Source organism: Coregonus clupeaformis, chromosome 3 (assembly GCF_020615455.1).
Source record: "Coregonus clupeaformis isolate EN_2021a chromosome 3, ASM2061545v1, whole genome shotgun sequence".
NCBI lineage: Eukaryota > Metazoa > Chordata > Actinopteri > Salmoniformes > Salmonidae > Coregonus > Coregonus clupeaformis.
The window spans coordinates 42,101,119-42,322,705 of NC_059194.1; the positions used below are offsets into that span (position 1 = coordinate 42,101,119).

The 221,587-nt window shown below is 43.2% G+C and overlaps 5 protein-coding genes across 16 annotated transcripts; 3 read left to right on the top strand and 2 right to left on the bottom strand.

The window, feature by feature from the left end:
• Nucleotides 1-915: 915 nt before the first annotated feature.
• On the top strand, nt 916-11,712 carry LOC121579084 (oxidoreductase HTATIP2). Its single transcript, XM_041893366.1, has 6 exons — nt 916-1,051; nt 5,344-5,533; nt 7,985-8,092; nt 9,714-9,851; nt 9,992-10,053; nt 10,355-11,712. The coding sequence occupies exons 1-6, from the start codon at nt 936-938 to the stop codon at nt 10,569-10,571; spliced, it is 831 nt and encodes a 276-aa protein (XP_041749300.1). The 5' UTR covers nt 916-935; the 3' UTR covers nt 10,572-11,712.
• A 3,897-nt stretch (nt 11,713-15,609) lies between these two features.
• LOC121580114 (transmembrane protein 208) lies at nt 15,610-17,965 on the top strand. The gene is made up of 6 exons (XM_041895167.2): nt 15,610-15,771; nt 16,097-16,192; nt 16,277-16,336; nt 16,534-16,670; nt 16,873-16,957; nt 17,061-17,965. Exons 1-6 carry the CDS (start codon nt 15,766-15,768, stop codon nt 17,199-17,201), a joined length of 525 nt encoding a protein of 174 aa, XP_041751101.1. The 5' UTR covers nt 15,610-15,765; the 3' UTR covers nt 17,202-17,965.
• A 7,426-nt stretch (nt 17,966-25,391) lies between these two features.
• LOC121579082 (katanin p80 WD40 repeat-containing subunit B1-like) lies at nt 25,392-39,272 on the top strand. The gene is made up of 20 exons (XM_041893365.2): nt 25,392-25,820; nt 26,325-26,455; nt 26,574-26,704; nt 26,881-26,998; nt 27,144-27,244; nt 27,345-27,386; nt 29,730-29,813; nt 30,470-30,585; nt 30,760-30,831; nt 30,962-31,112; nt 31,352-31,536; nt 31,909-32,051; nt 32,200-32,247; nt 32,563-32,630; nt 32,770-33,018; nt 34,846-34,995; nt 36,884-36,960; nt 37,108-37,182; nt 37,266-37,382; nt 37,680-39,272. The coding sequence occupies exons 2-20, from the start codon at nt 26,416-26,418 to the stop codon at nt 37,813-37,815; spliced, it is 2,103 nt and encodes a 700-aa protein (XP_041749299.2). The 5' UTR covers nt 25,392-25,820; nt 26,325-26,415; the 3' UTR covers nt 37,816-39,272.
• A 1,186-nt stretch (nt 39,273-40,458) lies between these two features.
• LOC121579081 (kinesin-like protein KIFC3) lies at nt 40,459-105,135 on the bottom strand. Of its 12 annotated transcripts, none has more exons than XM_045208660.1 (22): nt 104,755-105,135; nt 59,806-59,926; nt 57,964-58,115; nt 56,661-56,696; nt 54,018-54,183; nt 53,485-53,654; nt 50,679-50,822; nt 49,414-49,695; nt 48,947-49,120; nt 48,531-48,617; nt 47,784-47,931; nt 47,270-47,512; nt 46,903-47,078; nt 46,539-46,643; nt 46,233-46,363; nt 45,351-45,474; nt 44,695-44,824; nt 44,359-44,588; nt 44,044-44,190; nt 43,174-43,306; nt 42,828-42,874; nt 40,459-42,248 (listed from the first exon to the last, which is right to left on the bottom strand). In XM_045208660.1, exons 2-22 carry the CDS (start codon nt 59,885-59,887, stop codon nt 42,240-42,242), a joined length of 2,916 nt encoding a protein of 971 aa, XP_045064595.1. In that variant the 5' UTR covers nt 59,888-59,926; nt 104,755-105,135; the 3' UTR covers nt 40,459-42,239. The 12 variants fall into 12 exon arrangements, with proteins under 12 accessions (XP_045064595.1, XP_045064601.1, XP_045064591.1 ...); XM_045208666.1 differs by lacking the exon at nt 104,755-105,135 and adding an exon at nt 83,101-83,265; XM_045208656.1 differs by lacking the exon at nt 104,755-105,135 and adding an exon at nt 76,465-76,647.
• Nucleotides 105,136-107,834: 2,699 nt separating this feature from the next.
• LOC121579080 (cyclic nucleotide-gated cation channel beta-1) lies at nt 107,835-189,685 on the bottom strand. Its single transcript, XM_041893362.2, has 38 exons — nt 189,608-189,685; nt 185,250-185,334; nt 185,112-185,151; nt 184,936-184,984; nt 160,716-160,821; nt 160,290-160,334; nt 160,103-160,147; nt 159,919-159,963; nt 155,210-155,234; nt 154,979-155,060; nt 154,710-154,807; nt 154,429-154,471; nt 153,524-153,593; nt 153,181-153,205; nt 144,204-144,328; nt 143,858-143,976; nt 143,061-143,204; nt 140,672-140,713; nt 119,345-119,576; nt 119,214-119,247; nt 116,690-116,858; nt 116,508-116,525; nt 116,334-116,435; nt 115,887-116,035; nt 115,510-115,725; nt 112,884-113,092; nt 112,612-112,662; nt 112,409-112,495; nt 112,132-112,196; nt 111,783-111,905; nt 111,456-111,597; nt 111,120-111,279; nt 110,862-110,959; nt 110,587-110,670; nt 110,129-110,247; nt 109,749-109,895; nt 108,734-108,917; nt 107,835-108,525 (listed from the first exon to the last, which is right to left on the bottom strand). Exons 2-38 carry the CDS (start codon nt 185,331-185,333, stop codon nt 108,301-108,303), a joined length of 3,801 nt encoding a protein of 1,266 aa, XP_041749296.1. The 5' UTR covers nt 185,334; nt 189,608-189,685; the 3' UTR covers nt 107,835-108,300.
• Between the last annotated feature and the right edge of the window lie 31,902 nt (nt 189,686-221,587).

The following is a 221,587-nucleotide window of genomic DNA, read 5'->3' on the forward strand; positions in this document are numbered from 1 at the left end:
TGCATCAGTGTGAAAGCTATGTTACCAAAACTATTATACAAATGACAAGGGACAAATTCAACCAAAACTGCAATTGACAAAATTGCAAATTAAACCAAAATAGTCACCAACACATTGATCTTCATGACAAAACTATGAGTGGTTCGCCTGTGTGTCTGTGGCTCCATAGAAGGGTGAAATTAAAATGACTTGGTTGGTCTGCCATCAAACTCGCTAACAGTGGCTTGAAGTCATCAATGACACATGTTCTCTTGTGACAAGGAGGAGTCTGAACAGTTGGTCTGAACCACTAGCTGTGAATTAACTATGAAAGGATGGTAACAGATGAACGGATATAAGACAATGCATGTACACAGACACAGAAGCTACAGCTTACTTTGTTTTTATTTCATTTCTGAATGTGAACAGGTGATTGGGAATACATGGTTTATATAGTGACAAAACCGTGTTTGATGTCATTTTATATCCCATGTACATTTATTTTGACAACTAAAGACACTGACCACATTATGACAAAGACTGACAGAAATATAGTGTTACCAAATGCTCTTTGGTACCTCCTGACAAGAAGCCACTGTGACCGTGTGTATCAATTCCTGTAACTTTACTGTCCTCTGCCTAGCCTATTGATAAGTGCAAAGTAATCATGGTGATGACAATGATGATGATTTTTTATTTAGCAGCCAGCAAATAAAACTGTAAAAGCTAGGCTTCATATTGAATACAGGGATTAGATGTATTTGTGTTTCAATAAAACAATAACTATTCAAAACATTTTCAGAATGTATTATCTCCACAGAATATTTTTGACAGTGTATTTGGCAGTGTTTAACGATTGAAAATGCTTGATAGGTATTGTTAATCTGTTCTACTGCGCATGCCTATCACCAATGACAGCATAAACCCGGATGTATCAGCTATCTCGCTGATCTGTTATGAAACTACTGGAAAGCAGCTGGGGAAAAACTCTTGGCTTTTTCGCCGTTCTGGTCGCTGTCATTGCAGCCGTTTTACACCATATAGAAAACAGCGAACGGACGATATACACCAGGTGAGAGGCAGAAGCTAACCAGCTAGCTAGCTAACTTTAATTAGCTACTCGAACTACACTGACAGATTGACAGTTTACCATGTCAGTCTGCAATCGGGCTTGGGAATGCTAGCATGTACAGTAACTAGCTACTGGTACTAGCTAGTAGCCTACTGGTCTGTTTTACAGCTAGTTGTAATGCTGAGTGATTGCCTTTGAGGGAGGCTTGCAAGAAAGGTTAATTGCTTTATTTAGCTTGCTAGTTAGCTAGCTAGCGTGGAACCCCATATTCAACAGCGTTTAAGACATATATTACCTTCAACAGTGTTATCTTGTGATCAAGCCATCAATATTTTGTGATTATTGGTGTCGTAAAAATGTTAGGTAACGGGTTAGTAATTAGCATGTTTGACATTTCAGTGGAAATACTATGATCAGCTTTTTGATAAGCGGTTTAGCAAACAAATACGTCCCGTATTATCGGCATATGGTCCTAAGTTATTGGCGACCTTACTATTTTGTTCAATTACAAGACATATCCGTTTAATTTTGTTCAAAAAAGCTACACCAACCTCGTATCCGAAGTGTTTACTAAATAGTTGGCTAGTCTTCTGGTAAAAAATAATGACTTGCCTGTCAACTTTTCCTTGCGTAGCCCGGTGCGCCCTCCTGTGGTTCTTCACCAACATATTCAGTGTTGTAACCAAATAATGTCTCATTCTTTGTTTTACAGATTAATCTTATGTTTTGAGAAAGTAGATAACAGTTGAATACTAAAATATAAATGAGTATGAATAATTTACATCAAATAAAACTTTAATTTCAGTAATGTTGGAGTTTGTTGCAGAGATGCACTTGGAAAGTAAAGGAAGAAATACACAAGATGGGTTGAATAAATATATATATTATATTTTAGACATGTATTTTTTTGTACAAATAAATGATTTCATATGAACACAAACAAAACAAACAATTAAATCTCGTCCTCCATCCCTATATTATCACAAAGATCACAATAAAAATCCAGCTCCACTGCACACACCTGCAGTGGAACCAGTGCTGGCAGAAGTCACAGCACACCCATGGCACCTTGGATCTACACTCCTGAGGGGAGCTTGCAGGCGGATCATGCTCCCCGCAGCGAGCACAGCAGGTGGCGTCTTTTTTTTATATAAAATAATAATACAAATGATGAACATGGTTTTGCAAAATGTAGAAGTTCTTCAACAACAATAGTAATTGATACAACTGAGAGAGAGAAAAACAGATTATGAAGTACCTGAGAGTGGTGCCATGGGTGGCGTGACAGACGTGACCGGTGGAGCTTTTCTCGTATTTTTCTGTGCTGCAGTTTGAGAAAAAGTAGTGTTAGACAGAGCATGTTTCATGAAAACCCTTTTCAACTTTTTTACATCAATACCTCTGGAGGAAGCTGCAGAAGTTTTGGAGGAGGTGGAGATTACTTGAGGGCTGGTGCTATGGACTGTAGATATGTAAAGATGGTGACAGACAGGGGGGTGTATCGTGGTGGTGGTGGACAAAACCGCCGACGATGGCTTGGAGGAGCTGGTGTTTGTAATGGTGGGGTTGAGGGGCCGACGATGGTGTGGCCGGGAGAGCAGGCACGTGGCCTTCTCCTGCAGCTGGGGACTCTGGCGGCTCCTACAGGTGTTGCACACTGAGAGGCACTGGCAGTGGTGATGCAGCTGTCAGGAGTGGTTCCAGCAGGGGGTCCAGCAGAGGCGATGGTGTCAATGGTCTCATCCATGGCAGCCCTCTCCTGTGCCCTCTGTGTTCTGAGGGCTGCCTGACGCTCTTTCTCCTCTGCCTCACCCCTCTCTTTCTCACCCCTCTCCTGCCACTGGCGCGTGTATTCCTCCCCTGTGAGGCATGTGGCGACCACAGGGACTCTTCTGTATCAGTCTAGACAATACTTCAGGTTCCAGGAGAGGCGGTGGTGGGACCCGGTAGGGACCGAGACGGCATTAAACGGGAGGGTAAAAAGGGAAGAGGCCACACTTCTTAAACCCTTCCACCACATAGCGCATGTCCTTGCAGCGCTGGTACGGGTAGCGGAATACTCTGGCAAATTCTGATTTGTTTACCATGTAGGAGTGGTCAAAATGGCTAAGGTTTCCAGCTACCTTGGAGAACTCAGCCTTTAAAGGGCCAAAGTATGCCACATCCAGCGGCTGCAGAACATGGGTGCAGTGTGGTGGAAGACAAAGAAGTATAACCCCTTCCCTTAGTGCCGCCGTGAGCACCTCCGGGGTCCATGTGGCTCTTGTGCCCATCGAAGAGGAGAAGGAGAGGGCGCTCTTTCACGTCATGCTTAATGAAGTGCTGAAACCACTTCCTGAACAGGTCCCCGTCAATGTAGCCACTGTTTGACCGTCCATACAAGGCTTGGGGGGGGGGGGGGCTCCCAGTGTGTAGTGGCCACCGGGAAAACACTTGGGGTAGATGATAAATGGGGGGACGTCCTCCCCATCTGCGTTGAAGCAGGCCAGCACTGTGATGTGCTCCTTGGTCCCCTGAGCCTGCTGGTACACGTGTTTTGCACCCCGGGGAGCCAGCACTTTGTGCCTGCTCTGGTTACTACGAAACCCAGACTCATCGCAGTTATAGATTTGTCTGGGTTTCTCCCTCAACCCACTCTCCTCCTAGTGCTTCTCATAAGAAGTGAAGAAGGTGTCCGTCGGACATGTGTGGCACACTCAGCTCTCCCCCTGTCCAGGGTGTCCGGCCTCCTCATGCTCAGATTCTTGTGCCTCCTCCTGAACATTTCCCACCACCTCTTCCCCAGTGGTGGGATTGTTTCCCATGGGTGCCGAAACCTACAATAGAATAGAATAGAATAGAATATATATATAATTGTCCATCCATGATGAAAATGTTTGTTTTGGCATCACCATACACATACACATTTACATCACACGCATTGAGAACAGTCAGTCCAGCAATCTACATACATAAACACAAAGAACACCAAATACCTGCGTATTTTGTCGGCGTATTTCATCAGCCTCTGTCTGGTGAAGGGGAACCCATGGCTGGCGCAGTAGATACAGTACTGCACCAGATAATTGTAATCCTCTGGTGCAAGCAATGTGGGTGGTCCACTGCGACAACCATGGGTCACCCGGCTGCTCAGCATGTCCGCCAGGGTCTGCCGAGGTACACCATGCACCTTGGTAGATAAGAAAATAAAACTGTTACTAGCAGATAAAATTCACGTACACGTGGTAATCTCCTAAAAACAAAAGATGCCTAACCTTGGCAGCCTGGCGGATAGCCATCCCTGACCCGCAGTCCTCCATGGCATGGAACATGTCCTCCTCACTCCACTGCTTCCTGTTGACTTTCTCCATGCTGTGGTGGTAAATACATGTAGCTAAATAACGTGGAATACTATACACATTTTAGAAAATAACTCAATCTGAATATGTATAAACATTTACATTTCAAAACTAAGGCATTGAAAGGTGATGAACGTTTTCACAATAACTGAAAGTGTACCCACGTTTTTTGTTTGATGTTATCTGTAATGAAAATTAGTGTCCCAATTAGTTTAATATTGATGCATACATTGTAACATTTGACTAAATACTGCGTCTATGTAGCTGTTGTAAGATGAAACATAACCAACAGTGATAGGTGTCAAAAAGTTCATGGTTCAAAGTTCCAAGTACAATTTTGCAGATTGTGCAAAACGCCCCCGTCAGAGGACTCCAATTTTGATACGGTAAAGCTTGACAACATTCAGCTGTTTTCGTGATATTTATTATCTAACGCTTACAACTTATTTCCTTTTTGCTGTCTTAGCAGTTCTATCAACATTTAGCAACTAAGCTAGCAACATTAGAAAATCCGTTAGCTATATTTCAGAGGTAAAAAGTTGGATATTAAATTATGTGTGGTCTGTCGCACAGTCGAATTTTACAATATGCAGCGTGTCCCACAAAATGTGTACATATATAACTTTTTTGGAAACTCTCAAAACCTAACTTAACTTACATAAATTGCACTGAAACTCGGTGGTCAGCTAGCTAGAAGGGTTTCTTTAGTCGCAAAACTTACTGTTATTTTCCAGTCCATTTAAATGTTGAGCTCGAGGTGATTTAGTCCTCCAACCGCTAGAGAGTGTCAGAGGTTAGTGGAAAATTAGCTAGTAGTCAAGAGACCGCTGTAGGGCGTGACACACACCTGTGTTGCAATAAAACTGCTGTATCATGCTCCTTCTGTGTAAAATAGCGATCAAACCATTAGGTCTCTCCTCAGTGGTGAAGCACTGTCTTGTTTTTTTCCTTCAGGATGGCACACGACCTGAAAACACTGTCAGAGGACTTCAGACAGAAGAATAAAAGTTGTTTTATCCTGGGTGCCTCTGGCGAGACAGGCAAGGAGTTACTGAAAGAAATTGTGGCGAGGAAGCTCTTCTCGAAGATCACTCTCATCGGAAGGAGGCAGCTCACATTTGAAGACGAAGCATATGAGAACCTGGTAGGTGTGCGACTTGTCTTATTGTCAATGTATTGTTGTATTTTCAAGCAGGGCCGGTTTCCCAAAGGCATCTTAAGGGTAAGTTAATTGTGAATTTAGCCTTAAGATGCTTTTGGGAAACCGGTCCCAGCTCTATTTGGCAAAGTAACACACACCCATGAGTAGGGTGTTAGGGGAAAAATGTAACTTTGGTTCTGGTGTTATAGATAAGCTTGTCAGGAACACAGAACGCTTTATTTCATGAGGACAGGATTTACCATTGCTGAGATCTTATTTTCAAGTTATCGTAAAGGTAAATGTTCATCCCTAGTCAATAATGACACCAAATAACCTGTTTTATAGATAGGGTGGTAGTATTGGGGCGGCAGGTAGCTTAGTGGTTAAGAGCGTAGTGCCAGTAACCGAAAGGTCGCTGGTTCATATCCCTGAGCCGACTAGGTGAAAAATCTGCCGATGTGCCCTTGAGCAAGGCACTTAACCCTAATTGCTCCTGTAAGTCGCTCTGGATAAGAGCGTCTGCTAAATGACTAAAAATGTAAATGTATAAATTGTTATGACATTTTCAGGGCTGATGTAGCCCAATATTGGACTAAAGGAGCCTAACGTTACTCCTTAGTCCAAGGACCTTACATGTTCTGTTTAAAGGGCGAATTGGCTCTGGAAGCCAAAATAGCCCAATACTCCATCTAAACGTGAATCGATTCTCAATTGCGGTACAGTTCTAGAAATATAAATCCCTCTACTTTCATATCACATCAAAATAATTTCACAAATGCAAAATACACACTTACTGTACATGGTTTGAACACAGTTGCAGCCGACAGTATTTGTCAGTGACAACACGTTTGTGTCATCTGTCTTCCGTTTACACACAGGGGTTCAGAGACACAGATAGCTAATTAGCACAGGTAGTCCACTCTGTCTTCCATCTGTTTTCCGTAAACAAGTGCTGTAAGGTGGAAATATGGCCGTGTGGGAACCCTAACCCTATAAAGGTGTGTCAATTTAACCTTTTTATACATTTTTGTATAATTTCTCGCCGATATGAAAGATAATCAATCTCCTTATTCTTCCAAAACCGTACCAATGATCAAGGGCTAGGGCTGATGTAGAACAGAGATTATTTAAATAAAAGTACAAATTCTTCAATTAAAATGCTATTCATAATTACAGTAATTTAAGCCAAATAATTTAAGGTAGAGTGGTCATATCATTAACAAATATTCATGCTTTATGCAAAACTAGGAGATTGTAACAATTTATGAAATTAGAATACAACTTTTTATACTACTTTATGCAAATTAGATACTTCAGAGACACACACACAGCCTAATGCACTTCTCAGCATCCCCATACACTCACACAGCACCCCCACCAACACATACACACACACACACACACACACCACATCACACAAAGCCTAACACAGACACACACAGCCTAACATAGATGCACACTTCTCACAAAGTCTGAACTGTAACACTGAGGGCTACTAGTCTAATAAGATAGCTTACTTCTAAGGTAGGCCTACCCTTGAGTTGGGTTACATTGTAATGTTCGTTTTGGTGTTAATGAGTTACTCTGGTGATGGGAGGATAAACTGCAGCAAATAATTAGGCTAGGCACAGAAGAGACAGAGTGAGCTGCCAGCTGCTAGGACCAATCCCTGACAACCCATACATCAAAACGTAGCTACGAAGCTCTACTTTGTGACCTGCAGCCTGCTATATTTTTTTAGTGAAGGAAAAATGTTTTACCTTATATTTCAGTCAAAATACGTCCGATGACCGTGAGACACCCTCAGGACTTTCCCATACTTCTTGGCAATGTGGTCTTACTCTGATAGGTTGAGGAATACCTATCGCAAAGAGCAAATAAGAACACACCGATTTCGCGTTTTTCACAAAAAGGGCTGTCCCACAGATTTGAACATTCTTTGCACGGCACTTGCTTTACATTTGGGCTCATATTGCGTAAATATCTTAACGTACAGTATTGGGATTTTTAGAAATGGGTAACAACTGCCACATGTATGTTTTCAAATGATTTATTATGTATTTTGATGACCACATTATTGACATTTAGTGAAAACAGTTTTGTTTACTGTGTTTTTTGTAGATTCTCATATAGCGTCCATTGTTTGTCGCGTCACCTAACACCATACCATGTATGGGTGGTCCCGGGGGTCCTCTGTAGCTTGTAACGCCAAGGTAGTGGGTTCGATCCCCGGGACCACCCATACACAAAAATGTATGCACGCATGACTGTAAGTCGCTTTGGATAAAAGCGTCTGCTAAATGGCATATATTATTATTATTATTATACCATGAGCTTTGAATAAACTTAAACATTCAATACCATTTTAAATGTGTGTGCAGACTACAACGAAGCCTACATCCATTATTCCATTCTAAAGATTGGCCTTGTGTATTGTTCTCTGTCCTCTTTCAGGTGCAGGAAGTGGTGAACTTTGAGAAACTGGATGACTACGCTGCAGCATTCCAAGGGCATGATGTTGGCTACTGCTGCCTGGGAACGACCAAAGCCAAAGCAGGGGCTGTGAGTTCATGGTCACTGATATAGAGACCCCTGTGTATACTGTAACTGGATGAGTACTCATATGAATATGATAGGGTTTTCCTAACAACTATACATAGCTGAACATGTACCACCAGGGTCACCTAATAGCAGGAACAGCACCATCTAGTGGTCAGAACCTGGTAATATCAGGATGTAGGATGGGACATGGGACAATTTCAATGACTAATTTCTCTGAACAGGGAAGAAAAGAAACGCCACCAAATTCACTGAGAATACATTACATAGAATGAAGAAACAATACTCCGACCACAGCTCAATACTACTTCTCAGACGTAGAGAACTGATACTGTATAGTCGTTGTTGGGGTGGGGTGTGGGGGGTCCGTGGGTGGCTTTTGACTATTTCTTTAGATTCCTCATGTCTTACTCATTGTTAGAAAGAAGTTTGTTCCAAATCAGATGTTAGATGCTGTATTAATTGAATGTTACATGAATCCTATAAATTAAAATGGCCAATTTGGGTGCAATCAATCAGCTTAATTTCTCAGAAGAATTTCAACAAAATAATGATGCAGGAATTCTACATTTTTACATTTTAGTAATTTAGCAGACGCTCTTATCCAGAGCGACTTCTAACTACAGAAACTATTTCAGAACAATCTGAGATGGTGGGTGTCATGGCTTGCTGAAATGACATTGAACGACCCACCATACACAACCTGCTTGGATCAGTCAAAGGTGATGATTGAAGAGGACCGAGCACGCCCCCATTCTCATCGACGGGGCTGTAGTGGAGCAGGTTGAGAGCTTCAAGTTCCTTGGTGTCCACATCACCAACAAACTATCATGGTCCAAACACACCAAGACAGTCATGAAGAGGGCACGACAGAGCCTATTCCCCCTCAGGAGACTGAAAAGATTTGGCATGGGACCTCAGATCCTCAAAAAGTTCTACAGCTGCACTATCGAGAGCATCCTGACTGGTTGCACCACTGTCTGGTATGGCAACTGCTCGGCCTCCGACCGCAGGGCACTACAGAGGGTAGTGCGTACGGCCCAGTACATCACTGGGGCCATGCTTCCTGCCATTCAGGACCTCTATACCAGGCGTTGTCAGAGGAAGGCCCTAAAAATTGTCAAAGACTCCAGCCACCCTAGTCATAGACTGTTCTCTCTGCTACTGCACGGCAAGCGGTACTGGAGCGCCAAGTCTAGGTCCAAGAGGCTTCTAAACCGCTTCTACCCCCAAGCCATAAGACTCCTGAACATCTAATCAAATGGCTTCCCGGACTATTTGCATTGTTTTCCCACCCCACCCCCTCTTTTTACGCTGCTACTCTCTGTTTATTATCTATGCATAGTCACTTAAACTCTACCTACATGTACATATTACCTCGACTAACCTGTGCCCCCCGCTGCTGCTCTTTAATTAGTAATTAAAACATTTTACTTATCTATTTTTTTACTTAACACTTATTTTTCTTAACTGCATTGTTGGTTAAGGGCTTGTAAGTAAGCATTTCACTGTAAGGTCTACACCTGTTGTATTCGGCGCATGTGACAAATAAAATTTGATTTGATGTTGTGGTCAAAGGCAGATTAATGTACACATATTTTCTCTGATCTTTCTGTCATTGTAGGATGGATTCATCCGCGTTGACCATGACTATGTCCTGAAGTCAGCGGAGCTCGCCAAGGCAGGAGGCTGCTCACACTTCAACCTAGAGTCTTCTAAAGGGGCTGACAAAAAAAGTGGTTTTCTCTATCTCAAAGTGAAGGTAATACACAAAATGTTCACCTGAGTAAAGACACCACATTTATAGCCTTTCATAATGAAGGCCTCGTTCAGCCTCTCTCATAAAGCTGTTTGATGAAGTGCTGTATATTGTTTGGTTAATGCAAATGTTTGCCTCTCCAGGGACAAGTGGAGGCAGATATTGAGCCGTTGGACTTCGAGAGATACTCCATCTATCGCCCTGCGTAAGTCTCATTTGCATTAGTCATGTGTAAAAATTGTCCTTTGCAGAAATGACTCAACACTGGTTCATTACCTTATCAGTCATGGCAAAACAAATAGTGACCATAGGCAAATATCTCACACCCATGTCATGATTAGCAATATACAAATTTCTCCAGTGATCACGATGTAAACACATAGTGTTCACTTTCATTGCATAAATACACTCCGAGATATTATGATACTGTGTTTATTGCTGTAACTTATTTCACTCGTAACAACTCACAACTGAATTCTTCCTCTCTTTCTTGTTTTTCCTCCCAGGGTGCTGATGGTCGACAGGCAGGAGAGCCGGCCTGCTGAGTGGTTTGCCAGGAAGGTCCTGGGCCCTATTTCCTCCATGTTTCCCACGGCGATGTCCATCCCCATCCAATCAGTGACCAGGGCCATGGTGGCCAACACACTGATCCCTGCAGGGGAGAAAGTGGAGATCCTGGAGAATAAAGCCATCTATGACTTGGGAAAGGCCCCAGGGAAATGAGGGACAGGGAAGACTGAAGGTGTATCTCAATAGCTTCATTTCCTCATCTCCTTTCCTCCATAAACCACTGATGTGGTTATATCACCACTGGTCTGTCTGGACACGACATGTGAGAGCAATGTAAAGGGAAACCCTATCCAGTCCTTTCACATATCAGTGGTAATGAAGGAAAGGTGTTGAGGAAATGTTTTAGTATTGGGAACTCAGCCAGAGACTATTGGTGAAGTGTGTTGTGCTACTGTCATTTCATGTGATGGTGCGTCTTCTTCATGACTATATATTTTCTACTAACCCCTGCCTTTGAAAGCATGGAGGAGGGTTGACAACACGTGTAAAGGTGCATTTCTAGAGCAATGCAGATGCTCTCAGTGCACATGGTCAAGCATTCAAAGCTTCATTGGCTTCAACTTTAGGTTCCTTTCAGCCATGATGGAGTCAACACGGTAGCTAGCTCTCAAGTCCTCTAAAAAACATAGACTTTGACTGCTGGAGCACGTGTTGTTGAGTGTCTCTGTGGGAATGAGTCCAAAGGGGAATTTTTCCTTATCATGAAAAGTGCCATTAAAGCTCTTCATGGGTAATGCAAATAAGATATGATTGGGAAATTATGACGTCATTATGAATTCTGAAATCTGCCTTCTCTGTAAAGTCTTTGTATCCCAAGTGCTTTTTCTGAGTGCAGACTATTTTTGTGGTCAACAAGAAGGAGTTGGCTGAAGAGGAAACAGACTGGTACCGAGGCTAGAATCAGTTTAATATATTAGGTGAAGAGGGAAACGTATTTGACTGGTTCTTCTGGGTCCATTACCTCCTCAAAACGGTTTAGTTAGTAGAAGCTCTGCCATTCAACCTACAACGTTAATGCGATTTGATATAAGACCACATCCTTAACCACTTTGAAAAATGATGCACTTACTTGAAGCAAGAGTTTATTTTCCACTATACTGAACCACTGGAGAGGGATTTTAAGGCAATATGTCTTGAGTTATTTTATTGTCTTTGATCACTTTTGTTTTCTGAGCAATGCTAAGCATGTAATTGAATCAAGGGTTATGTTGTTCATACTCCTATTGACTTGGATTTGTATACATTTTAATTGTGATGTTATGTAAATTCTATGTATTTTTCCATTTCAAGTCAACTATGCTTCTGTGTTACGTTAGAAGATGTACATCTGTAGTAGGCAGTAATACTTGATATGCGTATATACAGTACATTATACAGGCCTCCTGTAGCTCAGTTGGTAGAGCATGGCGCTTGCAACGCCAGGGTTGTGGGTTCAATTCCCATGGGGGGCCAGTATGAAAAATGAATGCACTCACTAACTGTAAGTCGCTCTGGATAAGAGCGTCTGCTAAATAACTAAAATGTAAATGTAATATATACCCCACATGTGACTCATAATAGGACTGTAATTAGCCTATTAACTGAATTATATGAGAGAGAGAGAGAGAGAGAACCCTTTTATAAGCATCTGAGTTGTTGACCAATAGTATTACTATAAATCAGATATCAGAGGTGAGACAGTGGGGGTTGGCAAGATCATCACAGAGAATGTTCAATTCCTAAGACAACACAGAGGAAATTCTTGTATACAGTCGATAAGAAGAGTCAGTTCGGGGGCTGCCCTACGTCATTTAGCAGACACTCTTATCCAGAGCCACTTACAGTTAGTGAGTGCATACATTAAAAAAATATATATCTATATCATACTGGCCCCCCGTGGGAATCGAACCAACAACCCTGGTGTTGCAAGCGCCATGCTCTACCAACTGAGCTACACGGGGGCCTCATCATCCTCTCTTGAACACATCTGATTCTGCATCAGACAGAAATGTTCAAAACTGGACGGTCAGCACTGTAGTCACTGGAAACAATCTTCAGATCAGCAGTTCATGATCCTAGCAGCGTCACTTTAGGAGTGTCCTTTTTGCTGCTGCCACCACCATGCTTCACCGTAGGGATGGTATTGGCCAGGTGATGAGCGGTGCCTGGTTTCCTCCAGGCGTGACGCTTGGCATTCAGGCCAAAGAGTTCAATCTTGATTTCATCATACCAGAGAATGTTGTTTCTCATGATCTGAGAGTCCTTTAGGTGCCTTTTGGCAAACTCCAAGTGGGCTGTCATGTGGCTTTTACTGAGGAGTGGCTTCCGTCTGGCCACTCTACCATAAAGGCCTGATTGGTGGAGTGCTGCACAGAGGAACTCTGGACCTCTATCAGAGTGACCATCAGGTTCTTGGTCACCTCCCTGACCAAGGCCCTTCTCCCCCATTTGCTCAGTTAGGCCGGGCGGCAGCTCTAGGAAGAGTCTTGGTGGTTCAGTGCATGTCAGATCAAAAACCAAGCCATGATGTCAAAGGAATTGTCCGTAGAGCTTCGAGACAGGATTGTGTCGAGGCACAGATTTGGAGAAGGGTACCAAAAAGATTCTGTAGCGTTGAAGGTCCCCAAGGACACAGTGGCCTCCATCATTCTTAAATGGAAGAAGTTTGGGACCACCAAGACTCTTCCTAGAGCTTATGTAAATGTTATATTACGGTTTTTATTTTTAACAAATTAGCAAAATAATCAAAAAACCTGTTTTTGCTTTGTCATTATAGGGTATTGTGTAGATTGATGAGGAAAAAACTATTTAATTAATTTTAGAATAAGGCGGTAACCTAACAAAATGTGGAAAAAGTCAAGGGGTCTGAATACCTTCCGAAGGCACTGTAGACAGGTGTGTACCTTTCCAAATCATGTCCAATCAATTTAATTTACCACAGGTGGACTCCAATGAAGTTGTAGAAACATCTAAAGGATGATCAATGGAAACAGGATGCACCTGAGCTCAATTTCGAGTCTCATAACAAAGGGTCTGAATACTTATGTAAATAAGGTATTTCTGTTTTTTATTTTTAATAAATTTGAAAAAATGTTTAAAAACCTGTTTTCGCTTCGTCATTTATGGGTATTCTGTATATAGATTGATGAGGACAATTAATTTAATCAATTTTAGAATAAGGCCGTAATGTTACAAAATGTTGAAGAAGTGAAGGTGTCTGAATACTTTCCGAATGCACTGTATGGCCAATGGCTAAGGGCTGTTCTTATGCATGACGCTTAGACGTGGTATATTGGCCATATACCACAACCCCCCGAGGTGCCTTATTGCTATTATAAACTGGTTACCAACGTAATTAGAGCAGGAAAAATAAATGTTTTGTCATAACCGTGGTATACGGACTGATATACCACAGCTGTCAGCCAATCAGCATTCAGGCCTCGAACCACCTAGTTTATAATTACAAATAATTAGGAGACTGCAATTGACTGCAAGAAGCCCAAACAGATATGATGTTTGACTAAAACATAATCATTTCAAACCTTGCTTGCATTTATATATGATCACGCGTATCTCTATTATTCATGGAAATACTTGGGAACAGATTTCTTAAATTAAAATCACTTGGAACTCATTTCCTGGTGCTTTTATGTCCAACAATAATAAAAAAATGTTTTTTTCTTTTGCTCAGAAAACTTGGGAGGCCAAATGAAACCACCCGCAGGCCGCCAGTTAGGGATCCCTGCCCTAGCGCTTTTGAGCATGTTTATATGGAGAGTTACAGTCTAAGAGGTATCAGACTAGGCCTCTGGCACCCTGAGCCTACTAATACCCCAAATAGCCTTGTTCAGGGCAGGTTTAAACCTTCCCAAAACAGCTGTCATATCAGTGACACTTCTTCTATAAGCTTATTGACTGTTCCCAAACACATCAGTGACACTGAACATGATGACTCAAGTAAACCTAGTCAGGGCGGAGCCTTGTCAAACGACAAGCCTGACCAATCTGAAGATGAGAAGTTAGGTCCACATGGTTTCAACCCTTCCACCGGAAGCACTAGTCCCCCAACAACCACATATCCACCCAGTGGTAACACTTCTCAGAGTGCAACTGCCCGCACCAGCATTACATTTGAGTAATTTATCCAATGTAAGTACACTTTCCCTCAATAAAGTAGCTATCAGCAAAGTCAGAGCTAGTAAGGGGGTGTAAGTCAAGTGCAAGTGTTGGTTCAGGATTATTTATTTATTTATTATTTAAATAACCAAACGGATCCTCTATCAGTTCAAGTGATGCAGGTAATGGTGGTGATAAAATATCAGTGAAATAAAATGAAAATGAAGGTGGTAAATTCCTAATGTTAGATGAGGTTATACTTTATTGCTCATTATGCATTGTTGACCCAGGTTACTTCTGCTCCTGAGATGCCTGGCTTCATCCCTGTGCCCTGCTATGGTCTGACTTTGAATACATGGTTAAATCCTGAGCCCTTGGGAAATCTTTGGTTTCAGGGATTAGAAATGCTAAAAATAAATGTTACATGGGCACTATTGTTTTTATTTCACTACAGTGGTCAGGGCTTCATCAAAATGTGATAATTCAAAGATTGTCTTTTGAGTTCGTGACCTCAAGTGGTGAACGTATGGAAATACTTTCGAACCAGTCAGACCTAACCCAACAGGACAGAGTGCAGTAGTACTGAACTCTGCAGGCCAGGAGCCCAGTGAAGCTGCTCTTTCACTGCTGGTATGGAGTGGAGCTGATCTCATGATAATAATAATCTGCCATTTGGCAGACGCTTTTATCCAAAGCGACTTACAGTCATGCGTGCATACATTTTTGTGTATGGGTGGTCCCGGGGATCGAACCCACTACCCTGGCGTTACAAGTGCCGTGCTCTACCAGCTGAGCTACAGAGGACCACATCACCATCTACCTGGCCCCATGTTTGAAGCAGGTTCATATGGTTGATTTGCTTATATTTTATTTTGAATCTATATAGTTATTGTCAGGCTTGGCTGTCAAAATGGTTCTGGTTGAGCGGGCCTATTGTTATATTGGTAAATGTTCAAAAATTGTACAACTACAAACGCTGTAGTTTAATGCATTCACGTTCATGACGCCAGGTGGCGACAAAGTCATTTTGCAAAGTCCAAACACTTTTAAATAGTGACGTCTAACCTGCGCCGGAAGTGTAATTCGTAAACGCTGATGTGTTACCTTCATTGAGATCTCGTTACAGTTGAACTTCAAGCCTGTGTTTGGTATAACAGTACATCTAAATTGCTCGAATACTGTACAAGTCGATGTCAAAAAAGGACCTACTACGCGTACGTGAAGGGAACAGCAGCACAGGGTTAAGGAACTAATGGCGGTAGGTGGATCTTTCACCTGCGTATGTTTCAGACAGGTTGGGCAGACAAGTTGACTACATAGGATAACGAGCCTACTAAGCTTTATAACACCACAGCAACTAACTCACCTTCAGTTATGTGTACCTATTGGCTAATTCATTTGATAGAATGATAAACTAATGTGTATCAAAGCCAATTAATTAGCTTGAGCCAACGTTAGTTAACAAACCCTACACAGCCTGTGTCCATATTGATGCTAGTACGTTAATTGCTGGTAAGCTTTCTTATTTCTGAAGTCCATGCGATGTTGACTGCACTAACAGCCCACCTTTCTACTGCACACAGCCCAAAGGTAAGGTCGGCACTAAAGGCAAGAAGCAAATCTATGAGGAGAATGAGGAGACACTCAAGTTCTACACCAGAGTAATCTTGGGCGCTAACGTAAGACATCATCTTCCTTGTCAATGTTACTTTTTGAATGGAAATTGTGACTAGTACAGCACCTGACACTTCTTTCTCTCCTAGGCGATATACACTGCGTTAAACCTCTTGGTCTTCTATAGCTCTTCAACGTTTTGGACATGGGTGAGTTCATTCTGTGTATGTTATTGACATTGATGGCTCCTCTACTGTTGAGCAGTGAAACTGGGATGATTGCGGATTACTAACACTCTCTACTTTTTTTACTCTCTCGTTCCTCCCTTCTTGGTCTCTCCCCCACGGTCTCATTCCCCCTGTCTCTCTCTTCTTCCTTCCTCCATCTCCTTCTCCCACCCCTGTAGTTTGCAATGGTGTTTGCCCTGGCAGTGTATGTGGGCAGTTACCGCTCCATGACTGCCATGGCCAAAGCAGTGTTTGGTGAGGATGGGAGTCTGCTGGACGGAGGAATAGATCTGAACATGGAGCAGGGGATGGCAGAGTGAGTGCTCACACTGCAGGAGTGTGTTTGTTTCCGTGAACATGAGTGTGCGAACATACAGTATGTGTGTGAGAGAATTGGTGAGTATTACAGCATGTTCAAAATGCATGTAACAATGGTGCCCTTATCTCCCTTCAAGGGTAGATTTCTCAAAGCTATAATGGTAGTGTGGTGCATTATGATGGATTCTTTGTCATTATAGGCATCTGAAGGATGTTATCCTGCTAACTGCCATAGTACAAGTGCTCAGCACCATCTCCTCCTACTTCTGGTACCTTTGGCTACTGGTAAGAGTTTATCCCATACTTGCTGTACTCGCTCTCTTTGGTTGTTTATTTTCCCTTTCTCATGGCCATTATTGATCTCTTAATCAATCTGTGTGTGTGTCAGGCCCCGGCCCGTGCAATGTTCCTGCTTTGGGTCAACTTCCTAAGCCCCTGGTTTTCGGCCGAGAACTCTGGTGCCGCCCCAGAGGAGGTGAATGAGAAGAAGCAGAGACGACAGGAGCGCAGACAGATGAAGAGATTCTAACTTGGCAGACTGCCGCAGTATTTCTATACACAGAATGAATCTAAATACAGACAGCCAGGAACTCTACAGTTAAGTTATTCAGGAGGAACTTTTGATGTGTGCTCAGACGTCCAGGTATGGATAAAGAACTGAACCGGACCCTGGGGGTTATCTGGTTTTCCTCTCGCTCCCTATCCCTTCATCCTTCTCTTTCTTCCTCGCCCCTCTATCCTTATCCCTCTTTCTTTACATCTGGAGAGGAAATCGTCCTTGTTGGGCTGATGACATCATCATCACCAATACATGTTGTCATATACCTTGGCCTGTAATTTGTGTTTACATCCAATTGTTCATAATCTAGGTCTATGTATCACATCAATTTCATATGAACTAGTGAAAAGGATGTGGTGATTTTACCCTATGGCAGGCCTTTTATTTTAGACACTGCTCATCAGATCTCACTCTCATTGCCCAATTCAAAATAGACCACTAGCAACTACCACCTAGATTTTAATCTAGACCAAGGGGGAACTATTACCTAACCTTTACAGCTATTTATTTCAGATCTACATGAAGTGCCTAGGGTTAGGGGCTAGGTGTTGATTTGGAATTGGGCCTATGTGACGAAGGTTGAAATTAAATCAGATTCTGCTTTGTCCGCAATGCACAGTTTAAAGTCAATGTTCTCGCGGAGACTACATTCGCTGTTAATGCTGCATATGTCGGCTCAATCGGAAATGACTTGCACTGAACAAAAATATCAACGCAACATATAAAGTGTTGGTCCCATGTTTCATGAGCTGAAATAAAAGATCCCAGAAATGTTCCATACGCACAAAAAGCTTATTTCTCTCAAATGTTGTGCTCAAATTTGTTTACATCCCTGTTAGTGAGCATTTCTCCTTTGCCAAGATAATCCATCGACCTTACAGGTATGGCATATCAAGAAGCTGATTAAACAGCAGGGTCATTACCCAGGTGCACCTTGTGCTGGGGACAATAAAAGGCCACTCTAAAATTTGTCACACAACACAATGCCACAGATGTTTCAGATTTTGAGGGAGCACGCAATTGGCATGCTGACTGTAGGAATGTCCACCAGAGCTGCTGCCAGAGAATGTAATGTTCATTTCTCTACCATAATACGCCGCCGTCATTTTAGAGAATTTGGCATTACGTCCAACCGGACACACAACCGCAGACCACGTGTATGGCTTCGTGTGTGCAAGCGGTTTGCTGATGTCAACGTTGTGAACAGAGTGCCCCATGGTGGCGGTGGGGTTATGGTATGGGCAGGCATAAGCTACAGACAATGAACACAATTGCATTTTATCGATGGCAATTTGAATGCATAGAGATACCGTGACGAGATCCTGAGGCCCATTGTCATGCCATTCATCCACTGCCATCACCTCATGTTTCAGTATGATAATGCACAGGCCTATTTCGCAAGGATCTGTACACAATTTCTGGAAGCTGAAAATGTCCCAGTTCTTCCATGGCCTGCATACTCACGACATGTCACCCATTTAGCATATTTGGGATGCTCTGGATCGACGTGTACAATGGCGTGTTCCAGTTTCCGCCAATATCCAGCAACTTTGCACAGCCATTGAAGAGGAGTGGGACAACATTCCACAGGCCACTATCAACAGCCTGATCAACTCTATGCGAAGTTGATGTGTCGCGATGCATGAGGCAAATGGTGGTCACACCAGATACTGACTAGTTTTCTGATCCACGCCCCTACTTTTTTTTTTTTTAAGGTATTTGTGAACAACAGATGCATATCTGTATTCCCAGTCATGTGGAATCCATAGATTGGGCCTAATGATTTCCTCATATGAACTGCAACTCAGTAAAATCTTTGAAATTGTTGCATGTTGCGTTTATATTTTTGTTCAGTATAAATGGCGCATTGTCTAAATCCGCGATCAGATTGTATCTCGGCCCTAATCATCGTTATAGCTCCCATCATTCATAATGCTGAAAAATGATTTGATTACAAAAAATAACAATCCTCAGATTCTCAAGTATCATATACATACATTTAACATTTCAAGTGCATTTCTTCACAACATAAATAAGCAATAGGAAATATACAGTGCCTTCAGAAAGTATTCAGACCTTTTGACTTTTTCCATGTTTTTGTTGTTACAGCCTGAATTTAAAGTTTATTAAATTGAGATGTTGTCACTGTCCTACACATGATACCCCACCCATAATGTCAAAGTGGAATTATGTTTTTTGAAATTTTTACAAATTAATAAAAAAAATATTGAGTTAAGTATTCAAGCCCTTTGTTATGGCAAGCATAAATCATTTTAAGTCATAAGTTGCATGGACTCATTCTGTGTACAATAATAGTGTTTAACATGATTTTAGAATGACTACCTTGCATCTCTACCTCACACATACAATTATATGTAAGGTCCCCCAGTCAAGCAGTGAATTTCACACACAGATTAAACCACAAAGACCAGGGAGGTTTTCCAATGCCTCGCAAAGAAGGGCGGCTATTGGTAGATGGGCAAATGTATTAGTGTTTTTTTTTAAGCAGACATTGAATATCCCTATGAGCATGGTGAAGATATTAATTACACTTTGGATGGTGTATGAATACACCCAAAGATACAGGCGTCCTTCCTAGCTCAGTTGCCGGAGAGGAAGGAAACCACTCAGGGATTTCATCATGGGGCCAAGAGTGACTTTAAAACAGTTACAGAGTTTAATGGCTGTTATAGGAGAAAATGGATGATGGATCAACAATATTGTAGTTACTCCACAATACTAACCTAATTGACTGAGTGAAAAGAAGGAAGCCTGTACAGAATAACAAATATTCCAAAACATGCATCCTGTTTGCAACAAGGCACTAAAGTAATAATGCAAAAAATGTGGCAGCGCAATTAAGTTTTTGTCCTAAATAAATTAAATGTGTTACGTTTGGGAATGGAATGTCGCTAAGCACAGGGAAAATCCTAGAGGAAAACCTGGTTCAGTGTGCTTTCTACCAGACACTGGGAGATGAATTCACCTTTCAGCAGGATAATAACCTAAAACACGAGGCCAATTCTACACTGGAGTAGTTTACCAAGAAGACCGTGAATGTTCCTGAGTGGCCGAGTTAGTTTTGACTTAAATCTACTTGAAAATCTATGGCAGTATCTGGAAATGGTTGTTGAATGTCCAGCAATTATCAACAACCAATTTGACAGAGCTTGATGAATTTTTAAAAGAACAATGGGCAAATGTTGCGTAATCCAGGTGTGGAAAGCTCTTAGAGACTTACCCAGAAATACTCACAGCTGTAATCGCTGCCAAAGGTGCTTCTACAAAGTATTGATCCAGGGGCATGAATACTTATGTAAATTAGATATTTCTGTATTTCATTTTCAAAAATGTCTAAAAATATGTTTTCAAATCAAATTTTATTGGCCACATGCGCTGAATACAACAGGTGCAGACATTACAGTGAAATGCTTACTTACAGCCCTTAACCAACAGTGCATTTAGTTTTTTATAAAAAAGTAAAATAAAACAACAAAAAAGTGTTGAGAAAAAAAGAGCAGAAGTAAAATAAAATAACAGTAGGGAGGCTATATACAGTGGGGAAAAAAAGTATTTAGTCAGCCACCAATTGTGTAAGTTCTCCCACTTAAAAAGATGAGAGAGGCCTGTAATTTTCATCATAGGTACACGTCAACTATGACAGACAAAATGAGAAAAAAAAATCCAGAAAATCACATTGTAGGATTTTTAATGAATTTATTTGCAAATTATGGTGGAAAATAAGTATTTGGTCAATAACAAAAGTTTCTCAATACTTAGTTATATACCCTTTGTTGGCAATGACACAGGTCAAACGTTTTCTGTAAGTCTTCACAAGGTTTTCACACACTGTTGCTGGTATTTTGGCCCATTCCTCCATGCAGCTCTCCTCTAGAGCAGTGATGTTTTGGGGCTGTCGCTGGGCAACACGGACTTTCAACTCCCTCCAAAGATTTTCTATGGGGTTGAGATCTGGAGACTGGCTAGGCCACTCTAGGACCTTGAAATGCTTCTTACGAAGCCACTCCTTCGTTGCCCGGGCGGTGTGTTTGGGATCATTGTCATGCTGAAAGACCCAGCCACGTTTCATCTTCAATGCCCTTGCTGATGGAAGGAGGTTTTCACTCAAAATCTCACGATACATGGCCCCATTCATTCTTTCCTTTACACGGATCAGTCGTCCTGGTCCCTTTGTAGAAAAACAGCCCCAAAGCATGATGTTTCCACCTGCATGCTTCACAGTAGGTATGGTGTTCTTTGGATGCAACTCAGCATTCTTTGTCCTCCAAACACGACGAGTTGAGTTTTTACCAAAAAGTTATATTTTGGTTTCATCTGACCATATGACATTCTCCCAATCCTCTTCTGGATCATCCAAATGCACTCTAGCAAACTTCAGACGGGCCTGGACATGTACTGGCTTAAGCAGGGGGACATGTCTGGCACTGCAGGATTTGAGTCCCTGGCGGCGTAGTGTGTTACTGATGGTAGGCTTTGTTACTTTGGTCCCAGCTCTCTGCAGGTCATTCACTAGGTCCCCCCGTGTGGTTCTGGGATTTTTGCTCACCGTTCTTGTGATCATTTTGACCCCACGGGGTGAGATCTTGCGTGGAGCCCCAGATCGAGGGAGATTATCAGTGGTCTTGTATGTCTTCCATTTCCTAATAATTGCTCCCACAGTTTATCTTCAAACCAAGCTGCTTACCTATTCCAGATTCAGTCTTCCCAGCCTGGTGCAGGTCTACAATTTTGTTTCTGGTGTCCTTTGACAGCTCTTTGGTCTTGGCCATAGTGGAGTTTGGAGTGTGACTGTTTGAGGTTGTGGACAGGTGTCTTTTATACTGATAACAAGTTCAAACAGGTGCCATTAATACAGGTAACGAGCGGAGGACAGAGGAGCCTCTTAAAAAAGATTTTACAGGTCTGTGAGAGCCTGAAATCTTGCTTGTTTGTAGGTGACCAAATACTTATTTTCCACCATAATTTGCAAATAAATTCATAAAAAATCCTACAATGTGATTTTCTGGATTTTTTTTTCTCAATTTGTCTGTCATAGTTGACATGTACATATGATGAAAATTACAGGCCTCTCTCATCTTTTTAAGTGGGAGAACTTGCACAATTGGTGGCTGACTAAATACTTTTTTCCCCCACTGTATACAGGGGGGTACCGGTGCAGAGTCAATGTGCGGGGGCACTGGCTAGTTGAAGTAATATGTACATGTGGGTAGAGTTAAAGTGACTATGCATAAATAATTAACAGAGTAGCAGCAGCGTAAAAATATGTGGTGGGGGGGCAGTGCAAATAGTCTGGGTAGCCATGATTAGCTGTTCAGGAGTCTTATGGCCTGGGGGTAGAAGCTGTTGACAAGTCTTTTGGACCTAGGCTTTGTAATTATGGGGTATTGTGTGTAGATGGATGAGGGGGAACATATATATTTATTCCATTTTGAATTCAGGCTGTAACACAACAGATGTGGAATAAGTCAAGAGGTATGAATACTTTCTAAAGTCACTTTAGTAGTATACCATCTTGGTGTGAAATCAGTCGTTTGTTCTGTTTCTTTCTCCATATCTCCCAACCGAATGACCCAGGCTGTGTCATCACTCCCTTTTGCGGATGTGATCGAACTGTCGCCTCAGATCCGCAAAGGGGAGTGATGGAGGGTAGATTGTAGAAAACAGCTTCCTGTAGCTAATGCATCCCCAGTGAGTTATTGCCTGAATTCCCCACTGTGTCATTGACAAGCATAGACAAGGTGCTAGGAATGGGACTAAGACCTATGACTGCTGCTCTGGCTTTGCCAAAATCATCTTTGAATAATACACAAATGAAATGGAAGTATATATTGATGCACTGGTAGTTAGTTGGCAGCAATTTGTGTGATCAATATGCCTATACAATGTAAGCATGTCAAAGCAGGGGTAACATGGTCGTTGATCGCTTCAGAAATGTCTGCATTTTTACTATCAGTCAACAACTATGTAAGCCTATATACTGTTGCTACAAAGTCCTAATGTACATATGATTAAATTGATTTCAGTATGAAAACAATAACCTGTCTTAGGTCTCATTTTATGTCCGTTTTTTCTTAATGATTTAACAAGTACAACTAGATTTGATCTGTTATTTCATTGTAGAGAGCAAACATCTGTGTCCAAAAGTCGAAGTATTGTTTGTGTTTTCAATAAATGTATATTAAAGTATCCTTTTCATAATTTAGAATCAGAAAAAAGTATTGTAAAACTGATAACGTTCAAGTAAAAAACAAATCGGGGGACTTTTATTTGGAAAATGATCGGTATGGTCACGTGACCTTAAAGGCCGTTGCTACATCCATTTTTGGACTCTTAAATGAATAATATGTACCCATTAATTCTTGAAGAATATAACTTATAAATGCCCCATGAGCTTAATTCAACTGCCGTACCACAGAACCCAAAATATAAGCTTGTTTAACTCCAAAGCAATTGTAAAGGAACATTATATAGCCTCAACACATGGTTAAAACTAGAATGTTGATATCATGTATGGTAAGTCCTTGCATCCTTAGCACTGTCTATGAATTTGAGAGTGGTTACATTTCTCCAGCCCCATCCCTCAGCTTTTTACGATACCGAAGTTGCATTTTTGTAGCAGGTTAGGATAATTAACGTAGCAGGTTAGGAGGCTGATGTTAAGGTCAGGAATAGGGTTAGGGTTTGCGAAAATCACTTTGAAAACGATGTCGCGGGTGTTTGGGCTACTTCTAAATTGCACCGCGACCGTCATGGAATTTTTCTTTAAAATATTTCACTGTGACCTGCTTGCTGATGACTATCAGCTAGTGAGGAAGCCTGTTGCTGAGTGAGCGGTGGGCGGGCCTGAGGGGTGTGTGTATGTTGAGACTGAGCGCTACAGCTGAGTCACGTGAGTTAGAGGAGACAGTCATGACAACGTTTTACCAGTTGTTGGTAGGCTATTTAGATTGTAATTATGGAGACATATATTTCCAACCCTCTTTCCATAAAACATATTAACGCACTAGAACTGATGCGCATCAAGAAATAAGGCGATAATGCACAGAAAAACGACTTGGCGCTCTAAAGCGCATTATATGAATTCGCTTGGAGGTGGTTTAAACTGCATTCTAATGTCGACTTTGCTTATGGAAAACCAAATCAAGCGAAGGATTTTACGAATCCTCAGTTATTGGGTCTGCAGCGCTGCGCGGGTGGATATTTTAAATGGAAGTTATGGAACTCCCTGGCGTGCTTCCGATATGGGGAACAGGCCACAATGAAGCTGACATTGAATGTGGAGAGTGATACATCCTGGAGCGCAACTTTCACTGGGGACAGGGGACATGTCCCCCCCACATTCTGAAATTGCATTTTTGTACCCCCCCCACACACAGTTTTATCATTGGAATGTGACACAAAACGAGGCAACTGTGTGCTTTAGGGCCATGCGGACGCCTCCAAGCTGTCGGGTAGGCTGTTTGGAGTGTTTATCTGACTGGAGAAAAAATTATTAATAAAAAATAAAAAAATGATGCCCCCCCCACTTCTAAAACCAAAGTTGCGCCCCTGGATACATCTGTCGGCCGTTAAGTAGCCTATTAATTTCTGTGCAGGCGACTGTAGCCTACCATTTGAAACAATAAATATGTTGAAATGATGATATCACTGGAGTCATTGCAAATCAATTTTTGCCACTTGTGTAGCCTACCTGGAGCTGGCAAACGTATTTAATAAATAGCCTACAACTTCAGTTTATTGTTGTTGTAGACCTCAGTTTATTGTTGTTGTAGACCAATATAGCTAGATATATTCCATTATATCTAGCTACCCAAACCATGGTAAAGTTGAATTACAGTCATAAACCCAGATTTTAGTAGGCCTAGCCAATGCCTATTGAAATGACAAGTCAATCTTGCAAATTGGCCATTTATAATGGTTTGTAGTCAGGCATACAATAATGGCACAATTGCCAGAAAATAGCCTAACGTTCTTTTGAAGGTTGTCCAAGTGTTTCTTGCACAGAGATTTTGAGATCCTCTGTCCAACTTTCATCCCTCAAACATATTTACAATGAAACGAGTTAATTCGACATCCATGATCTGGCGAGTTTAAAATAAGGGCGATTATCATTTCTCGTGCAATGGAAAACCGATTTTTTCTTCTTTCAGCCTTACAAGTTACGTCGATATTCTTGCTTAATTTGCTCGATAACGTTATGAGGAAAGGGTTTATTGGCTAAATGTGGCAACTCTTCTCTTGCGGCTGAAAAATTGGGCTAGTTTCAGTCTTTGTGTGCGGGTTTTAGTAGTCGTTGCTGACATTCTTGCTAGACCTGGCAACCCTGAGTGTGTCCCCTGAACTTCAGCCATCCGGAAGTGAATAAATGATCTCATCGCAAGCCCAGTTGCTAAGCTGCAAGTGTAGACTGTGGTCGCAAGCAACATGAAATCAACAACAAGGATTGAAGGAGCAAGACAGAATCAGATTAGTACTTGTTATTAGCTAGCTATTGATTCCGGCCTTAACCATTCTCTTTTCACCAATCATAGCTAGAGATATTCTACTGGCAATTAGCTTAAAATGCAGGTATGTTCTGTATTATATTTTGCCCTGCCCAGGAGAAGCAATCTAATTAGCTAGCTAATTGAGCTGTTGTTAACGTTATAAAGTTATGCTAGTAACTAACTAATAAAGTTCAACCAAACTGTTTAACCATCGAAATGGCGTTTACTAGCTAGCTTGCTAACAGTTATTAGAATTTGCATGACTTTGCATTTGCCTAAATTGCAGCCCGAAATGAATTGGTACTTTGTTTTGTTTAAGCTAGCTAACAGTACATAGCCAGCTAGCTAACTAAGTTAACTAAGCCTGCTAACTAGCTAGCGAACCAGCTAGCTAACGCCAACAGCGTAGATTCGACTATCTAGCTCGTAATAATTAGCTGGTTTAAATAGTTTCTATTTTGTTTGCATCCTCCCTCAGGTCCAATAGCGGAGAAGTTGACATTTTATCTGTCTCTTCTGCCACCGTCAACAATTTCTCATACACATTATTTTCCCCTTTGCTTCTTGTTCATTCATTGGAGAGAAGCTAAAAGTCTCATCATACAGTCAACACACCTGAAGCAGCTAGCTCTGTGTGAATAATAACACTGTTGAGTGTTGGACGCCCAAGAATCACCATGGCTGTGGCCAACACCACCAAAACATCATGGAGATTACGTGAGTAGAGTCTCCATTTCACTCACCCTTTCAAGACCCAAATTCAAGCCCCTAATCTTATTGGTTTCATGGACCAAGAGATTAATCCTGGTGTGTTGTGCATCATTTTCTGTTCCAGAGGAGATTGTAGCCCACTCCAGTAATGTGGCGTGTCTGGCCCTGGGGAAGAACTCAGGCCGTCTGCTAGCCACTGGGGGAGAGGACTGCCGAGTCAACATCTGGGCAGTCAGCAAACCCAACTGCATCATGGTACAGACTAGTCAGACCTTTAGGGAAGAAGTGTGTGTGTACAGTTTGATCTCTGCTTATTTCTGGTGGATGCTGCCTGTCACTAAAACATGTATTTCCACCTCTCTCTCTCACCTTCTCATCCCCTCTCCCTTTCTCTTCTCCTCTCCCGTTTGCTTTCCCTGTCTCTCTCACAGAGTCTGACAGGCCATAATAACCCAGTGGAGTGTGTAAAGTTTAATAACTCTGAGGAGCAGGTGGTGGCTGGCTCACAGTCTGGATCACTGCGCGTATGGGACCTGGAGGCTGCAAAGAGTGAGACTGCATTTCTCCTATATTGTGTGTGTATGGGGAGGTTAGGCGTGTGGGATGTGGAGATGTATTTCTACTAGAGTCAACTAGACCTAGGCTACCAGTTGTTCTGAGAATGCCATAACAATGTTTTGCTATTTTATCCCAGTCCTAAGAACTTTAATGGGACACAAGGCCAATATCTGCAGCTTGGACTTCCACCCGTTTGGGGAATACCTGGCATCAGGCTCCATGGACACCAACATCAAGGTGTGTATGTGTGCTGCATGAGTGAGTGTTGTTAAGAACTCTACTATGTATGTGGATTGTTATGTGATATCTGTGTTTAAACAGACTTTTTCTCTTTCAGCTGTGGGATGTACGGAGAAAGGGCTGTGTGTTCAGGTACAAGGTAAGACTTGCACCCGTGTGTAATTCATACCCAACTGAAGACCACCAAGGTTAATTATTGGCTAAAGCCTTTTTGTGGTTAGAAAGCGCTGTATATTATTGACCCAGCCCCCTTAGTTTGGCAGGGATCCTGTTTAAAGGAGCAGCTTTTGTCTCTCTGGCCCGTCCCTCCCAGCCTCCCCTCTTACCGACCTTCTCACTCTCTGTTAGCGGCCTGCTGTCTGGTCAGTGGCTGATTATCTTGTTAGCCGTGGGAGTGGGTCTGCTAATCAGCACCAATGCTGTGTGTTTATGTCTGGCAGTAGGACTAAGCCAGGGATTACAGTGAGACGGCAAACACTGACTTGTCTGCCATGGCCTGGGGAGGAGGGGCTGGGGACAGACTACAAAGGGAAGCACAGCCGCGAGCTGCCCAGTGACACAAGCCTACCAGACGAGCTAAACCACTTCTATGCTCGCTTCGAGGCAAGCAACACTGAGGCATGCATGAGAGCACCAGCTGTTCCGGATGACTGTGTGATCACGCTCTCCGTGGCCGATGTGAGTAAGACTTTTAAGCAGGTCAACATTCACAAGGCCGCAGGGCCAGACGGATTACCAGGACGTGTACTCCGAGCATGTGCTGACCAACTGGCAAGTGTCTTCACTGACATTTTCAACATGTCCCTGACTGAGTCTGTAATACCAACATGTTTCAAGCAGACCACCATAGTCCCCGTGCCCAAGAACTCTAAGATAACCTGCCTAAATGACTACCGACCCGTAGCACTGACGTCTGTAGCCATGAAGTGCTTTGAAAGACTGGTCATGGCTCACATCAACAGCATACTCCCAGAAACCCTAGACCCACTCCAATTTGCATACCGCCCCAACAGATCCACAGATGATGCAATCTCTATCGCACTCCACACTGCCCTTTCCCACCTGGACAAGAGGAACACCTACGTGAGAATGCTATTCATTGACTACAGCTCAGCATTCAACACCATAGTGCCCTCTAAGCTCATCACTAAGCTAAGGATCCTGGGACTAAACACCTCCCTCTGCAACTGGATCCTGGACTTCCTGACGGGCCGCCCCCAGGTGGTAAGGGTAGGTAACAACACATCTGCCACACTGATCCTCAACACGGGGGCCCCTCAGGGGTGCGTGCTCAGTCCCCCTCCTGTACTCTCTGTTCACCCATGACTGCATGGCCAGGCACGACTCCAACACCATCATTAAGTTTGCCGACGACACAACAGTGGTAGGCCTGATCACCGACAACGATGAGACAGCCTATAGGGAGGAGGTCAGAGATCTGGCCGTGTGGTGCCAGGACAACAACCTCTCCCTCAACGTGACCAAGACAAAGGAGATGATTGTGGACTACAGGAAAAAAAAGAGGACTGAGCACGCCCCCCATTCTCATCGACGGGGCTGTAGTGGAACAGGTTGAGAGCTTCAAGTTCCTTGGTGTCCACATCACCAACGAACTATCATGGTCCAAACACACCAAGACAGTTGTGAAGAGGGCACGACAAAGCCTATTCCCCCTCAGGAGACTAAAAAGATTTGGCATGGGTCCTCAGATCCTCAAAAAATTCTACAGCTGCACCATCGAGAGCATCCTGACTGGTTGCATCACCGCCTGGTATGGCAACTGCTTGGCCTCTGACCGCAAGGCACTACAGAGGGTAGTGCGTACGGCCCAGTACATCACTGGGGCAAAGCTCCCTGCCATCCAGGACCTCTATACCAGGCGGTGTCAGAGGAAGGCCCTCAAAATTGTCAAAGACTCCAGCCACCCTAGTCATAGACTGTTCTCTCTGCTACCGCACGGCAAGCGGTACCGGAGTGCCAAGTCTAGGTCCAAAAGACTTCTCAACAGCTTCTACCCCCAAGCCATAAGACTCCTGAACAGCTAATCATGGCTACCCGGACTATTTGCACTGCCCCCCCACCCCATCTTTACGCTGCTGCTACTCTGTTAAGTATTTATGCATAGTCACTTTAACTCTACCCACATGTACATATTACCTCAACTACCTCAACTAGCCGGTGCCCCCGCACATTGACTCTGCAACGGTACCCCCCCTGTATATATAGCCTCCCTACTGTCACTTTATTTTACTTCTGCTCTTTTTTTCTCAACACTTTTTTTGTTGTTGTTTATTCTTACTTTTTTTGTTTAAAATAAATGCACTGTTGGTTAAGGGCTGTAAGTAAGCATTTCACTGCAATGTCTGCACCTGTTGTATTCGGCGCATGTGACCAATAAAATTTGATTTGATTTGTCTGGATAGGAGTAGGGGGGCTGTGTGTGTTTATCAATTTCATATGCAATCTGTGTGTGTTTGTGCAGGGTCACACTCAGGCAGTAAGGTGCCTGGCTTTCAGTCCAGATGGGAAATGGTTGGCCTCTGCTAGTGATGACAGCACCATCAAGGTATGAACCCACCTACACATTGTCAGAAGCTTGCTTTCACATGTTTCTCATCTCACATGACTGTGGTCAGTTTGTGAAGTAGGGCGCTCCAACTTTGTTCCTGGAAAGCTACTGTCCTGTAGGTTTTCACTCTAACCCTAATCTAGCGCATCTGATTCTAATAATTAGCTGGTTGATAAACTGAATCAGGTTAGTTACAACTGGGTCTGGAGCGAAAACCTACAGGAGGGTAGCTCTCCAAGAACAGGGTTGCAGAGCCCTATTGTAAACTCTCAACCTTATGTTCAGAGGGGTTCACTACAAAGCACGATTAATGTGTTAGCCAGCTAACTTGCTTAAATATTCTGAAATAACTTTTTTGAAAAATAAGCTTGAAATGGGCATGGCCTAATTGATTCAACAACCAAAAACACATATCTAAGTTTAACTTTCTTAATGAACCAGAAAATCAGTAGTTATTTCTGGTTGGTTATCAAAGTCAGCTGGCTAACTCATTGATCCTGCTTTGTAGTATATCCCTCTGCATAGAAGTTCTCCTTCTATAGGCACAGATCTGGGATCAGCTTACCTGATTCTTAAGGGCAACATCATAATATTCCTAGCTGTGCCAGTCAGGAACTCATATTGCCCTCTGACCTTTGACCTGTGTGTCCTAGCTGTGGGACCTGACTGCAGGGAAGATGATCACAGAGTTTACAGCACACACCGCAGCCATCAACATCATCCAGTTCCACCCCAACGAGTATCTGCTAGCGTCAGGCAGCTCTGACAGGTATGGTATCCACACACACACTCGGGGGTGAAATATGGTAAATAAATACATATGAGGTAACTGTACTTACGAAGGCTTCAACTCTATTACTAAAGCGGAATGCCTTCAGGATGGCTGTGTTTTCCACTGGCTTCATCACAGCTCTATCTGTGTGTGTACGTCTGTTCCCTACAGGACCATCAAACTGTGGGATCTGGAAAAGTTCAAGATGATTGGCTCTTCAGAGGGAGAGATGGGACCAGTCAGGTAAGGGCTACCTTCACTAAGTGTAGTTGGTGGGACGCCACGATATTAGAAGTTCAGATGCAACTAACACTCTATACTGTACATAAACTATCCCTACATCCTTTTTCCTCTCCCCCATTTCTCTCTCCAGGTGTCTGGCCTTTAACCTGGATGGCTGCTGTCTGTACAGTGGAGCTGTGGACTCTCTGCGTATCTATGGCTGGGAGCCCGACCGCTGCTTTGACGTGGTGCCAGTGGGCTGGGGCAAGGTGGCAGACCTGGCTATCTGCAACCACCAGCTGGTGTGTGAGCATGACATTTACTTTTTAAATGTTTTACATTTGAGTAATTTAGCAGACACTTATCCAGAACGACTTACAGTTAGTGTATTCATCTTAAGATGGCTAGGTGAGACAACCACATTTCAGTCATTGTAATTACAGTTAGTGTTTATTATAATTTTTTGTGGGGGTGGAGTTACTATTTTAATGTTACTATTACTGTGTTACATAGTAATACCAATGGATGCTCTCTCTCCAAGATTGGCGTGTCGTACAATCTGACGAATGTTTCATCCTACGTGGTGGATCTCACGCGGGTGAGGAAGTCTGGCTCTGTGATCCAAGGCGTAATCCAGGACGACCAGCCGCTCACAGAGCCCTCCCCGAAAGGATCCACGCTGCGACGCAACTACGACCGACCCCTGACCACCTGCAGCACACAGAGGTACTGCCCACTTCTAAATGCTATACCTACTTTCTATGGAGCGAATCCTAACCCTAACGTGAGATGGGCACACTTAACTCAGATTTAGCATTTAGCCCTATATGCTACAGAATCTGTTTCAACAAAATCACATATGAGCTGATTCAAATCATAGTGGTTCAAATCATGTGGTCCTCTGTAGCTGAGTTGGTAGAGAATGGCGCTTGCAATGCCAGGTGGCTTCCATTCCCGGGTCCACCCATATATAAAATGTATGCACGCTGCTAAATGGCATATGTTATAGCAAATACTGCATCAAAACAGCATCCATTGGTTTCCGTTGTATCAATAAGCAGACTATTTGATGTGTGGTTTTGGGGTGTGCTCTTCCAGGGTAAAGCAGAGTTCTGAGTCAGACCGGCGCAGTCCAGAGGGGGAGAGGAGGAGCCCCAGCAGTGAGGACGAGAAGGAGTCCTCCGCCGAGATCCGTAACCCTGAGGACTACAAGGAGATCTTCCAGCCAAAGAGCGCCATCTGTAGTCTCATATTACGTCTTACGTTTTATTGCTATCTATTCAGTGTTCACACTAACAGCAGAATGCATGTATTACTACATGAACATCTAGCAGTGTCTTAATCATGCTTGAATTTCATACTAAAAGTCTCCTTGTTTCCCCCTTCCAGCTCGCACCCCCCCAAAGAGTGAGCCATTCCCTGCGCCTTTAGAAGATGGTGAGTACCTTCTACCAAGCTGTTAGTATGAGCAGTATTACATGTGTTTGTGATAAAACTATCACATTGATCTGTTGTGTATGAGATGTTGCTGTCCGAAGTTTCATATTCAAGTTCTTTTTTTAGGTGTATTTTGTTATTCATGTATTATATAGAAGTACAGAATGGGAGACATGTAATGGAGATGGGTACAGAAAGGAAGGGCACAGACAGTCAGTCGAGCCGGGGCTCGAACCACCGTCGTCAAGGGGCATGTGGGGTCCGCTTTACCAGACTGCGCCACTCATATTCAAGTTCTCTCCCTCTTTTTCTCAGAGAGTTTTGTGGTGAGGGCTAACCAAGGGCTGGTGGAGCTCATGACTCCTATGACTGACAGACAGCAGGTTTGTGCTGTACTGTTGTATGTGTGACTCATTTGTGATTTTGTAATGCTTGAGTGTGTATGTGGGATTGTCTCTGTCAGTGTGTGAGTTTCTCTATGTAAATAAGTTAGATTTGTTTCTTGTGTGTGTGTCACTGCAGCCCGGCCTGTTGAAGAACCTTCCAGTGGCCTCGTCCACTCCGGTCCTGAGGGTGGAGCCTACCGTGGTCGCCACGGCGCCCCGTCCCATCCCCGTGGTAACCGCACGATCTCCGACCTCTAACCACCCCCCTGCACCCCACCCAGCCCCCCCACCGGTCGTTGCTATGGCGAAGGCCAAACCCCAGCCTAGCGTCATCCTCTCCACCAGGAATGAACCAATAGGACTCAACGTGGGTGATTTCCTGCCTGTGAGTGTGTATATACATGCATAACACACACACACAATCTTGTTTGTTTCATTTCCCATGGAGAAATTTCACTCAAAAGACACAATTTGTATGGTTAAAATCAAATGTATTTATAAATAATTAAAACATATTTTCTTATCTTAGTTCTAATACTACTAAAAAAATAAATAATATTCAACAGTCCATTCACAGTAGAGGCCCTCATTCTTCACTCACCCAAGTCTTTCTCTGCTCCTGCTGGCTCTCTGTGATGTCACTGATCAGTCTGCCTAGGGTTTCCCTCACACCCACACTGTATAAGTGAACCCTGCGCTCCACCTCCATGTGCCAGTTGGCCAGGCAGAGTTGCTCCAGCTCAGGCAGGTGCTGGCTGTGCTAGCGGATAATCGCTATGTTTCAGAGCTCGTACCTCCAGTACTGCTCGCACTCCCAGAAACTCAGGCTGGCCGCCTGCACAGGCTGAGGAGGGGTAAAATTTAAATAAAGTCATAAGTACATACAAAAATCTGATTTTTGATTTAATAAGATCCAGTATAGATGGTAAGGTACCTCTACCTACCATACTGTGTGAGGAGTGTACCCAGGAAGATGGTGATGCTCCTGTGTCATCCATGGTATAGACTGGTCAAATTGCTGTTGCCAGAAGCTGATTTCTGAGAAATCTATCAATCTTAGATAGCAGATGCTAGTCGCATGTGTTGTCTTTTGAATGTATAATTTATTTATTTATTTAAATAGGCAAGTCAATTAAGAACAAATTATTGGTTGCCACCAAAACTGAGTTGGCACCTAACAACCAAAGATTGCTATACATTCAATTGTGATATAAGATTCAAATGTATTTTTATGGTTTAGAATAGTCATGGAACTGTTTCAAATCAACACATTTGTTTGTGAGGTCATCAAATTAAAATGAAAGTGTTTTTGCCATCTAGAATCGTCATGGCAATGGAATTTAGTATATAAGTTAATGTTTTTATTACACTCATATAGCAGTCAATACAAACTGAAAACCATGAGCACACAATTTATTAATACAATACACATAGAAGTAGCTAAAGAACATACAAGTAAACAGAATCAGGAAGCCAGAATAATTACTGAAGCGAAGTCAGGAAGTCGGCATGGGAGCTGAAGCAGCTTCTTTTGGTAGCATCGAGCGGTGGGAGGCAGAATCACGGTCACGGGGATGGAGCAGCATGACGGTCACAGCCAGGGAGGAATAGTGGGTCAGGAGACGGGTCCGGAATGATTCAGGAGAGCACCTTGCCGTCCTCACAGCTATCCCGTAGCCTAGCCACTTGACTTTGTAGGTAGAAAGACCGCTAGCTAGCTACTTCTTCACTGCAAACATGTAGCACCCACCTGGATGATGCCCCGGCAGCTGCTGGCGGCGCCAGTAGATCAGAGTGGAATAATAGTCCTCCTATTATTAGCCTCTGACATCACCGAACACCTCTGCCATCTCCACTGTCTTTAACTTCGGACTTCTTCTCCACTACAAGCCCCATAAGATAAACTGGGTATAGAATGAAATGGAACACAAATAGTATTTTAATGCATATCTGATACTGATCAACATGTAAAATCAGCTCAACATTGAACCCCACCATAGTGGTACAGTTTAAATTCCCTCAGAAATGCTCCAATCACCCAGTTATGTTGTGGTACGCATCAAAAATTACAAAAACAAGATGGTCAGCTTTTTAAATATTTAACACGTGCACAGAAATGGAATTGACCCCTACCTTTATGTAGGTTTAGGTATGATTGAACAGGTGTGTGTATTTACCAGGTTATGTAAGTTTGTATCTCTCTCTGTCCTAGCCTGCTCGTAACAACCGGCCCAGTGTGCTGGGTGATGACGAGGCTCTGGCCCAGATCAGAAAGGGCCATGACACCATGTGTGTGATGCTCACCAGCCGACACAAGAACCTGGACACCATCAGAGCTGTGTGGGGCAGCGGGGACGTCAAGGTATGACGCTTAACAGACAACGCTAACACAACATTCACACACCGCTAACATTGCGCAACACCCCATGCTCAAGGTTCAGACAATGTTCATGCAATATTAACATCACTTGAAATAAATAATTACAGTGAGGGGAAAAAAGTATTTGATCCCCTGCTGATTTTGTACGTTTGCCCACTGACAAAGAAATGATCAGTCTATCATTTTAATGGTAGGTTTATTTGAACAGTAAGAGACAGAATAACAACAACAAAATCCAGAAAAACGCATGTCAAAAATGTTATAAATTGATTAGCATTTTAATGAGGGATATAAGTATTTGACCCCCTCTCAATCAGAAAGATTTCTGGCTCCCAGGTGTCTTTTATACAGGTAACGAGCTGAGATTAGGAGCACACTCTTAAAGGGAGTGCTCCTAATCTCAGTTTGTTACCTGTATAAAAGACACCTGTCCACAGAAGCAATCAATCAATCAGATTCCAAACTCTCCACCGTGGCCAAGACCAAAGAGCTCTCTAAGGATGTCAGGGACAAGATTGTAGACCTACACAAGGCTGGAATGGGCTACAAGACCATCGCCAAGCAGCTTGGTGAGAAGGTGACAACAGTTGGTGCGATTATTCGCAAATGGAAGAAACACAAAAGAACTGTCAATCTCCCTCGGCCTGGGGCTCCATGCAAGATCTCACCTCGTGGAGTTGCAATGATCATGAGAACGGTGAGGAATCAGCCCAGAACTACACGGCAGGATCTTGTCAATGATCTCAAGGCAGCTGGGACCATAGTCACCAAGAAAACAATTGGTACACACTACGCCGTGAAGTACTGAAATCCTGCAGCGCCCGCAAGGTCCCCCTGCTCAAGAAAGCACATATACAGGCCCGTCAGAAGTTTGCCAATGAACATCTGAATGATTCAGAGGAGAACTGGGTGAAAGTGTTGTGGTCAGATGAGACCAAAATCGAGTCTTTGGCATCAACTCAACTCGCCGTGTTTGGAGGAGGAGGAATGCTGCCTATGACCCCAAGAACACCATCCCCACCGTCAAACATGGAGGTGGAAACATTATGCTTTGGGGGTGTTTTTCTGCTAAGGGGACAGGATAACTTCACCGCATCAAAGGGACGATGGACGGGGCCATGTACCGTCAAATCTTGGGTGAGAACCTCCTTCCCTCAGCCAGGGCATTGAAAATGGGTCTTGGATGGGTATTCCAGCATGACAATGACCCAAAACACACGGCCAAGGCAACAAAGGAGTGGCTCAAGAAGAAGCACATTAAGGTCCTGGAGTGGCCTAGCCAGTCTCCAGACCTTAATCCCATAGAAAATCTGTGGAGGGAGCTGAAGGTTCGAGTTGCCAAACGTCAGGCTCGAAACCTTAATGACTTGGAGAAGATCTGCAAAGAGGAGTGGGACAAAATCCCTCCTGAGATGTGTGCAAACCTGGTGGCCAACTACAAGAAACGTCTGACCTCTGTGATTGCCAACAAGGGTTTTGCCACCAAGTACTAAGTCATGTTTTGCAGAGGGGTCAAATACTTATTTCCCTCATTGAAATGCAAATCAATGTATAACATTTTTGACATGCGTTCTTTCTGGATTTTGTTGTTATTCTGTCTCTCACTGTTCAAATAAACCTACCATTAAAATTACAGACTGATCATGTCTTTGTCAGTGGGCAAATGTACAAAATCAGCAGGGGATCAAATGCTTTTTTCCCTTACTGTACTTGACTTTCAATGTTAAACTCAGACATCCTTCAACTGACAGACAATCCGTTTTTGATTGATCAGCTGTTTGTGGCGTCAAGTATGGAGAGATGTTACTGGTTGCCTTTAGGTGTTTTTTGAGTGATTGAGTATTGTGTTTGGTTGCTGCTCTCTCTTCAGACCTCCTTGGACTCGGCTGTCTCGATGAAGGATCTCTCTATCGTCGTGGACATCCTCAACATCGTTAACCTCAAACCGTGAGTGGATGTTGAAACGCACGTCCACACACAAACGATTACAGATCTTATTTGGCTAAGGAGGCCACACGCATACTCTCACTGTCTCTCTTGGTGTTGGTATGAGTACCATGACTGTCCTCTTAAGTCATTTGACCTGTCCCCCAGGTCGCTATGGAAACTGGACCTGTGTACCGCTATCCTGCCCCAGATTGAAGAGCTGCTGCAAAGCAAGTATGAGAGGTGAGACAGCAGAGATGAGTGATAACAAATCTGTGTGTGTATTTTTATAAATGTGTATTAACCTTCTCTCTCCGTGTGGTCAGTTATATGCAGACGGGTTGCATGTCTCTGAAGCTGATCCTGAAGCGTTTCTGGCCTCTCATCTCAGACACCCTGACAGCGCCCCCCTCTGTCGGAGTGGATATAACACGGGAGGAACGGTGAGTTTCGGCCCCATTTAAATCCTACACTGGCTTGTACTTTTAACCATCTAACTGTAGTGTGTTAATGCAATGGTCACTAATCCTGGTCCTGGAGAGTTAAACTATGCAGCCCATCACTAAAGAATCATTGTTATTAAGGGTTCTAGCTCCGTATTCATCCAGTATTGCTTTGGATGGCCTTATTGCTTTAAGAAAGACTCAGATACATTTGGATAGAGTTCATACTCTGCCACAGTGAGACAGGCCATTTCCATTGCAGACTGTGATTAATGGTTTATTTGTGATTGAGCCCAGCCACCAGAAGTGCAAGGCATGCTACAAGCAGCTGAAGAACCTCAGCAACGTGGTGAAGAACAAGGCCGACCAGGTGGGTCGCCACGGCAGCGCCTTCAAAGAGCTGCAACTGCTCATGGCCCCACTGGACTACTGACAGTCGACTATGCAATTGGAGACATGCACAGATCCACAGACCCAAAATGGCTGAGCACTGTGCTGTGAGGACTCAAGTCCGACTGACTGATGGCTGCATTCTCTCATCTACCGGAGTGGTAAATCAGGGGACAATCACAGATTCACACTGCGTGTGGATGGACTGAAGCAGTGGACTCAGAGACTGAGCGGGATATGAGTCCTGTGTCCAGAAGGAGTCCATGTTAGAACTCATGGAGTAGCTGTGTGCTCAGGACGTAGCTCTCCTATTTAAACACTGGGCACTTATGATTCCTTAATCTGTGTGAGAGTATGTGTTTGTGTGAGAAATGATGTCCTCTGTGACCTTGACTTTCCCACCACAGATGAGGACACACACTTTTCATAATTCCTCCACGCACACAAACACCTATGGCACACAGACCTGACTAGGGCCGGGTTTCAATCCATTTGTGGGTTATAGGCATTGCCTTTAAAAGCTGCAATGTTCACACGGAGATCCTATTCACAGGAAAGGCTGCATATGTCGGCTCAATCGGAAATTGCCTATAACCTGCCATCGGATTGAAACCCAGCACGTGTTCAGGTGATTGAAGCGCTGATGGGTGTACGGTGTGATTTCTATTTAAATATTCTCTCAATCTTTTTCTACATTCTGTACCTGAGATGTCGACCCTAGATGCACTCTTTGAAAGTATTGTTAACACTAAAAGAACATGTTTTTCTAAAAAAAGTATTGTTTAAAAAGGAAGGAATCTAGCTTTAGGCATGTTTCTGGAGTTGATCAGCAACAAGACTTCCGGAATTGAAAGGAACAACGCTTGTTATGTGTGTAATTCCACTCCAACAGAGAGCAGCACTGTTCTAGCTGGTTGGGAAGGTACTGTTTGAAAGGTGCTAAATTAAACGAACAAGGCAGACTAGCCCATCCACCACTCCATAGTGTGAAATGTATAGGGCACAGGGTCATGTTTAAGGGGTCTTGTAGAATCAGTTGCAACCATAGTTATACGGTGATCACAACTTTGTATTGGTCCCATTGTGGCATCTGTGAGCACATGGGCAGCGCCATCTCCATTTTGAAGTAGTCCATTTTCTTCTGAGTTGGTAAAACTGAAAGGGTACATACAGTCACCTGGAATGTGTTTAAACAGGTGTCAAGGTTGTCGATTTACTGCCATCTGCAGTTATGGAACGTTTGCTCACGAGTATAATTCATTGGCTGATCCCTCCTGATGACCTGGATGGAATTGTGATCCTTACTTAACCCATAGGAAGTCCCACCCAGTTGATTACTTCAAAATGTTGAAAGGCCTCAATGGCACCAAAGATTATCTGGTCAATGTAATGGATACACTAGTGGCCGCTCTAACACATGAAACGTCTTAAACTGGAAGGCAGTCGGGAGGAGGCAAGATCAGGTGGGACCATTCTAGCCAATGAGAGGGCAGATACAGGCACAACGGCTTCCACAGTCAAAATTGGCTTTATCATAGTAATTCATGAAAACAAAAAATTGCTTTTTGTTTTTAATTTAAGGTTAGCTGTGTGGTTAAGGTTAGGTTTAAAATAAGAGAAATAGGCAGGGTTTATAACCAGGCACAACGCCGACTGTTGAAAAAATGTTTATTGCCGGGATGTCACGTGTCCCGAAACTACTATTTCGATCAAATAAGCCATTACATCTTTTTGTTAACCAAATTCGACTCCATACAAAAAAAATGCCACCTGCAAGAACTCAGTCCGGCTTTAAACTTCCTCTTCAAAGTTGTAATAGCAGAATACACAAGGTGCAATTTCGAAATTGGGTAGTGCATCATCAGTTCCTCTTTTCATGTTAGTCATTGCATACATTTACATTTTAGTAATTTAGCAGACACTCTTATCCAGAGTGATTTATAGGAGCGATTAAGGGCACCAACAGATTTCAGTCAGCTATGGGATTCGAACAAGCCACCTTTCAGTTACTGGCCCAACGCTCTTAACCGCTAGGCTACCTGCCACATACCTTAAAGAGCTATTGATAACTTATCAGATATGTCCAGATCAACTAGCCCATGTCAGCTAAAGTTTTTTTATTTAGGTTTTTTAGCCCATATAGTAAAATTTAATTGTCACTCAAACATCACATGAACACACCGACATGGCAAAATGTGTAGAATTGCAGGAAATAAGCTTTAAACCTGCAGAATTCTCAAAACCAACAAGAGGGGTGTGAACAGTTTGTCATGAACAGTGTTGGCTCAAATGCATTAAGGAGGAAAGAAATCCCACAAATTAACTTTTAAGAAGGCACACCTGTTAATTGAAATGCATTCCAGGTGACTACCTCATGAAGCTGGTTGAGAGAATGCCAAGAGTGTGCAAAGCTGTCATCGAGGCAAAGGGTGGCTATTTGAAGAATGTCAAATATAAAATATTTTGGTTTAACACTTTCTTGGTTACTACATGATTCCATATGTGTTATTTAATAGTTCTGATGTCTTCACTATTACTCTTCAATGTAAAAAATAAAGAAAAACACTTGAATGAGTAGGTGTGTCCAAACTTTTGACTGGTAGAGTATATAACCTCTAGAAAGCAGCATATTTCAAAAAACATCTGTTAGAGACCTGTGCTCTATAGAGACGGCATAAGAAGACGGTTGAGTTTCATTTGGTATTGAGTGTTTATTAAAAAGGGTGTACAAAAACAACACTAGAAACCTACGGCGGCAACAAGGACAAAAGCAAGCAACACGATGCAGCGTGTCCTCAATGATCCTCGGACATCCTGGTATTGGAGGGAACATTGGTTTAACATTGAAGAAACACTGTCGATTAGCTGATATGTACTGATCGATCAGCTGATCAAATGTACTAAGCATTCCTATTTACACTGGATGCATTTTCAAACGCAGTTCACAAGCTTATCACTCCCTCAGGGGCAGCAGTTTCTGCAGCTACATGTGTCTGTTCAGTGAGGTGATCCGTTGTCATTGGCAGCTTGTGGTCAGCCATAGGGAGTAGGATAAAGCGGTCCTGGATGCGGATCTAGGGTAAGTTTTGTGTCCCTATTGGATAACCTTAGGATTTGGGTAGAATAAACAGATCCTAGATCTGTGCCTCTGGGCAACTTCAACCGGCAGCATCCAATAACAGGAATGGCATTTCCTGTCTGGCAGGGAGTTTGAATCGTTCTAGCTTTATTCGCTTGGTACAAGAAACACGACAACATATCCAGGAACATTAACGTTTCCATGCAGTACTCTGTATTGCCCTGGAGAAATCTAATCTAAAACACAAACGGCTACACAGGAAGTTAAACGCTCTCCGCACTCACGTCTCTTATTGCTCGCATCCTATTGGGTAAAAGAAGCCCAGCTCTATATCTGTGGAGTACCCTGATTGGATGAGGGGGAGAAAGTGTGGAAGGAGACTGGGATGGAACCCTCATAAAAAACACAAAAAAAACAACGGAGACTAAAGGAATTAAAAACATCTCAAACACACAGATATATACTGTATATGCATATTATCATAATCCGTAGCTGGAGTATTGTTAGAAAACACATCAAGAAGGTAACGGCCTCGTTTAAAGTGCATTTTTACCCAGAAATACTGTGATTGGAAGGTCTATACTGTTAGTGGATGATGGGACGAAGGGATTGGTTAGCCCTAGGGGTGTGGGTGTGGCGTTATTGTGAGGGGTGGGGAGAGCAAGTCCATTGGCCAATGGGAGAATAGATCACAGGCCCTGTTGAAGGGTCAAAAGGTGAAGGAGTGAAAGGTGGGGTGGAGTTGTTCTGGGCTGTGAGGAGTAAAGGGTTTCTTTATGAGAGTTGTTTTTAGGACAGGGGCCTGTGCTACTCTCAGGTGCTCCTCCCCTTTGGCCCCTAGTCAGGTGTGGAAGACAGACAGGTGTGTCCTGTAGTCACTTGCAGTCTGGTGTGTTCCTTGAGGGGTATAGACGAGGACACGTAGTTAAGATATAGGAGGCTGTACAACAGTCCTGGCTAAAATTAACACCTGTCCATTCCTTTCAGCTATCAGTAGTAATGAAGAAAAGGAGACCTGGAGGCCATTTCTAGAGCATTGGGACAGTCTTGGTATGCAGCATGAGGCGGCCTTCCATGGGGGTCAAAGTTTCTATCCCTCTCTTCATCCCTCTGCTGTTCAAATAGCTCAATAAATGAAATGTCACCGTTCTCTCAATCTGATCGGTCAGATCTGATAATTTGCCTAGTCCAGTTGCTCTCACCCATTGGCTGAGTGAGATCAGCAGAAGGAGAGAGGGCTGATAGCGGATAGGTTGTTCCCAAAGCAGAGAGTTTCTATTGGTGGGTCAAGGTGCTGGTTAACACCCTCCTGTTCAGACGGCCCAATGGCTGACTGGGTCAGGGTCCGGGTTCATTCTGGATCCATTGGAGCCTTCAGACAGACAGTTTCAATCGTCCTGTAGGGGAAGAGTAATACTGTGAATCATGGGGAGTGGTGTCCCTTTGTTAATAACGGCTCACTACAACCAAGCCAGAGAGCAGCACAGATGGGGGAGAGGAAGAGGTGATGTATCCACAGATTCCACACACACACACCAAATCCATATAGACAAGACACACAAACACCATCACCATCATACAATATGCAGATCACACAAATAAGAATTGCATTCAGACCGTCAGTCACAGACAAAATCACAGACAGCCAGACAGCTACAGACAGAGTCAGAAGTCAGACAGCCACAGAGTCACAGACAGATAGCCAGACAATCACAGACCTGTACGGACACCTTCACCCACACACACATGGATCTGCAGATAGACAAACAAAGCTTGCAGTCTCTCACACACAGACAGAGGGGCAAGAGTCAAGACCCACACAAAAAGTTTACAATCGCACGACTTCCTGGGGTTAGAGGCGGGGTGTGTTAGATAGGTGGGCATTGACCAGGTGACACGGGTGGGCACTGGGCACCATGCCATGCTGAGCATTTACTTTCCATGCCAAGCGACCAATCAGCATAAACCCCACCTACCTGCCCACCGTCCCCCACCAATGGGCTGGCTCTGCCTAACAGCCTGTCTGCAAACCAACCAATCAGACCAGAGGATCAGGACACAGAGGAGTGTACGGATTCACACTGACCATTCACACCTCACTTGAGTTCACTTTGTTTGTGTATATATTTTTTATATCATCATAATGGTGGCATAAGGTGGCATAAGGTTGTGTGTGTGTGTGTGTGTGTATGGGGTGTTTGTACATGTTAGTGTTGTTGTATATTGATGGGTCCCAGGGTTCATGGTGACAGTGGACATTTCAAGAGAGGCATGTGTACCTGTTGAGACCTGGGACTAAGGGGTGTGTGTGTGTGTACATACATTTACCTGTTGAGAGCTGGGACTGAGACCTCCGTCGTGTGGTGGGGGTTTTGGAGGAGGCGGAGAGGGTGGAGCCGGCACTGCTGGCCCGGGAGATGGGGAGGGGCACGGGAGTCACCGGGGGAGAGTCCAGCTGCAGAAAGGTCAAAGGTCAATTATAGAAATATCAATACCAAAGTTCAAGTTCCTCATTCAACCCCATTCCGCTAAGGATCCTGTCTAACTGGATTACGATTGTTTCTCTGCTTCGCTCTCATCTACTGCAGTCAGGGGTTAAAGCAAAATCCCATGACTGAAACTTAAGTCGATCTCAGATCGATTGTCTGGGGCCAAGTTAACCTCCCATTTCATGTAAGAAAGTCATGATTATTTCAACAAAATAATGTTGCAGAAATGCTACTCTTATCTGTTTCTAACAGAAACAATTTCAGAACAATCTGAGATGGTGGGTGTCAAAATCCTCTTTCTTGTTCTTTTTGAGGTGGAATGACCAGGAATGCTAATCTTATCTGTTTCCATCTACAGAAACGATGTCGGAACAATCTGAGATGGTGGGTGTCATGGCTTGCTAAAATGAAATGACCCAGAGGCGTTTTGGAGATAAACTTTTCAAACATCCTGAGCCTACTAGATATTTTTAGCTAGAAAGTGGGTTTCCTAAAACAACTGCTTTGTGTTCAGCTCTGCCTAACCCATTCCCGACCTGGATCATTAAGGGCAGAGGGACAGAATGAAATCTGATGCCCCAGATTGGCCTCAGTGATCTGGGGAAGGTTTGACGTAAGCCCTGGGCTGACCTAGCAAACGTGTGTGAGATTTCATGTGTGAGTGCATCCCTCACTCTCTCTCGAGGGTGTGTGTGTAGGTTACCTCCACGCTGTCATGGGTGGGCGAGGAGGAGGTGGAGGAGTTCTCCCATTGTCTCCTGGTGGCGTTGCCCAGCTCGATGGTCCGTACCCGCTGGGCAAACTTCAGAGAGCACACCGACTCACTCATGTTACTGACCAGGGGAGACACCTAGAGAAAATACCTTCTGATATTAGCCTGAAGGCTAGCATTGATGGCATCAAGCATTGATGGTTTTATTATAGGCTAATAAACAATTTAATTTGAAACCCCTTACCCCCCACCCCTCTCTCCCTCCCCAATCCCTCTCACACCCTCCTGTACCCCTCCCTCTCTCACCTGCACCATCATCAGGGTCTTGCTGTCCCCGCTCAGTGAGTCAGACAGCAGGTAGGTGAGCCGGGAGTTCCTGAAGGGCACGTGGGAGTGTCGGCTCCGCAGCGCATTGATGACGTCACCCAGGGCCGACAGGGACTTATTGATGCACTGGGCCTCTCGCAGGCGGCTGCCCTCTGCCCCGGATTTAGCAATCCGCTCTGAGCCAGCCAGGTCAACCAGGTTCAGCTTACCTAGCAGAGGTTGTACAGAGATAAAATCCTGAATGTGTGTGTGTGTGTGTGTGTATCTGTGTGTACCTTGCGTGCGATGTCCAGTACAGGAATTGTGTGTGTGTACCTTGCGTGCGGTGCCCGGTGGAGGAGTTGAAGCCTGCTACGGTGATGATGAGGAGGGCGTGAGAGCGGGAGCTGTGTTCGTTCAGATTGGTGCAGGCCGTGGCCCTGTTCATGTGACCCAGCTCAAACACCTACACAGAGGGCACAGGCCAGGGGTTAGAGGTCAGGGGTCATAGGAAGTGAATAACTGCTCCGTCATATGCACATGGCAGAACACACAGGAGCAGATTTCAATCATTAACACACAAACTAATCTGTAGACTAGAGGCAAATCCCGTCTTGGGCACATTCCACTGGTTCAGGGAACACAAGAGCTCTGACAGACATTTCAGGATGAGAACTCAGCCTCAGGCCTAAGAACCGTGGGAGCCATCTTAATAACTGACGCATGATTGTAAACAATGCCCAATAACAGCTTTCTCTACACATCTGTATTTAATTGGAAAACACTACTGAAGGAAAAGTATTGCTTTGGGGTTTAGGCCAGGAATACCATTTGGCACTTTGTGACTGGTAAGTAACACCATATGAACAAAATGTGATTCATTGATTGATTGACACATTGATTGCAGATCAGAGCACACTTATGGACATCGGACACAAAGCTAACCTGTGGCAGGCATAGTATAAGTGGCAGTAGTTGAATGGTGGCCTCACCCTATTGATGTCCTCAGGGCTCTGGACAGTGAACTCCGTGAGGCCCGGTACATAGAGATGACCGCTACCGTCTGGGTTCATCTTGATGTCCAGCTTCTCACCCTGGTTGTCCCCCAAAAGGTTCCTACAGAAAACAACAGCAACGCACTGTCACAAAGATGGTTCCCACTCAAAGAAAAAGACTGTCTTAAAATGATACGCATACAGCACTACTTTGGGTGTATGGTGACGTTTGATATTTGTCCTATGATATCCCCCAACAACATTCGGCAGATAGAGCGATAGATGGATAACTAGATAGATACATAGATAGCTCAAATTAACAAAAACGATCAAGATAATCTGTAGTCGACTCTCCAACTAAGTGGGGCCAAAATGGCTTCTTTCATGCGCTATGATATTCCACCCCTCTTCTCGTGGTGCGTCCTGCCGTCATGCTTTGGCAGAAAGGACACACAGATGTTCAGAGATTATGCAACAGAGAGAGGGAGGGATAGAGGGAGGAGAGGAGCTCTTGTATTCAACAGATGAACCAAGGACATTATATATAATCCACTTTTATATAACTGCTGGCCCATGCACTCAAATTGCTTACACACATGCACACAGGAACTGTGTGAAAGACAGCTTAGGTCTAAATTACAATGAAATAACGCTTGAGCCGTGATCTAAAAAAGCCTTCTCATAAAGGTACGTATTGTAACTACATCACCCTTGCTTCACCTCTGTCATTGTGTAACCTCTGAGGCAAGGCTGCACATGCACCTGCACTCAAATCCAAATCCAAACCCACACACCCTGTCTGACCTTATACTGATGTGTGTGTGTGTGTGTGTGTGTGTGTGTGTGTGTGTGTGTGTGTGTGTGTGTGTGTGTCCTCACCGTAGGGTCTCGTTGTAGATCTCCACCATGCTAACAGTGATCTTGAAGTCCCAGTCGGGTGCTTTCTCAGTCACCTCAGAGAACAGCAGTCTGAGAGCCCTCTGGTTAATGCCCGGGTCCTTGGCCACACCCTAAAGAAAAGGACAGACAAGACATTTGCTATTAACAATCACATCTCTTGATTTCTATCTAACCTTAATTAATCTCTTGTAGCCATGAGAGAGGAGGAGAGAGAGTGAAAGTAAGTGTGTGTGTGTGTGTGTGTGTGTGTGTGTGTGTGTGTGTGCGCATATTAGCAGCGAGTACCTCCATGGTGTAGGTCTTTCCTGAGCCCGTCTGTCCGTAGGCGAAGATGCACACGTTAAAGCCATCAATACAGGACGTCACCAGGGACTGGACCTCCTGGAACACCTGGTTAGCCAATCAGAGAGGATGACAGCTGTTGTGATTGGTGACAGTAAACCCTTAGAATATATATAGACCGCAACATCCTTGTGGTATATCGCGATAATCTAAAGGGGCTTCCTCTCATGTCATTTCCTTCATCTGTGCTGATGAGAAACATCTTATGTTGCTTTTACCTGTGGTGCGTTTTCAGATCATTAAAGATGACGGCAAGGGAGCCACTTTAGACTATTGAGATGTACTCAAGTCATGATGTTCTACTGACCTGTTCCTGTGTGGCCTGAGGGTGGAACACCTTGTCCAGTTCAAAGGTCATCAGTTTGCCTTTGTTGGAGAGGTAGAGAAGGGCGTCGTCGTCTGGGTCAAAGCTGACCATGTTTTCGGCAGAATCACGCTCCCCTCGGCACACCGGCCGCACCCGACAGAACACCCTGATGTTACCTGGGAAGAGCAGGCAGAGGAGACACATTACAATGCTGTTTTGGGACAACAAATGCAAAGATACACTGCTTTTGAACAGAATCGATCTGTTATGTACACAGATGCACCTGTGGAATATACTGGATGTACTAGCTAGTATGAACGACTGATATCACACACACCTCTCAGTATGCACAGTCAAGGGGTCGTACCTTTGAGGCGCACCAGCTCGTTGTGGCACTTCTTCCTCAGGTTCATCTCTCTCTTGTACTTCCTCAGCAGCTCTTGGTTGGCACTGCTCACCTCGCCTATCACCTGGCAGATCTCCTGCTTGGCCTCGGTGATGGCCTTCTCCAGCATTAAGGGGAAGTCCTGCACCTGTCTCTTCAGACAGTTGTAGTCACAGGTGAGAGTACGCAGGGCTGGCTGCAGGGTCAAAAGGTTCATACGCACACCTGGGGACAGGGAGGGATACACATACGCACACATTTTGTTACAACAGTGAATAATGACAAAAATAAAACAGAGCATACAAACATTCCTGGGTCATATTCATTACGAAGGCCAACAAAATTGAATAAAACCTGAAGTTGTCTAGTAAGAAAATCACTTTTGTTTTTTGATGGAAAATGTTTCGCTTCGGTGTGCCCTAATGAATACCGCCCAGGACTGCGGTGTGCATACGCGCAAATGCAAAAAGCACATAGTCCTGAACGTTCGGCTTACCTGCCAGGTTCTCATGCACGGCCTTCATCTCGCTTTCGGCCCTGATGAAGGCCTCCTCTATCACCCTGTTCTTCTCCTCCTCCAGGTTCTGCATTTCAGCCTCCAACTGGCCCTGGGCTCGCTCCATCTCCCCCTCGTACACCAGGATCTACAGGGGACAGAGAGAGAGTTTAGAGAGGGTTGGAAATGGAGATTGGAGTAGATCTTGGGACCGTACCAACACACCACACTGGTCTGGATGGGGACTGGAGCGTGTTTTTTGGTCTACCTGGAGCTAAGGGATGAGAGCTAAAAGCTAGCATAAAAGCTAACGCTGGAACTCAGATCTAATAGCTACCAGGGAATTTGAGCTAAGGGCTTCAAATGTCCCATAACATCTAAAATCTGAAGCCTATAACTAACCGATGGAACTAATTAAAAGTTAGCTCCCAGCAAAACCATCGGGTTTGCTTCTTCTCAGCTACAGGATACATTAATGGGTTCACAATGTGTTGTGAACCATCATTACAGCTAAAAGCTAATCCAAAACAACCACACACTGCACCCCCAATACAAGACTGGAGGACCCTCGAACAGATTTAGGGTACAGTTTATCCGTGTCACTACAGCACACAGGGTTTTGGTGGGGGGTTGAAACCACACAGATGGGCAGAGTTTGGGGAGCTGGTGCCAGAGACACAGGAAGTGATGTAGTGGAAAACAGGACGCACTATGAGGGGTCTAATGTGGCTATCAAGGGGGGCCAACCTTCGACAACCTGCAAATGACCTCGCCATTGCCCCTTCCGACGGCCTTGGAGAGCAGGCCGCAGATACGGCCGCGGTCTGCACGCAGCTGGAACCAAACGTAAGCGAAGAGAGAGGGGTTAACACGGACCATGCCTCTACAGGGGAGGGGATGGGACGAGGGTCAAACCAATCACCTCTACTGGGAGGGAAGGGTGTTTTTGTGAAGGACCGTACCGCCACAATCTACTACAAGGGGGTGAGTTGGATTGTACCAATGCTGGTACCAGGGGGAGGAATGAGGAGAACTTGAGAAATAACATGGGATTAGGAAGGGGCACAGAGGGTTACGCGTATGCGTGTGTGAGAGTAGTATGTGCATGTTGTTAGATGGTTGTGTGTGTGTCTGTGTACATGTGCATCTCCTTATGTGTATACCTGAGCTCGGAGCTGGGTGCTGGTCCTCTGGGACTCGTGCAGCTGTGTCTCCAGCTCTCGGAGCAGCTGTCTCTGCAGTGATAGCTGCTCCTGCAGGGTGGCGCTCTTGGCCTGGGCCTCAGCTACGGCCTGCTGAGACTCTGACGACTCCACCTCCACTATCTCAGTCACATACTGGACGGATAGAGAATAGAGAGAGCGAGATAGGTGAGGTAGGAGGAGAGCGATAAAAGTAGGGAGCAGGAGAGAGAGATTGATATCGTAAGATCATCAGGGAACATAATTCAGCAGCAAATGCTCTCGTAACATCCCAGTCATTCATATAACTCAAAAACATTGAATAGGTGGTAAGCTACCAACATATAGCTTACCCATCCTACAATTTCAGATCTATGAGGGACCATTAAGTAGCATAGGAGCTAGCAAGGGGTTGTTTTTGAAATGGGACAGTTTTTGCGATTCCTCACCTTGACCTGATGGGGCTGGGTGGCCTGTCTGGCCAGCTCCTCCTCACAGTCTCTGAGCCGGACGCTCAGCTGCTGCTCCACCTCCCCCTGCTGACACTTGGACTCCTCCAATTGCCTCTGCATCTCCCCCGCGTGGCGCTTGGACTCCTCCAGCTGTCGGCTGAGCGTCTCCACCCGGCCGGCCTTCTCCAGGACCTGCTGCTCCAACTCAGCCAGCCTCCTCTCCCTCGGTCTGGCCTGGCTCTCCCAGCGAGACACCTCCCCACGCAGGGCCTCTGCATCCTATATAACACAACATAGTTATTTTTTACAATTATTTTTTTGACCCCCTTTTTTCTCCCCAATGTCGTGGTATCCTATTGGTAGTTACAGTCTTGTCCCATCGCTGCAACTCCCGTACGGACTTGGGAGAGGCGAAGGTCGAGAGCCGTGCGTCCTCCGAAACACAACCCAACCGAGCCGCACTGCTTCTTGACACAATGCCCGCTTAACCCGGAAGCCAGCCGCACCAATGTCGGAGGAAACACCGTACACCTGACGACCGTGTCAGCGTGCAGTGCGCCCGGCCCGCCACATGAGTCGGACTGAGCTTGTTGTCATTGCAGGCAATCTCAACGCTGTGCGTTACAGGGAAGACATCCTCCTCTCTTATTTGGTGCCCTTCCTGCAGGCTCATCCTGACATGACCCTCCAGCATGACAATGCCACCAGCCATACTGCTCGTTCTGTGCGTGATTTCCTGCAAGACAGGAATGTCAGTGTTCTGCCACGGCCAGCGAAGAGCCTGGATCTCAATCCCAATGAGCACGTCTGGGACCTGTTGGATCGGAGGATGAGGGCTAGGGCCATTCCCCCCAGAAATGTCAGGGAACTTGCAGGTGCCTTGGTGGAAGAGTTGGGTAACATCTCACAGCAAGAACTGGCAAATCTGGTTCATTCCATGAGGAGGAGATGCACTGCAGTACTTAATGCAGCTGGTGGCCACACCAGATACTGACTGTTACTTTTGATTTTGACCCCCGCTTTGTTCAGGGACACATTATTCCATTTATGTTAGTCACATGTCTGTGGAACTTGTTCAGTTTATGTCTCAGTTGTTGAATCTTGTTATGTTCATACAAATATTTACACGTTAAGTTTGCTGAAAATAAACACAGAGGACGTTTCTTTTTTTGCTGAGTTTCTAATAGACAGATAAAAAAAAAACAGGGTTTTCACAGCCTCTGCCGCACTTGATTCTGCCCATCCCACACCCACACCCGTACCTGGCTGTGGGGGCAGTCAGTGGCTGTGCAGGCCGGTGGAGGAGCCTCCTGGAGCAGTGAGGTCTTGCATGCCTTCAGCTCCTGCTTCAGCCGCTCGTTCTCGACCACCAACAGCTCCAGGTGCTTCTCCAGGTCGGTCGCCCCCTACAGGACAGGAGGAACAGGCACATGTCAGTATCACACTCACAAAGGCACCACACAGAGGGATATAAATACACACAGGAATACATTACAATGTATTCACACACACAGCAATGCACAAGCACTTTTTCTCTGCCCCCCGGACACAAACATCAGGAGACACATACAGATGTACATACCATTGCACTTTGACTTGCCCCCTCTCCCTCACCTCCCCATCTCACCCTCTTACACACTCTCTCACTCACATGCAACACCTTAGAATACCTGTGAAGCAGAAGTGTGTCACGGTGCGATCTTACACCTGGAAGAAAAGGTGTCAGTTATCTTGAGCTCGTCTTTCCCAGGCTTGCCCAAGAATGTAGGCCAGCTGGGCTCTGCACTCATTCTCTCTTTCCATCCCTCCTCTCCCCTCACCAGTCTCTCTCCTCCTGAGTTTCCTCCATCCCTCCTCTCCCCTCCCCTCCCCTCACCAGTCTCTCTCCTCCTGAGTTTCCTCCATCCCTCCTCTCCCCTCCCCTTCCCTCACCAGTCTCTCTCCTCCTGAGTTTCCTCCATCCCTCCTCTCCCCTCCCCTCACCAGTCTCTCTCCTCCTGAGTTTCCTCCATCCCTCCTCTCCCCTCCCCTCCCCTCACCAGTCTCTCTCCTCCTGAGTTTCCTCCATCCCTCCTCTCCCCTCCCCTCACCAGTCTCTCTCCTCCTGAGTTTCCTCCATCCCTCCTCTCCCCTCCCCTCCCCTCACCAGTCTCTTTCCTCCTGAGTTTCCTCCATCCCTCCTCCCCTCCCCTCACCAGTCTCTCTCCTCCTGAGTTTCCTCCATCCCTCCTCTCCCCTCCCCTCCCCTCACCAGTCTCTTTCCTCCTGAGTTTCCTCCATCCCTCCTCCCCCTCCCCTCACCAGTCTCTCTCCTCCTGAGTTTCCTCCATCCCTCCTCTCCCCCTCCCTCCCCTCACCAGTCTCTTTCCTCCTGAGTTTCCTCCATTCCTCCTCTCCCTCCCCTCCCCTCACCAGTCTCTCTCCTCCTGAGTTTCCTCCATCCCTCCTCCCCTCCCCTCACCAGTCTCTCTCCTCCTGAGTTTCCTCCATCCCTCCTCTCCCCTCCTCTCCCCTCACCAGTCTCTCTCCTCCTGAGTTTCCTCCATCCCTCCTCTCCCCTCACCAGTCTCTCTCCTCCTGAGTTTCCTCCATCCCTCCTCTCCCCTCCCCTCACCAGTCTCTCTCCTCCTGAGTTTCCTCCATCCCTCCTCTCCCCCTCCCCTCCCCTCACCAGTCTCTCTCCTCCTGAGTTTCCTCCATCCCTCCTCTCCTCTCCCCTCCCCTCACCAGTCTCTCTCCTCCTGAGTTTCCTCCATCCCTCCTCTCCCCTCCCCTCACCAGTCTCTCTCCTCCTGAGTTTCCTCCATCCCTCCTCTCCCCTCCCCTCACCAGTCTCTCTCCTGAGTTTCCTCCATCCCTCCTCTCCCCTCCCCTCACCAGTCTCTCTCTCCTGAGTTTCCTCCATCCCTCCTCTCCCCTCCCCTCCCCTCACCAGTCTCTCTCCTCCTGAGTTTCCTCCATCCCTCCTCTCCCCTCCCCTCACCAGTCTCTCTCCTGAGTTTCCTCCATCCCTCCTCTCCCCTCCCCTCACCAGTCTCTCTCCTGAGTTTCCTCCATCCCTCCTCTCCCCTCCCCTCACCAGTCTCTCTCCTCCTGAGTTTCCTCCATCCCTCCTCTCCCTCCCCCTCACCAGTCTCTCTCCTGAGTTTCCTCCATCCCTCCTCTCCCCTCCCCTCACCAGTCTCTCTCCTCCTGAGTTTCCTCCATTCCTCCTCTCCCCTCCCCTCCCCTCACCAGTCTCTCTCCTCCTGAGTTTCCTCCATCCCTCCTCCCCTCCCCTCACCAGTCTCTCTCCTCCTGAGTTTCCTCCATTCCTCCTCTCCCCTCCCCTCCCCTCACCAGTCTCTCTCCTCCTGAGTTTCCTCCATCCCTCCTCTCCCCTCCCTCCCCTCACCAGTCTCTCTCCTCCTGAGTTTCCTCCATCCCTCTTCTCCCCTCCTCTCCCCTCACCAGTCTCTCTCCTCCTGAGTTTCCTCCATCCCTCCTCTCCCCAGTCTCTCTCCTCCTGAGTTTCCTCTATCCCTCCTCTCCCCTCCCCTCACCAGTCTCTCTCCTCCTGAGTTTCCTCCATCCCGCCTCTCCCCTCCCCTCCCCTCACCAGTCTCTCTCCTCCTGAGTTTCCTCCATCCCTCCTCTCCCCTCCTCTCCCCTCACCAGTCTCTCTCCTCCTGAGTTTCCTCCATCCCTCCTCTCCCCTCCTCTCCCCTCACCAGTCTCTCTCCTCCTGAGTTTCCTCCATCCCTCCTCTCCCCTCCCCTCCCCTCACCAGTCTCTCTCCTCCTGAGTTTCCTCCATCCCTCCTCTCCCCTCCCCAGTCTCTCTCCTCCTGAGTTTCCTCCATCCCTCCTCTCCCCTCCCCTCCCCTCCCCTCACCAGTCTCTCTCCTCCTGAGTTTCCTCCATTCCTCCTCTCCCCTCCCCTCACCAGTCTCTCTCCTCCTGAGTTTCCTCCATCCCTCCCCTCCCCTCACCAGTCTCTCTCCTCCTGAGTTTCCTCCATCCCTCCTCTCCTCTCCCCTCACCAGTCTCTCTCCTCCTGAGTTTCCTCCATTCCTCTCCCTCTACTCACCAGCTCCGAGCGCAGTCTCTCCACCTCCTGGGTCTGGTCTAGCAGCTTCTCCTCCAGCTCCCCCACCTGCGTGCGCAGCGCTGTGATGAGCTGCTCTCCTTCCTGAATGAGACGGTTGCTGTGCTGCTGCTGCTCCTGTGGCTCAGCCAGCCTCTGCACTGCCCTCACACCTGCAACACACACAGTGATAACACATATACGCGCACCAACAGAATTTAAAAACAGCCCCACAGTAGTGGATAATGCATGTTGACAGTCGGTCACAGCCGTGACACACAGCCCTCTTCTTGCTGACAGGCTGGTTTGTGTCAGTACTGTGAACACCGTCCTGACAGACACACACCATGACGAGACCATTTGGAGTCATTGATTTCACAGTAGTTACTGATGTATCAGTCACGACTCAGTCCTTTCTTTACAGCTGCAGTTCTCCTTCCTACTCCTCTATTACAGCTCTCCCTCTCTCTTTCTTCCTCCCTCTATCCCCTCCCTCCCTACCTGTATCCATCCATCTCCCCCCGTTCCTCTCTCACCGTTGGGCAGTGCTGTGTGCGGCTCCTCCTTTAGAGTGCGTATGACGTTAGTCTTCTCCTGCAGACTCTGTTCGTGACTCTGCTGCAGTCTCTGCAGCTGCAGACGCCGGGAAGCTTCCTCGCGTCGCAGACGCGCCTGGAACTCACACACTTTCTCCTGCAGTGTCTAGACACGTGCACATGCACACATACACGGCAAAGGTCAAAGGTTAGAAGCCCGACAGGTCGTAAACGTCACAATTCCAAGGGAACGAGGATGTGTAAAGGAGGATTGGACCGTTTATAACATCATCCATGTTCACAGGTCCGATCAAAACTGACCCATCCAGTCAGTCTATAGGTTAATTGATTTGAATTCAATCACTTTTTGACAGCATCCCTTTTGATTTAAACATTTATTATACATGTTTGCCCATGGAAGAAGTGGTCAGAAAGTGTTTCTTTTTGGACATGAACGCCAAAACATTCAGGAGATAAAGGTACTCAAAGTTGACCCATTTTGCAGAACCCACCATAGCATGAGACAGACATCCATGTCTTCATCACTGGAAAAGATAAACGGTTGAGTTTGATATCATTTAAAACAAAACAAAAACGTTATAAAAAACGTTATAAAAACAACAACCTTAAACGTCATTTATCAACAAACGTGTAAACTCATGACACCCACCCTGTTTTCAAGAGTGTCTCAACCAATGGTGGGCACAACACAAAAACCTTATGTAAAATGGTCTCTAAGCTACAACAAAAAAATTGGAGTTAAGCGTTTTTAGACAATTGACTTGAAAGGTAAAAAACCTGACAACTTGTTTTCCAGACATTATAAAAAAGTTTGACAACCCTGTTCGCAAGCTTTTAAATTATATACATCTCAACCGATTATCTTTTCCAGTGATGAAGACATGGATGTCTCATGGTATGGTGGGGTACGCAAAATGGGTCAACTTTGAGCGCACCTTTATCTCTTGAATGTTTTGGCATTCAGGTCCAAAAAGTCACTTTGAGCACTTCTACAACGGCCAAATGTGTATGGAAGGTTTTGTTCAAATCAAGAGGTGCTGTCAAAAAGTGATTGAATTCAAATGGATATACCCCTATACCAGTGGTTTTCAAACATCTCTTATGGGACCCCCAGACATTTCACAATTTTGTTGAGGCCCCGAACTAGCTCATCTGCACTCACCTGCCAGTTTATTAAGTACACCACCCAGTTTACAAAAATGGATCGCTCCTACAGACAGTGAGTCACGTGGCTGTAACTTGCTATATAAAGCAGGCAGACAGGCATCCAGTTACTGTTCGATTGAACATTAGAATGGGCAAAACGAGTGACCTAAGCGACTTTGAGTGTGGTATGGTCGCCGGATCCAGTATCTCAGAAACAGCCGCTGAAAAACATCCAGTCAGCGGCAGTCCTGTGGGCGAAAATGGCTTGTTGATAAGAGAAGTCGAAGGAGAATGACAAGAATCGTGCAAGCTAACAGGCGAGCCACAAACAGACAAATAACTGTGCAGTACAACAGTGGTGTGCAGAACAGCATCTCGGAACGCACAACTCGTCGATCCTTGTCACGGACGGGTGTGCCCTTGAGCAAGGCACTTAACCCTAATTGCTCCTGTAAGTCGCTCTGGATAAAAGCGTCTGCTAAATGACTTAAAAATAAATACAAAATAATGGGCTAATGCAGCAGACGACCACACCGGGTTCCACTACTATCCGCTAAGGCCAGGCTCCAGTGGTCACGCGATCACCAACACTGGACAATTGAGGAATGGAAAAATAGAGCCTGGTCCAACGAATCCCAGTTCCTGTTGTGTCATGCTGATGGCAGAGTCAGGATTTGGCGTAAGGAGCATGAGTCCATGGACCCATCCTGCCTGGTGTACTGGTGTGGGGAAAGTTTTCCGGGCACATGTTAGGTCAATTGTGCAACAATTGAATGCCACAGCATATCTGAACATTGTTGCTGACCAAACCCAATACAGCATCTTTGGGATGAGATGGAATGGGCTGTTTGCAGCATGAATGTACCGCCGTCCAATCTGCAGCAGCTGTGTGATGCCATCCCTGTAGAACATTTCTGACACCTTGTAGAATCCATGCCCTGAAGAATTCAGGCTGTTCTGGAGGCAAAGGTGGGTCCGACCCGGTACTAGATGGGGTGCATCTAATAAACTGGCCGGTGAGTGTAATTCACCTAATCAAGGGTTTGATGATTAGTTGAAGATTAAAATCAGGTGTGCTAGTTTTGAAATAGATCAAATACATTGAACTGCATGGGGTCCCCGAGAAGAGGTTTGAAAACCACTACACATAGACTCGGATGCAGAGATGAAACTGCTACTCTACCAACTGAAAGCACCTACAGCCATACAAATCAGACTAAAGAAACTAAAAGACTAAATACACAGACAGACAGACAGACAGACAGACAGACAGACAGAGAGACAGAGAGACAGAGAGACAGAGAGACAGAGAGACAGAGAGACAGAGAGACAGAGAGACAGAGAGACAGAGAGACAGAGAGACAGAGAGAGAGAGAGAGAGAGAGAGAGAGAGAGAGAGAGAGAGAGAGAGAGAGAGAGAGAGAGAGAGAGAGAGAGACTGTAGAGAAAGTGAAAGAGAGCGAATGAGGACATTACATAGGCAGATGTCCAGGAACAGGACCAGGTGACCTTCTGTGGATGAAAGGGGGATGGGGGGAGGAGAGAGGGATGAGAGGATGTACAGCAATGAAAGGTGTAGAGGGGTGGAGGAAGACAAAGAGAAATGGCAGATGAGATCAAGGAGAACCAGCACAACGATGAACCAAAGAGGAATATGGAGGAAATGCAACGATTTGTTGAAGAGACAGCTTTTTGTGTACGCGGGTAAGTTTGCGCGTACGCGTCCAGTTAAAAGCCACGCGTCAAAAGGCACGGACAGCACTGTCATCTTTAATCTGCAAGACCTGTCGCTATGAGGCGCCAATGCCATCTTATGAAGTGCTGATGTGAGTTTTATGACTCAGCACTGGGGCTGTCAACGCAAGTCCAAATCCAAGTAACAGCAGCAGATTAGGAAACACTGGTCACGAGGCGCTGGGCAGAACAGTTTAGAATACCCACGCCAGAGGGGTATACTACAAAGCAAGATCAATGACTTAGCCAGCTCACTTTCCTAAATATTCTGAAATAACCTTTTATTTTATAGAAAGATAAGCTTGAAATAGGCATGTCTGATTGACCCAACAACCAAAAACACATCTTAGTTTATCTTTCCTAATGAACCAGAAAATCAGTACTTATTTCTGTTTGTTTATCCAAGTTAGCTGGCTAACTCATTGATCCTGGTTTGTAGTATACTCCTCTGTGCTGTGTTCAGTGGGGCACAACATTGTGGAACGTTCCAACGGAAATATACTATGTAGAACAGACATGCCTCTCAGTCATGTGATAAAATTAGGTCTGCTCTATTTGTGACATTTCTACATGCAACGTTCAGTCCGTTATACCCTCCTGAACAAAGATCTGTTTGTTTTATTACTATAAAGGTATGTGTTGTTGTAACAGTGTGAGCTCTACCCTATGTTACTCCAAATGCTGACAAAGCAACACAATCCTGAACACACATGAAATGAAACCACATGAGGGATACAATGCAGACACACAGGATTCTCTGTTCTGCAGAGTCCATACAGAGTGTACAGGATAATGACAGCTAGGCTGTGTGTGTGTGTGTGTGTGTATTTGCATTGGTGTGTGTTAAAAGCTCATTAAAACCTGATCGATAAATCGACTGAGTCCCACTCCCCAGGGCTATTACTGACCTGAAACCCCCCCCGACCAGTTTAGCCAGTGAAACCAGGACAAACCATGTTGGGAAAACACCCACCAATATGAACGATACGCTAACCACATTGACCTAGTTAGTTGAGTATTAGTTGTGCGTGTGCAGTCATCTCACCTGTATGAGTAGCTGTTGGTTGTGGTTGTGCTGGCTGGTTTCTAATTGGTCAGTAGTGGTCAGAGCGGTGCGTTGTGGGAAAGTGGCTGCGGGTAGAGACAGGAAGGAGCAGTCCTCCTCACCATCACTCATCAAGAAGTCCACCGAGCTCGCTACGGACAAACGGGAGGGATAAACAAAGTTAAGAAACACAAACATGGACTGTACAATCACAGTTAAACACAGTACACAAACAAGCCTCAGCCAAATGGGTTGATTAGGTTCTTATCCACTGTGGCAGAGACGATCCTGTATTCACTTGAGTCAGAAAACAGCCTCTATACCTCTTTATCCCTCTACCCTTTTCCATCTTCTCCCGCTCTCTCCTTCCCTCTCTCTACCTCCATTTCTACCTGTGTCAGAGGTCATTTGCTATTGCCCTCTCTTTTCCCCACTTACCTTTCTCCCCCCCTCTCCCTCTACTAACCATTATTCTCTCCTCTCCCCTATTCTCCCTGCCCAACCTTCAAGGTTCGCACAGACAATCCCATGGAAACCAGCACAGCTAGATTAGCAGTGTGATAACACAGGAACCAGCAGGTGATGCATTAACTCCATACAGGCCTGTTTACCTGTGTGTATGCATGTGTATGGTCACCTGTATGGGGGCCCAGAGTCTTATCAACCTGAGGACAATCAGTGCACTGTACTACTACACTGGGTCTATTAAACACACAATCAACCCTACAATATTAACCTGTATTAACACACATGCTCACACTCAAACACAGACGTTTATTTCCTAATACACACGTAAGAGCAATTTAACTGAACAAAGCGCCTTATACATACAATGGATCACAGACTAAGGCAAAACACACACCAAGAAAAATACACTTATTCAGGGAAGTAGTGCTTAAAGTATCCCCCACACAATCTACAAATACATTATGTGTACACACTGCGCAAATCAGTTTAACACACAGAGACACACAGGCTGACTCGTACCTCTAAGGATGGGAAAACAGCATGCATTCGGTAACTGATGAAACAGCAGATTAAGTCCCACAGCGGAGTCACACACGTACAAAATGTACACACAAACTCGCACACAATTAGGACACACATTGTTAAGTATTATACAACTGGACACGTAAACGCTACCATCCTCTCCTCCTCCTCTCATTCTCTAACTTCCGTTCTCCGCTTCGCTAGCAACACTGTCCCTTTCTCTCCCCTCTCTCTGCCTCTTTCTTTCTCAGACAGTCACTCTCTTGCTTTCTTTTCTGCACTAGCACAATCACAGTTCTGCTGCTCCATCGTCACCTTGAGCAGTCCTGCGAGAACATTAGCGCAGAGAAACACACACCCACAGACTGATGCACACACACACACACGAACACACACAATAGCTCCAGTGTTTGCACTCCTGGCCCCTGGGCTGTGGCTGTAAGGGGATCAGCTAGAAGCTCTGTACCTGCTAGAGACGCACTCCTTCAGCTGAGAGAGGTAGAGAAAGAGAGAGAAGCCTGGCATACACTCACTCCTCACCACTTTCTCAGACCGCTGTCATACACGCTTCCTTTCCCCTCTCCAGTCAGATATAGGAATTCCTTCCCTTCTCCAATATTTCCTGTCTCTCCCAGTTTCACTGAGAGGCACAGCTCATGGGAATGTGTCACACACTCCTCTACTCTTAGTCCTGTCAGACAGGCAGCACACACCTCTCCCATTCCCTCTCATGCTCCCTCCCTCCCTCCCTTTGTCATCCCAAAAATGCAGCCACACTGGTTTAGTCCCACCCCTGTGTCACAGTGGGACTCCCTTGCTGCCCAATGGTGTGGGCCTACAGAATCCACTCACCATCCAATGAGACGTCTTTCTTCCAGAGCTCCTGCAGACAGGGGGCGTGGCCAAGGTCCCAGGTCTTTCTTGTTCCGAACATGACCGCAGGGCTGAGCAAAGCACTGGGTCTCTGGACCGGCTAGAGAGAGACAGAAAAAGACAGAGATGTCATTTAGCAGACGCTCTTATCCACAGTGACTTACAGTAGTGAGTGCATACATTTTCATTTTAAAAAAATCATACTGATCCCCCGTGGGAATTGAACCCACAACCCTGGTGTTGCAAGCGCCATGCTCTACCAACTGAGCTACATGGGATTACATACACAGAGAGAGAGACAAGAGCTTGTGGTCAATATTCCCTGTGTTATAATTTCATTGCTATTATTGATTTAATAGGTTCTTGCTTTGGCAATATAAGATAACGACTTGTCATGCCAAAAAAAGCTCATTGAAAGTTCAGCAGAAATGTAACTGAAAGAGAAAAAGACCGACAGTACGGTGTATGAGAGTGATAGGAGAGAGGAGAAAGAGAGCATTTGTGTGTGTGTGCGCATCTGTTTACACAGTGGGCGGTGGGAACAGCCTTCAGAGTTCATGATAAACACAGGAGAAATGAGAAAGAGAAGGACAACATTCCTGCATGACTGACAACCACACTCACAGCCGACACTGGGGTGTATTCATTAGTCGGACACCATTTACTCCAAACTGAAAATGTTTTGCAACTATTGGACAATTTCAGGTAGGTCCCTCCCCGTTTCATTCCGTTTGCTTGCGATAGGTTCAGCTTGGTTCCTAATGAATACACCCCTGGTACCAGTTACCTGTTTACTACAGCCACACGAATACTGATCTGGGCCCGGTTTCCCGATAGAACTTAAGCTTACGAGTGTTTTAACGATGCATCGTTCCTATAACGGCCAAATAACTCACACGCGTTTCCCAAAACACCACGTAGGGAGAACTTTCATAATGTGGGTCGTCAGAGCATGGGTCGATATTGATACGATTGAAAAAAATGCAGCACTGCTCTCGGATCAGCTTTCTCCATTCAAATCTGACCTTAACATTGGGAATTATTCCACAATACTGACGACGGATCAGCTCCTAGAGAGATATTATCACCTACAGCGCCTTCAGAAAGTATTCACACCCCTTGACCTTTTCCACATTTTGTTGTGTTACAGCCTGAATTTAAAATGGATTAAATTGAGATTGAGGTATTGTGTGTAGGCCAGTGACAAAACAATGTCAAAGTGGAATTATGTTTTTAGAAGTTTTTACAAATGAGTAAAGGTTTCCTTAACAAGTCACATAACTCACTGTGTGCAATATTTTTTTATGAATACCTCATCTCTGTACCCCACACATACAATTATCTGTGAGGTCCCTCAGTCGAGCAGTGAATTTCAAACAGATTCAACCACAAAAGACCAGGGAGGTTTTCCAATGCCTCGCAAAGAAGGGAATCGATTGGTAGATGAGTAAAAATCTTAAAAGCAGACATTGAGTAAGTTTACATGCACACTAATAATTCGATATTAAACTGATTATAGTAGGCAGATTATGCAATATTCATGCAAACACCTTACTCTGTTTATATTAAATTGGCGTATGGTCAAAATCAAAGTAAGCATACAGTGGGGGAAAAAAGTATTTAGTCAGCCACCAATTGTGCAAGTTCTCCCACTTAAAAAGATGAGAGAGGCCTGTAATTTTCATCATAGGTACACGTCAACTATGACAGACAAAATGAGAAAAAGAAATCCAGAAAATCACATTTTAGGATTTTTAATGAATTTATTTGCAAATTATGGTGGAAAATAAGTATTTGGTCAATAACAAAAGTTTCTCAATACTTTGTTATATACCCTTTGTTGGCAATGACACAGGTCAAACGTTTTCTGTAAGTCTTCACAAGGTTTTCACACACTGTTGCTGGTATTTTGGCCCATTCCTCCATGCAGATCTCCTCTAGAGCAGTGATGTTTTGGGGCTGTCGCTGGGCAACACAGACTTTCAACTCCCCTCCAAAGATTTTCTATGGGGTTGAGATCTGGAGACTGGCTAGGCCACTCCAGGACCTTGAAATGCTTCTTACGAAGCCACTCCTTCGTTGCCCGGGCGGTGTGTTTGGGATCATTGTCATGCTGAAAGACCCTTGCAGATGGAAGGAGGTTTTCACTCAAAATCTCACGATACATGGCCCCATTCATTCTTTCCTTTAGACGGATCAGTCGTCCTGGTCCCTTTGCAGATAAACAGCCCCAAAGCATGATGTTTCCACCCCCATGCTTCACAGTAGGTATGGTGTTCTTTGGATGCAACTCAGCATTCTTTGTCCTCCAAACACGACGAGTTGAGTTTTTACCAAAAAGTTATATTTTGGTTTCATCTGACCATATGACATTCTCCCAATCCTCTTCTGGATCATCCAAATGCACTCTAGCAAACTTCAGACGGGCCTGGACATGTACTAGCTTAAGCAGGGGGACACATCTGGCACTGCAGGATTTGAGTCCCTGGCAGCGTAGTGTGTTACTGATGGTAGGCTTTGTTACTTTGGTTCCAGCTCTCTGCAGGTCATTCACTAGGTCCCCCCGTGTGGTTCTGAGATTTTTGCTCACCGTTCTTGTGATCATTTTGACCCCACGGGGTGAGATCTTGCGTGGAGCCCCAGATCGAGGGAGATTATCAGTGGTCTTGTATGTCTTCCATTTCCTAATAATTGCTCCCACAGTTGATTTCTTCAAACCAAGCTGCTTACCTATTGCAGATTCAGTCTTCACAGCCTGGTGCAGGTCTACAATTTTGTTTCTGGTGTCCTTTGACAGCTCTTTGGTCTTGGCCATAGTGGAGTTTGGAGTGTGACTGTGAGGTGGTGGACAGGTGTCTTTTATACTGATAACAAGTTCAAACAGGTGCCATTAATACAGGCAACGAGTGGAGGACAGAGGAGCCTCTTAAAGAAGAAGTTACAGGTCTGTGAGAGCCAGAAATCTTGCTTGTTTGTAGGTGACCAAATACTTATTTTCCACCATAATTTGCAAATAAATTCATTAAAAATCCTAAAATGTGATTTTCTGGATTTCTTTTTCTCATTTTGTCTGTCATAGTTGACGTGTACCTATGATGAAAATTACAGGCCTCTCATCTTTTTAAGTGGGAGAACTTGCACAATTGGTGGCTGACTAAATACTTTTTTTCCCCCACTGTATGCCAATTAAAACACCCGGTTTTCTGAGCAATCTTTCAAATTATTAGGACATGTAAACACCTTAATAGGCTTTCCAGCAGTGCATTTGATCTGTGCATGTGCTAGCACCAGCCGAGCGAGCCTCCCTCTTTAGCGTGACTGAAGTGTGTTCAGAACAACTGAATGTATATGTCTTAGAGGTAGTTTTCACATACAAACTTTATATGTCCGAACTCAGAACCAAACATGTTCGCTGTGGTATAACTTTTATTTTGATTGCCGATTTTCTGCCATCAGGTAGCCTGATTTCTGATGTGTCAATGTAAATAGGATTATTTGGGAAATCGTTCTTCTTGCAAAGCATGTAAACGTTTTAATCGAACTATTATATTATCTGACTATTCACAATAATCAAATGATTGTGTGCATGTAACCACACTCATTGAATATCTCTTTGAGCATAGTGACGTTATTACCCTTGAGATGGTATTTCAATTCACCCAGTCACTACAAAAATACGTCCTTCCCAATTCTGTTGCCGGAGAGGAAGGAAACCACTCAGGGATTTCACCATGAGGCCAATGGTGACTTTAAAACAGTTACAGAGTTTAGTGACTGTGATAGGAGAAAACTGAGGATGGATCAACAACATTGTAGTTACTCCACAATACTAAACTAATTGACAGAGTGAAAAGACAGAAGCCTGTACAGAATAAAACTATTCCAAAACATGCATCCTGTTTGCAACAGGGCACTAAAGTAAAACTGCAAAAAATGCGGCAAAGCAATTCACTTTTTTCCTGAATACAAAGTGTTGTATTGAATGAGCCCCAAGCATAACACATTACGGAGTATCACTCTTCATATTTTCAAGCATAGTGTTGGCTGCATCATGTTATGGGTATGCTTGTAATCGTTAAGGACTGTGGAGTTTTTCAGGATAAAAAAGAAACGGAATGGAGTTAAGCACAGGCTAAATCCTAGAGGAAAACCTGCTTCAGTCTGCTTTCCACTAGACACAGATTAATTCACCTTTCAGCAGGACAATAACCTACAACACAAGGCCAAATCTACACTGGAGTTGCAGTTTTGACTTAAATCTAATTGAAAATCTATGGCAAGACCTAAAAGTAGTTGTATAGCAATGATCAACAACCAATTTGACTAAAATGTAAAAATATACACCTGTTCTGAAAGGCCCCAGAGTCATGTGACAGATCATGTGACACTTAAATAAAGTCCACCTGTGTGCAATCTAACGAATTATGTGACTTCTGAAGGTAATTGGTTGCACCAGATCTTATTTAGGGGCTTCATAGCAAAGGGGGTGAATACATATGCACGCACCACTTTCCCATTACTTATTTTTTAGAATTTTTTGAAACAAGTTATTTTTTTCATTTCACTTCACCAATGTCCATTACATCCAAATAAAAATCAATTTAAATGACAGGTTGTAATGCAACAAAATAGGAAAAATGCCAAGGGGGATGAATAGTTTTGCAAGGCACTGTACGACACTATTCAACTACAGTATACATTGAGGGAAAAAAGTATTTGATCCCCTGCTGATTCTGTACGTTTGCCCACTGACAAAGAAATGATCAGTCTATAATTTTAATGGTAGGTGTATTTGAATAGTGAGAGACAGAATAACAACAACAAAATCCAGAAAAACGCATTTCAAAAATGTTATAAATTGATTTGCATTTTAATGAGGGAAATAAGTATTTGACCCCTCTGCAAAACATGACTTAGTACTTGGTGGCAAAGCCCTTGTTGGCAATCACAGAGGTCAGACATTTCTTGTAGTTGGCCACCAGGTTTGCACACATCTCAGGAGGGATTTTGTCCCACTCCTCTTTGCAGATCTTCTCCAAGTCATTAAGTTTTCAAGGCTGACGTTTGGCAACTCGAACCTTCAGCTCCCTCCACAGATTTTCTATGGGATTAAGGTCTGGAGACTGGCTAGGCCACTCCAGGACCTTAATGTGCTTCTTCTTGAGCCACTCCTTTGTTGCCTTGGCCGTGTGTTGGGTCCTCCAAACACGGCGGGTTAAGTTGATGCCAAAGAGCTTGATTTTGGTCTCATCTGACCACAACACTTTCACCCAGTTCTCCTCTGAATCATTCAGATGTTCATTGGCAAACTTCAGACGGGCCTGTATATGTGCTTTCTTGAGCAGGGGGACCTTGCGGGCGCTGCAGGATTTCAGTCCTTCACGACGTAGTGTGTTACCAATTGTTTTCTTGGTGACTATGGTCCCAGCTGCCTTGAGATCATTGACAAGATCCTCCCGTGTAGTTCTGGGCTGATTCCTCACCGTTCTCATGATCATTGCAACTCCACGAGGTGAGATCTTGCATGGAGCCCCAGGCAGAGGGAGATTGACAGTTATTTTGTGTTTCTTCCATTTGCGAATAATCGCACCAACTGTTGTCACCTTCTCACCAAGCTGCTTGGCGATGGTCTTGTAGCCCATTCCAGCCTTATGTAGGTCAACAATCTTGTCCCTGACATCCTTGGAGAGCTCTTTGGTCTTGATTGATTGCTTCTGTGGACAGGTGTCTTTTATACACTCCCTTTAAGAGTGTGCTCCTAATCTCAGCTCGTTACCTGTATAAAAGACACCTGGGAGCCAGAAATCTTTCTGATTGAGAGGGGGTCAAATACTTATTTCCGTCATTAAAATGCAAATCAATTCATAACATTTTTTGACATGCATTCTTCTGGATTTTGTTGTTGTTATTCTGTCTCTCACTGTTCAAATAAACCTACCATTAAAATTATAGACTGATCATTTCTTTGTCAGTGGGCAAACGTACAAAATCAGCAGGGGATCAAATACTTTTTTCCGTCACTGTATAAATAAATAAATAAATAAATAAATAAATAACTAAATAACACTCCCCCACCACTCACACAGGCCACATCAATTCATTACTCAACACTATTCAACTCTTTTCAATAGCGACACATTACAGAGTGGGATACAATACATGTGAATGCACCCAGTGTGCAAATATAGCAATGCCTGCACAAAGAACTGTGCAGAAACGTCAAACTCACACCTGATTGTGTGAGTGAATGTGACCACTGAAGAGTCATTGTCATGGATCGTGTTGTCAGTCTGGTGCAACCCTTGTGTGTATGTGGTTGTACTGACCGTGACCCAGAGTTGACCGTTCTGTCGTAGACATGGTGGATCAGCAGGTCCAGTCCCGAGCCACTGTATTAGCTAGTCTAATCTCTCACAGCGGGAAGTTCTCCAAAGTACTGTACACACAGTTCCTTGTGTTCTATTGTACACAAAGTCTTCAGCAAGTGTGTGTGTTCATCAATGTTCTGTATGTTGTACTGTTTCCCACAGCAGAATATCCAGAACAGAGGTTTACCGTACAAAGGTCTTCAGAGTTCTTCAACAATGTGCTACAATAGCTACAGTACTATACTAAGTTCTGTCCTTGGACCATACAGGGTCTATCCAGAATCCAGAGCCCATGGTTGGATTTCAAGTCTAATGTCTCTTCCTTTCCTTTCTCATCTTATTTCCTTCATGTACACTGATGTGATGAAACTGGACAGCTAAAAGCAAACGCCTCATTTACTGAGGTGCTGCCACCTGTCTTCAGGTCAGACTATGGAGATGCACCAAATTAACTGGACCATACTCTGGGCCTCCATCTACCCTCCCATAGAGTGTGTATATCAGACTTTACCCTCAGTCTATACATAATCTAAGAACCAACCCTGTGTCCCTGAATGAAACCATACCCTGTGTGCGACTCCGGAGGGAATGCGGTCCTGTGTGTAGTAGTAGTAGTAGTAGTCCTGGTCTTTGTCTCGATCTCGGTCCAGCCAGCGTTTGTTGATCAGAGATCCCATCCAGCCAATCATCCTGCCTGCACCTTAGCCGGCCTTGTGGCCGTCACCCTCCTTCTACAGCCAGAACAACAGACACACACTCTACCATGTGGCCACTCTTACACACGCCTATGTTTTCCAAATAACTACAAATGAAATAATACAACTTGAACACACCTGCAGCCCCTTCCCCAGGCCCGACGGCCATCATAACATCCTCACTCTACCACCTGAACACACACACACACACACACGCTTGGTATCCATAGAAAGACGTCAGTATCCGTAGAGACAGGCTGTAGCTGTTAACCAGCGGTATGGACAGGGTTAGACCTCGCCCACAAAGACACAGGAAACGCAGAATGGACGTTGCCATTAATTACGGATCTAAGATCAGGTTTATTAACTACCCAACCTAACCTTTACCATTAGGCTGATTAAATAATACCTGACCCTGGACCAGTGGTAAGAGGCAACCTCTACCTCATCCACCCATAATCCTTTAAACCCCACAACAGATGGCCTCCTTTATAAACACCTCATCTTCCTCTGAGGAGAAGGATCAAGTTGTCCCTAACCACAGACCTAGGATCAGATCTATCACCAGGGATCTATCTTCAAATCCTAGCTTTTAGCATTAGGTGGGAATCCAAAACTGACCTTGGAGCAAGAACGTCATCATACTCTTTGGGGAGACTGGGGTGGTCACTTTAGGGATTTTGTCCTCACTTGCCTCCCCTTGTCCATCCAACCAGCTGTTTCTCCCGCTATGACTGCAGGAGAAAGGTAGATGGCCTTTCGATCTCTGCTTCCTTCCCTCCCTCCCTCCATCACCTCATTTCCACTCTTTCTACTCTCTGTATTCACAGCACATAGGTTACAAAGCTCCAGTGAGATCAGACACCCCTGTGGCTTTTCCTAGGTAGTAGAAAAGGAGTCGGTAGAGGCAAGGTAATGTAATATCATCGTGTAGATCTGTGGTTAAAGGCAACTTTTACGCTGAGCTTGTGATACATGAGGCAATACAGTATAGAGTTGTGGGTGCCTTTGTGGTTCCTGCAGTTCTCTGACAACCCCATAGGGGGTGTTATGAGCACAAAGGGCTGGAAATAACGAGTAAAGTCATTCAGCTAATCTGGTTATTTATTGCTTCCAAGGTATTGTCCTCACTGAAACATACACACGCCTGACGCTTGTCAGGTTTCTAGGTTACCAGTGACCACGCTCTCCATGGTTCTTTGAGCACAAGGCATGGTGTGTAGGATAAGTTTACACACTCCTGTCAGAACTCTGCCTTCTATAGTATCACCTGTCCCCTCTATGGACCAGGAATATTGCAAAAAACGATATGGCCCTAGTACAGTGTGTGATATCAATGTGTTTGTGTGGGAGACTACTGTTGAGGAACAGGGGGAGGACAGGAGGGGCTGGCTAGCTGTGATCTACTGTGAGGAGCTACTGTTGCACTTTCTCTCTTCCCCCACCCCCCCGGTACTCACTCTCCTACTTTAGCTAGCGTTTAGCATTCTAATAGTTGATGACAGCACAGAGGAAGGGCTTTGCATAAAGCAGAGGATATGAAGAGACCGTATGTGAATCTCATTAGCCCAGTTCCAGTTAAGACTCTCAGCTCTACCAGCTAACCTGCATTCCACTAGTGACTATAACCCTAAAACAACCACAATGGAAATAAGTTAGATGTTTTTGTGTTATCCCTGTCAAGTCTTTAAAATGTTTGTGCCTTAAGTACAGGGAATTCGGAAAGTATTCAGACCTTGACTTTTTCAACATTTTGTTACGTTACAGCCTTATTCTAAAATGGATTAAAATATTGTTTACCCCTCAATCTACACACAACACCCCATAATGACAAAGTAAAAACAAGTTAATACATTTTTGCAAATGTATTAAAAAGAAACACAGAAATACCTTATTTACATAAGTATTCAGACCCTTTGCAATGCGACTCGAAATTGAGCTCAGGTGCATCCTGTTTCCATTGATCATCCTTTAGATGTTTCTATAACTAGATTGGAGTCCACCTGTGGTAAATTCAATTGATTGGACACGATTTGGAAAGAAACACACCTGTCTATATAAAAAAGGTACCACAGTTGACAGTTCATGTCAGAGCAAAAACCAAGCTATGAGGTCGAAGGAATTGTCCGTAGAGCTCCGAGACAAGATTGTGTCGAGGCACAGATCTGGAGAAGGGTACCCCAAAAAATCCTGCAGCATTGAAGGTCCCAAGAACACAGCGGCCTCCCCGCCAAACTGAGCAATCGGGGGAGAAGGGCCTTGGTCAGGGAGGTGACCAAGAACCCTATGGTCACTCTGACAGAGCTCTAGAGCTCCTCTGTGGAGATGAGAGAATCTTCCAGAAGGACAACCATCTCTGCAGCACTCCACCAATCAGGCCTTCGGGACAAGTCTCTGAATGTCCTTGAGTGGCCCAGCCAGAGCCCGGATTTGAACCCGATCGAACATCTCTGGAGAGACCGGAAAATATGTGCAGCGATGCTGCCGAACCAACCTGACAGAGCTTGAGAGGATCTGCAGAGAAGAATGGGAGAAAATCCCCAAATACAGGTGTGCCAAGCTTGTAGCTTCATACCCAAGAATAATCGAGGCTGTAATCACTGCCAAAGGTGCTTCAACAATGTATTGAGTAAAGGGTCTGAATACTTATGTAAATGTGATATTTGAGTTTTCTTTGTACAAAAAAGTCTAAAAACCTGTTTTTGCTTTGTCATTATGGGTTATTGTGTGTGGATTGATGAGGAAAACAACTATATAAATCAATTTTAAAATAAGGCTGTAACGTAATTTTTGAAAGTCAAGGGGTCTGAATACTTTCCGAATGCACTGTAAGTACGCAAGTGAGAGATATATACAGTACAAGTCAAAAGTTTGGAACCCTACTCATTAAAGTTTTTTTTTTTTTTTAATGTTTACTTTTTTCTACATTGTAGAATAATAGTGAAGACATCAAAACTATGAAATAATACATACTGAATCATGTAGTAACCAAAAGTGTTAAACAAATCAAAATATATTTTATATTTGGGATTCTTCAAATAGCCACCCTATGCTTAAATAATAATAATAATGCTTTGATGACAGCTTTGCACTCTCTCAACCAGCTTCACCTGGAATGCTTTTCCAACAGTCTTGAAGGAGTTCCCACATATGCTGAGCACTTGTTGGCTGCTTTTCCTTCACTCTGCTGTCGAACTCATCCCAAACCATCTCCATTGGGTTGAGGTCGGGGGATTGTGGAGGCCAGGTCATCTGATGCAGCACTCCATCACTCTCCTTCTTAGTAAAATAGCCCTTACACAGCCTGGAGGTGTGTTAGGTCATTGTCCTGTTGAAAAACAAAATGATAGTCCCACTAAGTCCAAACCACATGGAATGGTGTATCGCTGCAGAATGTTGTGGTAGCCATAATGGTTAAGTGTGTCTTGAATTCAAAATAAATCACAGACAGTGTCACCAGCACCGCGTCTCACAAAGACAAGGTGGTTGAAACCAAAAATCTCAAAATTGGACTCCAGGCCAAAGGACACATTTCCACCGGTCTAATGTCCATTGCTCGTGTCTCTTGGCCCAAGCAGGTCTCTTCTTCTTATTGGTGTCATTTAGTAGTGATTTCTTTGCAGCAATTCGACCATGAAGGCCTGATTCACACAGTCCCCTCTGAACAGTTGACGTTGAGATGTGTCTGTGACTTGAACTCTGAAGCTTTTATTTGGACTGCAATTTCTGAGGCGGGTAACTATAATTAACTTATCCTCTGCAGCAGAGGTAACTCTGGGTCTCCCATTCCTGTGGTGGTCCTCATCAGAGCCAGTTTCATCATGGCGCTTGATGGTTTTTGCAACTGCACTTGAAGAAACTTTCAAAGTTCTTAATTTTCCGTATTGACTGACCTTCATGTCTTAAAGTAATGATGGACTGTTGTTTCTCTTTGCTGATTTGAACTGTTCTTGCCATAATATGGATTTGGTCTTTACCAAATAGGGTTATATTCTGTATACCCCCCCTACCTTGTCACAACACAACTGGTTCGCTCAAACGCAGTTAGAAGGAAAGAAATTCCACAAATTAACTTTTAAGAAGGCACACCTGCCTCCACCATGCTTGACAGATGGCATCAAGCACTCCTCCAGCATCTTTTCATTTGGTCTGCGTCTCACAAATGTTGTTCTTTGTGATCCGAACACCTCAAACTTCGATTTGTCTGTCCATAAAACTTTTTTCCAATCTTCCTCTGTCCAGTGTCTGTGTTCTTTTGCCCATCTTAATCTTTCCTTTTTATTGGCCAGTCTGAGATATGGCTTTTTCTTTGCAACTCTGCCTAGAAGGTCAGGATCCCGGAGTCGCCTCTTCACTGTCGACGTTGAGACTGGTGTTTTGCGGGTACTATTTAATGACGCTGCCAGTTGAGGACCTGTAGGCGGCTGTTTCTCAAACTAAACACTAATGTATTTGTCCTCTTGCTCAGTTATGCCACTCCTCTTTCTATTCTGGTTAGAGGCAGTTTGCGCTGTTCTGTGAAGGGAGTAGTACACAGCGTTATACGAGATCTTCAGTTTCTTGGCAATTTCTCACACGGAATAGCCTTCATTTCTCAGAACAAGAATAGACTGACGAGTTTCAGAAGAAAGTTATTTGTTTCTGGCCATTTTGAGCCTCTAATCAAACCCACAATTGCTGATGCTCCTGACACTCAACTAGTCTCAAGAAGGCCAGTTGTATTGCTTCTTTAAATCAGCACAACAGTTTCAGCTGTGCTAACATAATTGCAAAGGGATTTTCTAATGATCAATTAGCCTTTTAAATGATAAACTTGGATTAGCAAACACAACGTGCCACTGGAACACAGGACTGATGGTTGCTGATAATGGGCCTCTGTACGCCTATGTAGATATTCCATAAAAAAAAACACCAGTTTCCAGCTACAATAGCCATTTACAACATTAACAGTGTCTACACTGTATTTCTGATCAATTTGATGTTATTTTAATGGACAAAAAAATTGCTTTTCTTTCAAAAACAAGGACATTTCTAAGTGACCCCAAACTTTTGAACGGTAGTGTATATAGTATCAGTTTTATGCGTCTGAAAAGTAGTATATTTCTAGTAGTATGTTTGGAGGGTGTGATGTTTGGATGTACCGATCCTGTGCAGGTGTTGTTACACGTGGTCTGCCACTGCGAGGACGATCAGCTGTCCGTCCTGTCTACCTGTAGTGCTATCTTAGGCGTCTCACAGTACGGACATTGCAATTTATTGCCCTGGCCACATCTGCAGTCCTCATGCCTCCTTGCAGCATGCCTAAGGCACGTTCACGCAGATGAGCAGGGACCCTGGGCATCTTTCTTTTGGTATTTTTCAGAGTCAGTAGAAAGGCCTCTTTAGTGTACTAAGTTTTCATAACTGTGACCTTAATTGCCTACCGTCTTGTAAGCTGTTAGTGTCTTTACGACCGTTCCACAGGTGCATGTTCATTAATTGTTTATGGTTCATTGAACAAGCATGGGAAACAGTGTTTAAACCCTTTACAATGAAGATCTGTGAAGTTATTTAGATTTTTACGAATTATCTTTGAAAGAAAAGGTCCTGAAAAAGGGACGTTTCTTTCTTTGCTGAGTTTATATATACATATACTGTGGGGAGAACAAGTATTTGATACACTGACGATTTTGCAGGTTTTCCTACTTACAAAGCATGTAGAGGTCTGTAATTTGTATCATAGGTACACTTCAACTGTGAGAGACGGAATCTAAAATCTAAAAATCCAGAAAATCACATTGTATGATTTTAAAGTAATTAATTTGCATTTTATTGCATGACATAAGTATTTGATACATCAGAAAAGCAGATCTTAATATTTGGTACAGAAACCTTTGTTTGCAATTACAGAGATCATACGTTTCCTGTAGGTCTTGACCAGGTTTGCACACACTGCAGCAGGGATTTTGGCCCACTCCTCCATACAGACCTTCTCCAGATCCTTCAGGTTTCGGGGCTGTCGCTGGGCAATACGGACTTTCAGCTCCCTCCAAAGATTTTCTATTGGGTTCAGGTCTGGAGACTGGCTAGGCCACTCCAGGACCTTGAGATGCTTCTTACGGAGCCAGTCCTTAGTTGCCCTGGCTGTGTGTTTCGGGTCGTTGTCATGCTGGAAGACCCAGCCACGACCCATCTTCAATCTTACTGAGGGAAGGAGGTTGTTGGCCAAGATCTTGCGATACATGGCCCCATCCATCCTCCCCTCAATACGGTGCAGTCGTCCTGTCCCCTTTGCAGAAAAGCATCCCCAAAGAGTGATGTTTCCACCTCCATGCTTCACGGTTGGGATGGTGTTCTTGGGGTTGTACTCATCCTACTTCTTCCTCCAAACACAGCGAGTGGAGTTTAGACCAAAAAGCTCTATTTTTGTCTCATCAGACCACATGACCTTCTCCCATTCCTCCTCTGGATCATCCAGATGGTCATTGGCAAACTTCAGACGGGCCTGGACATGCGCTGGCTTGAGCAGGGGGACCTTGCGTGCGCTGCAGGATTTTAATCCATGACGGCGTAGTGTGTTACTAATGGTTTTCTTTGAGACTGTGGTCCCAGCTCTCTTCAGGTCATTGACCAGGTCCTGCCATGTAGTTCTGGGCTGATCCCTTTCTCAAATAGATCCCAAATTCATACAACCAGTAGGCCTAAGCTACATTAAAAATAAACATAAAAATGCAAATGACCCTGATGCAACAGAACGTTTAGCTTAAAATGTTGACAAACTATTATTTTTTTCACATAAGCACAGCAATCCGCACATGGCAGTAGACTGCATGCGAATGTTCGTTCCACAATGCAATTAGCGGGAAAACACTTGCCAAAAGCGCACCGCACAAGTGGTTTCATGTGACAGAGATGAAAATATCCATTAGAAATGTAGAAAGAGGGGCAATCTAAAGATGCTAACTAGCATTGGCTTGCTAATATTACTAGGATTGAAGTTACTAGGATATAAGTCTTTATAAAATCATTTTGGCTAGGCTACTTTGAAGGTATGGCATGCCTCATAATATAAAGTAAATTGTTCAGATTTCAAACAATTAAGTATACGTTTTCAAAATGCATACTGCCTCCAGCTCATTGCAAAGTGGCATGTGACGCGCTGAAGCCTTCCTACCATTGCATATGCACTTGAACGGCGAATGGGAAGCACACTTTAATTACCAGTTAAGAAAAAGAAAGTCTATGTATCCTTTTCTCAGTCTCATTGTGTGGCGAGGACTTTCAGTGTAACACAGCTACAGATCCATGCACTGTCTGAGCAGGCTCTACCTGGGACCATAAAGCCCTGTTTATTGGAACATTCCTGACCAAGGGGGGTAAGTAATGAAGGTTGAGTTTTAATAATAACAAAACACATTTTATTGAACTTTCACTGTCCTCTAAGGGGGGCTTTTACAGACCCAGTTATGAGGACTGAGTTTTAGTGCTCCCAGAGAGAGAGATGAGGGCTTTGTATCACTAACAAAGACCTCTTTAATTTACTAGCCTATAACATACATTATTTAAACACACAGGGCTATAGGGACTGGGGAGTCTCTGACAGCACAAGCTTCCTGTGGTCAGGCAGTATGTCACTGTCTAGCTTCTACTGTACAGTCAGATGGCCTGAAGCCCCCCTTGAAGTAGGGCTTAGCGATACGGCCTAAAAATATAGATTTCTTAAAACGTATGGGCGATTCACGATATATATAAGGTTAATACACTGCATTTTAAACAGTCAGGAATAATCTAAATCAGGGCTTGTAAAATTATACCTAGGCTAAATATAAGCCTTCCACAACCATAAGTAATAATTTAATTATTTTATTAAAATAGTTGAACCTGCTTTTTTGCAATAATCACTGATCTGGCTTTCAAGTCTATGAAAATGACCTTTTTGTTACAAATTTAACCAGAACCATGCACAATGCACTAATAATGAGCAGGTTGACTTTTATTGTCTTGAGTCTTGTCCTGGAGGCAGAACCGAGTGATTTCCCCTTAGATAGGCCAGCTGCAAAGTCAAAATTGGCTATTTTGTAAAGATTCATTTAAACAAAAATTAGCTTTTTGGTCTTAAAGGGATACTTTGGGATTTTGGCAATGAAGCCTTTTATCTACTTCCTCAGTCAGATGAACTCATGGATACCATTTGTATGTCTCTGCATCCAGTATGAAGGAAGTTGGAGGTAATTTTGCAAGCCAATGCTAACTAGAGTTAGCGCATTGACTGGAAGTCTATGTATCGACTAGCATGCTAGCAGTTACCCATAGACTTCCAGACATTGCGCTAACGCTAGTTAACAATTGCGCTAACATTAGTTAGCAACTTCCTTCAATCTGCATGCAGAGGTACTGTATAAAAATGGTATCCAATGGTTCATCGGACTCTGGGGGAGTAGATAAAGTGCTTCATTGCAGGTCAGCAATCAAGTTTTCAAGAAACTGCATCGTACTGGCTGTATTTCGAAAGTTAGTCTTGAAAACTTGATTGGTGACATGCAAAACATTTTGGGACTACATCAACAATGGACTAATGAAACAAATACCAATAGTTTTTGGGTGGAATTTCCTTTAACATACTGTAGGTCTCAAACAATCGCTCAAGCACAAGCCCACATGCTAGTGAGTAGCCAACTAATCTATTTGCTTGCTAACAAAGTAGAAAGGTTGAACTGTTATGAATACAACCTCCTGTCCATCTCCAACTGTTTGAACAACATAGCCTGTTCACTTTGTTTAGAGGTTGAAATCAAGTGGCCTACATGGATAAGAAGATGCTGGTTTCTCAGAATGAGAACTAGCCGCCAATTCCTTATATAAATGAGTCTTTTTATGCTCATTGCATATTTATAAAACACAGACTAGACAGCTACCACATAAGTCTGTAGTTGAAATGATGCTAGCGGACAAGGAGATAGACATAGCCTGAGACAGAAAAGATAGACATAGCCTACCAGACAGAGCGAGCGAGTGCAGGACTCTGACGGAAGGAATCTGCTTTCTGTTATAATGAGCACATCACAGAACCCTTCCTTCCAGGGTTAAATTCCCCCCTCTCCCTCCTCCTCCCACTAAACTGGGTCAAATCATTCAGTGGCAACTCAGCCACCATGCGTCAAATGTCAGAACCTGTCTGCTCAACATCACACAGCTCTGGGAGGTTCAGGGCTGTGTTTTTTTACTACCAACACAAACCACAGACATGGATCTGAATAAAACCTAATGCATCAGAATAAGGTTGAGATCAATTCATCAGCACAACACCATATAGACTGGGATTACTAGATATGGGTAAACCCTTAACAAATATAGGGAAAAGGAGAGAATCCTTCCATACAGGGACCATCGGTCAACAAGAGGGAAACAACACTATAACAGCCATTTCTCTCCTTCTTTTATTTCTCTCCGAATAACCATAGTGGCTACCACTCATACCTCACTCAACATGCCCCCCCTCCTCTCTTCCCCCCTCTTTTTTCTCTCCCTCTCCATTTCTCACCCCCCCATCCATCCATCCATTCCTTTTTCTTTATCTTCATCGGTAGGGTACTCACCTCCCTCCCTGGAGTCTCTGTGTCCTGATCATCCCTGCATCGCTGTAGAGACCATCTTTACGCGGAGGAAACACACACACACACACACACACTCGCCGATCAACACACACCCCAACGACGAGAGCTCACTGTCACCAGCCAGCCCCCCTTTCTCTCCCCCGTCTCTAACACACACACTCTGCACCCTCTCGCCGCTCCTTAGTAACAGCAAAATCGGAGCCAGCATCATTTCCCTCCTGTAGCCACCCTCATTTCCCCCCCCCCCTCCCTTTCTCCTTCTCCCTCTCCATCTTCCAGTCCCCTCCCTCTCTTTTTTATCACTCCCCCTCCCTCTCCAGCGGAGGAATAAATTATTCAGCCACAAATGAAGCGTGGCTCTTCTCAGCTCTCCTCCCCCTGCCTGCAATATTTAACAGAGAACTGTGTGTGTGTATGTGCACGTATGCATTTACGAAATACACCATTGCCTGTCTCCTCACATTCTTTATTACTTAAAAGGCAAAATGTACACTGCGATATGTACACACAAAGAACATATGGTTTCCTATGGCTGCCACTGCTCAAAGGTATATTGATCCAAACAAGTAGTACTGTAAATTACACTGTGTGAGAGCTGCTTTACTGACAATTCACTAACACTCAAGCCAGAGCCCCTCCCTCACTAGAGGCTGTTGGGTAATGGAGTTTTCTGGACCAGGTCTGTGTGACTACTCATACTGAGGTAAAGGCTGGTGTGTGTGTGTGTGTGTGTGTGTGTGTGTGTGTATATATACAGAGAAACTAGCAGACACACACACAGGTGTTCTCAGGATAGTCGCTGTTCCTCAGGGAATTATAGATGAAACACACTACTACACCCTGGCTCAGGTACCCCGGCTTCATGAGCCACGAGAGCACAACGTTAAAACATGAACACAACATTTCCAGGGCATTATTCTAGCGTTATCAGAACCCTCAAGTTCCTGGTGTAGTTTGTCCTTTACTATTAATCATATGGCAGATGTTGAATGTAGAGGACATCAGATGCCTGCACAGTGCCCATGCTCCCTCTGTGATAATGTTACTTAATAGAAATACCTTACCGTTCCCTCAAAGTCTTAGTTGTGTAACCAAAGCGTTGTTTGGGGATTTACAGGGGCAAATGTCAAAATGAGGGTGATCCAGAGAGAGGGCCCTTCCCTGACCAGGAGGGTGGGGAACGGGGTTGAGAGAGACTGGGTGGGGTGAGGTGAAGGTAGGGCTGGGCGGTATACTGTATTTTACAATATACTGGTATTGATGCACAGCGCGGTTTGTGTTTTTACTTTATCCGCTATAACGTATTTGAATGTTAAATGTGATATGCCGTGTGTAACGTCCATTTTAATAGTTTACTTCGCTACTTGAGTCATCCCTCTCCGCTCTCTCGCCCTCTACATGCTGCTTTCCACACAGACCTATCCCCGCCCTCTGTCACTCAAGGAGCACATTTGTTGTTCCTCGACCACGAGACACTTGTGTTCAGTCTGCATGGTCAATGCAGCACATGCAACAATGTTGATGACAACGCTGCTGCTTTCACTTTGCTTCTTAATTTAAATCCACTAGCGTTCTATAATTACACTATTAGTTTGTGTTTCTTACATCTGCAAACAGCTAGTTTGTCTTTTCTTAGGAAGTTGGGCCTAAATCGTGTTAGCCGCTAATGCTAATCGCTTGTTACCTGGCTGGCAGGCTAGCTAGCTAGCTAATAAATGTACTGAGTCAGAGCAAACGTAATTAGCTATACAGCCTGATAATACCAGTGATGGTGTAGACCTAAATCAGCATGTTGTTTGTGCAACAGTATCTTCTAAATCAAAGAGGAATACGCATGGATGTTAGCTACATGAAGTAGCTAAGAGAAAACATTCAATGTAGCCAAAGATTACAGGGTCCCCTAGGAAACAATTATCAACACCTTGGTTCCTACCCTGTCACAATAACTACTCCCTGGCATTTTCATTCGTTGTCAAACACTGTATTCAAAGTGCCCACTATATTATATTCTAACTATAGAATTAGAATAATCATTCGATTTCCATGATTCCAACAGTTCAACCAAGTGTTTTGCTCTAAATCGGAAGTCAAATCAGATTGTTTGCCCATATTTTGCAGCCCTACGTGGCAGTGTGGAAAGGATCTTAAATGAGTGCAGGAAATGTAGATCTTTTTGGGGGTTGAAGTTGAATTTAACAGTATAAAACAATCAGAATGGAGAAAGACCCATTGAAATCACTTAGAATGTACAGTGAGGGAAAAAAGTATTTGATCCCCTGCTGATTTTGTACGTTTGCCCACTGACAAAGAAATGATCAGTCTATAGTCTATAATTTTAATGGTAGGTTTATTTGAACAGTGAGAGACAGAATAACAACAAAAAAATCCAGAAAAACGCATGTCAAAAATGTTATAAATTGATTTGCATTTTAATGTGGGAAATAAGTATTTGACCCCCTCTCAATCAGAAAGGTTTCTGGCTCCCAGGTGTCTTTTATACAGGTAACGAGCTGAGATTAGGAGCACACTCTTAAAGGGAGTGCTCCTAATCTCAGCTTGTTACCTGTATAAAAGACACCTGTCCACAGAAGCAATCAATGAATCAGATTCCAAACTCTCCACCATGGCCAAGACCAAAAGAGCTCTCCAAGGATGTCAGGGACAAGATTGTAGACCTACACAAGGCTGGAATGGGCTACAAGACCATCGCCAAGCAGCTTGGTGAGAAGTTGACAACAGTTGGTGCGATTATTCGCAAATGGAAGAAACACAAAATAACTGTCAATCTCCCTCTGCCTGGGGCTCCATGCAAGATCTCACCTCGTGGAGTTGCAATGATCATGAGAACGGTGAGGAATCAGCCCAGAACTACACGGGAGGATCTTGTCAATGATCTCAAGGCAGCTGGGACCATAGTCACCAAGAAAACTATTGGTAACACACTACGCCGTGAAGGACTGAAATCCTGCAGTGCCCGCAAGGTCCCCCTGCTCAAGAAAGCACATATACAGGGCCGTGAACATCTGTTTGCCAATGAACATCTGAATGATTCAGAGGAGAACTGGGTGAAAGTGTTGTGGTCAGATGAGACCAAAATCGAGCTCTTTGGCATCAACTCATCTCGCTGTGTTTGGAGGAGGAGGAATGCTGCCTATGACCCCAAGAAAACCATCCCCACCGTCAAAGGTGGAAACATTATGCTTTGGGGGTGTTTTTCTGCTAAGGGGACAGGACAACTTCACTGCATCAAAGGGACGATGGATGGGGCCATGTACCGTCAAATCTTGGGTGAGAACCTCCTTCCCTCAGCCAGGGCATTGAAAATGGGTCGTGGATGGGTATTCCAGCATGACAGTGACCCAAAACACACGGCCAAGGCAACAAAGGAGTGGCTCAAGAAGAAGCACATTAAGGTCCTGGAGTGGCCTAGCCAGTCTCCAGACCTTAATCCCATAGAAAATCTGTGGAGGGAGCTGAAGGTTCGAGTTGCCAAACGTCAGCCTCAAAACCTTAATGACTTGGAGAAGATCTGCAAAGAGGAGTGGAACAAAATCCCTCCTGAGATGTGTGGAAACCTGGTGGCCAACTACAAGAAACGTCTGACCTCTGTGATTGCCAACAAGGGTTTTGCCACCAAGTACTAAGTCATGTTTTGTAGAGGGGTCAAATACTTATTTCCCTCATTAAAATGCAAATCAATTAATAACATTTTTGACATGCGTTTTTCTGGATTTTTTTGTTATTATTCTGTCTCTCACTGTTCAAATAAACCTACCATTAAAATTATAGACTGATCATGTCTTTGTCAGTGGGCAACCGTACAAAATCAGCAGGGGATCAAATGCTTTTTTCCCCTCACTGTATGTGTTACCACCCTAGGGTCACGCACTACTCATAAAGCAAATGTATAACTTTTATTATTCAAACAGTCATACCGTTAATGTATTTTTATTTTTATACCGTGATATTATATTTTGGCCATATCGCACAACCCTAGGTGAAGGTTATGATGTGTCATTGGACCGACAGCCAGAATTACAGCATTGTGAGGGATTAAAGCCCACTTGACCCCAAACACACAGAGCAGAGAGAGTGATGCTGTCCTCTGATTAACAACATGGTTACATAAACGGTGATCTGAATCCTTTTCCCCGGAATGCAGGGACACTCTGGCCCACTTTAGCATCAGCACGCATACTGCCATTACTAATTTCTCATACCACCAATACGTACAGTTGAAGTCGGAGGTTTACATACACCTTAGGCAAATACATTTAAACTCCGTTTTTCACAATTCCTGACATTTAATCCTAGTAAAATATTCCTTGTCTTAGGTCAGTTAGGATCACCACTTTATTTTAAGAAGGTTAAATGTCAGAATAATAGTAGAGAGAAAGATTTATTTCAGCTTTTATTTCTTTCATCACATACCCAGTGGGTCAGAAGTTTACATACACTCAATTAGTATTTGGTAGCATTGCCTTTAAATTGTTTAACTTGGGTCAAACGTTTCGGGTAGCCTTCCACAAGCTTCCCACAATAAGTTGGGTGACTTTTGGCCCATTCCTCCTGACAGAGCTGGTGTAACTGAGTCAGGTTTGTAGGCCTCCTTGCTCGTACACGCCTTTTCAGTTCTGCCCACACATTTTCTATAGGATTGAGGTCAGGGCTTTGAGATGGCCACTCCAATACCTTGACTTTTTGTCCTTAAGCCATTTTGCCACAACTTTGGAAGTATGCTTGGGGTCATTGTCCATTTGGAAGACCCATTTGCGACCAAGATTTAACTTTCTGACTGATGTCTTCAGATATTGCTTCAATATATACACATAATTTTCCTTCCTCATGATGCCATCTATTTTGTGAAGTGCACCAGTCCCTCCTGCAGCAAAGCACCCCCACAGCATGATGCTGCCACCCCCCGTGCTTCACGGTTGGGATGGTGTTCTTCAGCTTGCAAGCGACCCCCTTCATCCTCCAAACATAACGATGGTCATTATGGCCAAACAGTTCTATTTTTGTTTCATCAGACAAGAGGACATTTCTCCAGAAAGTACGATCTTTGTCACCATGTGCAGTTGCAAACCGTAGTCTGGCATTTTTATGGCGTTTTTTGAGCAGTGGCTTCTTTCTTGCTGAGCGGCCTTTCAGGTTATGTCGATATAGGACTTGTTTTACTGTGGATATAGATACTTTTGTACCCGTTTCCTCCAGCATCTTCACAGGGTCCTTTGCTGTTGTTCTGGGATTGATTTGCACTTTTCGCACCAAAGTACGTTCATCTCTAGGAGACAGAACGCGTCTCCTTCCTGAGCGGTATGACGGCTGCGTGGTCCCATGGTGTTTATACTGGCATACTATTGTTTGTACAGATAAACGTGGTACCTTCAGGCCTTTAGCAATTGCTCCCAAGGATGAACCAGACTTGTGGAGGTCTACAATAGTTTTTCTGAGGTCTTGGCTGATTTCTTTGGATTTTCCCATGATGTCAAGCAAAGAGGCACTGTTTTTGAAGGTAGGCCTTGAAATACATCCACAGGTACACCTCCAATTGACTGAAATGTCAATTAGCTATGTCAATTAGCCTATCAGAAGCTTCTAAAGCCATGACATCATTTTCTGGAATTTTCCAAGCTGTTTAAAGGCAGTCAACTTAGTGCATGTAAACTTCTGACCCACTGGAATTGTGATACAGTGAATTATAAGTGAAATAATCTGTCTGTAAACAATTGTTGTAAAAATTACTTGTGTCATGCACGAAGTAGATGTCCTAACCGACTTGCCAAAAGTTAACAAGAAATGTGTGGAGTGGTTGAAAAACAAGTTTTAAAACCTTAGTGTATGTAAACTTCCGACTTCAACTGTATATAGTCAGCAGGTTAGGAGGGGATTTGACTGGGCTTTTACCTCCAATGCTAATGTGGGATAATGAAAGCTAGCTCCATCACAACTGTGCTATGGAACAGGTAGGTTAGAGAGGAAGGAGAAGGGAAAGAAGGATGCGGGGGGGGTGAAATTAAGAAAGACAGGAGGGGGATAAATTTTTTTCAGAATAAGGGAGAGAGGGAGAGAAAGAGGGAGGGAAAAGGAGAGAGATGGATGGCAGGAAAATCTATTTGGCTATACACACCCAAGTGAGAGGTAGGAATGGGCTACGGTCATCACATTCAACACTAACGTGAAACTCAAGGTAATCAATGGTGAACTGTCCTAATCACCCATAAACTACCACCCACATTCTTTCATTAGCCCAGAAAGGTTAAGACTGCTGGAGCAGCGCTTAGATTCTCTCTCCATCTCAGTCACACAAGCACATAATTACTTAAAAATACTAAAACCAACATGGTGCTGCTTCTCATTAAAAAGGATTTCAACATAATCTGCAATCAAATTTTAAACTTTGGACTTCTGTACCTCTGTACCACAATATTTATGATTGGTACTTGATTAATTAGATTGGTGCCCTTATCTGTGTCTGTGAGACTGGCATGGGATTACCAACATACCGGTTGGCACATCTGGGCACACCACTCTCCCCTCCCTCCCGTTCTCATTAGCGTGCCCTCACCCCATCCCTCTCTGCTCCTTTCTCAAAACACCCTCTATCCCTCCTCTTACCTGCAATCGTTTTGTGCTGTCCGGCACATTCTCCAGGCTGCCTCCTCCGCATCCCAGCCTGCCCTGGCTGCAGCGCAACTCCACGTCACCTCTCCGTTTGTCTGTGCAGTTGCAGCCTGCAGCCTTCCTGTCTACAGCAGGAGCCCTCTGCCTCTTCTCCTGAGAGAGGGCTACAGTCAACCCTCTCTCCCTCTCCCTGGGCCCCACACCCCCTCCAAGACCTCCAGGCCTGGGGTCCCTTGCCCTGCCTCCCTCCCCTAGCAGAGGGCCCTTGTCCCCAGGCAACGTGGCCCCATCTCCAGCCTCTTTGTCGCCGGGCTCCAAGGCCTTTTGTCGGCTCTTAAAGAGGCTGTGGATACTCAGTACCACCAGGGTGCACAGCACGTACATGATCCCCCCCTGTGGAGACTGGCAGGTTGGTTCGCTCCGTTCTCCCCAAACAAGGTCCCCCTTGTTTGAACGGGACAGGAACTGTTGAAGTTCCACAGGTTGTTATGATCGCTTATAAGCTGTTATTGTTGAGGTCTAGGTGTGAATGGCAGTCAAGAGCTCCAGGCATATCTTCTGTGGTCCGAGTCCTTGCATAGTTGTCATCAGTTGGAGAGCTGAAGACTGAGTGTGAGAGATGGCAACAACTGTATCCACAACGAGAACAGTTCCAAAATTCTATCCTGTAGTGTCTGTACTGTACAATCTGTACCAAGTTCAAAGACGAAAAGACTACAAATATCCAGTCTCCTCTCCTCTTTTAGGGCATTCACCACAATACACAACCCCGGTGCTCCTCAGAGGGCGCGAGAGGCTCCAGTAGGGAGTCTCACTTTCTCTCCTCTGTGTGTGTGTTGATCCCCTGGACAATGGCAGTGCCCTAACGCTCATCAACTGTCCGATAATCCCCAAGTCTGTTCTCTGGTCAGCAGACGCAGACGGACGAGAGGCGAGTGAGTGTGATCCTCAGATACACACGGTCACACACTTTTATATCTCACCTGTGTCACCTCTGTCCCTGTGCCTCTCCTAGACCCTCCCACTCCGAGACTACACACATCTTTGAAACACTCCCAAACACACCACCTTTACAGTTCCTCAGAACAACAATAAGATTTTGGACCCTGTCCTGTTGTAAAGGCGATTGCTGTCCCGCTGCCAAGCCGGTGGAGCTCAGGTAACCCAAACCTCCAGGAGAGAAGGCTGGCTCAGTCTCTCCAGGTAACTACAGACACTAGTAGATATTAAATCTACACCCAAAAGCAGGATCACAAGCAGATAACCCACTCAACCTTCACACATGCACCCAAACCTTTACAAAACACACACATGCACACATCCAAAACCTTTGCACAAACTTCGAACAGTGTAGGAATGTCTGTTGTTGATTCATCCTCTTCTGCCCTGATAATATAATGGTTTACAGTCCAGTCCAGGATGGTGTAAAGAAGATTCTCATTTAATGATCAACAGGTCCAAAGTAATGTCTCTCCCCTTTCCCTCTTCCTGCTGCGGACAGCCGGGGGACTGTCCCGTCCTCTCTGAAAAGTACCTGGACAGAGAGAGGGGCGATATCTACACCCCTTCCCTTGTTCAGTCGCTCTCCATCGCTCTCTCCACTCATGCACCGAGTTGACTGTCCTATCATGTGCTGTTCTGCAACTCTCCAGAAAGAGAGAGAGAAAGTATCTTCATCCACTCTCGCGCTCACCCTCCCTCCCGCTCTGTCCATCTGTTGCCGAGGGATAAGCGCTGGAATGGGACAGAGCCGGCCATGCACTGGTGATGTAACACATAATACACTATTGATATGGATGGATGTAAAAAGAAAAACCAACGCTGAGAGTGGAAAGAGTAAAAAAAAAGCTTCCCACCTACATCTGTTTGGAGTTCCACCATATCAATTCAAACTGATCTCTGGGCTCTGAGGGGCGACCTCGTTAGTTGGCGTCCTGTATGCCTGACCATCTTCCTGGTACGTGACAGCCCTGCACGGAAACGCCATGGCAACCGTGCAGCTACGGAACCAGGCCACAATGTGAACTGACAGTGTCGATCACGGCGGTTGAATCGTGATGTGCGGTCCACGGCAGTCAGCGAGGTCACTGCGGTCACTTTGTACCCAGCGGTCCTGGTCATTCACAGTTCTGGTTTCCTGTTCTGTGACATACTGTAAACATGGAGTGGTTCTCTAGGCTAACTTGGTCCTATGGGGACAAAGGAGAAGTCTTCCACTTGAGTGGTCACTTTCAGGATCCTAACGAAGGGGACGGGAGGGGATGGGAAGGGACAGGGCACACACACACACACACACACACACACACACTTTGGGAGGGGACCTCAGAAAGGAGGCGGGCCAGGATGAGCTATTACGCAATGAATAAGGCACTATGACTGAATGAATCCCAAACTGTTCAGCACAGTGACCCAATCCAGTTTTGTGAGCCACCAAGTCAACAGGGTAATCATTATTCTGTTTGTAAATCCGTGACACTCCATTTAGCATGATATATAATGTTAGGTCACATTATGAATGGAATAGCTGATATACATTATCATACGAATTATAGGACGTATTGTATCATAAATCTTACCCGGTCATACAATAGCATACGAATTGGATGATGTAACTTATGATACATCTTGGAGGATGTATTGTGTTATTCGTCTTTCTCTGAGACCAGGTTGCTTGTTGCGCCATAACAAAGGAGGATTATGGGGAGACTTTACGTTGGTGGTTAGGGGAACTAACGACTAAGGTTATGTTCATTTACGTAAAAAGGTAAGGGGAACTAAAATGACAAATGTCAGGGAAATTTACATAGCAGGTTAGCTGAATTGGGTTAAGTTTAGAATAAGGGTTAACTAAAATGCTACAGTTGTCCCCGACACGAACTCGCAACTTTTGGATCGCTAGACAGTCGCGGATTACGACGACCCATTCTCCTCGACCAAATAGGAATTAGACCAAATATTACAGCAAAATGTGTTCAACAAACCATTTGGGTAACACAATCCATGACAATACATGGCACGTGGCAGGCCAGCTGAGCAACCACATGAAATGACCTGACTAACAATAAAAGATTGCATAAGAATGTCACCACCATTTTAGACCTGTACCATCGGGCAGTATTGAATAGACCTGTCTACTCCACACACAGTAAACCCTTACAGAGTAAGGAAAGGCCACAGAAAGAGAGAGGCTAGTAAACAAGGTCTGAGGTTCAATAGCAGGTTAAGTGGCTGATAAGTTTGAATCGAACCATAAAGCTGATAAGGCCTAGGTGGAGTGATCAGATTTGTTTCCAGTGTATTAAAGAACCATAATCTCAGCCTACATTACAGAGACAAGTCAAAACAATTACAGTGGGACACCTGGTGTGGTGTTACACAGAGTCAACCAGGAAGTCAAACATTTACCCTTGGCCTAGAGGTGAGCGTGTGTGTGAAAGAGACAGTGAAAGAGAGAATGTGCTAAAGTGTGAGAATGTGCAAATGTGTGTGTGTGCGAGCGATCTCAGGTGTGTGAGTTGGTTCTGGAGCTGGATTTGTCATAATCATTGATTTAGGTGAAAACGTCGCCACAGATGGAAATCACTGGCCTATCTTTGACTTCGCCATCTCCAAAAGATTTGGCATCTTCCATCAATTGCGGCCACGAATCTGCCATAACAAAATAGTTAGAAAGAATAAGATGAAGTTCCGGTAATATAGATAACTATTGAAAGATGTTTGATATGAGTTTTTCTACATTGTAATGGACATGGTGCAACCTATGGTAGGTAAGCTGCTGGCAGGCTTCGGCTGCAGTACAGCAAAGCCAAGTCAGCCCGTGCTCAAGGTTCTCACAGGGGAAGTGAAATGATAGGCTACAATGACTTTGCTCATGACCATACACGTGGCAAATGACAATGACAAATTACTTGTTGGATGCATTAATTTTGCTGTTTGTTTTTCAGACTATTTTGTGCCGAATAGAAATTAATAGTAAATCATGTACTGTCATTTTGGAGTCACTATTCTTGTAAATAAGAATAGAATACGTTTCTAAACAGTTTCTAAATGTGGATGCTACCATGATTACGGATAGTCCTGAATAATGATGAGTGAGCAAGTTAGACGCACAAATACCATACCACCCAGACATGCAAATGCATCCAACAAGTTTGTAGCGTCACAAGTTTGATGTAATCATTGCGTGCTAGGAATATGGGACAAAATACTACATTTTGACTACTTTAATACACATAAGTGAATTTGCCCCAATACTTTTGGTTCCCTAAAATGGAGGGGACTATGCACAAATAATGCTGTAATTTCTAAACGGTTCACCCGATATGAATGTAAATACCCTCAAATTAAAGCTGACAGTCTGCACTTTAACCTCAAAGTCATTGTATAATTTCAAATCCAAAGTGCTGAAGTACAGAGCCAAAACAACAAAATTGTCACTGTCCCAATGCTTTTGGAGCGCAATGTATATATATATATATTTTTTTTTTTATACAGACTAGTTAAAAGCAAAAGGTGAACATTTTCAAATTATCAAATGGTTTATGATAATTTTCTGATAAAAATAGTGTAGGTGCGAAAACATAGTTAAAGTTATTTGCGCCATTAGCTCAGGCGACCAAGTGGACACAAGGCTGTTTGGCTCACCTCAGTCGTGAAGAGGAATAACTTTGTAGCTGTTTCTGATTAATAAACAATGCCATGCTGGTGGGTGGTAACGTTCAAATAAAACCCAGCCCTGAAATAAAACGTAGGCTGAAAATTATTTGTACGTCATATCATAGGAAAATCCACCGCATTCACACGGATTTGTCACTTCAAGCACAAATGTATCATACTTTGACTAAAACGATGACTTTTTGACTTAAATCATTGTGCAACATCATGGGTAAGCTCTGGCCGTCGTCATTCAGCTTGAAAAAGTGGATTTCTACTGGTGTGGGCGTTTAAGCAGCTTACAGGAGAAATGTGCCACACTTCACTTTAGGGCTTTAGTTAAAGCCTTTACCTCGGTCACAAATATGGTATTAGAGTCTGAATTAGGGATGGACATATTCGAATATCTGAACGGACGTTAGTATTAGATTACTTGTGAGTATTCATTTTTGGAGAATAAAAAAAATGATAGGTCTACTTTAACAATGAAAAATATCCATGTGACATTGTTACTTACAAGGATATACCATGACATTACAAATTCTTCATTTAATAAAAAAAAACTTTTGAATGTAGTTTTTATGACATGCACCCCATAAAATGACAGCCTTCACACCTGTCTGTAGCTTGTTGTTTTTGTCGGCCAATCAAAGCAGCACTATAGTCAAAGGCTCAATGTGTAGGAAGTGAGGTGAGTTCAACGCAATTCAAGATGGAATTATGGAATTAAAGTAAGCCGAGTTAAATGAGAAGGAGTATGCTACAACAAGCAACCAACAGGTAGGATGTTGTTTAACAATCTCTGAATGAGGTTGGGGAGACCCCGCAGCGTGTAGCCTGCAATTAGCCTAGGTAGCTAGCTAGCTTCTCTAGGCTACGCCAGTCAAGACAGGCACTGTTATATGGGATGATAAATAACATTGTGGCTGCTACAAGTTAGCTAGTCTTGGCTGTAGCGGAGTTGGCTACTGCATCTATCTCTTCCTCCCGTCCGCTCCGCTCCCAGCTCCCACACACCAACCCCACCCCCTGCTCCAGCAATAGGGTGGCAGGGTCTCTCCCTTGCACAGCAGTGCTCAGGTTAAAAACAGTGCCAAAAAAATATCCCGATATCCGAAAACATTTCATGATACTATTGGAATAGTGGAATTATTTAAAACGTCCATCCATCCCTAGTCTGAGTCAGAGAGAGGGGGGAGAGAGAGAGAGACAAACAGGCAGGCAGTGTTCAGTCAGTAGAAAGCCTCAATCTTATAAACTCTTCGACTATCCCACAATGCACTGCACACACCCTTTTCATCTTTCTCAACTGGGCTATTTCAGAGCTAAATTACAGTGTGACAGCAGGGAGGGACAGGCACACACACGCACTTAATAACAGGTTAGAGGGTGGACCATCCCTGCCACGGTGTGGCCAACACACCACTGACGTCCCTCCGCTAAGGATGAGGATGGGTGGAGAGGCAGCCAGACAGCCAGAGGGTGGAGAGAGAGAAATAGGACAGAGGGAGGCTGTTGAGAAACGGTGAAGGGGGAGAAAGGGGTAGGGAGAGTGACAGAAGGAGGAAAGAAGAGTGCCAAAATCCCACAAGACAGAACCCTGAGGTTCTACCTCCTCCCCCTCTTCCGGTCTCTGATCCCTCCCTGGTTTGCCCTTAAAATGTTTTACTCTCAGCACATTGATCGACTTAGACAAACACGCGTGTGGAAAACCGACTTGCCCTTGCAGCCTTTCTCAACATCTGTGACACACATGTTCCTTCCTCTCATGGCTGTTCACACACCAAGACGACTCCCACTCAAACAAACTGGCGATTAACACACAGGCCAGACTTAACTGCATATACACTACCGTTCAAAAGTTTGGAGTCACTTAGAAATTGAGCAAGAGGACAAATACATTAGAGTGTCTAGTTTGAGAAACAGGCACCTCACAGGTCCTCAACTGGCAGCTTCATTAAATAGTACCCACAAAACACCAGTCTCAACGTCAACAGTGAAGAGGCGGCTCCGGGATGCTGACCTAGGCAGAGTTGCAAAGTACGTGGAAGAACTGTATATCAACCTAGCTAGCTAACGACATTATGTTTTTCTGTGTTGGCTCACTTGTGTAACTCGCTATAGCGAAACATATCAACTAATAGGCTATCCAAGAAAGTGGTTGCTAGATTAGTCAGGAGAAATGTATCATTTACATTCATCTATCCACCTGATGATTCATGGCTAAATCGGTAATGTTACACTGTTTCCTGCATTAGGGAAGGGTGTGTGCCTATACTGTTACATGCAGAAGGAATTGTGGAAAGTTGGAGGAACGCAAGCTGCAGATTTTCAGCGGATTCTACACAGTCCCATACGAGAAGCAGCAAGCTTTGATTCGCTCAGGCTTGGAGCAGGTGAGACCCAAAATGACTGAATAGCCATATTATTGTACACTCATTGAAAGTTGAAGCAGATAATACACTAGTAGAAGTTGCAATCCTGCTGTGCTGGTCTAAAGCGTGTGTGACCATTACTCATGTAGTGTAAGCTAGACAAGGATATTCAAGCAGTTTGTCTATCATCACTGTTACTGTTAGTTATGGGTTAATGGACCTGTATAGATGTTATTGTTTTAGCTTATTTTTCTTTCTTCTTATTATATTATTTATGCTAGGCTAGTTAGGGACATGTAGAGCTACTTTATACATTCAGTAAGGTGGGTATAGAGAATTATACAGGCATCAGTTTATTTTTGTAGCTTAATGAGATACAGTATTAGTGCCTGACTAGAACATGAATCCGGGTCTTTGTGACTGTCAAAAGTGGGATGGTGCCCTGATGAGATCCTCAAAACTGTCAAGGCTCTTGGTGTAACGTGGTGTTTGACAGACACAGGGACTGAGGTCCTGGTCAGGCAGCAATGATACAATGTTGCAAACCTGGAGAATGTGTGTGTGTGTGTGTGTGTGTATCTGTGTGGTCTAAGCCCAGGAATGAGCAGGGGGATTATAATAACAATAATAATAACAACAATAGGAGACAGTGGGGAGAGTCAGAAGGATCAGACATTTCACTGACTGACTGATATGATACAACGTTGCAAACCTGGAGAACTGTTGCAAACCTGTGTGTGTTTACAATCCACCACAAAGTGAAGCGGAGAAGGCAGCTTTCAATACACCTTAAAACCGGGAGGCCAGAGACTGACTGTCTGCAAGAAGACATTCATGTCAGTATATCAATTGACAAACAGCCGTCTACAGGTATGATTAGGCTATGCATTGTCTAAATGTCTTACTTAAATCTGAATATGCTGATCAGAAAACTCTGATCCCAATAAGTGCATCCACACATGATACTTACATGTGAGCTGAATACGTCTCTTCTGTCTACATTGGCTCCTCTGTATCCCCTTGCTATTCAGTTTAACTTAAGTTAATGTATGTGCTTTCAATGGCCTGACTGCATCCACAATGGAGCCCTGGCCACCTCGACGAGCTGGACTACACATCACCTCACTGATGTGGTCAAACCCAGGTACTTTACAAAAATACATTTAAAAAATAGCTCTCCTCTTGCTCTGTCTTTTAGAAGGGTTCCTTAACCCCAGAACACTGCTTTATACCAAAAGTGATTGTAGGGCAATTGCTTGAAAAACAAATTAGAATTGTATCGTAAATATTGTGCCTTTATAATTTCAGTTGATAATCCTTGGAACATACACACCAGGCAGAGCCACAGCCAGTATGAGGGATGGAAGTCCTGGTCTGTCTGTAAACTGAAGCGTGGAGCAAGACCTCAAGCTCCCTGATTATTTTTTTATAATTGAACCGAACAGTACACAAACACACTAGTGATAAATACAGTTTCATATCGCAATATTATATAGATACTTTGACGCCAAGTATCGAGATATATATTTTTTTTGCTAGGTAGCGTTAGCTAGTTGGACCTGCGCCACAACTCCTGTATTTTTCATCCTATAGCTTGTTTTCAATCTTTTTAACCCTTTCGACCCCAATAAAAATGTTAGAATGCTGCTGTAGATTACTGAGAATTTTCAAGATAAAGCTAATTTTCTCACACATTTCAAACAGACACAGCTCATAAACAAAGAACAAATAACAATTACACGTTACCTTATTTTTAAAGAGCACAACCTCTTCTTTAATGACACCACATTCATGTCAATAAGAAAAACTCATTGTCATCAATTGCATAAAGACACTAACAAAAAACCCTAGAGTATTTAAATTCTAGTAAATTTGACTAAATTACTCACTCAATGTACCAAGTATAATATATTATACTTTTAAATATTATTTACATATAAATATTTTAAAAATCCTAAATGTGACCCACGGACAATATTCAAAAGTAGACTATTTACTTCTGTAATGTAAAAATGCAAACTATTCAGAGACTATTTCAAAATGTAGATAACCTCTCAATAAAACTTAGTACAGACTAGGTCTGACAAAATGTAGAAATAGTAGCCTACTTTGACAACAATTGAGTAAACTGGATGTTGTGGCGGACAGCTTGGTGTTAAACACCAGATCTGAAGAAATAAAAAACATACTCGTACCACTTTTAAAAACGACTCCAAATCCCCATGCCACTGTCAACTTTAGGCCCAGACTATGTGGTACAAGTGTGAATGGTGGGACTTGGGGCAGATGCACTCCATGGAAACGTAGGCTCCCCTCTCGGCTGTGCTCTCCTTCTGCTTCCTCCTCCTCTCCATGTTCTTCTTCCCTCCACATCTCTATCCCTCCTATCATCTCTAAACTCCTCTTCCTCCCCGCCTTCTGCTGCTGAGCCCTGACTCTCCACATCACTTCCCTCGCTTTCACTGACCTTGAGGAACCGACTAACAGAGGGAGAGAGAGGAGCAGAGCAACAAATAGGATACAATTGCGGTCAGGAACATCATCTCTCTCCCTCTCACACTCTCTTCCTTACTCTCTTTTTCTCAACCATACACATACACTCTTCCTAATAATCACTTCTTAGGGGTTTCCATAATAAATTGTGATAGTTACATGCCTCCAATTCCACCCACCCACCGATACACAGTAAACAGTATCATCATAATGCTATACAGCACTTTCAATCAATCAAAATGATTTTATGAAGCCCTTAGTGACCAGATTGTTTCTCAGTTCATGGTATACATATGTATGCCAGACTGATGGATAAGCAGACAGGATAGAGTACACAAAAATACATTCATGAATAGATGGGTCAGATTATAACCATAAAAGGCTATGTAGGGTACACACACTTCAAGACCCAAGGTCAGATTACTTTTCATAGATGGTAAGAAGTCAAAGTATGTGGCACAACGGTATACAGATTCAACACATCCATTATTGTTTATTTATTTTGGTTTTTGAAAGTAAAAGATTAAAGATGACACTGTGCAATATAGCCAAACAGGTTTAGAATAATTCTTCATCTAATTTGATGGGCATAGTTAGCTGGTTGTCTTTGTAGGGAGGGAGACGATCAAGTGACAGCATCACGAGCGAAGCACAATGTTGCCTCCAATTCTCATTTTCTTGCCTGACAGACTAACTACAGAGTTCGCCAATGTTAGTTGATTAGTTACGAAGCTGGGACAGTTTCCAAATTAATTGCATCGGTAGAAACAGGACAAAACAAGCAACTTGTTAGCTGGCTATGTAAATAAATAACACCGCAACTCAGTTTCATATGAGCTCCACTGCGCGTGCATCTACCCTAACACGACAGCTAAACTGTCAAATAATAGGAAAACGAGGCAATATGTAGCCTATGAATATCTGTACCTAGCAAAACATGCCAAACCATGACCTAAGCCCAACAGATACACGCAAATTACTCTAATTTCCATTTCGGTGGCTAGTTAGCCGTTTGACTGTGGCTAGCTAGTGAAAGTGACATCTGAGGTTGATGCTTCGCAAGCGGAGCCCAATTTTACCAACACACAACTTTTCTTGCCTGACAGACTAGCTAGCTAGCTAGCTAGCTAGCTATAGCAAGCAACTTGGGCCGTTTCCATATTGTGGGGTTCTATTTTCTTATAACTAGATGTGATGCCTAGCTTAGAAAGAATACATTAATGATTAAACATAATAGGTTTGTGCTGTACTGATATAGATTGTTTAACATAACAAGCTGTGATTAATGTGAGGAACCGTTAGGGGGTAGGCTGAGACAGACTTGTGATTCACACACACACTGCCTCTGTTAAACCGCTCAAGGACATGTGTTCTGCTACAAAGAAGAACAAACTATGTCTGAGGTTGCTGACTCGAGACAAGTTGTAAAGATAAAAACTAATGCCCGGCAACAGTGAAGCGCCAAGGGGCTGGGACCAGCCTGTGCGCCATCGATAGGTTGAGTAAGTTTAAACCACACCCAGCCTCTACTCTGACAGGCCCAGCAGGGAGTGGGAACTATCTCTGTCAGAGTATTTAAATAAGAACTTATAACAAAAGCTCAGTTCTCTGACTGCCCTGCGTGGTTTTTCAGTGGGCCCGTATATACGAACATCATATTTACCATTCAAGTGTTTGCATTAATTAAAATACTAGTCTATTTTAGAAGACGTGTATTGACCTCTTTTTGTTCCTATACCAGATTTGAATTGACGCAACTTGACAATATGAATTACATCGGTAGAAACAAAACAACCAATTAGTTAGCTGACGATATACCGCTATACACTGCAACTATTTCCATGAGAGCAATCATTCGAGCTCCTGCACCACCGCTGATGTGCTCGCCTGTACCAACCAAGTGATCATGACAGGATTTGCTAATCTGAGAGCTATTCCCCAAGTTTCACAGCATCAAACATCAACACCAAACATATCTGCTGTTTACTTAGCTATTTCACACACCTCATCATCTCTTTCAAAGTGCAAAGACGTGTCCAAATCCGTATCACCAACCAACATAGATACAGCCTGAGTTTTCCACAGTGAAAAGGGATGTTTTTAGTAATTGTGATTTTTTTTACATACCCCGTTTCTGATTTCTGGTTGATGACAACAGCCACGTAAATACAACAACAGGTTGTTAGCAAGTGAATTTTGCGATATTTGACAGATATTATTGTAAGAAAACCAAGGCCGTTCGCGGACGCTATATTAATTTAAAGAAATGCCGTTGACGGCCGCTATGGGTTATAAATGGTTAAATAGTGAGCCAACATGTTTTCAGTACTTATTTCAATGACTGATCATAAAAAAATGGTTCCTGCTCGCTCGTCGCTCTGTAGCAGACATATAGTGAGCAATATGTTTGAAACATCAAAATCACAATACATTTCGAATCGTGAGAATCGTAATACATATCGTATTGGCACCTAAGTATCGCATCATGAGGAGTGATGGGGGAATATATCGTTTCATATCGCAATATTATTTTGATACTTTGACTACAAGTACCGATTTGTTTTTTAAACAAATACTAGGTCAGCTGTACCTGCGGGTCATGGCTAGAAGGGATATAACTTTTGTCAAATTAACGTCAAAAGTTACATTTTTGGGCATTCTGCGCGTTGCCATACCTCCAAAATCATGTCGTTGTCACACCTCCCTTGGAGGTCTGGAGAATTTTGTATTAACATACATCAACATATTTAGATTGGGTTTTAAGCTGCGATTTCCTGGCCATCAGGTACTGTTGCACCTACGACACTAATCTAGTTAGTACTATTGGAGCTCCCCCCAAGCAAGGCATTTTTTTGACAGGTTGCGAGGCGTCACTGATTTAGCCATCTTTGTACCATGGACTTCCTCAGGCTTCCCATTTTAGGGAAGCCTGGTTCGTGACGAGGCTAACCCTAAGCCTTTTCCTAACCTCCTACGTTAATTCTCCTAACCTGTAGTGTAAATTCTGCATACCTGTTACCAAAAGTCAAATCTGACAAAAGCTGAATCCCATCTAGTCAAAACCGTACCTGCGCTAACACTACTGTATTTTTCATCCTATAGCTTGTTCTCCATCTTTTTAAATAGTGAGCCAACATGCTTTCAGCACTTTTATTTCCATGACTGATCCACACAAAAATGCTCATGCTCTCGTCTCTCTGCAGCAGACAGTGAGCAATATGTTTGGACCATCAAATTGCAATATCGATTCACAATACATATAGAATCCTGAGAATCGCAATACATATCGTATCATGATAATATCGTATCTTGAGTAGTAATGGGGGAGAAAAAAATAGATCGCTTCATATTGCAATATTATTTTGAAAGATACTTTGACTCCAAGTATCGCTAAAATAAATAAAATAAAAATGTTTACATTTTTTGTTGCTAGGTAGCGTTAGCGCCGCTAGTCGGCTGTACCTGCACCAAAAATCCAGTGCTTTTCATCCTATAGCTTGTTCGCCATCTTTTTAAAGTGAGCCAACGTGTTTTCTTCCACTTTTATTTCCATGACTGATCAAAACTAAAATTATCATGCTCTCTCGTCTAGTGAGCAATATGTTTGGAACATCAAATCACAATACATATTGAATTGTGAGAATCACAATACATATCGTATCGTGAGGTCCCTGGCAATTCCCAGCCCCAACACACCTCCCGTCTCCTCACCTCAGAAGAGAGCCCGTCTCTCCACACTTTCACGCTTGCTACCCTACTGTTAGCGATGCCTCGTGGCAAGGCCAGGCAAGTCTAATCACATCAAAGCTCTGAATACAACAGGTGTAGACTTTACAGTGAAGCCCTTCCCAATGATGCAGTTAAATTATATACTGAACAAAAATAGACGCAACAATCAACAATTACAGTTCATATAAGGAAATCAGTCCATTTAAATACATTCATTAGACCCTAATCTATGGATTTCACATGACTGGGCAGGGGAGCAGCCATGGGTGGGCCTGGGAGGGCATAGGCCCACCCACTGGGGAGCCAGGCCCAGCCAATCAGAATGAGTTTTTCCCCACAAAAAGGGCTTTATTACAGAGAGAAATGCTCCTCAGTTTCATCAGCTGTCCAGGTGGCTGGTCTCAGACAATCCCGCAGGTGAAGAAGCCGGATGTGGTGGTCCTGGGCTGGCGTGGTTACAAATGTTCTGCGGTTTTGAGGCAGGTTGGAAGTATTGCCAAATTCTCTAGAACGATGTTGGAGGCAGCTTATGATAGAGAAATTAATATTCAATTCTCTGGCAACAGCTTGAGACATCTGTGGCATTGTGTTGCGTGACAAAACTGTACATTTTAGAGTGGCTATTTATTGTCCCCAGCACAAGGTGCACCTGTGTAATGATCATGATGTTTAATCAGCTTCTTGATATGCCATACCGGTCAGGTGGATATATTATCTTGGCAAAGGAGAAATGCTCAATAACAGGGATGTAAACAAAATTGGAGAGAAATAACCTTTTTGTGCGTATGGAAAAATTCTGGGATCTTTTATTTCAGCTCATGAAACATGGGACCAACACTTTACATGTTGCGTTTATATTTTTGTTCAGTATGATAAAAAATTAAAATAGTAAAATAGTAACACAAGAGGATTAAAATGCACAAGAATGGAGCTATATACAAGGAGTACCAGTACCAGATCACTGTGCAGGGGTACGACGTATTTGAGGTAGCTATACTGAACAAAATTATAACGCGACTAGGCAACAGGATATATAATAAGAGTAAAAAAGTAAGAGTAGTAAAAATAAGAGAAGCAGCAGCATATGATGTGTAAAAGTGTGTGTGTGTGTATGTTGTGTCGGTATGCGTGTATGTAGTATATGTGAATGTGTGTGGGTTTTGTGTCAGTGTAGTGTGATTGAATGTGTATACAGTGCAGGGGAGTAGAACTCATTTTGCACGGGGGCCGCATTCGGTCTTCAACGAGGCTGCAATGAAAATGGGTCATATTTGCATGCTGTCAAAATGAGCAAAAAAATAGTCATCCATCTATCGTTTTAGGAATTTGAGACGCTCCTTGTCATCTTAAAGTATATTGAATTTGTACCCCCCCAACAAAAAAAAAGAGAGAGCATTTGGAGGGTATTCAGACCCCTTGACTTTTTCCACATTTTGTTACGTTACAGCCTTATTCTAAAATGAATTACATTTTTTTTTCTCCCCCTCATCAACTCAACACACAATACCCCATAATGACAAAGCAAAAACAAAAGGTATTAAAAATAAAAAAACTGAAATATTACATTTACATAAGTATTCAGACCCTTTAATCAGTACTTTGTTGAAGCATCTTTGGCAGCGATTACGGCCTCAAGTCCTCTTCGGTATGACGCTACAAGCTTGGCACACTTGTATTTGGGGAGTTTCTCCCATTCTTCTCTGCAGATCCTCTCAAGCTCTGTCAGGTTGGAAGGGGAGTGTCGCTGCACAGCTATTTTCAGGTCTCTCCAGAGATGTTCGATCGGTTTCAAGTCCGGGCTCTGGCTGGGCCACTCAACGATATTCAGAAACTTGTCCCGAAGCCACTACTGCATTGTCTTGGCTGTGTGCTTAGGGTTGTTGTACTGTTGGAAGGTGAACCTTCGCCCCAGTCTGAGGTCCTGAGCTCTCTGGAGCAGGTTTTCATCAAGGATCTCTCTGTACTTTGCTCCTTTCATCTTTCCCTTGATCCGGACAAGTCTCCCAGTTCCTGCCGCTGAAAAACATCACCACAGCATGATGCTGCCACCATCATGCTTCACCGTAGGGATGGTGCCAGGTTTCCTCCAGACGTGACGCTTGTCATGTGCCTTTTACCATAAAGGCCTGATTGGTGGCGTGCTGCAGAGATGGTTGTCCTTCTGGAAGGTTCTCCCATCTCCACAGAGGAACTCTGGAGCTCTGTCAGAGTGACCATAGGGTTCTTGGTCACCTCCCTGAACAAGGCCCTTCTCCCCAGATTGCTCAGTTTGGCCAGCTCTAGGAAGAGTCTTGGTGGTTCCAAACTTCTTCCATTTAAGAATGATGGAGGCCACTGTGTTCTTGGGGACCTTCAAGGCTGCAGACATTTTTTGGGACCCTTCCCCAGATCTGTGCCTCGACACAATCCTGTCTCGGAGCTCTACGGAACAATTCCTTCGACCTCAAGGCTTGGTTTTTGCTCTGACATGCATTGTCAACTGTGGGACCTTATATAGACAGGTGTGTGCCTTTACAAATCATGTCCAATCAATTGAATTTACCACAGCTGGATTCCAACTTGTAGAAACATCAAGGATGATCAATGGAAACAGGATGTACCGGAGCTCAATTTCGAGACTCATAACAAAGGGTCTGAATACTTATGTAAATAAGGTATGCTTTTTATTTTTAATACATTTGCAAAAATGTATTTATTTAATCAATTTTAGAATAAGGCTGTAACATAACAAAATGTGGTAAAAGTCAAGGGATCTGAATACTTTCCGAAGGCACTGTGTGTGTGTGTGTATATATATATATATATATATATATATATATATATATATATATATATATATACATACACACATACATACATACACACACACACACAGTGGGGAGAACAAGTATTTGATACATTGCCGATTTTGCAGGTTTTCCTACTTACAAAGCATGTAGAGGTCTGTAATTTTTATCATAGGTACACTTCAACTGTGAGAGACGGAATCTAAAACAAAAATCCAGAAAATCACATTGTATGATTTTTAAGTAATTAATTTGCATTTTATTGCATGACATAAGTATTTGATACATCAGAAAAGCAGATCTTAATATTTGGTACAGAAACCTTTGTTTGCAATTACAGAGATCATACGTTTCCTGTAGGTCTTGACCAGGTTTGCAAACACTGCAGCAGGGATTTTGGCCCACTCCTCCATACAGACCTTCTCCAGATCCTTCAGGTTTCGGGGCTGTCGCTGGGCAATACGGACTTTCAGCTCCCTCCAAAGATGTTCTATTGGGTTCAGGTCTAGAGACTGGCTAGGCCACTCCAGGACCTTGAGATGCTTCTTACGGAGCCACTCCTTAGTTGCCCTGGCTGTGTGTTTTGGGTCATTGTCATGCTGGAAGACCCAGCCACGACCCATCTTCAATGCTCTTACTGAGGGAAGGAGGTTGTTGGCCAAGATCTCGCGATACATGGCCCCATCCATCCTCCCCTCAATACGGTGCAGTCGTCCTGTCCCCTTTGCAGAAAAGCATCCCCAAAGAATGATGTTTCCATCTCCATGCTTCACGGTTGGGATGGTGTTCTTGGGGTTGTACTCATCCTTCTTCTTCCTCCAAACACGGGGAGTGGAGTTTAGACCAAAAAGCTCTATTTTTGTCTCATCAGACCACATGACCTTCTCCCATTCCTCCTCTGGATCATCCAGATGGTCATTGGCAAACTTCAGACGGGCCTGGACATGAGCTGGCTTGAGCAGGGGGACCTTGCGTGCGCTGCAGGATTTTAATCCATGACGGCGTAGTGTGTTACTAATGGTTGTCTTTGAGACTGCGGTCCCAGCTCTCTTCAGGTCATTGACCAGGTCCTGCCGTGTAGTTCTGGGCTGATCCCTTACCTTCCTCATGATCATTGATGCCCCACGAGGTGAGATCTTGCATGGAGCCCCAGACCGAGGGTGATTGACCGTCATCTTGAACTTCTTCTATTTTCTAATAATTGCGCCAACAGTTGTTGCCTTCTCACCAAGCTGCTTGCCTATTGTCCTGTAGCCCATCCCAGCCTTGTGCAGGTCTACAATTTTATCCCTGATGTCCTTACACAGCTCTCTGGTCTTGGCCATTGTGGGGAGGTTGGAGTCTGTTTGATTGAGTGTGTGGACAGGTGTCTTTTATACAGGTAACGAGTTCAAACAGGTGCAGTTAATACAGGTAATGAGTGGAGAACAGGAGGGCTTCTTAAAGAAAAACTAACAGGTCTGTGAGAGCCGGAATTCTTACTGGTTGGTAGGTGATCAAATACTTATGTCATGCAATAAAATGCAAATGAATTACTTAAAAATCATTCAATGTCATTTTCTGGATTTTTTGCCAATGAACACCTGAATGATTCAGAGGAGAACTGGGTGAAAGAGTTGTGGTCAGATGAGACCAAAATCGAGCTCTTTGACATCAACTCAACTCAACGTGTTTGGAGGAGGAGGAATGTTGCCTATGACCCCAAGAACACCATCTCCACCGTCAAACATGGAGGTGGAAACATTATGCTTTGGGGTGTTTTTCTGTTAAGGGGACAGGACAACTTCACGCATCAAAGGGACGATGGACGGGGCCATGTACCGTCAAATCTTGGGTGAGAACCTCCTTCCCTCAGCCAGGGCATTGAAAATGGGTCGTGGATGGGTATTCCAGCATGACAATGACCCAAAACACACGGCCAAGGCAACAAAGGAGTGGCTCAAGAAGAAGCACATTAAGGTCCTGGAGTGGCCTAGCCAGTCTCCAGACCTTAATCCCATAGAAAATCTGTGGAGGGAGCTGAAGGTTCGAGTTGCCAAACGTCAGCCTCGAAACCTTAATGACTTGGAGAAGATCTGCAAAGAGGAGTGGGACAAAATCCCTCCTGAGATGTGTGCAAACCTGGTGACCAACTACATGAAACGTCTGACCTCTGTGATTGCCAACAAGGGTTTTGTCACCAAGTACTGAGTCATGTTTTGCAGAGGGGTCAAATACTTATTTCCCTCAATTAAATGCAAATCAATTTATAACATTTTTGACATGCGTTTTTCTTGATTTTTTTGTTGTTATTCTGTCCCTCACTGTTCAAATAAACCTACCATTAAAATTATAGACTGATCATGTCTTTGTCAGTGGGCAAACGTACAAAATCAGCAGGGGATCAAATACTTTTTTTCCCCTCACTGTATCTTCTGTATACCACTCCTACCTTGTCACAACACAACTGATTGGCTCAAACGCATTAAATTAAGAAATTAACTTTTAACAAGGCACACCTGTTAATTTAAATGCATTCCAGGTGACTACCTCATGAAGCTGGTTGAGAGAATGCCAAGAGTGTGCAAGTCAAAGGGTGGCTACTTTGAAGAATCTCAAATATATTTTGATTTGTTTAACACTTTTTTGGTTACTACATGATTCTTTATGTGTAATTTCATAGTTCTGATGTGTTCACTATTATTGTACAATGTAGAAAATAGTAAAAATTAAGAAAAACCGTTGAATGAGTAGGTGTGTCCAAACTTTTCACTGGAGATAGATAGATAGATAGAGAGATAGAGAGATAGAGAGATAGAGAGATAGAGAGATAGAGAGATAGAGAGATAGAGAGATAGAGAGATAGAGAGATAGAGAGATAGAGAGATAGAGAGATAGAGAGATAGAGAGATAGAGAGATAGAGAGATAGAGAGATAGAGAGATAGAGAGATAGAGAGATAGAGAGATAGAGAGATAGAGAGATAGAGAGATAGAGAGATAGAGAGAGATTTTAACCCAACACCTCATATAGTGTAATGTTCTAACCCACGCTCACACTTAAAATAGCCTAGTCATTTCCTTAATGCATCTTTTAGCCATTAACATGCAAATGAAGGTAGGCAGTAATCCGCTGTGGGCAACATGGCATGATCATTTCCTAATATAACGTCTACCCCTCTTTCACACAGTTTAATTGGGCCAGATTAGCTACAGCTGAACTAAGGCTCTGCTGTCGTTTCCACATCTTCTCTTGTTCAGAATCTAATCAGATTTAAAAGTTGTGTTGAAATGACCATGAGACCATGTTACAGAGAGAGTGTGGTCTTTGTATGGGAGCAAGACGATAGGATGAAGTTGTCCGACTCCCTAGATCAGGAGTGTCAAATTAATTTTGACACAGGGGCCGCATTCGGTCTTCAATGAGGTCCAGAGGGCCATCTGTGTGACAGACATTGCAGCAAACACCACCTACTGGCTATTTGGTTTTGTACACGTTCTACAATAATCTGCTTCCAATCAGAGCTGTTACATAATGCCTGAATGCATTGAGAAGTCACAACATGCCATCCTTTATATGATGAAAGGGAAAAAGTGGTTCACATGGCCCACTCCCTAACCTCATCATCTCCACTACTGCAGCCAAACAAGTGAAATCATCCAGGACTTATTTGATCCAAACAAATAGTATCCCCATGCGTGAGCTCACGCACGTTTGTGCAAACAGACAAGGCACGTTTAGAGTCACTCACCACCTTCCGGAGACACTTGAAACCCCACCTCTTTTTTTCTTTTTTATAAATTATTGTAAAGTGGTTGTCCCACTGGCTATCATAAGGTGAATGCACCAATGTGTAAGTCGCTCTGGATAAGAGCGTCTGCTAAATGACGAAAATGTAAATGTTAATGTAATTGAAACAGATTTCCCCATACATTGTCTTTGGCAAATATTTACGGAATACATTGTCTGATGTGTAGCTAGTAGCTGCACACACACACACACACACACACACACACTTGGAGCTACATAATCACTCTGCATGACATGTCATTTTCCACCAGTAGTCTCTTATTCTCTTTACAGCCTGTGACTCAACCAGCCCATCCTTCGGAAACCACACAGACTGACTGTGTGCGAGTGCTCTCTGTCGCTACACCCTCCCAGCCCAGACTGGTGTCTTGTCCAACTATACCTTGCAGTGGAACATGATCTAGGGGGGGGCAGAATTGTGTCTCCATCGCCATGGAAGTCCAACATAGGAACTGTCTAAGCAGTTCCCACAATAACAGTCCGAACAGATACAGAGACCTAGCAGACATGCCCTGACCTTTATCTTCCCTCCCATCAACATTCCCAACAACATGAAATTGAGTTAAAGCGGTCTAATTTTTCTCAGCTATGCAGGTCTAACAGAGAGGGGTAGGGTCAGTGTGTTCTGCTCGTGACTCCTGCCTCTGGAATGCCATACCAGTAATGACGCGAGGAGAGGTTCTGTAGGGAACATGCAGAACAAACTGGAATGTCCCTGTACTCTGTGTACTCTGTGTGTGCTCTAGCAGTAGATCTTATACAAACACAGCCCCCTCTGGTGCAGTAACAACTGGGAGGGCTTTTTCCAAAAGTGGTCCTGTCAAAATATGTCACCCCCACATTGACTGGGCTATTCATTTTCAAACAGTAAGAGGGGAGGGATGTTACCCACATGTACAGCTATTCCTGAAGCAGGACTTGTAACAATGAACAACAGGCTCTCTATTACCCATGGTTAGAAAATGTGCTCCAATGTCAAAATCAAGACCACTGTCCCTGAAACAATTTCCTTGTCTTGTCAACAAAACAAAAAAAGTAGGATAACTCATAAATCAACTATTCTACTTTTAGATCATACATCCGTTCTTTGGCACGGTCTGTAAAGCCGACTAGACACACCCTGAGATTAACCACATAACTGCCTCCATGTGTTCCCCCTCTCTCCAAGGGCTCCTGTTCAGGATGCTTGTGTACAAAAATGGAAACCAAACCATGAAATTGAAACTGACACGCTGCTTTTAAAATGTACCCAAGCCAAGGTGAAATATCTTGTGTTGTCTACTCTAGCCAGCCTGCCTCTCTCTGGCACGGCTGCCTCTCTCTGGCAGGGGCACACACACACACCCCCTTTCACCATCCCAAAGGTCAGCACTTAAATAAAAACGCTGAGAATTTTTTGGGGGGGACAGAAGAGATAAAAAAAATTTACACGAATGGAAACAGTTGGAATGGTGTGAACACAGTTGTTTTCAGTGAATTGGATGTGCTCGGTTGCCATTTTCTGTAAGCATCGGAAACAAAACAAAGCAATTTGATAAATGTGGCTTTGGGCTGTAGCCTAGGACGCCTCGCCAAGTAGCCTAACATCGATAGTCAATTTCACTAATTGAGCCGCATCACCACGCTGCCAAATCAGTGTGCAACTCGCGGTTTGACAATATTGTTAATACAAACCAACATTATTTTGACAAGGCAACTACAACTTACTTTGTAAACGCAAAAGTGTGTGCAAATGTTACAAACAATTTACTATGAAATGGAAAGCAAACAATTTGCTAAAGAAAAATTGAAAAATTGTGCAAGTGCAACGTTAGCAACTCTTACCTCTCGGTCCAACACGCGAAACCTCTCCTTGTTATTTTATCCGTACATTTCCCGAATTAACAAAATAAATCAACCTCACATCAAGTGTCTGAATTAAAAAAACGTTTGCACAGTCCAACCGTTGAACTAGCCTATCCAGAATTCAGTGGAGCAAATATTTCCGTGGAGATACGTTTTTCTTTTTTTGCCGCGGTGGAAAGTCAAGTCTCCTCGAGATTTGGAGTGGAATTCACCAGCTGACTGTGACGTAGGCTAGACATATTGCTGCATTCAAAACAACTGGGAACTGGGACTCTCTGACTTCAGTGCGTTCAAGACAACAATGTACTCAGGAAAAAACGAGATCAGACTGGGAAAAATCGTTTTGATGTCGGAATTCCAAGTCGGAAACTTGGGCATCTTTCGAGAGCTTCGACTTTCCCAATGACCGAAGTAATGATTTGATCTAGGTTATTTTCGAGTTCCCAGTTGTCTTGAAAGCACCAAAAGAGCGATACTTTTGACATATGTTTCTCTCTTTGTATTGTTGCTTGACCACTGACCAATCTCTCGCTCAACTGTTTTGAGTAAATATCTTAAAACCGTTATACTCGTTTATCCAAGAAAATACTTGAAGAAGCGAAATGCAGTTACAGTATATGCGAACTAACCTAACATAGCAGGCGTAAAAGAAACGCCTAAAACTAGATCCCAAATACTGGTCTTGACAGAAAAAAAAGGGGGGAACAAACTGTTATCTTCTGCACTGTTCAACCAATCCAGTAAACGTGGAGGCGGAGTTAAGATGGAGTATCGCCTTGTTAATGTCCAAAAGCGGAAGTCGTATCAAACGCTCTCTTTCCATTTCCCCTGAAAACCAGAACATCCGGTTGTTGGGTACTCGGCAAGGGATATTTGTGCACAGAATATATTTTCCCCGCAGTGTAAACTACAGCGCAATTAATGCATACTTTTTTTTTTACTGATTTGTGCTGTGCTTTACTCATGCTAATGTCCCGTTTAGCAGACCAGTCAAAAGCTCAAAACTAAAGCAAAACAGTCGTCACTATGCCCTGAAACATCTTAATTACCAACCAGTGGTCTTAATGCAAGTCATGAGAGCATTAAAAATGTATATCAAAGCATCACTCTGTTGCCTTTAGTTTACCACAGCTCTGACCTAAAACGACTTGCAGACAGAATGAAAGGTAGGCAATCTCTCTCTCTCTCTCTCTCTCTCTCTCTCTCTCTCTCTCTCTCTCTCTCTCTCTCTCTCTCTCTCTCTCTCTCTCTCTCTCTCTCTCTCTCACTCAAACACACGTTACACAATCTTCACTATGCACAATATTTTTATTATTTACAAGCTGCTTACATATAATGCATTCACCCTCATACATATTACAATGCTTGGCAAATTATAATCTATGAAACATTCCTCTTCTTCATTGTCAAAAATCTAACTGAATCCAACAAGAGAGCTTACATATAGCCAGTTGTATTCAGCTGTTGGTTCCAAAGATACTCTTTTAAACACTAAACAAAAAAATATATATATAAATGCTTGACTTTTGGATTCACAAGCTTTCATTTCCTGGTTCAGTGTGTCTGATACTTTCTCAGTTGAAAATGACACCAAAAGCACGTCAAGTCGACTGATACATATCCATGTTAAAAACAGTCTGATAAAAACATGGAAGATGGGCATAATCCTTGAGCTAACTTAATTTAAGGGCTGGATTCAATCCGTATCGTGGCAGTATCTAGGAAGATCCGCGTTAAAATGTAAAGTTAATTTTCGATTGAGCCGACATGCAGCGTTTACCGTGAATGTAGTATCCGCGAATGCCGGAACATTGCCTTGAAATTTAAATCAAGCTATAACTCAGATCTTCCGCGATATCCTACTTCTGTGATACGGATCGAATCTAGCCCTAAATCTTCTAATAACACCTAGGCATCTTTTTATGTCTGAAGTATGCTACGCTATGATGTGTAAAAAGAACCCACTATGGTTGGAAAGTCAACCTTAACTTAAGTTAAAATGTGACTCCTACCACAAGTATGCACACACACACGCTTCATCACACCCTAAGATGTAGCACAGCGTTGGACAGAGGTTAGTTCTGAGGCTTGCTCAGCATTGTTTTATTCCCACCTTTCTATTCTACCTTTTCCCGTTTGGTTGAGACGGACACAATGAACACTTCCTCTGGCTTTCTGCACCTCTTCCTGCTCATACACACTCATTTCCACATCTCACACACACCCACACACACTCTCTGACCTCGCAACTCAGTAACTCAGTAAAATCATTGAAACCCATTTGTGCTCCTGTTGTGTCAGACAGGAGGACACATGGCAACGACCCTGAATCAGCCAATCAGATATCGACTAGTGTGACGCATCACGGCACCATGGAAACCAACACAGGACCGCTTAATCTCAGAGTTCAGATAAGGAAAAAAAAAGTTACGAGAAACACAGATGTTTTCCCAACGATTAAATGCTAAGCATACTTTTAGAGTCAAAGACTAGTGTTTACTCTTGTGGCACAGACTACAAAAGAAAATGGCCTCTCTTTTAAAAAGGAATGGCTAAAGAAATATAGAAACCAGCAACGTCTAGGTTTGGTTAAGGCCATAGTGCCTCTGTCACAGGTCCTTGGGGGCAGTACATAGAAGCAGGAAGCAGTAGCAGACCTGGAGCTAAGCCCCCTGTGTAATGGAGTTTTATAACCATAAGGGCTCTATAGGATTATGCAGCCTCAATAAGGATTAAAGGGGCAATCTGCAGTTGCTACATACATTTTTGGACTTATAAATGAATAATGTGTACCCATTGATTCTTGAAGAATATAACTTATAAATGTCTCAACAGTCGTACCATTTCAGATCCCAAAATATAAGCTTTACTTCAATGTTTGTAAACAAAGTAAATGTAAACAAACACTATATAGCCTCAAAACATGCATAACACTACATTTTGATATCATGGATGGTCAGTCCTTGCATCCATAGCTCTGTCTATGAATTTGACAGTGGTTACATCCCTCAGCTTTTTACCGAAACAGCGGCGGGAAGTAAGCTTTGTTATTGTTTCAACTGCTGATTGCTGCTTTAAGGTACTAAAACACACACAACATCAGTGAGACCACGAGGGAGTGAAGGAAAAGAAGGGGCACACAGAATATCCCAGAATATGAAAGGATAACTCTGTAAAGGGAACTTTCCCAAGGGGGACATATGCCATGTTCACGTCATGTCGGAAACTCAGAAATTTCCGACTTGCTTACTCGTTATAGAAAGACGATACCCGAGTTTCCCACTTGGGAAGTATCAGAATCAACCAATAGGAAGCTCTACGCAAATAACTGACGTTCATTTTGACTTGGAGGTCCAGAGTTTCTGACATGAAGTGAACGTGGCAATAGAGAGAGAATGTTTTTTTTAAACCATTTCGGTCCGTAATCTCAATGTCAATATACACACAGAAGAGCATAGAAGGGTAGTGGGAGATCACAACACTTCTTCCCCTTCTCTTTCTGTCTATTTCCTTCTCTGTCTCCTTCTACTTCTTCTCCATCTCCTCCTCTTCTTCCTCTTGATCTTCAGGCTTCTGCTCGACGGACAGGAGCTCCTCACCTTTGTGACGGCGTGTCATGCGGATGAGCATCATGCTGTCGGTCGTCTCGGAAACCACATCTTCGTCATCCTCGATGCGGGGATGTGTAGGGGGGATGGGGGACTGACGGTGCACCATCGAGGAGGGAGGAGGTATGGGGAGTCCAGAGGACTGGTGGAGGTGGTAGAGGGGGTTGGGGGTGAGAGAGAGTTTTTTTCAAAGAACAAAGATTGATTTCAGAACCATTTTAATCCACCCCCAAAAAGAGAGCGTAAGAAGGAGGGTGTGAGAAGGGAGAGTTGGGGACAGACACAGAGGTAGGTGTGTTGTGTGTATGGCACTAGATGTGTGCATGTAAATGCATGCGTGTACTGTTTACCTCAGTCTCGCCAGTTTTGTAGCCCTCTTTCAGCTTGGCGAAGGTGCCCTTAATGCCTGCCTGCTCTGTGACCACCAGGGCTGCTTTGAACAGCTTGGGGGTCTCTGGCCTGTCTGGGATCACCTCGGCAGTCTCCTTCGCCTCTGCCTTTTCCTCTGGCTTCTTATCCTTCGTCAGCATTTTCCTAGAAAGGGAGGGAGGTAGGGAAAAGTTGTGGTCAGGTCAGTCAGACTGAAGTAAACCTTTTAGATATGGTCTCACTGTGCATACACACTGTGTACATTGATGCATTTTGTGGGCTTGAAACATTTAGGCATGCACACATGTAGTATACACACGCAAACTAATACACTGTATATATATATACTGTATATACAGTATACGCGCACGTACACGTGCACGCACACACAGACACAGACACAGACACACACACACTCCACCGCCCTGTCCTCACTCATGAGGTAAATTGATGCCACGGATGAGTTAGAGCAGGTCATGAGACTGTCTGTTTATCCAGACCTGAGATTCCCTCCTAACTTCTGCCTGCCTCTCACTTGCCTGCCTCTCACTTAAACCAATAATACTTAATCAGGAGCTCAAACTCCTCTTAACCATTATCAAAGAGAGAGAGAATTACAGTAGAGAGGGAAAGAGATAGAGATACAGAACGGATGAACAGACAGAGGAAGAGAGTGACAGATGGATGAAGAGATGAAGAGGAGAGATAGAGGCTATGGGAAAGAGAGAGCACCTTTTGCCTCGCCATCATGTGAGCGATCACAAGATCAGTGGGTATGATAAAAAACACTATGTACAATATGTAGTGGGATGTGTGTTGGCTGTGTGTAGGTTATCCATCCCCTCCACCCTTCCCTTCTCCAAGACTCATATCCCACGTCCCAGCCCTTCCATTTGACCTTCCCCCTCTGGCCTTTTGGCTGTGTCCTGGGTAAGAAGAGAGGGATAGGGGAGTGGAAAGGGTAGGAAAGTTGGATTTGAGAGGTCACCCCCTCACTTGGCCTTCTTGCGGAGGAGTTTCTGGGACTCGGGGTAATGCACCAGGATGTCTGAGAGGTCCCTCTTATCCAGGATGAAGAGGTTAGCGAATCCGTGAGCCATCACGTTGGCTGTGCGTCTGTTCCCCCCGCCCCCTGCCAGCAAGCTGTCCAATCGGAGGACATAGATGGGTTACATGCCAAACAAACACCAAACACATGCTTCATGTTTAGAGACATGCTAGAGGCAAGCTAGAGACATAGCATGTGCATTGTTGCATGCATGAGTGCTGAAACAGGTTAATTGGGATTGTGTACAATGTACAGCCCTTAGATATTCCAATACATGACACTGTATATGAGGAAAACATTTGGACCAGGGATTAAGGGGGGCTCTCACCTGATTTCTCCAAACACAGAGCCGGCCCTGATTGTCACAAACACTGTCTTCAAATCAGGTCCTCCCACCACCTGAACCTCCCCCTGCTTGATGATATACATCTCCCTGCCGATCTCACCCTGCCCACACGGGACACACAGCACATTATAGCAGATCATAGCAAACACACACAGGTACAATTAGAGGTATGGTTTACAAAGAGAGAATGGACCATGTGCAAGTGATTTAGGCTAAGCTTGGGGTAAAGCTGTGATGGGAGTGTGAGGGCATCACTCCCATCACAGTGGTCCTCTGTAGCTCAGCTGGTAGAGCACGGCGCTTGTAATGCCAAGGTAGTGGGTTCGATCCCCGGGACCACCCATACACAAAAATGTATGCACGCATGACTGTAAGTCGCTTTGGCTAAATGGCATATTATTATTATTATTATTATTATTATTATTATTATATTGGCCTACCTTTTTACAGACAAAGTCCCCAGGCAGGTAGACCACAGACTTGAGCCTCATCAACATGTCAAAGATCATCTGTCTGTCACAGCCCTGGAACAGAGAGAGAGAGAGGGGGGGAGGGGGGGCAGTTATAGAGGCAGGGAATGGAGAGACATGAAAGAGGGAGTTTAGTACAATTGGAGAAATAAAGAGAACAAGAGAGAGAGAGAGTATAGTATGTATTATTGAAGATTTGACAAAGACGAGGGCTGCGATGTCTGAGTCTCTTTCCCTCCCCTTACCTGGAACAGGGCCACTTTACTGACAATGGAGTAGTTAACATCCACAGCCATGTCCATCCTCATCTTATCTGGCAGCTGGATTAACAGCTCCTGCTCATCTGTAGAGAGAGAGAGACAGAGGGAGGGATAAAGGTAAGGAGGGAGACAGATGGACAGAGAGAATGAGAGAGATGAGGGGATTGTGAGCGAGCAGATAGGGCCATAACAGAAACGTTTCCAGATGCAGCACTCTCACAACGTTCAGCCAACGTTCCTCACCCAGCATGCCCTGTATCTGCCAGGTGTAGTCGTACCAGGTCTTGACTCGGTTCTGGACCTCTTTGGGGATGTGGTAGGAGGTCATGTACTTGATGGTGTTATCCATGCAGGCCCGGTAGTAGTTCTGTCCAGCTGTGGCAGCCCCCACTACATCTCTCATCTGGAACAACAGCAGAACAACAAGCCTTATGTTCAGTAGGCATGGAACGGAAGATAACACTCAGAAACAAGAGCATACTATCTGAGCCATCAAGAAACGCTTGTTTTCATTTTCTGTCGGAAAATGTTTTGCTATGGCATGCCTTAATGAACATGAATTGTTTTTGCTACACCTACCTGACCAATCATGATGGAGAAAGCAAAGACACCAACAAAGTAGTTGACTAGCTGGAATGTGATCTCAAACACGGTGGTGGGGTCCGGTAGACCACCGATGGTGATCAGGGTCTTTACAGCAAAGTAGTAACACCGGATATAACTGGGCACACAGACAGACAGAGGTATACATACAGATGTCAGACAAATACACACACGTCTGGGATAATTACAAATTTTTAAAGGTGACAGCAGAAGAGGACTTGGAAAAAGCTGGATGTTTTGTGGTAATGTGGTTGGTATGAGGTTTTTGACTGTTTTGTGACTGTTTTGTGGTATTCTCCTCACCTGTTCCCTCTGCCATCGTAGACCCACTTAGTGGACCCCAGCCCCTCATAGTCAGAACCCCAATAGAACAGACAGGCGTTGATGTGGAGAGAATACAACAGGTATGAAGTGGTCAGGATCACTCTGAGAGGGAGGGAGGGAACGAGAGAGAGGAGGGGGAATGAGAAAAAGTTACTAGAGCTCAGTAAGGGCTACAGCACCCTCTGCTGGCTAAACATGTGTATTGTGTTTTGAGTGTGTTCGTGTAGCATTTTCCCTGCTGAGTGTTTTGTGCTGAGCGAATGTCCTGCGTAGAGTATGTATGTGTGGTTGGTGGTCAGAGTGTTTTCTATGTGTCCCTCTTTGGTACCTGTAGATGTAGGCTTTCTTCATTACTGCTTCCAAACGGTCATTGAACTCAAAGAAAGCCATGTACTGAAACAGAGAGAGAGAGACAACAGAGAGGCATCAATAATCAATCACTAATCACTAAGATCTAAGCACTACAAAGAATGTACATGTATGTGTGTGTGTGTTTGTGTGTGTGTGTGTGTGTGTGTGTGTGTGTGTGTGTGTGTGTGTGTGTGTGTGTGTGTGTGTGTGTGTGTGTGTGTGTGTGTGTGTGCCTATGTGAGTGGTGTGTGTACCTTCAGTAGGCGGGGGAATCTGAGGAGGGAGTTAACTCCAGTAAAGTAGTAAAATATCTCCATGGGGAGCATACTGATACAATCCATCTGAAAGACAAAGAATTCCTTTACAAACCAACACTCCTCACATCCATCATAGAAATATAGAGTTACTTATCTACTAGCCTAGTCAGCAAGGAGAAACAGTGTAGCTTCAGCCTCACCTTGAATCTTTCTGTTGTCATGTAGTTGTCTCTCATGTCCTTTTTGTCACACTGCAAGAAAAGATAAGAAATTAAAACATAAGTTTGTTCCTTGTATCTATAAATATGTACATGTATGTGTGTTTTAGAAGTGTCTAACTGTGTGTATGATTGTCTGTGTTGGCATACATTTTCTAGTACTACTTGCCATAGAGGGCCTGTTTGTGTCTCTCTGTATACGCATGTACGTATGTGATTGCCTACAGTATATGTGAGTATCCAGATCCCCTTACCACAATATCTCCTCCGCGTACAAACTCCAGGCGGGGCTGAAAGACCATGATGTCAGTGATGTAAATAAGGTCACAGGTGTAGTCCATTAACAGCCACCAGTAGATGTTGTCTGCAGTCTGGTAGGGGAAGGCCCAGCGCACCGGGATCAGCCACACGTTCCAGTTCCACGCCATCATCACAAAAAACAGCCACACCACGTAGACCAGGTCTATAGGGAGACAAGAGGCACAAACAGAGCAGAGTCAACTACAACGTGAATATAACAACTCAGTGGGGGCTGAAAGGTGTATTATGATTTCACTGCATTAGTATCAGGGCCCAAGGTCAGGTTGGTAAAGATAGTTCATATTTGACTGTCAAGATTCAGAAGTGAGATGGGCCTGTAAGAGGCGCACTCGTCCGCCTGTTGGTCATGTCAGTAAAGTATTATATTGTGTTGTATAGGAATGTATAATAGTACAGGGGTATATGGTAGTAAAATTGGTGAGGGATATTATCCACTATTATATGGTTTGTGTCCTGGATACTGATTCGCTGAAAGCCGTGGTACATCAGACCGGATACCACGGGTATGACACAAAATGACTTGTTTACTCTTCTAATTACGTTTATAATAGCAAAAAGGCACTTTGGGGTTTGTGGTATATGGCCAATATACCACGGCTAAGGGCTGTATGCAGGCACTCCACGTTGCGTGGTGCCTAAGATCAGCCCATAAGCGTGGTACATTGGCCATATACCACACCCCCTAGGGCCTTATCGCTTAAATATACCACGGGTATGACTCAAAATTACTTGTCTACTGTATAATTATGTTGATAACTAGTTTATAATAGCAATAAGGCACCTCAGGGGTTTGTGGAATATGGCCAATATATCACAGCTAAGGGGTGAGTCCAGGAAGCCGCGTTGCATCGTGCATAAGAACAGCCCTTAGCCATGGAATATTGGCCATATGCAGTGATGGAAAAAAGTATTTGATCCCCTGCTGATTTTGTACGTTTGCCCACTGACAAAGACATGATCAGTCTATTATTTTAATGGTAGGTTTATTTGAACAGTGAGAGACAGAATAACAACAAAAAAATCCAGAAAAACGCATGTCAAAAATGTTATTAATTGATTTGCATTTTAATGAGGGAAATAAGTATTTGACCCCTCTGCAAAACATGACTTAGTACTTGGTGGTAAAACCCTTGTTAGCAATCACAGAGGTCAGACGTTTCTTGTAGTTGGCTACCAGGTTTGCACATATCTCAGGAGGGATTTTGTCCCACTCCTCTTCAGATCTTCTCCAAGTCATTAAGGTTTCAAGGCTGACGTTTGGCAACTCGAACCTTCAGCTCCCTCCACAGATTTTCTATGGGATTAAGGTCTGGAGACTGGCTAGGCCACTTCAGGACCTTAATGTGCTTCTTCTTGAGCCACTCCTTTGTTGCCTTGGCCGTGTGTTTTGGGTCATTGTCATGCTGGAATACCCATCCATGACCCATTTTCAATGCCCTGGCTGAGGGAAGGAGGTTCTCACCCAAGATTTGACGGTACATGGCCCTGTCTATCGTCCCTTTGATGTGGTGAAGTTGTCCTGTCCCCTTAGCAGAAAAACACCCCCAAAGCATAATGTTTCCACCTCCATGTTTGACGGTGGGGATGGTTTTCTTGGGGTCATAGGCAGCATTCCTCCTCCTCCAAACACGGCGAGTTGAGTTGATGCCAAAGAGCTCCATTTTGGTCTCATCTGACCACAACACTTTCACCCAGTTTTCCTCTGAATCATTCAGATGTTCATTGGCAAACTTCAGACGGGCATGTATTTGTGCTTTCTTGAGCAGGGGGACCTTGCGGGCGCTGCAGGATTTCAGTCCTTCACGGCGTAGTGTATTACCAATTGTTTTCTTTGTGACTATGGTCCCAGCTGCCTTGAGATCATTGACAAGATCCTCTCTTGTAGTTCTGGGCTGATTCCTCACCGTTCTCATGATCATTGCAACTCCACGAGGTGAGATCTTGCATGGAGCCCCAGGCCGAGGGAGATTGACAGTTATTTTGTGTTTCTTCCATTTGCAAATAATCGCACCAACTGTTGTCACCTTCTCACCAAGCTGCTTGGCAATGGTCTTGTAGCCCATTCCAGCCTTGTGTAGGTCTACAATCTTGTCCCTGACATCCTTGGAGAGCTCTTTTGTCTTGGCCATGGTGGAGAGTTTGGAATCTGATTGATTGATTGCTTCTGTGGACAGGTGTCTTTTATACAGGTAACAAACTGAGATTAGGAGCACTCTTTTTAAGAGTGTGCTCCTAATCTCAGCTCGTTACCTGTATAAAAGACACCTGGGAGCCAGAAATCTTTCTGATTGAGAAGGGGTCAAATACTTATTTCCCTCATTAAAATGCAAATCAATTAATAACATTTTTGACATGCGTTTTTCTGGATTTTTTTGTTGTTATTCTGTCTCTCACTGTTCAAATAAACCTACCATTAAAATTATAAACTGATCATTTCTTTGTCAGTGGGCAAACGTACAAAATCAGCAGGGGATCAAATACTTTTTTCCCTCACTGTACAGTACCACACGTCCTCGGGCCTTAGTGCTTAAGTATAATATGTTTTGGTATCTAACTCACCGGTATAGGGGTCGATGCTGGAAGGGAAACGATAGTCCACTATGGTTTGAAGCCAACTAGGAAGTGGGGGCATTTTGGGAAGTTTGAGGATTTTGATTGGGTATCCATAGAAGTCCCAGTACTCCTCCGCCTCTTCCTCCTCCACCAGGGCTGGGATGTCCTTCTTGTCCTCTTCTGGGGGCGGGGGAGGAGGGGGAGGGGGTGCCTTGGCTGGGGCTGGGAGTGAGAGGTCAAAAGTTATAGGTTATGTGAAAATGGATGTGGGTCAGGGTTGCATTGATATATTTTAGAAAATCGTATGGCAATTGTGTATTTTGCTTGTTGTAAGGTCAAGGGTCAGGGTCACAGGTTAAAGGTCATGTTTAGTTGTGACCTACAGGCTTGAGGGCTGTCTTCCTCAGAGTCGTCAGGGTCCATCAGTTTTTCCTTCTTGCGGACCGTCCTCGCTTTAAACAGCTTGACCAGAGTAGTCACTCTTTCTTGGACAATCACACTGCCATAGCTGGCCACTGATGTTGGACGATCCCTGCAGGATATTACATCATCAGTGAGTGAGTGAGTGTGTGTGTGTGCATGTGTGCGAGTGTGCATGCGTGTTTGCATCACAGGAGGTTGGTGGCACCTTAATTGGGGAGGACAGGCTCATGGTAATGGCTGGAACAGAATACGTGGAATGGTATCAAATACATCAAACACATGGTTTCCATATGTTTGATGCCATTCCATTGACTCCGTTCCAGACATTATTAAGAGTTGTCCTCCGCTCAGCAGCCTCCACTGGTTTTGCATGCATGTTGTGCATTTGCCTGTGTGGCATCACTCACTCATCTTCCACAGTCAGGAGGCCGGTCTGCATCTCCAAGTCATCAACACCACCAACATCATCCTCTTCAGCACTTCTCTCTTCTACCGGGAGGAGCGAGCCACTGAGGGGAGACAATAGGAGACAATGAGACAAGGGTAGGATAAACTGCACAGACAAATCTGCCATAACTTACTCTGCAGCCACAGCTTTGCTGAATGTGTGAGAAAAAGAGAGAAAAATAGAGAGTAATATTAGGGCAATATAACTAGTAAATGAAATGTTTGTCTGTCATTCAAATCACTATAGAGCAAGTCTGTACAGCTACTATAATCATCAGATAGACTTTTGAAGCAGCAGAGTGTATAGTCAGTTTACCTGTGCTTGGTCATGGGGACGAGAGGCACGGTCAGAGAGATGGACAGGGGGTCCTGGGAGGTGATGATCTGGGGGATGTTGCGACCCCCTCCCATCCCCACGTCTCTGTCCACATCCTCCACTTGAACTGCTGGCAGCACATTCCCTCCTCTGTCCTTACCAAAGCTCTCTGAAGAACACAAAGTAGGATTCTAGAACTCTGATAGACATCAATGTTCCAGACCTCTCTGAGGAATCCCTGACAGATTATTCTAGAACTCTAGAAAACTCACTCAAGAGCGTTCTGTTGATACACACCAACAACCCAGAACTATCAGATTAAAATTCTAGAAACAACACTTGAGTGCGTTCTATAACTTTTGTAGGAAGACGAAAACACTAGAACCCAAGGGGTTTGCTTATCCCAGGGATAACTTGGGTACAACAGTAAAGAGGCTATTGTCATGTGAAAAAACAGAACGACACAACACAGCACGACATGGCACAAAACAACATAGCTTGGCACAACACAGAACAGCACGGCACAGGACATTTCACCCTTTAGAGGGTTCAGTTCACCTGAGCAGTGGGTGGATGACTGCTGCTCTTCGCGATGAAGCAGGGGGGACGGTAGTGAGCATGATGGCAGAGATGTGGAGGTCGGGGGTCAAGGGGTCAGGGGTGAGGATGGGGTCAGGATGGGGTCGGGAGGTCTCAGGATAAGTGAAACTTGACTTGGCGCTCTGAGGAGAAGGTTGATCTAATTTGACACTAATTTTATGAATCTAACTCCAGGTCTGCAGGGAAGGGCAGGCGTTGGGACAGGGGAAGGGAGTGCTACTCCTTGGAGGCATCTTCCTGGGGTTGGTGTTGGGACACTGCGTTTGGGTTAAGTCTGTTGAGGCGGTTGAAGATAATTTGGCAATACTGTCGTGCCTGCTTGGGTAGCTCGGACATGTCATGTTTTAGCTGGGTTAGCTCTTCTGGCAGGGCAAGCATGGACAGTTTAGGAGGGGTCAGGTTGTTGTCGCGTAGCAACTGGGTGAGACTGTCGAGGCACTGGCAGGCGTGGGGGATATGCATGAGCAGGCTCCTGATTGGAGCGCAACTGGAGGGCACTGGGCGGAGACACGGTCAGACAGCCAATCAGATCAATACAATCACGCAAAACAGGAAGTCATGATAAGATCAAAAATGTTAGAGTAGTAGTTAGTAGTAGTAGTTTTAATGTCTGATAATTGTGCTGTCATATACACTATATATACAAAAGTATGTGGACACCCCTTCAAATTAGTCGATTCGGATATTTCAGCCACACCCATTGCTGACAGGTGTATAAAATTGAGCACACATACATGCAATCTCCATAGACAAACATTGGCAGTCGAATGGCCTTACTGAATAGCTCAGTGACATTCAACGTGGCACCGTCATACAGTTGGATGCCATCTTTCCAACAAGTCAATTCGTCAAATTTCTGCCCTGCTAGAGCTGCCCCGGTCAACTGTAAGTGCTGTTATTGTGAAGTGGAAACGTCTAGGAGCAACAACGGCTCAGCCGTCGAAGTGGAGGTGAACATAAGCTCACAGAACGGGACCATTGAGTGCTGAAGCGCATAACGCGTAAAAATAGTCTGTCCTCGGTTGCAACACTCACTACCGAGTTCCAAACTGCCTCTGGAAGCAACGTCAGCACAAGAACTGTTCATCGGGAGCTTCATGAAATGGGTTTCCATGGCTGAGCAGCCGCACACAAGTCTAAGATCACCATGCGCAATGCCAAGTGTTGGCTGGAGTGGTGTAAAGCTCGCCGCCAATGGACTCTGTAGCAGTGGAAACGCGTTCTCTGGAGTGATGAGTCAGACTTCACCATCTGGCAGTCCGACGTACTAATCTGGGTTTAGCGGATGCCAGGAGAACGCTACCTACTCCAATGCATAGCGCCAACTGTAAAGTTTGGTGGAGGAGGAATGATGGTTTTGGGTGTTTTTTCATGGTTCGGGCTAGGCCACTTAGTTCCAGTGAAGGGAAATGCTACAGCATATAATGACATTCTAGACAATTCTGTGCTTCCAACTTTGTGGAAACAGTTTGGGGAAGGCTCTTTCTTGTTTCAGCATGACAATGCCCCTGTGCACAAAGCGAGGTCCATACAGAAAGGATTTGTCGAGATCGGTGTGGAAGAACTTGACTGCCCTGCACAGAGCCCTGACCTCAACCCCATCCAACACCTTCGGGATGAATTAGAACGCAGACTGCAAGCCAGGCCTAATCACCCAACATCAGTGCCCGACCTCACTAATGCTCTTGTGGCTGAATGGAAGCAAGTCCATGCAGCAATGTTCCAACATCTAGTGGAAAGCCTTCCCAGAAGAGTGGAGGCTGTTATAGCAGCAAAGGGGGGACCAACTCCATATTAATGCCCATGATTTTGGAATGAGATGTTCGACGAGCATGTGTCCACATACTTTTGGCAATATAGTGTATATACGCTACTGTTAAGCATTGATGAATATCCTCATATTACATGGAGCAGGAAGACTCACCTTCACACCCTCCTTTGTCGGCACCGTCCTCTTCCTGTAATGAGAGCAGTGAACATAAAAAAAACCCAATAACACCCATGTAACTACAGTGTAATAACAAGGATCCTGTTGGCTGTTAAAATGTTCCCTACCTGAGGGGCGGCAGCAGGCGGAGCTTTCTGGTCGGCTGGTTCTGGCTGTTCGGTCACTGCCGGGGCCTCTGTCACTGGGGGAGACTGTTTATTTGGCGGCTCTGGCTCTGGTTCTGGTTCTGGTTCAGGGGAGGCCTCTCTGGGGGGAGACACTGGGGGGCTTGGTTCAACTGGCTCCGCCTCTGCCTCAACCTCGGGCAACCCCTCGGCTGGACACACATCCACCAGGCACCTGGAGAGGGAGTGTGGTCCAATCAGTGCAGCTTTACTGTGTGAGATAGCCAATAGGAGTAGCGTTAAACACTGAGAGAACCTATCAACACAGTCTTAGTGCTGGAAGTGAAACAGAGAAAATAATGATGACAAACACAAATCCACCTAGCTCTGGTCCAGGGCGTTAGAGCTGCTTGCTAGAAGGCTCAGTGTAACATAGGCATATGTGGGCTTACAGAGTAAGAAAATGCCTCACAATTGCAGATAATTAATTATCCACTGGTAAGAAAATAATTGATATCCGTCACTGAAACAGATACAGCCATAACTCACCAACAATTTAGACAGATTGTTCCATATTAGACAACTCACTCAGAACCCATTGGAAAATCTCTCTGAAGATTGTTCTCTAAAGCCTATGTGGTCTCCTTCTTCCGTGACTGTTTGCCTCTTAATTGTGGCAAATACAATGTAAAATACAGTGCGTGGTCTCACCCTTTCCGATAACCGGATTGGTTGATTTGGAGGAAAAATGTCTGAGCTTGATGTGAACTAATTTATATGACTGCCCTGATAATATTTGTCATTCGGGAGTGTGAGGATGGATACTGGGGAGAGGGATATACTTAGGTTTTGTCTTTGAATTGGCTTCTGTCTGTTTGACATTGGGTTAGATCTCAACTATGTTTATATGAATGAAGCAATTGTTTTATGTAGACATAAAAAAAAAAAATACAAAGGTAAACATATCCCAGACTAGTCATCCTTAGCCTCGCCGCCGGCCCTCCAATGAGAGTACAGTATCTGGCTTGCGAGACTAAGTCATTCTTAATGGTCTAAATTTGGTTTTAGAACCTACCTTTTCAGGTCCGCTCTGATTCAATGAGGAATTGGCGGCACAAGGCAATACAAGAGACATGTCAAACTGAATAAGATCTTGTCTCACCATTTCTATCAGCTCTCAAGCTCGGCACAAAGCACTGTTGTTAGGCCTATGGACTGTTGCTTTAGTCTCCAAAGACTGATCAGCAGATAGCGCTAAAGCTGCTTAGTTAATTCATTGCTCAACCTCCAAGTGATAGCTGTAACAGTGTAAACAATGTTGTACAGTGCCTTCAGAAAGTATTCACACCCCTTGACTTTTTCCACATTTTGTTGTGTTACAGCCTGAAATTAAAATGAGATTTTGTGTCACTGGCCTGAACACAATACCCCATAATGTCAAAGTGGAATTATGTTTTTAGACATTTTTACAAATTAATAAAAAATGAAAAGCTGAAATGTCTTGCGACAATAAGTATTTAACCTCTTTGTTATGGCAAGCGTAAATAAGTTCAGGAGTAAAACATTTATACTAAGCTAACATATGGAATAGATTTGGAATCTTAGGACCCCTTTAGGTATATATATATATATATATATATATATAACACAGTGGGGAGAACAAGTATTTGATACACTGCCGATTTTGCAGGTTTTCCTACTTACAAAGCATGTAGAGGTCTGTAATTTTTATCATAGGTACACTTCAACTGTGAGAGACTGAATCTAAAACAAAAATCCAGAAAATCACATTGTATGATTTTTAAGTAATTCATTTGCATTTTATTGCATGACATAAGTATTTGATACATCAGAAAAGCAGAACTTAATATTTGGTACAGAAACCTTTGTTTGCAATTACAGAGATCATAAGTTTCCTGTAGGTCTTGACCAGGTTTGCACACACTGCAGCAGGGATTTTGGCCCACTCCTCCATACAGACCTTGTTACGAACCCCGTGGCTCTAAACATCTAGGGTGGATGGACATGAGACCCGTAACATAAATTCATGTAAATTATAAGTGTGGCAGGGAACAGTGAGAACCAAAAATGACACAACAACCATGAACTACCGTCAAACACAAAGTGTTTATTTCTGAACACACGGTAAGGGTTTGGGAAAAAGGGCTGAGCAGGACCCAAGAAATGAAACAATAGTGTAAAACCCCCTAAACTGATCTTGCCTGCCTCAAGAACCGCTAGGCTACTGCTACCATACAAAAAATACAGTGGGTGGTCCGCTCAGGTCTAACTGGTGTTTATAGACAGATTTCTTCCTACGGGTAATGTACGCCCAAGGGCATCTAGCTTAAACTCCCCTTTTCCCAGAAACACACAAAGCTACTAAACAGGGTAATCAGCAATTAAATAAGTACACAGGATACAACAGTATCCACACTCAGGTAAAGAAATATATTCTAATAAAGTTACCTATAGGGTAACCAACAACTTAGTGAGTACACACTACACAGGACACCACCGTGTCCACACTCACATAAAGAAATAGCTTCTAACAAAGTTACCAATAGGGTAACCAACAACTTAGTGAGTACACAACACACAGGACACCACCGTGTCCATACTCACATATGGAAAAAGTCTCTCTCTCTCTCTCAACAAACACAAGACTGGGTTTTATACAATGGGCTGTGTGATTGAACAAACGAGTAACAGGTGGTGCTATTCACAGGAATGTTCACTGATTGGTCCAATCAGCAGACACCTCAACGACCACCAATCAGGAACATACAGGACACCTGTGATTAGGGCAGAAGGAGAGAAACACACAAAAACACAGGATACCTGTATCCGTAACACTCCCACCCTTAAAAGAGCAAACCACAATGGTTTGCGACACACGTACTATCACAACACCCAAAATTCAATAATCATCCTGCCAGGATAACAAAAAAAAACCTAGATCATCAAACACGAGACAAAGCATCTGCCATCACATTATCTAACCCCCTTTTTTGTGGCGGATCTCCAAATTATAATTTTGCACGACAAGTGCCCAACGCATAAGGCGTTGGTTCTGGTTGCACATCCGGTGGAGAAAAACTAAGGGGTTATGGTCAGTATACACTACCACTGGTAATGCACTGGAACCAACATAAACTTCAAAGTACTGCAGAGCTAACAACAAAGCTAGAGCTTCTTGTTCAATGGTGGAATAGTTTGTCTGACATTTGCTAAATTTCCGTGAAAAATAACAGACAGGATGGTCCACTCCACTCTGGTCTTGCTGCAGTAGAACAGCACCAGCACCTCTGGCACTTGCATCTACCTCCAGTTTAAACGGCCGCTCAAAATCTGGCGCAGCAAGAACAGGAGTACTACACAAGAGTGCTTTAGCAGTGTTGAAAGCAGTACAACAATCTTCAGACCATACAAATTTTCTCGCCGGACTGAGCAAATCCGTTAATGGAGCAACTACCGCAGAGAAATTTTTACAGAAACTACGGTAGTAGCCAACCATCCCTAAAAAACGGCGTAGCTCTCTTCTGGTGGTAGGTGCGGGAAATGCGTTTATAGCTGAGACCTTGGCATCTAGAGGGCGCACCTGACCATGGCCGACCTGTTTACCAAGATAAGTAACAGTGGCCTTCCCAAACTCGCACTTTGCTAAGTTCAGGGTTAGAGAAGCGGTTGCTAGACGTTCACACACTACCCTTAGAGTGTTAACATGATCAGACCACTCAGTTGAATAAATTACCAGATCATCAAGGTAAGCACTACAATTAGGAACTCCAGCCAATACTGTGTTAACCAGGCGTTGGAAAGTGGCTGGTGCGTTCCGCATCCCAAATGCCATGACAGCATATTGTAGGAAGTGATCTGGGGTCACAAATGCAGAGATGTCGGAGGCACGTGGGGTTAACGGCACCTGCCAGTAACCTTTTAGAAGATCTAATTTGGTTACATAAGTAGCAGCACCAACAGTATCAATACAGTCATCCAGTCTGGGTAACGGGAACGAGTCGGGCACTGTGACCGCATTGACTTTCCGATAGTCCGTACATAATCTGGATGTCCCATCAGGTTTAGGAACCAGAATGCACGGAGAACTCCAAGGACTTGAACTTGGCATAGCCAGGTTATTCTCCAGCAAATAACCGACCTCACCCCTCATTATCTTTCTCTTAGCGACGTTGACACGATAAGGATGTTGCTTGATAGGTGCAGCGTTTCCAACATTAATGTCATGTTCTAACACATTTGTACATGTAGGAACATCATTAAAAAGACATGGAAAGCTGTGTAATAGTCTCACAATATCATCTGACTGTCTGTCCGTTAAATGAATCAGGCTTGACGGGAGAGACAGCAGCATCTCTGAATTGGGCAATCTAGCACACTGCTGCTGAGTATTGCGCAACTCCAAACCATCTCCGTCCACATCATTAACATGACCTCCCACTACAGCCGTAGCAGCAACAGAGACAGCCGACTCGGCCAGTTTCTCTGGACTGTCTACCTGAGTGACGGGTCTGTTGTGGTATGTCTTAAACATGTTAACGTGGCACACACGAGATTGGCGTTTTCTATCAGGAGTCTGTATCACATAGTCAGTTTCAGTTAGTTTCTTTTCAATGACATAAGGACCAGAGAAACGTGCTGACAATGACGCTCCTGGCACAGGCAACAACACAAGAACTCGGTCACCTGGCTGCAGTGAACGAGAAACAGCCTGTGTGTCATAGTGTCGTTTCATCCGTTTCTGTGAGGAAGACAGCGCTTCCTTTGCTAGAGCACAGGCAGCATGTAGGCGCTCACGAAAGCGACTAACGTAGTCCAACACATTTTCTTTCACACACAACTCTTGTGACAAAAACTGATCCTTAAGGACTTTCATAGGTCCTCTCATGGTGTGTCCAAACACCAGTTCAGCTGGGCTGAACCCTAGGGATTCCTGTACTGTCTCACGGACAGCAAACAACACTAGAGGAACTCCCTCATCCCAATCTTTCTCAGATTCCAAGCAATATTTACGGAGCATAGACTTCAGGGTCTGATGCCAACGTTCAAGCGCACCCTGAGACTCTGGGTGATATGCACTTGACACACGGTGTATAACTGACAAGGATTTTAACACTTGTTTGAAAAGTTTAGAAAGGAAATTCGTACCCTGATCAGTTTGTATCACCTTAGGTAATCCAAAAGTTGAGAAGAATTTGATCAACGCTTTACTCACCACCGGAGCAGTAATCCTTCGCAGAGGAATGGCCTCTGGGTACCTGGTGGCCACACACATAATTGTCAACATAAACTGGTTACCAGATTTTGTTTTTGGTAATGGTCCAACACAATCAACCATCACATGTTCGAATGGTTCACCTATGGCCGGTATGGGACAAAGAGGCGCGGGGAAATAACCTGGTTCGGTTTCCCAACTACTTGACAGGTGTGGCAAGTCCGACAGAACTGAGCCACATCTTGTTTTAAGCTAGGCCAAAAGAAATGTCGCAAAAACACGATCATAAGTCTTGGTGACTCCCAGATGTCCGGACCACTGGTGATCATGAGCGAGGGATAAAACATTTGGTCGAAAGGCTGTAGGAATCACTATTTGGTAAACAGCATTCCAATCTCCGCCAGCGTCAACATGGGATGTCCATTTACGCATGAGGAGATTACCATCAAGGAAGTATGCCATGTTTTTCTTCTTTAGCTCCTCCTCTGAGACAACACTAGAAAAACATTTAGCCAGGCTAATGTCAACCTGTTGGTTAGCGATCAGCTGCTCACGAGTAACTGGTAACTGTATTGCCTCAGCAACAAGTTCCACATCCTTCTTCCTTTCTCTGGACTGTTGGTCAGACTGCACCAGCTTACCAGAGGTAGCACCCGAACTATCCTCTGGGTCACACTCTCTGAATAGAATCGTGTCTGACAAATCTATCACTTCACCCACTTGTCGTGCTTGAGCACGTGTGACAGCACAAGCGGGGAACACATCTGGATAACCCTGTGCCAGCTCCTCGGAGAGAGACTGGTCACTTTTATCCAATACCTCCAATATGGGTATTACCTTTCCTCCGGCAATATCGTTGCCCATTATAAATGTCACACCTTTTACTGGCAACATAGGACGTACGCCAACTCTGAACAATCCACTGACTAACTCAGAGTGTACGTTCACAAAGTGCAATGGCACTGGGACGAAACCCATTTCAATTCCTTGTACTAACACACTGGAACCACAATATGTATTACTGGACAAGGGCAACACATCAGCGAGTATGAACGACTGCGCCGCACCAGTATCTCTGAGGATTCTAACTGGACGCTGAGACGCTTCGTCATCTGATATAGAAACAAACCCCTCAAAAATGAACGGTTCATAACTGTGATCTGGGACAGGGCCTTTCAAACCACATTCACTATGAGGCTTCTGTCTTGATTCCGGCCTTACAACCGTACGAATCAGCCCAACACCCGTTGGCGGCCTGGTGTGCCGAGGCATCCCCGGTTTGCGTTTAAGCAAAAAGCAATCACTAACCAAATGTCCCACCTTATGACAATAGAAACAGTGACGCACATCTTTTGGGCGCGCTGGATGTACTGCTGGTCGACTAGGACTAAAAGTTAGCAACTCCGCAGCCCTGCTCTCCGTACGAGCCGAAAACACGCTCTTATGCGTCAACACAAACTCGTCTGCCAATACAGACGCTTCCGACAGTGAGGATACTTTCTGTTCGTTCAGATAAACTACAATGCGTTCGGGTAAGCAATTTTTAAACTCTTCTAACAAGATTAACTCCCGTGAGAGAGTTAAAATCAGTTACCTTACTAGCACTGTGCCATTTGTCAAACAGATTTCCTTTGTCTCTAGCAAACTCCACATAAGTCTGAGTAGGAGACTTTTTATGAGACCTAAATCTTTGTCGATATGCCTCAGGAACAAGCTCATAGGCACGAAGAACAGTAGCTTTGACCACTTCATAATTCAAACTGTCTTCAAGAGGTAGCGCTGCCAGAACCTCTTGGGCTTTACCTGTTAGTTTACACTGAAGTAATAGGCACCATACCTCGTCGGGCCATTTCAATGCTACCGCTATACGTTCAAACACACTGAAATAGGAATCAACCTCTGACTCCCTGAACACAGGTACCAAGGTGATCTGCCTACTAATATCAAACGTAGCAGATGACACAGCTGGTGAGGATGGCTCACTAGCAGGCATAGTATTAGCAGAGACTAACCTCGCTGTTTCTGCCTCTAGTTCCATTTTACGCACCTCCAGTTCCATCTTACGCATCTCCATTTCCATCTTACGCGTCTCCAGTTCTGCCTCTAGCTTACGCGTCTCCTGTTCTGCCTCTAGCTTACGCGTCTCCTGTTCTGCCTCTAGCTTACGCATCTCCAGCTTGTCTTGCCTGATTTGTGCCCGCTCTTCCGCCTCCATTTGGAGCCGTGTCGAGCGGACATCGATCCTGGCATCACTGTCAGTCAGTGGGGAGAGTGGGTCATAACGGGGCAATGTGGCTGGAGCCTTAGCCTCGTCCTCAGACACTGATGGGCTTACAGGAACAGCAACCACATCCCCTACAGGAGCAGCAGACTCAGGCGGCGGTAACTCAAGCACTCGCTCGTTCAATAATATCGCTAACACTACTTCCCTAACTTCTGCTTTCACTAAACCCCTCGGTATGGGTACAGAAAAGTGGTCAGCCAAAGCCTGTAGATCCACTCTACGGCAATTATCAAAAACCTCCCACGTAGGGTTTTCCAAAAATGCCTCCAACTCAAAAGTAGCCATCCTACTAGCAACACGAGCCGTCGACTACTGAACACACAAAAAAAACAGGTAGTTACAGCTGCCAAGCTCAACACTGAACCAGACACTGACTAATTTACATGAGTAGCATGGGATAGATAGGATCCCGGACGAGCCCCCACTTTATGTTACGAACCCCGTGGCTCTAAACATCTAGGGTGGATGGACATGAGACCCGTAACATAAATTCATGTAAATTATAAGTGTGGCAGGGAACAGTGAGAACCAAAAATGACACAACAACCATGAACTACCGTCAAACACAAAGTGTTTATTTCTGAACACACGGTAAGGGTTTGGGAAAAAGGGCTGAGCAGGACCCAAGAAATGAAACAATAGTGTAAAACCCCCTAAACTGATCTTGCCTGCCTCAAGAACCGCTAGGCTACTGCTACCATACAAAAAATACAGTGGGTGGTCCGCTCAGGTCTAACTGGTGTTTATAGACAGATTTCTTCCTACGGGTAATGTACGCCCAAGGGCATCTAGCTTAAACTCCCCTTTTCCCAGAAACACACAAAGCTACTAAACAGGGTAATCAGCAATTAAATAAGTACACAGGATACAACAGTATCCACACTCAGGTAAAGAAATATATTCTAATAAAGTTACCTATAGGGTAACCAACAACTTAGTGAGTACACACTACACAGGACACCACCGTGTCCACACTCACATAAAGAAATAGCTTCTAACAAAGTTACCAATAGGGTAACCAACAACTTAGTGAGTACACAACACACAGGACACCACCGTGTCCATACTCACATATGGAAAAAGTCTCTCTCTCTCTCAACAAACACAAGACTGGGTTTTATACAATGGGCTGTGTGATTGAACAAACGAGTAACAGGTGGTGCTATTCACAGGAATGTTCACTGATTGGTCCAATCAGCAGACACCTCAACGACCACCAATCAGGAACATACAGGACACCTGTGATTAGGGCAGAAGGAGAGAAACACACAAAAACACAGGATACCTGTATCCGTAACAGACCTTCTCCAGATCCTTCAGGTTTCGGGGCTGTCGCTGGGCAATACGGACTTTCAGCTCCCTCCAAAGATTTTCTATTGGGTTCAGGTCTGGAGACTGGCTAGGCCACTCCAGGACCTTGAGATGCTTCTTACGGAGCCACTCCTTAGTTACCCTGGCTGTGTGTTTTGGGTCGTTGCCATGCTGGAAGACCCAGCCACGACCCATCTTCAATGCTCTTACTGAGGGAAGGAGGTTGTTGGCCAAGATCTCGCGATTATTGGCCCCATCCATCCTCCCCTCAATACGGTGCAGTCGTCCTGTCCCCTTTGCAGAAAAGCATCCCCAAAGAATGATGTTTCCACCTCCATGCTTCACGGTTGGGATGGTGTTCTTGGGGTTGTACTCATCCTTCTTCTTCCTCCAAACACGGCGAGTGGAGTTTAGACCAAAAAGCTATATTTTTGTCTCATCAGACCACATGACTTTCTCCCATTCCTCCTCTGGATCATCCAGATGGTCATTGGCAAACTTCAGACGGGCCTGGACATGCGCTGGCTTGAGCAGGGGGACCTTGCGTGCGCTGCAGGATTTTAATCCATGACGGCCTAGTGTGTTACTAATGGTTTTCTTTGAGACTGTGGTCCCAGCTCTCTTCAGGTCATTGACCAGGTCCTGCCGTGTAGTTCTGGGCTGATCCCTCACCTTCATCATGATCATTGATGCCTCATGAGGTGAGATCTTGCATGGAGCCCCAGACCGAGGGTGATTGACCGTCATCTTAAACTTCTTCCATTTTCTAATAATTGCACCAACAGTTGTTGCCTTCTCACCAAGCTGCTTGCCTATTGTCCTGTAGCCCATCCCAGCCTTGTGCAGGTCTACAATTTTATCCCTGATGTCCTTACACAGCTCTCTGGTCTTGGCCATTGTGAAGAGGTTGGAGTCTGTTTGATTGAGTGTGTGGACAGGTGTCTTTTATACAGGTAACGAGTTCAAAAAGGTGCAGTTAATACAGGTAATGAGTGGAGAACAGGAGGGCTTCTTAAAGAAAAACGAACAGGTCTGTGAGAGCCGGAATTCTTACTGGTTGATAGGTGATCAAATACTTATGTCATGCAATAAAATGCAAATTAATTACTTAAAAATCCTACAATGTGATATTCTAAATTTTTGTTTTAGATTCCGTCTCTCACAGTTGAAGTGTACCTATGATATACAGTGGGGAAAAAAAGTATTTAGTCAGAAACCAATTGTGCAAGTTCTCCCACTTAAAAAGATGAGAGAGGCCTGTAATTTTCATCATAGGTACATGTCAACTATGACAGACAAATTGAGGAAAAAAATTCCAGAAAATCACATTGTAGGATTTTTAATGAATTTATTTGCAAATTATGGTGGAAAATAAGTATTTGTTCACCGACAAACAAGCAAAATTTCTGGCTCTCACAGACCTGTAACTTCTTCTTTAAGAGGCTCCTCTGTCCTCCACTCGTTACCTGTATTAATGGCACTTGTTTGAACTTGTTATCAGTATAAAAGACACCTGTCCACAACCTCAAACAGTCACACTCCAAACTCCACTATGGCCAAGACCAAAGAGCTGTCAAAGGACACCAGAAACAAAATTGTAGACCTGCACCAGGCTGGGAAGACTGAATCTGCAATAGGTAAGCAGCTTGGTTTGAAGAAATCAACTGTGGGAGCAATTATTAGGAAATGGAAGACATACAAGACCACTGATAATCTCCCTCGATCTGGGGCTCCACGCAAGATCTCACCCCGTGGGGTCAAATTGATCACAAGAACGGTGAGCAAAAATCCCAGAACCACACGGGGGGGACCTAGTGAATGACCTGCAGAGAGCTGGGACCAAAGTAACAAAGCCTACCATCAGTAACACACTACGCCGCCAGGGACTCAAATCCTGCAGTGCAGGATGTGTCCCCCTGCTTAAGCCAGTACATGTCCAGGCCCATCTGAAGTTTGCTAGAGTGCATTTGGATGATCCAGAAGAGGATTGGGAGAATGTCATATGGTCAGATGAAACCAAAATATAACTTTTTGGTAAAAACTCAACTCGTCGTGTTTGGAGGACAAAGAATGCTGAGTTGCATCCAAAGAACACCATACCTACTGTGAAGCATGGGGGTGGAAAAATCATGCTTTGGGGCTGTTTTTTCTGCAAAGGGACCAGGACGACTGATCCGTGTAAAGGAAAGAATGAATGGGGCCATGTATCGTGATATTTTGAGTGAAAACCTCCTTCCATCAGCAAGGGCATTGAAGATGAAACGTGGCTGGGTCTTTCAGCATGACAATGATCCCAAACACACCGCCCGGGCAACGAAGGAGTGGCTTCGTAAGAAGCATTTCAAGGTCCTGGAGTGGCCTAGCCAGTCTCCAGATCTCAACCCCATAGAAAATCTTTGGAGGGAGTTGAAAGTCCGTGTTGCCCAGCGACAGCCCCAAAACATCACTGCTCTAGTGGAGATCTGCATGGAGGAATGGGCCAAAATACCAGCAACAGTGTGTGAAAACCTTGTGAAGACTTACAGAAAACGTTTGACCTGTGTCATTGCCAACAAAGGGTATATAACAAAGTATTGACAAAACTTTTGTTATTGACCAAATACTTATTTTCCACCATCATTTGCAAATAAATTCATTAAAAATCCTATAATGTGATTTTCTGGATTTTTTTTTCTCATTTTGTCTTTCATAGTTGACGTGTACCTATGATGAAAATTACAGGCCTCTCTCATCTTTTTAAGTGGGAGAACTTGCACAATTGGTGGCTGACTAAATACTTTTTTGCCCCACTGTAAATTACAGACCTCTACATGCTTTGTAAGTAGGAAAACCTGCAAAATCGGCAGTGTATCAAATACTTGTTCTCCCCACTGTATATACAGTGTATCAATAATATGTGTTATTTTGAAGGGATAAGGTTTTGAAGTGTCTGTCCTGTATCTAGGAGATAAAAGAAAGGTCAGGAAATATTTTAGTTTTTTTGGATACATATTTAACAGCTTATTTTTGGTTGGCACAAAACTACCTCCATACTTCCATACATTTGTATGGGTTACCTTCAGACGAGTCCCGAGACACTTGCGGGGGTCGTAGAGCAAAACGGAGCATCGTGTTCGTGAGAGTTTCCCCTTTCCACAGTGGGTCATATTAGTTTGTTGCCCAAACGGTTCGAACTCTACAGACAGAAGTTGCCATGTCAGCGTTACCGACTTCAGATGTGTCCCATGGGGCTTATGGGGGCTGTAGAGCAAAACGGAGAACACCATCGTGTTCGTGAGAGTCTGATCTTTCCATAGAATGTTAGTAGGCCAAACCCTTCGGACGCTACAGACGTTTGTTTTCATGAGAATACCTATTTTCGGGATGTCTCCTGGTCTGACAAACAGTGCTGCAGCTCTGCCACTTTCCACTGCAGATGCGGAAGGGCAACATAGGCAGATATCTGTAGATTAAACTGACGGATTTTGATGGGGATTTTTTTATTATTGTAAGAAAGCCTGTCCCTTTAAGAACTCACTGACGACGTGACAGCTATCACAAGCTGGCAGAGTGTTTTAGTTCATTACCAAGTGCAGCTCGACCACCTACTGCTGCGAACACAAATCTCAGTTTTGGACATTATTTCCTTTCTGACCAATTTATTAATCACTCTGCGTGAATACCAAAACTGTAAGTAAGGTACAGTGGGGAAAAAAAGTATTTAGTCAGCCACCAATTGTGCAAGTTCTCCCACTTAAAAAGATGAGAGAGGCCTGTAATTTTCATCATAGGTACACGTCAACTATGACAGACAAATTGAGAATTTTTTTCTCCAGAAAATCACATTGTAGGATTTTTTATGAATTTATTAGCAAATTATAGTGGAAAATAAGTATTTGGTCACCTACAAACAAGCAAGATTTCTGGCTCTCACAGACCTGTAACTTCTTCTTTAAGAGGCTCCTCTGTCCTCCACTCATTACCTGTATTAATGGCACCTGTTTGAACTTGTTATCAGTATAAAAGACACCTGTCCACAACCTCAAACAGTCACACTCCAAACTTCACTATGGCCAAGACCAAAGAGCTGTCAAAGGACACCAGAAACAAAATTGTAGACCTGCACCAGGCTGGGAAGACTGAATCTGCAATAGGTAAGCAGCTTGGTTTGAAGAAATCAACTGTGGGAGCAATTATTAGGAAATGGAAGACATACAAGACCACTGATAATCTCCCTCGATCTGGGGCTCCACGCAAGATCTCACCCCGTGGGGTCAAAATGATCACAAGAACGGTGAGCAAAAATCCCAGAACCACACGGGGGGACCTAGTGAATGACCTGCAGAGAGCTGGGACCAAAGTAACAAAGCCTACCATCAGTAACACACTATGCCACCAGGGACTCAAATCCTGCATTGCCAGATGTGTCCCCCTGCTTAAGCCAGTACATGTCCAGGCCTGTCTGAAGTTTGCTAGAGTGCATTTGGATGATCCAGAAGAGGATTGGGAGAATGTCATATGGTCAGATGAAACCAAAATAGAACTTTTTGGTAAAAACTCAACTCGTCGTGTTTGGAGGACAAAGAATGCTGAGTTGCATCCAAAGGACACCATACCTACTGTGAAGCATGGGGGTGGAAACAACATGCTTTGGGGCTGTTTTTCTGCAAAGGGACCAGGACGACTGATCCGTGTAAAGGAAAGAATGAATGGGGCCATGTATTGTGAGATTTTGAGTGAAAACCTCCTTCCATCAGCAAGGGCATTGAAGATGAAACGTGGCTGGGTCTTTCAGCATGACAATGATCCCAAACACACCGCCCGGGCAACGAAGGAGTGGCTTCGTAAGAAGCATTTCAAGGTCCTGGAGTGGCCTAGCCAGTCTCCAGATCTCAACCCCATAGAAAATCTTTGGAGGGAGTTGAAAGTCTGTGTTGCCCAGCGACAGCCCCAAAACATCACTGCTCTAGAGGAGATCTGCATGGAGGAATGGGCCAAAATACCAGCAACAGTGTGTGAAAACCTTGTGAAGACTTACAGAAAACGTTTGACCTGTGTCATTGCCAACAAAGGGTATATAACAAAGTATTGAGAAACCTTTGTTATTGACCAAATACTTATTTTACACCATAATTTGCAAATAAATTCATAAAAAAATCCTACAATGTGATTTTCTGGATTTATTTTTCTCATTTTTTCTGTCATAGTTGACGTGTACCTATGATGAAAATTACAGGCCTCTCTCATCTTTTTAAGTGGGAGAACTTGCACAATTGGTGGCTGACTAAATACTTTTTTTCCCCACTGTATATGTTTTCCCCCTGTTTTACTGACGAAGTTGTCAATAGTTAAAGAATATTTTCGTCATTATTACATTATGTGTCTAGTTTTTTATATAATAGCTGTCTAACATTGTTAGCTACATTTTTGCTTGTCATTGTTAGCTGGTTAGTCTGATGTTGCTAGCTACTTGTATTTTCGTTTCAGTCATTGGATTATTATAACAGATGAGAGCTGTATATCTTCTTTTGTTATTGCTAAATGAATGTGCATTTTCTTAGTATTGATGCCATTGTATTCATGTTTATTATTTCCAGACCACATCTTGTATGGATAAATGGACAGTTAATTGGATAATCGTACCTGAGTGACATGGCACAGAATTGCAAACATTGTTAATCTCCAATCAACATTAAAGAACCCTAAACTGAGGAACTGTCTCTCTCACCTTCTCTCTAATAGGTGTACAATCTCCATAACTTAACCTACTCAATCAGTGTATACATTCCAGAGGCATCACCCGCTAATTATATTATGTTCATTAGATTGATGCAAGTCACATAATAAGTTGCATGGGCTCACTCTGTGTGCAATAATAGTGTTTAACATGATTTTTGAATGACTACCTTATCTCTGTACCCCACACATACAATTATCTGTAAGGTCCCTCAGTCGAGCAGTGAATTTCAAACACAGATTCAACCACAAAGACCAGGGAGGTTTTCCAAAGCCTCGCAAAGAAGGGCACCTATTGGTAGTTGGGTAAAAAAAATTAATAGCAGACATTGAATGTCCCTTTGAACATGGTGAAGTCATTAATTACACTTTGGATGGTGTATCAATACACCCAGTTACTACAAAGATACAGGCGTCCTTCCTAACTTAGTTACTGGGAGGAAGTATACCGCTCAGGGATTTCACCATGAGGTCAATGGTGACTTTTAAACAGTTACAGACTTGAATGGCTATGATAGGAGAGAACTGAGGATGGAACAACAACATTGTAGTTACTCCACAATACTAACCTAAATGGCAGAGTAAAATGAAGGAAGCCTGTACAGAATAAAACACATCACTGAGTACCACTCTTCATATTTTCAAGCATGGTGGTGGCTGCATCATGTTATGGGTATGCTTGTCATCGGCAAGGACTAGGGAGAAACAGAATAGAGCTAAGCACAGGCACAATCCTAGAGGGAAACTATGTTCAGTCTGCTTTCCAACAGACACTGGGAGATAAATTCACATTTCAGCCGCACAATAACCTAAAACACAAGCCCAAATATACATTGGAGTTGCTTACCAAGATGACATTGAATGTTCCTGAGTGGCCTAGCTATGGTTTTGACTTAAAATCGGCTTAAATCTATTGCAAGACTTGAAAATGGCTGTCTAGCAATGATCAACAACCAACTTGACAGACCTTGAAGAATTACAAAAATAAGAATGTGCAAATATTGTACAATCCAGGTGTGCAAAGCTAGAGAGACTTACCCAGAAAGACTCACAGCTGTAATAACTACCAAAGGTGATTCTAACATGTATTGACTCAGGGGTGTGAATACTTAAGTAAATTAGATATTTCTGTACTTAATTAGCAATTTAATGTGGGGTATTGTGTGTATTTTTATTGTGAAACAATCAAGAAATAAGACAAAAAAACAGAACCTGAGCGTGCATAACTATTCACCCCCCCCCAAAGTCAATACTTTGTAGAGCCACCTTTTGCAGCAATTACAGCTGCAAGTCTCTTGGGGTATGTCTATATAAGCTTGGCACATCTAGCCACTGGGATTTTTGCCCATTCTTCAAGGCAAAACTGCTCCAGCTCCTTCAAGTTGGATGGGTTCCGCTGGTGTACAGCAATCTTTAGGTCATACAACAGATTCTCAATTGGATTGAGGTCTGGGCATTGACTCGGCCATTCCAAGACATTTAAATGTTTCACTCGGCTGTTGCTTTAGCAGTATGCTTAGGGTCACTGTCCTGCTGGAAGGTGAACCTCCGTCCCAGTCTCAAATCTCTGGAAGACTGAAACAGGTTTCCCTCAAGAATTTCCCTGTATTTAGCGCCATCCATCATTCCTTCAATTCTGACCAGTTTCCCAGTCCCTGCCGATGAAAAACATCCCCACAGCATGATGCTGCCACCACCATGCTTCACTGTGGGGATGGTGTTCTCTGGGTGATGAGAGGTGTTGGGTTTGCGCCAGACACAGCGTTTTCCTTGATGGCCAAAAAGCTCAATTTTAGTCTCATCTGACCAGAGTACCTTCTTCCATATGTTTGGGGAGTCTCCCACATGACTTTTGGCGAACACCAAACGTGTTTGCTTATTTCTTTCTTTAAGCAATGGCTTTTTTCTGGCCACTCTTCCGTAAAGCCCAGCTCTGTGGAGTGTACGGCTTAAAGACAGATACTCCAATCTCCGCTGTGGAACTTTGCAGCTCCTTCAGGGTTATCTTTGGTATCTTTGTTGCCTCTCTGATTAATGCCCTCCTTGGCAGGTTTGTTGTGGTGCCATATTCTTTCCATTTTTGAATAATAGATTTAATGGTTTTCCGTGGGATGTTCAAAGTTTCTGATATTTTTTTATAACCCAACCCTGATCTGTACTTCTCCACAACTTTGTCCCTGACCTGTTTGGAGAGCTCCTTGGTCTTCATGGTGCCGCTTGCTTGGTCGTGCCCCTTGCTTAGTGGTGTTGCAGATTCTGGGGCCTTTCAGAACAGGTGTATATATACTGAGATCAAGTGACACTTAGATTGCACACATGTGGACTTTATTTCACGAATTATGTGACTTCTGAAGGTAATTGGTTGCACCAGATCTTATTTAGGGGCTTCATAGCAAAGGGGGTGAATACATATGCATGCACCACTTTTCCGTTATTTAATTTTTATACTTTTTTGAAACAATTTTTTTTTTTTTTACTTCACCAATTTGGACTATTTTGTGCATGTCCATTACATGAAATCCAAATAAAAATAAAATAAAATTACAGGTTGTAATGCAACAAAATTGGAAAAACGCCAAGGGGGACAAATACTTTTGCAAGGCACTGTACCATGACTGGGGATGGACATTACTTCTGAACACTCAAAATAGTAATCTTAAACTCCACAGAATAAATAAAACACTCTTTGGCCTTTGGGTTCAGTGAAAGCCAAAAAGCTGAGCGCATATGGGGACAGCAAACCTTTTAGCTGCATGGGAATGCCATGAGGCGTGAGTAGCCATGGTGTAAAAAACAAAGCAGGATTAAGCCTCTACCTGCTAATGATTTGGCTTACTCAGTGATCTTATTCTCCACTTTAGGCTCCACAGATTTAGCTTTGTTGTCTTCAGATATCTCAATGTCTTCAGCGACTACAATATCCATTAGAGTATTGTCTTCAATGCTCTGAATTTTCTCAATGACAGTAACCTCTATGACTTTATTTTTCTCAGGACTTCTATTCTCCATGCTCTCGTCGCTCTCGTGAAGCAGCTTCAACCTGGACAATTTGACCATGAGAAGGTTAGGAATTAAACATTCAAACTCTATCACTTAGCAACTCTATCAGCACTCAAGCTGGGGAGAAAGCGCTGCATGGAATGTTGGCTTTGAATCCATGCACTTTAGAGTTAATTGCAGTAAGTACTGAAGCTGCCCAATAATATGTAACCAATTAATAATCAGTTAACAATATGTGTTACCATAAATCTTAACTTTGTTCAGCTTTACAAGTTTGTGCCCAAGCACTGTCCATATATACTGAACAAAAATATAAACGCAACATGTAAAGTGTTGGTCCCATGTTTCATGAGTTGAAATAAAAGAGCCCAGAAATGTTCGATTCGCACAAAAAGCTTATTTCTCTCAAATGTTTTGCACAAATTTGTTTACATCCCTGTTAGTGAGCATTTATCCTTTGCCAAGATAATCCATCCACCTGACAGGCATGGCATATCAAGAAGCTGATTAAACAGCATTATCATTACACAGGTGCACCTTGTGCTGGGGACAATAAAAGGCTACTCTAAAATGTGCAGTTTTGTCACACAACACAATGCCACAGATGTCTCAAGTTTTGAGGGAGCGTGCAATTGGCATGCAGACTACAGGAATGTCCAACATAGCTGTTGCCAGAGATTTGAAAGTTAGTTTCTCTACCATAAGCCGCCTCCAACGTCGTTTAGAGAATTTGGCAGTACATCCAACCGGCCTCACAACTGCAGGCCACGTGTAACCACGCCAGCCCAGGACCTCCACATCCGGCTTCTTCACCTGCAGGATCGTCTGAGGAGGGGTAGGGGGGTGCTGAGGAGTATTTCTGTCTGTAATAAAGCCCTTTTGTGGGGAGAAACTCATTCTGATTGGCTGGACCTGGCTCCCCAGTAGGTCAGCCTGGCTCCCAAATGGGTGGGCCTATGCCCTTCCAGGCCCACCCATGGCTTCGCCCCTGCCCAGTCAAGTGAAATCTATAGTTTACTGCCTAATTTATTTATTTATTTCAATTGACTGATTTCCTTCTATGAACTGCAGCTCAGTAAAATCTTTGAAATTGTTGCATGTTGCATTTATATTTTTGTTCAGTATAGATGACGCTGAGTTTTTTGTTTTCATGGTCCTTCAAGCCAGATAGGTAAAATTACATTATTCTACAGGTCATGGCATATTATGTACCAGTTGTCCCAATCATGCTCCATTAAGCAAGTTTAAAAGTTTACACCAACCCCTTTATCCTAGTAGTTTAAGAGGAAAAAACTAGTTACCCCTTATCCCGACCTTCAACTTGTTATGTAAAAGGCGCAAAGCTGTACATCTGTGACATTGGGTGCCATGAGGAATGAGTAGCCTAGTTTATGTGGTATCAAAGCACAACTTCTCAGCACAGGAAGCACATTCCAAAGCGGGAATAAGCCTCTATCTGGTAATGATTCTGCTTACTCAGTGATCTTAATGTCCTCTGTAAGCTCCAAAGCGTCAATGTAGTCCTCAACGACAATATTGTCCTCAGCAACTTTTATGTCTTGGTTGACCGTTTTCTCCTTTAATATTTTATTCTCTTCAGTGATTATAATAATGACTGAAACTTCTGCTATCTTATTCTTCTCAGGACTTATTTTCTCCTGAGATATCTTATTCTCTACAGTTACTATATTCTCCCCTGCAACTTTTCTGGCTTCATTGACTGTTATCTTATTGGATATTTCCTGCATAGTATTCTGTTCATTAATCTTAATTTTCACAATGACTGTCACCTCTTCTGTTATTTTATTCTCTTTAGATATCTTATTATCCTGTGTGGTCGTAATGTCTTCAACAATGTTAATTTCCTCAATGACGGTAATCTCATCTGTAACCTCTGGAATCTTATTTTCCTCAGAACTTTTATTTTCCTCTGCTACTTTAGTCTCCACAGATATCATCTCTCCAACGGCCATCTCTCCAACCACTATATTCCTATAAGAAGATTTTTTGTCCTTATTTACATGCGTTTCCTCAGGTATCTTGATATCTGTTGTTAGGATGCTCTCTTCAATCTTAATTTTCTCAACGGCAGTAACCTTTGTTATCTTATTCTTGTCAGGACTTTTATTTTCCTCTGTAACTTCTTTCTCCTCTGACATCTTATTTTCCTGTATAGTTGGACTTTCTCCAGTACTCTGAATTATTTCCTCAATGACCTCAATAACCTCATCTGTAACCTCTGTTATTTTATTCTTGTCAGGACTTTTATTTTCCTCTGTAACTTCTTTCTCCTCTGACATCTTATTTTCCTGTATAGTTGGACTTTCTCCAGTACTCTGAATTATTTCCTCAATGACCTCAATAACCTCATCTGTAACCTCTGTTATCTTATTCTTGTCAGGACTTTTATTTTCCTCTGTAACTTCTTTCTCCTCTGACATCTTATTTTCCTGTATAGTTGGACTTTCTCCAGTACTCTGAATTATTTCCTCAATGACCTCAATAACCTCATCTGTAACCTCTGTTATTTTAATATTGTCAGGACTTTTATTTTCCTCTGTTACTTTAGTCTCAGATATCTCCTCTCCACTGACTATATTCTCCACTGCTGTTGTATTCTGATCGTATTCTTCTATGACTGTAACCTCTATTACATTAGTCTCTTTAGAGACCAAACTATTCTCCTCAGCGGCAACTTTTTTGTCTTCATTTGTATTTTTCTCCTCAGATATCTCATTATCTTGTGTAATGGTGTTCTCTTCAACAATCTTAATTTTCTCAACGACGGTAACCTCTGTTAGTTTGTCCTTGTCAGGATGATCATTTTCCTCTGTTACTTTTTTCTCCTCAGATATCTTGTCATCGTCAGTGATTACATTCTCTTCAGGAGCAACTTTTGTGTCTTCGTTGAAATTACTCTCATTGGGTATCTTATACGCCACTATGGCCGTATTCTGTTCAATGTTCTTAGTTTCCTCAATGATTGTAACCTCTCTTATTTTAGTCTCAGATATCGTATTATCCTGTGTAGTCGTATTATCTTCAGTTTTTGGAATTATTTTCTCAATTACTATAACCTCCTCTGTTACTTTATTCTCCTCAGTTATCTGAAGAGATATCTTATTTTCCTCTGATATATTATTCTCTTCAGGACTCTTATTATCCATGCTCTCGTCGCTCTCCTCCTGAAGCATTTGCAACCTGGACGGTGTGCAGAAGGGGACAAACAGAGCTTCAGACAGTCTCAGACAGTTAGACAGTCATAAACTGTAGTTTTAAACATGTACAGAGCTCGATTTACACATCCATTTTCAATAGTGCTCCCCAAATAGTGGGCAAAACCAATTTGATAGTTTTAGTGCTTAATCCGCTTATTGAGGTGCCTTGATGCAACTCCAGTTACCCCTGTCATTTGAACAGCTGCATCCATATCATTAGCAGACAAACAGCAGACAAACAGAGCCCCTCAGCCCTCCAGAAAGTATGTAGGCTGCTGTGCAGCAGTGTTAGAAATAGCAAGCTCCTTATCCTATCAAACATCTGGTTTATGAGTCAAACTGTAGAGGGAAGAGGATGGGGTCAAAGGTTTGGATATGAGATGTTAAAATGCTTGAGATGGAAGCTGCCCCTAACTACAGGGTCAGATTAGACAACCCCTGACTATAATCTTAACCATTAGGGTGGCGATTTAATGTCTGAGTCCGGAGAAGTGGTTAAGGGCAACATTCATCTAATCTGCTGTGGATAGAAGCATTGAAGAATAACAGGAAGTAGGAGAGGGACTTACTCAGGGTCTTCCTCGTTCTCTTCCTCCTGGATATTGGGCAGTCTTTGCAAAACAGAGAGTGAGCAGGACGATTATTGAGGGTTGTCTCCTTGGTGATGCCATGTCCTGGTGTGTGTATGTGTTTGTGTGGCTGACATAGCAAGCCGCGGCATTAAGTGCAGCTCGCAGCCCTACATCATGCTTTTCGTCACAACCCAGTGATCGTCACTTCATTGGCCCAGTCTTAGAAGCATCATCAGCTCAGCACGAACCAGCTCAGCAACATACACTCCAGCACTCTCACGTGCTCAAGAGGGGAGGGGATGGATGTTAATTCACCTTTGTGTGAGTAAGTGTGTGTATATGTACAGTACCAGTCAAAAGTTTCAAGGGTTTTGCTTTATTTCTACTATTTTCTACATTGTAGAATAATAGTGAAGACATCAACACTATGAAATAACACATGGAATCATGTAGTAACCAGAAAAGTGTTAAACAAATCAAAATATATTTTATATTTGAGATTCTTCAAATAGCCACCCTTTGCCTTGATGACAGCTTTGCACACTCTTGGCATTCTCTCAACCAGCTTCATGAGGTAGTCACCTGGAATGCATTTCAATTAACAGGTGTGCCTTGTTAAAAGTTAATTTGTGGAATTTATTTCCTTAATGCGTTTCAGCCAATCAGTTGTGTTGTGATACAGAAGATAGCCCTATTTGGTAAAAGACCAAGTCCATATTATGGCAAGAACAGCTCAAATAAGCAAAGAGAAACGACAGTCCATCATTACTTTAAGACATGATGGTCAGTCAATCCGGAAAATTTCAAGAACTTTGAAAGTTTCTCGCAAAAACCATCAAGCGCTATGATGAAACTGGCTCTCATGAGGACCGCCAAAGGAATGGAAGACCCAGAGTTACTTCTGCTGCAGAGGATAAGTTCATTAGAGTTACCAGCCTCAGAGATTGCAGCCCAAATAAATGCTTCACAGAGTTCAAGTAACAGACACATCTCAAAATCAACTGTTCAGAGGGGACTGTGTGAATCAGGCCTTCATGGTTGAATTACTGCAAAGAAACCACTACTAAAGGACAAGAATAATAAGAAGAGACCTGCTTGGGCCAAGACACACGAGCAATGGACATTAGACCAGTGGAAATGTGTCCTTTTGGTCTGGAGTCCAAATTGGAGATTTTTGGTTCCAACCGCTGTGTCTTTGTGAGACGTGGGGTGGGTGAACGGATGATCTCCGCATGTGTATTTCCCACCGTAAAGCATGGAGGAGGAGGTGTTATGGTGTGGGGGCACACTTAACCAGCATGGCTACCACAGCATTCTGCTGCGATACGCCATCCCATCTGGTTTGGGCTTAGTGGGACTATCATTTGTTTTTCAACAGGACAATGACCCAACACACCTCCAGACTGTGTAAGGGCTATCTTACCAAGAAGGAGAGTGATGGAGTGCTGCATCAGATTACCTGGCCTCCACAATCCCCCGACCTCAACCCAATTGAGATGGTTTGGGATGAGTAGGATGGCAGAGTGAAGGAAAAGCAGCCAACAAGTGCTCAGCATATGTGGTAACTCCTTCAAGATGGCGCCGGAGGAGATGGCTGCCGTTTTACAGCCCTCTAACCAATTGTGCTATTATGTGTGTTTTTTTGCATTATTTGTAATTTATTCTGTACACAATGTTTCTGCCACCGTCTCTTATGACCAAAAAGAGCTTCTGGATATCAGGACAGTGATTACTCACCTCGTATTGGATGAAGATTTTTTCTTCAATGAGTTGGACGTAAAGGATATTCTACAGACACCCGACAAGGCCCAAATCCCCGTCATTCGCATGAGAAAGAGACAGAGATATCGTGGACGTAGGTCGGGGTGCCTTGTAAGTATCTGACGGCGAGCGAGTAATCTGCCTCTTCCATCAATCCTATTAGCCAACGTACAATCATTTGAAAACAAAATGGACGACCTAAGATCAAGGATATCCTACCAATGGGAAATTAAAAACGGTAATATCTTATGTTTCACTGAGTCGTGGCTACACATGTTGTATTCGGCGCATGTGGCAAATTCAATTTGATTTGATTTGAAAATCATTCCAGGTGAAGCTGGTTGAGAGAATGCCAAGAGTGTGCAAAGCTGTCATCAAGGCAAACGGTGGCTATTTGAAGAATCTCAAATATAAAACATATTTTGATTTGTTTAACACTTTTTTGGTTACTACGTGATTCCATATGTGTTATTTCATAGTGTTGATGTCTTCACTATTATTCTACAATGTAGAAAATAGTGAAAATAAAGAAAAACCTTTGAATGAGTAGGTGTGTCCAAACTTTTGACTGGTACTGTATGTGTGTGTATGTGTTTCTCTGTGTGCGTGTGTGTGTGGGACTTACTGCTCTCCATCAGCCTCCTGCTGTGAGTCTGTGGCCCTCTGGGCACTGGCAGCCTGCTCCTCCTCTAGTTGTCTAACTGCCATCTCAGCTGCCTGCCTGGCCACCTCCTCAGCCATCCTTGCTTCTTCTAACTGCTGCTGCAGCCTGGAGACCAGGTCAGAGGGCAGGGGTCAATACATCAGACAATCACACAGAGCCAAAAGGCATTGGTGAACTCAACAGCCAGTCCCAATTCATCACTCATACTGTTCCGAGGCTGCCTCCCCCTCCTTGATCTGGCAGGCTTCAGTGTTCGTCGTCACCGGCCTTCTAGCCACTACCGCTCCATATATCATCATTCCATTTGTCTTGTCTTGTCAATTACACACACCTGGTTCATATCCCCTCATTAGTCCATGTATAAGTGTATCTGTCCCCTTCTCCTTGTGGGTGATTGTTTTATGTGAGTTGAGTGTAGCTCAGTGGAGCTACTCGTACCTTGTATTGCTGGGGTATATTATTCCCCTGTGCCTGTATTTTGTTGGAACTACTCGTACCTTGTATTTCCGGGGTAGATTGTTCCCCTGTGCCTCTATTTTGTTGTCGCTATCCAGCGCAACTGTGTACGACAGAATAAACTCTGTATTCTGTGATTTACCCTCCTGCGCCTGACTCCTTCTAATCACACTCATCACACATACAGACAACGGGAGACAGATCTCTGGGAAAAATATGAGATTGTAAAAAGGTGAGTGTGAGACAGAGGGAAGAATTAAGAGGGAATAGGAGGAAGAGGAAAACAGATGGACTCTTATTACTTCTCTTCCACTTTCACCATAGCAGCCTCCTCTGCCTCTTTCTTGATGCTCTCCATGAGGGGAGTCCATCTCTCTGTCTGTGTCTCTGCATCCTCTGCTTCTTGTTGCATGGCCATAATCTGCTGCGACAGAGAAATACAGTACATACAGAGAGTATGGCTATTGCAGCACCAGAAAAATAACATTATTAAGTTCAATGGCATTTCCATTATGAAAATGTAACAGTTTTGTTTTGTCGTAACATGTTGGTGACTTTCTGATCAGCTTTAAAGCTACTGCCACTTTTGTCCATTCAAGCATGGTATTCTAGTGACTACCAGCAAGGCTGTTTGACTCTGCCTCTGACCTGGGGTAGGAGTGAGGGTAAGGCCTGGAGCAGGGCCGCTCCCTGAGCCTCTTTGTTCTCTTTCTTCTCCCAATCCGGGTCCACCTCCTCCAGAACCATGTCTTCATGGCCCTGCAGGATGAGGACTAAACAGGAAATAGGAAACAAGTTGCAGGAAAAGGAGGTGGGTCAGTGGTGTTAGAGGATATGGAACAGTAGGGTGGGATCAACCAATCAAGAGAAAGACCTCATATTCAACACCCAATTAAGGCTTAAACTGTATTCATAACCAAGTGGGAATGTGGTATTTATCACATACGACTGGAAAAAATCCACTTGAAAGCCCCTCCAACTGGTAATAACTAGTGGGAAGCTTGTCTATCATCCCTGAGCTTCGACTTCTCCAACATGCTGACCTCGGACTTCACCTACTAAGGAAATTACCTCGATAACAGCATTTTCGGCAACCCATTTAATGCCATCAGTCACAATAGTTTTTTGTTTGTTGTTGTTGTACTTAACAGGTTCTACAGAAATTAAAGTTTTACTTATCAACAAATCATATTATGCATTACTAAGGTGTCTAATATTATTCAGAGAAGTTTCATATGATTTCTCAAAATGGTCACAGGACCACAAGCATAAATCACCAAGGTCTACTTTTACAGATGAATTTGGCACCAGAAGTCTGTATTCAACAGCTTCAAATATAATGTTTAAAGGGTGTAGTTTACATATGTGCTTTAATTTTCAATACATTGAATCCATGATGCTTGTGGTATATAAAATATCTTAGTGGTCATATTTGCGACCAATGGGAAAATACACATTTAATCATAGCCGATTATTTATTTTTTCAGCAGATTGAAGTTAAGTGGGTTATGGATATACAGTTGAAGTCGGAAGTTTACATACACCTTAGCCAAAAACATTTAAACTCAGTTTTTCACAATTCCTGACATTTAATCCTAGTAAAAATGCCCTGTCTTAGGTCAGTTAGGATCACCACTTTATTTTAAGAATGTGAAATGTCAGAATAATAGTAGAGAGAATGATTTATTTAAGCTTTTATTTCTTTCATCACATTCCCAGTGGGTCAGAAGTTTACATACACTCAATTAGTATTTGGTAGCATTGCCTTTAAATTGTTTAACTTGGGTGAAACGCTTCGGGTAGCCTTCCACAAGCTTCCCACAATAAGTTGGGTGAATTTTGGCCTATTCCTCCTGACAGAGCTGGTGTAACTGAGTCAGGTTTGTAGGCCTCCTTGCTCGCACATGCTTTTTCAGTTCTGGCCACAAATTTTCTATAGGATTGACGTCAGGGCTTTGTGATGGCCACTCCAATACCTTGACTTTGTTGTCCTTAAGCCATTTTGCCACAACTTTGGAAGTATGCTTGGGGTCATTGTCCATTTGGAAGACCCATTTGCAACCAAGCTTTAACTTTCTGACTGATGTCTTGAGCTGTTGCTTCAATATATCCACATAATTGTCCTTCCTCATGATGCCATCTATTTTGTGAAGTGCACCAGTCCCTCCTGCAGCAAAGCACCCTCACAGCATGATGCTGCCACCCCCGTGCTTCACGGTTGGGATGGTGTTCTTTGGCTTGCAAGCTACCCCTTTTTCCTCCAAACATAACGATGATCATTATGGCCAAACAGTTCTATTTTTGTTTCATCAGACCAGAGGACATTTCTCCAAAAATTACGATATTTTTCCTCATGTGCAGTTGCAAACCGTAGTCTGGCTTTTTTATGGTGGTTTTGGAGCAGTGGCTTCTTCCTTGCAGAGCGGCCTTTCAGGTTATGTCGATATAGGACACGTTTTACTGTGGATATAGATACTTTTGTACCTGTTTCCTCCAGCATCTTCACAAGGTCCTTTGCTGTTGTTCTAGGGTTGATTTGCACTTTTCGCACCAAAGTACGTTCATCTCTAGGAGACAGAATGCTCTCCTTCCTGAGCGGTATGACGGCTGCGTGGTCCCAAGGTGTTTATACTTGCATACTATTGTATGTACAGATGAACGTGGTACCTTCAGGCGTTTAGAAATTGCTCCCAAAGATGAACCAGACTTGTGGAGGTCTACCATTTTTTTTCTGAGGTCTTGGCTGATTTTCTTTTGATTTTCCCATGATGTCAAGCAATGAGGCACTGAGTTTGAAGGTAGGCCTTGAAATACATCCACAGGTACACCTCCAATTCACAAAAATTATGTCAAATAGCCTATCAGAAGCTTCTAATGCCATGACATCATTTTCTGGAATTTTCCAAGCTGTTTAAAGGCACAGTCAACTTAGTGTATGTAAACTTCTGACCCACTGGAATTGTGATACAGTGAATTATAAGTGAAATAATATGTCTGTAAACAATTGTTGTAAAAATTACTTGTGTCATGCACAAAGTAGATGTCCTAACCGACTTGCCAAAACTATAGTTTGTTAACAAGAAATTTGGAGTGGTTGAAAAACAATTTTTAATGACTCCAACCTAAGTGTATGTAAACTTCAGACTTCAACTGTACTTGATCAAGATGACCTTACAGATGATTTGACGATTATCCATGAGCCTTTACATAATATATTTAAATCAGCGATTTTGACTGTAAAATGTCATATTTTGTTATTTTTTGGGGAATTGCCATGGGGGAATTACCAGACGTTCAACACGCTTATAGGGAAGGACATTCGACAAGCACAGCTTGTGATTGGCTGAGAGAAATTGACTATACAAATATTGTGGGGGCTGTTTTGTTAGACTTCAGTGTGGCTTTTGACATTATCGGTCTGCTGCTGGTAAAAGTTATGTGTTATGGCTTTATACCCCCTGCTATATTGTGGATAAAGAGATACCTGACACAGAGGGTGTTATTTAATGGAAGCCCCTCCAACATAATCCAGGTAGAATCAGGAATTCCCCAGGGCAGCTGTCTAGGCCCCTTACTTTTTTCAATCCTTACTAACGACATGCCACTGGGTAAAGCCAGTGTGTCAATGTATGCGAATGACTCAACACTATACATGTCAGCTACTACAGAGACTGAAATGACTGCAACACTTAACAAAGAGCTGCAGTTAGTTTCAGAATGGGAATGATTAAGGAATAAGTTAGTCCTAAATATTTCAAAAACTGAAAGCATTGTTTTTGGGACAAATAATTTACTAAACCCTAAACGTCAACTAAATCTTGTAATGAATAATGTGGAAATTGAGCAAGTTGAGGTGACTAAACTGCTTGGAGTAACCCTGGATTGTAAACTGTAATGGTCAAACATATTGATACAACAGTAGCTAAGATGGGGAGAAGTCTGTCCATAATAAAGCGCTGCTCTGCCTTCTTAACAGCACTATCAGCAAGGCAGGTCCTACAGGCTCTAGTTTTGTCGCACCTGGACTACTGTTCAGTCGTGTGGTCAGGTGCCACAAAGAGGGACTCAGGAAAATTGCAATTGGCTCAGAATAGGGCAGCACGGCTGGCCCTTGCATGTACACAGAGAGCTAATATTAATAATATGCATGTCAATCTCTCCTGGCTCAAAGTGGAGGACAGATTGACTTCATCACTACTTGTATTTGTGAGAGGTATTGACATGTTGAATGCACCAAGCTGTCTGTTTGAACTACTGGCACACAGCTAGGACACCCATGCATACCCCACAAGACATGCCACCAGAGGTCTCTTCACAGTCCCCATGTCCAGAACAGACTATGGGAGGCACACAGTACTACATAGAGCCATGACTACATGGAACTCTATTCCACATCAAGTAACTCATGCAAGCAGTAAAATTAGCAACACAAACATAGGCACAGACACATGCATACACACACGTAAACATGAATTTTGTGTTGTAGATATGTGGTAGTAGAGTAGGGGCTTGAGGACACACACTTAATGTGTTGTGATATCTGTTGTGAATGTCTTGTAATGTTTTTAAAACTGCCTTAATTTTGCTGGACCCCAGGAAGAGTAGCTGCTGCCTTGGCAGCAGCTAATGGGGATCCATAATAAATACAAATAGACCCATACAGTGAAAAAGTTTAATAATTTAACAAATATTTTATGTCAATAGGTTTGTTTAGTGTCTCTTCCAAAATGGTATATCTGGTTTATGTGCGTTTTGCTGAATAGTCACAAAGGTCGACCTGGTATATCAGAGTATTGGGACATAGCCACAGGTGTAAACCTGGTTCGTATGGGTATTTGGGTTGAAATATGCAGGTGTAGATCTTGTTTATATTAGTATTTGGACTCGGTCAAAGGTGTAGACCTGGTTTGTACAGTAGTAGTACTCGAGCTGAGTTGCAGGGGTAGACCTGGTTTACAGTTTATGAGTATTCAGGCTACGGCATATTTAGACCTGGCTTAGTTGACTCATTGTGTTCAAGCACAGGTGCAGACTTTGTAGGTATGTAAATTGGAGCTGAAGTACAGGTGGAGACCAGGTTTGTATGAATAGTGGCGCTGAAATGCATAAGTACACCTATTTCTATGACAATTGGCAGTGACATGTAACAGTTGACCTGTTTAAAAAAAATCTATATTGGGTTAGATGTGCAGATGTACACCTGGTCTGTAAGGATATTGAGGCTGAAGTACAAGTGTAGACCTGGTTTGTATGAATGTTGAGGCTTGGGCACTGGGGTGGACCTGTCTTATATCAGTATGCCCATGGATTTACCTGGTTTGTATGAGTAATGTGGAGTAGGGATACACAAGGCTCCTACAGGTAATGGTTCTGGATGTATGGATCTATTGCCCATTCAAATCCTTTCTGGCAAAAAGTTTGTGGTATGAAAAAAAAGAATGGGGCTGTGGCACATGTGTTTTACCACTGTACTATGAGTTTATCCATGAAATGATTAGCGTATACAGGTCAGAGGTCACAGGACTAAGATATACAAATAACAGTGTTGGGGTGTGCCGCAAATAGCTGGACATACAGTGGGGAAAAAAAGTATTTAGTCAGCCACCAATTGTGCAAGTTCTCCCACTTAAAAAGATGAGAGAGGCCTGTAATTTTCATCATAGGTACACGTCAACTATGACAGACAAAATGAGAAAAGAAAATCCAGAAAATCACATTGTAGGATTTTTAATGCATTTATTTGCAAATTATGGTGGAAAATAAGTATTTGGTCAATAACAAAAGTTTCTCAATACTTTGTTATATACCCTTTGTTGGCAATGACACAGGTCAAACGTTTTCTGTAAGTCTTCACAAGGTTTTCACACACTGTTGCTGGTATTTTGGCCCATTCCTCCATGCAGATCTCCTCTAGAGCAGTGATGTTTTGGGGCTGTCGCTGGGCAACACGGACTTTCATCTCCCTCCAAAGATTTTCTATGGGGTTGAGATCTGGAGACTGGCTAGGCCACTCCAGGATCTTGAAATGCTTCTTCCGAAGCCACAATTTCGTTGCCCGGGCAGTGTGTTTGGGATCATTGTCATGCTGAAAGACCCAGCCACGTTTCATCTTCAATGCCCTTGCTGATGGAAGGAGGTTTTCACTAAAAATCTCACGATACATGGCCCCATTCATTCTTTCCTTTACACGGATCAGTCGTCCTGGTCCCTTTGCAGAAAAACAGTCCCAAAGCATGATGTTTCCACCCCCATGCTTCACAGTAGGTATGGTGTTCTTTGGATGCAACTCAGCATTCTTTGTCCTCCAAACACGACGAGTTGAGTTTTTACCAAAAAGTTCTATTTTGGTTTCATCTGACCATATGACATTCTCCCAATCCTCTTCTGGATCATCCAAATGCACTCTAGCAAACTTCAGACAGGCCTGGACATGTACTGGCTTAAGCAGGGGGACACGTCTCGCACTGCAGGATTTGAGTCCCTGGCGGCGTAGTGTGTTACTGATGGTAGGCTTTGTTACTTTGGTCCCAGCTCTCTGCAGGTCATTCACTAGGTCCCCCCGTGTGGTTCTGGGATTTTTGCTCACCGTTCTTGTGATCATTTTGACCCCACGGGATGAGATCTTGCGTGGAGCCCCAGATCGAGGGAGATTATCAGTGGTCTTGTATGTCTTCCATTTCCTAATAATTGCTCCCACAGTTGATTTCTTCAAACCAAGCTGCTTACCTATTGCAGATTCAGTCTTCCCAGCCTGGTGCAGGTCTACAATTTTGTTTCTGGTGTCCTTTGACACCTCTTTGGTCTTGGCCATAGTGGAGTTTGGAGTGTGACTGTTTGAGGTTGTGGACAGGTGTCTTTTATACTGATAACAAGTTCAAACAGGTGCCATTAATACAGGTAACGAGTGGAGGACAGAGGAGCCTCTTAAAGAAGAAGTTACAGGTCTGTGAGAGCCAGAAATCTTGCTTGTTTGTAGGTGACCAAATACTTATTTTCCACCATAATTTGCAAATAAATTCATTTAAAATCCTACAATGTGATTCTCTGGATTTTTTTTCCTCAATTTGTCTGTCATAGTTGACGTGTACCTATGATGAAAATTACAGGCCTCTCTCATATTTTTTAAGTGGGAGAACTAGCACAATTGGTGGCTGACTAAATACTTTTTTCCCCACTGTAGGTTACTGTTGGTGACTACAACACATTTTGTTACGTTACAGCTTTATTCTAAAATATGCCAAGAGGAACAAACCTCTTGACCAGGTCGCTAGGTGTTGGCTTAAGGTCGCTACAATACATTGCAGTACTGTGCTTTACAAAAGGTTGGCATTACTGTACGGATCCCTTGAAAATATATTCAACAAATACAATATACCCAACTTTTAATCATATCATGTAATTCGGACCCCTTCATATACTTGACTGTTAGAATATTTATAGGTATAAGCCTAATTGATTGATTGATTGATTGGTAGATTGATTTGTAGATTGATTGGTAGATTGAATGACTGTCACACAATACACCAGACTGCATTTCAAACTCTTTATTAATCATAAACAAATTGCATATAATATAACAACATCTTCATGAGAATAGGATAGCTGCCTGGGCTTAGCTAGTTACTATGTTTTTCTTATTTGACAAACATAATAACAACAGTACTAACAGTAGTGTGTACTATGCTAACAGTACGTCGACTACAAACCGTATGTGAAATATAGTGCTAGCCAATCCAACTGTTTTTATTGTCACGGTTCCATGCAATCTAAAAAGTGTATTGATTCTACACTGTTTAAAATGAGAATGGAAGTATTGGCAAAAGCATGACCGCTTATGCTTGCTGTGATCACCCTGTCTCTCTGGAGAAAACAGAATACCTAGGTTTTTTGAGATTCCTAGGCTTTTTGGAGATAATTGTTTATGGAATAATCATTAGCATCGTTGTGCCATTGCTATTAGAGGGAGATATTGTCTCCAAAGTGATGATTTTAACAGATAATGATCATAACTTCGAAAGCACAATAAACCCATTTGGCTATGTTTACACAGCCATCCTAGCAACCCAATTCAGATTTTGCTTCATATCCAACTGTTCACACTCAGTTTTATATGGGACAGATTTGTGCATTGACACTCATGTAGCCTCTGAAATAGCACACATATGCAATGCTAATTTACTTATTTTTTTCATGTAAAAAAACCCACAACCTTTAAGAGCAACATTTTTTATTTGATCTGAGCATCCACACTGAGGTTGCATATGGAGCATCAGAATCATATCAGAATTGAGAGCCACATACGGATGTGGTATAAATCAGAACTTAAAAGATCAGATTCCATGTGTTTTTTTAGCTGTTTAGAATTTGGGGGATAGATCATATATGTTTCAGAAATGCCAAATAATTGACATATGATCAAAATTGAGCTGCCTGTGTAAACACAGCCTTTGTAAATTAGGCTACATTCAATCCCATGCTTAGCTAATTCTGCTGGTTTATGGGTATTTAAACATAATTAGTAATTTCATTCAGAATCACTTATCATTGGTTCAATCGTTTGTGGGAAGGGGAAAAGTGCATTATGCGTTATAGCTGCGCAAGAACTAAAAGCTCTATTGCTTTACAGAGCCATTGATTATTTATATCTATGTGTGTGTCAGAGGAGGCTGGTGGGAGGAGCTATAGGAGGACTGACTCATTGTAATGGCTGGAATGGAATAAATTGAACGATATCAAACACATCAAACATATGGCACCCTTAGCGGAGTTGCCAAGAACTGGATGCATCTGGTTTTCAGGGATACAGCTATCTTCAACCTAGGTTCCTTTTCCGTGAAAACCAGATATGGGAACTCCACTCAGGCGTTTCTTTTACGTCTGCTACGTTAGGTTAAACATATGGAAGATACATGTTTGACTCCATTCCATTTATGCCATTCCAGCCATTACAATGAGCCTGTCCTCCTATAGCTCCTCCCACCAGCCTCCTCTGGTAAGTGTGTGTCCATTTATGAATTTCTCTGTCCTTTTTGCCTGTCTGTTGATCTGCCTGTCTCGCTCCAATCTTCAGTGTGTGCCTGTGGTTTAGTCTCCTCTTCTATGTGTGTGTATATGTTTTTGTGAGCGACTTTTTCCCAGTCTTCCTTCTCCTTTTGTTTAAGGGGTTCTCAGCACACCTTCCCCCCTGAAACAGATTGAGAAGAGGAGCCCAGTTAGAGTCTGCCTCATCATGGACACTCACCCTAATCAACCAATCAATACACCCTGAAATTAACCAATCAACCAATCAATGAACCTGCAAATCACTGCCCCACTACACTGATAAATCAATCAAACTACCTCGAAGCATAACTCAGGTCACTGAAGTGTGTCCATAACTGATATCAGACTCAAAGGAACAGTGCCAATGTCTGGTTGTACTCTCTGTTGTCCTGCCTGTCTGTTGTCTATTGGATGTTCAGACTTCTTTGTATACTGTTTTGATTTTATATGACCATAATGCTGATCGTTTTCTGAACACCATTTTGAGTTTTATGATCAGGCAATTACTTAGAGTAAAGCATCTGAAAATGGGTTCTGTGAGATGCTGTATGTGTATGAGAGCCATGAGAACAGCTTTACTTACTGTTCTGCACAGCCTCAGCGTTATCCTGTCAGAGGGGGAGACACAAAACAAAAGATTTTAGACTTCAGTTTCCATTTACCTACATCCTGTTTCAGCTATGTCCTGTTTAGATTAAGTTTAAGAACAACTTTGAATAAAAAGTATCATTTGATTCTAAAAACCAGGGCCTTGTTCATTCTTCATTAAGCACCAAACGGAAGAAACTGTACTGAAACAAGGAAGGACTACCTGAACGTATCCAATAAGAAATGTGGTTTATCATGCAAAGTGTTTTGCTACAATGTGCCTTAATGAATACTATCCTGGTTTGTTGCCTTGTGTCATTAGGAGGTTAGTCACTCACCGATCCACTGGGAGTCAGGACAGGCTGAGGTAACATACGACCAAAGCTCTGAACAATCCAGCCAACCACACTGTAGAAGGAGAACAGAGATATTAGAATATGGACTGTCTACATCACAGGGCATGTTTAACAGCTGCTATCATGCTTTAGCAGTATAGCACATTTCAGGGCTATTACTGTGACATAACAGCGTCAGAGAATGCGTTTGCAAGCCGTTGCCATGTTATAGCAGCGTAGAGATTGTGTCAGACCATTTGGAAGGGAAAGGGGATACCTAGTCAGTTGCACAACTGAATGCATTCAACCGAAATGTGCGGGGGGCTGCCTTAATCGATGTCATCGGCGCCCGGGGAGCAGTTGTTGTTGGAGGTTAACTGCATTGCTCAGGGGGATTCGAATCAGCAACCTTTCGGTTACTGGTCCAATGCTCTTAGCAGGTAATGTAGACAGGGTAGAATTATATTTTCCTGCTTTTTTGCCGCTCTGTAGGTGGGCCAAAAGCTGCTAGGGTGAGGCAGTAACGGAAGCAGCCATATAAAACATCCAGGTCTTTGCCCCAAAGTGTGAGGGGCTTACACAACATGCAGGGTAGACTGATACAGCTATGGTACAAAGCTTCCTAGCTGTGCCTTTAGGTAGGAGGGGCTTTGATAGCTAAGCATGGCATTTCCTGCCAATTATAAGCTGCGGCCATTTTGTCACATACTTGGGCTGTTTCTCCTCCTCACTGTCATGACAACAGATACATAACAATAAAACAACGTTAATGCAGGAAATGTCTTTTTCCCCATTAAACTGTTCAAATAGTTCCCTTTACAACCTCTGTACAATCTGTAATATTTACATTAATAAGTGCATGTTTGTGTATCAATGAGCTTGTAGTGTAACACGTCTGTGAGACTCACTTTGCTTTGGCCTCTTCTTCAACTTCTGGAGATGAAGGGGTCACTGCAAGGGCAGAACAAACAGCTCATAAATATGCAACAGATGTAAAAAAATAAAATAAAATAAATAATAATATATATATATATATATATATAGGCTTGCTGGTGCATGAGGTTTCTAGCCTCAGAACAAGATATATGATTGGTGATCGGCTGTGGAACCAATATAGAGTAACCTATTGCTCAGCACCCCCAAGCATCCCTGTGATAAATTTGAGGAGCTCTGTGTGGTAGAAGACTACCTTTCTGTGGGCAGGCGGCCTTCGCTGAGACGTCTTTGTTGATGTCAGCTGGCTGGGGAACCACCTTCTCAAAACCCTGCTTGATCCACTCATACACCCTGAGAACAGAACACACGACACACAGGCACAAACACACACATTAGAATGTCATTGGAGACAACAAAGTGGGTAGAAGAGAGAGATTGAAGGAGAGAGAGAGGCACAAATGCACGCACACATGCATGTACACACACACACACACACACACACACACACACACACACACACACCTAGGTGGGATTCCCTTCTCCTCTTCAGGCTCTTCATCTGACATAACCTCCACCACAGGAATATGAGGAAGAGGCTTTGCATCTAGAGATAAGGAGTTAATCATCATCAGCATCATCATCATCAACCCACCACAACATCACCAATTGAACCACAAGCAATGTCATGATTATCATGATCCGTCATCATGCTACTACTTCTAACCACAGAAAAAGGATGTTGTTAGCTCTCACCTGGGACATCTTGGATAGCATGCACCTGCAGGGAAACAAACATTCACAGAAAATCTATAAATATTCAACATTCACAGACATTACAGAGAAGTGTTGTAATGAGGTGTAAGTAGTTTGTATACATACAGTGCCTTCAGAAAGTATTCATAATCCTTGACTTATCCCACATTTTGTTGTGTTACAGCCTGAAAATGGATGAAATATATATTTTCTTACCCATCTACACACAATACCCCTTAATGACAAAGTGAAAACATGTTTTACACATTTTTGCAAGAACATATTACAGAAATATCTCATTTTATTCACCCCTGAGTCAATACATGTTGGAATCACTTTTGGCAGCGATTACAGCTGTGAGTCTTTTTGGGAAAGTCTCTAAGAGCTTTGCACACCTGGATTGTTCAATATTTGCACATTATTATTTAAAAAAGTATTCAAGCTCTGTCAAGTTGGTTGTTGATCATTGCTAGACAGCCATTTTCTTGCCGTAGATTTTCATGCTGATTTAAGTCAAAACTAACTAGGCCCACTCAAGAACCTTCAATGTCGTCTTGGTAAGCAACTCTAGTGTATATTTGACCTTGTATTTTAGTTTATTGTCCTGCTGAAATGTGAATTTGACCCCAGTGGCTGTTGGAAAGCAGACTGAACCAGGTTTTGCTCTAGGATTTTGCATTTGCTTAGCTCTATTCTGTTTATTTTTATCCCAAAAAACTCCCCAGTCCTTAACGATTACAAGTATACCCATAACATGATGCAGCCACCACCATGCTTGAAAATATGAAGAGTGGTACTCAGTAATGTGTTGTGTTGGATTTGACCCAAACATAACACTTTGTATTCAGGAAATATAGTTCATTTCTTTGCCACATTTTTTTTTACTTTAGCGCCTTATTGCATGTTTTGGAATATTTGTATTCTGTACAGGCTTCCTTCTTTTCACTCTGTCATTTAGGTTAGTATTGTGGAGTAACTACAATGTTGTTGATCTATCCTCAGTTTTCTCCTATCACAGCTATTAAACTCTAACTGTTTTTTTAAGTCATCATTGGCCTCATGGTGAAATCGCTGAGCGGTTTACTTCCTCTCCGGCAACTGAGTTAGGAAGGACGCCTGTATTTTTGTAGTGACTGGGTGTATTGATACACCATCCAAAGTGTAATTAATGACTTCACCATGTTCAAAGGGACATTCAATGTCTGCTATTATTATTTTTTACCCAACTACCAATAGGTGCCCTTCTTTGCGAGGCTTTGGAAAACCTCCCTGGTCTTTGTGGTTGAATCTGTGTTTGAAATTCATTGCTTGACTGAGGGACCATACAGACAATTGTATGTGTGGGGTACTATTATTGCACACAGAGTGAGCCCATGCAACTTATTATGTGACTTGTTAAGCAAATGTTTACTCCTGAACTTATTTAGACATGCCATAACAAAGGGGATGAATACGTATTGACTCAAGACATTTCAGCTTTTAATTTTTAATTAATTTGTAAACATTTCTAAAAACACAATTCCACTTTGACATTATGGGGTTTTGTGTGTAGGCCAGCGACACAAAATCATTTTAAATTCAGGCTGTAACACAACACAATGTGGAAAAAGTCAAGGGGTGTGAGTACTTTCTGAAGGCACTGTAGGTTTGTGCTGCTTCTCATAAAATTGCAATTTTCTTCTAAACAGGGCAAAGCTCTTCATGTCTTAAAAGGCCTTCTCACATACTGTACAAGCCACAGCCGGAACCTGCACAGATAAACAACTCTGGACCTGAACAGCTACAGGGTTAGGAGTTGGGCCAAAGAAAGATCCTGGGTGTTTCTCAAAATGCATACTACCGTGCCCTGTGAGGGTCAGAGTATGAGTCCAAATCAAAAGTATGTGAAACGGAGTACGGAGGGCACTTCTTGGAAGCGTACTCCGTTTGTACATATTTTGAAGGATGCATCGATGCAAGCTTCAGCGGAAAGTATCCGTAGAAATATGACGGAACCACGTAAAAAACGATGCAAAATGTATTGAAATCAATGGCGGCCATTATTTGAGCTGAAGCGAGAGAAAATAAACTCAGACTTTAGAATGAAATGTTTCCTATTCACATCTCATATGTTGCCTTAATACAATATTTTATCTTGACACGTTAATAAATACAAAATTACAATTGTTAATTTTGGCATTACCTGCCTACCTGTGTGTAGATTGCAAGCCCATAGTAAGTAAATAGGGCTAACTGGCTAGCTACTACTGTTCGCTAGCTAGATAGCCACGAAAAATTGACCTTGCATAACATGTTTTAGGTAATTTTTGACAGTTAATTTATCTGATTAGCTAGATTATTACGATTCACATATAGCTTGCTGATAGTTATGAAAAAAACGTTTGCTTTGTATATATCTTGTTTTGTCTCTATTGTTGCCATTGTCCTGGCTGGAAGAAGATTCAGTGAATGGGGAGGTGCAGTGTGCGGTAATACAGTAGGGGGAGTGCGAGTGCTTCTCAAATGTAATGTTTTATGCGTTCTCCATACTCTCGTCCTCACAAGAACGTACTCAAGAGAACGTCCTCTGAGAATGCACTCGGAGCATGAGAGTGTGGAGCATGTGTTCCTAATTAATTATCACTAACAATTGGAAAAGAATACACAGTGATGCATACATGGGCTGACTGCTGTCCAACTCTTCCAAAGACCGCCAATGAAGTGATGAGATCCAAATGGAGATGTTATGTGATTGGATAATGTCATTCTGTTTTGATGGCTGACTGATATAAATATGATTCTCCAATCAGGGATTGTGGAAAACCCTTTTCTCTCCAGGTCAAGAGTTATCTATCCCCGTCGATCATCAAACAACTAGACCACAGGAATCGGCGCCTTGCAGAACCTGCTTGAGCGGATGACATGTACAGTGAGGGGAAAAAAGTATTTGATCCCCTGCTGATTTTGTACATTTGCCCACTGACAAAGAAATGATCAGTCTATAATTTTAATGGTAGGTTTATTTGAACAGTGAGAGACAGAATAACAACAAAAAAATCCAGAAAAACGCATGTCAAAAATGTTATAAATTGATTTGCATTTTAATGAGGGAAATAAGTATTTGACCCCTCTGCAAAACATGACTTAGTACTTGGTGGCAAAACCCTTGTTGGCAATCACAGAGGTCAGACGTTTCTTCTAGTTGGCCACCAGGTTTGCACACATCTCAGGAGGGATTTTGTTCCACTCCTCTTTGCAGATCTTCTCCAAGTCATTACGGTTTCGAGGCTGACGTTTGGCAACTTGAACCTTCAGTTCCCTCCACAGATTTTCTATGGGATTAAGGTCCTGGAGACTGGCTAGGCCACTCCAGGACCTTGATGTGCTTCTTCTTTAGCCACTCCTTTGTTGCCTTGGCCGTGTGTTTTGGGTCATTGTCATGCTGGAATACCCATCCACGACCCATTTTCAATGCCCTGGCTGAGGAAAGGAGGTTCTCACCCAAGATTTGACGGTACATGGCCCGTCCATCGTCCCTTAGATGCGGTGAAGTTGTCCTGTCCCCTTAGCAGAAAAACACCCCCAAAGCATAACGTTTCCACCTCCATGTTTGACTGTGTCAATGGTGTTCTTGGGGTGATAGGCAGCATTCCTCCTCCTCCAAACACGGTGAGTTGAGTTGATGCCAAAGAGCTCGATGGTCTCATCTGACCACAACACTTTCACCCAGTTCTCCTCTGAATCATTTAGATGTTCATTGGCAAACTTCAGATGGCCCTGTATATTTGCTTTCTTGAGCAGGGGGACCTTGCGGGTGCTGCAGGATTTCAGTCCTTCACGGCGTAGTGTGTTACCAATTGTTTTCTTGTTGACTATGGTCCCAGCTGCCTTGACATCATTGACAAGATCCTCCTGTGTAGTTCTGGGCTGATTCCTCACCGTTCTCATGATCATTGCAACTCCACGAGATGAGACCTTGCATGGAGCCCCAGGCCGAGGGAGACTGACAGTTATTTTGTGTTTCTTCCATTTGCGAATAATCGCATCAACTGTTGTCACCTTCTCACCAAGCTGCTTGGCGATGGTCTTGTAGCCCATTCCAGCCTTGTGTAGGTCTACAATCTTGTCCCTGACATCCTTGGAGAGCTCTTTGGTCTTGGCCATGGTGGAGAGTTTGGAATCTGATTGATTGATTGCTTCTGTGGACAGGTGTCTTTTATACAGGTAACAAACTGAGATTAGGAGCACTCCGTTTAAGAGTGTGCTCCTAATCTCAGCTCGTTACCTGTATAAAAGACACCTGGGAGCCAGAAATCTTTCCGATTGAGAGGGGTCAAATACTTATTTTCCTCATTAAAATGCAAATCAATTTATACAATTTTTGACTTGTGTTTTTCTGGATTTTGTTGTTGTTATTCTGTCTCTCACTGTTCAAATAAACCTACCATAAAAATTATAGACTGATCATTTCTTTGTCAGTGGGCAAACATACAAAATCAGCAGGGGATCAAATACTTTTTTCCCTCACTGTATATCAGTGAATCATTGTGGCCAGCAAGAACAGGCCCTCTCAGCCTTAAGGCACATCTGGGGTGGGAGAGCGGTAGCAATGGGACATTGTGGCGAATGGATCTCTAGACCTAGGGTTGGACACGGCTGCAGCAGGTCCGTTAGCATTGGGTTTAAGTTAGTATAGCATAGCAACGCCCATGTTATAGCTAGCTACTTACGCTGGTTTTTTTCTTAACCTCCGGCACTTTGCTCACTTCTGCAATCTGAATGGAAATTCTGTTAAACACGACTCGCTTAGCTCCAAGTACAGAACTGAGAGTCTGATAAAGCTTATGCTACACGTTAGCATAAGCCATGAGTCATTTTGGTTAGCATATTAGCAAGGCCCTTGTAGCTACTTACGCTAGGTTTTTTCTTAACCTCTGGCGACTTGCTCACCTCTGCAATCTGAATGGAAATGCTGTTAAACACGGCTAGCCTGGCTCCGAGTACAGAACTGAGAATTTGAGAAAGCTAATGCTACATGTTAGCATAAGCCATGAGTAAATTTGGTTAGCATATTAGCAAGGCCCTTGATGTAGCTACTTACGCTGGGTTTATTCTTAACTTCCGGCACGTTGCTCACCTCTGCAATCTGAATGGAAATGCTGTTAAAAACGGCTATCCTGGCTCCAAGTACAGTACAGAGATGAGTCAAAGAAAGCTAATGCTACACGTTAACCATTAATAATATATTTTGGTCCTCTCTCACTGAGAATTAAAAAAAAAATCAGAGCTGGTGGATTAAAGTTAACAAATGCTTGAGGGGCTGCTTAAGTCCTCTTTACTTTTTTATTTTTAGTGTGCAGTTTGTTTTTGGGTAGGGGGTGTTGTATAGCTACAACACTTGACTACAACCAAGTAACCAACCAATTTAACTGACTTACATGATAGTTCAGACAACACTGCTTCAGGTTATTACTCAAATAAAATCTGTGGACCCTTCAGGAAACCTGTCAGACCATTCCATCTGTACCTCTGTTGTCTCCGCAGGTTCCACCTCCTCCATGTTTTTCAAATCAGGCTGTGGAACCACACTGGCCAATCCCTGGGCAATCCAGCCCATGACTCCCGACCCCTGCCTGTGGAGAGATAAAATATGCAAATTGTTTTGATTGACAAACACTTTCATTGACAGCGTTGTCTGTGGCTTTGCTAAATATATGCACTAGAAGGCAGTGGAGGGGGGGTCAGTGCAAGCAGTTTACAATAACGTAAGCGGTGGCAGTGGCAGGATTGGTACGAGTTTTGGACTTTGTAGGTTTGACATAATCAAAATATGGTCAGGGGTTTTAATTAAGTCAATTCAGGTATTGTAGCTTATATTTGTTACATTGAACATAATATTTTCATCATGGCATTCTAAATCTGAATTAATAAAAAATTGATGCAAATTAATGGGAAGGATTGGCAGCATTTATTAGCATTTAGATAGTGCTAATACCTTTCCCATTAATTTAGGTTAACGAGATCTACAAAACTCATGGAGTACAATTTTTATTAACTTTTATTTATTAATGACCAGGTCGCAGTTGTAAATGAGAACTTGTTCTCAACTGGCTTACCTGGTTAAATAAAGGTGAAATAAAAAATAAATAAAAAATGGGAACCCAATTGAGACCAGTGTCTCATTTACAATGGTGCCCTGAGGACAAAAATTACATTAATACAGCAACAACAAAAAAACAAAAAACTACAAGACAGCTATAAATACATTACATCAGGTTATTGCAACAAGCTATAATAATCAATTGAAACTATTGCACACTTCAGTGAACTCATTTAACAACAGAGTTTTAAACTGACCTATCCAGGTGTAATTTGTTTTGTAAGATACTCCATAACTGTGGTGCATTAAAACTAAAGGCGGATTTACCAAACTGTGTGGAGAGAAGCGGGACCTCAAGAATTAACCAACACTGCGAACGGGTTTGGTATCTCTAATGTTTATATTTCAACAGGGAAGTGAGGTATGTTGAAAGCTTTGTAAACAAGAAGGGAGTAATGAAGTGAGCTACCTTCTGATACAGGATACAGTGATAAGTATTAAAACTGTCACCTGTAATAAAGCGAAGGGCGTTATGGTAGACGGCATCCAAAGAGTAGTGGCTTCTGCATTCTGGTAAATGGTGTCACCATAGTCAAGATCTGGCAGGAAAGTTGACTGTACAAGGCCACTTTCAATCTTATCTTTTTAACTAGCTCATCGGTATGTTTTTTAAACGTTCTTTATCAATCCAAATCCCCAGATTTTTATAGGCGGGAACCTGCTCGATGAGAGAACCATCCAATGAGTGAATATGTAGCCCATCAGACATTTTTCCGTGAATTAGAGAACAACATATATTTAATTTTGCCCACATTAAGTATACGTTTTGAATCAACAAGGGCTTTCTGTAATGTAACAAAATACATACATAGACCAATATTATTTATAAATAGTAAAGAGAACAGGTCCCAAAATCGACTCCTGCAGTACACCTTTCGTAATATCGAGGAAACTAGACTTGACACCATCAGAAAGCACACATTGTGCCCTGTCTGTCAAATAGTTCTTAAACCATTTACAAGACTCCTTATCCAGGCTAATTTCAGACCGTTTTTGAATGAGTAGGGAATGGTCAATGATGTCGAATGCCTTGGAAAGGTCTATAAATAAGGCAGCACAATGTTTTTTTATAATCTAGGTAATTTAACACATAATCTAAAACAAACAGTGGCTGAAACAGTGCTATGTCCAGATCTAAAACCAGATTGGTGCATATTTACAGTGGTGTAATGTACTTAAGTAAAAATACTTTAAAGTACTACTTATGTACTTTTTGGGGGTATCTGTACTTTACTTGACTATACATTTTGTTTGACTACTTTTACTTTTACTTCACTTTAGAAAATAATGTATACATTTTCCCTGACACCCAAAAGTACTCGTTACATTTTGAATACTTAGCCGGACAGGAAAATTGTCCAATTCATGTACTTATCAAGAGAACACATAGTCATCCCTACTGCCTCTGATCTGGCGGACTCACTAAACACAAATGCATAACTTGTAAATGATGTCTGAGTGTTGGAGTGTGCCCTGGCTAAAATCTTAAAACAAGAAAATGGTGCCGTCTGCTTTGCTTAATGTAAGGAATTTGAAATTATTTATAATTTTACTTTTGATACTTAAGTATATTTTAGCAATTACATTTACTTTTGATACTCAAGTATATTTAAAACCAAATTAAAACCTGGCTAAAATCTTAAAACAAGAAAATGGTGCCGTCTGCTTTGCTTAATGTAAGGAATTTGAAATTATTTATAATTTTACTTTTGATACTTAAGTATATTTTTGCAATTACATTTACTTTTGATACTTAAGTATATTTAAAACCAAATACTTTTAGATTTTTACTCAAGTAGTATTTTACAGGGTGACTTTCACTTTAGTAACTTTTTTTTATGTTAATCTCTTTTTCTCCCCAATTGGTAGTTACAGTCCTGTCCTATCGTTGCAACTCCCGTACGGACTGGAGAGAGGAGAAGGTTGAGAGCCATATGTCCTCCGAAACATGACCCTGCCAAGCCGCACTGCTTCTTGACACACTGCTCGCTTAAACTGGAAACCAGCCACACCAATGTGTCAGAGGAAACACCGTACAACTGCCGACCGAGTCAGTGTGCATGCACCCAGCCCGCCACAAGGAGTCGCTAGAGCACGATGGGACAAGGACATTCCGGCCGGCCAAACCTTCCCCTAACCCAGACGATGCTGGGCTAATTGTGCGCTGCCTCATGGGTCTCCCGGTCGCGGCCGGCTGCGACACAGCCTGGGATCGAACACGGGTCTGCAGTGCCTTGGACCGCTGCGCCACTCGGGAGGCACTTGAGTAACCTTCTATTAAGGTATCTATACTTTTACTCAAGTATCACAATTGGATACTTTTCCCACCACTGCATATTTAGAATAGAGCGAGAAGTTTAAAAAGTTCTTAGTTGGGACTGTTGGCCAGGGATTCTAATACCTTGGCTAGGCAAGGTAACTTGGAGATCTGGCGGGAATTATCTACATCAGAAGGATCTCCGCCTTTATGTAGGGGGAGGACGTGCCGCTTTCCAAATCTTAGGGATGACACCAGTAGCAATTGTCAAGTAAAAAATACAGGTCAAAGATTCAACAATGAGAGAGCTGTAGTAAGAAGGGGTCAAGTGAATCAGCCCCTGTGGATTTCTTTACATCGATCTTTAGCAAGGCACCTAATACTGTACATCATAGACATCAAATAGTTGAAATGAAAATAAGGTATGTGAGTCTGTTAGAGCATCATTCTCTACATTCTGTTCTGAGGTGACTAAAGGACTCCCTCTAGTGGAATGAGATACATTTTCATAGACTATCCTTTCAAACAGGTGGCCAGCTGAAGCAAAATGGTTATTAAAAGCACTACAAATTTCCATTTTGTCTAGTATGGGTCCAGAGGCTGTCAAAACCTGCTGGGGCAACGAGGGGGTGGGGTTTTGTTTCAAAGATTTGGCCACTTTCCAGACATTGGCTGGATTACAACCACTCTCAGATACACAAAGTTTTTTTCTTTTCTAATCAGAGATAGACCTCTATTTCTTAAATGTCTGCAGGACTGCCAATTAGATGTCGAATCAGTCAGTCTTAGCCCAAGCTACATTTCTTACCTGTAATTTCGCAGACAATTCATGCGTGAACCAAGGATTAGATTTGATCCTTAGTCTTATGTATGGTGCATGTTTATCTTCAACAGAGTTAACACTAGAACCGCTAAAGCAGTCATTTCGACTGCTCATGATTTTTTGGGGCATTTTTTAAGTCATGCTCCCCTATATAACACACTGTCAGTGTTAGAATCTTAATATCACAAATAGAACTAGAATAATAACCAGTTTTAGAATGGCATTTAAAAAAAATGGTTTTCTCTCATTGCCCGTCCTTCTCCCAACTGTAGGACCTGCTCTGCTCCTTCTTCTGACAGTTGAAAGTGCAGTGCCCAACTGATAATCACCCCGATAATTGTCTCGAAACTGAACCTAAACTATACCGAAACTAATTTAACACATATAACAACAGATGAAATAAATTAAGTAAAGTATGATGGGGAGGATGGGGGAGAATGGGTGAGTTGATGAGCAAGGGGAAGCGAACTATGTATAATTATGTAATCACCAATTGTGAATGAAGAACAGGGCGGGCCATTCTATTGTATTGATACATTCTAATTATAATCTTAAAATGGTATGCACCCTATATCAGTCCACTGAATCAAATAAGTATTATCAGTCTACTCTGACCTACTTGGAGTAGGCTACATACACAGTGAGAGCGTGCATAAGTGTACATGCTGAGTGGCTTTCAATATCTGGGAAAATATCCACATCGGGCAGCAGGTGAGTGAGTGTCAGAGAATATGGTGATGGGTCTTGTGGAACCTTATGTTGGCAAGGGGAGAAATGTCACCATGGACAATTTCTTAACTTCACTGTCATTGATGAACAATTTGCTTGCAAAGAAAACAAGTCTGGCCAGCACCATGAACAAAGTGAGACGGGAGCTCCCTCCCTCCAAAATAAGGCACCTGCACAGCCGTTGTACTCCACAAAGGTGCTGAAGAATGACAAGACAAAAGGAACACATTAAAGAGAAAACCGGAGACTATTACTCACTACAACCAAACAAAGGTAAGTCAAAGTGTGTCAAGCAAATTAAAGTTACGAAAATTGTGTCAACTGTTAGGACAAGGGATAACAACTAAATGAAATCCAACTGATGCCATTGCGTGAAGATAAACACAATATAAGCACGAGCTGACAATAATTGACTATTTTTGACTGCTGTCATATCGACACTTATATTCATTATTATAATGCCATTATTGCTTTTGTGCTGAGTTTCACTATTTATCAAGGCCACTTGGCGTTTATAATGATGTTTAGGCTACTGATGTTTTCATCATTTGATCGCGCGTCTTTTGAACGTGCGTCTCGGTGGTTGGGGTATTTTCATAAGAAAAATAAGAAAATAAATAAGTTGTTACTGTGTAACAAAGGCCCTCCTTGAATGAAATTGATTGAACACTTTTTATTTTCTTACATATACAGTAGCCTACAGTAACATAAACGAATGAAAATCCTATTGTATTATTTGAAATAAAATAAAAATCGTAATCTAATATTACCCAAGGCCTTCATAAACACAACCAAATGATTATTTTTGCGATAGCATATATGAACTATATTAATTACACTGACTGCTCATTAGCTTGAAGGGGGGTCCATTGAGGCCCAGCGGTTCTAGTGTTAAACAGGGAAATAAAATAATTAAAGGGCCTGATCCGAGTCAGTGATTGTTGACATAACCCACCAGTCACTCAGCCCCAGATCAGACCAAAAAAAGGTGCTCATAAAAATCCTATAATTTCTGTTTGTAATAATGCGTGAGCATGATTTAGGTAGCTTAACATCTGTTATGCAGGCAATGGGACAATAGTCACTGAACTCATTAGCAAATATCCCATTGGCTGTAAACTAATGAGCGGCATTTGTTAGAATAATATCTAAGAGAGTAGATTTTTCAGGGTGTTTATAGTTGAAGCAAGTTGGTTTAGTTATCAGCTGAGTTAGATTTACACTGAACAAAAATGTGACTCGTTTCAGGAAACTAGGCGTATGTCGCGCTTCGCTACTTCACAGGAGAGGCATTTGAACGTAAACATAATTTTTTTGTATCAAAATGCGTTTCTTTGTTGTATAAATGCCTTCTGGGACATGTGAACTTTGATGTGCCTTAATAACAAACTGGTGTGCCATCTGTAAATATGAATACAATTGGAAAATTATGAGCCTAGTTGGTTTAGCCACGGAAAAAAGACAGGAACCTTCCCACTAGCCATGATTGGCTGAGATAATGGATCGGCTGGACATGCCGAGAGATGAGTTCAGATTGGTCTGCCATGTAGCACGCTTCTGTCTATAATGTGTGTAGGTAATCCTTTCCAACGCAGTTTTTTGAAAGATATCACGAAGAACTGCAAAAGTGTTGCTAATGCTCTGGCGTTTGATCGCAAATATGTGGAGGGAGTCGAAAAGAGAACACACAGAAGGCTGTTGTAGAAAACACCTGTCTCCGGATTGCATCTTCAAACTAAGGGCAACCATGGCGTCCGTGACAGAGAGGGAGAAGTGTTCACCATGTATACGGGTAAGAGAGTCTAGCTAGCTACATTTTCAGATATTATACATTTCTAGTTTTGCACGAAAGTTGTTTAGCTACCTGCAGATTCATGCAGGGTAGTAGCGTTAAGAGTTAGGATTATAGTTAATTGTTTAGCTAACTACCTAGCTTGCTACATGTCTAAACAAAAGACTTCACTATGCAAGTCACCATTTCACAGTACCATTTACACCTTCTGTATCCTGTGCATGTGACAAATAAACCTTGACTTTATTTGATATAGTGTGTGTTTACCAGAGACGGTAATGTGAAGAACAACATGACCTGCACCAAAGTCTAATTAGAATATACATTAGGCCTACAACGAGACAGTGTCCAAGTTCTAAAATTCTCAGGTAGAATGCCCTGCTTTTATTTAATCACACTCACAACCGTAAGCTATTTTCTGTATTTACCTCACCATTAAACTTGTAAATAATGATCTTATAGTGAGTTTATTTTCCTGTAATAATGAATACAAATTAGCTAAAGTTAAGATGTTGTCAGCTTCATGATATGGCTAGCCAGCTAACTTAACGTTAACTGGCTAGCTAACAAGCTAGAAACGATTCAAAACATTGTTTAGAAAGTTGCTTTTAGTTGCCTGGTTTGCTAGATTTACATATACTGAATTCATTTTTAAACGGATTAGTTTATTGGTGTTAGAATACACCAATTATGCTATTTTGGACCACCAGGCTGCCGATGTCATGCAGCCTGTCGTTTTTGTGTTTATACTTTTTCATAACGATGTCGGACGACAATATAATGTTCATGATGTCACTGCAACAACTGTCTACAGACATGTCGATAGACTTAGCATAAACCAGCCTTTAGTCTTGAAATCTTTGGTTGTTTAGTACACTACCGTACTCACTCTGTTTAGCACATGGCCTCACATGTGAATACTTAAAGAGATGGGTGGGGCTAAGGCTTAAGAGGGTGTGAACGATGCTGAATGGGTGTAGACAAAGAAGAGTTCTCCAGTAGGTGTACCAAAACATTCAAGGGCCATTTTCTCAAAAGTGGGGTTACAAGTTTATCAACGTTCAAAGCAGAATTACCTTCCCATTGTTCCTCAACTGTAGTGTATGATATACATTTTTCTACCTCTGAGTCTCTACTTTTATACAATGTAAAAAACACAAATATAAACGCAACATGCAACAATTGCAAAGATTTCACTGAACTACAGTTTATATAAGGAAATCATTCAATTGAAATAAATAAATTAGGCCCTAATCTATGGATTTCACATGACTGGGAATACAGATACAGTGCCTTGCAAAAGTATTAATCCCCCCTTGGCGTTTTTCCTATTTTGTTGCATTACAACCTGTAATTTAAATTGATTTTTATTTGGATTTCATGTAATGGACATACACAAAATAGTCCAAATTGGTGAAGTGAAATGAAAAAAATTATGGAAAAGTGGTGCATGCATATGTATTCACCACCTTTGCTATGAAGCCCCTAAATAAGATCTGGTGCAACCAATTACCTTCAGAAGTCACATGCAATCTAAGTGTCACATGATCTGTCACATGATCTCAGTATATATACACCTGTTCTGAAAGGCCCCAGAGTCTGCAACACCACCAAGCAAGCGGCACCATGAAGACCAAGGAGCTCTCCAAACAAGTCAGGGACAAAGTTGTGGAGAAGTACAGATCAGGGTTGGGTTATAAAAAAATATCAGAAACTTTGAACATCCCACGGAGCACCATTCAATCCATTATTAAAAAATTGAAAGAATATGGCACCACAACAAACCTGCCAAGAGATGGTCGCCCACAAAAACTCACGGACCAGGCAAGGAGGGCATTAATCAGAGAGGCAACAAAGAGACCAAAGGTAATCCTGAAGGAGCTGCAAAGCTCCACAGCGGAGATTGGAGTATCTGTCCATAGGACCACTTTAAGCCATTTACGGAAGAGTGGCCAGAAAAAAGCCATTGCTTACAGAAAAAAATAAGCAAACACGTTTGGTGTTCGCCGAAAGCCATGTGGGAGACTCCCCAAACATATGGAAGAAGGTACTCTGGTCAGATGAGACTAAAATTGAGCTTTTTTTGCCATCAAGGAAAACGCTGTGTCTGGCGCAAACCCAACACCTCTCATCACCCCGAGAACACCATCCCCACAGTGAAGCATGGTGATGGCAGCATCATGCTGTGGGGATGTTTTTTATTGGCAGGGACTGGGAAACTGTTCAGAATTGAAGGAATGATGGATGGTGCTAAATACAGGGAAATTCTTGAGGGAAACCTGTTTCAGTCTTCCAGAGATTTGAGACTGGGATGGAGGTTCACCTTCCAGCACGACAATGACCCTAAGCATACTGCTAAAGCAACACTTGAGTGGATTAAGGGGAAACATATAAATGTCTTGGAATGGCCTAGTCAAAGCCCAGACCTCAGTTCAATTGAGAATCTGTGGTATTACTTAAAGATTGCTGTACACCAGCGGAACCCATCCAACTTGAAGGAGCTGGAGCAGTTTTGCCTTGAAGAATGGGCAAAAATCCCAGTAGCTAGATGTGCCAAGCTTATAGAGACATACCCCAAGAGACTTGTAGCTGTAATTGCTGCAAAAGGTGGCTCTACAAAGTATTGACTTTGCCCCCCAAAGGGTGAATAGTTATGCACACTCAAGTTTTCAGTTTTTCAGTTTTTTTGACTTATTTCTTGTTTGTTTCACAAAAAAAAAATGTGTTACATCTTCAAAGTGGTAGGCATGTTGTGTAAATCAACAACATAGGAAAAATGCCAAGGGGTTGAATACTTTCGCAAGCCACAGTATGCATATCTTGGTCACAGATACCTTTAAAAAAAAGGTAGGTGCATGGATCAGAAAACCAGTCAGTATCTGGTGTGAGAACCATTTGCCTCATGCATCGTGACACATCTCCTTCTCATAGAGTTGATCAGGCTGTTGATTTCGGCTGTTGCTGGATATTGGCGGGAACTTGAACACGCTGTCGTAAACGTCGATCCAGATTATCCGAAACATGCTGAATGGGTGACATGTCTGGTGAGTATGCAAGCCATGGAAGAACTGTGACATTTTCAGCTTCCAGCAATTGTGTACAGATCCTTGCGACATGAGGCCATGCATTATAATACTGAAACATGAGGTGATGGCGGGGGATGAATGGCACGACAATGGGCCTCAGGATCTCGTCACGGTATCTCTGTGCATTCAAATGGCCATTGATAAAATGAAATTGTGTTCGTTGTCTGTAGCTTATGCCTGCCCATACCATAACCCCACCGCCACCATGGGGCACTCTGTTCACAAAGTTGACATCAGCAATCTGCTCACCTACATGACGCCATACACGCTGTCTGCCATCTGCCCGGTACAGTTGAAACCGGGATTCATCCGTGAAGAGCACACTTCTCCAGCATGCCAGTGGCCATCGAAGGTGAGCATTTGCCCACTGAAGTCGGTTACAACGCTGAACTGCAGTCAGGTCAAGACCCTGGTGAGGACGACGAGCACGCAGATGAGCTTCCCTGAGACGGTTTCTGACAGTTTGTGCAGAAATTATTTGGTTGTGCAAACCCACAATTTCATCAGCTGTCCGGGTGGCTGGTCTCAGACGATCCCGCAGGTGAAGAAGGCAGATGTGGAGGTCCTTGGCTGACGTGGTTAAAGATGCTCTGCGGTTTTTGAGGCCGGTTGGATGTACTACCAAATTCTCTAAAATGACGTTGGAGGTGGCTTATGGTGGATAAATGCACATTCAATTATCTGGCAACAGCTCTGGTGGACATTTCTGCAGTCAGCATGCCCATTGCATGCTCCCTCAAAACCTGAGATGTCTGTGGCATTGTGTTGTGTGACAAAACTGCACATTTTAGAGTGGCCTTTTATTGTCCCCAGCACAAGGTGCACCTGTGTAATGATCATGCGATTTAATCAGCTTCTTGATATGCCACACCTGTCAGGTGGATGGATTGTCTTGGCAAAGGAGAAATGCTCACTAACAGGGATCTAAACATATTTGTGAACATAATTTGAGAGAAATAAGATTTTTGTGCATATGGAACATTTTGGGGATCTTTTATTTCTGCTCATTAAACATTGGACCAACACTTTATGTGTTGTGTTAGGTTCAGTATACTGTTGCTCAGTACACATCTTTCAACCTATCAGATACTGGCATCAACCAATCCAGATTAAGATCACCCACTATTAATAATTCGGATTTAGCATAGTTAGACAGCAGGTCAGACAATTTGCTTAGAACACATAAGGAGGCAGAAGTAGGGTGATAAATTCCCACTAGCGTCAGATGGGCATTATTACCAAGGCTCACATTTAAAACTAGAGATCTAAAAACATTATAACCAGTCAGAGACACATCAGAGTCTGGCATAGACTTATTTTGCCAAGATTCAGTTATAACCAGAATGTCTGCGTTGGTTTGAGAAGCAAGAGTTACAATACGATAAATTTTTTAAATCAAACTTCTGTCATTTACACGAATCAGCTGCGGGATTTCAGATCAGATGGAGTTTCTAATACGAACATGCCATGTTCAGCAGGTAACCCCCCTATTAGAAAATACCATGGAGTTGGCTTGATTTGGAACACATACAAGATCGCCTAGAATTTAACCATTAGACCTATGCCTCGAACGAGGATGTGGATTAAAACAAGAGTCAATGAGGGTTACCTGTTCAAATCAAATCAAATGAAGAATTATTTATATAGCACTTTTCAGACATGGATGCATCGCAATGCTCCTTCCCTGACTTTTCCTACATATTTGTATTTTACACTGCTTATTTGTCAGAATTTTGAAATCACAAACAGAAAAGTATTTAGAGCCTTTTTACCTGTTTTTTTTCACACCTATTCCTAACTTAACCCGCCAAGACAATGTGCTGAAGGACGTTGGTACCCAGCCAGGCGCTAATGCGTCTCTCTTTCCTCACTGAATGAATGACAAATGGATGAATGGGCGATAATTGTGCACCTTACTTCACAATTTAATTTAAATGAGGCCTCACTGAATAATGAGGGTGAAGAGGTTGATTTAATTTAGAACAACAATAGTGTAATGATGAGTTTGTGTTATGCCTATTTATCAGTGTTGGCGCTCATGTTAATAATTGACCGTGCGCCTTGAGGGTTTGATACCATTCTCTTTGACGTTTTACTTTGTAAAAAGAAGCTGTTACAGGAATGTTTTATTTACTGTTGACTATTCAACTTTATGAGCAGGAAACAAACAATGCCAGTCAGCCTGCACAGCCGGCCCATCGAAACTAAACATAAATTAATTTCACACATAATAAGAGTTAGCGTATAGACAAGATTAAATTGACAATAATCTGATGAGCATATTCTGCAGTTTCTATTACACTTATCTTTGTCAGATAACTCTCATAATTCAAGAGGTGCAGCTCTATTTCCAAATTTCACTTTTTCCAAGAATATCTGTGCTGTCCATACATTCAGCACATGACCACTTGCCTGGCAGTATTGCTCTGGCTACTAAGCAAAAACGAGTAACATAATAAATATTCTGTCGTCAATGGATTAATGGGCAATAGATACCAGATAGAAACTGATAACGGTGCATGTGACTTCACTGATCTGAATGATGAAGGTGAAGAGGATGATTGAATTTAGAACAATAGTGTAATTTTTATGAAGAATTGTGGCCGTTGTGGGCGGTCTAATTCTTTTATTATGAAAGGCTGGAAATTGTATAGAATTTCCCCTTGGAGAGTCAAATCAGACACTGAGTACAATGTACAATGTGTGTAGTTCACAATGGCAAGCCGAACCAAATGAATGGACGCACCTACAGCATTGCAAATGCTGCCGAATTTAGATGAGTTGGAGTCGGATGGAGGATCAGATATTAAGCTTGAAATTGACGTTGCTGATGAAGAGTCTTCATCTGATTCTGATGTTGACTTCGAGCCTCTGCCTCCGATGCCTGAGCCTCACCACAGAAAAACCAGAACAGAGCCAACTGAGAAGGTGATCCAAACTGCTACGGTGAGACAGGAGTCTGGGAGGGATGGCATGGTTTGGGTGGTAAAGAGTGAGGTGTTTATGTGACATGCAGATGTTGTAGCACATCAGAGATTGTTCTGTTGCTCATGGGCACAGAAAAGGAAACAGTAGGTGGGACATGTCTATGGATGAACTCCGCATATGGCGGAAAGATCATGGATGTGGAGTAATTTTGGTCTGATAGGTATGGAGTGGACTTTTTCAGAGACCATGCCACGCAACCGCTTCAGAGAGATTATGCGACACCTGCGGCAGTTGCACAAGAAACGAGGCCCATGAAAACTATGTGCAGTAAAACCGACTTTTTTGTGGGGCTTGCTCACACAAAGCCCCGACGCAATCACTCAGGTGCAGACACAGGAGGCAGATAGTTCGAATCTCAGAATGTTTATTTTAACACAGGGGGCAGGCAAAAGGCAGGTCGAGGGCAGGCAGAGGTTCGTAATCCAGGAGAGTCAGGCAGGTACAGGATGACAGGAAGGATCAGGACAGGCAGAAGGGTCAGAACAGGGAAGACTAAAAACAAAAACCTGAGAAACAGGAAAACGGGTACGACCTGACAAACTGGCAACTGACAAACAGAAAACGCAAGTATAAATACACAGGGGATAATGGGGAAAAATGGGAGACTCCTGGTGGGAGGTGGAGACAAGCACAAGACAGGTGAAACAGATCAGAGTGTGACAGAAGCTGTGTGCTGACTGTGGACCCAAAGCATAAAGAGAAGACGAGATTGATTCATGTGTAAAGGCACGCTTATAAGGGCACAATACAGTGTCCGATACAATCAACAAATGACTGTTTTTATATCGTGTCATGAATATATTTCCACAAATACAGTGCATTCAGAAAGTATTCAGACCCCTTCCCTTTTTCCACATTTTTTTACGTTACAGCCTTATTCTAAAATTGATTAAATAATTTTTTTCCCTCATCAATCAGACCCTTTGCTATGAGACTCGAAATTGAGCTCAGGTGCATCCTGTTTCCATTGATCATCCTTGAGATGTTTCTACAACTTGATAGGAGTCCACCTGTAGTCAACTCAATTGATTGGACATGATTTGGAAAGGCACACACCTATCTGTATAAGGTCCCATAAATGACAGTGCATGTGAGAGCAAAAACCAAGCCATGGGGTCGAAGGAATGGTCCGGAGAGCTCAGAGACAGGATTGTGTCGAGGCACAGATCTTGGGAAGGGTACCAAAAAACTTCTGCAGCATTGAAGGTCCCAAAGAACATCATTCTTAAATGGAAGAAGTTTGGAACCACCAAGACTCTTCCTAGAGCTGGCCGCCTGGCCAAACTGAGCAATCGGGGGAGAAGGGCCTTGGACAGGGAGGTGACCAAGAACCCAATGATCACTCTCACAGAGCTCCAGAGTTGCTCTGTGGAGATGAGAGAATCTTCCAGAAGGACAACCATCTCTGCAGCACTCCACCAATCAGGCCTTTATGGTAGAGTGGCCAGACGGAAGCCACTCCTCAGTAAAAGGCACATGACAGCCGGTTTGGAGTTTGCCAAAAGGCACCTTAAGACTCTCAGACCATGAGAAACAAGATTCTCTGGTCTGATGAAACCAAGATTGAACTATTTTGCCTGAATGCCAAGCGTCACATCTGGAGGAAACCTGGCACCATCCCTACGGTGAAGCATGATGGTGGCAGCATCATGCTGTGGGGATGGTTTTCAGCAGCAGTGGCTGGGAGACTAGTCAGGATCGAGGGAAAGATGAACGGAGCAAAGTACAGAGAGATCCTTGATGAAAACCTGCTCCAGAGTGCTCAGGATCTCAGACTGAGGTGAAGGTTCACCTTCCAACAGGACAACGACCCTAAGCACACAGCCAAGACAACGCAGAAGTGGCTTTGGGACAAGTCTCTAAATGTCCTTGAGTGGCTCAGCCAGAGCCCGGACTTGAACCCCATCGAACCTCTCTGGAGAGACATGAAAATAGCTGTGCAGCGACGCTTCCCATCCAACCTCCATCCCTCAGGTATTCAAAATACTGTCGCAACTCCCCCCATTGCTGCAGCCTGATGTTGTTAGTACCGGCATGCATGACCACCGTGTGCAGCTCAGGGTTTCGGTTTAGGATGAACGTAAGTTCCCGGGTAATGTTACCCACCCTGGCTCCAAGGAAGCAGAAAGTCTTTGCCCCGGCAACCACCACATCCCGGACAACAGAACTCCCAACGATAGCTACCTTGAGGGGAGGGGGTAATGGATTCCCAGGTCGCACGGAGCCAGAGACCCTGATGGCTGATGTACGGCGGGGGGAGGGGGGCGGGGAGCCTGTGGGACCTGGTCTGTGGGTTGCTCCAGGGGGTGGCCGGATCAGTAATCCAGGACCAGAGGTTGAGTGGGAAGGTCGTGGGGGGCAGAGTAGGGGGCTCAGAGCCGCAAAACAGTTATAGAGCCGCAGGTCTGGAAGAGAGGGGAGAGGGAGAATGCATTGGAATGATCCTCCTCTCCTACTTCTAACTCGATTCCACTTTGCTTCTGGAAGGTGTAGCTCAAAACGCAGTAGATCTCCGGTTCTCGTCGTTGGGATGTGTTAACAGGGAAAGTGGTCCAAGGTAGTATCCTCAGTAGCTACTGCAGAAGAGCCTAATCTCATATTGTAGGCTCCATTTATTAGCATTGCACACTATGGCAGTTAGCCTGTCTAGTCTTGGTTTTACATAGAAACTGCTTCACATTTAGCAAAGTAGCGTAGCATAGCGTAGCCAGTGCTTAATTTGAGCCGGACCTCTCAGTTTTGGACTGTTTCGTTCCGGAACCCATTTGCCAGGATCCAGTACCTCTCTATTTTCACTGCCACTTAAAAAAACTAATGTGAAAATGTGCCTGATATTCTAAGAATGTAATAGATTTGGGCGGGCCGGGGTTTATGCTTTGTGCAACATTGTAGCCTATAGACCAACGCGTGGCCATTGCTGTGGTGAGAGAGAGAAGCATGCCTATATTTCTCACAGAACTAGAATGACATTCACTTTCTATGATCTCCCTCCCTCTCTCAGCTCTGATAGACATGAGCCTGTAACGCTCATCATTCCAGCGTTGCACTTCATAATTTATTTCCTTATAGAATCATAAGAGTGCTGGAAGTGCCGCAGCACCCCTGGTAAATTGAAATACATTTGCCAAAGTTCTAGAATTACTGATGTCTGTTCAGAATGGAATGAAATAATTCAGAAAACTACACCAGGAGAAGGCCTATAATTTAGCCACAGAGGATCAATAGCGTATAAAAACAAAAAAACAATAACCTAGCTCTGGATTGTGTGATAAATCAAAGAAAATGTTATTTATCACATGCGCCGAATATAACTGGTGTAGACTTTACAGTGAAATGCTTGCTTTCCCAACGACCAGAGTTTAAAACAATTATGATAAAAAATGAACTAGTAACTAACACAAGAGGAATAAAATAAAATACACACCAATGAAGCTAGATACAGGGAGTACCAGTACCAGATCAATGTTCAGAGGTACAAGGTACTTAAGGTAGAGACTGTATGTAGAGTGCATTCGGAAAGTATTCAGACCCCTTGACTTTATTCACATTTTGCTACGTTACGGCCTTTTTCCCCCTCATCAATCTACACACAACACCCAATATTGACAAAGCAAAAACCGGTTGTTAGATTTTTTTGCAAAAATAAATAAAAATAAACGGAAATATGTATTCAGACCCTTTACTCAGTACTTTGTTGAAACACCTTTGGCATCGATTACTGCCTCGAGTCTTCTTGGGTATGACGCTACAAGCTTGGCACACCTGTATTTCGGGAGTTTCTCCCACTGTTCTCTGCAGATCCTCTCAAGCTCTGTCAGGATGGATGGGGAGCGTTGCTGCACAGCTATTTTCAGGTCTCTCCATAGTTGTTCGATCGGGTTCAAGCCCGGGCTCTGGCTGGGCCACTCAAGGACATTCAGAGACTTGTCCCGAAGCCACTCCTACGTTGTCTTGGATGTGTGCTTAGGGTTGTTGTCCTGTTGGAAGGTGAACCTTCGCCCCAGTCTGAGGTCCTGAGTGCTCTGGAGCAGGTTTTCATGAAGCATCTCTCTGTACTTTGCTCCGTTCATCTTTCCCTTGATCCTGACTAGTCTCCCTGTCCCGGCTGCTGAAAAACATCCCCACAGCATGATGCTGCCACCATCATGCTTCACCGTAGGGATGGTGCCAGGTTTCCTCCAGATGTGACGCATGGCATTCAGGCAAAAGAGTTCAATCTTGGTTTCATCAGACCAGAGAATCTTGTTTCTCATGGTCTGAGAGTCCTTTAGGTGCCTTTTGGCAAACTCCAAGCTGGCTGTCATGTGCCTTTTACTGAGGAGTGGCTTCCGTCTGGCCACTCTACCATAAAGGCCTGATTGGTGGAGTGCTGCAGAGATGGTTGTCCTTCTGGAAGGTTCTCCTATCTCTACAGAGGAACTCTGGAGCTCTGTCAGAGTGACCATCGGGTTCTTGGTCACCTCGCTGAACAAGTCCCTTCTCCCCCAATTGCTCAGTTTGGCCAGGCGGCCAGCTCTAGGAAGAGTCTTGGTGGTTCCAAACTTCTTCCATTTAAGAATAATGGCCACTGTGTTCTAGGGGACCTTCAATTCTGCAGAAATGTTTTGGTACCCTTCCCCAGATCTGTGCCTTGACACAATCTTGTCTCTGCACTCTACGGACAATTCCTTCGACCTCATGGCTTGATTTTTGCTCTGACATGCCCTGTTAACTGTGGTCCTTATATAGACAGGAGTGTGCCTTTCCAAATCATATCTAATCAATTGAATTTACCACAGGTGGACTCCAATCAAGTTGTAGAAACATCTCAAGGATGATCAATGGAAACACGATGCACCTGAGCTCAATTTCGAGTCTCATAGCAAATGGTCTGAATACTTATGTAAATAAGGTATTTCTGGTTTTTAAATGTCTACAAACCTGTTTTCACTTTGTCATTGTGGGGTATTGTGTGTAGATTGATGAGGACAATTTTTATTTAATCAATTTTAGAAAAAGGCTTTAACGTAACAAAATCTGGAAAAAGGGAAGGGGTCTGAATACTTTCCGAATACACTGTACATGCAGGCAGGGTAAAGCGGTAGATAATAATTACGTGTGTGTGTGCATATGTATTGTTTGAATGTGTGAGGGATTTGTGTTGGAGTGACTGTGTAGTGTATGTGAGTGAGTGTGTATATAAAGTCGAGTGAGTCTGCGTAGGGTCAGTGCAAGATAGTTTGGGTACCATTAGTTGGCTATTTATCAGTCTGGCTATTTAGCAGTCTTTTGGCTTGGGGGTAGAAGCTGTCTCGGAGCCTGTTAGTCCGAGAGCCGATGCTCTGGTACTGTTCGCCGGACGGTAGCAGAGTGAACAGTCAATTAATTGGGCGGCTGGAGTCTTTGGCAATTTTTCAGGTCTTCCTCTGACACCGCCTGATATAGAGGTCCTGGATGGCAGGGAGCTCAGCCCCAGTGATGTACTGGGCTGTCCGCACCACCCTTTGTAGCGTTTTGCGGTCAAGGGCGGTGCAATTGCCATACCAAGTGGTGATGTAGGCAGTCAAGATGCTCTCGATGGTGCAGCTGTATAACTTTTTGGTGTAACCCAATCACGAGGCATGCCTACAGCTGGGAATGTGCTGCAAATCTGTCAGTGAACAGCATACAGTAATATTTCAAATAAATTACAATCGTGGGAAAACACAGATTGGAAAGCAAATGACTCCTGCTGAAAAGAGAAGACTAATCTGCCTGTAGGCTACCAAATATGTTATCAACTTCCAAATAGGCCTATGGAGCGAACAGTATTGTTTTACAAAGTAAAACAAGATAGAGGCTTTTGACATGGGCATCAGCCATCGCCGGTGAGTGAGCTGCGCATCATTGGGTGAGTCAGTGAATCTGGAAAGCTTTTTTCAGGTCTTCCTCTGACACCGCCTGATATAGAGGTCCTGGATGGCAGGGAGCTCAGCCCCAGTGATGTACTGGACTGTCCGCACCACCCTTTGTAGCGTTTTGCGATCAAGGGCGGTGCAATTGCCATACCAAGTGATGATGTAGGCAGTCAAGATGTTCTCGATGGTGCAGCTGTATAACTTTTTGGTGTAACCCAATCACGAGGCATGCCTACAGCTGGGAATGTGCTGCAAATCTGTCAGTGAACAGCATACAGTAATATTTCAAATAAATTACAATCGTGGGAAAACACAGATTGGAAAGCAAATGACTCCTGCTGAAAAGAGAAGACTAATCTGCCTGTAGGCTACCAAATATGTTATCAACTTCCAAATAGGCCTATGGAGCGAACAGTATTGTTTTACAAAGTAAAACAAGATAGAGGCTTTTGACATGGGCATCAGCCATCGCCGGTGAGTGAGCTGCGCATCATTGGGTGAGTCAGTGAATCTGGAAAGCTTTTTTAGGACTATAATTTCCCCTAATATTGTACAGTATGTATGTCTCCACACACCTAGGCTATTGATGGATTCAAGACAAGGTCGCTTTTCTTCTTCTCAGATTCTCAGTTTGTCAGTGTCAAAGTAGTCATTTAGACAATTTGTGAGGTATAAAAAAAAAAATCTTCTAAAGTCTAAAATGATGTAGAATTGCATGAAATGGGTTTATAAAAGGCAAACATTTTCCCGGACCCTAGGCTCCAAACTCCCCCCCCCCCATGTGTGCAACTTCTGAAAGTTAGAGACAATAGTTAGAGACAATATATACACAACATTAAATTACATAGACTGACCAGGTGAATCGAGGTGAAAGCTATGATCCCTTATTGAAGTCACTTGTTAAATCCACTTAAAATCAGTGTAGATTAAGGGTAGGAGACAGGTTAAAGAAGGATTGAGACAAGCCTTGAGACAATTGAGACATGGATTGTTTATGTGTGCCATTCAGTGGGGTTGGGGTTAAAATAGTTAGAGACATATATACAAAACGTTAAATTACATAGACTGACCAGGTGAATCGAGGTGAAAGCTATGATCCCTTATTGAAGTCACTTGTTAAATCCACTTAAAATCAGTGTAGATTAAGGGTAGGAGACAGGTTAAAGAAGGATTGAGACAAGCCTTGAGACAATTGAGACATGGATTGTTTATGTGTGCCATTCAGTGGGTGAATGTGCGAGACAAAATATTTAAGTGCCTTTGAACGGGGTATGGTAGTAGGTGCCACCGGTTTGTGTCAAGAACTGCAACGCTGCTACGTTCTTCACGCTCAACAGTGTGTATCAAGAATGGTCCACCACCCAAAGGACATCCAGCCAACTTGACACAACTGTGGGAAGCATTGGAGTCAACATGGGCCAGCATCCCTGTGGAACGCTTTCGACACCTTGTACAGTAGAGTCCATGCCCTGACGAGTTGAGGCTATTCTGAGGGTAAAGGTGGGGGGGGTATTTGCATTTGTGTTTGTGCCCCTCCCCCTCTCCTGAAAATTCATATCTCAAAATTCATAACATACTAACTGCCTTTAAAGGGAAATGTCACTGTTTTTCAACTTCATATTCATCATCTCCAGTACCACCACAACATCAACATACGTTTCTTTTTTTTGTAAAAAAGATAGAAGAAGATAAGTGTTTCCAATGACATCATCAGTTTGCATCATGTGATTTTAACCAATTATGAGTAGGCGTTGTGTACTAATTGTCTACTAATTGATTGATGATGTCATTGGAAATACTTATCTTCCTCAATTTTTTTTTTTACTACAAAACATAGAAACGCGCCATTTTCAGATACAGTATGTTGATGTTGGGGTGGTGCTGGAGATGATGAATATGAAGTTGAACAATTTTGACATTTTTGAGCTTAGGCCTATTTATTTCTGCAACGACACAATACCTCATCACAAACTGAACAAAAATATAAACGCAACATGTAAAGTTCCATGAGCTGAAATAAAACATCTCAGAAATGTTTCATATGAACAAAAAGCTTACTCCTCTCAAACTGTGTGCACATCCCTGTCAGTGAGCATTTCTCCTTTGCCAAGATAATTAATCTACCTGACAGGTGTGGCATATGAAGAAGTTGATTAAACTGCATGATCATTACACAGGTGCAAAAGGCAACTCTAAAACGTGCAGTTTTGTCACACAACACAATAACACAAATGTCTCAAGTTTTGAAGGAGCGTGCAATTGGCATGTTGACTGCACGAATGTCCAACAGAGCTGTTGCCAGAGATTTGAATGTTCATTTCTCTACCATAAGTCACCTCCAACGTCGGTTTAGAGAACTCAGTAGTACGTCCAACCGGCCTCACAACCGCAGACCATGTGTAACCACGCCAGGACCTCCACATCCATCTTCTTCACCTTCGGGATCGTCAGCGAACAGCCACCCGGACAGCTGATGAAACTGAGGAGTATTTCTGTCTGTAATAAAGCCCTTTTGTGGGGAAAAACTCATTCTGATTGGCTGGGACTGGCTCCCCAGTGGGTGGGCTGCGCCCCTGCCCAGTCATGTGAAATCCATAGATTAGGGACTAATGAATTTATTTCAATTGACTGATTTCCTTATATGAACTGTAACTCAGTATAATCTTTGAAATTGTTGCATGTTGCGTTTATATTTTTGTTCAGTATAGTTACAGTACCTCCTAAAGACAAGATTGACATCAGGAAAGAGGGTTGGCTATCAGCTGATCATTGATGTTGATGATTGATGTTAAACTGCTAGTTAGCTAGCTCAATATTTTTGAGAGGTTTTAAAAATAGGTTATATTTGACAAAAACATTCCATGACGTAGAGTAAAGCATTGTTGGCAGAATAGATGCAGTTCAATACATAATACATATAATTCACTAATACATTTCTTGGTAGTCCAAAAAATATTGCTATCAGGTTGTAAATCACAGCTGGCCTGGTTTGCTGCCTCCACCCTTTCGGGATGCACTGTTTCAGTTTCAATGACACAATATTTTGGACCAAAATGGACTAATGTAACTAAGGTTGGGAGTGTCAATACAATCAAACTAGCAAGGGCAATTATCACAATTCAGTCATAACGTGGCTAATAGGCTAGCGTATCTATTTATGTAGCTATTCATTTAGCAAGCTAAAAACACGGAGCCTAACCTTAGCTAGCTGCTTGAAAGATGTCATGTCATTGGACGAGTGGGTGAGTGGCCAACTTTTTCTCCTCGTGTTGTTTTTTGTTGGCTACAGCTAGAGATGCAGGTGTCATTTGGTTAGCTAGCAAGAAATGTGAATCGCTTTGCTAGCTAGTTAACTATGCTGAACTTGAATGACTGTTATCCACAGTTAGCATACATATTTCTTAGTTGTCAATGAAATGCAGCCCTTAACGCGGTTAGCCATTGTGGCTGGGACCGCGGAATGTCCCGGGTTTGTGGCTGTCTAGATCCCTGCTGTTTGTAGTTTTCAATCTTCCCTGTGACATGCCATCTGGAACTGCGAGGAGTAACCAAAGCCGGCGGGAGTACCGTTGAGGACAGTGGTGTCTCTCTATCACAGGTGAAGGATCTTTTAAACAAACAAAAAGAGTTCTACGAGCAGTTGTTACAACAACAAGAACATAGCTTCAAGTGTTTTGTTCAAATACTGGTGGATTCAACTAATAAAATAATAGATGACCTGACCAGAGAGGTCCAGGATCTGCAGAACAGTTTGCATTTCTACCAGGGTCAGCTCGATGAGTTGAAACAGGAGAACGGCAAGATGACAGCAATCTGTAAGTCATTGAGAGAGGACATCAGTTCTGTGTGTGAATCCATGATAACATTGACGGATACATCTCGAGGGACAATCAAGGCAGAACAACATGGTTGTGGACGGAATTGCAGAGTCTCCACATGAGACCTGGACGGAGTCTGAGGACAAAGTGAGGGAAATTATCTCTGAGAAATTGAAGATGGACTACAGGAAGATTGAGGTGGAACACACCCACAGGACTGGAAAATCCACCACCGGCCCAGGTGAAAGGCCAAGGCCGATAGTGGTCAAGTTCCTGAGGTTCAAGGACAAGGTAGCTGTTCTGGAAAGAGCCAAGAACTTGAGAGGAACGTATATCTTCCTCAACGAGGACTATCCTGAAGCTGTGCGCCAGAAGAGGAAAGAACTTATCCCAGCCATGAAAGCTGCCAGAGCGCATGGGGACATTGCTTGCATCCACTATAACAGGCTCATTGTCCAACCTCCCTCCCAGAAGCCTGGAAGGGATGAGAGAGCCAAGCCTATGGGTTCGTAGCTTCAACCACGCAGCACACACACACACACACACACACACACACACACACACACACCAATTGATTAATGGTCTGCTGAATGTATATTTTTTTCTCTTGCTTTGTTTGCTCTTTTCCATATTATGTCTATCTCTGATAAGCTACCCAGGAAAGGGCTGAAAATAGCAAATATTTATATATGTAGCCTTAGAAATAAGGTTCATGAAATCAATAACTTGCTAACAGCAGACCTATAAACTTGTTTCCAGCTCTTAGCAAACTGTTGCAGCTCTTAGCAAACTGTTGGAAAAAATGGTGTTTGACCAAATACAATGCTATTTCTCTGTAAACAAATTAACAACAGACTTTCAGCATGCTTATAGAGAAGGCCAGTCATCATGTACTGCACTAACACAAATGACTGATGATTGGTTGAAAGAAATGGATAATAAGAAGATTGTGGAAGCTGTACTGTTAGATTTCAGTGCAGCCTTTGATATTATTGACCATAACCTGTTGTTGAAAAAATGTATGTGTTATGGCTTTTCAACCTCTGCCATATCGTGGATTCAGAGCTATCTATCTAATAGAACTCAAAGGGTTTTCTTTAATGGAAGCTTCTCTAATGTCAAATATGTGGTGTACCGCAGGGCAGCTCTCTAGGCCCTCTATTCTTTTCTATTTTTACCAATGACCTGCCACTGACATTAAACAAAGCATGTGTGTCCATGTATGCTGATGATTCAACCATATACACATCAGTAACCTAATAAAATACAAAATGCAGTTGGAATCGATCAAATGGGCAGGCAGGCAGTTCCCATTCATTTGTCAAAACGTGGGTTGTGACAAGCATGCATAGACAGGCAAGCTGCAGAAGGGCGATGATGTAAATTGACAATGATGTAAATCAAGTGTTACCAAGTGTTAATCAAATGCTATGCTGCTGTAGCAGTACTGTTGATATTTTAACTAGGTACACACACTCGACCGGTGACCACATCTCAAGCCATATATGTTTGGATACCGGGCGTGCACAATCTCAGTACAGAGCAGGCTGGGAAAAAGGCACAACCGGGCGCATGCGAGCTCTGTACAGGGCAGACCAAAGGATATGGTCGAGGTCAGGGGTGCCGAACTTGACAACATCACGACGACTTGGTGGCAGCAGGTTTAGAACAACAACGACAAAAACTTTATAAAAAACAAATATTAATACCACCACCTAAAAGGGCACTTGGCGAGTGGGAGGGTAAAGGGGCAGGTCATTGGGCATGGGGGGGGTTGCGTGCAAGTGTGTGTGGGTGAGTGAGTGTAGAGAGAGGGTGATGTCTGTACACTCTAAAAAATTAATGTAAATTTAGAGCATAAATGTTAGTTAGCTACTGGAATTCTATTGTAGTCCAGTACTGTAAAGAGCAACGCATTATGTGGGCTCAATGGCATTCCGCTATAGGATTTCCACTGATCCTGGTCTGATCACTCTGATCCTCTCTGTCCTCCTGTTATACCATATGTGCCCACAGCCAACTAGGTCACATGGAACTCTCTCTCTCCCTCTCTGAAATTTAAATTAGCTTCATTGGCAAGAGAGGGGAAATCGATGTTGCCAAAGCAATACAATACAGAAAGAAATAGTGTCAAATCAATGTTGAAAGATCCCCTCCCTTTCTCTGTTGGTGAGCATTGACAAACTACGTATTGAATTCCGGCCATAGATACACTTACCCATTCTCCTCGGCAACCTCCTCGTCTTTAGCCTTGGCAAGTTTTGGAGCTGTCAATCATAATTAGAGAACAGTGTGAGACGGATGTCCCTCTATGCTGCTGATACAGATCAGTTTACTGACTTCTTTAGTACACAAAGGGAATTGTTTATAGATTAGGTTTAAGTCAGTTATTACCTTCTTGTTTCTTCTCTTCTTTGAATGTTACTTGTTTTACCTGTTTTAAACACAAAGAGGTATATTAGTTTGAGTAATAGAACATTTAAATGGTGATAAAATCCCCTATTTTCTTTCTCTCGCTTGTGGGGGACTTACTGGGGCAGGTGGGGCATTTGTCTTCTCCTCATCTCCTAGTTTCCCAGGAGGCTGGGGAACCACTTTCACCACCCAGCTGAACATCCTGCAACATACACACAATGGTTAGATACACGTGTGTTAATTCAAGATGAGGTGCTATATCCTATGTCTTCATACAGAGATCAAGCTGATGAAATTAAGCCCTGTGCTAAATCTTTACGTGAATCCACAACATTTACATTTACGTCATTTAGCAGACGCTCTTATCCAGAGCGACTTACAGGAGCAATTAGGGTTAAGTGCCTTGCTCAAGGGCACATCTACAGATTTTTCACCTAGTTGGCTCGGGGATTAGAACCAGCGACCTTTCGGTTACTGGCACAACGCTCTTAACCACTAAGCTACCTGCCGCCCATGGTAAACTCGCAAACAGGGAAACCACTGGTAAACTGGCTCTTGAGGTAAACCACCAGGCAAGTACACAAATAACTTGTTAAAGGGGCAATCTGCAGTAGCCATTTTTGGATTTATAAATGAATAAATGAATAATGTGTACCCATTGATTCTTGAAGAATATACAGTGCATTCAGAAAGTATTCAGACCCATTCACTTTTTCCACATTTTGTTATGTTACAGCATTATAATTTTTTTTTATTAAATTGTTTTTTCCACTCTTCAATCTACACACAACACCCAATAATGACAAAGCAAAAACATGTTTGTATATATATTTATATATAAAAAAGAATATTACATTTACATAAGTATTCAGACCCTTTACTCAGTACTTTGTTGAAACACCTTTGGTAGCGATTAAGGCCTCGAGTCTTCTTGGGTATGACGCTACAAGCTTGGCACACCAGTATTTTGGGAGTTTCTCCCATTTTCTCTGCAGATCCTCTCAAGCTCTGTCAGGTTGGATGGAGAGCATCACTGCACAGCTATTTTCAGGTCTCTCCAGAGATGTTCGATCGGGTTCAAGTCCGGGCTCTGGCTGGGCCACTCAAGGACATTTAGAGACTTGTCCCGAAGCCACTCCTGCGTTGTCTTGGCTGTGTACTTAGGGTCATTGGAAGGTGAACCTTCGCCCCAGTTTGAGGTCCTGAACACTCTGGAGCACGTTTTCATCAAGGTTCTCTCTCTGTACTTTGCTCCATTCATCTTTCCCTCAATCCTGACTAGTCTCCCAGTCCCTGCTGCTGAAAAACATCCCCACAGCATGATGCTGCCACCACCATGCTTCACCGTAGGGATGGTATTGGCCAGGTGATGAGCAGTGCCTGGTTTCCTCCAAACGTGACGCTTGGCATTCAGGCCAAAGAGTTAAATCTTGACCAGAGAATCTGTTTCTCATGGAGTGCTGCAGAGATGGTTGTCCTTCTGGAAGGTTCCCCCATCTCCACAGAGGAACTCTGGAGCTCTGTCAGAGTGACCATCGGCTCTTCTCCCCCGATTGCTCAGTTTGACGGAGCGGCCAGCTCTAGGAAGAGTCTTGGTGGTTCCCAACTTCTTCCATTTCAGAATGATGGAGGCCACTGTGTTCTTGGGGACCTTCAATGCTGCAGAAACGTTTTGGTACCCTTCCACAGATATGTAACTCGACACAATCTTGTCTCGGAGCTCTACGGACAATTCCTTCAACCTCATGGCTTGGTTTTTGCTCTGACATGCACTGCCAACTGTGAGACCTCATATAGACAGGTGTGTGCCTTTCCAAATCATGTCCAATCAATTGAATTTACCACAGGTGGACTCCAATCAAGTTGTAGAAACATTTCAAGGATGATCAATGGAAACAGGATGCACCTGAGCTTAATTTTGAGTCTCATAGCAAAGGTTATGAATACTTATGTAAATAAAGTATTTCTGTTTTTTTTTTTGCAACATTTTCTAAAAACCTGTTTTCGCTTTGTCATTATGGGGTATTGTGTGTAGATTGATGAGGAAAATTTTTTATTGAATCAATTTTAGAATAAGGCTGGAACGTATCAACATGTGGAAAAAGTCAAGGGGTCTGAAACCTTTCTGACTGCACTGTAACTTATAAATGCCTCAACAACTTAGTTCAACTGGGTAGAGAGGAACAGTAGAGTTAGAGGTAGGACCCATCAGAACCCAAAATATATGCTTGTTTTACTCCAATGTTTGTAAACAAATTAAATGTAAACAAACACTGTATAGCCTAAAAGTGGGGGGAAAACGCTTTGTAATTGTTTCAACAGCTGATTGCCACTGTAAAGTGTTTGAGTATATGTAAGTCAATCTGGGCAGGGAGCCAGACACCTGCTGTGTTGTCTGTCTGTTTTTCTAACCCTCTCTCTCCTTATCCTACCTCTACTGTTCCTCTCTACCCTGCCATTAGCTTGTTAACCTGCCTGTCCTGTCCTGCTGGGCTGTTTGTCTCTCCATCTAACCCTCACTTATCTCTTTGCTGTACTTCTCCTGTAATTCCCTTCCCTCCTTTCTTAGCTTGTTAACCTTTCTGTCTAACCTACTGTATGTCCTGGATAGGGTCCTGCCACCTGAGCATGGCAGAGAGAGGGGTATTTGCAGCCATGTTTGGTAAGAAGCTCTTAACACAGTACTCTAAATAGCTCACCAGACGGTCTTGATGTTTACTTTTGGAAAACATCCACCCACCAAGAACCACATAAGGTAAAAAAGAAATAGCCATAATACAGTAGTTAAACCAAACAATGCTACAAATCATAGCTTTATTGATTTAATATGCAGATAATTCTGTAGTAGGCCTATGAGTAGTGTAGAGTTTGTGAGGACATTGCCCTACATAATGGTGCCCCGTGAGAGTACAATTCCCTACATATGGTGGTGCCCCATGTGAGGAAACAATCCCCTACAGCAGTGCTTCTTAACCTTTTCACGCGTAAGTTCAAAATATTTTTAATGGTCCAAAGATGAATTGGATGACCGTTCAAAACGATTTTTTCCAGTCGGAGCTCGTTTTTTTCCGGAGTTGCCAGTTGTCTTGAACGCACTGAAGTCGGAATCTGAGATTTCCCAGTTCCCAGTTGTTTTGAACACGGCATCAGATTGTAACTTTGGTACCTCAGGGTTGCCAGCTCAGACCCCCCTTTCCAGGGTTTTTATTTTTATTTAGCTTATAAACTTCTCTTGTGTTTGCCCCCATTTATTGATAAATCCCCCATCATAGTAATATTTCCTGCATCATATCCCCCCACAATACCTTCCCCCATTTCTACCCCCCACGGACTTGAAAACCCCCAACAAATGAACCCTCCCCCACATACCCCCCTAAAATAGTTTCATCCCTGTTTAGCTTTCACGCTACGGTTAGGCTAGGCAGTAGGCTTGTATTTGGTGTGATGATCTGTGAGGTGAAAACATTTTATTTGCTTTGTGATTTGTCAAAAATGGTAAACGACTTGTCAAGTCATGTGCTCCGGTTCTTGTATACACTGTAACAAGTACCTCAACGATTTGTAATATGCTGAAAAGTGGCTAAACTAAGTTCATATTTTTCAGGCAATGAGCGCAGCCATCTTTGACTTTGTTTATTTGCGTCTTATAGTGAATGGCATTCTGTGATTAGGGAGTTTTCGCCAAGTCAAACATAAACAAACATGGCTGCCATCATAAAGAATTTAGCTGCTGTTAGATTAGCTGACACGCATTTCTTTTCTAAACAACATTACATTAGTCTCTTGTGTTATTTAGACTGGTTTCATGGAATGAGTTTGGCTGTGGATGTGTTCCGTGTGATGCTTGGATGATGAAGTTTGCATTTATCTTTTACAAAGTTTAAGACCTTTATTTTCCATCAGTTCAAAACAATATTTAGATGCTTTTCAGACAACAATACTGTTTAGACGCGTTTGTTGCGTCATACGTTCTGTTGCTGCTGTTCCAATCACATATTTGAAATCGTACGCAGCAGGGACAACTCAACAATGATCACAAATACGTGATCATACGGGTCAAAGGGCTAAAACAAAAACAGAGCTACACTGTGGGCCTATACCACAGAAACACAATGGCCACGAACCACTGAGGGGACACCCACTAAGTGCTAGGAGATACTATTTGGAAGACGTATACATATAGCAAACATATAACAAAGGCTGGTCTAGTTTTATAGTCAGTCTCTTTTTAGCGGTAGTCTCTTGTTAGCGGTATGATTAGCTACAGATAAAGTCTACACCAGCGATGACCAACCCTTGACCTTAATACCTTGATTAGCTGAATCAGGTGTACTAGTGCTGCCCTGGAACAAAACTCTGCTGACCAAGGGTTTTTGCCCACTGGTCTACCTATAGTTTGGGGTTTGTAAGGAGTCTAACAGCAGTTTGAGGATGCATAGGGGGACTTCTATAAGGGTGAGGGTGCTGGGACTTACCTGAGGGTTTTAACAGTGGCCCGTCATCCCAGAAGCGGTGAGAGTGTGTAGGCTGCGGGGCGCTTGGCGATGTGGGAGAATTAAAGGAAGCTAGGCTGTGCTAACGGGATTAGCCGCCTGAAGGACATCACTCGCTACTCCGCTGAAAGGGTGGGGCTGGGATTAGCCCGCAGAACCCACAGAAACCTGGAGAACATTTCAGAGGAAGCAGAGAAGACCCAAAGGGTCAGAACAAGGGTCTGCATGAAGAACTGGAGATCAAGGTTCGGCGAGACAACCTTTATCCTGTCAAATAATATTTGTTACCTTGAGAACCCAGAACCAAGAACCAAGATCCCGGATTCTGGATCCCATAACCAATCCAACAGAACCAGTGAAGCTGGAGAAGCCCCACATAGGTTTTATTATTATTGTTTGTATGTATTCTGATATGCTATTTGGGGGAAGAAAACTATGAAATCATTACACACTCTCGCAGGCCTCTGGTGTTGACAGGTGTTTTCAAGGGTCTTGTCTGCTCCCTGTACTGACCCAATGACTCGCTATCATCACTGAGTCAAAAGGATTATTTAACCCACATTCCTGTCAAACCCCCTCTCTCTATTCTTTGTTTACCCCATGCCCACCCGCACTCTATCCATCACTTTCTCTCTATCTACATCTGTTTGTCCTCAATTTATTTGATTCGGTCTTTGACTGCGAATGCAGGAACTGCGAAAGCCTAACATATTCTCATCTAGATTATGAGAAAATCTCAAAGCAAAAGAGTGCACTTTCACTTTATTTTGCCCTCCCCCTCTACTGTTTCACTTCCAATCATAGCATTAGCAGGATGATGGAATGGTCAGCGTCACAAAAAGAACAACCTGTCATCTGCTCAACGAACCCTGACCCTGAGTTATACCACTTCCTGTGTCGTAAGACCCTGGTTACGCCAACACACAGCCAATCATCACAGAGACAGAGAGAGAGAGAGAGAGAGAGAGAGAGAGAGAGAGAGAGAGAGAGAGAGAGAGAGAGAGAGAGAGAGAGAGAGAGAGAGAGAGAGAGAGAGAGAGAGAGAGAGAGAGAGAGAGAGAGAGAATGTGTGGGGTATATGCGATTGCAGGGGATATATAGTATGGTGTTTTGGGGTAGGGGGTTGGGGTACAGTTCCTGCTACAGTCCATAACGTTTGATTTTGTGTGTGTCTTTGTAATAAACAATTTGAGTTTTAGTTAACTCGGACATAGATCCTCGTGTCTACTGGGGTAGAACCTATGCCACAGGTGTATTCTATGTCAGTGCCAGGTATAGACTACGGCACAGCTGTATCTCTATCTCAGGTAACTGTGGAGACAGGGCCAAACCTGTTAATGTGGCCCGAAGAGGATAAGCCGCATCCAGCGTCAGCGAAAGAGAGGATAGAGTCTTCTGTGCCTGAGCTCCCTTGATCCTGACTGTACACAGCTCTGCCTGAGTCGCTGCTGCTTCTACAACAGGACAGAGGCCAGAAATTAAGGGCCTAATAGACCATACTGCTAGTCCAAACAAAATAAACAGAATGCAGGGTTGGTTCAGGCTAATTCTAACACCCACCCACACACACACTCACACTCACACTCACATACAGTGATTGATCCCATAAGGAGATAAGGACGATAATCCAACTGGGTTTTACCTGGGTTTTTTATCGCTTTGGTACTATTTTCACAAGTATATGGTGAATTATCTAAATTCTTATTACAAAACTCCAAACTGGTTACACTTGTTACGCAGCTAGTCTAACATTCAAAACCTTTAATTTTGCATTCATTTTGTTTGTAGACATCTTTCACCACTCAACCATTGATCCCAAATATAAGTTTACTGTGAAATATAATGAGTACATTGGTTTAATCACCAAAACACAACATAATGATATCTTCTCAATTTAGTTATTTTAACAACCAATTAATCTAATAGCAAAACATTTAAGATACATGTTTTACAATTGCCCTTTGAATGTAGTATTTTTTATTTTTTTTGTCATTTAGCAGACGCTCTTATCAAGAGCGACTTACAGGAGCAATTAGGGTTAAGTGCCTTGCTCAAGGGCACATCGACAGATTTTTCACCTAGTCGGCTCGGGGATTAGAACCAGCAACCTTTCGGTTACTGGCACAACGCTCTTAACCACTAAGCTACCTGCCGCCTCATGCTACAGTACTGTACATTACAGTACATCACAGGGTCCCACGTCGGGGAGGTCGTCGGGTAAGCTTGGCTTTACACATAGCTTGGGCTTTGTCGAGTAAGGCTTAAACTATGTATTTAGATTGTAGTTAGGTATTGTAGGTAGTTATTGTGGGTTGTTGTATGTAATTATTGTAGGTTAGTATTGTATTCGGCTGTGCCCAGCGTAGCCCAGTGTAGCACGAAGCTAGCTAGCTAACCCACCACCGGGACTAGCTGGCGAGTAGCTATTAGCAACGGTATAGTTATTTCACGCCTGAGAGTGCCTGTAATTACGCCAGCTGGCTGCCTACAATAATTACATACAATAATTGCCTACCATTCAGCTGTTTCCTAACCTCATTGTCTGAACCGTTAACGTTAGGTAGCAAGTGGCTACTGTGCTTGAAATATTAGCTAGCTTGTTGCTACCTGGATAGCTACTAGTAAACAATAGCTGGAACGACCGTGTGAACAGACGCGAACTGGCTGAGTCAATTCAGTGGCTAGCTTTGCACTTGGCTAGCTAACAGTAGCTGCTAGGGGTAAGTCATAACCTACATTTGTTTTGTTTTTTACATATTGATAGCCCGAGTCGTTCAAGGAATTTGGGACATGGGTGACTAGTTAACGTTAGTTTGGCTCTCTCTGTGTGTTCGTGCCGTGAAAGGAGGGGTTATTCTTTGTCTGAAAGCAATGGCTAGCTAGTTTGCTAACTATTCTAGCTAACTAACTGGCTGAATAAGTTGACGACGGACTCGCCCAAGCTGTCGGGACTAACCCACAACGTTAGACACGGACACGAACGATCTGCTTGCGTGTTGATACACTGGTGGTTTGTTGTGGCAGAGTATTGGCGCTAAACCGTGTTGCTGGAGTCCGGCATGCTAGCTGGCTGTGGCGTCATATGACTTGATGCCCGGACGATTTTCACGGAATAATACTGCACCTAGTTAGCTAGCTGAATAAACTGAGTTAGTCTATTCCTAGAAACATTGAACCGCTGTAGCTTACAACAATTATAGTTTCTGAGGTGGAAGTTGGGAGAGTTATATTTGGGAGTTGTGCTGAGGGAGGCCCCGCTCTCTCCTTTCCCAGATGTTTAGTTCATTTCATTCCGATCTCCTCTGCATTATTGTAGCCATTTGCTGCAGCCTGTCAACTATGCCTCTGCCTATCCCTGTTCTCTCCTCTCCGCACAGGCTACACAAACGCCTCACACCGCGTGGCTGCTGCCTCTCCAACCTGGTGGTCCCTGCACGCACCACCCACCTGGAGTTCCAGGTCTCAGGCAGCCTCTGGAACTGCCGTTCTGCTGCCAACAAGGCAGACTTCATCCCAGCCTATGCTACCCTCCAGTCCCTCGACTTCTTGGCGCTGACGGAAACATGGATTACCACTGAAAACACTGCTACTCCTACTGCTCTCTCCTCGTCTGACCATGTGTTCTCGCATACCCCGAGAGCATCTGGTCAGCGGGGTGGTGGCACAGGAATCCTCATCTCTCCCAAGTGGACATTCTCAATTTTTCCCCTAACCCATCTGTCTATCTCCTCATTTGAATTCCATGCTGTCACAGTCACTAGCCCATTTAAGCTTAATATCCTTGTCATCTATCGCCCTCCAGGTTCCCTTGGAGAGTTCATCAATGAGCTTGACGCCTTGATAAGTTCCTTTCCTGAGGATGGCTCACCCTCACAGTTCTGGGGGGATTTCAACCTCCCTACGTCTACATTTGACTCATTTCTCTCTGCCTCCTTCTTTCCACTCCTCTCCTCTTTTGACCTCACCCTCTCACCGTCCCCCTACTCACAAGGCAGGCAATACGCTTGACCTCATCTTTACTAGATGCTGTTCTTCTACTAATCTCACTGCAACACCCCTCCATGTCTCCGACCACTACTTTGTATCCTTTTCTCTCTCGCTCTCCTCCAACACTACTCACTCTGCCCCTACACAGATGGTAATGCGCCGTCGCAACCTTCGCTCTCTCTCTCCCGCTACTCTCTCCTCTTTCATCCTATCATCTCTTCCCTCTGCTCAATCCTTCTCCCTCCAATCTCCTGATTCTGCCTCCTCAACCCTCCTCTCCTCCCTTTCTGCATCCTTTGACTCTCTATGTCCCCTATCCTCCCGGCCGGCTCGGTCCTCCCCTCCAGCTCCGTGGCTTGATGACTCATTGTGAGCTCACAGAACAGAGCTCCGGGCAGCTGAGCGGAAATGGAAGAAAACTAGACTCCCTGCGGACCTGGCATCTTTTCACTCCCTCCTCTCTACATTTTCTTCATCTGTTTCTGCTGCTAAGGCCACTTTCTACCACGCTAAATTCCAAGCATCTGCCTCTAACCCTAGGAAGCTCTTTGCCACATTCTCCTCCCTGCTGAATCCCCCCCTCCTCCCTCTCTGTGGATGACTTCGTCAACCACTTTGAAAAGAAGGTTGACGACATCCGATCCTCGTTTGTTAAGTCAAATGACACTGCTGGTCCTGCTCACACTGCCCTACCCTATGCCTATGACTTCCGCCCAACAACCTACCCGCTTGACCCTATCCCCTCCTCTCTTCTTCAGACCATCTCCGGTGACCTTCTCCCCTACCTCACCTCGCTGATCAACTCATCCTTGACCGCTGGCTATGTCCCTTCCGTCTTCAAGAGAGCGAGAGTTGCACCCCTTCTCAAAAAACCAACACTCGATCCCTCTGATGTCAACAACTACAGACCAGTATCCCTTCTTTCTTTTCTCTCCAAAACTATTGAGCGTGCCGTCTTTAGCCAACTCTCTTGCTATCTCTCTCAGAATTACCTTCTTGATCCAAACCAGTCAGGTTTCAAGACTGGTCATTCAACTGAGACTGCTCTTCTCTGTGTCACGGAGGCTCTCCGCACTGCTAAAGCTAACTCTCTCTCCTCTGCTCTTGTCCTTCTAGACCTGTCTGCTGCCTTTGATACTGTGAACCATCAGATCCTCCTCTCCACCCTCTCCGAGCTGGGCATCTCCGGCGTGGCTCACTCTTGGATTGCGTCCTACCTGACCGGTCGCTCCTACCAAGTGGCGTGGCGAGAAGCTGTCTCCGCACCACGTGCTCTCACCACTGGTGTCCCCCAGGGCTCAGTTCTAGGCGCTCTCCTATTCTCGCTATACACCAAGTCACTTGGCTCTGTCATATCCTCACATGGCCTCTCCTATCATTGCTACGCTGACGACACACAACTAATCTTCTCCTTTCCCCCTTCTGATAACCAGGTGACGAATCGCATCTCTGCATGTCTGGCAGACATATCAGTATGGATGACGGATCACCACCTCAAGCTGAACCTTGGCAAGACGGAGCTGCTCTTCCTCCCGGGGAAGGACTGCCTGTTCCATGATCTCGCCATCACGGTTGACAACTCCGTTGTGTCCTCCTCCCAGAGTGCGAAGAGCCTTGGCGTGACCCTGGACAACACCCTGTTGTTCTCCGCTAACATCAAGGCGGTGACCCGATCCTGTAGGTTCATGCTCTACAACATTCGGAGAGTACGACCCTGCCTTACACAGGAAGCGGCACAGGTCCTAATCCAGGCACTTGTCATCTCCCGTCTGGATTACTGCAACTCGCTGTTGGCTGGGCTCCCTGCCTGTGCCATTAAACCCCTACAACTCATCCAGAATGCCGCAGCCCGTCTGGTGTTCAACCTTCCCAAGTTCTCTCATGTCACCCCCCTCCTCCGCACACTCCACTGGCTTCCAGTTGAAGCTTGCATCTGTTACAAGACCATGGTGCTTGCCTATGGAGCTGTGAGGGGAATGGCACCTCCGTACCTTCAGGCTCGGATCAGTCCCTACACCCAAACGAGGGCATTGCGTTCATCCACCTCTGGCCTGCTGGCGCCCCTTCCTCTGCGGAAGCATAGTTCCCGCTCAGCCCAGTCAAAACTGTTCGCTGCTCTGGCACCCCAATGGTGGAACAAGCTCCCTCACGACGCCAGGACAGCGGAGTCACTCACCACCTTCCGGAGACATTTGAAACCCCACCTCTTTAAGGAATACCTGGGATAGGATAAAGTAATCCTTCTACCCCTCCCCTTACCCCAACCCCCCCAAAAAAATAAATAAATAAAAAGTAAAGTGGTTATCCCACTGGCTATAAGGTGAATGCACCAATTTGTAAGTCGCTCTGGATAAGAGCGTCTGCTAAATGACGTAAATGTAAATGTAAATGTAATGTAAAATGCAATACACTTGCACTACCAATTAACATTTCCATTATTTCTATCCCATGTGATAAAAGGGGTGATCATTGAAAACATCTTTCACAATGTAATCAAATGAAAGAAATTAAAGAAACAATGTTTAGCAGGCACTAGTTTGCATCAAGCCTGTCTTGAGCATTTAGCCAAATACCTCATTGTTCATGCACCTGGGGAAAAACCTTTCGGCATTGTGAATCCAAGCCTGACATAGGTCTGGGTTTAAATCATTTCATGGTTCATCCATTGCCTGAAGGAGGGTGGTACTTGTATTTGTATTTATTATGGATCCCCATTAGTTCCTGCCAAGGCAACAGCTACTCTTCCTGGGGTCCAGCAAAATTAAAGCAGTTATACATTTTAAAAACATTACAATACATTCATAACATATTTCACAACATATTAAGTGTATGCCCTCAGGCCTCTACTCTACTACCACATATCTATAACACAAAATCCATGTGTACATGTGTGTATAGTTATCGTGTGTTTGTATGCATGTGTCTATGTTTGTGTCGCTTTACAGTCCCCGCTGTTCCATAAGGTGTATTTTTATATAAAAAAAAAAATCTAATGTTACTGCTGGCATGAGTTAGGCTACTTGATGTGGACTGGAGTTCCATGTAGTAATGGCTCTATGTAGTACTGTGCACCTCCCATAGTCTGTTCTTGACTTGGGGACTGTGAAGAGACCTCTGGTGGCATGTCTTGTGGGGTATGTATGAGTGTCCGAGCTGTGTGCCAGTAGTTCAAAGAGACAGCTCGGTGCATTCAACATGTCAATACCTCTCACAAATACAAGTAGTGATGAAGTCAATCTCTCCTCCACTTTGAGCCAGGAGAAATTGACATGCATATTATTAATGTTAGCTCTCTGTGTACATCCAAGGGCCAGCCGTGCTGCCCTGTTCTGAGCCAATTGCAATTTTCCTAAGTCCCTCTTTGTGGCACCTGACCACACGACTGAACATTAGTCCAAGTGTGACAAAACTAGGACCTGTAGTACCTGCCTTGTTGATATTGCTGTTAAGAATGCAGAGCAGCGCTTTATTATAGACTTCTCCCCATCCTAGCTACTGTTGTATCAATATGTTTTGACCATGACAGTTTGCAATCCAGGGTTACTCCAAGCAATTTAGTCTCCTCAACTTGCTCAATTTCCACATTATTCATTATAAGATTTAGTTGAGGTTTAGGGTTTAGTGAATGATTTGTCCCAAATACAATGCTTTTAGTTTTTGAAATATTTAGGACTAACTTATTCCTTTCCACCCATTCTGAAACTAACTGCAGCTCTTTGTTAAGTGTTGCTGTCATTTCAGTCGCTGTGGTAGCTGATGTGTATAGTTTCGAGTCATCTGCATACATAGACACTCTGGCTTTACTCAAAGCCAGTGGCATGTCGTTAGTTAAGATTGAAAAAAGTAAGGGGCCTAGACAGCTAACCTGGGGAATTCCTGATTCTACCTGGATTCTGTTGGAGAGGCTTCCATTAAAGAACACCCTCTGTGTTCTGTTAGACAGGTAACTCTTTATCCACAATAAAGCAGGGGGGTGTAAAGCCATAACACATACGTTTTTCCAGCAACAGACTATGATCGATAATGTCAAAAGCCGCACTGAAGTCTAACAAAACAGCCCCACAATATTTTTATCATCAATTTCTCTCAGCCAATCATCAGTCATTTGTGTAAGTGCTGTGCTTGTTGTATGTCCTTCCCTATAAGCATGCTGAAAGTCTGTTATCAATTTGTTTACTGTAAAATAGCATTTTATCTGGTCAAACACCATTTTTTCAAAAAGTTTCCTAAGGGTTGGTAACAGGCTAATTGGTTGGCTATTTGAGCCAGTTAAGGGGGCTTTACTATTCTTAGGTAGGGGAATAACTTTAGCTTCCCTCCAGGCCTGAGGGCACACACTTTCTAGTAGGCTTAAATTGAAGATATGGCAAATAGGAGTGGCAATATCGTCCACTATTATCTTCAGTAATTTTCCATCCAAGTTGTCAGACCTTAGTGGCTTGTCATTGTTGATCGACGATAATAATTATTCCACACTTACTTTACGGAATTCAAAATTACAATGCTTGTCTTTCATAATTTGGTCTGATATACTTGGATGTGCAGTGTCAGCGTTTGTTGCTGGCATGTCATGCCTAAGTTTGCTAATCTTGCCAATAAAAAAATAATTAAAGGAGTTGGAAATACCAGTGGGTTTTGTGATGAATGAGCCATCTAATTCAATGAATGATGGAGCGGAGTTTGCCTTTTTGCCCAAAATTTCATTTAAGGTGCTCCAAAGCTTTTTACTATCATTCTTTATGTCATTTATCTTTGTTTCATAGTGTGGTTTCTTCTTCTTTTTATTCAATTTAGTCACATGATTTCTCAATTTGCAGTACGTTTGCCAATCAGTTGTACAGCCAGACCTATTTGCCATCTCTTTTGCCTCATCCCTCTCAACCATACAATTTTTTAATTCCTCATCAATCCACAGGGATTTAACAGTTTTTACAGTCATTTTCTTAATGGGTGCATGCTTATTAGTAACTGGGATAAGCAATTTCATAAATGTCTCAAGTGCAGCGTCTGGTTGCTCGTCATTACACAGCACGGACCAACAAATATTCTTCACATCAACAACATAGGAATCACTACAAAACGTCTTGTATGACCTCTTATTCACAATATTAGGCCCAGCCTTTGGAACTTTGGTTTTCCTAGATATGGCTACTATATTGTGATCACTACATCCACATTTCTGCAGCATTAGTAAAGATATGATTACTACATGATTTCATTAATGTACTGTTTGTAACTACCCTGGTAGGTTGATTGATAACCTGAACCAGGTTGCAGGCACTAGTTACAGTTTGAAGCTTTCTCTTGAGTGGGCAGCCTGATGAAAGCCAGTCAATATTTAAATCACCCAGAAAGTATACCTCTCTATTGATATCACATATACTATCAAGCATTTCACAGATGTTATCCAGATACTGACTGTTAGCACTTGGTGGTCTATAGCAGCTTCCCACCAGAATGGTATAACTTCAATAGTATTTAACATGAGATCCTCTCTAAGCTTTACAGGAATGTGGTTGTAGTGTATGATGAATTATGACTTTGCTAATGTTTTCAAGTGGAACCTGAGAGGAGGTTTATTCAGTGTTAGAGGGAGTAGTTTTAGGGTGACACACCATAGAACAGAGGAAGTCTGTTAGGTGTCCTCCTGGGATTGGTCTGTAGGGAACACCCATATCAGATTACATAGCATATATACCACAGTTGGGAGAAAGGAAGACAGAATAATCATATTAGAGATGGGGCGATTATTCTCCGGGTATCTGCAGGTATCTGTAAATCGATGCTGTAACCCTTTATTATGAATAAACCTTATGATGAAAATACAGCGTCAGCGGGTCCTCCTTGTCAGCACAGCATAATTAGCAATGTTAACTCGACACTACAAAATGGCAACGAGGTATTGGTCGTGTTGCGCTTTTCCTCAGCGTTTCATTCATGGGCGCCGAGCTGACTCTGGCTCCAGAGGCTGATAAGGGTGAGTTTTGTCTCGCTACTTTGGGCTCTGGTCGGTTCGTGTGTCTGTGTGTGTGCGTTGAGAGAATGCACCGTTAAAGAGCTTGTGTGTGTGCGTTGCTGATGTGCTGTGGGATAGGAGTCCGTTCTAAATTTGTTTGCGCTGGTAAACAACGCAAAAAGGGGGGAGTGTCTATAGAGATATTTTGCTTGAATAAGAATTCAAGAACAATCGATTGAGAGGAATAAGGCCTAGGCATACAGTGGGGAAAAAAAGTATTTAGTCAGCCACCAATTGTGCAAGTTCTCCCACTTAAAAAGATGAGAGAGGCCTGTCATTTTCATCATAGGTACACGTCAACTATGACAGACAAAATTAGAAAAAAAATTCCAGAAAATCACATTGTAGGATTTTTAATGAATTTATTGGCATATGATGGTGGAAAATAAGTATTTGGTCAATAACAAAAGTTTCTCAATACTTTGTTATATACCCTTTGTTGGCAATGACACAGGTCAAACGTTTTCTGTAAGTCTTCACAAGGTTTTCACACACTGTTGCTGGTATTTTGGCCCATTCCTCCATGCAGATCTCCTCTAGAGCAGTGATGTTTTGGGGCTGTCGCTGGGCAACACAGACTTTCAACTCCCTCCAAAGATTTTCTATGGGGTTGAGATCTGGAGACTGGCTAGGCCACTCCAGGACCTTGAAATGCTTCTTACGAAGCCACTCCTTCGTTGCCCGGGCGGTGTGTTTGGGATCATTGTCATGCTGAAAGACCCAGCCACGTTTCATCTTCAATGCCCTTGCTGATGGAAGGAGGGTTTCACTCAAAATCTCACGATACATGGCCCCATTCATTCTTTCCTTTACACGGATCAGTCGTCCTGGTCCCTTTGCAGAAAAACAGACCCAAAGCATGATGTTTCCAACCCCATGCTTCACAGTAGGTATGGTGTTCTTTGGATGCAACTCAGCATTCTTTGTCCTCCAAACATGACGAGTTGAGTTTTTACCAAAAAGTTATATTTTGGTTTCATCTGACCATATGACATTCTCCCAATCCTCTTCTGGATCATCCAAATGCACTTCAGACGGGCCTGGACATGTACTGGCTTAAGCAGGGGGACACGTCTCGCACTACAGGATTTGAGTCCCTGGCGGCGTAGTGTGTTACTGATGGTTGGCTTTGTTACTTTGGTCCCAGCTCTCAGCAGGTCATTCACTAGGTCCCCCCGTGTGGTTCTGGGATTTTTGCTCACCGTTCTTGTGATCATTTTGACCCCACGGGGTGAGATCTTGCATGGAGCCCCAGATCGAGGGAGATTATCAGTGGTCTTGTATGTCTTCCATTTCCTAATAATTGCTCCCACAGTTGATTTTTCAAACCAAGCTGCTTACCTGTTGCAGATTCAGTCTTCCCAGCCTGGTGCAGGTCTACAATTTTGTTTTTGGTGTCCTTTGAAAGCTCTTTGGTCTTGGCCATTGTGAAGTTTGGAGTGTGACTGTTTGAGGTTGTGGACAGGTGTCTTTTATACTGATAACAAGTTCAAACAGGTGCCATTAATACAGGTAACGAGTGGAGGACAGAGGAGCCTCTTAAAGAAGAAGTTACAGGTCTGTGAGAGCCAGAAATCTTGCTTGTTTGTAGGTGACCAAATACTTATTTTCCACCATAATTTGCAAATAAATTCATTAAAAATCCTACAATGGGATTTTCTGGATTTTTTTTTCTCAATTTGTCTGTCATAGTTGACGTGTACCTATGATGAAAATTACAGGCCTCTCTCATCTTTTTAAGTGGGAGAACTTGCACAATTGGTGGCTGACTAAATACTTTTTTGCCCCACTGTATGTGTGTAACTTAGAACCGCTGTGATTCTACGGAAACCCTCTTAAAGGAGGTGATCATTATGATGGGCCAAAAATCCTAATAACGCGTTAGGTGTAGTTAGGTAAGTTACCGCTCAGCTTGTGGTTGACGAATCATTTTGTTTGATGTGACCGCTCATTAAATTTCCGGCAGGACCTCGTGGTAGCAGAAATTTAGCAAACAAAGGAATTTTACGACACGGCGAAGGGAGAAATGCTAAACGTGGCCTGCTAATAATGCTTCATGCTACATGCTAATGCTAATGCTAATGCTAATTTATTCATGCTACATGCCAAATTTGATGCGTGCTTACGTTCGATATTTTTTCCTTGGGGGTCCATTGGAATGGGTCGAGCCTCCAAAACTGTGTTTAGTTAGCGTGGGTTTTGTGCCCTATGTTTTGTGAGCTCTGTTAAGTGTTATTGTTTGTCTATAAGGGGTAAAAGAGAGGAAATACAGAGGGACTGTTAACTTTCTGTTGCCTAGCGTGGAGAGAGCTGGGAGAGAGCTCCTTCCACTGTGAAATCGTAGTGATGAATGGACTGCGCATGCGTGTGATTTTACGACACTAGAGTGACGTAGGGGTAAATATGCCACTCCTCTGCTACACTGTGCTGCGGGGAGACGCAGACGAACGAAGGAACAAAGAGAAGAGAACATTTAGAGGCTAATAGTGTATTCTGGTTGTTACATCGGCGGCTGTTTGACGATGAAACTGTTTTCTTGAGACCTATTAAATTGATAAATGAGAGAGAGATGTTGACGGATTAAAAAATAAAAATAATTAAATAAAAAAATAAAATAAAAAATGTTATTGAGCTATTTATACGATTCCTGAGTTAATTATTAGCGCGAATGTGACTAGAGGAATATTGAATGGTTGAAATAACTCAGTGACTGCATAAACTGCTAAATTCTTGTCTGTTTCTTTGTTATTTTGTGATATGAGAGACGATAAGAGGAACGAGGAGAGAGAGAGAGAGCGGAAGTGCTGACGTGTACATCATGTGACAGGGTGTGACGCGACAGAGTCTGCTGCGACAGGATCAAGTCAAAATCAAGGCTAGTACTCTTTTATTTACAAAAACCTTGCCTTCCTATAAAGGATATGTTGTGTGCCTAGCTTAATTGATGTTATGACAATTTGACAAGGACTTGGCAAAAGACTGATCAATTGATGAAAATAAATAATTGCATTTTGGAGTTTTTGTGCATGAGTGGGTTTGATTAGATATGAGGGGAATCAAGTACTGACATTATTCTGTAAAATTAGGGTAATTGGATGCTTATTAAGCAATGGGTTTATGAGTATTGTAGTGTTGTAGGATTAGAAGTCTTTATTTTTTGGATTGCTCTGAGGTTGACTACTTTCATTTACTTTCCTGATTGGATGTGGTAAGATTGCCACTAATCAATAATTTGGTAAAATAAAATAAAATGAATAGATAAATAAATTGATGAAGAAAAAAAAATAGAAAGAGAGAAAAAAATAGGGAGGAAGCTATAGGCTACATAGTCTAAAATAGAAATAATTTACAAAAAGGAATATAAAATAGTTGTTACAAGGGGGAAAAAGGACATAAGAACTATGAAAGTAATTACACCTGTTGATATAGTTGAAAATAGTAAACATTGCAATACTATTAACTAAAGGTTATCTGGAAAAGGGAATAAAAGTTGGCCTGACATTGAACAAACATAGCTAGTAGAGGGAATTTTAACCCTGACGTCATCAACATGATGAAAGTGATTGAATAATAGAGAGAGGAGAAGCAGAGACGACCAGAAAGATGAATCCAAAACTCCAGAAGTAAGAAAAAAACCGAGATGTCTGGAAACTAAGAGAAGAATACAAGATATTTCAGTTCTGATGAAAGCAAAGATGAAGACAAAGATGAAGACTTGGAGATTAAAGGTGCTTCATATTCAAGAGGATTTTATTCTACAATGATTAGTAAAGAAGAAATAGAAAGAGATATAGACTGAAGTGTATTATGCCTGGATAAGGGGAATAATTTAGAAGAGACAACGAGAACTGGAACAACAACTCAAGAAGCTGAAGATACAGAAGAGAAGAAAAAACTGCTGAGAAAAGGATCCCAAGAATTGGAGGAGAAAAAGTAAGAAGATGATGGAAGATGATATTTCGAGGACAGAACTTAGAATATAAGCTTTTGAAGAATACTGATATGTCAACAACAAGAAAGAACAGGACCAAGAAACTCTCAGAAAACTTGATGAAATACAACTGGGGGGAGAAGAAGAAGGAGAAGAAAAGCTTTGGGTATGAAGAATCAGTGTGCACCAAATCAACAATTACTGCCATAGTTTCAACTGAACAAGGTCAAATGCAATTGTACCAGCCACAACAAGTGGTACAAGTTGTTTCATATCCATAGATAGTTTCTGGAAAGAAAGAATTTCAGAGGAAGATACAGGAGCAAGTGAAGATCATCTGGAGGACAGGTGAACCCTTAAAGGAGCAAGGATTCTAGAGTGCCTAGAAGATCCGAAGGGGGGTGTCAGCTGGTAGCACCAATTAGGGAAAATATCCAACAATTGAAGTGAAAACAAAGGACTATGAGAAGTGAATAGTGGAAAAGCTATTATCTGTGTTCAGCCTGAAGAGGTTACACATCTCACTATGTAAAATTAACTAATTAGGATAGGGATTTGAGGGAGTAAAACAGCTGATTACTCTTAAGGAACCAATTGAGATCTGCTATAAAAATCAAGAAAATTAAAATACCCATACTGGTATCAGAACATATACCTATTGCATTGTTGGGAAGAGAAGCATTGTGTAAGTTGAACTGTACAATAAGATGTACACCAGACGGCTGTCTGGTAGAAGATTATAAAAGAGTATGGTTTTTGGGAATCATATTTGCTTGAGCAGATAGGCAGGAGGACAATCGATTAGATAATCTATTAGACTGCCTATCATACAATCTGTTTGAAAAATAATGTTAAAAGGGTGACTGTTATTCTTGGTTACATTCCTACACCAAGAGATTTCAAACTAGGCTAAAAGATGCTCAATCGGTTGCCAAGTCTGTGTGTAAAGAAGTCAGAAGCAGGTGGGGACTTCCCGATCACATATTGAAAAATTAGTGGTAAGGGATTTTGTGAATAAATCAGTGAAAAGGTTTTTAAAAGTTAGGAGAAAAGATTAGATTAAAAAAGTTAAGGAAACTAGGGTTGAAGGAACTCTAGGACGGTAAGCTAAGTTTCAAAGTTAGTAGTAAGAGAGAGAGAACAGTGGTGAAGGGAAAATCTAGAGTTTAGTGAGAAGATAGATATGGTAGGAGTTTAGATCTGTTAGGAGCAGATGCATTGAGAAAGTATGTGTTGCTGAATGATAAGAGAAGATTGAGGGTGATTGAGTATCTATATTTACAATTCCCAGCAGGAAGATCAAGGTGATTGTAAGTGTATTTTTTATAATGAAAAGTTTGAAAGTGAGGGATTAGAGTTAGGACTGAGAGTGAATGTAGTGACACTAGTGGTGATAGATGGAAGTACAAGTAAAGAGTTCAAAGCTTTAGGGGGAAAATAGATGAAACAACAACAATGACATCAACACTTTAGTATATTATAACAACAGTGAGAAGCAATTTAACTATTTCAACATTGACAGTTATTAAAGCTATAAATATATCACATTTGATTACAAGGGAGCAAATAGCTTCAGCACCAATTTTAGAGGAAAATACTGTTATTAGGGTTAGGATGGGTGATACAGCTCATTTTCCTTGTAGTTGTGGAAACATTTGTTTAGACCTAGGTTTAAGTGTTATTGGTTAAATGAATTAACCTAGGTGAATTTGTTAGATAGGAAGGAAAATCAGTTAACAGCGCTTCATGAAGCATTGGAGAGGAAACCAGTGAGGGCTAAAAGCTGTTTTTGTTCTAATAAAACATATGATGGATAGGAGTTATTTAGGGGTTAGTGTGGTGAGAAAATATATTCTTACCTATGGATGGATAGGATGTTGTTTTTGTTGAAGTTGAAGCTTCCATATGAGGTTTTAAAATTAAAAGAGGGGAAGCACAGGGAAAGAGATAAATCTGATTCTGAAAGAGAGAAGTTTCATAGTCTGGGAAGCCTATCATTGGAGGATAAGTCTAAGAGAGAAGTGGGGATTTTTCCATGGTATGGTGTAACATTTTGGGAAGATAACATAGATAATATTACCTATAATTTGAGGGGTTTTGCAAATGAAACGATAAGAGGGTTTAACCTTCTGTCAAGACTCAAAGGAGTATTGATAGATAGATTTCAGAGGTTTCAATATTAGTGTGATTTTAGTATTTTGTTATGAATCAAAGGGGGGAATAGAATGTGATTCATTTAGATTCATTTTATATATCATTTTTATATTCTTAGTTGATATTGATGTTTTAATTTGAATTTATTGTTTTGCAAAAGATACTGTTTGGTCTTTTCTGTTCTTCCAGAAGCATATGGGGGAATATGTAGAGATTGAAATACTCAAACAAGGACAATATGAAGGGACAATATGAAAGGAGAATATGAAGGGACTGGAGGAAATGGAACAAGGAAGGTGTGGAAAGGTTCAGATTCCATCATCGAAGATGCATTGGAAGTCGACACTGCTGAGGAGATGAAGTGTAGTGGACTACATTCCAGTGTCTGCAATGATATATAGACATATTTGCATGTGTAATACATAATTTGTGTCATATTCTTTCTGTATTAGGTATTACTTTTTGTAGAATGATATTTGATGTTATTGGATACATGTGGGGATCTCAGATTTTGTTTATTTCGTGAATGCTTAGGGACATGAGGTCTAGGCAGGGATAGAGAGAAGCCACAGTAGGGTCTGATGGGTCGACCAGCCTGAGTGTGGACATTTTGGATAGTATTTTGTTTGCTGGGGCTTTCATGTGTATTTAATTGCATCATAGTTTCAAATGCATTGATAAAGATGTATGAATTGATCTGGAGTACTTAAGTGGTTGCCTGGGGCAGAGGGGCCGTGAGAGAATTTTACTGTCTTGAGTGATGGATGGATATTTGGAAAGAAGGCTGCCAGACAGGTTTTTCGCTCTCACACTCCATAAAGATTTGTTCATATTTCATAGTAATGTATTCACACTCCATAGAGATTTGTTCATATTTCATAGAAAGGTATTTACACTCCATAGAAAAATGTTTTTGGTTTATTGTTAAAAAATAATCAATAAGAGAAATTGTTACTTTTCATAATCCCATTCTTTTTGGTTTCGAGACTTTTAGTTAGTCTCGAAGGGGGGAATATGTAGTGTATGATGAATTATGACTTTGCTAATGTTTTCAAGTGGAACCTGAGAGGAGGTTTATTCAGTGTTAGAGGGAGTAGTTTTAGGGTGACACACCATAGAACAGAGGAAGTCTGTTAGGTGTCCTCCTGGGATTGGTCTGTAGGGAACACCCATATCAGATTACATAGCATATATACCACAGTTGGGAGAAAGGAAGACAGAATAATCATATTAGAGATTGGGCGATTATTCTCCGGGTATCTGCAGGTATCTGTAAATCGACGCTGTAACCCTTTGTTATGAATAAACCTTATGATGAAAATACAGCGTCAGCGGGTCCTCCTTGTCAGCACAGCATAATTAGCAACGTTAACTCGACACTACATGGTTCTGAATATAACACCGTCCCCGTTGGCATTTCTGTCTTTTCTGTAAATTTTATAACCTTGTATTGCTACCGCTGTATCATCAAAGGTATTATCTATGTGAGTTTTAGAGATAGTCAGAATATGAATGTCATCTGTTACTAGAAAAGTATTGATTTCATGAACCTTGTTTCTTAATCTACATATGTTAACTTGGGCTATTTTTAACACTTTTCTTTGATGCTTGATTATTTTTCTTGCTTTACTGGGAAGCTTAGCATAGGTAGACATACTCAGGTTATTTTTATTAGTGCAGGGTGAGCTGCACACAGTGGACTTCCTACTAGGGCACACCACCTCAGTGCTAACAGTATTACTCTGGTTCACAGGCATATGATTATTGCATACAATAGCTGTAGGATCAGCAGAGGCATTCCGGGCAGTAAGAGGGATATAAATTAGGTTATTTACATTGTGTCTTCCAATGCCCCTAGGATAATGTACATTTGCTGAAGCATTATGACAACTCAGTGACACAATGGTAGGGATTAAATGAGCTGGACTTGGGTCATTGATAAGTCATAGTCTGAATGCAGCCTTATAATGCTTTGAAAGGATCCAGGAACCCAAATGATTTGGGTGGATCCCATCCTCCTTATAATATGAGCTTTGTTTCCAGATGGTATCAAAATTCTCAATAAATGTTACACCCACAGAGCTGCAATTGTCTCGTAGACAGTTATGGAGGGCTAAAAGTCTGCTGAACCGTTCAATGCCACAATTTAGGGAGGGCAGAGGGCCAGATATTATGGGGCGTTTGTTGGTGTCAAGTAGAGACCCAATCAGTTCTTTAAAATCCATCTTCAGCTGTTCTGAGCTGCCCTTCATAATGTAATTTGACCCCACATGAACCATGACAGTATCAGCCCGCGGTGACTGACTACGCTCATGGGGATGGCAATCATACATCTTCCACCTGTATTGACCCCAGCAACTTCATTTTCGGTACATGTTTACTGTATAGGGGATGCATTTATTTTTTGTTTTGGAATTTCTGGATTATTTGTGTATTGGTATATTGTATTGAGCTAGAACTACTTTACTACTGTGAAGTGAAATCATGATAGTCATCATCATAGTAGTACACTCAAGTATTTATCATACTTTTTATGTTTCTACTTTACAGACATACATTTTCATTGTGTAGTTCTCAAAATCTGTAGTAGACAAACCAGTTTACATGTAAAATATATACAGTAGGTTTACCAAACGTTTAAGTTATCATCAATTAAGAGCAGTCGGAGTATAATATATTTTAACAAAAGAGAAGAGAATAATTTAAAAAATAAAATAAAAACGTTAACCCTCAGAGGAGGAAGAGGAGGATGAGAAGGAAGAGCAGGCCAGGGCTCGTGACCCGCTGTGACCTCTGCAGGATGGATATAACTAAAGATGATCTACAGTGATCTACAAGTTTAGTACCCCCCTTGGCATTTTTCCTATTCTGTTGCCTTACAACCTGGAATTAAAATTGCTTTTGGGGGGGTTTGTATCATTTGATTTACACAACATTCCTACCACTTTGAAGACGCAAAATATTTGTTATTGTGAAATAAACAAGAAAGTATGAAAAAAGTAATAATAATAATAATAATAATAATAAATAAAATAAAACAAAACATGTATGCACTCCCTAACTAAGTTGCTCTGGATAAGAGCATCTGCTAAATGACTGAAAATGTTTGTTTTTTTAATGTAAAAAATGAAATAAGACAAAAAAACTGAAAACTTGAGCGTGCATAACTATTCACCCCCCAAAAGTCAATACTTTGTAGAGCCACCTTTTGCAGCAATTACAGCTGCAAGTCTCTTGGGGTATGTCTTTTAAAGCTTGGCACATCTAGCCAATGAGATTTTTGCCCATTCTTCAAGGCAAAACTGCTCCAGCTCCTTCAAGTTGGATGGGTTCCACTGGTGTACAGCAATCTTTAAGTAATACCACAGATTCTCAATTGGATTGAGGTCTGGGCTTTGATGAGGCCATTCCAAGACATTTAAATGTTTCCCCTTAAACCACTCAAGTGTTGCTTTAGCAGTATGCTTAGGGTCATTGTCGTGCTGGAAGGTGAACCTCCGTCCCAGTATCAAATCTCTGGAAGACTGAAACAGGCTTCCCTCAAGAATTTCCCTGTATTTAGCGCCATCCATCATTCCTTCAATTCTAACCAGTTTCCCAGTCCCTGCCGATAAAAAACATGCTGCCACCACCATGCTTCACTGTGGGGATGGTGTTCTCGGGGTGATGAGAGGTGTTGAGTTTGCGCCAGACATAGCATTTTCCTTGATGGCCAAAAAGCTCAATTTTAGTCTCTTCTGACCTTCTTCCATATGTTTGGGGAGTCTCCCACATGCCTTTTGGCGAACACCAAACGTGTTTGCTTATTTTTTTCTTTAAGCAATGCCTTTTTTCTGGTCACTCTTCCATAAAGCCCAGCTCTGTGGAGTGTACGGCTTAAAGTGGTCATATGGACAGATACTCCAATCTCCGATGTGGAGCTTTGCAGCTCCTTCAGGGTTATCTTTGGTCTCTTTGTTGCCTCTCTGATTAATGCCCTCCTTGCCTGGTCTGTGGGTTTTGGTGGGCGGCCCTCTCTTGGCAGGTTTGTTGTGGTGCCATATTATTTCCATGTTTTAATAATGGATTTAATGGTGCTCCGTGGGATGTTCAAAGTTTCTGATATATTTTTATAACCCAACCCTGATCTGTACTTCTCCACAACTTTGTCCCTGACCTGTTTGGAGACCTCCTTGGTCTTCATGGTGCCGCTTGCTTGGTGGTTCCCCTTGCTTAGTGGTGTTGCAGACTCTGGGGCCTTTCAGAACAGGTGTATATATACTGAGATCATGTGACAGATCATTTAACACTTAGATTGCACACAGGTGGACTTTAGTTAACTAATTATGTGACTTCTGAAGGTAATTGGTTGCACCAGATCTTATTTAGGGGCTTCATAGCAAAGGTGGTGAATACATATGAATGCACCACTTTTCTGTTATTTATTTTTATAATTCATTTGAAATATTTTTTTTTTTATTTCACTTCACCAATTTGGACTATTTTGTGTATGTTCATTACATGAAATCCAAATAAAAATCCATTTAAATTACAGGTTGTAATGCAACAAAATAGGAAAAACGCCAAGGGGGATGAATACTTTTGCAAGGCACTGTATTATATTGACAAGATAGCCGAGTGACCACTCTAACAATGGAAATACATGTCCTCAATGATTGAAGGCAGACGAGATCAGATCAGACTATTCTAGCCAATGAGAAGGCAGATACAGTGGGGAAATTTTTTATTTAGTCAGCCACCAATTGTGCAAGTTCTCCCACTTAAAAAGATGAGAGAGGCCTGTAATTTTCATCATAGGTACACGTCAACTATGACAGACAAATTAAGAATTTTTTTCTCCAGAAAATCACATTGTAGGATTTTTAATGATTTTATTTGCAAATTATGGTGGAAAATAAGTATTTGGTCACCTACAAACAAGCAAGATTTCTGGCTCTCACAGACCTGTAACTTCTTCTTAAAGAGGTTCCTCTGTCCTCCACTCGTTACCTGTATTAATGGCACCTGTTTGAACTTGTTATCAGTATAAAAGACACCTGTCCACAACCTCAAACAGTCACACTCCAAACTCCATTATGGCCAAGACCAAAGAGCTGTCAAAGGACACCAGAAACAAAATTGTAGACCTGCACCAGGCTGGGAAGACTGAATCTGCAATAGGTAAGCAGCTTGGTTTGAAGAAATCAACTGTGGGAGCAATTATTAGGAAATGGAAGACATACAAGACCACTGATAATCTCCCTCGATCTGGGGCTCCACGCAAGATCTCACCCTGTGGGATCAAAATGATCACAAGAACGGTGAGCAAAAATCCCAGAACCACACGGGGGGACCTAGTGAATGACCTGAAGAGAGCTGGGACCAAAGTAACAAAGCCTACCATCAGTAACACACTATGCTGCCAGCGACTCAAATCCTGCAGTGCCAGACGTGTCCCCCTGCTTAAGCCAGTACATGTCCAGGCCCGTCTGAAGTTTGCTAGAGTGCATTTGGATGATCCAGAAGAGGATTGGGAGAATGTCATATGGTCAGATGAAACCAAAATAGAACTTTTTGGTAAAAACTCAACTCGTCGTGTTTGGAGCACAAAGAATGCTGAGTTGCATCCAAAGAACACCATACCTACTGTGAAGCATGGGGGTGGAAACATCATGCTTTGGGGCTGTTTTTCTGCAAAGGGACCAGGACGACTGATCCGTGTAAAGGAAAGAATGAATGGGGCCATGTATCGTGAGATTTTGAGTGAAAACCTCCTTCCATCAGCAAGGGCATTGAAGATGAAACGTGGCTGGGTCTTTCAGCATGACAATGATCCCAAACACACTGCCCGGGCAACGAAGGAGTGGCTTCGTAAGAAGCATTTCAAGGTCCTGGAGTGGCCTAGCCAGTCTCCAGATCTCAACCCCATAGAAAATCTTTGGAAGGAGTTGAAAGTCTGTGTTGCCCAGCGACAGCCCCAAAACATCACTGCTCTAGAGGAGATCTGCATGGAGGAATGGGCCAAAATACCAGCAACAGTGTGTGAAAACCTTGTGAAGACTTACAGAAAACGTTTGACCTGTGTCATTGCCAACAAAGGGTATATAACAAACTATTGAGAAACTTTTGTTATTGACCAAATACTTATTTTCCACCATAATTTGCAAATAAATTCATAAAAAATCCTACAATGTGATTTTCTGGATTATTTTTTCTCATTTTGTCTGTCATAGTTGACGTGTACCTATGATGAAAATTACAGGCCTCTCTCATCTTTTTAAGTGGGAGAACTCGCACAATTGGTGGCTGACTAAATACTTTTTTCCCCCACTGTATGCGTTTAAACAACAGGCACCACTAAATCGTTTTTTCTCAAACTTGCCAGAATGCCACGCGCATCCACTTAAATCCCTAAATTTGTAACAGCCTAAGCATTACAAAACGTATATTAGATCAATTAAGCCTCATGTAACTCCGACACTGTCTCGTAGACCTCCATACAAAAAAGGCTTATCTCACGCAGATAGATTTTGGGCGGAGTAAATCGTCTCGCTTCGCCTCTTCCACTCTGATATACCAGGTAATATCTACCACATGATTGGACGAGGAGAGGAGCAACGCAACCAACCAGGACAGAGACAAGAAGAGAAGAGAATAGCAGAGAAGAGAAGAGGGAGAGATGAGAACAAGAGAATAAGAAATTAGGGGAGGAGAGGAGAGGCAAAGAGAGGAGAGATGATAGGAGAGGAGAAAAAGAGAAGAGTGGGGAAGAGTTAGAAGATGGCAGGTGTTAGAAAAAAAGACAAGTAAGACATCATAGAGATTTCAACGCAATAGATTATTTTCAGACAGAAAGAGATCAGAATTTGCCATCATAGGCTATTGGTCATGGTAAATTATGGTACAATGTAGAAGTTGTTTTAATGGTGAGCATCCACCAATAGGTGGCGACAGACTCCTACTGTTCACTGCTGTGAAAGCTGTAACACACACCGTGGGTACATCCTCACACCGCCTCTAGTGAGCGATACTTTAGTTTTGTCAAGACACTGGCAGAAATAACAACTGGGATCTGTTCAGGATGATGCAACGTTATAGAATGTTCAGATAGAAATGTATGGTGTAGAACAGATATGATGGCCAATAATTTTGAAAAGGGAATCGTGGCAATTCTGTTCATTACATTTCATCTGCAAAGTCCTGAATGTGTCTCCTCACTGTAACTATACTGGTAATCTGCAATAGCACTGCTCACGGCTTCATTCCCACTGTGAATACATGTCAGGTAGTTTTATACTGTGTGACAGTGTTTGCCATTCATCAGTGTGCTTTCACACTATTCGATCACAGTGTGTGTGTGTTTGCGTAAGATTGTGATAGAACTGTCTACCTTTGTTCAGGCGTGATGGAAAAGGACAGTAACTCTCTCTCTCCTTTTCACTCCCCCCTTTTCTCTGTTTTTGCGGACAATGTGTGAACACTCATTTGCTCGGCACACACACAGAGAAAACCGCAGTCGACTGACAGGCGTGAAATTCAGCATGTTCCGATATGACTGCTGAAAGTGAACATTACTCTGTGTGTTTCCTTCTCTGGGTACTCACTATTTTCCCCCCTGCATTTCCCTCACTGTTACACCTCTCTTCTCTTAGTTATTTTTTGGGGCTTTCAACTCCTCCTACTCCCTCTCTTTCCCTACTCCCCCTCCTCCTCTTCCTCCTCAAGAGTATCTCTCGATCCTCTCCCATGCTGCTGTTGCTTTTCAGACCTGTTAGAAGAAGCTGCGTGAACCTCTCTCTTTGCTTCTTTCTTTCCCTCCCTCTCCACTTTCTCGCGTCCTGTCATTTTCTCTCCCTCCCGTAACCGCCACAGCTCAATGCGTGCAACACCTCAACACCTCTCAGATTTCTGCACTTTTCCCTCTCCCTCCCTCCTCACTCTCCACCTCTCATTCATATTCTCGTCTACCTCATGTCACCCAGCCAGAGAGGCGTGATGGAGTACAAGGAAGAATCTATCTTTAATGGAACAATTATCCATCCGTGGAAGAGAGATGGGAAGACACAGGGTCCAAATATAGGTCTGCATCCAGACTAGTTCCATGTTAAGTTTGATAAAGCCTGAGAGTGTTATGAGCCTGCAGTGAAATGTCCATGTCACAATATATGATGAGTTATGCCTGGTTTACACTGAGCCTGGTAGTAGAATGTAGTATAAGGTTCTACTGACTACTGTTTGTGACTGGAGGGCATGGGTTTGAGACAATACTGTAGGTATTCTTTCTATGGAAAATAGAGAGAGAGGGAGATAGAGAGAGAGAGAGAGAGAGAGAGAGAGAGAGAGAGAGAGAGAGAGAGAGAGAGAGAGAGAGAGAGAGAGAGAGAGAGAGAGAGAGAGAGAGAGAGAGAGAGAGAGAGAGAGAGAGAGAGAGAGAGAGGGAGGGAGGGGGAGGAAGAGAATGAGAAAGATAAACAGAAAAGGAATGGGAAATACAGACAATGACCAAAATAAGTGGTTGAGAATGGGGTTTGATTCCCTTGGAAAGAGAAGACTTGGTACATCCAAGTGAGCAATCTACACACCGAGCGTCATCTCTACCATAAGAACCCATGTGATCATGCAGTAGCGAGATAGAAAAGAGAGGGGTAGGAAGAGAAGACGGAGAAAAAGAGGAGGAGAGCGGGAGGGGATTGCTGAGTGATAAAGTTATCTCCCAGTAATGGGAATTCCTTTGGCAAATTAGCCTAGCGCTAATGAACAAGCTTCAGAAACAGTAATAGGGCTTTAATGAAAGAGGGAGGTAGAAACAGGCCGTGCTAAAACCAGAATATAGAGTTAATGCACTACTCATCTTATCCTCATTACTGACTGTTTAGAAGCCCATTTAGGCCTGAAGATGAGGATTCAGGCCAAAAATCGGTTTAAATAAGTTGTATAGATTTACCCACACCTCCCACAGAAGAAAGTGTCTTTCCCAAAGTAGCTAAAAGTGAGTTGATCAAACTCTTAATGAATCAACAACAAAAAAATGTGTAGGCTATAGACTTTTTCCTTACAAATAGTGTCTGACAAAACATCGGCATCAGTACTCAAAGCGAATCAATGCGACAAGGAAAGGTAGAAAGGCCAGGTAGAAAAACCACAACCTAGCAGCTATGCAGATGAACAATTTGTATTAGTTAAAAAAAACACCTCAAAGTGAACATAGAGTTAGGAATGTGGAGATGGTTAAATTATAGACCACTCTGCTATAGAGCTGTCCTCTCATTCATGGATACAACACTTACATTTAGCAGCTATCAGTGTACCCCTAATTATCAGACTCTGTCCCAATCCTGGCCTGAGACAATTTCTATTAAACAACACTCTCCAACAGAGTCTGTATGATTAAACCAGCCAGAAAAATACACCTCAGCCAGCAACGCAAAGCAAAGCAGGGCCAACCATCAGCATCACAGATGTAATAGCTACAGCGCCTCTCTGTCTACCTCATAACACCTTCGGCTCCCACATTTCCCAAAAATCTTTCACCCCCGCTACATCCATCTATCCTTACATTTACGTAGATGCTCTTATCCAGAGCGACTTACAGGAGCAATTAGGGTTAAGCGCCTTGCTTAAGGGCACATCGACAGATTTTTCACCTAGTCGGCTCGGGGATTAGAACCAGTGACCTTTCAGTTACTGGCACAACGCTCTTACCCACTAAGCTACCTGCCGTCCTTCCCTCCATCCCTCCATCTCTGATTATCTGGCCACACAGCCCACATAAAAAAATTAAGTCATTATTATAATATAAAAAGCTTTGTTAAATAACATTAAAATGTGACACTTAATTAATTGGTCGTAACAGCGAATACAGCCATTAAATACTATAGGATTCATTGTAGTGTTTTTGCAGACTTTACTGTAGTATTACCTGTAGTGTTTTTGCGGACTAAAGTCTGCAAAAACACTACAGTGAATACTGTCGTATTTACTGTAGTTTTGCGGACATGACAGTAGTATACTATATTATTTAAAGTTTACATTTACATTTACATTTACGTCATTTAGCAGACGCTCTTATCCAGAGCGACTTACAAATTGGTGCATTCACCAATTTACACTATAGCATTTACTATAGTGTAAATACTGTAGTAAGAAAAAAACGGTAGTATACTATAGTATTTACTGTAGTGTTTTTGCGGACATTACTGTAGTATTTACTATAGTATTCTTTGACATAGCAGTGGGGGCTTTGTCCTTGAGGAAACCTACCGGACAAAATACTGAAAGAGCAAATTTTCCATAACCCGAAGTTAGGTAGGACTAAGGTCTGAATGGACAGTTCAGAGCTTCAGCTCTTTTTTTATAACCTGTAGGGAACACAATATATGGTCTACACTTGGCATGTACTGTAGGTTTCTCAATTATAGGTGGCACAAATTGATTGTGATCTTCATGTCCGGTTTGTCGCCCACTCGGCCTCGTGCAGTGGAGGAGATCTTCGTGGGCTATACTCAGCCTTGTCTCAGGGTAGTTGGTTGGTGGTCTGTTGATATCCCTCTGGTGGTGTGGGGTTGTGCTTTGGCAAAGTGGGTGGGGTTATATCCTGCATGGTTGGCCCTGTCCGGGGGTATCGTCGGACGGGGCCACAGCGTCTCCCGACCCCCCCCCTGTCTCAGCCTCCAGTATCTATGCTGCAATAATCTATGTGCCGTGGGGCTAGGGTCAGTCTGTTATATCTGGTGTTATTCTCCTGTCTTATCTGGTGTCCTGTGTGAATTTAAGTATGCTCCCTCTCTCCCTCCCCTCCCGGAGGACCTGAGGCCTAGGACCATGCCTCAGGACTACCTGGCCTGATGACTCCTTGCTGTCCCCAGTCCACCTAGTCGTGCTGCTGCTCCAGTTTCAACTCTTCTGCCTGCGGCTATGGAACCCTTACCTGTTCACCGGACGTGCAACCTAGTCCCAGACCTGCTGTTTTCAACTCTTTCTCTCTACCGCACCTGCTATTTCAACCTCTAAATGCCCGGCTATGAAAAGCCAAGTGACATTTACTCCTGATGTACTGACCTGTTGCAACCTCTACAACCACTGTGATTATTATTTGACCATGCTGGTCATCTATGAACGTTTGAACATCTTGGAGAAAAATCTGGCCTTATTGGCCATGTACTGTTATAATCTCCACTCGGCACAGCCAGAAGGGGACTGGCCACCCCTCAGAGCCTGGATCCTCTCTAGGTTTCTTCCTAGGTTTCTGCCTTTCTAGGGAGTTTTTCCAAGCCACCGTGCTTCTACATCTGCATTGCTTGCTGTTTGGGGTTTTAGTCTGGGTTTCTGTATAGCACTTTGTGACATCTGCTGATGTAAAAAGGGATTTATAAATACATTTGATTGATTTATTGATATAGGGGACTCGGCAGGGTATATGCAAATTAAACACTGTAGTATATACTGTAGTAATTACTGTAGTATTTTTGAGGACTGCAGTGTTTTTTTTCTAACATTACTGTAGTATTTACTGTAGTGTCTTTGTGGTATGTAGTATACTTAAGCAATAAGGCCCGAGGGGGTGTGGTATATGGCCAATATACCACGGCAAAGGGCTGTTCTTTTCGCACGACGCAACACGGAGTGCCTGGATACAGCCCTTAGCCGTGGTATATTGGCCACATACCACAAACCCCAGAGGTGCCTTATTGCTATTATAAACTGGTTACCAACGTATCTAATTAGACCAGCAAAAATAAATGTTTTGTCATACGGTCTGATATACCACGACTGTCAGCCAATCAGTATTCAGGGCTTGAACCACCCAGTTTATAATGTAGTATTTACTATAGTATTCTACAGTATATATATATATATTAGGGGTGTAACGATCCATCTACTACATCGATGTATCGATTTATATTCCTATGATCCAACTACATCGATCTGTGCTCGGCGAGTTGGCCTTTTGGACAACATAAATCGATCTAACATCGTTTTAAAATGTAATAAATCGATTGTATCGATACTAGGAAATAACCCATTGGATTTAAGCACGTCAGACTTTATATGGATGTTTTTTCTTAGCACTTTTAATGATAAAGGCTTTAAACATTACTTCGATTCAGTCTGCCTATCCGTGACGTCATCGCGCCAGCAGCAGCGCAAAGGCGCCAAGACAACAAAACATAGCATGGCGGACGACAGAGGAGAAGCTGACGAGCGAGAAATTATCAAGCCACCATTGCGGTCCTTACAAGAAACAGGAATCTAGGAAACTTCACCCGCACTGTCCAGTATCCAGGTATTTATTTCAGTCACACTGGTTGAATTTTTGGCTAAAAGGTTACTGAATCGATTTCAAGTCACTGAATCGTTTCGGATCGTATCGTTCTAAATGAACCAATATCGTCCTTGAATCGTATCGACAACCACGAATCGTGATACAAATCGAATCGTTGTTAAAACGAATCGTTACACCCCTAATATATATATATATATATATATATATATAAAGTTCTGAACCGTTCGTTTCTGTTCCTTTTTAAACCTCTGAATTTTTTTTATTTTTACAATTAGCTCGACATTAAATTACTTCACCAATCATGCAGTGCGGATAGAGCAGCTTGCTATGGAGTGGGCAAGCTATTGTTGTTTACATTCGTGATGGAAAGACAAGTGTAGGGCGTGAGATGCAACTGACATTTTGGGAGAGCGAGTGAGGGTGAAGGAGAAGGCTTGGTTTGATGCGCTGGGCATCTTGTGATGACATTATCTGAATTAGGTCCACAGAATTATACCTACGAAGGAACGGCTTCAATGGAGGAACTTTGAATGTCTTTGAACTTCAGAGTTGGCTTAATGTTGGACAAGAGCTAGCTAGCTAGCGAACAGGCTTGTGTGTGCAGAGCAGCACCAGAATTAAATACACGTCTTACCTTTTTGTAGTTAATAAATCCAATATGAAATGTGATCACTATAGTATCCTTAACTAGCATTGAAAAAGTGAATCCATTCTTCTCTCATTAAAAATCTCTCTCCCTATCTTGTGAATCACGCTTGTAACGTCAGTAGCTACAGCTATGCTTTGGAGGGGGAGGGGCAGGAAGCCTACACACACACACTGGCAAAGATTTTCAGCTAGGAAGCAAACACTGGAAGAAGTTTCTGATTGACAGAGGGAGGGCTTTGCATAGGCGCTTTGTAGAATTTTTTTGGGACTGGAAAAAAATGCCCGGAACGTAAAACAACATTATTAACCGGTTCCCATGCTTTTAAAATTACGGTTCTGTTCCGAAACAGTATAGATCACTTTCGTTCCCAGTTCTGATTCTGTTCCTTGAAAATGTTTGTTATTTTCTGGTTTTCAATCCCTGGTAAGTACTATACATGATTGAGATATACTGTACTACAGTGTGTAGTATTGTATTCTACAGTATACTACAGTTTACTACAGAATTCCATAGTAAGTACTGTAGTATTCTATAGTAAACTGTAGTATTTGTTCATGTGGGAGGTAGGTGTCAGGAGAGATGGAGCGAGGGATTTAGTGGAAGACAGGCTAGATAGACAGGGCAGATCTGGAGGGAGGTGTGTTTGAGTTAATGAGATGGATGAGAGTTGGCAGGCAGTCGACTTTGGCACCGGGCAGTGGGCTGGAGAGATTGGCGCCTCAATCTCCTCGGCTCTAATGAGTGAAGGCTGCTAAAACCAAACAAGGCCCAGGCGCCCACTTTGGCTCCAACAATGTGAATAACTAACCAGGGCTTTATCCTAGAACACTGTCACAGCCTTGGATGTTCTACAGCATTCTAAATGACTCAAGGTCTGTTCTATAACATTCTTGAATGCTGAGGTTCATTCAAGACAATTTTAATTGACTGGGCTATATTCTAGACAACTGCCATGGCCCTGAATGTTCTACAGTATTCTAAATTACCAGAGATCTATTCTAGAACACTCCAAAGATCCAACTATCCAATTTAGGACTCAATCTTTGGGTTCTTGCCCCTGAGTACAATCACATGATGATTTACTGTAATACAAGAAAGCTGGAAGGTGCAATGAGCAATCTGTCTGATTCTGAGCTTTTCCCCCCCACCCAACTCCTGTCTAACTGCCACATCTCAAGCAGAAGGTGTAGTTTGGGGCAAAATACAGTGGGGAAAAAAAGTATTTAGTCAGCCACCAATTGTGCAAGTTCTCCCACTTAAAAAGATGAGAGAGGCCTGTAATTTTCATCATATGTACACGTCAACTATGACAGACAAAATGAGGAAAAAAAATCCAGAAAATCACATTGTAGGATTTGTTATGAATTTATTGGCATATGATGGTGGAAAATAAGTATTTGGCCAATAACAAAAGTTTCTCAATACTTTGTTATAAACCCTTTGTTGGCAATGACACAGGTCAAACGTTTTCTGTAAGTCTTCACAAGGTTTTCACACATTGTTGCTGGTATTTTGGCCCATTCCTCCATGCAGATCTCCTCTAGAGCAGTGATGTTTTGGGGCTGTCGCTGGGCAACACGGACTTTCAACTCCCTCCAAAGATTTTCTATGGGGTTGAGATCTGGAGACTGGCTAGGCCACTCCAGGACCTTGAAATGCTTTTTACGAAGCCACTCCTTCGTTGCCCGGGCGGTGTGTTTGGGATCATTGTCATGCTGAAAGACCCAGCCACGTTTCATCTTCAATGCCCTTGCTGATGGAAGGAGGGTTTCACTCAAAATCTCACGATACATGGCCCCATTCATTCTTTCCTTTACACGGATCAGTCGTCCTGGTCCCCTTTGCAGAAAAACAGCCCCAAAGCATGATGTTTCCAACCCCATGCTTCACAGTAGGTATGGTGTTCTTTGGATGCAACTCAGCATTCTTTGTCCTCCAAACATGACGAGTTGAGTTTTTACCAAAAGTTATATTTTGGTTTCATCTGACCATATGACATTCTCCCAATCCTCTTCTGGATCATCCAAATGCACTTCAGACGGGCCTGGACATGTACTGGCTTAAGCAGGGGGGACACGTCTTGCACTGCAGGATTTGAGTCCCTGGCGGCGTAGTGTGTTACTGATGGTTGGCTTTGTTACTTTGGTCCCAGCTCTCTGCAGGTCATTCACTAGGTCCCCCGTGTGGTTCTGGGATTTTTGCTCACCGTTCTTGTGATCATTTTGACCCCACGGGGGTGAGATCTTGCGTGGAGCCCCAGATCGAGGGAGATTATCAGTGGTCTTGTATGTCTTCCATTTCCTAATAATTGCTCCCACAGTTGATTTCTTCAAACCAAGCTGCTTACCTATTGCAGATTCAGTCTTCCCAGCCTGGTGCAGGTCTACAATTTTGTTTTTGGTGTCCTTTGACAGCTCTTTGGTCTTGGCCATTGTGAAGTTTGGAGTGTGACTGTTTGAGGTTGTGGACAGGTGTCTTTTATACTGATAACAAGTTCAAACAGGTGCCATTAATACAGGTAACGAGTGGAGGACAGAGGAGCCTCTTAAAGAAGAAGTTACAGGTCTGTGAGAGCCAGAAATCTTGCTTGTTTGTAGGTGACCAAATACTTATTTTCCACCATAATTTGCAAATAAATTCATTAAAAATCCTACAATGGGATTTTCTGGATTTTTTTTTCTCAATTTGTCTGTCATAGTTGACGTGTACCTATGATGAAAATTACAGGCCTCTCTCATCTTTTTAAGTGGGAGAACATGCACAATTGGTGGCTGACTAAATACTTTTTTTCCCCACTGTATATCACTATATATAGTGAGAAATGTATGTTACATTTTGGTCATTTAGCAGACAGAGAAAGAGGGAGAGAGAGAGAGAGAGAGAGAGAGAGAGAGAGAGAGAGAGAGAGAGAGAGAGAGAGAGAGAGAGAGAGAGAGAGAGAGAGAGAGAGAAATTGGTAGGTA

What these genes read in the sequence shown, in the direction of transcription:
- LOC121579080 (XM_041893362.2), bottom strand. Translation starts at nt 185,333, where the DNA reads ATGTTCAGCTGGGTGGTGAAAGTGGTTCCCCAGCCTCCTGGGAAACTA. An exon ending in GATTCCCCCGCCTACTGAAG is followed by an intron (nt 112,197 to 112,408) that starts GTACACACACCA and finishes TCTCTGTTTCAG; the next exon opens with TACATGGCTTTCTTTGAGTT. An exon ending in TACGATGGCAGAGGGAACAG is followed by an intron (nt 111,598 to 111,782) that starts GTGAGGAGAATA and finishes CTGTGTGCCCAG; the next exon opens with TTATATCCGGTGTTACTACT.
- LOC121580114 (XM_041895167.2), top strand. An exon ending in ATGGAGCAGGGGATGGCAGA is followed by an intron (nt 16,671 to 16,872) that starts GTGAGTGCTCAC and finishes TTGTCATTATAG; the next exon opens with GCATCTGAAGGATGTTATCC. An exon ending in TCTGGTACCTTTGGCTACTG is followed by an intron (nt 16,958 to 17,060) that starts GTAAGAGTTTAT and finishes TGTGTGTGTCAG; the next exon opens with GCCCCGGCCCGTGCAATGTT.
- LOC121579082 (XM_041893365.2), top strand. Translation starts at nt 26,416, where the DNA reads ATGGCTGTGGCCAACACCACCAAAACATCATGGAGATTAC. An exon ending in GCGTCAGGCAGCTCTGACAG is followed by an intron (nt 30,586 to 30,759) that starts GTATGGTATCCA and finishes TGTTCCCTACAG; the next exon opens with GACCATCAAACTGTGGGATC. An exon ending in CCCTGCGCCTTTAGAAGATG is followed by an intron (nt 32,248 to 32,562) that starts GTGAGTACCTTC and finishes TCTTTTTCTCAG; the next exon opens with AGAGTTTTGTGGTGAGGGCT.
- LOC121579084 (XM_041893366.1), top strand. Translation starts at nt 936, where the DNA reads ATGAAACTACTGGAAAGCAGCTGGGGAAAAACTCTTGGCTTTTTCGCC. An exon ending in ACGAAGCATATGAGAACCTG is followed by an intron (nt 5,534 to 7,984) that starts GTAGGTGTGCGA and finishes GTCCTCTTTCAG; the next exon opens with GTGCAGGAAGTGGTGAACTT. An exon ending in TACTCCATCTATCGCCCTGC is followed by an intron (nt 10,054 to 10,354) that starts GTAAGTCTCATT and finishes TTTTCCTCCCAG; the next exon opens with GGTGCTGATGGTCGACAGGC.
- LOC121579081 (XM_045208617.1), bottom strand. Translation starts at nt 66,883, where the DNA reads ATGATTGGCTGGATGGGATCTCTGATCAACAAACGCTGGCTGGACCGA. An exon ending in GCCCTGAGGACATCAATAGG is followed by an intron (nt 44,825 to 45,350) that starts GTGAGGCCACCA and finishes CCCTCTGTGTAG; the next exon opens with GTGTTTGAGCTGGGTCACAT. An exon ending in AGACCCTGATGATGGTGCAG is followed by an intron (nt 44,191 to 44,358) that starts GTGAGAGAGGGA and finishes TATTTTCTCTAG; the next exon opens with GTGTCTCCCCTGGTCAGTAA.